The sequence below is a fragment of the Apteryx rowi genome, unplaced genomic scaffold, assembly GCF_003343035.1.
Source record: "Apteryx rowi isolate R43461 unplaced genomic scaffold, aptRow1 scaffold_9, whole genome shotgun sequence".
Taxonomy (NCBI): domain Eukaryota; kingdom Metazoa; phylum Chordata; class Aves; order Apterygiformes; family Apterygidae; genus Apteryx; species Apteryx rowi.
Window position 1 is genome coordinate 6,469,380 of NW_020451204.1, and position 288,358 is coordinate 6,757,737.

General features: G+C 45.1%; 2 protein-coding genes across 2 annotated transcripts; one reads left to right on the plus strand and one right to left on the minus strand.

The window, feature by feature from the left end:
- Positions 1-1,193: 1,193 nt before the first annotated feature.
- On the plus strand, positions 1,194-17,621 carry PRPF18 (pre-mRNA processing factor 18). The gene is made up of 9 exons (XM_026091167.1): positions 1,194-1,298; positions 4,206-4,310; positions 6,079-6,192; positions 7,996-8,142; positions 9,899-9,967; positions 11,116-11,256; positions 11,742-11,813; positions 14,303-14,458; positions 16,957-17,621. The coding sequence occupies exons 2-9, from the start codon at positions 4,290-4,292 to the stop codon at positions 17,035-17,037; spliced, it is 801 nt and encodes a 266-aa protein (XP_025946952.1). The 5' UTR covers positions 1,194-1,298; positions 4,206-4,289; the 3' UTR covers positions 17,038-17,621.
- An 8,773-nt stretch (positions 17,622-26,394) lies between these two features.
- On the minus strand, positions 26,395-242,014 carry FRMD4A (FERM domain containing 4A). Its single transcript, XM_026091166.1, has 23 exons — positions 241,917-242,014; positions 162,134-162,199; positions 128,897-128,991; positions 120,982-121,074; positions 106,992-107,076; positions 101,684-101,740; positions 98,533-98,555; positions 90,921-91,004; positions 83,381-83,446; positions 83,109-83,166; positions 81,255-81,341; positions 64,825-64,901; positions 60,636-60,774; positions 53,719-53,860; positions 44,922-45,055; positions 41,227-41,349; positions 37,811-38,039; positions 36,495-36,551; positions 35,766-36,003; positions 35,093-35,257; positions 32,398-33,257; positions 29,767-29,863; positions 26,395-28,124 (listed from the first exon to the last, which is right to left on the minus strand). The coding sequence occupies exons 1-23, from the start codon at positions 242,007-242,009 to the stop codon at positions 28,055-28,057; spliced, it is 3,138 nt and encodes a 1,045-aa protein (XP_025946951.1). The 5' UTR covers positions 242,010-242,014; the 3' UTR covers positions 26,395-28,054.
- Positions 242,015-288,358: the final 46,344 nt, after the last annotated feature.

The following is a 288,358-nucleotide window of genomic DNA, read 5'->3' on the forward strand; positions in this document are numbered from 1 at the left end:
GCCTGGAGTGGGTAGGAGAAGAGGTCAGGAATGGCCCGAGGTGGGATTTGGGGTTAGGAGGGGTTTGGGGAAGGGGAGAGGGACGGCCCGGGTTGGGGTCGAGGAAAGGAGTCGAGAGAGGCTTGGGGGTGGGGGGACACAGGACTGGGGGCGCGGAAGGGGCCTGGGAGGGGGCGGGTAGGCTTGGGGGGGGGGGGACACAGGACTGGGGGCGCGGAAGGGGCCTGGGAGGGGGCGGGTGTCGCAGGCACGGGAGCAGCCTGGCTTCAGGCACTGCCTGCTTTTGCCTTTTGGTGCTGGTGCGGTTACTCCAGGCACTGAGAAAGATAAAATCTCTGCCGACTTTCACGAACAACACGCAACCCCCTTTCCTCACCGCTGTTGCATTCAGCTCATAGTAATGCTGTCGGGGGGTGTGCGCATATCCAGTGTGTTAGCTTAACAACAACCATAGCAGAGCAGGGTGCTTTTGTGGGTGTCTGAGTTTCGATTTTGGTGTTAGTGGCTGAAGTAAGAAGCTTTGGTCAGAGGCTGTTGTTGGTCAAACAGGCAGAGCGTGAAGAAAGGAGTAATGTTTTGTGTTAGACCAAGGGATATCGTTCAGGGTGAGGTTTTGGGATTCAACCCATCCTTTGGGTCTGAAGCAGAAACAAGTTAATGAAATACAAACAGAGAGCACTTACRCTGACTTCAGGTGGGTGCAGCTCCRAGTGGGAAAGCTTGGATAATCACAGTTGCCAGCCGTTGTGTGTCTGGAAGGTCTTGTCAAACATGTATCTATGTAGGTGCACCAAACAAGCTTAGAAAATATTTTGTACCGGGAGGATTTCTCCCATCCCTTTGATTTAGTGTAAAATGACGTCTTTTATACCATTTCTTTTTTACTGTACTACAATCAGGGCCTTATCGTGCACATCTGAAGTGAAACTGGGTGTGCTTTGCACTAACTAGTACCATGGCCCTACATAATAAAGAGGGTTTTTTTCAAACCACTGGTGAACACATTATACTTCCAAGCCTCCCAGGTTATAAATAYTTGCTGAGAAGTCACTATATTGCTGACTGTCATTCAAAAAAAAACAAGTTGGAAGCACTTAGGAAAACTTAGCYGTCTCTGTGAAAGGACCTAGCTGAATTTGCCAAATCAAGTAAGGAAGTTTGAGCCATTACTGCAAAAGTACATGAAACTGTAAAATGTTAACAGTTATCCTCTCTTTTAGGAAAATAAAAAATATTTTAAACGCAGTGAGTTAGCCAAAAAAGAAGAGGAGGCCTACTTTCAGAGATGTGGCTACAAGGTATTGTAATTATTCTTYCAGGAATTTGTGTTTACTTTGAAGTCTACGTTTTATTATCAACGATATAAGTATGTTAATGATAACTGTYGTTCTTCAATCTGTTAATGTTATACATTAGCCTGTAAACGAGAAGCCACCTGGAGAGGTATGAGTTTCCAAAACCGTTTTCAATGCAGGAAAAGATATGCATGATGTACAGCTACTTAAGTTTGTGTTATGGTTTGGCTTTTCCTTTTATTTATTTATTTTTTTGTGGAAAGCATGAAGTGGCTTGAGATCAAAGCTTGTTTCCYGTTCTTTTTAAATTGTGCTTTTAGGCATGAACACTGGCTCTGATATAGCCGCCTCCCCTTATTTAAAAAAAATTGGACACACTATGCATTCAGATAATTTTCAAAGTCTTCTTGCCAAAATGTCCAAAAGAAATCAGTATAGAGTGGGTGCATATTAAAAAGACCTGTCAAATTTCGTACTGTATACGTTTGTAATTGTTCTTTTGGCTCCCGATCATCCAGCATCGAAAGAGTGCAGCACAGCATTCGTTTTCTTGCTGGCAAAATATGAGGAAAAAAAAATTGGTAACCTAGGGTGCATTTTGAAACAAATGAGTGATCTGGAAGCCTTTATCTGCCTTGTAATAATGCTAGGGAAATAGTTTTCTGGGAAAGAATGCTGTTTTATTTTACAAGTGTATGTGTGTGTATGCCTGCTGGCTTGATTATATATGTACGTGAGGGGGTTTGCAGTCCGTTTTGAAAGACAGAGGCTCATAATCTTGTTTACTGTTACTGGGCACAGATAGGAGGCTTTGTTTTCATCTGAACTTTACCCAGTTAGTGACTTATTCTGAAACCTTGATCTGTTTGTAGAATATCTGAACATCAATGCCAAAACAATTTTTGGAAAGGCATCAATATGCAGTATAAAGTGTTCTGTGAATCCAATCACTCTTCCAAGTGGAAAAGACTATATGATCATTTTTGAGCCTTAGCTCGAATTCTTCAAAATCGTACATGGCAGTCAAGATGGGATATCTGTGCTGCTGCGGGAAATGAAATTGAAATGTAACCCTGAAAATAATTTTAAAATAAGCTGTTTTGTTAAATTTAGTACCTTTTCAGAGCCTCCCAGATTTCTGCATTTGATCTTTCTTCTACTAATAAGATGTAGCATATAGACTGATTTCTTTCTAAATTCAGGTGCTTTTTTGCTTTGCTTAGATTTAATAAGCTGTAATTACTTGACTTGCTTGGAAAAGAAAGCACTGAAACCAAAATAACTGTGGTAAAGATACAGCTTGTAACTTAGAGTCCAGCTGACAGAATGGATCAAATCTTACCCCCAGTGCTGCTGTCTTTTTACAATTTCAAGAATGTTTGTAAGTTAAAATTTGTGTATATCCTTCTGCCGTGGGAGTGTATTTCATTATATATATTTACACAGTTCTTTCGTATTTTGTGTTGCCTGTCCATTCCCCTCTCCTGCACTGATGGATGTTTCATTTCTCCCCTCCTTTTGTGTGTTCAGTATTGACTTGATTGTCCATTCCTTGCTCGCCTCAAACTCCTGTGACCGTAGGATTAGTTTCTGTGTTTGCTAGTATGGCATTGAATATAGATTTGTGGCTGAATATTGTACCTGGAGCCACAGGGGTGAGTCCTTGTATCCACATGGAGTCATACTGATGCCCGAGTGCAAGACTGGGACATTGGCCTGAAAGAATATAAAAGCTACTTAAAAAAAAATCTGTCTAGCACATTCATCAAGCTGTTGAACCTGAATACAAATTGGAAATGACAATTTACTGTCCACGTGTGGAATGCAACAGCATACTGTAGAATTAAGTAGAGTGTTTCCCTTTTAGCAAGAAAGGAAAGGAAATAAATTCTAATAAGGTATCTAGGAAAAAACAAGATGTGAATAAGCACTGGAAATGGTTCATGTTATAGGAATATTAACAACACCAGTCTACTCATGCAATCAGAAATGTCAAACTTGAGCTTAAAAAGGAAACTGTAGTTACATGACTGCTGTCTCAAAGTTGCCTTGATCAAAGAGGCTTTTTGCATTATTAAAATATTGAGTAATGAAGAAGAAAGGCTCTGTTTGATTCAGGGACCTTCTTTTAGATTAAGAGAAATTGTTAATGAGATGCTATTCTTATGCGGAGAGATGGTTTTTATTTTTTTCTTTTACAAGAAAGTATGCTCATTTGGCAAGTTTGTTGGAAAAATGCATTACCTTAGATGAACGAACACCTCTCAAAACGCAGCTTAAATCATGGATCACTGCTAATTGTACTCAGCCCACTGAGGTTGTAGGTAACGAACATTTTAAGCTGATGTAGACACCAAAAGAAGCAGTCCCACCCTCTCCCTGCTCCTGGGTTTTCATTTCTGCCCTTGTGCCCATGCATGTATTTGTGCTACTGCCTGGTGAGCTGGATGAGGAGGCTAAGTGGGCTGAGAAGAGTACCCTTTCTTTTGCCAGATTATTTTCTGTTTGAATCATTTCCCCCATCTGGTTCGTCACATAGCGATACAAATGCTTTTGCATGGGTAAGGAAGATAGGGTAGGGGCAGGAAGGAGCAGGCAGAAGGTGGGTTTGTTATTTTTGGCACCAGTGCTGACATGCTTGCTAAAGCGATTGCCAAACCTTGGCCATTGTCTGTTCCAGTTGCCATAAAAATTGCTTCCTGCAACCTGCAGAAGCGTTAAGTAAACCCTGATACTTTTAAAAAACTTACACTCTTCTATAGTATTCAGTTATAGGCAACAAAATTTATAAAACTAAAATTTTAAATTAATACCATCATATTACAATCTGTATTCCAGAGTTCCTGTATTACTATCGACAGATAGGTTTACTTCTGTTGACACATTAGTAATTATATCTGTTATATGTAGGTAGAGCAGCAAGAAGAAGAGGAGAAACCATTGACTTCATCAAATCCAGTGCTGGAACTAGAATTAGCAGAAGAAAAGTTACCCATGACTCTTTCCAGACAAGAGGTAAAGTCCTTCATAAGCTAACTAGCTTGAGTTTGCAGTGGATGCGTCTGAAATTTCTTGTTAAGGCTGTGTTTTCTAATGAACTGTGCTTTATATGACAGTTTGTATTAAATAATGAGTTTTCATTTTTACAGTTGATTAAGGATCATCTTTGCTCATCAAGGATCTGCTGTCTGCATGAATGCACAGAGATATACAGGCGGATAGAGCCTTTTTTCTTATGGATCTTTGCAGATGTGTTATAACATTTTGCAACTCTTTCAGATGATCTCTTATAATAATACCCTGATTCTGAGATAATATTGAAAATGGCATGCCAAGTTTTTCCATTTTTTTTCCAGCTTCTGTGCTTTGTAGCTCATTGGTCAGAAACCAAATTTAGAAACTAAGTAGATTTTGGAAATTTATCTTGGTTTCTGGAAGAAAGAATCCTGAAGCTAGAGCTGCTGGTGTGCTCTTTGTCTTTTCTAAGGATAAAAAATATCTATGTGAATGCGAGTTCATAAAACAGATCTGTACCCTGAAGCAGAGGAGAAGCAGGAAGTTCAGGAGTAATATTAAGTAGAGAATAAATTCAAGACTTGGAATACTGAAATTCACAGCTGAGATCATCCAGGGATGTCATTTGTGCCCTTAATTTTGCAAGACACCTGCTGGTTTTTTTTTTTTTTTTAATACAGAAGAATATCACAGGATTTGTACTGTGGGCTATCGGTTTCATGTTTGGTTGTGAGGTTTGATCTGTATGTCCCGTGTAATGCACACTGTCTCATTGTTATTGATCTACTTAGATGCATGTTTTAATTGAGGTTTAAGTGTTCCTGTGCCAGCAGTCTATCCACCTCTGGTTTTGTGATCCATTTGCAAGTTAAATGCCTGCCAACACATGGCAAGACAGAAATCTATTTGGAGAATTAAGTGAACGAATGAACGTCTCAATTCCATTTAGTTGTTTGTCTTTTAGCCAGTCTGTTGGTATAATGAAGTGATGGCACGAGATAACATGTAAGCCTTTCTCTCAACCACCAAAAGTACTGCACGGCTATTCATATATTAATGAGCCTAGTGCTTGATACACAGAACAAATAAGGGTAAGTACAACGAGGTTTAGCAGGCAATGCATGAGATCAGGAATAGGGGAAATTAAGTTCAATTCTTGGCTCTGCCCATGACTTTGCAAGTCAGCTGAGCAAGGCTGTTACACCTCAGTTATATCTAGTTTTAAAATAACTATCACATTAGATTATGGGACTTAATGTTTGCCGAGTGCTTTAGGGTGAGAATCTTCAGCAAGTCAGTCTTGCAGACGTGTTGGGACAACCTGCAGCATAGTTACAGAATTTGCCTTTGTTAGTGAGAAGTATTTTTATTGCCCCAGACGAGTAGGTGAGTGAGATTATTGTCAAGTTCCTTTGTGATTTCAAAAATGGTATTTATGCTCTGCCAGAAGGATTTTTTTTTTTTTTGTGTGTGAGTGTATTTGTTGAAAACAAGTCAGAACAGGAAGAAGGCTATACCAAACAGCTTGAGATTTTACGCAAAATTTAGAGCAGTCATATTCGGAATGACCTTTCTCTGAAATACCGTGGGAATTTTATATTTAGATTGTCAAGTGTCTGGAACATTTTTCTACTACTTAAAATATTACCGTTTCCTCTTCAGGCAGGCTCAGCTTGTTATTCTAAGCAATGTAAATAAATCGAATGCTCTGGATTTTATTTTTCTTCCTTTGAAAGTTTACGTAAGGGAATGCTTTGATTCTTTTCAGGTTATTAGGAGGTTGAGAGAAAGAGGTGAACCAATCAGACTGTTTGGAGAAACAGATTACGATGCATTTCAACGTTTGAGGAAGATAGAAATTCTTGCACCTGAAGTTAACAAGGTAAGACTGGCTGGCTCCTGGTTACTTATTGATGGTGCAATGACCAAGCCTATATGCTATAAAAGTAAGTTACCGAAAGTGTTTCTCTGTAAATTTTCATGAGGGAGGAATAGTACAGAACAAAGAGAAGTACCTGCTTTTCTTCACTCGTGTGTTGTCTGAGGAAGTGTGTTAAATGTCGTAGAGTTTCTATGCACAATCACAATTCCTTAAGTTAGGCAGTTTAACCCTAGAAAACTTCTAGGCCTTTGAGTTGAAAAAGGGGCCTCCAGGTGGCAGTCATACACCAGTCTCTGCTGTTGGCCACTTTTTAACCAGCAGAGAAAACAGTTGTTCTTGGTTAAAGCTGGACTGGATTTGTGATTATATACGTCTCTGATAAGATACAGATAGGTAAGAGGAGGATTGCATCCTGTCTGCCTGGTATGTACATGAATTTTCAAATCTCTCGTTTCCAGAGCTATAACTTGTTATGAACACTTTCTTTTTATTTCCTTCTTCCATTTAAAGTAACAATCAACTGCAAAAATGACTAAAAGATGTCTTAGTTTCCTGATTTGTTCCTTTTGTCTTAAGAATTGATCAGTTAAGCATGGAGATGCGATTGTGGTTTGTTTAATGTTCAGTATTGACCAAAGCTGCATCCAAGCCAAGAGCAGAGAGCTGGATTTTATTCCCTGATTCATGACAAACTGAATTGCTTGAAAGCTCTTTGGAGGGCCTGCCCAGAAAAGGAAAACCTTTTCCTGTTCAAATCATTTAAAGCAGGATAAACAGATCTGAAGGTTTTTTTTTAATAAAAAGTGCTAACAAAACCTTTCTCCCGTTGATATCTGTGACAAAATTTTTGATGACATTGGTAGAAGTATGAGGAAGTAGTAAGGTCATAAATAGGATTGTGTGAGTTTTGTGTGTTTTTTTTTTTTTTTTTTTAATCATATGTTTCAGTCACTATTGTTGCTAAATATCACTTAAATGTGGATAATCACTATAAGCACATTGTGGTTCAGATATTTTTAAACTAATAAGTGGCTAATAGAAATGCTCCAGGCAGTCAAGAACAAGGATGGAAAAGGGGAAGTAATTGTGTGTGTGTATTTTGAGTGGAGTGAATAAATTTATCTTAGGATAAGAAATGTCATACTTGTTTATAGAGCTTTACACTTTTCGTATTAAGAAATGCAAGTCTTCTGACTGAGACTCAGTCATGTTTCTTGTTCTATTTTAAAGCAGCTCTTAACTTAGCATCAGTTTGAAACAACAACAACAACAACAAAAAATATATTTTTCATTATATATTCTGGAGTGGGGGATAAAAGCATTGGTAATAATGGGACGCTACATAGGTGTTTCGTGTGATAGTACCGAAGGATTGGTGCTTTCATTATTTACCTCTTTTTCAAGGCAAATGCGAAGGCTTGATAGAGCTGATGTTGGTTATGATGAGTTTTTTGTTTGTTTGTTTCGGGGTGGCTCAGTGCACTGCTTGGAGAAGTTGCCTTGAAGAATGTCTTGGAAGTTGATTCAATTTTCTGTGTTTTTTCGGGTGAAAACGTGAGGAAAAAGTCATGTTCGTAGGTGTGAGCATTGCTTAGGTTTATGTGCGTGCTTTATGCTAAGCACTGAAGCAATCCAGAACCTGTTCTTTGAATTCAGTCTGAATTCAGACAACAAAACGAAACCCTTATGCACATTTTTGAAGAATTTGGCTTTTCTTAAATACAAGTTGGATGTACACTGTGACAATTCTGAACTGCTTTTTTGTTTGTTTTTTGTAAACTGTTTATTTCTTCTCTCTTTAAGGGCTTGAGAAATGACCTGAAGGCTGCCTTGGATAAGATTGACCAGCAGTATCTGAATGAAATTGTTGGCGGCCAAGAAGCCGGCGAAGATGACTCACAGAACGACTTGAAAGTCCATGAGGAGAATACTACTATTGAAGAACTGGAGGTATATGATGGGTAGATCTTAATTCTGGGGTTTTAGATGGAATATACCATTATATTGTTGTGAGAAAGCTTCAGGATTTGTTCAAAGTTATCTTGTTTTCAACATCTAATTTAGGTATTCTGAATAGCACTTTATATATATTCTATTAGGAAAAATAGCTTTCTAAGCTTGAAGCTTCTAGTTTTAGCTACCTTCCTAATCTCTGAATTGCACCATAGGTGGCTACAATAGACATGTGAAAACTCATGTAGTCTTTGTTCACAACACCTCATCAAAAAGAGGCCAGGAGCTTCCTGCAAGGAAAGTGGCACAGTTAGGATTCCCTCTGTGGGTGATTTGAAGTAGAGAATTTAATACAAAAGTATTACCTCATCGCAAATACTAAGGCTCTTGCAATGAGTATTTGAGAGGGCAGATGAATTTTCTTTCAGCAGGAAAGATGTTCTCTGAAAAATAAGTACACAGAAAGAATGTTTTGACTGATATCAAAGCATCCAGGATAAAGAAGAAATGAAAGTTAGAAGTAGGCATTTCACAAAAAATATAAGTGCAGAGATGTGTCCCAGAAACTTCAGTGGAAATGACTACTATGCTTTGAAGGAATGTCAAGGTATTCATATAGGTGAGTGGGATTGAGTGCCACGAAATGCATTCAGCAGCTGGTATTTTCGAGTAATGTTTTTAAAAGTATATTAACTTACGAGCTAAAGACTTTTACCCTTAATCTTCAAACTCTTTGCAGAAGTTAATCTTCTTGACATGCCTCCAGAGGTGTGTTTAAAGAATAATCTGATTTAAAAAAATAATCTGATTTGTAACTAAAGCTTAAATGAATAGATTATTATTAGGAGATAGTCTTTGGCTCTTATGTTAGGGTACCAAGGGTTCTGGTATAAGATAACTGTACTGCAAGAGCTGATACCAGTTTTGATGGAGCTGCTTTTATAGATCTGTTAGTTCTCAAAATATTCCCATTTTAGGGTAGTAGCAGAAGCTTGGTTTGAAATATGAAAGTAATCTTTTTTGTAAAGTTTGAAAACACTTCAGTCTTAATTCTATGCTATTTTAACTGAATTCAGTTGAGCATAAAGGGTTGCACAGAATGTGTTCCAAATGTAGGAGACTTTTAAAACAAAACTCACTTTGGAAACCTGAGCACAATGGAAATAAATAGCAAAATCAAGTATACTTACTGGAAAATGTCTCTAAGAATTGCTGTTAGTATTAAAAGTTTTGTGGTTTTGGCAGGAAGCTGGAATACTGAAGCTTTTTTTCTTCAATTTCTTGGATACAACTAAATGAAACATTAAAAAGCACCAAAGCATCAGAGAAGAAAAGCCCATCAGCTTTAAAAAACAAACAAACAAAAAACGTTGATTGGTGGCCCTGGGGAATCTCAAAAATACAATGCACCCACAGTTCCCCTTCATACAGTACTGTTAGACAGCTGCTAATTATACCAATAATTTTGTAGTTAATGAAAGAAAAATTACTGTTGCATTAACCTTTTTCAGAAATATTCATCTTGCTTTTTTGACTGAATTTTTGTAATAGTTTAATAAGTCTCAGTAACATGTATAGGTGCTTCATTCTGCTTCCTAACTAATATTTTGGTTTACTGGCAGAATTTATTGCAGTTCACACTGCAGTGAATCACATAGTGAGTCAGGCCAACATTCCGCTTTGGAAGGGAGGAAACGGGGGGCAAATTAATAGGCACTGTAGAAATAATTTCCTTGTTTCTCCTCTTCTCTAGGCTTTGGGAGAATCTTTAGGACGAGGTGATGATCACTATGACATGGACATCATAACTAAGTTCCTGAAGGTAACAAACACTAGTTTGGTAGATTATTTATTCTGTGGCTGTGTCATACCTTTTCTAGCATGAAAATATGTTTGGTGAATAGAAGGGCCAATCATTTGGTAAACAGAAGGGCCAGTTCCATCTATGTGGGAAGAAAGACTCAACCATGTGCTTAAGATGTTACTTTTTTAAAATGCTCAGCGCTGCCAGGCCTTAATTAAGTCTGAGGTGACTAGATCGTTCAAGAGAAGTCACAACAGTGACTTCTGATAGTCCTGGGAAAGAGCCGTTGGGTGAGCAGAGTTCTTCAAAATCTGGTCCTACTTTTCTAGACAAAATAAGTATGGCTTTGATTTCCTTTTGATAATTGAGTCAGTTGTATGCAGTTGCTTCTATTTACTATTCTTCTGCATTAAAAATTCCCCTTAAATCCCCCCCCCCCAAGGAAAAACTGTGCAAACTGAGATGAAATGTCACTGGTATTGTTATGTGAAATAAGAGAATTTTAAAGGAAGTTCACTAGCTTTGCTAAGGAAACAGGTTCAAGTGGATAGTATAAAATTGTTTCCTTATTTCCTGGCAAGAAGCCTGTATTGCCTCTCATTTGAGTCAGTTGGTCCCTGTGTAACTAACTAGATTATTAGGAGTCACAGCAAGAGCTGAAGCTTTCATTTGTGTATATCAGATAAGTTGGCACTTTAGTATAGTTTGGACTGGGCTGCCAGGCAAGGAAAGCTCAAGAATGGTTATCCAGATGGAGGGAGGGTACATTTGACATGTTTGGCTTCTGGTGTGTTCAATTTCCAGTGTAATCTTTACCATTCTTTAGGCTCCTTCTCAAAATTGTGCCGAAATATCAGTGTCTTCTGCTTACATTTTTGCCCTTTTTATGGCCCTCTCCTCCCATCAGTACTGATACCTATGTTGTTATTTCCTTATTTTTTCTTACGCTCCTTTTTGTGCCCTGTCCACGCTGTCTCTATGACACCACTGTTGTTCCTGTCCCTCTGTGCAAGGCTTCTTGCCTCTTTCATGCAGGTTTCTCCTAAAAACTTCTTTTGCCATGGTGACTTAAACCACAGTTCCCAGTTACATCTGTTTTCCCATCTGTTTTGCCGAGGTAGTCGCTAGATGGCAATATGACACAAACTTGCTTGTTCTTTGTACAGTTTCTTCTTGGAGTTTGGGCCAAGGAGCTGAATGCCAGAGAAGACTATGTGAAGCGGGGAGTACAGGGGAAGCTGAGCAGTGCCACGCAGAAGCAGACGGAATCGTATTTGAGGCCACTCTTCAGAAAACTTCGGAAAAGGGTGAGTGAATTAAATGCCACTGTCCTCTAAGATGTATTTTGACTTCTCCTTTCAAAGTACCCAGTGGCTAGTGCCCTTTCCTAAGATAATGTTATCTTCACAGAAGAAGAGAGGATAAGTGAGTTGGTCAGGGTTACCCTGGTTCCCTGTGTCTAAAGCCTGTGGCCCCCACTTCCTGTCTTTTTATCTTGACCAGTGAATTCTTCTGTCTGCCCCACTACCTTTCCAGGTGTCTTACACATCACCCACCCTTTGGATTGCAAACATGGTAGTGAATTAGGATTGTATTTTGCACTTTGCCATTAGCTACTAGGTGTAATCACTTAACCTCTCCTGCTTCATATCCTTCATCTGAATAATGAAGATGTTTTCCTTCATTAAAGTCCTCGAGCTAGGGTAGGTGCAAAACTTTGTATAAATGCTGAGTAGGATGATTTCACTAAGCTGTATATTTTGAAGTAAAGCTGTTTTTTCTTCTCCTGCAGACGCTTCCTGCAGACATCAAAGAATCAATAACAGATATTATTAAATTCATGTTGCAAAGAGAGTATGTGAAGGTATGTTTGTTTGCACTTCTGCAGCATGTTCAGACTGTCTGGTTCTAATAGATTGAGTGTATATGTGAACATTCCCATTTTCCATCCTGAAGAAATATAGCTGGAAAAGCACATGACATATTCAAACAAAATGACAAATGATTTCTAAGGATTAGGCTCCAGATAGTGTTTGACACACAGTCTGTCTTGGTGGAACCGCATAGCTTGCAAGCATAAGTAGAATTTTTCTCAGAGATAGTTATATTAAGTCGCAGAGGAATCCTGAATGGGAAACCTGATATTGTAAGATTAAATGAAGGTATTGAATTAATGGAGATAACTGGGTGTTGATTAATTAATTAGGAATTAACTGAGGTTAATTGAGGTGTTGTATATGAGACATTGTCTCTTTCTTTGTATTCACACTAGCAGATCTGGTCAGGTTGAGGTAAGTTAATGAAAAGTTTTCTGGACAAAGTCTCATTACTGGAGGAGGCAGTACTTTGGTGTACGAGATCAAAGGCAGTGCTAGGTTTTGTTTGTAGCTGCCTTCACGAGGGGAACTCATACTGATAGCATTTGCTTAAGCAGCCTGTGTATGCAGAGGAAATTGAGCCTTGTTCTGCCTTCAGTTTTCTAGTATTTCTTAGACTTGTGAGGACTTGGGATAATTTGTCTAATAAGCAGGCAAACCTGCTTTTGTTATTGAAAAATCTTGAGATGGCCTAAGGCAACTTTAGTTCAAATCATTTTAAAGTAGGACTAGATGTGTGGGATGTGTTTGTTTTTGTTTTTTGGTTTTTTTTTTTGGTCGTTATGCTGAAATCCCCTTTCCAATGCCTTCATGAAGAAAGCAGTGAGTACGCTGGAATGTGGCATATCTTGTAGGTTAATCAGCTGTGCCATTCTGTCTTGCAGGTGCTTGGCTTTGTGTAAACTTCACAGACTGATTGAGGGGTTTTGAGTTTACATTTGGAAGAGGGTCTTTTTTTTGAAGCTAATGAGCCTTGTGCTTTTAAAGATATTCACATCCTTTTCCATTTTGCTTCCTAACAGTCTTGCCTCTTGCCATGTGCTGTTGGCTTGTGTGCTTTTTTTACCTTGTGCAGCCTGGAAAATATTGTCGGCTCCAAATCCTTATCACTTTGTTAAGTTATATGCTCTAAAGCTTTAAATTTTAAAATCGGCATCTGACAGCAGGAAACTGCCCTAATGAAAGCTGTCCGCTCAGCATTAATTAACCCTGTTGCGACAGTCTTGGCAAGGTCTTTAATTGCATGCTCACATACTATGTTTCACTGCAAAACCATCTTTCAGTCAGTGACTGGGTATTCTATGTTTTCTCTGAATATGTCTGTCCTGGCTTAATATCAATATGTGGCTTCAGCTGTATTTAGCTGGGGCAGTTTAGCTCTTGCCTCATGTAGGTGAGGACAGTCATGTCTATCCTTCAGATTCACTCTCGGCTCCTTGAGCCAGTGAGCCCGTTTTTCCTCCTGCAACCCCCTGCCTTGTTCATTATTCGCCTCCCGACTGGCTCAATGCAATACGTAAAGAAACCGCAGCCAGTGGTCGTAGTCACTGCTTCCTCTGGTCTAGCCGCTAAATGCGAGGTGGAGGCATAAATGAAGCCTTTATCAGCGAGTCTTACAGCTGCTTGCTGATAGTGGAGGAATGTCCTGCTCAAAGTGATCCTCGAAGCCGTGTTTTTGTAACTGTGTGTGCCTGTCTGTCCCCATCACTTCCTGCCTCCCAGCTGCCTTGCCTTTTTTTTCTTTTCTTTTTTCTTTTTTTAACTTCATACTTCTCCTTTCTCTACTTATCCTCCTTCCTTGTTTCAATCCCTTTCTTCCTCAGGGATGCTGTTTGCTACAACTTTATGTTAAGAAGTGGGGTCTGCTATCTTGATCGGATTCATTCAGTGGTGCTGCTGTTCTGTTCATGAACATTGTTATAAATGGGCTTATTTAACTCAGTTTTGTATTGAGCTGGTTCTTGGCCTCTGTGGAAGCTAGCTCCTCTCCCCAAGAGCTGTTGAGGTATGGCACCCTTCTGTGGGTGATCTCCCTTCCCTGCATGCTACGTGGGCCTGGACTGGACTGTGCTTAAAGCCAGCCTCCCTGGTCCGAACTGTCACCAAAATGGCAAGGGCTGTAAAGGTGATTACAGGCAGAAAACCTTATGGGCACTTGAAAGGGCTGAATTGAAACAAGTCACAGTAAACTTTACTTTTTGGGCAATATTAGATGGCCTTATCCAGCGTCTTCTTTTACCCTCTATAGATAAAGTCTGTAGCCTTTGCTTGCTTCAGAGTTCAGCATAAATATATATTGTGTTAGGAAGGTGTATTGTAAAATTGGCTAATATCATACATTAAAACCTGATTCAGAGAGACTGAAAGGCATTTGGTTATTGTTAGAAACTGTATCTGGTAATGCAATAAATGTGCAAGCTCTGCTTTCTAATGCCCTTCCTGCTTTGCTAAGTGCATATACACTGTATTTCTTCAGGCAAATGATGCCTACCTTCAGATGGCTATTGGAAACGCTCCCTGGCCAATTGGTGTCACCATGGTTGGTATCCACGCTCGAACAGGCCGTGAAAAGATTTTCTCCAAGCATGTAGCCCACGTTCTCAATGATGAGACTCAAAGGAAATATATTCAGGTAAGCACCAGGGAATGCTAGCTTTGGAAATCCAACAAATTTGCTTTTGAAGTTAGACCGTCTTTGAGAAATACTAGTTTTATAGGCACAAATGATGTAGTAAAAAGGTACTAGAAACAGGCAGTTGCCTTAGTTTGGGTCATGTGAAACAGCAGTTTAATAGCTAGTTCATCCTGGACCTTTGAATACTCTTCAGTGTAAAGCTGGGAACGAAGTCTAATGCATTTTTCCACAGCCTGACTGCTGTGATGCTCTATTAAGGCCAAGGTAACGGCAAACACGTGCTTTATTTGCCTGAGTTCCATCACGGCCTGACTCATGGTTCTAACATCATGTGTGGAGTTTGATACTCCTGTTGTGTTGACTTCAGTGGTGAAATACAGTGCTTCTCACCATTTCTGCAACTAGATGAACGCGGTCTTGTTTCAGACATGTCTCTGTAACAGTGTGGGTTCAGAATTGCAGCGGTAGTTCCTTCTGTGCAGATTTATACTCACATTGTGAACTTCTGTCGCTTGTAGAATTAATAGCAATGGTGTTTTTCTTCTCTGACCTTTCAGCATAGTGAGTGCATGGGTCTGAGAAAACAGATCTTTTCTCCTTTTATTGTCAAATGCATATACCCCTTGCCAGTTGCAGTCTCGTTGAGATAAAGTCCTTCTGGCTTTATTCTGAAGCCTCCAGAGCAGTGTTCTGGAGCTCGGAGCTTCTAGCCAGGGAAGGTTTGCACAAAAGTCTTCCTGCTGCAGCGGAAGGACTCCCATTGCTTTTCAACTTCTGCAGATGTCTGCAAGCAGATTGCTTGCAAAGTACGATTCCCCTTCTCTCTTGACTCTCTTTTGGGGCTATAAGTATAGCCTTTGGTCTCTCTTTGGCTGTGGTTTTTAATATCATTGTAACCTAAGGAAATACTGTTCTGAAGTCAGAGGGAGCAGATATTTACAGAGCCAACAAATTAAATTTGATCAATTCTTTTGTAAGGTGAAAATTGACATGTGGATTACATATCTTCAGACACAGGCTCCAGTTAAGACCCATTAGTTTAATAACTTGCTTGGATGTATTTAATGGATGAAATAGCTCGTGTTAAACTAAATAGTTTTGTTGTCAGTCTATGTTTAGAAAAAGGATATGAACTCTGAAGGAAAACTGTGGTGGACCTCAGTATGATGCTACTGCTTCCTTTCTTACTTTGGGGAATAATTGGCTGTCTTGGTCTATTTGCCGCTCCTCTAGCAGGAAGATAATCTGTACTCTGTAGTACTGTTTATGATCTCTCTTAACGTGCCCTCTGGAAGGCACAACATACTTGAATTCCCCAGTTTGCCCCGTCTCTGTGGGGACAGATCTGTTGTTCAAGGAAATTGTCATGTTCATCTTCCCACTGTGAATTTCATACCTGTGTTCCAGAAGTACAACATTTTTTGAAGAGCCAGTGCAGAGATGGCTTTAAACATGTATGTTCTTCTTGTTGGTTTTAAACACAACATGTTCTTTTGCTGGTATTGTTCAAACTAGGGCGTGAAATATTATCTGTACTCAGAGCAGTGAAACCAGAAGAGTGGTAGCTTGATTTTTAAACACCTGTAGTCATAACAACCAAATAAAGGGTCCTTATGGTGCTGAGACATCTTTTCCAGACTGTTGTCTACATTGAAAAGGCCAAAGCATCCTCTATTAAATCATTTTTCTCTTCATCGAGGAGCCATCTTCCATGATGAGGATCTTATGACAGGCACATGTCTTCTTGCCATCTTGGAGTACAATATCATTGCTAAATTACGCTACAGCAGTTTTCTTTCTTCTTCATTAGACTTTTATGTGTGACTTGAAAGAAACTAATCACAGGGTTTCTGTCAGGTTGTTCTTAGGAATCAATGCCTTAAAAGAACTGAAAACTCCACATTCTGCCTTTCTTTTTGATTTCTTTTTAGGCTTCTCCATTATGTAGGTCAGGTGCTGTAGCAGTATGGGGAGGAACGACATCTCTCCTCTCAAAAGAAATTGATTGGTGCTTCTCTTAGTCATGTAGCTTTATTTGTCGTCAAAAATAGTTTTTTTTGCTATTGAAAATTACTTTTATTTTAATAACCATGTTTCTTTTAAATCTTTTACTTTGATAATGCCATTTTCTCCCTTGGTGATGAAGAGTTATTAAAACATTACTGTGATTCTTCACTATGAATCTCTCATGAGGAGCTACATCTGTAATTTCTTAAGTTATGCCATAAACTCCTGCGTAACACTGCAGATATTTGGCACTTTGCAGGGAGAAAGGTTAATAAAACTTAAAAAAAAAAAAAAAAAAAAAAAAAAAAAAAAAAAAAAAAAAAAAAAAAAAAAAAAAAAAAGCCAAAACAAAACCACACACCACACACAACAAAATAGCAGCCATTTGTCTTTAATTCTTGTTAAGCTGAAAGGTAACTGGCTGACTGTTAAGTTTGTTTGCCAACTGCAGTTTATTACAGAAGTGTCCTTGTTTTGGTAATTCCTAGGGGTTGAAGAGGCTCATGACCATTTGCCAGAAGCACTTCCCGACAGACCCATCGAAATGTGTGGAGTACAACGCGTTATGAGGCTCTCTGATGTCCCAGGCCTGACTCATGTTTTGCTCTCCAAGACCTGGAGAGCAGCGAAGAGAAAGCAGTTCGTGCTTGAACACCGACAGAAACTTAGGGTGGGTTTTGCGCAAAAGCATAAAGCAGCAGATTTCTCTACAGCTTCCTTTTTACAAGCCCCATCTATTTATACATCTTTTAAAATCTGTGCTTTACACTGAATGGATCCAGTATACAATAGAGTGGTTTTTTGAGAGGGGGATGAAGTACTGTGGGACAGTGACCATGACCCTTGTTTTTATTTCAATTTGTTATTCAGGGAACTGTACAGACTGAACTGAGCCTCTCTCTGTTTCCCATATCTTAGAGATTTAGGTGAGACTCAGCACTGCAAGGAGCGTATGTGAAGTTTTTTGGCTGCTTTCCCATTGGAGACTGATGTGGGGAGATGATTAGAGGGGAGCAGTTGAATCTGAATCTTGGTTATTTCTGTAAATATGGAGAGTTTAATGGCTAATCTTTCATGTGGTATTTATCAGGAAAATAAAAAAAAGGTTTCTATATCTCTCAGCTGAAAAATACAGCCAGTCTGGGTGAAAAGAGTTTTTGATCTTGAATGCATCTGATTTTTTTTTTTTTTTTTTTTTTGTAACTACACTTTTAATATAAACCTTCTGGGCTTGGGGGAAGTAATCCTATGGCTCTTGAGGCTTTCAAATCCCATTTTTGTACATCTGGAGAAAATTTCATTCTGTTGGGCATTGCAGAGAAAATAATCAGGACCTCCCATGACCAGGTACAGTATTTCTGACAGCCACAAATTGTTACCATTGTGCATCTTGATGAGGAATGGAGAGGAAACTCACAGAAATAATGATGTCTAATCCTGTGTAAACAGTGAAATACTGAAAATTTTACTGGTGCAAATTTGAAGTCCTAGAGACTGAAATTATGTTTTTTTCTAATTATAAGAGCAGAAGTAACTGAGCAACAGTACTAACATGTGCCCTGTCTTAAAGTGAAGCTCCCACGCAAATCATTGATCACTGTAGTGTCTGCTAATAACTGCCGATAGCCAAACGTGCGAGAAGCTAGACCAAATGTCTCCCTCGCCCCAGATCCTGTCTCTGGTAGTGATTAATACTGGACATTCAGAAAAAGGACCAATACAGAGCACTCTCCATTGCATGGTATATCCTCCCAGCTTATAGCAGTCTGCATTCAGGGGACATGTTGCGTGGAGTTTGCATCTGGGCCATCGTGTTCAGTAGCTTGTGATGGAATTGCCCACTGTGACATTGCTGAATCCTTTCTCAGACCGTTCACACTTTTGCTGTAGCAGAAGGCAGTCGTTCTGTGAGAAACTTGAGAAGCCTTTTCAGTGCAGTCAGTGGAGTGGGGAGGGTTGGTCCTTGCTGACTGGGGTGGGATTCCAGCGGGTTTTTGAATCTTATATCCCATTATTGCTGGGATGAATGTGAGCAGAACTTGTTCCTGAAGAAATGAGCTTATTTTCAGCTTTATTGTTTTGTCTGAGTCTTCATCTCAACTGGAAGCATGGGTGCAGGAGCTGCTGCCTTCTTCTGAAGGAGTTATCCCATCTAATGTTCACCATGTCCTGGAGCACAATGAGGCATGATGCTGGGGGGTTTGTGTTTGCAGTGAATTTGGTGGAGTATAAGAGGAATTTCAAGGTCTTCTGGAGACTCTCAGGATCCTCAAGTGCATCTCTGGCCATAAGCATTCTTCAGTCTGGAGTATCTGACCCCAAAAGAAAATGTCAAGAGCTTAAAGAGTTTAGAAGTAATAAAAATGAGACTGAGAAGAGATCTAACTGGAGCTTGGGGAAGGGGCTGTGGGGAACAGGCTGGGATTTGTGGGGAGAAGTTGGGCAGATGTCCAGAGCGTGGAAGAATTTTATTAGCAGCAGCGTCTGGTGGATTTTTGCACTGTTCTGTATACAGGATTCCTTCAGAGGCATTACTACAACAGGAAGTGTTTATGACACGACAACTCTATCCCTCTCCCCACCCTGATGATTTCCTGAGCTGTTTCTAAATCTTTAACCTGACCTTAGTTTTGAATTCTTCAGATAATTGAAGGACATCATTGTCCCTCATTTAGAAGAACTATAATTTCCCTGGAAAGTGCAGCAAGTAAATAGCCAGTGAATGTTTTAAGGAGCATTGTTACATTTGCTTTAGTTGGTACTGGATTCCTTAGGGCATTAGTAACAGTAATAGATAGGTTTTTCCATTCCACTTTAGAGCTAAGTATTGACAAGAGTTTTTATACCACGAACCTGTTTGAATGGGGATGCTCCTCCTGTAGGGACATGAATTTTGGCTTGGAATGTTTTACTCTAATCAGATTTAAAAAATGTAATTTAAACAATGTGTCTCTTTGCTGACAGTCCCTGAAATACAGCCTTCTCGGTTGAATGAATCCCATGACGGAATAACTTTATCCCCTTGCAATTTATGGAATGGCACTGCACGGGGAACTGAGAAACTGAAAAGTACTTTCTCACGGCATATCTATGTAAGAGTTTCCAGCTGTCCTGCACGTGAACGCCAGCTTCAGTCCCTGGGGGACCATGAGGGGAACACTGTTATGGCAACTGCTTTTCATCATTGGTTTGGGGCTCTGTGCAGCTGGATGGCCCCAAATTAGAGCTACCAGACTGCTCAAATAGTTAATAACGCCTTTTAACAAAAAAGAAGCCTAGTGTATAGAGAAGTTTGAGCTTGAGTGGGTGTGGTGTAGCTGTCAAAGTGTTTGACAGTTTGTGGGGACAGTATGTTTCAGTTTAGAGATTTGGACTTTTCCCTCTGGACTTTTCCAGATGTTAATTTCTGATAATTCTTGCATTAGCAGGAAATAACTCTGCCGAATCCAAAGACTTGTAGCCTTAGGATGAAGTCATGCATTCATTATAGAAATGTCTGGAGCGTTTTTAAGATGTTACTGCCCATAGTTGTTTGCTACAGTCCCCTGACTCCCTTCTCTAGCCCGGTGGTGGAATGGGTTGTGTGAGTGCTCCTCAGCCACTTCCGCACAGTCGCGCAGCTCAGTCTGGACTGCTGCTGAAGGTAGTCTGCACTGACCCGAGTAAGCGCTGAAGTGGAGGAAAAGCACTCAGTCTGTTCTGCATGCTGAGCTTGGGAGGGTTACGAGCTTGCAGGGGAAGAACAGGGAGCTTGACATAGTCTCCCGTGCCTGCAGTGGCTGTTAAATGTTGACTATACTCAAGGCAGAAGGTCATTGGGGGAGCAGAGGTGTAAGTGTGGTTGGGTCGTAATCATCTGCTTGGAGAGTTACTGTAGATATATACCTTATATCAGTATGATTATGCTTGGTGATAGTTATATGCCTTAAATTCTTCCCTTGCTATTTGTCTATATTGCCAGAAGGGCTCTTTTGGATAGATGTATGTGGGATCAAATTATTTTGATCGAGAAACTCGGTTCCTGTTAGGCTAGATGCCATATAATCTCCATTACAGATCCAGGCTTGCCTGAAGAATGAACTTAGGAAATTTAAGTGGTTTCTCTTCTCATGTTATTGAAAATCACGACAAAGTTAGGCCTTGATTGCTAGACCAACTTTCTGTAGGTTTAGCTTTTAAAGTAAAGGGATGCGCTTTGGCTGCTTGTAAACACAAATCTATCTGAGGATGCTTCAGATAGTGGAAGGCAGATGCACAGTTAGGCAAACTCACTCATCCATCAACAGCAGTTGCTCTGTGCAAGAGTCTTCCAAAGCACCTTGCCACGACCTTAACTCCTAAAGAACATTTCTGGCTGGCCTGTTTCAACGCAAATGACTGGACTTCATGGTGTGAGGCAGGCTGGGGAAAGCCGCCTGTGGTGAGCTATTACTGTCTGCACGTTTATTTCCAAGCTAGCTGGGGAGAAAGCCAGCATACTTCACAAGGTGTAGGGGCATTGCTCCGCAGTGCGCGTGGGAGCTGATGCTGTGACCCGTCACCCAGAGCTGCTGCTCTGCCCTGGTGGGGCTGGGCCAAGTGAGAGGGGAGCTCCCAGGCTCAGTGAACGGACACCAAGCGTGGTGTCAGAGGGCTGACACAGCGGTGGCATCAGCGGGTATCAAAACTGGAGCAGGTTGTCTAGAAAGCTCTCCCCGATGTGCTGATGGGCTTGAACATGCCTGTAGTAGTACTGGAGCCACTGGCAACAAGTCTTAACCCAAGTCCCAGAGAGAAGAGGACGTCTGAAAAGTTTCCTTGTTGCTGTTCGGGTGTGTCCTCCCCCAGACCATTTGGGGACTTACTACAGGAGTCCCCCATGCAGAAATGCTGGATGATGCTTGGTGTGGCCTCCTGGCTCGCTCCCCCCGGGATTGTGCCGTTGGTGGCTCCCTGTGACACTGGGTGGGTGAGCGGATTGTGTGGCAGAGAGGGACGCTCAGGCTGAAAGGAGCTGCCTGGACAGCAGCCACAGGGTCACGGTACAGCAAGAACCGGCGGAAGGAAGGGGAAACAACTGCACGGCACCCCTGAACACTTGCGGGGTGGCCGGTGGAGAAGGCCGTGTGGTTGTTGGGCACTGCCTGGTGTTGTGGAGCGGTCGCTGGGCGGCTGCAGGGTCAGCGCTGCCCGGAGCGGGAAGCAGTGGTATTCGGCAGCATCCCCAGTGCTGTGCAGCGGCCTGGGGAGCCACCTCCTGAGGGAGAGCAGGAATCTCTCGGGATGGGTTCGCCATGCTGCCTTGGCAACGGAGATTACGCCAGGGCGAAAGCAGCAGGGGAGTTTCTTCGGTGGTTTAACCCAACGAGCAGTAAGTTGGCGTGAGGGGTAAGCGAGGCGGCGTTCAAGCCTAGCCCGCAGACCTTGGCTGCGGGATCCTGCAGACGGTCGGCCTCATGGCTCTGGAGCGTCTAAGCCTCTTTAGCTTGAATTTAACCTCGTGCTCCATGGTAGCTGCGCAGGCACTGTGGTGCCTTGCTGCCTGTCCCTGTTGCAGCATTAATTTTAATGATTTAAAGTACGAGTGTTAAAAGTATTATTTTCTGTAATTTTTTCTTAATGTCCCCACAAGTCAGTCATGTCATTTCATACTGCCCAAGACACCTCCTGACCTCCTGTGGGCAGCGCTTGAGAGAAGACAGGCTGGAACAAGCAGGAATCTGCTAAAAATGATCCTTGAATTTCAAGGGATCTCAGAAGGGCTTGCTTCTCCGGGGGTGAACACAGCACTTCTGGTACTTGGGCACCTTAACAGTAAATTAGTGGATCCCCCCTGGTATCCTGGCCAGCCGTGAGGCCTGTGCAGTGGATACGTCTGGACTGACTAAATATCTCTCATAGACGGCCGTGTTGTAGCCGTGGTGGTACGAAGATTAAGGATTCCTCAGGTTGTGTGTGTACTGGAAAAGACCACTGCAAGGTTTCATTTTGAAAATGCTTTAATAAGGAAGTGTTGACAACACCGTTTTGCAAAATGTAAAGGTAACTATACAAATTCTTAATACAAAAAGAATAAATTAAAAGCAGATCTTTTTTAATTCTGCAACTTTTTCTACAACATACATATTTTTTCCTTGATTACAGTTGAACAGAATCCAGTAAAATCATTTTACATGCTCTAAAGTCAGTTTCAGGAGAGACCTAATTTTTTTTCTTTTTTTTCCCCCTTTTTTTAAACTAGAGAGTCCATTTTACACAACTTGTAATAAAACTATTGACATTAATATATATGTAAAACTTTACATCTAGTTAACTAAGCAGTAACTGGTCATCTGATAGCACCTGAATGGGGATCGGCTATGCCTGAAACTAAAACTAATACAGAGTGAAAACAAATTTGACTGTTTCAACATTTTCAACACTCAACTGCATATAATATCATTTAAAAATAAACCCTGCCTCACAGCATAGCCTGGTGTATAGACTTTACACCAGACTTCTGGCTAAACAGAGGGAGCTTCAGACATGTAGACTAAGAATGCAATTGTGGCTTTATGTCCGATGGAGCCTTGAAAAATAAAAAAGTAAAGGAGGGGCTAAAGTTGGTAGTCAAGTGCTTGTATATAATAGCTATGTATATACCCCTCCATGTTATACTTAAATATGTTAATCTCATATGATTAACATTTTATGTACATTTGTGTTTAATTGAATTGAGCTAAACAGTAAAACCTGTTTTACTTAATCTGTCTTTACTACCAGACTGGCTGCTCACGTGTGCCTTGATTGCAAAACAGAAAAGCAGAACACAAAGCAAAACTCGATCCGTTTCTAGAAAGCTTTTTCTCTTATCAAGCCTGTTTGCATTTCAGGCTAACCTTTTTTTTTTTTTCCCCCTCTTCTAATTTCAGGGCTGCCACCTTTTAACCTTTGCTGCAAAACTGCTGATCTGGTCTTGGAGGAATTAATGTTTCTTCCCGTAGTGCCCAGAGGCCTCATTATGCCGCTGTTGTTGAATTCTTTTTAATTAAAAGAAGGTACACAGAAAAAAAAAAGTATTTACCAGGAAAATTAAAAAGAAAACAGACAGTTGCTCAGAGCCCCTAAAAAATCTGTGGGCTAAATTACTTGCTGCTGCTTAATTTGGTCCTTATTTAATCCTTCCAGTTTAGCTTCAGAATCATATCGGCAAATGTCAGTAATCTGTGATGTCTCCTATCCAGCTAAAAATCCAATTAGGAGCTTGCAATAATTCCCATGTTAAAGACCCCAAAGCACAGAGAGAGGTTTAAAACAGCATTTTGCGCTCTCAGATAAAGCGCACAATCATCTCACCGCTGTCGGTGCTTCCCGCGACTGGTGACGCAGATTCACTTACTTATTGCCGGAGGGGTCGTACTTCTCTCTTAGCGACTTCTTGGAGGTCCGCTAATGCCGGGCCTGCATGGCTGGCTTTAAAAACCTCTCGCCAGTGCAAAAATGTAAGCTGTTTTTTCAGAGGGATAACTGACGTATGCTTCAAGCGTGAGCGTTAGAGAGCTCCCTTCCTGCCGCAGCCCTCGCGCGTGACCGCGGGCAGGCAACTTGGCGTTTGTGCCCGCCGCCGTCCTCGCCTCGGCAAGGCCACTGCGGTGCCTTACGAGCCCTGCGAGGCTGCAGCGCAGCAGCTAAGCGCAGAGCGCTGAAGCAAACGTTTCTAATGGATGTCGGAGAAAGGCAGTAGCAGCTCGCGTTAATTTTTAGAAACCCCATCATCTTTCCAGGTCTAATTACGAAGAACCCATTCTCTTTTAAAGCTTGGCACGCAGTTTTCCAGCAATCTTAATACAAAAAGGTGTGGCAGCCCCCAACTGGTGGTGTTTAATTATTTTAAACGTTTTGCCCTACTTGGTCTGGTAGACGCTACTGTTATTCTTGGAACACACACACGCACACACACTCGCACTTCTTTAAACTTAAGCTAACTTCAGTTTCTGCTTTTCACAAAGTAACCCCCTCCAGCCGTTTCTTTAATGCCTTTCCCATAGGAAATCATCGTTTGCACGCACAAACGGGGGAAGGCCAGGTACCTCCCCCCATCTAGTGGCAATAAAAATAGCATAGCACCGCAATGAAGACTAGACATGCCAGCTTCAACATCCACCTAGATTGTGCACTTGTTCATTACAAAAGTGTCTTTGAGGCCTTTAAAGTTCCATGGCTTGACATGTATAAAGCATTGCTCAAAAGTATGTGTAAACTTGCAGCTTCTTCCATGACTCTCTGCTGTGATTCCTTTTGGTATCAGTAGACAACTCTAGTTTGTGTCGAACACCTAATTTAGTTGCTTCTCTTTCTTGTGGTCGCTTCTTTCGATGTGAAAATTTGCCTAGTCTGCTGGTTATTAAACCCCGCTGCTGATCCCGTCCGTTTCCCGACAGACCGGTTCTCCCACACAGCAGTACACTGGTGATGAGCCCTTTGCTACACTGGTGCTAACGAAGGTAAGATAATTCGAACAGATATGTTAATGCAGCTTTACCGTGTCAATTATTAGATTGTGATGTGCTTTCCCTTTGATTTCGTGTTAACACTTTGTGCAGAAATAGATTAGAATTTATTGGCTGTATTTATTTGTAGAAAGGTTTTTGGCAATTTTTATCTTCATCTGAGTATTAAAAAAAACCCAAACAACAACCCCAACCTCTCTGTGTATTGGTATGTAATCTGTGCCAGTCACAGAGATGTTATGAGTAGCAGTACTTGCCTCTGCTTTAGGTAATGCCTTTGTAAACCTTGTCTGTCCAGTTTATAGTAGCTTGTAGACACCGACACTATGATACCAGCCCAGACCTCCAGTGTGTCTTCAGAGCATTGGATTATTTCACTTATTTTAGATGGGCTCAAAGTGAAGAAGGAGATGCTGTTTTCTGATAAAGGAGATGGTCGTGTCTGTCACTGGGTTAAATTAGAGAGATGTTCTTGTTTCAATAATTTGCTGAACACTCGTTGATGTTTGTTTGGCGATCTTTGGCAGTGCAGATCTGATTGTGAGATTCTGATGCATCTTTGAAGTGACAGGATCTTTACTGTTTCATAAAAGAAGCACTTGCAGGACTATGATGATATCTATTTCCCAGCATCTGTCCCATTTCCCCCCCCACCCCCACCCCTTTAAACTAATGCTCTGTTGGCTTCAGATTGCAGGTCATGGAAATCTTATTACTGTTACATGCCACAGAACAATAAGATTTGATGTGAGCCTTGAAAGGCTTCCATTATTTAAAAAGAAAAACAATTTTTAAATTGCCGACTGACTGCTAAGATGGTTGTTTGTCTGCATCCGCTGCCCTGTGGGCTCCGGGAGGGATGTGTAGCAGTCTGTGGCAGTCGGATACGCTGCTGTCCATCGCTGTTGTGGTGAATGCCTCAGGGCCGGCGTTCTGCAATGTTGTCTTGAATTGCATCGTGAGAAAAGTGCTCGAGTTGAAGCTGGTGCTGGGTGACAGTGCATCTGGGTAAGGCAAATGAGAGGCAGTGAGGTGATCTCAGAATGGCATTGATGTGATTCGATTGAGGTCAGGGGTTCACACTAGAGTCCCAGGCTTGGCTTTTTCCTGTCCATACCACTGGACATCTGCTAATTCTGGATAGAGGGGAGAATCCAGGAAACAGCTATCGTTGTAGCTCCTGCGGGAGAAAGGAAACTTTGTTAGGACGACGAGGGCTCCTGGAAAGTTCAAGCATGCACATAAAACATCGTATTATGGGGAGGAATGTAGTATATCCACAAACGCCACTGGACTCTGCAGGTACCCCAGAGCTGATGTTTGGGGGTGGGCTCAGCATGCACAGCCCTCCCTTGACCGAGTTTGCTTTGGCCCCTGTAAGGGCACAAAGTGAAGGGCACCTCGCCCTGAAGGGAAGGTCACGTCGCAGCAGGGAGGCAGGGGAGGCGTGCTGTGCTGATGAGGTGCTGCCACCACGCCGTGCTGTAGCGCAGCGCGTCTGCGCACGCCTTACACGCGGGTCTGTCTGCGCCTGGGGAGGGAACGCTGCTGTCTGCGCGTGTGGCCGCAGCGCTGGCTGTGCGGGGACCTCGGGGCAGACCTGGCTGCCCCAGCGCATGCAGTCTTGAAGCACCTCGCTGACTGTCCGTAGCACTTTGCTGCGGGCAGAGGCTTGCGCGTCACTTGGCAATCCCACAGTGACGTGGCTTTTGCAAGGTGAGCTAGGAGGAACAGCAAAACCAAGTGACTAAAGACAGGGAGCCGGGCGCACTGCGGAAAGGACAGTATTTTGTCGTAGGTGGCCTAGTACTCCTCTTGGGGCACCTCTTTTTACAAGCTACAGTTTCTTTTGCTGCATGGCTTTCTGTTTGCTTGCACAGAGTGGAAGAGACTCTACAGTTTATGGGAATTTTCTCTGCTCTTCATCTTAGAGCTCAGATCAGGATCAGCTCCTGGCTTAGTCTGTGGACCTCCTTGCCAGGGGAAAACATTGATGTCAAAATCTTGTCAAGATTTTTAAAAATGGCTGTTATATTTGCACAATAATATTCAGAATTGATGTTTCTCTCTTGTGCTTTGATTTGAACCAACTCCTAAGTCAGAGACTGTACTGGGACCAAATGTTGGAGATCTCCCTGCTTAACTGTGGGGTTCTCGCTTCTTCCTCGGCTCCCTGCCCACCTTGCGGGACTGATCTCAGATCTGATGCAGTCGGGCGGTTCCTGCTTTCTCTGTTGTGTTTCCCACCTGGCTTGTCTGGGGCCCAGGCACAGAAGTGCTCGTCTGCGAGGGACCTGAGCGAGGAGGTTACTCGGCTGTGTTTTAAAGGGCCTTTTGTTTCCCGGCTCTGTGCTGCAGTATGGAGGTTTATGGGTTATCTCTCTAAAGCTAGGCTTGAAATACTTGACAGATTCCAGCTGTGAATGGTTGCAGATTCAAATGAGTGTCAGACAATGACTGCAGTTTAATTAAAACAGAAATACTCTGAGGGTTTTTTCATTCCCTCCACCCTGCCTCCTCTGTCTTCCCACAGGAACCAGGCCAGGGTTGTTCCTCGCTCCCTGAAACCTCATCGCTACTAACAGCCTTTGCCTTCACAGCTTTCCGCTGAGGCAGGAGAGCAGGAGCAAAGGAGGGCTCGGTGCCATGGCTGCAGCGCCGTGCTGGCAGCTCAATCCAGGTGCCCCCAGGCCTCGCCTCCCTGCCTCGCTGCTCCCAGAGCCTCCCCGCGGTGCTTTGCCACACGGCTTTGAAACGTCTCCAGCCATGAATCTGTCGCTATTGCCTGCTCTCTGTGCCTGCTCCACCTCTGTCTGAACACTTGCGCTGCCAGCCCGGCTGGCCTGCAGCCCTCTTTTGCTGAGGAAGAAGTCCTCTTTCTTTCACAGAGGAAAATGCAAGAGTCACAAGCTTGCTGAAAAGACACAGACGAGGCTTAGAGATGCTTTCAAGTTGTTTTTCCAAGAACTGAAGGAAGCCTTGTTGCCAAATAAACAGCCACACAATTAAAACGCCTGCTCCTCTGGGACAGTGGGATGCCAGTTATTTGCATTGTATTCGTGGCGCACAGACTACAGGGCAGAAGGATGAAAGAACAAAACATTCCCTTACTATACCTCTATTCATCAGTACTTTGGTGGGTTGGAGACTGAGACTCATCCATAGTGGGTGAGTTGTCTGTTGCTTCTCTGAACAAAGGAAAGCAAAAAAGGAGGAAAGAGGAAAGAGGAAATGTTAAAGAAAAGAACTGACACAGACATTGTTACGAGCTTATTAATCCAGTGGGGAAACAAGCTGATGAATCATCTTAAGAAAAAGAGTTAGTGACACAAAAACATGTCTGGGAGAACTGCAAATCTTTTGATTCATGCTGGGAGATAACAACCTGTTCTTGCAGTGGGGGAGTTTGTGTCGTGCATCTGATGGCAAACGGTACCTGCCCCTTATATGTTTATACATACGCATTGGGTATTCTGCTCAAGCGTGAAACAAGTACTGATCTGTCGCCGATTCTTTTTGCACTGGTTGTTGGTGCAGATCCTAAGGTATAAATCTAGGTAACTTTGCTTTCACCAGCTGAGAATTTGGCTTGAGTTTTTTTGCTATGAGGGACAGGGAGTAGCAGTTTTCTTGAATGGAAATAATAACAGTCAGAGTTTCCCAACAAAATTCTCAGCTGTCTGCTAACCAGTATTAATTCTGCTCATTGTGGAGGTATTCAAAGGAATTAGGACTGGAATGGAGACTAAGACCTGAGTCCAGATTCAAGCCCTTCATAGGGGAAATTTCTGTGTACACTTAAGATAGCTGTCATTTTGCCAGTCTTGCAATATCTTGACTTTTTGTGAAATAAGACCAGGAAAATTATCCTGTTCTAAAGCTGGAAGCAGATTCAAAGACCATATGAAGCTGGATGTCAAATGTATGAATTTAAAATTCAAACAAGGTAGAATGGATTTGTGGTTATGGATCTCCTCATGTCCATTTTAAAGTGCAGTTTACAGGTGACACTGGAATAAAACCAGAGGTCAAACTTGGTCATAGGTGACAGGAAGAAATTAAAGAACATGGGATTTTCCAGTGGCTGCACAGTAAAATATCTGCAGAGTTAACTCTCCTAGTCCCAATTCACAACTCAGAAAACTGTATCTGGTTTTCTACTGTAGGGCCTAGGGTATTTTGAGGTCAGTAGTATGAAACTTTCTAGCTGGTATCACCAAACTCAACTTAGATGCAAATATTTGGGATATGCTGAGTTAGATGGGATCTTGAAATGATATTTATTTCATGTGATAGGACAAAATTACAGGACATTCCTTGAGAATACCCACAGGACCTTGCAAAAGGCTTTCTGTTTACTCCTTAAACTCCCTGCCTCAATTTAACCTCACAAAGAGGTTAAAGAACCCAATTACTACATTTACATGAGTAATGGCTACCTGCATATAATGACTCACTTGTGCTTTGGTGAAGTGCATTAAGTGGCTGAAAAAAAGATGCACTTAATGGTTATTAAGTCCCATTGCTAGGGAAAACCTAGTAGTAAAATGTGGTTGCTGCACATACAAATATGGGAAGCATCTAACCTTGCCTTTGCAACAAAGATCTCCTTGGTCTGGAGAGCCAGCATGGTATTTGCTGGAAAAGATCAATTATTTCAGCATATGGAAAACTGAAGGAAAGAGGCTGTGTCCAAGCAGGGAGAACCTTCAAGACTTCTTTCACCCTTTTTTGTGGATTTCTCCTGTGGATTTCTCCTGATGACCACAACCTTTTAGATCCCTGCACTGAGCTAGGTGAATCCTCTAACCAGATCCCATAGAAACTCACCCAGTCTGCCATGCAAGAATGTGGTGGGGGCTGCCTGGTGGCGTGGCTGCTAGTTCACTTGACGGTGTTGAACTTCTCTGGCTGTGAGGTAAGGCAGCTGAAAGAAAAAACAAAGGGTGGAGAAAAATAACCGGTCAGATGAAGGCATAAAGGTCAGGGTGGTTCAGAAGCATCGGCTGATCAGACCAGCAGAAACATGTCCAGTTGTGTGTAAACACAACCTAGGAGGCACAACTCATTCAGTTCTTGAACGGCTCTGCCCAAATGTTGGCATGGGAGCAGCAAGCCTGGTACTGACGCTGCTGCATGTCATGGGCCATACCTGTCTTCAGAGCCACAGGAATGTTTTTTTTCAGCCCAGCCTTCAGCTGAATACAACAATCTGGACTCTCCCAAGCCCTGAATGAGAAACACCACACCTCTCCCAGCGTAAGGCTAATGAGTCTGTCTTGCTGCTGCCCCTGCCATCCAAACTGGCGGGGCCTGGCTGTGCATCTCCATGGGATCTCAACAGGAGCAGCCCAACCCAACAGGCTCAGAGATGGTGGGGGATCTCAGCGAGTGTCTGCACAAATACACTACTTCATGTGCAGAGGAACAAAACAGCTCTGAAGATTTCAAAAGCTAAAACTGCTTCTCACTGTGCATTTGAAATAAAGAAGTTTGGCTTTGGTGAACTTGCTACTATGGGACTAAAGAAGGCTGATCTTACTTTAATGAAGCTAGAAACAAGCAGGACTAAAAATGTAACATTGGCAGTGGTTCTCAGGGGAGTTTCCTCTGTGAGGGTCTAGCAAAGAAATCCACTTGGCTATTCTTTCCTTCTTGAATCCATACAGTGTTGAGTCTCCGAGTTTAATGCATGCCCCGGAGTACAGTACTCTTTGAAGGACAGCGTGAGGTCCAATAGACATATCAGCTAGGGGTTATCGGCTAAATGATAGATGTTTCTACCTAACATCCTCTTTGTGCCATTAAATTCTTTAGCTGCTGCCAAATGACACTTGGCGAGAAAAATAAATTTTCATTTGTTCCTTCTAGCTGACAGCCCCTGAGGTCAGTATCTTCCCATAGTCACAATTAGGAGCTGACTCTCCGAATGCAAAACTAACCCACACTGCCAGCTGGTCATGACAAGCTGTGACTATTGAGCATACTTACCACAGCACTGCCCAGAGATCACATTTAGATTTTAAGTCCCAGTTGGGTGGGGGGAACAAACTGACTGAGTGGTTTTAATTCACCCCCCACCCCAGTACTGTTTTCCTTTCTAGATTTCCTAACTAAACTGATACTGTTTTCAAAGCTAAGCAAGGCAAAGGATTTTGGGGGGGATTTTTTTTTTTTTAAATGTTCTTGTGTTTTCTGTTGCTGGCTGAAACAGAAATGTCCATTAATCAAAGAGGAGGAAGACAGTTTTTCATATTAAGAGACACAGGATGGTTCCAGCAGCCATTTGATTGTGTCCTGGTTCACATCTAGGCCTCCTGAATACCGTGGCACTACACATAAATCATCCTTTTATCAGGCAGTTGTTAATGGCATGGGAGGATTCTGGTGTCAAACTGCCTCTCTGACTCCACGCTAGGGTCAGTGGCAAGTACAAAAACTCAGCCAATGTCAGCGTGGCAGTCACTGGGAAACGAGCGTGATGCTCAGATGTCAGAAAGCCAAATACCAGCACATGTAAATGATGTGCTGCTGGCTGGCTCAAGAAGGCTGCTAGAGCCTGTGGCAATGGTGTCTCCTGTGTCAAGGCTGAGGCACATGGAAAGGAGGAGATGGGTACTGCACAAATTCTGATTAACCTTCTCTCCCAGCCACACTGGGCTGGATTCAAGTTTTTAGCAAATCCTTGATCTATACAAACTGGCTTGTCAATGGTGATTGATGGCCAGTAAATATTTAACCTTGGACTGTTTCATAATACTTAGCGGTCTTTTCAGTGTAATGAATTTGACTGTTTTCTCACTGTTTAATATTAACAAGTATTGCAAACTCTGAACGTGACAGGGGGCCTACTATTGCACAAACTTGAGCATTCTGAAATTCAGAATATGATCAGCATAGCTATTGGAGTTGCATGAGAAAGCCAAGTATCAGTAGTGCACAAAGATGTCATCATTCAAACATTTTTGCAGGGGGCGGAAGGGCTGGAATGTTCCTCCTTTAACCCTTAACCTTTCTTGTGCCTTTAGTGTTTTACTGAGGACGTACAGTTCTCCTAGTCTGTGCGTATCTGTAGCTTGCTTCATCACTCCCCTCACTCTGAATACTAACAGTGGCTCCCCCGCAGTTTCTCTGTGTTCAGTCCCTAGTGGCATCAGCCAAATGCATACTGCAGTCTGAGGAAAGATCTGATGACAACGGGGCTTTGGGTCTCTCCCTGTCTTTTGAACTAATCATTCCAAAGCAATGACTTGTATGGAAAAAAAAACTCCTTTGATGAGTATCTCAGATAAGGCTTATCCCCAGCATTAAGCCAACAGGTTGTGGTGAGCTGTATATGAAGGCTAGATAATATGTTATAGTCTGGCATCACTCTTAAGCCGCAGTGTAATGCCTGACGTGAAACCAGGCTGCGTGAAGCCCCCTGGCCCTCCCATCCCTTTGCCTGGAACCGGCTCTCACCTGACGTTGCTTTACACATCTGAGGCATTCTCGTGACCCTGCTGTGCGCCACAAAGGTGCTTTGCGAAGATGTGCTGTACTGGGAGCTGCTGTCCGAGGAAGTGGAGCTTGTGTGCGAGAGGCGGCTGTGTTCTTTGTGGGAGGCCGTGGACCGCTGGTACCACAGCCGGAGCTCGTCCGACACGGCAGTCCTACCCGAACCTTTCTCGTGGCCCTCTCTGCCCAGAGATGGAGTCCTTATGATTTGGGAGCGGGAGGGGGTCAGCCTGACGGAGTCCACTTCATCCCCGTGCCAATTCTCCTTAAACATTCCCCCTGCTGTGTAGGAGTTGGAGGTTTTAAATTGTGCTTTCACGCTGTAGTGTCCCTCCTGGTCGTTCTCCAGGCTCCGCACCACCACGGGCGTGGAGCTGCCCTCGATGTACAGGGGATACTCTTTGATCCTGTACTGGGAGGAAGGCTGGCTCTGGCTGTGCAGATAGACTCGGTGGTGCCCCGTCCCGTTCCTCGCAGCCAGGTTGGGCATGCTCCCTGAATTGGAAGAGACCAGGTTGCCTGCTGATTTGTGCCTTTGCCTCTGCCGCTCTCTGGCTTTCGAGGGGGAGTCCTCAGCCAGGGTGGAGTAGTTGGGGTTCATCTGAGCAGGGTAGTAGTGCTCAGAGCTGGAATGGCTGGTGCAGGAAGAGCAGTCGTCCATGGGGTCAGAGCCGTTACTGCTACGAGTCCTTGGGGTGTAGAAATCGGGGCTCCCTGTCTCATTTTCTGACCCGAGGAGCTTGCCTTGCGACTCCAAACTGGAGCTCCGGTGTCTAAAGTGCTGAGCTAAGCTGTGCAGTCTGGTCGGGCTGATGTCTACTGACCTGCAGGTACCAGGAAAACATTCAGGCTGATAAGCCAACAGGATGAAACACTTCCCCTTCCCTTCCGCGCATAAGGCCAGAGTCGGTGGCAAGGGAATATGAGGGCGCTGAAAACTTGGACCCCTCCAGCACTGTGTGGGGTCACAGGCTGTAAAGCAACCTGCTTCCCTGCCAGGAGGTTTGGGGTGATTAGGTCCAACTCCTGCTCCTCTCCAGTCTTCTTGGAGGTGGCATTCTGTCTGCAGCACTACAAGGGATATAAACTCTTCCCTGGTGCAAATACTCTGTTACTGGCCACCCCAGGAAAGACCCAGTCTCAAGGGCAAAACCTGGGCATCTTGAGCCCTTGGCTTTGCCGGTGCAGCCCTGTGGCAGAGCTATTTAGCTCAACACCATCCCTGTGCTGTTAGGTTCACCTTGCTCCAACTCTGTAAATCCCTCAGACCTTAGCTTCAAAGGTGGTGGGATTCCCTCGCATGTGGTCTGTGAATGGCCTGCACAGGTACAATTCACCTGGTGTCTTTCTTGCATTAGTGAGAGAGAGAGAGAGAGAGAGAGAGACCACCCTTAGCCCAAAATGCAGTGGTTTCTCCACCAGCCTTTGAAAATTCACCTTTGTGAAGTAGCTACATTTTACTGCAGACTGGCTGTGGGTAATGCGCTTAAGTCTGTCAGCGGGTGACAGTCCTTCAGGCAACTACCCTGATTTGCAAGTTTACAAGGCTTGATTCATAGCCAAGTCTGGGTGGTCTCTATTCATCCGGGCTGTTTGGAGAGTTTCAGCCATCCATTCAAGGAGCAGGAACACCGCCCGGCGATGACTCACACAGCCCAAATGACAGACGGCCAAGGCCAGGGCGAACAGCTCATGAATGAGCCACAGACTGAGCGATGGTTGTTTCAAGCACCCAAATGCCCCATAACCAGTCAAGGCCACTTCTCGTCTCTCATGCAGCTCAGCTCTAGTGTTAACAAACATTGCACTCTTGAAAGGCACCTTCATCCAAAAACTTGTAACAAACTTAACCCAGGGCCTTAATGCCTTGTAGTGTTTCTGCCCTAGTCTGATGTGTTGGCATTACTCTTGATTTATGCCAAGCTAAATGATGTTAGGGCAGTATTCTCAGGGCAGGATACCTAACAGCACACAGCTATAGCTCAGCTCTGTTTCCCTCAGAATCCCTGGGAATTTGCCATGAGAGCAAAATAACACCGATGCTGAACAGTTGTAGAAATCTTGCTGAAAATCTGAGTCAAATTTGGCCATGCACATCAAATCCCCTCCCTTCAACTAACACTTCAGCTTATTCCATCATCAACCCTTGGCCAACGGGATCCCTGGGTGGCTTGCTTTGAACAGACAGGCTCTCTCTCCACATAAGCGCACACATGTGCACACACTTTATCTGTCACCATGAGAGAGAATTAACACTACTCAACCTTTCACAACAGAAAGGAAATGATATTTTATCTCCAGCTGGATCTGTGGAGAAATTTACTGCAGAAATTAGTAGTAGTACCACAACCCTTTTAAAAGTGGTATGGGGTTGGTAATGCCTCAAAACAGTCGCCGGGATGAGAGGTCCCAGCAGAATAAAGCCTTGATTACTCTGAGGGGGTGATGAGGGGCAAGATCATGTTCATCAGAAGTGATTTCAGGATCTAAGTTCAGGGGAGATTGCTTCCTGGTGACAGTACTTGAGCCCCTGACATGAATTGGACTGGTACATGTGCTTCCCTGAACTGGGAATTAACATACTAGGAGAAGGACAAAACAAAGAATAGTTATGTTAGTGTAAGCAAGTTGAGGCTGTTGTGGAGCCAGGAGGACTTACCGTGTGGAGTGGACGTAGTGTGGACTGCGTACCCGTAGATCTGGCGTCGACGGCATGCTGGACTGGGAGTTCCAGTGGGGAAGGCTCCGGATGGGGCTGTTCTGCAGGGAGCTGCTCCCTCCCGCCTCAGCACAGCTCCCAGTGCTGGGGAACCGCTTGTGACTGCTGCAAAGCAAACACTGTGCTTCAGTTCCCAGGCAGGAATTTGAATGAGGGACTCCCCCGACTCACTCCAGGTCTCAGGAACACGCCTGTGGTCTTGCAGGGGTGAGTGGGAGCCATGTCAGCCACTACTCTGCACTGCTGCTGCAGGCTTTTGCTTCTGCAGTAGCTGAAGGTCAAGGCCAAGCCCGGTTAAAGCCCTAAGAGGATCCACTGTCCTTCCTTTCTAACCGTCTTTCAAAATAACAGTGAAGTACCAAGCAGCAGTTGTGTGATTGCAGGCTACTTTTTATGATACAATTTTTGGCCAAAATGCATAAGCGTCTCCTTTTGGTAAGGAACAGTTTTGCCATGAGTTTTGGAAAGAGCCTGACTCAGTTAGAGGCTGTTTCAGGCACATAACCCTGGTCATTACCAGCAACAACAGCACCTCCTAGAAGGGGGCTCACAGCCTTCCCTCCCAAAAGCAGAGGATGTTTATCTGGTGGGGCATTCAAAATGGCTAGCTCACCTGGAATGACTGTGTGAGGAGCGTTTCTTGACCTTCTCATAGGGTTCATCCAGGGATGACTCGCTCCACATCTTGGGTTTGATAGGCGACTTGTCGTAGTCGTTGCGGTGGTAATGCATTTGCCGGAGGCCATCTAGCGACTGTGGAGGAGGAGGCCTGTTGTGCAAGGGTGGCCGGGGAGGGAGTCCTTTGTGTGGGGACTGGAGAGGGGATATTGTGCTGGTAACCTGAGAATCCTCTGTGAAGAGAAAGAGGGAGAGAGGTGATGGTTTTGTGACACCTCCGATGCCAGCATTACCCAGGGGGGCAGCATCACACCTCGAGAGCCTGGTTCCTATCAGCACGCTTCCACTGGTTGCATTCAGGAGCCAACGGAAGGCCTAACTTTCAGAAGTGCACCAGCTGATATTCCCATTTTGGAGGGGAATGGCCAGCAAGAGTGAGTGACTTTGTATGAAATCTATTGAAATCTTAAGAGAAAAGAAAGGAAGATTCTGGGACTGTCTCTTACGGGAATTCAGAGCAGTAACTGTGGCAATAGTCCCAGCTCCAGGCTGACTACAAGTTGGAATCAGGAGGAACTCCTCTCAGGCCAGAGCCTTTTTGGCACTGGGAAGTTTGGGTGGATTATTATACAGAACGTTTCCTCCACTTTGGGTGTCAGTCAGTAATTCATGTATCCCTCTCTGTTTTGTTACTGCACTTTAGAATATGCAGCAGCCAACATACCGTCCTCGAGAACAAGGGCGTCCGAGAGGGAGCTGTCTTCACTGGCAATGTTTCCTTCTGAGGGGAAGAAAATAAAGATGGTCAGAGGGTCAGAAGCATCACAGTGACTGAATGCTGAACTGCATTCATTGCATATTCTTCCACTGAGTCTTAGCCTTAAGCAACCACCCACATCTTCTTCCTCACATAGCCAAGAGGCAAGAAGATACCTATAAATAACTGAATCAGCCCACTCTCAGTCTTGGAGGGCAGAGCTGGGGAAATCTGCAGGCCAGGTCTCTTGCTCACAGACTGCCTTTCAGGGAGCTGCTAACTCTTTTCAATTAATGGGGATTAAGACTGAGTCATAACCGAGAGCTGAGATCTCCAGAGGATGTAAAATGGCACAACGCCATAAATCAGATTTGTATCTGCTGTGGACCTCAGGCCTTAAGGACTTTGGGTTTGACCTTTGCCTTTCTAAAATGGTCATCCTGCTGCTAAAGGCTCACACTATGTTTCAGTTTTGTGTAATTCAGGGAAAACTTTCTGAGCATTCTCTGCAGCAACAGAAGAAAAAGCTCCCAAGTCCTTGCCGTGAATGCATCTGAGCTGCCTTCCCTATCCCATGTCCTTCAGGGCCACCTGCTAATCCTGGCTGCGGTCAACTTGGTACCCAAGTCACAAATACAGTAGCTGTAATCTCAGTTCCTGCTATAAAGGCACAGAGAAATGCTCTGCAAGTCAAAGGGAAATGATGAAATCAGTGAGGGAGAAAGAACCAAAGAAAGTTAATGGATTTCATGAAAAAACAATCAACAACCCACTAAACCATACAGTGCCCTGAGAACTACATTGTTAAAAAAAAAAAAAGAAGAAAAAAAAGAAAAAAAGCATTTTAACACAGCAATGACACTGTACCATTTTGATTTTACAGATGCCTTTCAGCAAGAGAGCTCACCCTAATCTGCTAACACTAATTACATTTGTACAGCACCACTCTGGAGGAGATGTTAACAGAGCGATTTTATAGGTGAACAAAGGAACCACAGTCTGGTTTCCTGACACACTTATAATCTACAGCATGACACTGCCTCTTGCTCTGTGAGCCAGCACATCCCTAATGCGCTGCACACAGCCCACTCCAGCTTCTACAGATACCGATCTGACAGCACGCTAGTATGGGAAATGGCAGCCCAACTGCCAGCACCCCTGGAGAGGGAAGAAAAGGAGGGGAAATCCATGCCCCAAACCATGAGTTCAAGGCAAGAATTTTGCTCTGCTCCCTGTACTCTACGGACCCTTCCGTGATGTTTTGGGCACTGAGCCCCACTTACCATCTATGATCAGGGATGCTCTCTGGGTTGGCTTCTTTCCAGATTTGATGCGATACTCATTGATGGCGTTTTCGATCTCCTGCAGTTTCTTCAGGGCGTTCAGGTAGGACGTCTTCCTCTGTTTCTTCAGCTTTTTGCTGACATTCGGGTCGCTCGCCAGGCGTCGGGCAGCCTCTGTGATCTGAGACTGAATGGCAAACTCCCTCTCCAGGCGCTCCAGCTCTGCCTCCTTGGAAAAGGGAAATAGATTGTGGTTGCCATCAAACTCCCCTTGCCTGGCCATGGGGAAGCTCCCCAAGAGCCTGACCGCTCAAAACTCTCCATCAGGAAAACATCTATCATCATGCTGCTCTCCTAATCTCAAGGCCTACCTGTGGGTACCCTTCCCACCTACAACTGCTCAGACGAATGGCTGGGAGCACGACTTGTGGGAGGGATGACACATACAAGAAGGATGTTTGTGCTCCAGCCCTAGCCCCCTGTGCTAGCTGGCTTTACACGCAGTTCAGCATGGCCCAGTTCAGTGATGCTCTACTGTTGACACATTCATACTTTTACACCTGCCTTTTGGGCAATGTCTGCCTTCCACCCTTTCCTTGTTCCTGTTTCTTACTCCCATATTTGAGCGCCAGTCAATATCAGCCCTCGTATGTATGCAAAGCTACAGCTTTAACTTTCTTGACAGGTTTGTTCAACGCTCGCCGATCTCTTTGGGGAAACAAGGGAGAAGATGGCTAATTCCTCCCTGGTGTATGGCCATCACAGCCCAGGGGCAAGTATGAGCTGGTGTAATTATGGGCTGCTGTATCGCATTGCACCAGAAAATCGTCTCCTCGAGTTATAAGCCATAAGGGTGATCTCAGAGCGAGCACAGTGTGTAACAGAAGGCTTTCTGTACACCGGACGGCTCCAGCGCTAGCCACTGTAGGGTCTCAGCAGAGTTTCTAAATGCAACCAGGTGTACTCTGGAAGCTACCTACTGATTTTTAGTTACGCTTTGAAGTCAAGGGATCTAGGCAGATTTATGCCAGCACAGAAGCTGATACAGTGCTTCCTGGCACACAGGGACCCCAGGCTGTGATCTTCAAGTTATTTGCTGTTTGTAATGTATTTGGCTACCTTTCCCAACTGAATGGAGTTTTTGGTGTTGGTCTGCTAGAAAAGGGAACACAATACATTGTAAATTAGGGAAAAAAGCCAAACTCTTTTACTTCTAATGAAATGTGTTCAAATCACAAGCGCTGATAGCCACATGTTCATGGAGATCCTCCTGTTATGCAAATTCAGATCCTTTCTCTTCACTTAGAAGCAGTGTATGCTGCGAGAGCTGATGCTGTGGGAATTTTAATCGGACTGAAACGGTCCTCTTAAGTTTTTATTCTGGGCTTCTGGCTTAAAAAAATCACTCTGTTGTCAATGAGTGAGCAGCATTGCCTTAAAACGATAATTATAAATTTTCTCACTTTACTGAATACTGGACCTTCCACGCCCACCTTTTTAAGAGGTCCCTTTTTGAAGAATTTATAAGCTCTGTCAATATCAAAGTTATTAAAAGTGGATTTGACACAATAGAGTTCTAAGGCTGGGAACCTGGTTTGCTGTGTTCTGGCAAAATCCTTCCTGGAGTCAGCAATGGGGATTACGGACCAGGTAGGGGCAATTACCAAGAAATACAATAGGACCCTACCCTGCAATTCATGCTCTGACAAAGCTCTTACTGAAGTTAACGAGAGTTTGGCGTGAGCTGTAATTTCAGGCCTTCACAGATTCAGTCCTAAATCACCCAAGATATCTTAGAAAAAACATCTTCATTTTCCTCCTGGCCATTATTGTCTATTTTCTTCCAGTGAGGCCCCAATAAATAAAACCTCAGAAGATGAGGGCTATCGTCTGCCTTCAGATGGAAGTGCCTTGCTTCAGGTCCCCATCACAGTTGGTCATTTCAGTCATGGAATTATGTGATTATGGGAGAATTTCACCTTTTGATTTAAATTTAGTTTCTAACATTCATACTAGCTGAAAAGTATATGAAAATCATCAGTGGCCTCTAAAAGCTCTAAAACAGGCAGCCAAATAAACACAGCCCAACATTATTCTTCAAAAAGAGAAATTTATGATTTTCAAGGCAGTCAAAGTTTGACAGATGAAAAAGGTGGGAGGAAGGAAAAACTGAGTCAGCATGTTTGAAATGCTGTTGCCAAAATGGAGAGTGCCTGCAACAGGGAGGAGCTGCTTTACCGTCATGGTCTCCTGCCTGCCTACCTAACCCTTCTGCTGGAATAAGGAGATTCCTCACCCAGTGGCCCCAAAAGCTGCCTCTTAGCAGTAGGATCTGGGGAAGCTGGAAATCAGGCTATAAAACAGAGCAGCCAACAGACTGCAGGGCTTTTAGGAGTAACCTAGCAAAGCAGTGCTTCCCTTTGAAAAGCTTAATTAAATGTGCTAGTTCATGAATATTTGACTTCAGTGGAATTCCTCTCCCAGGCTCCATTGAGAACAAAACCAAAGATCTCCGGCTGTTTATTTTTTCAGCAGAAGGAAAATGCCAACAAAACGACAAACAGTTAATTCCCTGGCTGAACTGAGCCTTAAACCACACAGTCACACCAGATCCAGTCTCTCCTCTTACAAAAATAAAAAGGAAACTCAAAACTGGAATATACACAAGTGTCTTGAGACAAATGCGTCTCTGCAGACAATGGCTTTTCTGTGAATCCGGTCCCGCCTTCCAGCTGCTGCAGGCCTGTTTTCACAGCCACGGTTCAGGGCACTGACCCAGCACATTGTGGGAGCCAGGGAAGAGAACAAACACTCCCTGGCAAACTTAGAAAAACATAATTCCAGATCCCTATAGGTAGGGACGAAAGCTCTTTTGTTTAAGGATTGGGGAGTAAAATGCTTTTGTTTTGCTTTTGCAGGGCTAAGATGGATATTTCTGGTGCTTTTCTCCCCTGTTAGGGGAAAAATACCTGGGTGCTTCTGGTTCCGATTCAGATTGCTGCTAAAGCAGAAAGCAAGTGGTTGTTTGTGCTAAAAATGTCAGGCAGCAGCAAGGCTGAGATGGCTCAAGAGACTCCTGGTACGCTCCTTACTCGTACAAATCTCTGCAGTTGGTCACTGGAGTGTCTGGATCATCACTGGTCCAGTTGTCATCCAGGCTATTTCTGTTACTTCTAGCAAAGCCAGGGTTTAACCGTGAGGGTTTAAGCTCGACTCCAAGTCTGAACTAAGACCACTAACCCTCTCTCTGCTTTCCTGTTCTGGTGCGAAAAGAAAAAAAAAAAAAAAAAAAAAGGCCCCATGACCAACTACAATCATTTAAAGGAAACACATTATGGCCCCTACATAATGCATGCTGGACGTCTTAGAGACCTGAGGTGGGGAAATGGGGCTGTAAGGGAAGGGCAAAGCCTCACCTCTCCCTTAGGCAGGATTTTCTGCTCATCCAGTTTAAAGGCAGTTCCTATTCTTCTCCTTACAATAGGCGGCTCCTCCCCAGGATCTAGAGGATATTCTCGTGGCAGCTTTCCTGTGAGTTCCTGCAAGAAGAAAATACTGTTAATTATCTGGGGAACGCTGCAGCGGAGTCCTTGCCTGTGCAAAGCACACCACCACGCTTGAACTGTGACTGTAAAATGGCAGGTGTTCACGGTCTTTCATTAACACCGAATGTAGTTCAGTCAGCTGATAATACGTACAGGAGAGCATCCCGCCCTGCAAACTCAGCCTGGGATCTGACACTTGGAGTGGAGAACTTTTCTAACCTGTGCACCAGTATGGATTTTGCTGATAGGGGGGAAAATGAACAAAACTGCTAGTGGCCTGCCCAGCACTGGTTTGTAGGTGGTGCCCATCCCTAGTGCCTTGGGGCCTGAGGCTGAACAGATTGCAGCATTATTTTCATCTGTGCTGTAGGGCTAGCAGGAAAGGACAGCTTCTACTGGTTTGCTTCTGAAAGGGGGATCAGCAGATCTGACTGTGTTGGTAACATTCATGCAGGATGCAGGCCTGCTGAGTCAGAAAGCCCCAATGGCAACAGCCATGCAGGTTATGACCTGCACATTAAAACATTCCCATGATGTGTTTGAGAGGAATGCAGTGAAAATAGTCACTAAAAGTGGTGCCTGGTACCTAATTACCTGTCTGATAACACTTCGTGTATCAGAACCCCTTCCAAACCCAGGGGATGTCGTGAGCAGCTTTGGAGTGATACTAGGTGATGCTTTGTCAGACCAATGGGGTCATTTGCAAAGTTTCGTTCAAAATCCGAAGCAAACTCCACAGAGCTGAGGAATATATGGAACACAGGAAGCAGCGAGTGCCAATATTGATGTGAATGCTGTGGGTTTTTTTCTTCTGGCATGCACAATACAGCCACACATATCTGAATTAAAGGCATTCAAATGCCTACAGAATAAGGCAGGAGCCTCACTACCAGAACAGCCCAACTTCTTGTACTCAAAAGTCTCCCTACGAAGGACAAAAGACTTTTGTGTTCTTTAGCATCAGCCTTGAGAGGATCCAGCTGGCAGAATAACCTAAATCATCTGAATCCCAAAGAACAGGGGCTGACCTTAATGCGAGTGCGCAGCTCAGGCCCCTCCTGCCTGCCCTGGCCTCTCCCCCGCTCCCTAATGGGGTTTTTCTTTCTACTCTTTTCAGGTCACTAGGAAACAAGGACCTGGCCTTTTCAAATCCTTCCTCTAAGCAGTTCCCAGCAAAACGGGTTTGTAGCACAGCTCTGTGCTGATGTGCACAACCCACTTTTGTGAGAGGCACTGTTGCAGCATCTCGTGGGTCCCATTCTGTGTTCTCCATTCCAGCCCCGCAGAGTTATTTCAGCTGCTCTTCTGTAACGTGTTTCTCCTAGTGTTATGTGGCTCTAACTATCGCATCAAGACACAGATTCTTGTATCCTTTCCTGAGGGAAACAAGGGCATTTTCTTTATAACCCCTAACTTAATATAAAGTAGGGCAGTAGGGAAAGAGTTAACATCTTCTGTAAAATGCCCAAGATTTGAGCAGAATAAAATTAATGTGGGCTACCATGCTGCCTTCATAAGCTGAAAAGTATTCACAGACACAGTCCTGAAATGTAATCTAAATTAATAAGTAACTGGAGTGGTGATGGCCTGAGGTAACTCAATGCCACTGTTATGAATGGCTCTGACCATGCCTATTTGATTATGTCCCCACTTTTAACCCTTTTTCATCTCCTAATTCACCTCCTTCTCTCCCTCTATTTTGGCCATTCCTATGCCAAAGCAGAAAGGACTCTGGGCAGTCTGAGAGGAAATGCTCCCAACAGCAGGGTATTGATGGATGAGCTGAACGGTTGCAAGACTGGGTCAGATCCCAAACGTCCATCAACTGCCTCTCTCAGATCATCTGCAGAAAGCAGTAACACTTTTTACCAGCTCTTAAGGTGTTGATAGATAGGCAGCCTTGCTGCAGCATGTTAAGAAGTTATTGCTCCTTATTGCTGGCCCCAAGCTCCAGTGGGGGGCTTGTGTCTGGGCCCTGGTTGCACAGTGCAGTGTCTGAGGCTGCACCACAGATGAAGATCATGTTAAAGTCAGAGCACTGGGCTGTGAGCTCCCGTGACTGAGGCACAGGCACTTCTTCCCTTCTGTGCACACTCCTGCAGGGCATTAACCTTCAGGTGGAGTTAGTTTAAGGTGGTAAATTCTTCCAGCTCTCAACTTTGTCCATCAGTCCCTGAAGAGTGTGTGATCACTTCCAGCAGCTGATCTTAGCTCTGCACTCGATGGACTTCTGGGACTGGATCTGCTCCTGCAACCTTTATCAGCCTAAGTTGTTTGCTGAAGTCAGCCAGGACTTCTCAGGTGAGAAAGGATCACTCGCGTTGAGTAAGAGGGGAATTGGGGCCTCAGAGATTTCTGCTGACTTTCTTCGTTGAGAGTTGTTTTCCATAGCTTATTCTTGTTGGCATTAAAGCCACAGACGATCGCAACAAAGAGCAATGAAAGCTGAATCAGTGGCCAGTGACCCAGTTCCCCTCTTTTTGTCAAAGGCGAAATACACATTAAATATTAAGCAACAACTGGAAGATCTCAGTGCCACTGTCTGCAGCCAGCTTCCTGTTTCGTTACACATCCTGACTTTTTGTTAAATTCAGATTTTTCCAGGCCTGGTAAACAAATGAGGATTTCCGAATGACCCAAGGGTAAGCTGCTGCTAATCTGTGTCTCCACGCACATTTGTAGTAGTGTTTTCATTTCCAAAAATATTAAATTTATCTTTAAACCAGTCAACAACTCCAAGAATGAACAGACAGGTGAGTGGGAAGGTTACAAGATGAGTTCCTCAGCTGTCCTGCCTGTTTTCCCCCAGCACTCTGGGATCACCAGTGGTTCATCTTCACGAGGTCTGCCATGACACTGCCATTCTTCTCCAGCAGTGCCAGGGCTTTTTGGATGAAGGGAGTCTACATGGAGGATTTCGCACAGCAAATGAGAGACCCCATGTGCTGTACATAAGCCACACAATTAGCTCTTCAGCTGTCTGAGATGGCTATGTCTCGAGGCAATACATGGAGCTGGAAGGCAGCAGATAAACTGGGGAGTAGCTGGGAGCAGGAAGAATGTGCAGGGAGAAGAAAAGCACCTAAGGTCAGACCTGCTCTAGGAAGAAAGTGTACCAGTCACTTTTTTTTTGCTAATAAAGTAAAAGCCATTTGAGGAGTGAGTTACCAGTACACAGGACATCCTCCCTATGCCATTTAGATACATGCATATTCCTGCCAAAGTCAATGACAAGCCTAGCGGGAGCCTGGCTGAATGTATCTCAGATGCTCAGATCTCAGAACTTCAAACAGGAGACATGGATACTCAACGCCCTCCTAACCCCAAGCCATCTGGATATCCAACTGACATTGGGTCCCTCTCCTCTGGAGGGGAAAATGCCCCATGACATTGCAATCTGGAGCTGAAATGACTGGACATTATTGAGGCCTTTGTACAACATGCTTTGCAAGAGGTGACTGCAGAAGGACTTGCTTCTGCTGTTTCCATACCTCTTCCAAACAACAAACATGCTGTAATAATGCAAGCAACCAAGTGTTACAACTTATAAAATGTCCATTGCCTACCGCTTCTCGGAGACACAGTTTCTTCAGCTCTTCCAAGCGCTGGCGCAGTGTCTCTTCCAAAGCTTCTTGCCTGGATTTCAATGCAGCCAGCATGTCTTTCTTGGCAGACTGAGAACTATCTGACTCTTGGGAACCTATCAATAAACAATGATTTCACTAGGCCAGCTGACAGCGGAACACACATCTGGAGTGCTTGTGAATTTTACCAAAGCCTATACTTTGGATGCAGTCTTTCCAAAAAGAAATCAGACTATGACATGAAGCAGGTGTTACCCAGTCATGTTTGTTTACAGCAAATCCTTAATGCTTAAGCTAACAGACAGAGGTTGGACAGTGGAGCATACAAAGACATCTGTAATCATTTTCCAGAAAAATAAAAGCAACACACTTATTCATGTAAAATCCTAGAAAAAAAGACATACCATTCCCATGAAGGTTCCCAATAGCAAATAATAGTACAGTTTACAAAGCACTGGAGATGGATTTTGAGGAAAGCAAGCCTAGGAAAAGCCATCTGAAATACAGTCTGCTTATTTAAAAACTGCAAAGACTCTAGTAGCAAATACTTAATTCAATCCACTTAAGTGTCTGCTTTATGAAAAAAATGTAATGCAACAAAATTACCTAGAAAGATTGCTGTAAAATAAGCTAAGCTGAAAAACAAAACCAGAACAACAATAAACCGCAGGAGGACTTCCCAGGATAATAGCTGTTTCTTGTTAAGAGGTAGGTCAAGATATTTAAGCTGGGTGCCCAAATGACTTGATTTTCCAAGTGGCAATTACCCAGCAACTTCCACTGAAATAAATTCATGCAATTCTCTTGGATTCTGGCAAATCCAGAATTAAGTCAGACTCTCACTCAGATGTCACATCAGCATTTGTGACTTCAGTTCTTATGGGGAACATACTGATGAGATTCCTGATTTTATTTTGGTTTGGGATGATGCATCGATAACTGTCCAAGGTCTAGATTCTCACAGAAGGGTCAACTTTGGATGCATCCCATTTTTGGGTGCCCAACTTGAGTTTTTACAGGTGGCTGATTTTTTTTAGGATGAGCTTAGCACTCATCCTCTTTAATGAATCTCTGGGCTCGGGCATGAATTTACAATGAATTCACTACTTCACCCTGATCCCCCTGAGTGCATCCTTTCATCACAGAATAAGGACATTAAGGCTATGGCCATACTGTGAGATGAAAAGCAAGCTCAAGAAGGGGCAAACACCATCCCCATACCCTTTCCACTCATATTACTGATTGTTGTTAACTACAGCTGTAGCTCCAACTGCCCATGCCGTGTTTACAGAAAGCTGAATTCTGGTATCTGTGGTGGATTCAGCAGTGGCATCCCTGCTCCATCCACAGAACATGACTGAGAGCTGCAGCTCTGTGCACCCTTGACCTCCACCTTATACACAGCTCTGGGACTCAGTTTAAGTCTGCATCTGAAATCATTTTTAAGTAAATCCCATATGGGACCTTAAGCTGGGCCGAGTAGACGGGGCTGCCATGTTCTCACAGGTTAAAGGGTTGCTTTTCCTTAAACAGAGGTGTCTAGTGCTATTTGCTGATCTAAGATATCTGAGACATCTCCCATGGGGTGGCAGATGTGACACAGGACCTTATGAGACTCATAGCCTTTCAGACTGGCAGTGGGATACTCTAACCCACCTAAAATGGCACCACACACCTATGTTTATATAGGCAGATTGTGCCTAGAGTGCCTCCACAGGGATTTCATGCAGGGCATCTAGTTCACTCTAGGTTCGTGCCTGCAGAGAAGAATTTGCCTCAGCAATGCTTTCAAAGCAGTTTCTCCTGGACTGGCTCAGTGGTTCTCAGCCCTCAGTGTCCCAGAGTGACTTTTGGGGGGCTCCACTGCCTATGTAGAGCAACAGCAGAGAGAGAGCAGACCCTTATTATCCACAGAAGCCAGATTTTACAGGATGTCACGTGCAGGTCTCTGTGTACCTGTGGATTGGAGGGGCTTCTAGATATATTTGCAGCTTGGCCTCCTGAGCGTACAGTGAACTCAGCCTGAGTTGGTTGAAAAGATTGCTGCCATTTCATAAAGCTCTGGAATGAACCTGGGAACAATTCTTTGGTTTGGCAGCAAAACACAGTGAAATTTGTGCTTTCAGTTTCATCTTTCATTGCTACTATTCCATCAGACCGTTAAAGTTAAACTGAAAAGGGATCTAGGCAATCCATGCTGGGAAACAGTTCTGCATTGGTCCAGAGGGAGCAGAGAATGTCACAGATCTTTTCCACCACTATTTTCTGCAGCTTTCATGCAGAAAGACAACTGGCACTTATTCTTCAAAACGCTACCCTCCCTTGTAACACCCTTTATTGGGCTGTCCTGGAGTGGGAGAGGTGGGAAAAGGTTCTCTAAAGGTCAACTAGGTTGAGCATCATCAGACGAATCAGGACAACCACATGGTAACGTGTCTGTTTACTTGCTGTAACTGCCCCCATTTCATTTGGGTTTGTTTGCCCTTCCAGAGCAACAAAATTCAACTCTGTGAATACATCTGCACTGCAAGAACCTCACAGGATCCTCCAGAGGAACCCTGTATTTGCATTGGCAGGGAAAGGCCTCTCTAGCATTTACTAACTCTTAATAGTAACCCTGGTGAGGAGTTACAAGCAAAAGCTGAACTGCTGAACCTCTCTGCTTAATTGCCAACAAACTGCTGACCCCCGATAATAAGCTGCTCATGATTCCTACAGATGTTTCAACCCTTTTTTTCCTTTTGGGATAACTTCAATGACCCATGTTTTCCTTCCAATTGCTCTTCCCCTTTCCTTCCTCTCTCTGCTCCCCACCTTCCCATCAGCCTTTGATTTATTTTAAAAAGCTATTAGTTTTTGTACTTCTTGTTGCCACAGCAGCTACATAGATGTTAAACATTTAAAAACACATGAATAGTCTGAGCTGTGCCCAGACGTCTGTGCTGATTTGAGGTGTGACGACAATAGGGAAATAAATGGCTCGTAACTGAGCTGGTACAGACCCAAATCAAGCACAGACAGTTCACGGCATTTGCTCCAGCTGTGCTAAACCTGCGCAAGAACCACACTGGTCTCAGTCCTGATGCAGTCAGGGGCTATGTCTACTGAGTGCACGTTCTGCCATCTTTGTCACTCCTCCTAGAAAGCAAAGGATTTGGGGAGAATCTGGGAGTACATTGTTACGTTCTGAATTAAGCAATGGGATTACTGCTAAAACCATGTTCTTTCTGGCATTAACAAAGCAGTTCAAATTAATGTATTTCCACAGTGTCTTTGTCTCACAGTCTTCCAGTGTAGTGAGGGTTTACAGGACTGGGGACAGGGCACTCACAGTTCAGGGCTTGAGATGCTAAACTTTTTTAGCTTAACTGTACCTGACTTGGATGATCCCTTGGGCATACTGCAAGAGAAGGATTGGATTGGGATTTCTGTCTAACTGCCTCTTCAGAAACTTCTGGCTGTCTTTTTTTTTTTTTTTTTTTAACTTAAAAGCTGAACTATTTTGGGGTTAGATTGTTTAGATTTTTAGAGGTTTTATTCTCTGTTTGCTCCCACAGGTGTAAAGCGAATGTAAACTTGATCAGTCAACTGAATCACACCAGTGTGAGATGATTGTACAGAACAGAAAACAGTGATTTGTGTTGCTGGTACGCCTACAGCATCCACTAGAAGCTCTTTACTTATAAAAAGGTATTAATTCAGCCTTGAGCAAATCTGTGGCCACAGAGTCACTTTTAAACCCAGTGTTAAGTGATCCAAAAATGTCAGAACAAATCAAGAGACCACAAAAACAAGGAAAGAAATAATCAAAGACCAGCTCAAACCAAACCAAGCAAGCAGACACTACCTTGAATCTGCCTTATTAAATATGATGCCCACTGAGGCAGGGCTACCTATGAAAATTATTATCCAGCCTCCTTCCTATTTGCAGTTCACAGATTTACCAAATTCTGCATTTTAACACATACTTCTGTGGAACCATTTGAGGGCCCTAAAAGAAAAAGGGTTGTGAAAACACTGGGTAGCAAGCATGGGGCCACCTCTGACAAGCACCAGGAACCTGCTGAATCAGAGCCTGTTTTTATAGCTGGTCCTGCTGGTTTAATTTCAAACTGAAGGAAATCCTACATGACATTTCCTCCTGAGCACACATGATGGGATGCAAGTCTTGGCTTAAAGCCCAATTAGTTTGTGACATGCTATGCTTCTGATACTCATTTAGCCTCTCTGCTGCTCATTCTCTGGGTGACTTCTCCATCCATGGACATTCAGGGGAAGAGGTGCTGTGAAACAGGGAGATTGTGGTCCTCCCTGGTCAACTAATTCCTCCAGCATAATTCATGACTAAGCTTCTTCACCAGTGCTAAAGGGCTGGTTTCTGATCCCTCCTACACCGATGAAGTTAAGAAAGTCTTGGTGACGTTGATGGGGCTATGAAGCAAACAAGTCACACCCCCAAAGGATCTGATCAACACGATGTGCTGAGTCTGCATGCAGGAGCTCCTGGTTACCAGGTGTCTGCTCCAAGACAAGCCTTGGTTTAAAGCTTGTCAAAGGGAAGGATATCAGCAATGTGAGCCACAGTTTTGGAGAGGAAAGCCCTAGCAGTGATCCACTGTTTGTCCCTATTTCTGCCACCTAATGTAGTAGAGTGGCGTCAGCTGGGAAAAGGTATAAATGAGAATGATGAAAATAAGCAGGGAAGAGAGATGGGATGCTGAAGAGAAGAAGAGGGAACTGAGCCTCAGTGCTAACATCTATAAGAGGAGATGCAGCAAGGTGGCTGAGCAGCAGCAAGGCAAGAGCATCGAGGCTTAAATAAGAAAACAAACTTCACAGAGGCCCTGCCATCACTCATATCCAGTTGCGCAATCCTGGGAATCTCTTCGATACCTCTCTTCTCTCTTTCTCATGCGAGTCTCCTGCTCCAGGAAAAATGCATCTAAATAAGGCAATTCCTTCATACTACAACCTTCTGCCAGCTCCAGCTTGCTGGCGTTTCAGCAAGGTCCCCGTGGAAAGCTGTCCCCTGAGCAGGGTGGGGAGGTCCCCCATGCTTGCTCCGTGCCAGAACCTGAGCTGAGTCACAGCACCAGGATGTCAGCACACAACAACCAGCAAACTCAGACAGTTGCTATCTCTCAGCTCTGCCAGACAAATAGGATATCCTCCACGGTGCGCAGGAGCCCAGCTGGAGCTGATCTGCACAGGATGCGCTCAGATATCCTGTGGCGACTCATCTCCGTGAGTCCCCGTGCTCACGGGCCTGGCCAGAGGCTGCTCGGGGTGCTGTTTATCCGCTCTGACACTCGCTAGGGTAGTGCAGCTGGGAGATGGCCCTGCTGGATGGGGAGGCGGGGGCCGGGGAATTGGTTGGCTGGGCCCTGTCTGCACGCTTGTGGCATTTTCAAATGTAAACAGGCTTCTGCACAGGAAACCTCCACTGCTGCTGAAGTAACAGGGCTTGGGGGGCCGAAGGCTCCTCCAGGACATCTGCAGAGCTAAAGCAGCAGTGCTCCTCTGGGGTCTCTCCTCTACCAGTGATGTGAAGGATGGGATATCTACAGGCAGCGGGAGTTTGGGGCTCAGTCTTACAATAATCCCATGATAATAGGATTCCTCCATAGCTAGGAGCCCTGCAAAGCTCTTATGGCACAGACTGCTGTGAAGAAAAAACCCAGCTTTGAACTCATTTGATGTCATTCTAATAACTATCTCCGCTGATTTTGATCGTGGTTCATGCCAGTCTGAAAGTAGAACCAGACCCCAACTCTTTATTCCTGGGCAAATCTAGCCCAAATATCCAGGGACAGCACAGAGATCCTGAACAGAAGCTGGTGCTGTGAGCTAAGTCTTGGCAGCCCACTGATTTGGGGTCCCCTTCCAAGCCAAAATGCTGACAAAAGGTTAAAGGGGGAGTTTCTAAGAAATACACCCAGGAGCATCAGGGATCAAACCTACAACTTTGCAGTGGACACAGACAGAGGTCGAGGGTCTGGGAAATGAGGAGGAGCCAGGAACTCGGGGTTCTCTCAGCTTAGGCACTGAACTGCTGTGACCACGGGGAAGTCACTGTCCCAATATAAGACTCCATTTCCCCTCTGCTGTGACTAGAGACTGTAAATATTGTGGGGAAGCAACTGCCTCTCACGGCACAGCTGGATCTTGGCCAAATGCTGTGACAACCATAAGCAATAACAAAAGCTTCCTTGCAGTCTTGCTGCAAGTCCAAGAGATACAAGACAGCTTCAGTGTGCCTCTTATGGTGGTGACGGCCCCTCCGCTGAGGAGGAGTGAGATGAAAAGAGGAAATGGCTACAAATAGTTTCCAGGAAAAAAGGACAGAGAATGGCAGGGAAGCAGGGGCAGGAGCAGTAAACAGAAAGATATTCAATTCTCCCCTTGTGATTTCTTGTCATTCGAGGTATTTATAGCCTGGAAATCTACCGTGGCCACTTAATCATTTGCACTCATTCTCTCCAGCACACAAGCTGTACTGCGATAACCCATCATTGTTGTGATTGTGCCCCGATAATCTTCAGTCTACAATGGGAGGAAAGGCACATACCGGGACTGAGCCAGTAAACGTGCCCCGCCGGGACGGGCAGCCAATGCCCCCTCCCGTTCAGCAGCATGGCAGGGGCTGGCTTGGCTCTGCCAGCCGGCTCGAGGGAAGGAGGCTCTCTGAGCACAGTGCTGACTGTGTGGAAGCAATCCAAGGCCTCTGATTCCCTGTTCTCTGTCCTCCCTCTGACAGAGGTCTTTTCTCTATACTTCCCTCCCACCAGAAGTGTGCTGGTAGCTACTGGAAGTCATGTGGCAGCAACAAACCCCACACCTCTCTTTAACACCTGGGGAGAGCCCTAGCCACACAGTTGGCAGGACCTACAAGGTAGGAATCTGGAAGGAGCCATGCTCTCCTGGCCCACTGGCAGCACCAGCAAAGCCTCCACTGAAACGGAGATTCACGCAGTCCTAGATAGGCATCCAGGTAGTCCCACCCATCTACCCCAGGCAGAAGAAATGACTCACCCAGTCAATGAACTCTGCATAGGGCAATTAGGCAGGGGGCATTAACTAGGGCTGTTCTGCTGAGTCTGCAAACCCCACTCTCAGCCAGAACGGATGTGAGCAGGGAGCAAAAAAAACCCAGAAATAAAAGCCTGGGCAGCTCTCAGTTTGGGATTTCCATCCACATAACCCAGATAAGGTGCTGGCCCTACAGAAGCTTTTTTCTGGGCCTGATTTTCTGCTGACTTCCACCTGGCTAACACTCTCCTAGTGTGAGAGCAGAAGCAGACCCCCATGTTTTTTTTCCAGAAAGGCTAAAAGCCAGTGTATTAACATGAAAACAGGATTACTACCAAGTAGCTTTCACAAACTTGGGAATGGTGCCCAGGAGGCTGAGATCTTGGAAAGATCTTAAGAACTTCCTTGGAGTACTTAATGTTATTTACTTTGCAGCAGGAGAGTTGGAAAAAATGCCAAACAAACAAAGAGCTCCAACAACCCGACACCAGGCTGGGAGCTGCCCAGCTACTACAATTCCCTGAGCGATGGGAGGCACAGAGGCGGTTTGTGTGCTTGTCAGGAGGACCTAAGGAACAGAAAGGCATCTCTGTTCACAGGCAAGGCAAGGAATTGCACAGCAGGCTGCTCCAGAGCTCAATAAGCATTTCACATTTTAACCCCTTGCTGGACATTTTCCAGGCAGGAGAGGGCATTTAAGAGACACAAAGAATACAGTGATGCAGAGCTGATCTACTGAGTCAGAGTGGGTTCAATTTTATAGCGTGTGCGTTCTTAGATGGGACTGTTCCCTTGGCAATCACAAAGAGGTTATTTTCTGGCGTAATATATCTCCTCAGAATGGATTTCGGTAACTTCAAACAACACTTAACACAGGACATTTAATTGATTGGTACTATTAATTATACAGATACCAGCAACTCTGTCCTCCTCAAAAGCTTCTCACCTGAGGAGCTTTGCAAACTATTGATCCTTGCTTTGCTCCTGGAGTGTTTTACAGATAGCTTGCCATGTTCAGACTGACAAAAGAGTCTGAAAGAAACGCAGAAAAGCTCCTGACTCTCGTTCCCTGTTCTTTCTCTTCTGTTTCTCTGTCCCTCTCCTTCAGCAACTTTTATTGGGTTTATTTTGCAGCTGTATTTCTTCCTTTTACAGGAAGGTGCTCAAAGCCACCAAAAGAAACCTCTGGGTCCCCGGCACTAGTTTCATGGAGAGTGCTAGGAAACAGTTCTTTTGGGCCTGAGAGACCAGGCAAATTCAGCATTGGAGAGGTAAGGTAGCTTCTGTGAAGAAGTTACCGTGCCTCTGTGCTGCTGAGGGACACCACCAAATCCCCAGCCTTGGTTTCCCTAGTGAGCTGCACTGGCACACCACTTCCCCACCACTGGTTGGGCAATGCTTCAGGAAAGCATCTGCTGAAGACAGCAAATGGCCTGGGGAGAGATAGATATTAGCAGGTGCTTAGGGGAGAGACTGTGAAGAGAGGCCTCAGCTGGAAAGAGAGAGTTGAAGATGACATCCTGGGGACAAAGAGGAAATGAGCAGAGGCAGTGAGAGAGGGGGAGGCCTGCAGCCTGTGCTGTTTGTGGGACAGTGCGCTGAGAGATGGGCCGACACATCTGGATAGACAGAAAAACTGAAAGGAAGTGTCTTTCATTTCCGCAGTGCAGCTTCTGGCAGCTCCTCCATTATATCACAGACATGGCCCTTCCCACCATACTTCTCTCCAGTTACAGGATAAAGAACCTACCTGATGACAGGAGACTCCCACTGCTGCCGCTGATAATTTTGCCTTTACTCCCCATGTTGGCCAGCTTTGAGGTCTTGAGCGTTCCAGTTTCGGTCAGGTCAATAGCAATTTCACTCAGGCTTCTTGCAGCATGAATCTTGGACTGGAAGTGGACATCGGAGTTAGTAATGATCTAGCACTTCTCTAAAGCTCACAGAAGCAAAAAGACAGTTCACTATGGCAGGAAACAGGCCTCGCAGGAAACAGGCCTCCACAGCAAACTCAGATTATTTTACAAAAACAGAGCAAATCTGGCACTGTATTCCCTGCTGCACTTTTTACATTCTTAAGTGGGTGATATTCTGGCATTGCTTTCTGCTGTTTGTTATTTTCTCTGCTTTGCCATGGACTTTTTCCCCTCTTAAACAAATTGACTATGTATGGAATTACTGTATTAACAAATACAGTAGGAAACCTCTAGTAATGCCAATGTAATGAACTGCAAACCCCAAAGACTAAAGACCAGCTCTAGCATCTAAAGGAAGCCAAGACAGGTCTTTCCATGTTTGCAATGAGGTTTGAACCAAGATACAGTGAGGACATGGCTTAAATGGGCTGTCATGAGAAGATGGAAGAAAATGGAGGCAGGAAAACATGTTCAGGTTATGGTCCAAACTAACAAACAGCATGCAATGCCCTTACTGTAAGGGACCTCTTCAGAATTCAGGACTTCTTAAGGTATTAACATTACTCCAGTAAGAAAACAACAGTCAGCCCCAGCAACTGGCCACAAGCAGCACAGAGAGTCATCCATCGTACCCCACCAAATGTCAATGACCAAGGCACCTCCTGGGGAAAGTAAACCTGCATACTGCATACACCTATCTCAGGAGGGAATGAGTTGACTTCCTAAGACATTGTCCTTTCTCCATTGGTTATGACCAATTGATTTGAAACAATAAGAAACCTAGAAATGAAGTGAAATGAACTCTGGAACTTTCCCTTAGCTGAGCTATGAGATCAGATGTGGTTATGCCGACAGAGCAAATAAAGGCAGAAAACAACATTCAGTGCAAGGGGCTTAGTAGCACCAAGCAATGAAATGAATAGAGTGCCTGGTTGTGGGCTTGGGCTCACTCAGTCTCAGTGGCTGCCTTGCCTCTTCAATACAAGCCCCAGTGTTAGCAGCTCTCTACCTCCAGTTTGGAACCCTGAGAGCATCTAAAAAGTGTTAACCTGAACAAAAGGATCAAGCATGTTCATCAGAGTTGCTGGGTATAGCCCTCCAGTTATAACCCAAGCACTGCTGTAAGGACGAAGCCTACATATGAACAATGTTTTGTGTGGCTGAGAAATTTTCAGTCTTCTTTCTAGCCCGTACAACTTTAGGATCACTTTAAAATAGCACATGCTGTATCAGAACAATTCCCAAGCCCATCTAGTCCCATATCTCATTTCTGACTGGGGTCACATCAGATGCTTCAGAGGAAAAGATAAGGAAACTTTTCAATAAGCAGTTGTGGAATAATCTGTCCACATGAAAAATTTCCTCCTGCCTCTTCTGAATTAAGGACAGGCTTATGCTCTGAACTCTATTTTATGCTTTGGTTGTTGAATTCGCTTCAATTAACAGGCCAGGTTAACAGAGCAGAAAGCTCTAAAAGCCTGTAAGAAGCCTGCTGTCTGTAACATGCTGTGCATGAAACACAAAGATGACTGCTATTTCACTTCTGATCTGGAAATCGGCTTCTTGTTTGCTGACCTTTATATGAATTCTCCAGTCATGGACGGAAAGAGAGTGGAGCTCAGTCCCCTACCCAACAGCCTGCTAGTCCGGTGCTGCTGAAACTCAACTGGTCTGGTCTCAAAGGACCACTGACCTGCAATTTCTGTTTCCTGGAACCCAGAAAGCTGTTGGCACATTGTGTTGGGGGTCTCAGGCTCTTCAGCGGCCCGAAAGCTTTCTTTCAATGGGATGCTGAAAGTCTAGTTCAGGAATACTTGAGCATTCATCTGTGCATCTCCTCAAGGTGAGAAGAGACTCCAGTCATACAGATTTTTGGGTGATGGGCAAACCATTGCAGTGTTAAGAAATCAGAATCTGATTGCCATCCATGTATCAGGGTATGATTTGTTCTCACCAGAACAAAGATGAGATGGGACTACAAGGAAAGCTTGTTCCAACAGCATTTCCAGCACTATTTCACACCCTCAGAAAGATGAAATAATTTTTAAAAGAACTAAGAGTGAATGGATGGCCCAATGCTCAACACGCTGAGCTGCATGCTTGGCTCTGTTAATGATTTGGTGTGGTGTTTTGGGTAAGACACATAAGGTTAAGTTCTTAGCTATCCTCTCTCTCTGTCTGCACATCATTGAAATAATAGTCTGCACATCAGTGAAATAATAAGAGAAGTAAAATGTCTCTGTATTGCATATGGTATTTCTAAGCCTAATTTAAAACTGCACATGAAGACAGCACGGGGAGATCCTCATACTGAAAACACCCACAGAAGTATTACTATAATTTACACATTCTTGTGTACTTAGAGGCTCCACCATTACCATTCAGAGGTAGCTGAATGCCTTACAGGCTTATCTCCACAGCAGCCCCATAAACAAGGAGCATGCACTCACCCCTGTTTGAGGGCAGAGGCAGAGCTACCTGCCAAGATCTCAGAGCAGAGCAAGTAACTGGCACCGATGCTGTTATGCTAATGCTACAATCAGTTAGAAACCTTTCATTTCCAGTAGCTCCTCCCCAGTCCCAGCCCAGGGAGAAAGATAGCAGTATTTTAACCTCTTGGATCTGTGGTTTCTGGTCAGAACCAAGATGTAACAAGATTTGTAAAAGATGTTCTCCAGATAGCGCTGGATGGTTGATTCTAGGTGGATACTACTTTTATCTAACAAGATTTCCTGCCACTGAAGTTTCGATAAGGAGCCTGAGCAGGAACTGCTATCTTGCTGCAATGCCCGAGCTTTAGAGGCAGCAAGTCTTAAGTCTGCTGATACCCTGGTGATTTATCCCCTGCAGATGTACGTATGCTGTACAACCCTACATATATGTAGGGTTATGTATACCCTGTACAACCCTAAGAATGGCCACATTGGTCCAACCCAGCATCTGTCTAACGCAGTATATTGAATCACTGCAGTTGATGTCTAGGAAAGGATATAAAACCCAAGTTTCTACAATATGTTCTCCTGCTCTGTGAGGCAGTGGTTTTCCTGTATTTATTTTTTGGATAGTTTCACTGAGAAGCCTTGTAGTTTATTTCCACTCACATTTAGGCTGCAAATTAGAGCACACACTGGCCCTACCTGTTTGACTAGGCACTAGTTAAAATGCTGAGCACAGGCAGCGCAGCTGGATGCTGTGGTCCTCACCAGCATGCCAAGCCAGCAGCTGCTGGAAGGGTGCCCTCCATTGGGAAAAACTGGTGAAGCCTGGCATCCCTTCAGCTTGGAGAGAAAAAAAAAGCAAACCAAGGGAGAGCAGACACAGGGTCCGCAGGGCAGAGTGAGCTTATTCCATGAAGGGTGCAATCCAAACCTGCTGAAGTAGCAGAGAAGGTTTTAAGATAGACTGTAATTCTGCTAATGGGGCCTTGCAAAACCACTGAGGTTGGAACATCTCCTGAAAGGAGCTGGCTTAATTTTCCCTGCTGCTCATTTCCTGCTTCCTCTGCTGCCTACAGCAATGCCAATCAGTGTCAGGTGGTCTTGTGCTTTGGACAGTCACTGATCAAGAGCAGGAATGAGACCAACAGTTCATTTCATACAGGCCACTGAACAGCAGCTAGCGCGAGGTCTGGGCTAGGTGTTGAACTGACAGCACATGAGTGGAAAGCTGGATTACATCCCATTAATGCTCCCTTGGGCCTTGCAGTCCCTCCAGGCTAAAACATTTTAAAGCATTCAATGCCGACCTGCCAAGTCTCATTTACATGGAGGGAGACTCGCTCATTCATGAGTCATTTCAAAGCATGGGGCCAAACTGATCCCTGGTGCTGTTCTGACAGGGTCAGAGGGAGAAGAAAAATCCACCAGTGAGAAGTGAGAGTAGACTGACACCAGGAATCAATTTGTCCCTCTTGCTTGCAGCATCAAGGTTTTGCTGCAGGTGTTTCAGTAGGACATTTTGAACCTCCTTGCCTAGTTTCTACCAGACTCATCTGCCACAGACTTGCGCTTGGAGAAATATGCTATTCGAAATTCCCACACAAAGAGAATTCTTAAGGCCTCTAGGCCAAACATTTGATTAACTTGGTGGAGTCAACAGAGCATAGACATGGCTTCAAGTCCTGATGCATCTGTCTCCTGAAAAAAAGGGAAGCTGACAGGAGTTCTGCATGCTGACGTGTTCACTTGGAAAGCTGGGAATCTTTTCAGTCTCCATGTTATGCTTCAATTGCAGGGAGAAAAGAGACAGAATCAGCAGGGAGCAAGATGCTGGGAACTCAGCAAGCTGGCAGGAGTTCAACACGGAGCAAGGCTGAAAAAGAAGGCTGGGATCTCCTTTCACTGCAGAAGGGTCAAAATCCATGCAGGTTGATTTTATTTCATTTTAAAATCAAGTGAATTTTTTTTTCCCATGGAGCTGTGCAGAAGGTCCAAATCCAACTGATGCCCAGTTATATAGGGAGCATGGAGTTCAAGCTTGCTTTCTCACCATGGCGTATTTTATGCCATCTAACCTACATCACTGGAGCCAGTTTGGGCCCAGCAGGTTTCTTTTCAGTTTGTTTTTAGTTGTCTTTCCTTTGTCAAAACCATGAAAAATGCCAAGTTTGGACATAAAAGCAGGGAGTATCTAAGTTTTGCTTTGAAGTTGGCGATTCATCTGAAGTGGAGACTGAGATTTAAGGGGATGCAAACCCATGTGACATAAAACTGAAAAAATGTTTCTCTAAGCCTTTGAGTGCTGAAACGAGAACATTTCACACTGCTCCACTTTGGAATATTCTTTACTGATTTTCAAAAGCAAAGCATACATGGGCACAGTGTCCTGAAGTGACCAGCAGGATGAATTGAACAAATCAATTAAAATTGATGGATCCATCAATCTTGACAGTGTCATATTAAAGACGAGGACAACAGACTAAAATACCAGCTCCCTTAAGAGAAAGGGAAAAAATATTTGCGCGTCTTAACTTCAAAGCCTCAGTGTGACCACTGGGATTATTGTAACAAAGCGCTCTGACATGGTCACAGACGTGACAGATTGACAAACGAGGGCTGGTGGGTGGTGCTGTCTGTAAGAGTGTGAGAGAGGGGAGATCAGATTGAAACACAATCTGCCAACAACAAAAGAAGTCACTGAAGGAAAGTCCTGGGCATTTAAGAGACTCAGCTTTTTACCAAAGAAATGGGAGGAGGAGGGGAATCTCCTTTTGTTTGTTGGTTGCTTGTGACCTAAATACCTTGCAACTAAATCAGGGAATCCATCTGGCTAAAAGTAAGAAAATAAACTTTTGTTTGTTCACTGAGTTGTTTTTATTGAGAGCAACAGCTGGGCAAAACAGAGAGGGCTGTGCATTGCCTTGGTGGTGCTGAGCAAAAGTGGAAATCCCTTACCTGGTTTTGGCTGAACATGCAATCGTGTCCATATTCACAGCTGGCACACAGGCAGGGGTGGGAAGTTAGCTATGCCTCCTAAATTCAACATAGTTCACAGCCACAAAGATGAACCCTAACAATTTTTTGCATAAGAAGGGACCATGCCAAAGTTACTGTTACCATGCGTTCTGCCCAAGGCATCTGAAAGTCTTACCTGCTCTACAATAAAGCAACAGAGCTCATGCTAGGGAAAACAAATGTCAAAAGGGTTTAGAGTGAGCTGGACTAATAGCACACTGATGGCCCTTTTTATAACCTCAGTGAGTCAATTCAATTCACTTAACTGGCATAAAAATAATGCAGCAAAGAAAAACAACAACCAAAAGGTTTTTCTGCCAGTTTAGCAGGCTGAACTGGCTCATGAAGAGGCCTCATAAGGCCAGTGCCCATGCAAGGGAAGGAGCAGCTCTTGCTTGAAAAGGAAGGCAGTGGACTGCCCTTTCAGCAATAGCAAGATGTTAGATCGTTTCAGCCATTTGATGGGATGTCACCCTGCACACGCCTGACGTTTCACCAGAGGTAGGGGGCAAACACAGGCAGCCCCTTTAGCAGGCACCCACTCAAGGCAGTCTTTATCTTATCTGTAAAAATTTACACCAGCGTGCTCATATGGAGAGTGGCATCTCCATGAAAAGTCTCTCTTAGGTCTCCAAGTGATCTCGAAGTGATCTCCTGCTGTTCTGGGCATGCCTAAAATGACTGTTGCTGAAAGGAATTAGGGGAAAAACACACACTCCTGTTTTCAAGATGGTTTCTTTTGTGCATTGATCAGCCCTTTGTGTAGCACCAGATCAGACAGCTCCTTCTAAAGCCAAGCCATTAGTACCCCCCTTTCTGGTGTGAGACACTGCAGGAAAAGAGAAACAATATCCTTACCCTTCACTGCTAGGAGAATATGACAGTAAAAGGCAAGGGACAGCAAGAAGGATTCAGAGACGGGTTTGAAGCTACTTTAAACTTGGTTATTGGAAGCTGCCCTGACTTTATGACAGAGTTCAAGAACCAGAAGACACGTGGAAACAATCCAGACAGGGACATGATCCTCTTTGCCTGCAAACCTTGGTTGCTCTGATTTAGCCACAAGTCAGTACAACTTTCCCCTCAATCCTCCCTCCTGTAGACATGAATTTGATACTAATGTCCTCATTCTGGCCAAAGCCAGCAGGCATTTTGAATCAGTTTGCCCTTGTTTCATCTCAAGCGGAAAGAGAAGGCAGTGAAAGAGTCACCATTCAGCTCTGACCTTGCTAGGAAGGTGGGGAGTGAGAAGTACTCACCCAAACTCAACGTGAACATCCCACCTCCAAAATGCTTACCTTGCTTTGCTTTCTGTCCAGATAGAACTGATGTTGACTAATGGCCATAGCCCAGATAGACTTTATCAGTGCTGGACAGGCGTACCAGGTATGCACAGCGATGCCACTATGCCCAAAAGTCCTCCTGGTCACAGACGCCCTGGAGAGGAGGAAAGAATGAACAGGGGTTACACAAGGTTTCCTCGGATGGGTTCTGCTGCAGAAAATAACCACAGACCTCATAGTAAAGGCTGCTCTCCTTAGTGAGCACACCCTTGTGCTAATGGGAAAAATGTTTGTAGAACAGTAATAAATAGCTATTCAAGCCAAGAGAGCCTTCGCTTACTGTACTAGTCCAGTTTGTCCAGTTTGAACTGAACTCCTGGGTTTGGTTCAGCTGACGTCGGCCTGTTACGTGTCCCAGAGGAGTCAGTAATGCCAAAGTGCCTGTGGATCCTGTGTGCCTCACATGCTGAGATGCCTGAGGCAAAGCCTTCATCCCCTCCACTACCTCCGGCTTTGGACAGTGGCTCCCAAATATCAGGACCTTCGTGAAAACTAAAGAACTACAGGATCAATGGCTGCTTTAAAGAACATGGGAGAAAAATTTCAGGTACCTTGATTTCCCCGCTTCTAAACGGCAGCAGGACTCGCCATATGGTATGGAGTTGTGCGGCTCAGAGAGGGCTGCCTAGTACTCTGGAGAGAAGACTGCTACTCAGCGATTAGCTGAGTGAATATAAAAACAGGAAAAATAAGAGCTAAATGTTTCCTCTTTGGGACTCCCAATGGTCCTCAAATATTAGCAACAAATACAGGTTAGGCTTCCCCATGCTTTCACAGCTGTACAAACCTGTCTGATTATTCCTCCTCATCCCTCAACTCTAACCTCAACAACAGAGCCCCTGACACCTACACGCTGCTGGGTAAGTACTACACAGGCTCACAGCATCCTGGTTTACAGAACTCCTCCCACCGCAGGGACATAAAATTGGCTGAATTAAACCAAGCCACTAATCTCCAGAGTCCAGAACACATGAGATCCTCCTCTGCAGTCTGTTAAAAGAGTCTATTATGGAATCTGATTATGAAAATGAATGCGAGCACAGGAATACAGGGTAGCCTAGAAATGCAATGCTTTGTTATGGCCTTTCACTTATGGACATGGATGGTGAAGAGAGGCCAGTGCAAGAGACGGCCAGAGGTTTAAGGCATGCTATGGAGGGGCTGCCGCGGTCCATAGCCCGCAGGCACCTTGTGCAATGCAGATAGAGGTGATATTGCAGGACAGCCCAGGAACTCTATTGTGCAATGCAAGGGACGGGCAACTCTTTCCCCAGCCCTCTGAAGTGCTCGTGTGTTAAAGCGCTGGTTCCCCTCTTACATCTGCACTGGCAACCTCCCCTCTGGTGTCCCTGTCCGAAACTGGAGGCAAAAGCGAGGGGGAGGGAAAGTACAAGGTGAGAGAAAGTTGCGATAGAGCCGAGAATGAAAGAAAAGTGAAATCCTGCAGCAAAACGGTAACTGCTGGCCAGATTTGGTTTGGGAGATGGGTGACAGCTCTTGTGTTGAGGCCTTTTCAGCACTGCAAAATGTGTTACTGACTCAAATCGTTAAGCCACAAATTGGAGTGAAATATCCTCTGAGAAAACAGCCACGGCCAATGTAAACAAGGCTTGTGACAACTGAAATCTCATGTTTCAGTGCTACCCTGGCTTGAGCCCTTTCCGTCCTGCCCTGTCCCGTCACAAGCATTGCCCTTTCCATGGATGCAGCAGCATGGAGGCAGACGGTCCTGATGAGGAAGGATGCTGGGCAGCCCCATCCCCATCACTGGACATGGAATGAGGGCTGTGCTGGGAGGTGCTCGTGGAGCTGAGGCTGAATGGGGGGATTCAACTCCGGGTGCTTTATACCGGTTTGAGGGACACAAATTACTGCAGCACATTGGCATATAAGGCTCTGAGTCATTAAAGCACTCAAACATGTTTGAGCCTAAATCTTGGTGTCATCCTATTCAATTCAAACATAGCTACTTGTTTTGAACTCTTGGAAACAAACTCCCCAAACCATTCATCTTCTCATCTTAAAAGCAGTGATTTCCTAATTTTTTTCTCTTTGGGATCTATATGCGTTTCCCGTCAAAACTGCAAAACCCATTAGAAAGTCTGCATACTTAGATGATCCCAGATATGGGCTTGCTTTTCACAGCTATCTTTTGAGGAGCTGTTAGAAATGGCCCATGGATGTTTTTTCCACGACTTTCCTCCATGCATGCCACACGCGATATGGAATTAACATTGTTGGATGTGCAACATTGTTGGATGTGCAACATTTTGCTCCTTTAAGGGACAAGGAGCTGAGAGGAAGAGAGGCGAAATGCCTTGCTCAGGAGGGGAGCTATGGGCAGAGGCAGGGCTAGAAAGGCCCAGCCCTCACCACAGCCGCCGAGCCGAGCCTGCTTTCCTGAGCCCTTGCGCCTGCGAGCGTGGCTTGGCTGACTCAGGCTCTGGTTTGGCTATACGGAGAGGAATGCTGAGAGAGCACCGTGCTGGCTACTCCTCCTCCTCCGCACGCCGAGTAACTCCTCATAGGAGTCCATCCCACTTGGCTGGGAGACTACATGCAGCTTGCGCTCCGTTCCCACCGTACCACTGCAATGTGCGTTACTGCTTTACGCTCGGAGTGCCCGTTTGGCACAGGAGATGGGAGTGAAGCACGTGCTGTCTGGCTATTAAAATCAGCCGAGTTCATTCCCACACAGTGAGAAAGTACCAAGGAGTATCCAGGACCATTCACATAGGAAAGGGCTTTGTCCTCACAGCACTGTTTCAGAAAAACAGAGTAGCGGAATAAAAAACCCAAAGTTGTTCTGTGTCAATAATTCCTACCACTTACATTCAAAGGACGCACAGTTGGAGACACAAGAGGTTCCTCTGCGTGGCCACATTTCGTGCACGACATTGAGTTGCAAACATCGCAATGATTTTAACGTCCCAGAGCTATTGCTTTCTTTTCCTTGCAATTGCCGCTTACAGGAAATGGCCAGTCTTGGCGCTTAGGGGATTCTTGCTGCTGTTTGTTTGCAGCGTGCATTTCTGACGCGTTGCCTGCTGACTAAGGTTTGGGGGGTGGAAGGAGTACACCACCCCCGGCTCCTGGTGCTGGAAGATCTCCCAGCGTGTTCTCAACTTTGGGAATTTGCTCTGCTGGATTTCATGGGACTATTTACATGCTTAATATTAAGCAGATGAGTAAATGCTCTGCTACCCTGGAGCTGCAGATTGCTAAGAGCTGTTCTATTCAGTTTTTGCTTTAACAAAATATATCTATGGATACAGGCACCTTCATATTGGTGTGACTATGTCCACAGCAGGACAAATAGATACAGAAGCTGAATGCAAAATTGCCTTAATCAAAGTACATGTATTGCTGTACAGATAGGCATGGGAAACAGGTGAAACAGGATCACAGTTGAGTGATCAGCAAAACACGCTACTGCCCAGTAGCACATCAAATCAGTCTGGAAAACAAAGATAGTTTCTATCAGCCTTATTCATGCTTTACGTTTCAAATGGGACATGGATTTTAATGGGAACAAGTTACAGAGCAGTATACACACCAGGGGATCTTTTTCCCCATCCACTGTACCCACCCACTAACGCAAATGAGTAAGGGGTGCCTCTAATCACTGCATTTTGCAATACAGTCATTTGAACTCACTCTCCCACGTTAGGTCTCGAAAGGAAGAAATAAGACTCCTTTGCCAAAAAGACTGATGGGCTTTGATCCAGACTGCCGGTAAACCTCTGGTACAGTGCCATTCCTTTCAGCTGAACCGCTGAATATTTACAAGGGAGCGCGTGAGCACAAAATCTGGCGCCCATCTCCGGGCTCCGGCACAGGGACAGGGACAGGGAGGAAGCGGACCCTCATTCAGCGCGCAGCGGCTGCCGGCGGCGCAGCCGGGGCACCAGCCCCGCGGTGCCAAAACGGGGGGGGGGACCAAAACCGCAGCCTCAAGCACACCCACCCGAGCACAAAACCCCTCTGCTAGGAACGAGCGGCCCCCAGGTCGGCACCCGCTGCCTTGCTCGCGGGCGGCCGGTTTGCAGGCGAGCTGCAAGCGGGAGCGGCCCCAAAGCGGCGGGGGGCGGCGGGGGGGACCCGGCCCCCGCGGCTCCCCGGCTCCGCGCCCCGCGGCTCTCACCTGCGCGGGTCGTGCACCTCCACCGAGAACTTCTTCTCGCGGAAATAGAGGTTCTCCAGCTGCCTCCATTGGAAGATCTGCGGGGACAAGAAGGGCGTGAGGTGCCGCTGCCGCCGCGCCGCTCCGCGCTGCTCCGCGCCGCTCCGCTCCGCCCCGCCCCGCCCGGCCCCGCTTCCTGCCCCCCGCCGCACCGCCCCCGCCCCCGCCGTGGGGCTCCCACGCGAGGCGCGGGGGTGGCGGCAGGGCGGTGGCGAGAGGAGTCGGGAAATTCCTGCGGTGCGAGCTGGCCGCAGCACGGTTGCGCTTAACGGGATTAAAGACGGATTTAGACGTATGCAACCCCCGGGGTCCGGTCGCTTTTATCCTGCCAGCGTGGGCAGCTGGTGTCGACTCGCCCCTCGCACAAGAGGCTGCGGCTGCTCTTCCCCCGCGCTGGCAAGCTTTGCAGGGCAGACCTCAGAGGAGCGAAGGCAGCCTCGCTTTGTGAATCGGATCTCCGCTAATGTGAACTGCACTGCTCCGTGGAAGGCGGCCGCTCCAAGAGCCACTCTTCTATCCCAACTTCCTTTCACAGGGAATCAACAAAAACTCGCACAAATCTTACTCAGTGGTGGCAGTTTATCCGTGGTGCTGACAGCGCCCAGGGTGGTGCCAGAACCCCAGTTTGCAAGGACAGTGTGAAACACGGCAGCAAGTAATGCTCGTGCCTCCTTTTTACAGGCTGCCCCACCTCGGAGCACCTTGCAGACAAAATCAGTGCTGTCACCAAACTGGGGAAACTGAGGCACAAAGTGGGTGAATGATTTGCCCATGGTCACTCAGTACTTCAGTGCAGTCAAGGAGTAAAATTTGACTCTCCCGGGTGCTAGCTCGGTGCCCCCACCTCCACGTAAACATGGGCACGTTTCCCAGGGGCTCTGCCTGCCCTGTGCGTGTCCATGCCCCTGGGCACAGGGACGCACAGAGGCTGCGTCTTGTTCATGCTTCCCCTGTTCCCGTGCCTTATTTAAGGGTTTCTGCTGCGAAGCAACTCTGGCCTCCCAGGCGGGAGGGAGGGAGGGAGGACAGAGCATACGAGCAGAACACAGCGCGGTGACTGCAAACATCATGCCAGCTCCTGGCCTCCTCGTCATCACAAGCCGGGGACCAAAAATCAAAGCGGCACCCTGACTTCCAGGCTGCTGATCGACGGAGAGGAGGCAGTCTTCCCCCTCTAGCTATTTCACTCTTTGCCTTGCTTGCACTCGCCCTGGCAAAACTGCAAAGCTCCGGGGTGGTTACCTTGCCGCTGCTGAGCGCAGCCAGCAGAGCTTTCCCTGGTTTGTACTCCCTCTCCTACTACGAGCAGCTTCTGCTGAGTTCCTGTCCTACCCCTAAGGAAGGAGCTGGCTCCTGCCACACGGAGATAAGCCGCTGGCCAGTGTCAGCCTTCTGGAGATAAGTAAACAGGAGGCATAATTTGATTTTCCCTGATTAAGCTGCTATGGACGTGAAATCTAGAAAATAAAGGGAGCCACGGTGGGGGGGGGGCAAATATTTTCCCCTCGCTAATACTTCAGGGGCACCAGAATTCAAAACATGCCTGCTGTTTGTGTTTGTAAAAGTTTCCAACCGAGCGGCTTTTTGTTTTGTTTTGTTTTGTTTCTTTTTTTTTAAATGGGTGTTTGGAAGGAAGCATGGGGTGGGGGCTATGACAGCTCCACCGTGCTCAGCTGTGGCTGCTGCAACAGCTTGTCTCACTTTCAGTGTAACAAGAGCACTGAGTTGCCCCGTGCTCTGGGGTCGTCTGCATGGTTTAGTGAGGCAGGAGGGCAGGGCAGGAAGGGGACAAGGAAGGATGGGGAGGTTGAGAGAGGTGACACAAGCTAGGTTACACTGTTTTTACAGGGCTAATTTATTTCTCCTATTGAAAAAAAATAACTGCATAAAAATCATAATCACAAAACGGAGCATAAAAATATGTGTTATTTTACCCCCCAGGAAAGGACAGACTTGGGGTGAAAGGGTTAAGCTGGGAATTGAGATCTGAATGTGAAGCCTGTCTCTGTCACAAGCTCTCTGTGCACTTTAGCTGAGCTTCAAAGGCACAAAAAGGAAGTTTGGGGCCTAAACTCCCACTGACAACAACAGGGGTCAAGCATGAGACTGCCATGTGGGCCTCTGAAAACATCCCGCTGCCTTTCCAGATGCCCGTCTGTAAAATGGGGAGGAGAAAACGGCTGTGCCTCGCAGCGTGTAGACAAGACGTGTTTGGGAGGCGCTCAGACATGTGGAACACATAACTGTCCAAAACCCAGCAGTTCACACCCTTCACAAAATATCCCTCTGTTCCCATGTCTCCCCATCGTCTCCCTATTTATGGCTAAACTACGGCGTGGTGCAAAAAGGATTTGAAAGCCTTTTCTGAGCTGTCGGTAGTTGCCGTTCTTGGAGGGTTTGTCGCAGAATCAGCACAGGTAGATGTGCAGAAGTCTTCGTAATCACTCTGTCCTCCTCCCTCCAACACTGCGAGACTGCTCCCCACGCTCTCAGCCTTTTGTATTTTGTCCTCTATGCTAATAAACCTCACAGGCAACAGTGCTCAGTTCATTAACTCCAGCGAAGTTTCTCTTCGATGATTAACTCCAACTGTCCAAACACATAAGGCTCCATGGGAGCTATTCAGGTGCTTAAATGTAGGCGTCTAGTGCCATATGACATGCCCCAGGGTACCCTGCCCGGCCTCCGGCTGCTGCCCTAGAAGGGAGTGGGTCTGCCATAGGTCTGGTGTCATATCTGCCAGCCCTGGATCCTGCCTTGGATCCCCAACAGCTTCAAAACTGTATTAAACACCAATGTTTTGGGCACTGGAGCAGCTCCCCAGATAGCTACACTTGTATATGTAGTTTCTCTATTTTTGTTGGCAAGGTATAGAAAGAGGCAAATGCTGACTTTTGGGAAGGAAAGTGACCCTACAACCTGAGTTTGCATCTTTTTCTTTTTTCTGTAATGCTACTCTCCAGAACATATGCATAGGTTTTACCATTGCTGTTACTATGCTCTCCCTTTGCTCCCCAAATATTTTTCTGCAGCCTCTCGCTCATTTTGCCCATGTTGATCTGAGGGGTCTCACCCTTCCTACACACAAGGAATCCAATCTGCAAAAATGTTAATACCCACAAGAAAGTATCCACTTTCCTGTTCATAGCCCCTCAGGAGAAACAAGGCCTAATTTCTCCCTTCAGCCAGACCTCCTAATGTAAGCAAGCTGTTCCCTTCCCAGTTGTCTGGCTTACGTATGGTTTCAAATTGATGTTGTTAATTCAGCGACAGATGCACAGGGTGCCATTAGTGGGTCTTTTTAAATGGAAGCATAATTTTTTACCCATCAAGAGCCTTTTACCATGTTGGTACTTAACCTTCACCAGGGAATAAGAGCCACAGCAAGGAGCTGGCCGTATTTTCAACACAATCTTGCGGAAATGCAGTGACAAACGGATGCATGCAGTTTTTGGTGTACCCGTTTTGGGGCTAGTTTAAGTCAAAGAATCCATGTTGAGGGCAGGTTTGCCTCCCCTTACACCCAGGCTGGGTCTGGTTCTGTGTCATTTGGCTTCTGTTTGTCTTTCGTTGATTTGCAGGCCTGAATCCAATGCCTGCCTGTGTGGTTGGGAAGATTTCTATTGACTTTAACTGGAGTTGTATTAGGGCTGTAGCAACTTTAATGTTGTGGAATGGACAACTGCAGTCCTATGCTTATTCGAGAAAGGGTACCTTGCAACAGGAACTGGGATAGCATCTCCCCAAACACCCTAGAAACAGGGCTTGGAGGAAATTACTTGGCAATACAAGCTGAGATCGTGGTTCCCCTGCTCCTTTAATAGCTGCCCTCACTTTGAGCCTGCAGACAAGGTGCCAGTTAGTGGTGCTTGTGGTGGGGTGAGTTTCTGTGATGTGGTGGTTCGCCCATTGGGATCTCTTCTGAGGTCAGCAGCCCATTTTGGATCATGCAGCATGGGGCAGCTTTCATATGGGAACAATTTTTGGTAGTGGTCATCATTACAGGCTGTGCATGAGATCATTTAATCTTCAATGGACACTTAAGGAGGTCTTCCTGAGACTGGCTTTTGTGCACAGCTGCACACTCATGTGTGCATGTGAAAGGGAAAGGGATCGCTAAAAGAGGATGAAAGAATTATACCCTCTTTGAGTCAAGGAGACTGTCCACACTGTGGGCTCTTATTCATTATGACAATAAAACCGGAACCAATATTATCACTTGAATTTGCAAAACTGCTTATCAACCTGCAAACATGCAAGGGGTACTTGGGGAGTAGCTGTTCCATATTGCACCATGTGTACCATTTCAACTGCTTTGGGGTGAGTGGGGAGGCTATGGTGGGGAAACAAGTGCCAAAAATGGCTTTTCTGCAAAGCTGGCAACTTAGAAAAAGAGCCAGGGGAGGGATCTGAGTGCTGTATGGTGCGTTTTGGAGAATTCAGGTGCAAGCTGCAGAAATTTTCTCATCAGAAACTCCTTCCAAGATGCAGGCAAGCTCACCAGGCACCAGATGTTACAAAGAGCTGCAGTCAAAGCCCTTCAGACGCAAGCTTCTTTTGTGAGCACGCTTGTGGTTTGCTGGCTGCCCCCTAATTAAGCTGAGCCTGGAAGAGAAGAGGCCCAGGGATCTACATCCCTGTCAGCCATCTGAGTCTGAAGGATGTTTTTACCATTTTTATTGACTCTGGAACCAATGCAGTGGAGTTTGCAGACAGCAGGATGTCAGAGGCTCCTGATAAAGAAGTGAAGGTGTTTTGCGAATGAAACATAGGGAGGAGTTGCTGGCTTGGCCACTGATGGCCTAGGTGACCTGAACAAAGGACAAATGTGCAGAACTTTGGGCCTCGCTGGAAAGACGTGGAGGGGATGAGCTTGCTGGCCGTATTCCAGTCATTTCTCCAGGTATGGTGAGGAAATACACCAGTGGCCAGGCAGAGTCCAACTTAGCTCCTTATCCTTCTAGCTACAGCTCATGCACAGTGAACAGCATATTTGGAAAAGGAGGATAACAAGGCCTCTATAAGGAGTTCACTGAGGTGAGGGGAGTTGAGTTAATGTGTGCTAGGCTCTGGGCTGTGCTCTCTCCCTTTGTGCTCAGGAAGCCTTGTCTGAGTACTCAACAGAGGAACCATGCCGTATATTCGGGAACCCCTGGCAGTAATGAGGCCATTGGTAGCTCTCATGGTTCACTGCAGCTCATGGCAGGGATGAGGCAGAGAGGGCTGCTTAAGGGCAGCACTGGTAGTTGGTGCACAGTACTCTCTGGATTATGGTTCCTAGAGAAATGCACCCAAATAGCACAGTAGAGCAATTCCTAGGCCTCTCTATCCTGAGCTCTGGAAGGGGCCAGCAGCGTAAAGGAACAGGCTCTCTGATGCTCTCTTTTGCCTGGTTTACCCAGAAGAGCTGCACCCAGCACAGAACTGGGCAGTGTACGCCATGGCTGGATGACCCTGAGTAAACAGTGTGAACCATTTTGCATTGTGTCTATTAACAAGATAAAAATGCCCAAGTACCTGGTGTCTTGTTTTTTCTTTTTTCTGTGTACAGGTCTACCCCAGAAGCATCTGAGGTGGGCCACAGGCAGAACGGGGTTACTCAGTGATAAGCAAGCTCGCAGTGATTTCAGATATCAAGCTTGGTGGCTGTTCAGAATCAAACCCAATACTAGAGACGTCAGGAAGGATCAGATCCCAAAACTGAACCGTCAGGCAACACTGAGGGTTGTTGTGCTCCTTTGCAGGAGAGGGTGCCATCTGCTCTTAGGATCATACTGGCATTTTTATTTCACAGATCTGTAGAGCTAGGATACCAATGATGCCTCAGTCTCACCTACACTCTCCCTGTGATTTTGGTAGCGTTTGGTGTTTTCATTAGGAGTCTTAAATTTTCTAGGAGGCATTAGGGCTTGTGGTGCCTCAAATGACAGTTCTGTGGCACTCCTGCACTCTTTCCCTCTCTTCGGCACTTATGAGACCACATCTGAAGTACCATGTTCAATTTTGATTTCCCCGATACAAGAAAGATACCGACAAACTGGAGTGACTCCAGTGGAGGCCACCAAGACCATTTGGGGGTTGGAACACATGATGTACAAGGACAGACTGGGTTTATTCAGCTTAGAGGAGTCTATGGGAGGATCTAACCTGCTATCTGTCTGCTGTCTCTGGTGACCTAAATGGGAGTTATAAAGAAGATGGAGCCAGTCTCTTCTCAGAAGGGCCCCGAAAAAGGACAAGAGGCAATGGACACAGGTTGCAGCAAGGGAAATTCTGATTAGATATATGAAAAAAAAAAAATAGTGAGGGTAGTCAAACACTTGGCCCTGAGCAACCTGCTCTAACTTTGAAGTTGGCCCAACTTTAAGTAGGCGGTTGGACTACAGACTTCCAGAGGTCTCTTCAACTTAAATTTTTCTGTGATTCTAAACATCTAATAAATGACCAATTGTGATTGTCATCGGACTTACTAACCTATATGGCTTCTCCCAGTCCTTCAAGTCTTGCAACTTCTTAGATGATTAATGCCTTATTAAATTATACTATGCAGAAGGAACAATCATCTCTCTGAATGCATGGACTACCACCTCAACCCCCAGACAAGATGTTCCGAGAGGCTTCTAGGAATGACAGGGAAAGAACACAATACATTTCTAGCAGCCCAAACGCAACCTCTTCACTCACCTACGCCCAATGCGAGAGCCAACCCTGGATGACATCCCAATACTAAAACAGGCACTAAACAAGGAAACTAAACAATGACAGTATTTTCACACAGCTTGCCTGAGTGCAGCAACAAAATCCCAAGTCTTTTGTTTTGCAATTTAAAGACACAACAAGCACAAAAAAATTTCCTGCTTGGAAATGTAATTCTTTCCACTGAACAAACCAGCAAGTGAAATTCTAGGGGCTGAGCTATGCAGGAGGTCAGGGTGGAGGTTATGAGTAGCCCTTTTCGGCCTTAAGATCTATGGAAATCACAGCTCCAGTGAAGTCAATGGCAGTTTTGTGCTATTGATTTCAGTGGGACCATGGTTTCCGGGCATGAATTTGTGTTCTGCCTTGAGCCAGCCCTGCTCCCATCAATCATACCTCTGTCAAACTAGTCAGAGTGAATGAGGAAGGATTTGGTTCAGGCAGAATAGCACCATCTCAGCTCAGACAAATGGGGTCTTGTTTCAGGGGCAGATTTACCAAGAGATTTCCGTGGGCTGTCACCTGTGAATTACCATGACCTATTGCTGAGGGTGCCCCCCTGGTCATGCGAGGGGGATGCTGCTGTACCATAACCAAGCCCTCCACCCTGCCACGCTTCCATTAACTCCTGTATTTCTATCAGTTTGGGGTAATTTTTTTCTCTGACTTCCTAAAGCAAAAAATAAAAGGTTTCCTGTCTGATTTGATTTAGGAAAACAACCCCACCAATGATCTTCCCAGAGGCCTGCCTTCCTCCCTTCCCCCATTAAATGAGAGAGTGGCTTGGCTAAGTGGGACTTTTGGTGGTCTGTCAACAATCCCAGCTCGATATCTAATTACTTCTTCCCCTCAGGCTTCAGGACTTTCTTTTTGCCAAACAGACAAACAGTTTCTGGTCCAACTTGAGATCCTTTTTGCTATATGCTGTTCTCATGGGACTGCACCATCCCAACAAACATTTCTGTCTTGACCAAACAGAAATTGTGTCTAGATCTATATAACCACCAGTCTATATTCATTTCCATTATGGAGAGACAATTCCCTATTAAATTTCAAAGGGATTTATTGGCTCAGAGACACAGCAAAGCAACAGTTCACAGGGGGAAGAGCAGTTATTTGGACAAAATGTTATTTGTCTACATAATGCAACTTGATATTTGTGGGAGATTTGACTTTGACTTTATGTATGAACAAATCCGCCTTTGATGTACATATATCTGGTAGATGCTCTTACATATTGCACTGCTGTCACCATGCTGGGTGCGTCTAAATCAATATGTCTACAGAGAACTTTTTTTAATGACTCTTGTAAGTCAAATTTTCTCCTTTTTATCCTTTACAAAAAAATTCAGAGTGAGTAGTTCTTCCTGCATGGAAGATTTCTCCTTTCTGACTTAATACTCTAATACATAGAGAAAGGATGGCCTATAGCCAAGGAGAACCTACAGAAGGAATCTATAGCCCATGAATCAGCTATGGCATACTAGAATGATTCCTGCAGTCCACAAACCATTCCTGCCACTTTCTTCCCTAAAGATCCTCTTGTCTTACCCAGGGGCATGACTAAAGCATGTCTATCTTGTAACCAAAATCCATGAACCCCCATCCTATGAAGCACATACGCCCAGTCACGCTATGAGAATGCACATGCATATGGGATTGCATGACTGAAAACATGCCCATGATGGAGGGTGCCTGCACTTGGGGTTCTGTGACAACAGCAATCCCATACACATGGTGACAGGCTACAACGCATAACCTTGTGAGCCTCCTTCCCTGGCCACTGACTTAAAGAGGCCTCATACTCATAGCCATTGAGTCCTGGCTCCCTGCCTGGCTTCACCTGGCGATGAAGATGCTCAGGACTTTAAAGCAGTGAGCTCTGACGAACAAAGAGAAAGCATTTGAGAAGGGTGGGACATGTGGTGAGCCTGCTGCCACTTCAGAGCCAAGCACAAGGGCTCGAGGAGGTTTGAATCTCACTCCAGATCTCTGCCCCAACTTCAGGGCACTGAGGTCCAATTTGTTTCACTTTGTGCTGTTGGAATGATTTGTTTTTGCATCTTGTTGAAGCTCCTGCTGTGTGCTGCAGAATCATTTAAGACTTGGCTGCTGCTTTTATAGAGAGTTAACCTTTAAGACCCGAATACGGCAAAGCACTTAAAGCAAGTGAGTTTTACTTTGATGGGACTACTATATTTAATGGTAGCCATAGGCTTGACTGGGCTGGATCAGGGGATGGGACCTCATGCTGCAGCCTTTGCATATGCATATTCTTGCAGAAAACCCTGGGAACTGTGGGCATGACAGGCTTCAGCACAGTTCATGTACACTGAACCGCTGGAAAAAATGCTAGCTTCCCTGTAGGACAGCACTGCTGTAGGCTATGTATTAGCACTTACATGTATTACAGTTGGTCAAGCTACACATTTACCTAGATGATGAAAACTGAGCAGATTTTTTTACAGTTAGTTGATTTGGGAAAAGAACCCCACCAAGGATCTTCCCAGAGGCCTGTCTTTCTCCCTTCCCCCATGAAATAAGACAATGATGTTTTTACAAGTTCCTCTATCTAGGCAGTCTGCTTAGCTGTCTGAGATCAACCCTGTTTGGGAGAGACACTGAAGCAAACTTTTATCAGCTTATATGACATAAAAACTGGCGATTTTGACCTATACCTAAGTGCTAATTCATCCTGGCTCAACCACGGCAAATTCCACAGAGCCAAACTGTTCCCACCTTGCCCTGAGCTATAGGGTCCTTTTCTCAGGCTCCATGGAGTTAGGGTGTAGATTACTGAACATTTCTTTCTCTGGCTGCCGTGATTTATGCAGCCTGCACCCGTCCAGCTCCTACAGCTGTGCTAGTGATACTGACTGTGGACCAGACAGTGAATGGGACTGGGAATGATCGAGGTTAAAAGTGCCCACTTTTTTGGGCTGGATTATGCAGAGCTCTGATCACTTCTTCAGACCAGTTTCCTTCCTGGCTATGCAACTATACCAGCATGACTGGGGAAGTGGCCCAGAGGAGGAAATGAGCCGTAGTGGCAGGGTTGTGAGGGGGAGAAGGGTGGTGAAGGCCATTTAAGCTCGTGCAGCTGTCAAAAGAAATGTTCACTGAACAACAGCCTAGTGGCACATCTGGCCAAACCCCATGGAAATCCTCAGTCTCAGGGACAAAATCCTGTTTCCCAGCCCCATGTGCTCTGATCTGATTTATTCATCTCCCAGTGCTCTTGACAATTTTTTGGCACAGTGAGGTGCAGTAGGAAGTCATGGGGGTTGCTTAGGGCAAGTGTAGGCAGGAAGGGAAAAGGGGAAGAGCTTGGTGTTGGATGGTAAACAATCCCGAAACAAGGGCAAGCAGCAGTAAAAAAGGTGCTAGTGACAACACTGTCTCCTGTGTAACAGGGATTGAATAAGACTTTTCAGCTGGGGAAGGTCTTAACACTCTGGCTGCTCTTCAACAGCAACAGCTCTGGGTTTTACATTTTGTTGCGGAATGAAACAGGGTGAGCAACCTTTCTCTGTGAGAAGGAACAGCACAGTGAGGAACCCTGCTTTATATATGTCTCCCTCCTCAAATGCTGTACGTTTGCAAACTCTAAACTAAGACTGAATTACTACACTATAAAACGAGTTGAACCCGCCATGACCTGAAGACTGGTTCAGTTTACAGCCAAGTCCATAATCCAAAAAGCATGAAGGATCAGCAATGGGAAGAGAAATAAAAGTGTTGAGCAGAAGGAGTCGGCAGGTAGTCCTTAACAGTCAGCTAATCACAATGAATAATTTATTACAGCAATGCCACTGAGAGTCCACTAGCTTTTAAAGCAGTATTTCCTGGAAATGTTTTTTGCTCCTCTTGCATCGTTCGTAAAGTTGAAATATTTTATCCCTGTCTGCAATGCAGAGGTGTTTGTGAAGGTCTTAGGAAAAGATGCTATTCCACAAAGAGCTCAATTAGCCACAAGGCCAATACACTGTCTCTGACCCCAGCTGATTCTGCATGCTCTAGGGAAAGACCTACCTTTTCTGAACATACCCCCCGGCTCAGTGGCATGCCAAGGAGAGGAATGCTCGCTCCATACCTCTGACAACAGAAACCAACCTGCTGCCAAAGAAAACACCTTCCTTGAACATGAAGGTTTATAATTCCTCCAAAAATCCTGTTTGAGTACAACCTATTCAGTTTTATAACTCTGGCTGGAAGTGTCACCCATGCACACTTTTAGTCCTTTTTTAACTCATCTAAGCTCTTGACACCTATTGTATCATGTGGCAAGGAGTTATGCAAGCTAACTGTGCTCCATTTAACCCATTTGAATTTCATGCTTCTTCTGCCTTTTTGACTGTCCTGATGTTCTTCTGTGATGGGTCAGGATAGAGACCAGTTTGTCAGCTTCCTCCTCTCCATCAGTCATTAGTTTCTGTACATTTCCCATCAACCTCTACTTTGTGCTTTTTTAAGTTACTGGTCTGTCATTCCTTCACCACAGGAAGCACAAGTTTAACCACTCCATCAATGCAATTATGGACCTGACAATGCTTCATTATGCCCTAAAGCAGAGAGGAGCTCTGTTTGTTCTGCAATAAAGCAGCTCTTAATTAGGCTATTGCTCCTCCTGTGTAAATATCTTGTTTTGCCTCTGGAATTGGGAAAGTTCACTCTATCTCTTGCTGTTTGGGAAAGGCCAAGTGACATGACACAGCAAGCTTTCACTTTCTGACAAAATTAATGTGTTGATTACTTTGCCCATGCTGTCAACAAGCAGCTGATTTCTCTCTAATCAGACACACAGAACTACTAATTTAACATGTGCTTTGTACTGCTTGGCACACTGGGTCCAACCCAGCTCTTGTTTTCTCATGTATAAATGGAGAATCAGTCTCTTGCCATTGTTTTGGATTTATAACACTACTACAAATTAAATTCTTCTGTAATGAGAAATTCACAGACCTTTGTGGTGACCTTATGACAAAGGATAGCGTATTTTTGCTAAATGTTTCATCTGACCTCAGAGAAAAGATAACATTTTGGGAACAAATGGCAGAAACTGATACCTGGCTGTCACAGGGAAAATCTTTGTCAAACTACTTTCACAGCTGAATTTTGGGATACCTCACATTTTATCTTGTTCATGAAAGTCTTTATCCTCTTGTGTCCTCTTCAGTCAACTGGACAATGAGAACACTGACAATGTTTACAAGGCTGAGAGCAAAATGCTCATCTTAAGTTTTGTTGCCACTAGACTTCTGTGGAAGAAATTGGAATAATACCAAATAATGGCACTTCTTGCAAAGCAAGCAAACACTACCAGATTCTCCTTTAAGGTCTTTTCATTTTCAGTGAGAAGTTAAACAATTCCTGTGTCTGTTTAACGGCCATATGGAAGCCCTTTGGCTGACTCTGTTAATCATTCATTCTTCAGTTTGGAGTTAATTGTTTACTAAAACTGTTAAGCTGTGTGCACTGAAAGATGCCTTTGGGCTCTTAAATCAGTGGGAATATCTCACTAGAACAACAGAGACATGCCTACTGCTACTATAGCTGCTGCTTGAGCATGCAGGACTCCTCGTCACAGAGCTCTAGGCTATGCCACTTCTTCTTCATGTAAGGATCTCCCGGGATGGAGTGGAGTAACATCCCAACCCGCTGGCTAAAATGAACAAATACTGCTCACAGACAATATAGTCATAGAGTGGTCCTGCAGTGCCTGTTTTTTTTTCTCCGATTGCTCTGCAACTTGAGGAAAAAAATAATGACCTTTCTCTGAAAATGATGGTTATGGTCACTACAGCCTCAGTACGTCATGAGAGAGTGGTGCTGATGCATCCTGTCTGAGAACTTGGCCCTGAAGAATTTGCTTTGATTTATCATGAATTTTGGATGGTGCTGAACCAAGACAGTGGATAAAGCCCAGCAGGACAGTGACTCTTTTTGGATGCACACCTAGCCCTGAAGGACGTTTTCTCTTCACAAGGAAGAGTTTGTAGAAGCTAAATCTTAACGAACACAGAGGGAGAAGGATTCTGCCCATCCTGAAGGCTGCAAGCTGCTGCTACAAAGATGGCACTGGTTCTGCAAGCCACTACTAAACTTCCAGCTGCCTCAGCATACAGTTAGCAGGACAGCATTATGGGGTATTGATGCAGCCACCTCTCCACACCTGATATTCCCTTCTTCTTGTTCAGCTGTAGTGATGGATTTCGTGAGGTATACTTCTTGCTGTTCAATAGAGACCAAAATTTTTGTGTTTATTCAATACCTAAGAATGAACTGCTATCAGATCATCACTGATACAAACCAGATCTGGATTCAAAAAGGCAGCATTCAAAAGGAGACCTTCAGACAGGCTTGCTGAGTCTCTGAGCTAGCCCCCAAACACACAGGGGAAAAATAGGAAAGAGAGCAAGAGAGTTCAAAATGATGGCTTCAGGGCTTCCAGAGAATCAAAGTGTAGGCAGGAGGGAACACAAAAATAGAAGCACAGAATCGCATTAGTCTCTGCTGGCCAGTACAAGCCACATTCCAGTTTAATAGCCCTGCATTCCTATCTGAACCACCTCAGACTATGTGCCAGATACCCATCTCAGCTGCATCCTCAGCAGTGCTGGAGGACTTACGCCTGAGTGAGAATGGAGCAACAAAGATCAGATTCTGGCCCAGCGTCAGCCCTGATTCTCCTCTCTGAACTCATCCAGTTTGCTGACAAACCTAGTTAGCTTTCTAGAGACACATGGCTGATTTACTCGAGCAATTTAATAAAAATGTGGTTTTGACTGACTGCTAATGGGATCATTTGAGATAGGCTCAGCTGCTCAGTGTGGGTTACAGTTTTACTTACAAACACAATAAGCATGGAAAACTATCTATGATGACATAATAGGAAAACATTACAATCTCTCTTATAAGACAAGCAAGGTTTTTATATGCATTTAATATAAATTTCATGGTTTCAGCTGGTTTCTTGCTACAATTTTCTGCTTGTGTTTTTTCCAGGGAGATTTATTTTTCCATTGTAATTTTTCAATTTGTTCCTGGTGTTGGCAATGTGCAGGAACAAAATAATAAAGATCAGAAAACACATAATCTCATCCCCTTCCCTGCCCCCCCACCCCATTAATTTTGCCTTGCAGAAAGTTCAGTAGCACTAACCTCTTCCCCTTTGCACAGGGAGGTCTTGGACCAACCCATACTCACACAGTGAAGTGAACCAGATTCCATGGTAGGCTCCCAGATACCATGGTTATCAAGTGCGATTTTTAATCTAGTTAGCACAGAATTAAACATTGCACCTCGCTGAGGCAATTGGGTTGTTCTCACCAGAGGGGTTTTACCACCTGTGTAGGGTACAAAGCCTTTTTGCTCTGCCTATGGAGGGTAAACACACACTATGGAGAAATAATGAAGCCTCAGTCTCTCTATCCATGTCCTCTCCCTGGTTTATACTCCCCATTTTGGGGTAGCCCTTCCAGTGGATGGGGTTTGTGAGCATCATGTAACAGAGTAATACTTATCCAGGCTCCTTTGCACTGCTGTGGTCTCTGGATTGTGGCAATGGACAAATTCTAGCCCGGAAATTCCTGCTCTCCCCTCCCACCCAACCTTCTCTCCCAGATTTATGACCACTTCTGCTAAGCCACAGAAGTTCTCAGTGGTTTATATGTAAGGCTGCATTATTGTTTTGGGTCTCCTGGATCTCATACATAATTTGCTGAGACAAAAAACAAGTTCCCAATAACAAGAAAACTGGCATCCTATTTTTAAGGTTGCTCATTATTGTTCTTGAGAGAAAGGGTAGGAGATGCCTGCAGTCTCTCTGGTGATGTGAGAGCTGGAGGCAGAGAGCCAGCCAAGCTGCTTTCAAGCTCTCAAACCAAGGATACAAACCAGATCATACTGAGCAGCTGAGAAGAGAAAGTAGAGAAGCTAAAAGAAAGGAGGCTTGACTCTTCCAGTGGAAACAGTTGTCTCCTCTCATGCAGCCAGAGTACCTGGCCTCATTTCTTCTTTCTCTCTTCTGATGCTCCTTCCCACCCCAGTCACCTCATCAGGATTGGTGGAAATTGCTATAGCTTCTAAATGGCTGAATCCTGTCATGGCAGGACACTGTTTTCCTCCAAAGAGATGTTTCTATCACTAAGACTGGCTTCTGAAGGCATGTTTTAAGGACATGTCTCCCCTGGGGTGTTGGCACTGATGGAGATGTGTGGGTGCAAACTCCTAGCCTAGGCACGTTTTAAACTATCACATGTGTGAGTATGGCTTGCCCTGCAGGTAATGATTGATCCCAAAGAGATGCATCTTTTAGAGCACAGATGCTCTGGGAAGATCCCCTTATTCCCCTCACCCTCTCCTTCAATGAATAAAAAGCCCAATGAGTAGTCTTCAAAGAATAAAAGGTTAATCAATGCATTTATTATCTCCTGCTGCCTCCTTAGCATTTCTGTTTTCTACCAAAACCTAGATTCTAGTTTATTTTATTAGAAGATGCTGTCTGTGAATACCAGGCCATGGCCAGATCAGAGGAGGTGAAAGAAAGGGAGGGGAGATGCCTTGGCAAGAAACAATGCAAAGAGAAATGCAGAGTGCGTTAACTCAGTGGAAGCGCTTTTGCATCCACAGAAGATCTGCCTAGTTGCTCTGAATCACCCAGGTCTGCATGGCTGCCTGCAAGCAAGCCTCAAACCTTGGCTTACCTCCTAATGTCTCAGTGGGTCTGCAGTACAACAAACACCGTTGCTAACAGACTGTGCCTGTCAGCCTGCAGAGCGTGCGCTCAGAGATGAGCTTTTTTATGTTAGACTGTGTCCTAGGTAGCAATATCAGAACACAGGAGTGCCTAGTAGGATGAGCTCAGGGGATCAAAACCTTCCTCCTCCCAAATGCACGGACATTTCTTAGCTAGATAGCTCAAAAGCAATTTGAAAGACCTGGGACAAATCACGATTTTCAGATGCATTGAAAGCCCCACTAAAAATTGTAATAAAGAAACCAGAATGGCTAGTCATCCCTGACAAAGCTCAAGTTTTGTGATCAAATCTGTGCCTGCTGTGCCTGGATTTGTGAACTGTTTTAAAGTAAAAGTAAATTTGTTCCTAAACAAATCAGATACTGAACAGAAACTTTTTAATGTCATTTCATTAGGCATGTGATGAAAGTCTTCTTCCACTGTTTACCTGACATTAACTCTTCAGTTAGTAAAATCTCTGCTTATCAAATGTAATGCTGTCCCTGGAAAAATGTGCAATTTTTTTTTTTTGTAATAAATGGAAGAAGCTTTCCCATCTGTTCTTCCCTCTCCCTCTCTCCAATCACTTATAGCTTGACAAAACACTACCAAAGGTTAGCTGAGCACCCCCATAGCTAGTGGGGATGGGAGGTCTCCAGTACTTGAGAGGATCAGTCCTTCAGTTCCCATTTATGCCTTATTAACCATGCAAAGAAGAATCATAAGTTGCAAGATTGAGTGATGCTTATTTTCCCCCCATACCACAATAGTTAATAAATTAGGAGTGTCTTTTGTCTGCAGAGGCTTTTGAATGCAGAGAATTGGACAAGTTTGGGAGAATCTTAACATCCTTCAAAATCGCAGGAATCAGTGCCAGCATTTGGCATGCATCACACCACCAAATCAAGCTATAACATGAATGGCAAGCCCAGCCCTTGATAGAAAAGTAAACACTTACCTTTCTTGGTTTCACTTTGTCGTGGTAGTCATATTGAAAAATCCCCTTGTAGCTAAGTCCTAACCACCAAGGAATTCCCTGCTTGTCCTGGAAGAAAAAATAGAGGGAGTTATATAGAATGGGCAGGGGAAATACTGGAGATTTCTTAGGTTGTTATTCAAAGTAAAGATTTGTTTTAAGCAAGATCCTTGAATGTCGTGGGTGCTCTTAAATCACCCCTGCTAAATTTTCTCAAGTCACTAAGCTCCTTGGTGTCTAGGGGAGATCTGTTGCACTTTCAGCCATGACATATAAAACCATTTAAAATGCATCACCTGCCATTAAGTTACTCAAAATGCTGTCAGGGGAGGTTTGACTTTGGTCCCTTGTGCCATGGTACATCCTCTTCCTCCTCCTTGTAAATTATTCAGTCTGAACACTCAGAGATTGGAGAGGAAGGAAGGAGAATTGCCCAGCTGACTTGAATTATGGGGAGGGATTTTAGCATTAATCTTGAAAATGCAGCATTAATGGGATCCAAGAGTTACCAAGTGATAAGGTCTGACAGGCCCGGACCCAACTGCTTTGCATCTGAGTATGCAATAAAACAGTCTTATGAAGTAATGGCTGATATCTGATACCAGCCTCTTTGCAATTTGCTGAACTGGAGTCCTCAATGAAATTATATCTGTTCTGTTAATGTGACAGAGAAAGGCAGGGTAAAACCCAGCAAAACCAAAACCCCCACATAAGGCAGAAGCAAAACCTATTATGTGCAATATCTGCTGCCTCGCCACTGCTCACTGATGCTTATTGATCACAGCGAGTTCACTGTAGCAGCTCTCAACTGTTTGCGGGCTTGGGCACCCAGCCCAATCCATCAGTTCTTTCCTGGTCTAGCACAGTGCAAGAGAGATGGGTGCAAAAGGGTATTGGAGGGACCCTGCCCTCTGGCAAAAGACAAGGCTAATGCTTTTCTACAAAATGCCATGCGCATTAGCAGGAACAGACTAGGAACACATCTCCCTGAGACAGATACTGTCAAGTATTTGTATTTTTGTGATACCTCATGTGTGCAAGATAATACAGACATACGAAAAAACATACGAGTTGTGCAGAGAGATAATGATGAAACACATCAAAACTTCAGGGATGATAAGTGGTGGGAAATACTCTGGGCAGTATGGATCTAGCTTTCTGTATATGTTTATTGATTTCTCTACTTAAAAAACAAAAGCAACCCTCCACTGCTGGTCAGGCAGGGAAGTGATAATAGAAGACTGGAAGATTTGGTGATAAATCACTAGACAAAAGAAATGAGAGATTTCATGAATACCCGCATGAAATCCACATAGTTAGAAGTAGAGATTGGCTTGGGCAGGGGGACGTGTTAGCTTCAGAGGATGGCCCAGTGCTTTGGCATTAAAAAGATGTACTATATCTATATCTAGTTATCTACATCTCGAGTAATGGAGCTGTAGTCTGCAGATCATGGCTGGCCCTAGTTAGTTGCTCATAAATCTGCAGGCTGGGAAAAATCTGACCTCCTGAAACTATGAAAAGGGGCTGGCTTGTCCCTTTGGTGCCGGTTCACTGGCATCACCAGAGCTTGCTGCTGCTTGCGGGCTGAACATCCTAGCACAATAGAAGGATTGCGAGAATTTTATCTCGAAGAACAGGATTTTCCTCTCTGGAGTTGTATTTACCAAACATTCACTACACAGTTGAAATAAGTTTACCCTACCACAGGAAATGAAACAAGACTTTAGTAATAGTGTATTGTATTCTGAAAGCAGGACGGTTATTTGTACCTCTCCCCTCCCCTCTCCAGCATCATTTTAATTCAAGAAATGACCCTTTTTTAGTAGAGCGTACCTTTACTGCGTAATAATGCACTCCATATGTTGGGAGGGATTCTACAATGCTCATATAACTGCAAAACAACACATAAGAGAATAACATGTCTGCAAAACAGAGAAGATTGTCTGAAAAAGAAATACTTAAATAAATAAATACTTAAGTAAATACATACTTAAAAATACCGTATTAGATGAGATGGAGACATAGTTACATATTGGATTTACAGCCCAGTATAAATACTTTCTGACAAAAAAAATGTCATCAGAAGGTGCTCTTATTTCACTTACTTCACAATTGCTTGACCTCTTGTCTGACCATTTAGTTTCTTGTAATGTTCAATGACTCGGTCCTCACTGGAAAGGAAGAAATGAGATGTTGTTTTATCTAACTGCAGTATCATGTCTAGGAAGCTTGCAAAATGTAAAGAGACACTTCTGTTAACACAGCTACCAGTCGAGGTAATCAAAACATGCCAAGTGAAAGTGTTAGATAATGGGATTTGATGCAGTCTGGGGAAAACAAGGGGGATGCAAAGACTGAAAACAAAAAATGAATTTCTAAGAGCTGGTTTTCTGGAAGAGGCTCATTTTATTCACAGACATCATGTCTATTTGTACAGATTTTTCCTCTCTGCCTGACTTCCCTTATCTAAAAATGGCACCTATGATGATTCACTGCATGGCAAAAAGATCTGTGTTGGAGCTGCTCAAGCTCTGATTTGCCCTACCTGATGCAAATTCTTTCCAAGCCCACCAGCCCTCTTAGCCAGCAGAGCTTTCTGAAATTGGTGGCCAGTCATATCCCTAAGCCTCACAGATTACCCTTTACTGCAGCTGCATAAAACCATGTGCAGGAGCACTAGTGGAAATACTCTGGAGGCATCTTTCTCAGCAAGGAGTTAAATTCTTAGTGTACACAGAGGCAGTGTCTGTAACAGCAGGTTAAACAGCGGCAGGGAATGTTTTCAGGCACTCAAACTCAGATGCCTACGCTATTAAAGTGTGGATGTGCCTTTGCATACTTTTGGCTTATACTAATTTGCATTGTCCCAGGCAGCTCCTGGCAGTGGATTGGGAGTTTGCCTGGGGCAGGGTCCATTCCCACTCTAGAGGCAGCCCTGTTGCTTTGGAGACTAAGAGAGTTTCATGGTATGGATGAAGGCTCTTCCATGCCAGTGGGCCTCAGTGTCAGAGAACAGTTCTGGGCATGTTTGATATATGCACGCTGATGCATGCTGAGACATACACTCATACACAGTGGCGATGCAGCATCCAAGAGCAGCTCAGCATTATCCAAATGACAAACTGAGAGACATTTGTAAGTTCAACTTTAAAGAGTTTCAATTCTACTTCTCCAGTGAATGGGTAGCAGGAGGGCACAGATCCAGAGCCAATACGATGAGTACAATGAGCTGTGACAGCAGAGTCACAGCATGGCAAAGTATAAGCCAAGGTTCTTCTTTCAAAGGTTCACAGTGTTCTCCTTTGACTTTAATAGCATTCCCCTCAATCTACAGTCATGCAATTCATCACAGCCTCAAAGCCTGGTGATACTTTCAGAGTGGTCTGACTTTGGTTCTTCTCTCACTTCCAACAACGTAATGCCCATGGAACCAGCTCTGTTACATTGACATGACAGAAGACTCAAGTCCTAACATTTAAACCCAGCCTCTTGCTCCTTCTGTGGTAATGCCAAGGATGAGGACTCTGCTGAGTCTCCTGGAGGTACAATGTAGACCTTGCCAGTTCAAGAGGAAGAAAACCTAAACTATTTTTAAGCCACATTTGTGCTCTCCCCACCTGGCACCGCACAAGCTTCCAGTAGTACCAAGCGTCTATCTAATGCCATTATCTTGCATGGGGTTTAGGCCAATGCGAACTAGTACTGCTCTCACAGAATCACAGAATCACAGAATGATTGAGGTTGGAAGGGACCTCTGGAGATCATCTAGTCCAACCCCCCTGATCAAGCAGGGTCACCTAGAGCACATTGCACAGGATCGCGTCCAGGCGGGTTTTGAATATCTCCAGAGAAGGAGACTCCACAACCTCTCTGGGCAACCTGTTCCAGTGCTCTGTCACCCTCACAGTGAAGAAGTTTTTCCTCATGTTCAGATGGAAGTGTCTGTGTTTCAGTTTGTGCCCGTTGCCTTGTGTCCTGTCGCTGGGCACCACCTCCCCACATTTCCCAAGGTTCAGTTTGCAGTGGGGTCTTTAAAGGCACAGTCATCCACAATGTAGTAATCCTTCCTCCAGGCAGAACTGGAGCTTGTCTCATCATTGCTCTCCCCATACTCTTCCTTGTGCCAGAGAGCCAGAACCTCCACGAGAAATAAGTTTCCCTGCCCCTGCTGGGCCCAGCCCTGCTGACAATGCCCATAAAGCCCCCTGTGACATCACAGGTAGAGGCCACACAGAGACTGCTGTGACATCACATACAGGATGCTCCGTTCTGTGATGTCACAAGGAGGACATTCTGCACTGTGACATGCCAAGCAGGCTGTTCAGTGCACGGATGGGGCACGGGGCCCTGGCACAGGGGAGCTGGGGACTGTGCACCCCTCCAAGCATCCCCAGTAATACAAAGAAGAAGGGAGAGGAACAGAAACAACTAAGTAGACAGCACAGGGTGACTCAAAGTAGATGGTCTGTCGGATTGTCAGCAGGGCCAGCTGTTCTCCCACAAGGCTGCCATTTGTCTGAGAATAACTGCTTTCCTTGCTCTCTTGCCAGGTGACTCCCCCCACTCGTCCTGACGAACTAAAAGGCTCTCACTGGGGCAGGGTGAAGAGATGTCCCCCACCAGCATGCCACTGAGGCTGCAGGGTGCTGATTGAGTTGGTGACAAATTACATGGGCAAAGGAATAGTCCAGCTCTCCCATCAAATCCCTCAGAATAATTTTAATGTTTAGAAAATGATCCTTAAGGAAATTCAACAGCCATGAAACTGAACTCAGCCCACTGATCCAAGCAAATAACTCCCACAGATGTTATGGGCATGCATCTGAAGACAGAGCCTGACTCTCCTGCTATGATCACTGTAAACAGGATTACTTTTGGAGAAATAACTGAATTACATGCGTGTTCAGTGCTGGAAGATCTCCAAACAACATCATTCTTAATGATAAAGATGGACAGAGAAGGCTTACAGCCCTTTGTAATTACCTCCTAAACCCTGATTACATGTGGATGCAATTCATCTCTGTCTCAGACAGGAGCAAATCAGAAGTGACTTCACAGAAACCATGGAGTTTCTCCAGCGGAAAACTCCTGTGAGAGTAGAACAAGGTGCTATGAATTGCTCTTTGCTTTGGTTTCTACTCTGTGCACATCAAGCCCTGATATTGAAGCCATTCAAAGAATGGATAGATTCACCTACCTGCTGATTATCTAATGTGATTCTGAATGTGGCCTGCTTTCTTAACGAGCAATTAATATAAAATAATGGATATGTTCTTAGACCATATCTCTTGTGCAGGGAAGCCAATCGATGGCCCATTTCCTTCAAAGGGATAGATAAGATGTCAGGGAGCTTTCCTGAACAGTGGGATGAATAAAATTATGTTCTCAACCTGTACTAAAAGATACGGGATAATGCAGGCTCTCTCAGTTCTGCAGAGCAAATGCAGGCAACACTCTCTATGCCTCTGCTGCCCCATTAAGATACTGACTGTCTATTGTAAAATGTTCTGAGGTCTACAGATGAACAGTGCCAGAAAAGTATCATCCTTGTTTCTACTTTCATTTGGACATAAAATAAAGCCTGAATTATTAATAGAGCCATGACTACTTACAGTGGGATTCCCTGCCTTTCACCTAAGGTATCTACAATGCTGGGCTAGTCACACTTCAGGGAGGGAAACAGATACTCCAGAGCACATTTCATCCAATCTATTTTAGATGTCTTCCTTGGGAGGAGGTGACTGCCACTTCTCTCCACTGACAATAAGGGAGCTGAGGGACCCTAGCTCAGATGGAGATGAAGATACATACATGGTCAGATGAATCCCACCCTGGCTGCCTGACAGTCATTCCTCTTTCTAACAGTTCTTTCTTTTCATTCCTGCAGCCCCGTGCAAGGAGGATCATCCATCACAGAGGTCACCTTCTGCCTCCAACTCTGAGATGAGGGGCAGGCCCAGCATGTGCCAGGGAAAACAAACAAAATCATTCATGGGTCAGGAGGAGCATTAGCAGAGCTTATAAACAGTCTCCCCTGTCATTTCAGCTGTTCACGTAGAGCGGCTGCGGCGCTGTTACTGACAGCTGGGAGAGTATGTGGGACACTGCCTGGACCACCAGCTGACGTCTCTTCTCCCCCAGCTTTGGCTTGTTGCTGTGTCAGTGACAAAAAAACTCATTCATAATGCAGGGATCACAGAGGGCATTTAACTAATGTGGAGACACGGGGGCTGCCAAGGCACTTACTGTCTGTTTGGCAGCTCATAAAACATTCCCCCCAAAGCTCCAAAACGAATACACGGATGATATCCTGCAGCAGACAACTCTGATAAAGATCTTAAGACCTACCAGGAAATCCCTCCTGTTTCAGCAGCTAACTGAACTGGATGGCAGACAATTTGCAAACAAATGCAGGGCCAGAGTTTCTCATCTTCAGAGCCAGATTTTCAAAGGTATTTGTTTCCCCCCTCTCCTTCCAACACAGTGTTTTAAATAGCTGTCCACTCATTACTGTGCTTTACTGTTATCCTGTTTCCACCCTTATTTGTCCATTTGAGGATATTCTCAAACTTACTAACAATGTCTGTGTTTGCAAAGATCATGCAGTCATATACCGTCCCACTGAAGCCTGCAGAGCACCTCTCGGGCCTAAGGGACCAACAGCAGGATCAGAGCCTAAGGTCTGTATTGTATTAGCACAACTAAATAGCGGTTTACAGTTGATATTTTCAGAGTGGGATTTTCTGGCAACCTTGATGCCTTAGGTTGCTAAAAACAAGCTTTCATTCAGAGTCTGTTGGAACATGGGAGGAATCTGCTTTCCCTCTGGTGCTTCTGAAAATCCCGTTCTAGCACCCACTTCTGTGCTATTGCCTCTGCTCCTTGCACTCTTGCTGACAACTAGTGCTGGGCTGGCTTGCTGGGGAGGATCTAAGTGGAGCTAAAATGTGATAACAATGGGTGGAGAGGAGCACTGTGGACTAACATACTTTCTAAAGGTTCTCTCCAGCCTAATTGTGATTCGTTTTGTATCTAAAATAACAAATACTGTCAATTGTTTGCATGCATAGGCAAGAGAAATCAAAACTCAGGGCCTCAGTTCCTGGATTGTGTGGGAAGACTAGAAGCTCAGCTTTCACTAAGAAAAGAAAAGAACAACCTCCAGCCCCCCACTTCTTGCTTCACCAGTTATCAGCGATGCTAAGAGACGCTTGAGAACAAGATGTTCAACTGATCCTTCTTAATATGTAGAGAGATGGAAACTGCAATGTGATGACATATGAATTACAACCTTCATCTTTACTGTGAAGTCTACAAATTTCCAAAAAGAGGTCACAGGGAAGGGAAAGGCCTGGAGCAAGGATGTGTAACCAGGAGAGTCCATGAAGGTGGAGCCAGAGGTCCCAGACCGTCTTGATTCAGCCCTGGCTGAATCTTATCTTGGTGAAGCTATCATAGTATCCACTTGAATATCTGTCTTATCACCTCTTAGTCCATTTTGGACTGTTTTTGATGAAATTTCAAATATACCATAGGATTTTTTTTGGTTTGTTTTAAACTAACTAGAACAATTACTCTTCCCATCCCTAATGTTTTAAAAGTTTCTCTCCAGAGCTGGAAATTCACTTGCTATTGCTTTGTGCTAATGCTGGAGAACTGACTGCATATAGAAAGTGACAGGGTGAAATTTGTATCAAGTATATAATTTGCATGAGATGCAAAAGTGAAGGGATGCAGCATGTCAGTACAAACAGTTGTAAAAATCTGCCCTTTTAGATCACTGAAGTTTGTTTTTCAGAGACATTTCGTCTGATTCATCATCAGCCTCTTCCTGAGAAGGTTCACCATTTCAGAGGGTGTTTATGGAAAATGCACTATTAAAAAATAATGAACTACTGGTGTCAATTGGTCTGTAAGACTTAGTCACTGAAGTGAAATCACAAGGGAGTTACAGGACTGCAGTCACTTGTTTTATTACCCTATTGGAAACAACCAGCTTCCCAGCCGGGACCTTTTCTTAGTCACATGAGAACTCCCACAAAATTAAGCACAACTGCAGCGAAGTGCTCTATCTTGTGTATAACTGTAAGTACTCGCATTTTGAGCAGGTTTTCACACAGCTCTTCTTGCTCCAGGTGACTCAGCATAGCCCAAACCCAAGGAGAGTGTCTGTAAGGAGAGAGGCAGTCCCAGACTGCATTCAGACTTCCCAGCAGACGTCCTTGACATGAGCATGGTGACTAACACTCATCAACAGTGGGGGAAGATAGGGCCTGATAGCCAGCCTGGGTTACTGCTTTCCTGCATACAGACATCATCACAGGCAACTGATGCAAAGGTTATGTGAGCACGTTAATTTGAAGTCCATGCTTCTTCTGAAGTGTCAGATTTGCCCTCTCCTCTGTCCCTGTCTATTTGTTCCCACCTCTCCTCTTGTGGTGGCACTTGAGCTTGAGTTGCCTGTCTGTCAGTCAGACCAGGCAACAGATCTGGCTGGAAATGCTTCATTTTTTAATTTGGTGGATTAGTTTGTGAAAAAAGGAAGGAGATGTTCCAAAGAGGAAGGCCATTCTGCCCCCAGTGAAACTGCAGCCTATGTTTATCAGATTTTCACAAAAGTTTGGTTTGATTTGATGGTTCTCAGGCAGAAACATCAGGCATCTGTGACCATCCACAGCTTTTGTAGAAATGCTCCTAACCTCAGCCTGGGACTGAGTATCTCCTGATGTGCTCAGAAAGTGGTTAGGCCCTCACAGACTAGCTTTTCTACAGCTTTGTACCAGGAACAGCTAATTCTGGTACTGTAGCCATGCTATGAAGAGTGGATGGATTTCCTGGCAAAGAGAAGAATTGAGATCATGAACCACAAACTGAAACTTTTTCCCTGCCATCCTTAAATTACCAGGATGCAGAAATTAAGAGCAGCAGATAAGAGAACTTCACTCCCACCCTCAGGCTTGTAGCCTAATGCTTTAAAGACAAACATGAAAGAGGAACAAACAAAAAATCAAATGAAAGCATCTCCCTATTAATGAACAGTCTTTTCCCAAATTCTCTCCTACTTGCATAGATAAAAGGGATAGGTGAGGTGGCACTGAAGCTATCTGCGAGTATACAAAATTTAACTGTGACCCTGTTTCTACCCTGGATTTTATTTTCAGTGCAATAAAACCAGAGTTTACAAGCCTCTCCCACTGAGCATCACCTAGTACATATAAGAAGATAAATAAGGCCCTTTTACTTTGGCTATGCCATGCAGAGAGAACTTGCGAGATGAAGCTCAACCACTCAGAAACAGTTCAGAGCAGCACAAAACTGACATTTCAAAACGGGAAGACTCTCTCTTGTCTTTTCACAGATGCAGAGTGCTGGAAAAGGAAATGCCACATTATACCTCTTGACTTCAGGGGACTTTCAAATTTACAGTGAATTTTCTGGGCAGACATTACTGCAGCCATTTGCCAGATGGGGAAACTGAGGCCTGGGGTGATAGCTCAACTTGCGTTGAATCATGCAATGAATCAATGGCAGACAAGAGCTAAAAGGCAGGAATCCCTGCATTCCCAGTCTCATCTCAGGTCACTAACTGCCGCAGCCTGGGCCGGATGAGACACTGCACAGTTTCTCAGCAGAATGATACATTACCAGTAAGCAAGCGAAGGGTGCTCCTTCAGCGCTGGTGTTGGAAGGGCTGGCAGCTTCTTTAATTCATTCCTTACAATTTCATTGCTGAAAGAGAGTTCAAAAGGAGGATCAGGCTACAAGAAAACAACCACAATATTTGATATGACCTGACCTAGCTGGCAGGCTGCAACAGCTCTGCATCTGTTCCTCCTTAACAAAAGGCACTGGGGTTTCCTTTCTCCTTTCTCTTTATTTGTTTTATGGCAGCCCAGTTAACTTTTCCCTTTATTATCAAAATTGGAGAGAAACTCTCCCAGATGGTTGTGTCAAAGCATTTCCTATCACTGACTCCGAACACACAAACCACCACATCACACTTCATTGAGCAGAGTCCTACGGACACATTCATACAGAGAAAAATCTCAAGGGTTGGAGAAAAGAAAAGAGATGCTTTCAACTGCAATAAGGACCCTTTGTTTAATGCCTTACAACCTGCTGCAAAAAGTAATGATTTGTTTTCTTAGCAACACAGGTTGTTCTTGGCCTATTGCCCCAGTGCCCTGGCCTTTGCACATCTTCACTGATCAGACTCCAGCTTGAATCTATATCCTGCTGCACAAAACCGTCTGCGGGGCCAGGCCTAACCACTTCCCTAACATTCCCCTCTCTGCAACCTCCAGTGACTGCTCTGGCCAGCTGGAGCAGCGTAACTGCACATGAGTGAGCAGGGAAAGCTCATGAAAGGGAAGACAGATTCTTGCAGACGAAATGAAATCATGGGATGTTCTCCTAGAGACCCAAAAGGCCTCTCCTCCCACTTTTAAACACACACAAAATTGTACACAAGCAAAATACCTCAAAGACTTGGAAAGGAAAGCAGTGTTGCTATTACTTTTAAATTCTTAGAGATACGCAGGCAAGAGCACCAGACAGGACACTGAGGAGCGCCAAATAATTAATGTTTATTGGTTTCCTTTTTAATAACAGTGTTTTCTGCCTTCTTGTACTCTTCCCTTTTTCCTGCCAAACAGTGTGGCTGACCTGGAGCTGCAGATGCAGATCCCTTTTCTAGAGATCCAGATTTCCCAGTCCACTGGCTTCTCCTGCATGGCAGCAGGGTCATAAGCCAGGCAGACACGTAGTCTTGGCATCCCCAGGTGTATAGCAGCCCACCTAGCAGGACTCTCTGACTCCTAAAGGCCCAAGAAGCCCTGGTCTCTGGGACAGGCTGTATGGTGGCTCCCGGAAGCATGGTACTGCCTCAGTTTTTAGCAAATATCTTCCCACAGCATTTCTCCATTTGCATGTCCCAGCAGCAGGCCCTGCCTGAGCCCTCGGTGGGTTTTTCTTAATTGGATCTTGCAGGTTAATTGCTAGGTTGAGCCATAGCATAAACCACTAACATAAATCCTGGAGCAGACATTTCGGGCACATCTACAGGCATTTATTATCATGGTGTTCCCTGACAATCAGTTAAGTAGTGTTAAAACAGGACCACAATTTCTAGTTGAGACAAATCTGTGAGAAAGATGCCCAAGTCTAAATTAGGTTCAGATTTTGCTGGTGGGTGAAGATGTGTTGAACAGCGCTTACAAGAAATGACTAAGGCAACCACTTCCATGCTAAGCACATAGAAAACCACTCAGCAGCATCTCATATGCCAAGTCAGACGACGCTTGGCAAACGGTAATGTTCGAACACCCACTGCTGCCTAAGTCCAATGGTCCTTTGCCAATCAGTTCTTCCTTCATAAGTGCAAATGTTCAAAATCTGTTCAAATGTTTCCATCCATGGCAGGTAAACATCTGCACAAGTCTGAACAAGAAGCTACTCTGTTCCACGTTATCTGCTGATCTGGCCACTCTGCTCTGAGTGACAGCCTAGAAAACAAGCTGTTGCTGTTTAGTGTTTACTGGGTCTGCCCAGTTCTCCATGGTGTGTGCATACTCAGCTCTTACTGATTTTTTTAGCACAGTGAAAATAACTGAAAAAAAACCAGCACAACTGGAGCACAAGCAGCAGTCACTACACTCAAGTGCAAGTTTTTTGAAGTTGGCTGCTCAGAATGGTTCCACAGAAGGAAGTGGTGAAATTTCCAAGACTCTTCTGGGAAGACAGGGAGTAATTTCCAAACAGGGACTTTCTGAGCCCAGACAGCTATCAAACAGGACAAGATTAGTGGTGACTAACTATCTTTGAGAATCCGGGAAAAACCCGGAACCAGTAATGGCTCCCATGAAAGAAAGGACTAACACTAGTCAGCTCCTTCTTTTCCACAAGTTGCCCTGGGATAAAAAGTCTATTAAGCATCAGAGGAAAAGACATTATTAGTAAGGTTGTTGGATAGGATTGGCATTTCTGCTCAGTACTTAGAAAATAAAGGTAATGTCTCCTAACTCCAAAAGGCCAAATGTATTTCATGTAATTATTCCCAGGAACAAAAAGGTGTTTTGTTCCATGATCCATGCATTCACTAACTCTTCTGGCAAGACTAGTCTCAAGACAAATGAATTTAGACTCCCCAAGGACGTTAAATGAAGAAGAAGGAGGAAAAAAATAATGACCCGGGTTGCATTTGAACTGGTGACCACGAGGTCAGTTTCCTCTTGGCTCCTTTTAAAACACCACAATCCTTAATTTTTTAAATGTTTTCAACAGGACCACAAGTGATTTCTTACTTACTGTCTTCCCTGCTCCTTCTATTGAAATATCTCAGTGTGTTTATTTTATTACTGTATTTAGTGAGTGTTTGTTTAATCCAGTCACTTGTGTTGCATTTATTTTATATTCTGAAGTGTCTAGTATACCTCCAGGGTTGATATATATGGAAGGGTGCTTTAGATAACAGATGTAATAATATACAGGGGAATGGCTCCACACACACAGTCTCTGTGTCCTCCAGACCACTTCATTCCTGCATTATTGTGGAAATTATATTATTTAAAAGACTGAATAATAACAAGAAAACAGAGCTGGAAAAGCCATCTGCAGGGGAGTCTGAAATCTGGTTAGATATCCAGAAATAGGGTTGCTTGGCTAAAGAATGGACCTAGAAAACAGGAACTCCTGAGTTCTGGTCTTAGTCCTGGTGCTGCCTGTTTAGAGTCTTGGCCAAATAAATCAGTCTCCAAATCTCAAGATCTCTGTCTACATATGCGGGTAAAAGGACTATATAGGCACTTCATAAGGATTTCGTGAAAAACTGTTTTTTTGCCAATTGCCTGCAATAACTTTGAGCAAGATTACATATGCAATTATGTCTCAGAAAATCCATACATATTCCAGCATATGTAGTAACAACAATCAGTTACAAAACCAAATTGCAGGTGAAAGTTCTCACCTCTTCTCAGCATGGTAATTAACTCTGTTGAATGCAAGAAGAAATACACAGTCAGAGATTTAGGATCTCCTCCATGAGGCTGCAAGATGGAAGGATGCAGGCTGTAATCCCTTAATGAATTCTAATTGTTTAAATGGCACTTGATTACATAGAAGGAAAGGTAAGCTTGAAATTGTGTTAGATGACCACCTGCCATTACCTTGATATTATTGTAAAATTCAACTTAAAGGCAAGCTGGCCCTTTGCTTTCCTCCCATGTTCAAATTTTGCAGGAAGTGCTGCACTTCATTCAAAATGTCTCATATTTCTTGACTGGAGGAAGTCTAGCAATGAGAGCCTGTCTCAGGAACTAGCTGCAACATTTCAGTTTTTTTTTTTAAATTTAGGCCTTTCTTTTCCCTCCCCAAAATGGGGATAAATGATCAGTGTATGTTATTTCTGGCTGCCTTGACATAGCTGCTGTTTAAGGTTGAAGAGCTGGATTCTGCACATTTAAAACTAAAGTCAGTGTGAGTTTCTCCAAAGATGTTGATCAATGTCAGACTCTGAATCCAGAACTAATTTAGAGGGAAAATCTCAACTCTTTTAACAATATACTCTGCTCCCCTTAAAATTAGCAAGGACACTCCAGTGCCACCTTGTATACAGGCCTAAAGAGGGTCACACCTATATGACCTGGGTTTATCAGAGGAATCTAAACTTGTCCTGCCCATGCTCTGCCAACCAAGAATGAATCAGCTCCTGACTAGAAACAATATTAGCTTGAGCTAATAAGCTTTACATCTGTCTGCAGGATACTATTTTAGGAGCTTTACACATGCGATTCTGTACCTTTGAAGTCAAAAAATTTTGTTACTGGTATCAAAAAGCACAGATCAAATCTTAAGTGTCCTGTTCATCCTGAGAATCAACTGAACATGGCTACCTGATTGTCCTATATTCAGTGGTATATCCCAGCCTAAATGAAAGCCTTTTTCAGTCCTGTCAGCTGAAGCATTTGGGGAGTCTCTTAAATAAAGTGAAAACCGTTGTCCTTTAATGAACAAAGGACTAGGAACTTCTTAAGGTGAATAACTTTTTATTTTAAAACCTAGCTGAGCAGTAATACCTGCCTCAAGTTTTGCTTAAATCTGTATCAAATCAGAAATGCGCCCTTTGTACAATTCTGCTTGCAAAACACTGAACTGGAGCAGGCCACTTGCAGCAAACCCTGAGAAATACTTTTCCTAGGGCGATTCAAGCTACTTGCTCTCCAGGCTTACCAGACACCGGGCAGTCATCGTGACGCTCGAGTTAGGCGCTGCTGCTAGGTAGCCAGAATCAGCACTGAAAGACTCATGCATGATGATACCCTACCGAAGGACGTAGGACATGTGTGCTTGAAATGGCACACAAGTCCTGTTTGAGGAAAGGAAAGCAGAGTACTATGAGCACAGCTATTATTCCCAGCTATGGGATGAGTTCCTCAAAAGCAGCAGTGACAGCTGCTGTCATTGTAGGTGCAGCAGTTCACAAGTTTGGAAAACTGCCTCCCGGATTTTGTAAAATCAGTTCTGTTTTTTGAGCTTCCATGAGACCTAAAAAGCAGACTTGCAACTGCATTCAGCAGGCCTGAACCAGTCCCCTGTGATCTACCTGGGTGCAATAGGGTTTGGGGTTAACGGGGTTAATTGTGCTAAGGCCACCATGCACAGGTGCCAACCCATAGCTGAAGCTGTGACAATTTGATGTCAGATATCATAGCACCTGAGGTGATCAGCAGCAACTCACAGGAAGGCTCCCATGGGAATAGCAATTCTGCCATCGTTAGGAATGAGTCAGTGCTTATGTCCTTTCTTGGATCAAGGCCAAAAAGAAATGTGCAGTCTTACAGGCTGTAAATTTGATGGTGGCAGTAGACAATACATGTGTGGAAATCTGCAGTTTGCATTCCGAGCATGCAACTCTTTAGAATTAACTTTTTTTCTTTAAAAACAAAGCAGGGATTGAAGAGTTCAGCCTTTGCACAATGTATGCTGCCATCCACAGCATATTTTCTTTAAATCTCAGCAGCAAGATATTTGGCAACTGCAGAGCTTTCCTGTTTCAAAGAATAGCCAATTCTAATACAAGCAACATTTCAACAACAACTAGCCTCAGACACTGAAGTCAACTTCAGCCCTAACAGAAGTCAGAACATTTGTCTCCATTTGCAGTTACTCTTGCTGGCCCCAGGCTTGATTTGCCTCTCAGATTTTACACTGCTGATATGAATAACCACACATCTCAGTGGGCAAAGTCTTGACCACAATGACCTCATGTTGACTTCAGTAGCACGTGGATCTCACCCAGCACGTAAACCCTTGTCAGTGCACATTAGATAGAAGCTGCTGGATAGGCAACCCTAAAGATGCTAAGTCTACTCCTAGAACATAGAGGGTCAGGGTAGGTTTCTTCTACCTTCCTCCAACAAAAAGCTTTAAACTCTGTTAATACGGCAGCTTGCTTTACCTCCAAAGCCCATTTATAACTTGAGATCCCTGGCAGTGTCAGTATGCCAACAAGTTGTTATTATAGCACCACTTCTCTGCCTATGACCTGGATGTAAGGTTACCACCTTCCACTTAAAACCTTTGAGATCCACAGGTGAAAAGTACTAAGAGCTAACTGTTTTAATGGTGATGGTGATAACTGTCACACCACCATGGAGAAAGCAGTTAACATCATGTGTTATGGTATCTTCTGTGGTCTTGATGCCTAGCCAAATGCACTGTGGTAAACTCAATCACTCCTTTTGTAAGGGACATCAAAGAGTTTTGAGCAGATGGATGCTTTCCATGGCTATTTCCAGGTATGGAAATGGATACCTGAAGACAAAATGCTCTCGGTCGTATTACCCCAAGCCATCTAACTGATTCCTTTCTGTCCTGGGTTTCATACAAAGCTAGGCTGAAATATGCTTTTTGAATGTGTTTTCCTCATGTCCAGGATATTCTAAGAAACTTTAAATAGTGTTCTTTACAGCAAAACCAATGGAAGATGTGGTTTATCAAAGGTTTGAATGGCAAAACTCTGCTGGGTCCAGCTGTTCTGGGCTAATCACTTGGCAGGGTATGGAAAACCAGACAGCAAGTAGAAGAGCCAAATGTTTTCCAGTGCCCCCTAAATAAACACTGCTGATAACGGAGTTATTCTGAAGTGGGTGGAGCTGAATAATGAAGCAAGACTGGGCTTGTGTTTCTGTGGTCAGATGCTTGTCAGGATTTTGCAAGCTGATTAAGGTTCTGAGAAATGATAAGGCAGAACTTGAACTTCCTTTTATCAAAGGTTACCTTGTGTCATCTCACATTCCAGGATAAACATGCAATACTTGTAATGCAATGTCTCTTTTCACTGATTTGTCCGTATTTAGCTGGCTAGAAGTCTTCGTCTAACAGAAGATGGGATATTATGTTTATCTGGTCTCTCTGTTATTCATTATCTTCTATGGGTCTACAGAATACATCTGCACTTTTCTCTCATTGTACCTCAGTGCTGACAAAACAGACACCTCTCCATGCTCTGCTGGCAATTCAACCTCATCCATTCACACCTTGTTTTCTTTTTTGAAATCAACTTCAGTGGATGTTGTGATCCTCCAGCTGAATTCAGGTTCAGGTCCGCAAATGTAATATATGGTATATGGAAAATTTTTAGCACAGACAGTTCTCCTGGGCTTCAGAGAAAGAACATTCATGTTTCTCACATGAGGCATGAAACAGCTATCACCTGATATTGACCTTTGGTCACTAATGTGTAACTCATGGATACTGTCAACTTACAGGAAAATGAGGCATTTCATTAGCAGTCTTCTGAAACACTAAGCACAGTCATCTCTTTGAATTTCTTACAGCACTTCTAAAGATTAGGCTCAAAGGATAGCAGAACTTCAAAAAAAACCAATCATCTACATTCTGATTTTGATAACTCTGTCCAAATTCAAGCTGAAATATCAATTAGCAATGGAATTTTAAGCCTCTGGCTGGATAATGTGATATAACAACAATTGTGGAGTCATTTCCTTAGTAATTTCCTTACAGAGACTACTCTATTTCCTGAACTTCATGGGCATACAAAGGCATTTGTCAACAATGTAGTCACAAACAATGCTGTTTGCAATGTGTGCTCTGGTCAAAGGCTGTGTTTTGTGAAGAAATGATTTCTAGCAATGCATTCCCGTTGCTACAGCTACAAACTGAGTCACATCATTTGCACAGTGATTTCATCAGCCTCATTCTCACAACACACAATGGAAAAAAATTGAAGTTTACCTACCTTGAAAAATCTCCTTTTGCCTCCTGTAAAATGAAGGATGGAAAGCAAAAATATATTATTAAAAGCAGAAAAAAAAGAACATGAAAACTACTGTTCAAGATTTGCACTTTGCAAAATTCATTTGGCAGCAATTTCCTTTTGTAACAGATTTCTCAAATATTTTCTGGAACCAGTCTCTAATGGACTAAGTCAAGTGCCCTGACACATATGACAGTAAGCTAGGCAGATCTAACACACTAAAGGTTTGCAAAATACACGGAGAGATGATTCCTCATTCTGGTTGCGGATACCCAAGAGGCTGCAGGAAACAATGCTAGTAAATAAGTAAGTATTGTTTTTGCTCAATATGGAAGTTACATTACTAGAAGATCTCCAAAGTCTCAGTGGACTCTGACAACCCCGACTCTTCTTACAAGTATTCTGGTTATTTTAGTAACCAGATTTTGAATAACCTAGCTCACTCTCAGCTGTTAAGGGAATGTGGTTTCTCTAATTCCTCACTGGGTGTTTGGGGGAGTATTTAGTACCCTTACGTAAATACCTAAATATCTGTATTTATTACCATCACAGCATGATGCTAAAGGGTTGGGTAATGTTTCACTCTAGCAGTCAGATTAATATCTGAGTCTCACTGGATATCTGGAGAACCCTCAAAATCTGCTGAGTCACCTCCTGAATAGATGTAATACACATTTTGCATTTTCCATGCACAAATTGCATTTTACACAGTGTATGTCAAGCTCTGCATTTGCTGCCAGCTACATACAAAGCACAGTGCAATAATGTAGTTTGTAACTGGTCAGTAATGTAACTTGTGTTTTCACGGCCAAGAGAACCTGGTTTTGCATTCAGGTGTTTGCCTCTGCAGCCGTTGATCCACCCACAAAACCACTCAGCCCAGATTCAATGAAGCTTTAATCCTGAGGCTGGGGTAAGTTTGTCCTGGTAACACATCACTTTGAAGTGAGAATGCAGACTAAATCACTTGAGTTCTGACAGCCCTCCAGTATCTTCCCATTTTCCCCTGAGCAAACTGAAGGGCAGACAAGCTCTCCTATGCTTCACAGGAAGGAATCATCACGCATATCATAATTATAGTTCAACACACAGCAAAAACCAAGGGATATGCCCCAGACTTGTGCAGGTGTGAGCATATTAAACTGAAAAAAATTTTGCGGGGTAGAGCCTCTGTGCTTCAGTTCTCAGACCTAAATGCTGTAGTTAAAACTGAGAAGTAAAAGAAGATAGCTGTACGATCCCTCCTGTTTTGTTTGGATCCTGTCACAAACATGGGTTGTAGTAATTTCTGGTTACAGACAGCAGAAGTGTGGCCTGTTTTGACTGCTTTCATTTACACATTAAACTACTACAGGAATACATGCAACATCCTGTGCTTGTCTGTGATGAAGAACACACAAACACAGCAATGAGGGTTACAGTGGCAGATCCGGATCTGGTTGTACAATTGCTAATTGTTCACGTTATTCGTTAGGTAGAGCAGACAATAGATGCATAACCCTACTGCTGATTCTCACAATGAGCCTGTTGTTTGATGTGTATTCCCCCAACATGCCAATATGCAATTTGTATAATGTGCTTTTAATTGAGTCCCTCATCCTGACGCTCTCGCTCCATTTTTGCTACATAAAATGATCTTAATGAAGATTCAAATCCCTACGCATTAATTGCTTCCTGAAGTAATTTTCACATGAAAAGTGCTACAGAAGTGCAATGCTTTGTTATTTATTAGGGCAGTCTGATGAGAAAGCTTTTCTGCTCACATGGATCCTCATAGCTTCATGGCTGACAAGAAAGAGATTAAAAACTACACTGAAAAAAGGGGAACAAGAATCATCTGACAATTATCTCTGATCTGCTCCCACAGCCATGAATGCTCATAAAAAGGGATCTTTCACAAAACCCACTTCCATTATCCTGAAGAGATTCCTCTTTGGGAACCACAGATTTACTAAGCTCTGCTGGTAATCTGCTCTCTGGCCCTTCCCTCTTCCGGCAGAGCAGGACACAATTTTTGTTTCTGAAGGAGGTTTTTGGTAAGTCTTTGAGCCTTTCTGTCCACATTGGGGAATACAGACAGGTGCACATACAGAAGCTTTCTAATGGAGATCTTCACAGGGCCAAGCTCTAAAGGGAAAACAAATGCAACAGAAATCACTGGAGGGGAACACATCATATAAGGATTTCACCTAGGAAATCTCATTCAAGACTTAAATTTTCTGTTTTTAAATCATATCCTAGGGCCTTTAATATCTACGTTGGTGCAAGCATAACATACACTTATGTATGCAAAATGTTGGGCAGTGGTGTCTGCTTCCTGGATGGAAAGTTCTGGTTTGGGAGCCTTCTGTATCTGTTTTGCATTGTTATAAATGATGAAAAGTGCATAAGGACAATTTTCATAGCTTGTCTGCTGACAAGTGAGAGGTCATCTTCATGGCAAACCTGGCAGGACTTGAAGGCTGCATACATTCAAATCTCAGCCACACAGAGAGGGACTCTTTCCTTCAGTTCACAGGGACTCTGAGACTAAGTTGCCTGGGTCAAGAGGGAGTGTAACCCCTCTGAAGCATGGAGTTAGTGCTGTTCCAGTGCTAGTCTTCCACCTCCTTCCTGCCGTTCTCCCACAGGTTTGAAAAGGACAGATAACTATTCCCATACGTCACTGGGAAAGAATCACAGTGCTGCACTTGTGTCCTGCAGATCCATGGGCACGGGATGTGGGGCATTCCCTTGAGATTCCATGAATGAGGACAGCACATGGCCCTTTCCCACCCTGTCCATGTGTCAAGGCAGAGCTACAGGCCCTGTGTCCCACTGTGGCAGTGAGCATGCTACCAGAGACAAGAAAGGAAAAAGCAGCTAGCACAGATCACTTCCACAGAAGCAGGAGACAGGCCTTGAGAGTCACAGTCATTCCCATCCTGCTCTGGGGACTGTTCAGTCACATTTTAACCCCTCCTCAGCCCTACTATGGTTATAAATGAGCATTACAGGTCCCAATTTCTTTTTTTCTCCTGCAATTTTGAGAATCCTGCCACTTCTTTTCAGCCCTTTTGGTGTGATTCTGCAGGTCACCAAGACGTCTGATGCAACACAAAAAATCATAAAGCAAGAGAAGGCTGCTGCTTACCTGCAAGATGTAGGCGGCCAGTTCAAACACCACTTCACTATCAACCTCAATGAGTTCCTTGAAAGATGAAAAAAACAAAAAAGAGAAAGACAGAAAGTTCGGTCAGTTTGAGCCCCTGCAAGAAGAACATGCATCTCCTCCTGGCTACTGCACAGTGAAGCATGCAGTGCCAGTTTTCTCCCCTGGCTAGGCTTCAAAGCATTCCCTATGATCCTGGAGACCAAAGTAAGGCTGAACCTGCTCACTGTGATGTGGAGAAAGCCAAATATTCAGTGTAATGGCTTGCTAAATGAAGCATAACTGGATGTGGCATGAAGGGATTCCTGGGCAGGAGGGAGGAGAAGGCAGGTGGTGGTGGGGTGTCAGGGTCATTTTTATTTTCTTGTGTGATTTAGTGAAAGGTAATCTGGGAAAAAAACATGTTTTCTCCATAAAATACCACCCATGTTTCAGGGGAACACAGCTTTGTCCTTGGCTCACAGAAGCAAGGAAATGAGAGAATTTGTCTTCACTGAAGTTGTGTCAAAGCCTATGCAGAACTTTTCTGGCCCTTGTCCAGGCTAAATTCACAGGAAGAAGAGCCATATTCTGTCCTACAGGATGGGAGTTCTGGTTTTGGCCCCTTCATCCCTGTAAGCATTGGGGCTGGGATTGTTTTGGGAACGACCTGTGAAAGCAAATCTCTTGCCAGATCTAAACTGCTCCATTCTATAGGAATGGAGCCACTGATAAAACCAATTGTGGAAGGTCGGGTAAAATTGTGGGGGTTATGCTTGGACACTGTGGTCACACGAAGGACTCTGATGGCCTCATCCAGTCCTCTCAAGATCCTTCTTCTATTGTGCCTGAGATGGTGTTGTGCTGGATAGTGGAACAGCAGAGGACTGTGGTGCCGGAGTGTAGCAGGGAGGTCCAGAGGACCTCTGATTGTGGGACTTAGGTCAGAAACCTCCAGCCATAGTCAGGCATTGCAGCATCTCCCCAGGCACCTATGAGCCATGTGCTGGTGGCTGGTGTCACGCACCCGGCTGTCTGACTCTGGGGAACACAGGGCCACAGGACAGAGGGCCTGGGCACTGCTCCGTCTGAATGTGTGGGATGCAGATCCATCAAAGATGTTTGGGATAGGAGGCAGGACTGTTAATCTCATGGCCAAGTGCACTTTTCCCAAGTCTCTGGCTCCTGACAAATGTCAGCTTTTGGGAACATAATGGGCTGCTTCTCCAGAGATACAGTTTTGGTCTCAATCTTGCAACTAGATTTCCTACGCAGTCTCCTATGTGGCCATAGCAGTACATGTACATGGGTCACTGTTCAGCTCACACCTGTGCTGGCTTTTCTGCTGTATTTATTTAAACTGCTGTTTTTAATATTTTACTTCATCTGGAAAGAACTGAGTGATCTAAATATAGATCACTGTTGTGATCCATGCTCCAGCCAAGCAATGGCCACACCTCATTTACAAGCCACAATTGCTGTGTTGGCTCGTCCCTGGCAAAGTAAAAAACAAAGGGAACAAAACAGAGGATAAAATCCAGGTGTCCTTGGCTTTCACCAGTGCCAGCTTTTTAAAATAAGCACTTGCCTCACCTCCTTCATAATGATTCCCTGAGGAACGAAGACCAGCTCTGCCACAGGCAATGAACACACCTTCCCCCGTTCAGCTAAACTGTCTGATTCACACAGGCACCTGCACTAATGGTGTGCGTGTGCCAAGGGAAGGTGGCTGGTGTGATAAATTGAATCAACTATAAACAGGGCCAGACTGGGGCTTTCAGGCATATCTGATAGCAAGGGATCATGTAGAATAGGCCCAGGAGGAATCAGAGCGCCTGGTCTTCCTCTGTCTTTGATGCACCAGGTAGAATATGGACAAATCAGCTTCTGCAACCACATGCCAGTGTTATGGCTAGTCCATACTGGTAGGTGAAGTGGGCCAGGGCCCATTCACTGGCCCTAAGGGTACATGGCACAGTACAGCTCATGACTAAACACCGTTCCTTTCTCCCCATTCCAAACAGGGGTGTTACATCTCATCTATATCGCATCTTGGGAACAGGTGTTCTTCCCTGAACACTGCCCAAGCAATATCTGGGAGAGGGCTAGTTGGCACAGGCCAAAACGCGTGCCAGAGCATGCTAATAATTCAACAGCATGACTGACAGTGGGACAGTGCTTGATGTCAAGGCCCTGTCTTGTTTGGTAGTACAGATGTTACTTGGCCCTTTTGGCCAATGTCAGCTGTGCTAGTCCTGTGACAAGGGTTTGGGTGTGTGGGTCAGTGGCTGTATAGCTGAATTTCTCAGTACACAACAGGATGGGTCAAAAGGAGCCCTATGCACAGGCAGAGTAGGACAGGGCCCAACACAGATCCAGCTAGCAACTCCAGCAGACCTGCAGCCCCAACCTAATCCGGCCTCTCACTTTTCTTTCTCCCAACATGAGAAGCCCTGTGCATGGGGACATGTGAGGGTATGTGTCTGGAGAACTGAGAAATGTGGGAAGGTCTGAGCTACTAGCATAGAGCTAGGAACTACAGCTGTAATATATGGAGTATGGCCTTTCCTGGCTGCAGGGTGAGCCTGGGGTGAGTCCAGCAAGGAACCTTTTCATCTAACAAGGAAACTTTCAAGGTCTGGGAGTTTGCAACACTTGCTAGTTGCAGGGAGGACAAGCACTGGTTGTGCCTAGATACTGAATCCCCTTTTCTATACCTAGAGGATTCCTTCAGGCATGCTGGCTGGGTGCTCGCCCTGTGTCTGAGCAGAGATCTTGCACCCACCTTTCAAATTCAGCACCCTTTTTAATAACAGAGCAATGCTTGACTGTGGCAGGAAGTCAGACAGGGAAAGACTTGTGAGGGAGACTGGGAAGCCAACAAGGCTATTTTTGGATGGAGATGACAGTCAGCTTGAATGTGCAGAGTAATGGTTTCGGGAGAGGTCAGACTAAAATAGAACAACCTAGATCTGTAGGCACTTTTTCTTCTTCTTCTTCTTCTTCTTCTTAAGCTTTCTCCAAAAAAAGAACAGCAGTGTAAGCTTTTCCTGGCAATACTCCAAAAAGGAACTTTTCCCCAGGAACCAAAATGTGATGCTCACTGAGCTTGTTGCTGGAGAGGGCTGAGTAAGCACATCTAATTGCAGCCTTGCCAGAGAGCAAAGCTCTGCAAAGCTCATCTCAGCAACCCTGCCTCATCCCACTGCACTGGAAAAATGGCATTTTCTGGCTCCCCCTATTTTACCCTGCATTTTAGGACATGCAAAGTTAGTCCCTGCATTTTAGGACATGCAGATGACAGGAAACTAAACCCCAGATTTCATGTAAACTGGTTTGCTCAGCAGTTCACAAGCCTGCTTAGGGTGGTGGGACAAAGGCACAATGACCGGCCGACTACAGATGTCCTTTCCTGCCACTTCCTCACCAGCAGATGGGAGGTCAATCACTGGGAATGGCTTCTGCCAGTGCAGCGTGAGGTAGGAGGGAATATAGCTCTATTTCAGGGAATATAGCTGTCGAGAGGCCTCTCCCAGTCCCACAGTTCAAGTCACCCCTCCAGCCCACCTGGCAAAGTCCTTAACCAGCCAGCCTTTACCGGGACTCAGCAGGTTCAAGCCATGCAGTACAGGAAACAGAAGGCCAGAAAGTTTCAGTGACTACGGGGAGGGGAAAAGTCTGATCGTGTAAGGGCTGACCTGATAGTTCTCAGGCAGGACCCAGCAGGGCTGGAAACCTGCTCTCGGGCTCTGAGGTTAATTTTCCGGACTCTGCCCCTTCCACTTGTGCGCTCGGCTTGTCGCATCGCAGAAATCAACTCTGCAGCTCTGCCACCGGCGCTCCAGCTGGGGTAATGGCAGCAGCCCGAGCCAGAAAGCCCTTATCTCTGGCACACAGAGTGCCTTACAACAGGTAGCTCTGGTTTACGGCCCTGATGATAACAGGCTCGTGTTTTCAATAGCCTACAAGGCTGGGCTATTTTTGGCACAAAAAACATTTCTCTGTGTATGGCCTGATGCTGTACAACATGGCCTTCAATACACACACACACACACACACACACACATCCCCCTTCCACTCACTCTGTGTACTCATGGACACAGACACTCCCCCCAAAACACACCCACAGAAACACACACATTCATACTGCGCACCCACATACTATTCACACACACGCTCACCCCCCGACACACAACTCTCTCACACACTCTCACAGTAATATATACTCTTACACACATTTTCCCTCACACTCTCACAAACATACTCACACAAACCCTCCCTCATACTCTCTCGCACTTCCCTTGCACACTCACTCTCCCAGACACACACACTTGCATACAGTCACACTGTCACACACCCTGTCACACTCTCACAACCCCCCAGGCTTACTCACACACCCCCACTCTCAGACATCCCCACTCTTGCACACACTCATGCACACACACACTTCTGTCACACACCCTCACACATACTCTCTCACACTTTCCTCACACACGTGTGCACCCATGCACACACACATGCACGCACACACTCTCCTGTCACACACCCTCACACATACTCTCTCACACTTTCCTCACACACACACATGCACACCCTCACATACCCTCTCACACTTTACACACACACACACAATCACACATTCACACACACACGCTCGCTCCTTACACCACAAGATGGCGCCCGCGCCGTAGCCCGCGCGGCCACTGCCGCCCTCCTCGGGCGGGAACCGCTAACGGCATCCACTGAGCGCGGGCCGCAGCAGCTCCCGAAAAAGCGGGGTTTTAACATAAAATCGGAAATTTCCTTTTAAATACAAGCCAGCTTATCATCTGAACAGCTACGCATGCCCTCCTGTCCGCCTCACAAGTTATTCCCGGAGGCTTTAGCTCAGAGCGTCTCTCGGAAAGGGAAGCTGCGCCCAAGCGCCGAGGTGGTTAGAGAAGATGGAGGGGTGGGAGGCGGAGGAGGGGGAGGCCAGGGATTAAGGGGGACTGCGGCGCCCTCAGGAGGGAGAGGTGTTGCCGTCTCCTTGCGGGCTGGGTGTGGGTGTAACGGCTCCCTGTCAGCCGGGACCCCCAGGCAGCGGGGGCTTGTTGCTGACATGGCCCCATCGGGGTCTCCCTACCACTCCCTCGCAATGCGCAGCTCCTCACCTTCTCCTTCATTTCCACGGGTGCGCCGTGGGTATTTCCCTCTTCAAACAGTATGAACTGGGGCAGGGGATGCGGGCGGGCAAGCCCGCAGACGCAGGTGGGGTGCCTCGGCTCTTTGGAGCCACCACACTGCCCTCGAGAGCTCCCACAGTCCTTACCTTATAGATGCAGGACTTGGCATTCAAGAAAAACAGCTCGATGGTGGCATTATCCTTTAGATAGGAGATGCTTTCAATGTAGAACCTGGAAGGGACAGCAACAGAGGTGAGATACGTGGGAAAACTGTAGGGCAAAACGTGAAAATGGACTCATGACATGCAGAATGTAGTCAACAGCGTCATGACGAGTCTCCCGAAAACAAATTTTTCCGCTTACGACAGGGAGACTGGGAGGAAGAAAGAGGCTTGAGTGTGCCGTAGGATGCGATCACTCAGCACAGCCCCAGCCATACCAAAGGAGTTGGATCATTACATAGATTATTTTGTTTCTCATCTTTCGTTTTGTTTGTTTGCAGACTTCCCTCCATTCTCCATCATATGGTGGCATTTCTTTTTCACTCCTTTACCTAACCTGTCCATTTCTGTGCTGCGTTTTGCAACATGTTCGCTACTAGAAATCCACTTCTGGATTTCTTCCCTGGGCACTTTAGCTCTGCATCAGGTAATTTTTATAAAGGCTTCTTCATGTATTTCAGCAGCTGGCATGTAGCAGCTATGCTTGCAAGTAAGCGGCCAGGAATAGCTAAGGACCTTGCACAATTTGCCAGTACAATGAGTAGCGATACTGGGGGTGACTAGGAAGGACAATAATGTAATCTTTTGAGCAGAGGGTGAAATGATTTCTCAGAACTCAGTAAAAACCTGCCCAGCCCAAACCCTCAGTTTTAGAAAAACCACTCACTTGCATTGGCTGAATACCCCAAATATTTGCAATTATGTTGAAAAATTCACCATATGTATGAATCAATTCATTATTCCATGTTCTGCTTGCTTTAAAGCTTTGGTTCTTCGGCAATATGAACTCTATGAGAGCTTTGCCACCAGCTTGAATAGACTCTAGCCCTTAATTCTGCTCTGTGACCTTTCAGGGAAAGAAGTTAAGATAAAATAAGTGCAAGATACCACTGAAGTTGATAATTGGTCATTGCATATACATATCTTGTGTGTTTTTAAGGTTCCTATGGTAACAGAGAAAGCCTGGGTGGATTCAGAGAATGATTAAGATGAATTTTGCATTTATCTTATATTTTGATTAAGGAGAAAAATACATAAACCTGCCTACTCTGATTTAGAGTGATCTTTAAGTTGCAATACAGTGGCAGCAATGCTCCTTACCTAAATTCCACTACTATCATGCCTTGTCAGGGGCAATTAGAATAGGGAAGGTGCCAGAGAAATGCTGTCTGCGTCAGGAACTTAAAAAAACAATGAGGTCCCTTAGAAATCTGGGTTGAGATGCAGGGCCCAGTTACATGGAAATCTTACTCTCTGACCCTGCTGTCTGGGAGCAGAGCTGCCGAGACCTGCTGAAACTCCTGGGGCTGCACTCAAGCGTTAAAGAGATTGTCCACAGCGAGCTATTTGCAGAATCCAGGGCCTTAAATGTAACCTTTTTAGGGGTAAAGGCCAAAGCTTTGTAGTGCTCCCAAGTGTCTTCTGAAGACCCTTCAAAACGGTTTCTTTCCTGACAGGTCCAGTGAACTATTTACTTATTAGAGTGAGAGAAACATTTTGAGGATTTTTTTGTTCATCTGCTGAACTTCTCTGACTCTTATCCCTTCTCCTCCCCCTCCAGAATAGTTCAAATGTTAAATTAAAAAAAAAAGAAGGAATACATTCAAATGTTCTATAAGGGATCAAGAATAAAAACTCAACTTTTTCCTAATTTTTTCTAGTTTCCACAGTGTTTCACGTACTGTCCTTGAAACTGCCTCTTTTTTGGCAAGTAAAAAGATATTTGGCTTTAGAAATGCAAAAAAGACACCGCATTAAAAGGCACCTTCTTGCTAGATCTGCCTTCTGAGTGCAGCTGGCTTTCCATCTGCTGAATTCATGGAGAAAAATGATAATTTTACACCTACTGCTATTCTTGAAGAACCTCCTTTGCTTATTACCCCTACCAATGCTCTCCAATGTGTGACAGTACAATCTTTAATTCCAGGGTTGGATGAAAGAAGAAAAATCTGTCCCATTTTTTAAATGATGGTGAAGATTAGCAAAAATGCTTTTTGTTTCATCAGCAGATCAAACAAGACCATCCTGCTGATCACTAGAGGGCAATATTGCATTTCGTAAGGCTGCAAAGATCTTTCCCAAGGCTTTCCACATAGACACATACACGGATCATTTTCTGTGTAAAAATGAGTCTCTTCAGAGCCCAGAGCCTGCACATGATAGTTCATCTTCACAAAGAAAAGCCAGTTCTCAAGTGATCTGCAGAGTGGAAAGCGTGCTGGTGAGCTACTGGCTCTCACACATGCACCCAGACAAATACAAAGCATGTGCACCGGGAAATTGGTGCTACTGAAAGAAGACAGATTTGCAGAGAGAACTCTTGCGAGATTTGCTGTGTGGCAAGCTCTGAAAACCCAAACTGGAGCAGGCTCCCTTGAATTCACAGCCAGTGCTGGAAGGGGAGGGAAAGACATTTTTTTTGCCCGATTATGAATCTCTGTCAGACCTCCTCCTATTATCACCTTTTCCAAATACAGGGAAGGAAAACACACTTTAAAATGACTAGTATGTCAGTGACTAAGGAGGCAGGAAGAAGGATCCAGCTGCTAAGGCAATGAACCAAGCAAGAGATCTGGGTTAAATTCCTGACTCTGACACAGGTTTCCTTCATGACCTTGAGCAAATTATTTAGCTGCTTGGGGCTGTTGTTCTATGTTTGTAAATACTCTTCCCTCCTGTGACACCTCTGTCTGTTTTGCCTGTTAGCATAATAATCCCTTTTCTTTCTGCATATTTCAAGACCATCAGTTTTGGGGGGAAACTATAAGACTTTTGTCAAGGACTCCCCAGAGAGCAGCATTCCTACATGTGAAATGCAGGCACTGTGAAGCTAATATATCCAGGAAACAACGGAAGGGCTGGACAGAGATGCAGGCAGTACAATGTGTCCCACACCTCAGCTGGGCTACCTACGCCTCTTACAATACAATCAGCAAACAGCTTTCCCTCAAGCAGCTCCTACAAGAGTTTCCCTGATAGCCAGCAACTGTTGCCATGAGAAATTAGGTGCCTGCTCTGATGACAAGAAGGAATAAAATCCCACAGGACTTTGTGAGTGTTTTTTAAAAAGTTTAAAAGGTAAAGAAGGGAGATCCAGCCAGTGATAATCCTATTTCTGCGTTTCTCCTCATGCTGCCCCCCAGTCACTTGTAATTCATCAAGTACATTTTCTAAGCATTAATTAAATGGACCAGTGAATATTATGCCGAGTAATGAACACAAAGTGCCTATCTTGACTGCTCGCTCTCAGCGGCAGGAAGATAATAATGAGTACTGCAGTAGGTATCTTGGAAGACTTCAGTAACTGCTGCGTCTGAAACATTTAAGTCTTTTAACTGTGAGGACATGTCTTGTACTTATCAGATCACTCTGTATTAAGCATTGGTTAACTGGCAACTTGCTCTGAGACAGCTTAAGACCCCTCATGATGTGATGAATGGCAATTCGTATCGCAGCCAGCCAAGCACAGACTTTTATGCAGTGGTGCCTGTAACAAGCAACTGTGGAAACTCCTGATCCTTGGGTGATGAGAAATTGGCACTGTTCTGTTTTCTCCCTTGCGTTACACATATTCCCACCTCCAACTTGCAGCACAGAAAGGTGCTTGACTGGGCCCTGGACTCACCGGTGAGGTTACTGGTTCTTCAGGATTTAGAGTCCCTGGTCATTGTTGTCAGCCTCATATAAAAGCTCAGTTGTGTGTGCATACATGCACATTTAGCTCTACTGGGAAGGCGCTTGTCATTGAAACTGGAGCCCTGACAAGGACAAAGGTCCTCTGCCTTCCAGAGAGTCCTGACCAGGAGAGGACATGACAAAGCCCTCTCTTGTTACCACCCTCTCATGCCTGACTCTTCAGAAGTCCTGATGCTCTCAGGAGAAGGCAGTGGGGTGGCCACGGGGGCACAGGAGGTGGCTGGGCGAGGGGGATGGCTGAGCATGTGGCCCCAGCATGCTGGTACAGCGCTGTGCAATAGGGCTGGCCAAAACAGAGGGGAGCAGCACCTGGCAGCAATGGGGAGGCTGAGGCTGCGGGGACCGGGGTTGGCACTGAGTGCGTTTGTTGCTGATCCAGGTGACTGTGACCGATAACAGCATGGGACTCATTTGTGGGTGAATGCCCGTTTCTTCCAAAGGACAGGAGTTAGGGGCAAAGTATTGGCAAGGGGTGTTGCTTCCCTCCAGGCCTGTGATACCACTTCCATTCAGGGCGACAAAATGCCCCTCTTGGGTCCATTACAAATGGGAAAGGGGGAAAAAAATCCCAGAAAAACAAAATCAAGTGGTTCTCCTCTGCCCTGGTGAAAACATTATTTTTGTTGGGAAAAAGGCAAAAAAAGATAAAACTGCATTTTGTGGAAAATGTCAAAATGAAGCAAAAAGATTTTGGTTTTGATGTGTAGTGATCTTTCTCGGTGCTTCCTCCTGCCCTACGTAGGAAATACACTTAGGCCCCAGGAGAGAGTACTCTGAAATGGGCAGAGGAGGCTCCCACGCTGTTCCCATAAGGCTGCCTCCATTCTGGTTAGGATGCAGAACAGAGCTGTCAGCAGAGTTCAGCAGCTCTGTCAATGGATGGTCCCTTAGTTCATTATTACAAAGCAATGGATAAAGGAGAAGACCCCTTTTTGCCTCATCCATCCTGGGGTCTGCCTTATTATCCCCTACCATGTCATTTAAAACCTCAGTGGATAATTTGAAAAATATGAGGCCATTTGCTAACCAGGAAAAGAAAAATCACATACATCAGTATAATGGACTTAAATGCAGATGTCATTATGTCCAGTGTTTCGTGCTAAATGAGTATTCTGAACAGCTCCGGTTGCACAGCTGCTTTTATGTTCCATCCCTGTTTGCTAATAGTTATGTGTGTGCACTTTATGCGCTGACACTTAAAGCAGACAATGGTCATGCTAAATAGTTGGCCTATTAAGTAATCAGCCAGGAATGAAAATCAGAGATGCTAAAAAGCTCCATTTACCTCCATTCTGTGTTCACTTTAATTTCGATCCCATACCCTGTATCCTGTGCTTGTCCCATGCTCAAGCCCCCCTCACTCAGCATGAGGTATCAGAGCTGATGCTGGAGATGTCCGTGTTGGTATGCAGAGGATGGGATGCAGCAAGAGAGACCTGTGTCTACTGTTACCTCATGGCAGGGAAGCTGCAGACGCTGGAGAGGAATGTGATTCCAGGAGGATGAGGAATTGCAGCTGACAAAGCTGTGGCTATTATTTAACCTGGGCCTCCTCCCTCTCTCCTACTGTCTGCACTGTGCTGTGAAGCTGCTTGCACATTTTCCAGCTGCCCATTCATTTTTCTTAAAACCATGTGGTTTGAGGATATTTATTCATTCCTGTGCTTCACCTTCTCCACCTGCAAAATATTAAGTGATCTACTTTGGACTGTATAGGACCCAACACTCTCCCAAGCTACATATCCTGGGAATTTTTGCAAATCACTAAGTGCTCCAGTACCAACACAGAGAAGGAAAGGAATCAGGGTGGTAATACAGGCATGTTCCTCCCTGATGTTGGGGTACAACGTCAAGCATCACATGGAAAGGCACTGACTCCAGTACAGTGAGTCCTCTTCACTCACATCAGGTGGAGACCAGGCCTGACGTAGCCATCAGAGCAGCAGTCAACTCAATATATTATGCAAATCATTCCACCCCTGCAATGCTCCGTGGAGTCTAGTTTGCAAAGGAAGTGCAGCTTTGTGAAAAAAGCTGTTGCAGCTCCCCTTGGTTTGGAGTGGGTGGTTACTTGTCCCAAGTGTGAGGAAAGACCAGTGACCAGATCACACTAACATATTGCCTTCTTCCCCTCCTCTCCCTCAGCCAGCTTACAACACAACTGAAGGGGAATTTCCTCACACAGTCTTGAGCTCCATCCCAGCTCTTTGGGTATTCTTTGATCCTTACCAACAGTGACATCTCAGCTATTAGAGATTGACTGCTGGGTGCTCTGTCTTGCCTAACACCATCACAAAGTATCTGTGGTATGTCTTTCATCTGAGGATCTTGAACCATTTTAAGAATAGAAATCAGCCTCCAAACATACTTTCAATGCCATTAAAGCAACCGCTTCTCAAGTAGGCAGTAGGACCATAGGCATTTTGCATTAAAACTTGGCCAGTCAAAGCTATTCAGAGCACAGGCATTTGTTTAAAAAGGTCCATTTTTCACTCTTTGACCAGCCAGTATCATGCCACCTCTCATCCCCGTGACTTCATGTAGCTGTGCAGAGCGGCTGTAAATCCATCTCTGGAAGAAGACAAACATGCTGCAAGGTAGTGGAGAGTGTGATCCAGAGCACCCAAAATACAACCCAGGTGCTCTGGTTCCCATGCCATGCTTCAGCCATTCACCGTGTGGTAGGCAGCACATAGAGGTATAATTCAGCTTTGAAAGCTGGTCTGGGTTTACCAACTTACTGGATCTACCCCTTCAGCACTTCTTTCAATCCTGTTTTCATGGGGCACCCCCATAACAGACCTTTCTGCTTGCTTCACTGGTGACAGCAAATCACTCCCACTGGTGTAAGATATAAATGCAGAAGTTGCAATGAAAATGGAAATAATGTCTGTATGGTTTTGACCCAGTCAGAGAATCTGTGTGTAGGCATTAACTTAGGTGTTGCTGCTTGATCCAAATTAGGTACAAATCTTACACTGACAGCATCCATCATTTCTGCATAGTGTCTATCATGCTGTTTAAATGCTTCCTAAAATTAGACAAGACAGTGCTGCCAGCCTCAAGGCATTTAAAATGTGGCCCAAAATAACAAATTTTTAGAGTGCTGCTTTTTCTTCCCCCTCAGGTAGCTGAATGCAAAGGAAAAATAACTTATCTCCTTCTCTAAACACAGCTCACTTATACAAATATATTCCCAGTTAAGCAGAAAACAGAAATGATGTTATGGGACTCAAGAGCCAGACTGCTATTAAGATGTGTGTGTAATGGATGGCTCAGCTCAGAGCTGTGTGCTAAGTAGCAGAGCCCCATTAGTTCCCTTCCTCAAGCAAAGGTCAGTTTTCACACAAGTAAATCTTCCGTCTGGACAGAAGTTTCTCATATCTCTAAAGAGACTCGAAGGAGCAAAGCCTCCCCGCAGGCAATTTATTACACCTTCCCCCTGGTGAACAGAGCAGGGGGCCACCCTGAGAAGGCTGCAATAAATTGTCTGCAGGGAGCCTTTTCTTCCAGCACAAACAAGGTCTGAGCGACTGTATTTATACACTCTGGCTGGGTGGGAGGAGGGGATTCGCAGGGCTGCTGGCTTTTGAAATCTTCCCCCTTAGACTACATACTGATGCTGATGCACACCCACCAGCAAAACAAATGCTGTACAAAGAGACTGGGCTTATGGCACAGCCTTGCTGGACTTCGGCGACGGAGCAGCTCAGAGGAACCGCTGAAAGCAGCCTTGTTGGGCTGGGTTGACTATGCAGATCTAATGTTCTGATTTTTAGTGTTGTTTCTACAGCATCCCTGCAGTGTATGGAGTTGTAGAGATACAATGTGAGTGGGAGAGGCCTCTTTGTCCCCTCTCAACTGAGAGTAAGCTGCCTGGGTGCTGGATGCAGGTAGTTACTGGCTCACTGCTAGGGTGGCAGTGAGAGCAGGTGGGGGCGACAGCATAGCTGGAAGAAGCTCACAGAGCAGAGGGAGAGCAGCAGGCCACAAGGTTGAGGAGCACCCTGGGGTGCTGCAATGTCTCAGGGCCATTCCCTGAATTCTTCTGGGGTGATCAAGCCCCTGCAGTAAAGCAGGGTCCCGCACTGTCTTCCTCAGCTCCCTATGCAGAGGGGCCTGCTATGGTGTTAGGGAGTGAGAGAAGGGTGGGCTCCTGGCTCCTTATACGGGAAGGAGAGAGCACATCTTGTCCAGGTCTGGCCAGTGGACTTGCCTGAGCTCAGTGGTGCTGGTCAGGCCTTCGTCCCTTAAGCATGTGCAGGACCTAGCTGCACCTGAGACCTCTCCTCATTGTCAGCAAAAGAGAACATATAAAACAGCCATCATGGGTCAAACCATCTAGTCCAGCATCCTGTCTCTGACAGTGGCCAAGAGCACTGGGGAAGAGTAAAGGATTAGAGCTACCTATGATGTTTTCCTAGCATCTTCTCCTGGGTGGGAGATGGGATGAACAACTGGGATGAAGTATATCCATGGCTGGGAGAAAACCTTGTCACTTCTCTCTCTCTCCCCTGACTACAGAATTGACATATTTGATAATCCACTCATGCCTCTCTCCCCAGTTCCTGGAAACTCGTGTTTCACACCATGGGTGGAGAGAGTGCTACTTCCTCTCCCTCAAGAGAGAGTAAACTGGTGATCTGAGGGAAGGATGCTTCTACTACCAGCTCTCTTCCCTCACCTTGACATCATCTTTCTGACAGCTTTCCCTTGTCCCAAGCAGCTTTCCTCAGGAATGTATTCAAAGACCACTGCAGCTAATCCATCCCCCTCATTCCCTGCCTGGAACAAAATGGTGGAGCACCACATACCTGTCTCTAGTGTGGAAAACCAGGGATAGAGAAACACAGCCCTTTACATGTGAGACAAATAAATTGCTCTGGTTAATTTAGTGTGGTTCTATTCAGCTCTTCCTGCCACAGCAGGCTGCTGTCAACACCACCCCCTAATCTAATTTCTCTGAGACAAGCAAAGCTGAGTAGAAGTGAATGGCACACACACTGTGTTCTGGCATTGCTGCAAGAGTGACTTGGGCAAGTTGGGAGCAGCATCCCATGAAACTATGCCCTGTTTTTTCTTCTGGCCAGCATGGGAGGCGGTGATGTGTTTCAGCAACAAGTTGCAAGGTCCATCCAGCCCTAAGAACAATGCCATATTAGTAACCACTCTCTTGCTTTTAGGGACAGCTGCTCCCAAATAGACTAGTGTTCCTTTTATTTTTTAAGATTAGTCCTTTTCTAAAGGAATATATTGGTTTAAAGACTGGATATAAAGGAGGGCTTAAAGTAGTCTAAGGCCTCATTAGCAACTGAAATGTGGTTCAATTTCAGTCAGGTAGTCAGGCAAAGTCCGGTAGATGGGGAATGCTTCCTTAACCCTGGCTGAGCTGGCCCTGTTTGAAATAATAATCTTATTGTGTAGGCTGCCCTTGATGCATGTGGAGGGGATTCATCAGGTGAAAGGTAGGTAGCTACAATGTACCTGCATCTGAGCCAGAGTCTAAGGTCAGGGAAGAGAGATAGGCTATTTTAGACTGCAGCTCATTGAATCTGAAAGCAGTGATCTATAACAGGTCATGTGAATTATGCCTGAAAAGTGCCTGTTTGTCTCCAAGGATTGTACAAGGAGGCTGTGCTAACTAGCTCTGACATGGAGCAGTCTACCAGGTAAACATCTCAAGCTTAGTGTGATGAGTCCTGTCTCAGACATCTGTCCCTGCCTCAGACCAGGGCTGCTGCCAGTGCTCACAGAGCTACGTTTTTTCAGGTTAAGGCAAGTAATGACATACGTGAGCTTTGCAGTCTGTGTTTCAGTGATGTTCTCTTATTTAAGGCCATTTTGTTCTGTAGTAACTGGTAACCTGGTAAAGGGTCTGGCCTCAGTATTGAGTCTAGAGCCTGTATGGCTCCCATGCTGTCTTCAACAAATCCAGTGTGTACAAACACATGCCAGACATTGTTGGACACGTACATTCCTCTGTGGGAATACCACTGAGCCGTAGATACGAACTCTGCCCCACAGTGTATTTGAATGTTGAGGATTTTTTTTTTAATGCCTTTTTGGAGGAAAAGCCCTTCCACATGAAAGATGTTTTGATTCAGTGTGATGACTTCTGTAGTGAGTTATCAATGATTAGCTGGTGGAACCGCCCTGAGAACAGGTATATTCATTTCTGGGAAAAGATGTACTGGTGAAGTGAATGCTATTCACTGAGCTTGTTCATATAAATTAACAGCACGATAAACATCTGGAAGGTAAAAAGATCAGTCCCATGCTGGCTGTTCTCTAGCCAGGAATTGCTAATCCTTCAAGGTCATTGCTTGAGGATGAGACCAACTGCAAAGCCAGGCCTACTTTGCTTTCTATGAACAGCTTGCCTGTGCTCTGGTCCTCTCACACCTCAAAGATTTCCGCCAAGGGAGTAGCTTTGCCTTCTTTCCCCTGCCCATCGGAGTTGGACCAAAATGCTGCTGCACTTTCCCTTCTCTGTTGAAAGCATGACAACTTTTATTGGAAGCCCCGGCTTGCTCTGTGTTTTCCTCCGACCTCCTTGCTCTCTGGATTTCCGCACCTCACTTGGGTTCCTGCCTTTTGCCATGCAGCTTATTTCATAATGTACAATTTCACTGTCCTCTTCTGGTCTCAAAACACCCCTGTAAGGTCAACTAACCAAGCAACCCTCCTTCTTTCACCTCTATCCTTTCCTTCTCCTGGGCTTTAGTTGTGACACTCATCTGACTTGTTGTATCTGTGCTGTAGACCCTCTGAGGCAGGGAATGAGTTTCACCTACAGTGAAGTGGCCAGGGCTTTAGAAAGCCATACGGGAAACTATTTCTAAGATGAGAACTAATATCACTCCCATCCTGTTGCCAGATGTCCCACCTCTCCTGGAAGACACATGACAGTCCCTCTTGCTTTCATGTATAGCTTTAATGCTATATACATGGATATTAGCAAAGAGTCTCATAAAATAATATTGCACAAGAATAGCCATAGGGCAGTTCACATCTGCCCAAGCAATTCTGATTGCTTCCTAGATTTCTATGCTGTTCTCAGTGGAAAGCTTCCAAAGAAGCACTATAAGATCCTAAAGACGGAGGTTTCAGTGGTAGCTGTGTAAGTGTACAAGGGCAAAAATGATTCCTTCTGAACCAATACTAAGAACATCCTTATAAATTCCTCCTTCTTTCATAGAGCTCTGTGAAGTCTTTGGTCTTTTATTACAGAAGACACTGGACATCAATGCTAGACAATGTCCAGCCCCAAGGAAATGTGTGATGAAACACTACGAAATAGCTTCAGCAGTGCTACAGAGGGCTAAATAAGGGAGGAAAAATTCACTTTGCAAAGTCTGTGAAACATCCTATTTGCAAACAGTCCCTCCAACAAACCTTTGCTTAAAAGGCATGCTGCCCTTTAAATGTACATTTAGAGCAATCTAAATAGCATGGCGAATTTGGTGGGCTGGTTGCCCATCAACACTGCTGCAGGCATTTGAAGGGTAAAAACAGTTTGATGGTCGCATAAAAGATAAAATAGTTCTTCCATAGCTTCCTCTCCACAAGAACTACCATTTGCTGTTCTTGCCTGAAGCTTCATATCTTCAGTAGTTACCCAGTGTGGTTCAATTGTACATTTACTTAGACTAGAGGAAAAACCCACATGATTCCTAAATCCTGATTCAGTAAACAGATTTCTCTGTAATGAACATCTGGCACATACAGTTACTTGTATTACTATCCCCCCAGTTAGGACCCCCAGCGCCAATCTAAGCTTTTTCTGCTGAAATTCTTGAAAGAGGTAGTGCAAGAAATGTATCTGCAAACACAAGCAGCCCTTTACCAATGATACAATAGATGTAAGGGCACCACATCCCTTAAAAATTAGCACATATGTAGATATCTACGGAAAAGAACTAGTTATCTCTGCTTCCCACCTCATGGCAGCAGGGGGAAGGGAGCCTTCTGCTGCTGGTATGGATGGCTCCCTAAACCGTTGTGCACTCTCAGACCATCAAAATACAACCCCAGCTATGGGTCTCTTCACATCCCTTTCTTCAGCCCTTGCTTTAGTTCCCAAACCAGAACTCAAACTGCTGGGTAATACATATGTGTGGCCTTTCCAACTTCAGCCAGCTGGCTGGAGATGGTTTCTTCTTCAAAGGCCTTCTGCTCAGATCGGATTTGGGGACGGACATGGGAGCTTGTTACATGCTGGAAAACTGTTGCAGCTTCTTGCTGGCATCTGGCACCCACAGCGGAAGAAAACCAGTAGAAAAGGCCAAGGTGAGTTAATGCCCGTTCTTTACTCTTGAGGCATCTGGCCTTCCAATCCATTTCAGACTGTAATGCAGTGTGACAATCCACTCATTACCACCACAAAAGAGAGTATAATCCCCTAGTCAGTCTTTTTTTCACGCTTCCTCTTTTCAGCCACTGAATGCTGACTTTTCCCCTATGGATTTCCCCTATGGATTATGATTCCAGAATGGGAGAGGTCACTCATTTACTCATTTACTAAACTGTTGTATGGATCAATAGTCCTAAGATATTCCTTGTCTAAGATATTGCTAGAATGACTTTTTGTCTCCACTCTGTTGCCAGCTCTCATAAAACAATACAAAGGGCAATATTTAAGCTCATTGAGTCATCCCTGAAATGAACATGAGAGTAGCTCAGTAGCACTGGGTCTTACACATCGCAGTTCCACTGCTAAAATCTCTACTTAGCTCTTGTTTTTCAGAGCTCTCCCTGCTTTCTGTGGGATCCCTGCTCTAGCAATTTGGCCCTTAGGCAAGATGCTTGATAACAGAGCTGCTGTGTTCTTAATGAGGTATTTTTTCTAATGCCTTTATTTGCTTAAAAGTTAAACTCTTTTGGAGAAAAGCACCAACAATTTTGTCTGGTTCTAAACTCAGGTGGATCTGGATCATATACACTGGAAATGTTCAGCTCTGTATCTATCTTTATAGTTCAAAGCACCTGAAACGTCACAGGTAGAATAACCTACTTTCTTGGGAGACACCACACCAGATCTTGAGTCATGGGGGCTCCATGCAACCTTGATTTGTCCTAAGATAAATCTACTGCTAAATATAGGGACCTAACAGAACAAAGACTCTCTTCTCTTGAAAAGCTTCCCTTGTAATGGAAGTTACATGAATGACAATCACTGTGCAGGGAAAAAAAGCCGCACTTAGGGAAGAAACTCAAAAGTAAGTCTTCGTTTTTTGTGGATACTATGGAATGAATGAGAGTGATGTCAGATGTAACATAACACTGGAGTGGAAAGGCTAACAGAAAAAGGCACAGTATCACTTCACTGGCCAGTTCTAGACATGAGCTATCCATTAAAAGTAAGTCAAAACCCCCAGCTTAATTTTGTACATATGCCATCCCAACCCCCAGGCTCCTTCCGGGTCTTTTAAAGCTGCAAGAACAAATTTGTGTTCTCAAAAAATATCTCCCTTGAAGGCAGCGATGCTGTGTACACAAGAGCACTGACAGCATTCCAGCAGCTCCCAGATGCTGACAGTTCCTTGCAAAATTCCCAAATGCAGAAAAATTCTCCAAAACTGGACAATCTTCAATAAAAGCTTTCTAGTCTGGTCCAGTCCAGTCTACAAATGTGTCCTATGCACATACATAAGCCAACTGGTTGCCAGAAAATGCCATCATTTGCTATTGCAGATAATTCATTATGCCATTGTGTGGTTGAATCCAGAATGCAAGCGTGACAGATTTATACTGGGATTAATTTGGTCACTGACATAACACACACCCTGGGCAAAATCCAGGGGAAATGGATGGCTCACCAAAGAGGAAGTGAGTATTTTTCCTCCAGGTGGCTGGTTCAAATTGGTTATGCTGGCAGAAAGAGGCTTTTGTTCTGCAGCCCTGCCAAGCTTGGACCTTCTAAGAGTGTTCAAAACCCACAAATAAAAATTTAAATCCGTGAAAGACATAACGTCTGATCTTTCCTCATGCACAGTTTCCCTCTGTGCAGCTACGGGTGTTCCTGTGGCTACGACTAATTTACACATGTGTGGGAGGAGTTTTCAAAGCTGAAGAGCTCAAAAGGAACAGCCATAAAAGTATTATTTTGTCTACAGGCATTTCTATAACATGAGAACTGGACAACCTCGTTTCTTGACCTCTAGGGAACAGGTCATTTGTAGGTGTGTCCCATAGGAATGGCTTGCTATCACGCACTTACCTGACACAAAAGTACAAAACAACCGGTCCTGACTTTTTGGGGAAGTCATGTTCCAGCACTCTGCGGTCCAGCTGAAGCCAGTTCAAGTGTCCCCTGATAAGAGAGGAGACAGTTATGAGCCCAGCAGTAAAGAGGTTTCTTGCTACTCACTGCAATGAGGTCTGAGGTGTTAAAAAAGATGAACTGAAATGCATGCTATTTGCCCTTGGTTATTGCATGATATTTGAAAAACACCCAGTAAATGTTTGAGGAACAGAAGCGATATCATCCTGGCAACCTTTCAGTATGAGAATCGAAGAGCTAAAGTTCAATCTGTCAGAGTGAAAGCTGGCAACACAGAGCAGACAGGACAGAACAAAATGTTAAGAGCTTCACCTTTTATTACCGCCCCCTGGAGCAGATGCATCATTAAAAGTCTGTCAAGATTTTCATTAAAAATCCTTATTGTTAATAGTTACCACAATGCCTGCAATACTTCACTCAAGGCTAAACCCAGCTGTATACAGCCTCAGACAGTTTATTTACCACCCTCATGCCTGGAATAGCCTCTCTAGGTTTGCCAAGCCTTGCTTTTCCTCCTTCAGAGAGCTCCTGAAAAACAGCTGCTCCATGAAGCGTTCCAGCACCAATTACCACATGCTGCTCTTCTTTTGCCTGGATGGTACCTGTCGCTATTATTTTCTCCTACGATTTATCCATTTATGCCTTGCTGCTGTAAGCTTTCCTGGACAGGAGCTCTGTTCTTTGTCACGTTCCACACACTGTAAACCACCCTGTGTGTGTGTGGTATTTTATAAATACCATTATTTGTGTTGCAGTGGCATCTCACTCCCCAGCTGAGATAAAGGCTCCATTAAATTATACATTGTGGAAATACATAGGGTGAAATTCAGGCCCCACTGAAGTCAGCAGGAATTTTGCCACTGCCTTGAGTGGTGCTAGAATTGCATCCTGTGGACATTTTGCTATTGATTTCAGTCAGACCAGATTTCATCCAAAGGGAGAAGCAGCCTTGCCTTCAGCGCTTTGCTGTCTAGGCAAGCAAAGGGAGAGAGAGTTAAAGTGATTTGGGGGGGAATCATGCAGCAAATAAAGCAGGAAATGGAATTCAGATGTTCTGAGCTCTATTCCAATGTCTATTCACTGGTTCATGCTAATCCTCAAGATTAATCATTTCACCAAAAATGAAAAAAAAGCTGTGTTTAAAAACAGTGTTAAATTAAGTTCTAGGGTTGCCACAAGCCTTAGAAATGCACCCTGTCAGCAAACACACTCAGCTTTCACAAAGATCTGCCCATTACTCCTTAGCATCGCATGTGCTTTGGGTAACTGAGAAACTGCCTTGGAAACTAAGCAACAACAGCTATTTAGCAATTTAACCATGTTTGCAGTTTCCCCACCCCTTCTTTTCTAGAAAAATAAATAAAGGGGAAAGTAGCAGTTTCAGGAGGCTTTGAATCACCTGGGTTCAATTTGATTTTCTGTACAGCTGCCCTGGCTTATACAATGCTGAAATGGGTTGGTAGCTCAGGGATCTGCAAACTCAGACAGCTCCGGGCTATCCAGGGCACCAAAGGGGACATCGTGCTTGCCAGCCTTTGGTGTAGCATGCCAGTTTTTGCACTGTCTAAGGGATTTAAAATGACTTGTGAGCTTCACTTATCACTCCAGTGAGTTCAGGATCCGGCATTTATAAAGAAACCATCTCATATCCATTTTTGCCATGTAAAAGTCAGATGCTCAGTCTAAACAGCCTTTGCATCAATTTTCTGTGGCCCATCATTCCTTCCACATCTCAACTAGGTACAAGTGAGATTTGTGGAGCTGGAGACTTTTCAAACTTTTCTTAGACTTCTTTTTGGTGTAGACAAAAAAACCCTATTTTTTTAACTTTTTAGTAACTTTTTTCTCTACGTAAAGTATTTTTAACCATTTTTTTTCTTTATTTTTTTCCTCTAGGTAGAGGGCAGCCTGAACTGTGTGTTAGAGGCACACAAACCTACTGCATTGTGCCCTGTTGCTCAGCACAAGTGCGTGCTTTAACAAGGCCTGGTTTTTAGAAGACAGATGCTCTGAGTTGTCAGAAAATGAACCCCCTTAGAAGAATCCTAGCCTGGGCACACAAAAATTGGAGGCGTCTACACTTCTGGCTGCATTTCCCTTCTTGAGGTCTGGCCTTTTTCCTATTGACCACTTTTTTTGTCCCAAGGTCCCATTACATTTCTCTTAAAGGGGATTCAGAAAGGCAGAAATTAACTTTGAAGGCCACAATGTGCATGGGGATTGAAACTAGACATGCTCACCCGTTCCTAGCCAAAGTACAAAATGAGCCTTTATCCATTTAGACCAAGGTATGAAACACTGTCAGAGCAAGGAAAAGCCACACTAAGCCTGACATCCTATCTGAAACCTGTCCAGCTGCATTTGTGTCACCGAAGTAGCAGCCACTAGCAGCTGATGGCATTACAAACCGTTTCCCACTGAGACCGATTTGTTGACAATGGACTTACAGTTTACATCTATGTTTATTCAACAGAAATGTCTGGTTTTGCCTTACATGTGCAATGAAGGGTTTAGAAGCCACAGTGCAGAAAACAGTAATTCATTTCATTTTATTTCTTATTTTGAAAAGATTTGTTCTTTTCATGCTCGCTGCATCTTAACTTTGGAAACTTGTATCTCATTCTGATATAATCAGTACAGAAAGAATATATGTATCTGTACATATGTATACCAGGTTACATGTGCATGTCATTGCACACATACATGGGTGTGCATACTGAACACCACAGTTAACTTTCCACTGAGTTTTTGGGCTGAAGATTTTTGTTACTTCTATCTGCAATGAGCTTAAATCCAGAGCTCCTTCAGAGGAGGAAGGTCACTTAAATCACTGCCAGGAGCTAACTGCTCACTGTACTCAATTACCACTTACAATCTTTCATCACTGAGGGCTTTTGCACTGCAGATTGTCACCTAACTCCCTTGTTTTCAAGCATGTATGTATGGCATTTAGAGAACAGCAGCAGTGAACAGTCACTGGTATCTGCCAGTGAATGTTGTCTATCGGGAGCCAAACTCCAATGCCGTTATGCCACAAAACACTTTGCTCTGGAAGCTGTCTTGCTGTCTTCAGCAGGACTATTCACAGAGTGCAATCCCATATAAGAGAGTAAAATGTTTGCGCATATAGTCCTAGGCATGTAGTAATCTTGGCAGTTTTCATGGACCCATTTAGGCAGTGTCATTATCTCCATTGATTTGTTCATCTGGTATTTACATCAGTGTATTAACAAATAATGGTGCAAACAGTTTTGAGTGACCTACGGGGAGGCTGAATATTGAAAGCCAGATAATTTTTCACTGTTCGTTGTGCCCATGTTGGCAGTTAAACTGGTGTGTCAATAACAAATACATAATTGCTTTTAGCAAACAGAAACTGGGTCCATTTAGGTTATAGACTGAGTATGGATTTTGGTGCCCCGGGTTGGTATTGTTGATTGCATGCAGTAGTTTCTGTTTTCTTTTATCAGGGCTTTCTGTGCAGAGTGGTATGTCAGTGAGTACTTTGCCTCCAGGTGGATCTGTTTATACAGATTTACTGGTTAATGTCCAGATTTCTGAAAAGTAGATTCACATTTATTTGTGTTTTATACAGATACTTGGACCAATAAACCAACTCACATTGAACTGAATGTTGAGAAAGACCAATTCACATAATGGAAACCATATATGCTATTTTACATTTCCATCAACCACTACAGAAACAAACAAAACTTTAAAAATAAGCATGTGGATTTGCTTATTTAAGGTCTAAATCCATCAATGGAAATATTTTTGGAAGGGACCACAAGGTTCTGGAAACTATATGAGATTAACGAAACAGATTTTTCAAAATGAAGGACTTGGTGACAAAGGAACTAGTTTAATACCAGCGCAGGACATTATTCTAGAGAACTGCACCGTCCATTGGACAGGCTGTTCAACGAGGACACGGGACACTTGGTACCTAGTTCTGGCTCTGCCACATTGCTGCAGGGCAGGAATAAGTCACCCATCCAATTCCTGGAGGCCGGGAGAGTATTCCAGGGAAGAGTGGTACTCTGCTCTCCCTCTTCTTGTACACTTCTGTGCCTTCCCCTTATCCACAGGATCTGGGGCTGAATACAAACATTCTCTGTCTTTACCTTATCATGTTAGTACAGACTCTAGCACAAGTGTAACACAAATAATAATGGCATCATTCACAGCCTAAGCTCTGACATGGGCCAGTACCAGATGGCTGAAAAGGACTGTTGTAGTGCAGGGAGACAACAGGTTGGGGGTCTGCACTGGTGTTTCAGAGCTTCAGTTCCTTGCAGTTTTTATCCTATGTATTAGCTAGCTGCTCTGCAGTTTCTGCTCTGGTGATGGACGAGAAGCATCATTGAAAGGCTTTGGATGAGCATTTCTGCTTTTGGTTGGGCCCATGGAAAGGGGGAGCAGTGGGATGCAAAAGTTGGGAGTTCTCCATGGAGCAGGTGACTCATGTCTAAGGACAAGCAAAGGACATGAAAACCTGTCTGTGGCTCAAATGGTTCCTTCTGTAGTGAACAGAAAGGGAATTCTGGCCACTTGCTCTCAATGAATGCTGGAAGTGCTGACGCCAAGGGGAAAGATGCTTAACAGAGATTCATACTAAGCTGAACTGGAAAAAGGCGCTTTCCTGATTCCTTTTAATTCATCATCAAGCAATATATAGGTTTTCTGGCTTTACATCTGTGTTGGAGCTTGGCCCCACATGCTATACAGAGACACCCTTTTGACCTGTGCTCTCCCTCAGTTAATGGCTAATGCCGTAAAGCGTTCCTATGATCATTAAAATAGGAGGCGTTATTCTTTCCCCCATAATAGTCTGACAATCTAATTTTAGTCACACTGAATGCAGTAATGACCCTATATTATCACAAGAAACTATTAAGTCGCCAACGCAAAGGTTGTTCCTATTGATTTTCTTCTTGGGTTGTCATGATAGAGCACAACTAATGAATGGAAATCCCCAGTCCAAATCATTTCTAAATAAATTACTCTCATAGAGCTTTTACTCTTAAATAGAAGAATTGATTTAATACTTTAGTGGCTTTTCTTCTTTCTAAACTTGCAATTTAGCCAACCTCAGACTACATTTATGAACCAAGCCTATTCTGTGTTAGCTGGTCCCCTCACGGAAGGCACACTGGGACTCCGAGAAATGTTATTTGCGAAGAGGAGGAAATTTCTGAGGGTCTGCATCACAAAATTCAAGGATTTCTCATTGTATGCCTGGTCTGTTCATTCTGTTCAGAGCATAAACTATAGGGCTATGTTGAGTGCTATACAAACATATGATAAGAGACTGTTTTTCCTACTTTTTGAGGAAAGGATTTTTTTTTTCCACTTCAGATTAACACTGCAGGTTAAGATCTGTGGTACAGACAGCCCAGTTGACTTTCTCAAGGTGACATGGGACATCTGTTTCCAAGACCCAGTTCAATGCCCCACATATCTTTTTTGGCTGTGTTCAGTCAAATAAAACAGTTGTTGTTTGTGTCATCTCTGGAAAAGAGCTTGTTACAGTTGAGAAGGAAATATGCATAAATCATCTTTGTAAGTGTTATTTTCACAGCAGTCAAGAAGCCTCCATGTAAGGGTCAGGAATCACTATGGGGCAGCACATGGGCTATAGACCAAGCTTCATATTGGCTAGGACCTACTGGTATGTTGTTGGATTGTGTTCACTAGATTTAATGAGGGTATCCCCAGATCTTTCATCTGGGCCAGCTGAGCTCCTGCTAAATACTCCTTGCTCCATCTTGACCAGATTTTTAGAAGATGAACTAGGTGAGTGGATGCCATCTCACCTCACCCTTTGAAATCCCATCTAGACAGTGCGCATCCATCCACATCCCTGATTCTATTATTTACACCTGGCTTCCCCCAGCGCTTTGTGCGCTAGCTCGACAACCTCTGTCAGTCTCTTGCACTTCCTGCTAACTGAGATATTTTCTCACACTGCTTTGTGTTAAACCTGGTGTGGCCCCCAGGGAGGCTGAGCTCTCGGTCTCTCTCTAATTGCTGACACCTCCTCATGAGCATCCCTTGCACTCCCAGGGGAATCCTGTGCCCATTCAGCTCAGCTGGCAGCCAGGACTTGCTCTGTCACTATATGGTTGCAGATCCCTCTCTGCCCATGAAGCTGTCATGCATTTCCTCTTTTTAACCTGTGCTGTTAGGGGTGTCACAAGAACATTTTCATTCCTTTGTCCTCTTTGGCTTCACTGCTTGACTTCCCTGCACCCTTCATGCAGCATCCACTGAGTAACTCACCATGTCTGATAAGAAATAACACCCTGGTGAACAGTCATTTTCTCCTGCTGCTTCAGTAACTTGCTGATGCCTCTCGCTCTTCCTCATTTGAGGGCCAGTCTTATTAATTTGTGTTGGGTGGGAGATCTCCTCCCAGTGCTGAACTGCTTGTGTCAGTAAGATTGCACAGATTCTGAGCTCTCCCTTGATTTAGGTCTGAGTTCTGCACGTGCCTGACTTTAAGCGTCCCTCCACACCAGGAGCCGTGTCCTGAGATGCCTTCAGGCTGCCCAAGGCAGACACTTGCCAGGAAAACTGGCTCTGGAGGGACGATCGCTGCTGAGTTCAATGTGGGTATGTTAGTGCACATTAGGCAGCTGCCTCTGATTACCTGATCCCAAATCATTATGCCAGCAGACAATTTACATTGCTCTGCCACTTCAGCAGGAGAGCAGAGCTGGCTCATGACAGTGGTACTGCTGACTCAGTTATATTGGGAACACAACAGTGGCTTGAAAATCTTGTTTTTTTAAAACAAAATAAATGTGGGTTCTTATCCCAGTTATTATTACAGAAAAATCACAAACTGGAGTGGAATATGGTAGGTGCCCAAAAGAGACACACACCATATGCTAAGGACAGTCTAACTACAGAGAGGAAACACGTAGCCAGAAAAAAAGTAACAGGGACTATACAGTAATGCTGAGAGGTCGCAATCCAGGAGTAGTCATAGTAGCCAGACCCTTGATCCAGTGTAAATTTTCTACTTGACTTCTGGCTTTTAAACAAGAGAAGTTCAACTTTTCATGCTTTCCTTTACAAACACTAGTCCTAGAAATGTCCTGTCTAGGTATGAAAGCTTAAATTTTGTGGTAATCATAGGACCTGGGGTTCAAGGTGAACAATCAACATTGTCTGAGGTGACTGTGCTGTAATAGTCCCATTCTTTGATTTAGCTCAGCCACAAGACTGTTGTTGGACTTCTAGTGAAGGTCAAATCCTTTCTTAATGGAAATTTTATATTTAAAAATCATTTAGTTCACATTAAATTTGGTAATCCCTTCCTTTACCACACTTTCTTCTTTCCTTTTTTTAAGAAACCCTAATCTCAGTTCTAAAACATCAGAAATAGCGGAACAATTTTGTGAGTTTTTTTTTCCTTTCCTTGAAATGATTTAGCATTAGTTTTAAACCTGCTTGAGTGAATAAACTCATTAAAACTTTAATTGCATAGTTCTGCCAATTTGGTAATAATTTTGAACTAGCAATTGGATATTAAGTCCAAGAGAGCTTAAGATAACCTTTTGCCAATGCCAAATGACAAGAAATCTTTGAACATGTGATTAGGAAGGGATTGTTACTGTCTGTGTACACCCCCAATAGTGCTTAATTCACTGCAAGAGACCTCCAGCACTCTGCAGAAGAGAAAATACAAGAAAGACTGATGTGAGGCCCTGTCTCCCTGGACTTTGTTTTAGGACCTTAGAGTACTCAGGTCTTCTGTGCTGGTCCTTTTGCTTAGGAAGAAATTCCGCACAGTTTTCCTATGATCTTGCAGTTGCCTCTCAGATCTTTCATTCATGGCACTTACGTTTCATCTGTGAATGCAATTCCAAAGTACTCTTTTTCCTTCAGGTTGAAATGAGATGCCACCAGGTCAAGCAACTCCTTCGCCAAAAGCTTTGGCTGGAAAACAAGAAAGAAAGAAAGTGATCAAAAAGGAGAACTTTGATATAACTGCACCATGTTTCTGGAAGGAAATGCTGTCTTTGGAGGTACTCCATTGCCTTTTTTTAATGTTTCCCCTGATGTTCAAGCTAAATTTTCAAGCAACATTAGCTCCTTGAAGTGAGCTGTAGTTTCCCTCCTAGGTAAATAATAAAAAACAGGTGACTCCAGCCTCTTCAGTACTTAATTTCTCTACAGAGAGATGACCTACCATCTGCCAGTGTTCAGATTTGCCATGACCAGCTCACTCATGCCTCTCTGATAATCTAAGTTGTTAAAACTTTTTATCAGCAACCTTTACAAACACATTTCAGACACCCACTCTCACACACACAGCACAGATATATACTCATAACACTAATAAAAACATAGTGCCAAAAGATAGGATGTGACAGGACCAAATGAGAAGTAAATTACAAAACAGAATAGTTTCCCATTCAGTACTGCTTGTCATTTATGGATGAGGATGTGCCATAAAATTTAGGTACTTGGAAGCAAAGAGAGAAAAGTAACATGCACTTTCAAAATGCCCTTTGTAAGAACATAAAAGCTAAGCTCAAAGAAGCTCTTCATGACATACAGAGCACTGTGGGTTACTACAATGGGCCAATTTTGCATTCTGTGCAAAACCTTTGACTCTATGTCTAATGCTACCTTCTCCCTCTGTGTATTTCTACCAGCTCTGTCAAGCTTCTGTGTTTACTACTGTGCTGCTCAAACCTTGGCCATACTAGAGCTCTTGTCCTTACTATCCCTGGTAGGAAACTGGGGTAGAAGGGATCTGAGTAGATGTGACCTGTGATCCCACAGGCTTGTAATAGTCCCAGATCCTAGAACTAGGAATAGTCACAGCAGCTTTGACACAGCTGGGGCCAGAGATCCTAACAGCATTTTCAGATGACTGTTCATAAGGACTTGGTCTACAAATCTCTGTGCTGCAGACCTCAGTGAAAATAAAGCCCTCAGCCACCTTTGCTGCCCCAACAAGTCAGTCAAGCAGCTGAGTCAGTTACCCCTGCAATGAAACTGTTGTTGGGTAGAGATGAAGTGACTCAATGATACTGTACAGAAAATGGGTGGCAGGATCCAGGGAACCCTGCTGTCCTAATTGCCTGTCCCATCTGTAGATACAAATACAGCTTCCATGAAAAAAAACTTGATATGTATTTGACTCCCAAACAGATATATAAGACTCTCAATCTCTCTTTAAGAATGTCCCTAAACTCAACACTGTCCTAGTACTTGACACTCCTGAGACAAATGGCAGCCTGAAATACTTCTCTGGTGTTCATGTTTTTTGCTGGCCTCCACCCCACTCTGTCTCCCTGTTATGTCCTGGTGGAGTACCGCAGTTAAAAATAATGTCTATACTTTTTGTTTTCTATGCACCCAGCACAACGGTGGTTTCTAGGTCATGCCAGGGAAGAAAGAAGCCATAGCCATGCTTAAATGCAGTACTAGCATAAACCAGTCCCTGAGCAGAATGTAAGTTGCTGTGTAGGAAGAAGAGTTGGCAGAAAACAAATTAGGTGGAACTTAACAAGCCTCGCTTTAATTCTCAAGTCAGACTTCTCAGGCACTGTGAGACTGTGGTGGAGTTTCTTTGACATGCCTACATTACCTGTTGCATTGCCTTTCAGAGACTCCTGAAATAGCTCCTGAATGGCAGTCGGAGCTGAGCAGACCAGGCACAGGGCCATGGCAATGCAACTGAATGGTTTCAGGGACTCAAGCAAACAGCACACCAGCTACACCAGTCTGTTTGGGGATTCCTCAGATACTTCTGTCCTGGCATTACCCTGAGTGTGATGGATGTTCCCAGCCTCTCTGTTACCTGTTAAGATGAAACTTCCTTCACTGGGACATTTTAAGGACAAGCTGTAGCCTTGCTTATAAGGTACTCAAATACTGTGACAAAAAGGATGTTAGGACTGTCAGATGCATTGAGCTACAGTAGGCTCTGCTCATATACTTACTGGGGGTGTTAGATGAGTTTTCAGCTTAACAACAGACAAACTAAGACAAATTTGTGAAGGAGAGGGAGGAAGGGGGGTTTGTGCCTGTGCCAATGTGCAGGTTCAGAGCCTAAGCCTGTATTGCTGTAGATGGTCTTGCTTTTCCCATACCCCTGCCCATGTCTCTCTGTTACCTTATTTCCTGATCAGGGAACTGATCAGACTGAACTCTTTCTGCACCAGAGAGGGATTTCTTTCCAGCCTAGTGCTAGCACAAGAGGAGGGGTGGGGATGCATGACCAGGAGTGGGTGTAGGGGATGGAAGGACTGACCCCCAAGCAGCAGTGTGGACTTTGACTGGCTAAGTGCCCACTTGCCCCAAATAGTGCTGTTTTCAAATCCTAGTGCTCCAGACCCCAGTTGTCCTCCGGGGCAGTGATGGGAGGCCAGGGTGGATTAAAGAGCTGCTATTCCTGTATCAGCATGGTGCAGGCACTCTGCTGCACATGATGGGACCATGATCATTCCCTCCCCTGTACCTTGGGGTTACTCAGAGCTTTATCATGTTGGCCTCCAATGATGAAACATGTTCATCATTTAGAGCCATAGGAACAGATCTAATTCAGCTCCTTTACTGCTGCGCTTGAGGTCCCCACCACTCCTGCTCCCCAGTCAGAGTCCAAAAGCCCAAGTCCTTTTCCACTCCTGTCTCAGCACACAGAGCCTTGAGTGGTGCTCAGTGTTGCATTCAGATGACCATCACAGAGACAGAAAGAGGTGGGGAGGAGTAAGGGGGAGAAAAAGGCTTTTCTGCTCTGACATGATTCTGTAAACTGCAGGCACAATGACACCATTGCCTCTGCAGCCAAGGCCACTGGTGGAGGCAATTGGTGGAGCTGAGTCTGGGCAGCCCCACAACAGCATATATTTCAGGCACTGTGCTTTGTGGCTGGCACTGCCTGTCACCCACTGCTCTGTGGTGACTCAGATATTCGATAAATGAGCAGTTGTGCTGCTGAGCAGGGAAGCCAGACATCAGCCAGCCTCACCATGTGTCCCAGCTGAGAGGGCAAGGATGGGGAAGAAACGTGCTTAAAACACAGGAGGATTTTCCCAGGCCTAGAAGCAGCACTTGGAGGGGATAGGTTGGGATTTCATATACCACAAGAGAGCAGAAAAGAGCAATAAATGGATGATGTGAAACAGGCTGCCCATGGACATGGGGAAGTGATGGGTCCCTCAGCTTCAGCAAGTCAACAGTGTCATAAGGAGTGCTAGAAAAGGGGTAAAATCCCCTTCTCCTGATGTCCAGCCATGTCATGGAGCAGTGACTATGGGGCTTGCCCCACACACTGCTGCATCTGGCTCCAGGGCGTCAAGTGAGGAGGAGGACCTGAAAGCACCAGCCTTCAGCCACCCTTGCAGACAAGATGGGTAAATGCAAAGTGCTGTGTGTAAGCTCTCTTTTAAGTGCTGCAAGTAAATGCTACTCCTTATCTCTGCTGAGTGAGACCTCACAGCTGAAAAAGCCCTGGATGTTGGTCAGCATGGCGTGACAGTTTTCCCTGTGGCTGCTTCTCTCCCAACACAACTCCCCTTCCCCAGTTCTTGGCAGGGATGGAGACAGGGGCACAATCTCCACAGCCCTTGCTGTGGGGCCTCATCCAAAGCCTGCCGCATCAGATAAGGGAGGATAACTCTTGCCTTGCAAGATAAGGGAAAAGAACAATAGATGCAGACCCAGCACTGGAGCGGTGCCAGGTTAGTTACTGGCCCAGTGTCCCTGAAGAGCATTATAGCAGTGAACTTAAGCCCTACTAGTCCCTTCCAAGATTACTTTCCACTCTCCTCTTAAGCTCTGCAAGGTTACTGTCCCTTTTCAGTGCTGTGGAATGAGTCCTGTTTCCTCTCTACACAGATGGGCAATCTGAGTCTTTGGTGGGGGAAGGAGGAAAGTGCCTTCTGTAGGTAACAAAGACTTCTCAAGACAAACCTGCGCAGCAGGGATAAGGGCTGTAAAACCCTGGAAGGCACAAGCCGAGTTGCAGCCTGTCTCACTGTCTCAGGAGAGATCCATGCGCTGAAAGTTAACAGTTAATCTGCTTGCAGTTCGGGATGGGAAAGGCTGAGCAATGACCTCCTTTCATGTGAGCCGCACAGACAAAGAGCTCATTAGCAATGCCTGTGGCAAGTTGTTTTAATTCATTATTAATTTCTGGACTTCATTTTCCAGAGGGATATTCATTTTGCATTAATAAAACTTCCATCACAGACACACCGAGGAAGACGAGACTGGTCTCTGAGAGTAAGGAAATACATAGAACGTGGGCCCAGGACCTTCTGCATCCCATATATCAGGAAAGTCCACAGTCTAGCCTGTGAATCCCACAAATGTAAATCGGGGTAATGGTGGCATTCAAAACAGAAACTGAACCATGTCTCCAGTGCTGCAGAACTGCAGAGCTGGACTTCAGTGACTGGTGACCTGCCCGGACAGCTGCTGACACCCCTCTGCATCTGCTGGTCTTTGTCTCCTTCCCACCAAGGCTGCTCCACAATCTGTGCACTGCACTGCCTTCAGACAGGTATTGATGGAGAAGCACTGGAGACAGGAGTGGTTCCCGGCATCCTCTGTGTGTGCAACCTGCTTCAGAAAAAGCAGTCTCTGGAAACTTATCAGAGTTCTAGCTGGCTGGCCTGAACTTGGGACAGGGTACGCGAGCAGAAATTCAGCGGCTGGCGCAGTGAGGGCTGAGTATGCTTTGCTGGTGGGGGATAGGTTATCAGAGCAACATAATCCTGCCAGGGTTTCACCTCCTTCTGTCTCACACTGTAAGGCCCTCTTTGCAAAAATACACATGAAAAACAATGCACTATAACTAAATTGTTTTTTTTACTAGAGAAATCATCACAGCTCTGATCGTGGTCCCAGCACACGGGACCTGTGGCTGCTGGCAGAGAACAGTCTGCTTCTGGCGAGGGCTCTCCACTGTGAGGAAGAAGGGCTGAGGGACCCATGTCCAGCATCATGGAGTCTCTAGCAGATACACTGGCCATTTCTTAGCCACAAGTCCTGTCCCCAAGGCTTTTCTGCATGGTAGTGAGTCAAATGCTTTTACAGATCTGGATTCCTACCTGCATTCCCCAGTTCCTGCTCCAGCCTTGAAGGCAGGGCAAAACTTTGCAGCCTGGGCTCCCTGGGCTTGCAAATATGAGGACAGCTTCCTCTCCGCACAGTCCAGGAAGCAAAATTTCATACCTTAGTTCTGTGACAATGGTTGCATTAGCCATGGATCTACCTGACAGGCATAATAGCATCATCCAGGGGAATCCCTGTCATCTACAGAGTGGGCAACTTTTCTGGAAAGTCAAACCTGACTTGGGAGTAGTGAACCCTCTGAATTTTCACCCTTCCCCATTGGGAAGGCAGGAGAGCAGAGATGGATTCACTAGGGGCTGCCTCCTTATTAGAAGAACAACCCAGACACCCTTCAACTGTGCTCTGGACAATGTCAGAGAGGTTCATCTCAGCAGCTCTATGACTTGCACCTACGCCAAGAAAACCTCTGCTCTGAAAAGGCACCAAAGATGGTTCAAGAGGGTACACATGGGATCACAGCCTTGCTACCTTACTGTGTTTCCCTGTCACTTAAAAGAGGGCCTCCTATACCCTCAGGCTGCAGGCAAACCATGTGCTAGAGAGAACTGCACCAAGAGAACTTCAGCTCATGCAATGCTCAAGCTCTGTTTTTATCTCCGTGGCTCTATTTTAAGGGGCATTCAGCAATGACAAGCCCAAGCTTTCCTGTGAGTGCGACTGGAAACTCCTCTTGCTGAGCTACTGGCTCCTCAGGCTGGCTCAGAGCCTGGGGTATAAACATCTGCCCATCTTAATGGACAAAACCGGAGAAGGGTAAGGGAAAAGATTTCTCCATAGCTTCAGCAGATCACTCTGTCAGTCATGTAAAAATACAGCAGAAAGCAGGCATTCCAGTATTAAATATTCAATATAATTAAAAGACAATGTTACTGGGATTTGAGCAGCCTGAGGAACTCCAGAGTCATGTGTTTCCCCAGTGGAAAGAAGGGCTGCCCACTTTTGGCAGAGAAGCATGTTTCTCAATGACAGCTTCCCATTACATTTAGAAATGAGTGAGTTATAGAGAGAGATTATCTATCCACAGTCCAGCAGTGCCATGAATAAAAAACAGATGACATGGTATTAGCAGCTGCTGGTACGCCCCTAGAAATGCAGGCACACACAAAGTATATTTTATTGTTTTATTAACTGTCAGACAAGCCTATCTATTCCCCCTCCCCATTTCATAGCTTTTGCCTAATTCTCTGTGGCAGAAGGTTTCTGTGAAATGCATAGTTTCAACATATGGACAGACGTCCGCTGCCCAAATCCATCCAGCACAGAGACACACTGAACTGTGGGAACCAGGTAACTAGATCACGCTTGGTAATGCTTCGTTTCATTAGATTAAAAGGCCCATTACCATCTACTGTCTTCTTCCTGGAAGAACTTGCAGCTAGATACATAAAGGGACTAAGATGCTGCTATGCCAAATGATGCAATACTAAATCCTGTTTACAATACCTAAAAATCAGGCATTCAGCCCTGGAAGGAGGGAGCAATGCTGAGATAAATGTCTAAACTCCTCATGGCATATGCCAAAGAGTTTGTCTAAGTTCCTGGACTTGGTGGCTGGCAGCCTCGAGACAGTTGTCTGTGCGAGCCCGAGATTCACAGTCATTTTTGCTTGGGCTGGGGAGCAACGTCTGTGCTAATATACCAATCACGGCCAGGCACAGGCTCCAGGGCTGTCTCAAATCATCTGTGTTTAACTATGAGCACATGCTGATGTTGGCATCAGCACCCTTCCAGCCAAAGCCTAGGGGATAGTATGGGCCAGAGACTAGTCCCAAAAGCAGCATAGACTAGGTCACCCAGTTTGGGGAAGAAAGAGAGTTTACCCCTGGTAAACACAAGCTGGGCTGTGCCATGTGGCTGCAAGTCCAGACAGCAAGCCCTGGCCTATTTTATTTATGAGCACAGACGTAGCAGATGCTGTCCGTCGAGATCCCAAGCAGGTTGGGCCTGTGCAGTACAGACTGCAAAATGTGGCTAGTCCAAACCATCCTCTCGAGTCTTGTTGACCCAGTCCAGTTTTGCTAACATTCAAGGGCTGTTTTGCTATTTGCAAAACATCTCTTCAGTTACTTGGTTTGAAACATAAGAACCGTAGGCTCTGGAATGTGCTGTGCAGCCATCATCTGGAGAGGTGAAGTGGAAAAAGGAACAATTTGCGTGAATACAGAATAATTCCTCCCTCAGCTATACCCAGACCTGTACCGAGAAGCTCACATGTGGCAGGGTGCAACGCTCCCTAGTCAGCTTGCAGCGTCTCTCAGCCATCTCAAGCCTTGGGCAGTGCAATCAGAAGGAAATAATAGTGCAAAACGGTGATTTGCACGCAATTCTCCCCCCTCCACCAACTACCATAATTTGCTAATGAAGTGGAGCTGCTCAGCTTTGCTGCAAACTCCAGGTGCCCTCACTGAATTCAGTCATCTGCGAAAACTGGCCACAAAACTATGCTCCAATAACATGGTGATAAGTAGAGATGCCCTTATAGACAGTGCTGGAAACAGTGCACAGACCCTTTGTGTTCCCACTCTGTTTCTAAAAGAGGTTAGTTATTCAGTGGCCAGCAGCGTTATCTACTAAAGGCCAGCAGCACACGTATACCCATATGCATTAGGCAGTACATTACCCCATGATAGTTACGGACCGTAACTCCCTCCCGCCCCTGCTTCCTTGTGCATGAAATACTGAAATCTCTCATCCAGGGGCCATTTAACTGTCACTCACTCACAATTCTTTTCTTGTCAAATTGGCTCTGCCAACAGCTCAGTCACCCAGTTGTTTAACCCATTTTATGCACTTCAAAGAAAAGAAAAAATCCAAAGTCGCTCAATAGTAATATTATGTAAATACTAAATAACGTTTCTTTCAGCTAGGGTCTCATCCGAATACAGTGTAATAACATTGTACAAATCCACTCAGGCTGAAGACTTGGGGCCTTAGGGGTTTGAGCTTTGAAATTCCCCTTATGGGATAGATTTACCATTCTTTAATTCCACATTAGTGTGTCAATATACGGAGTGCGCATAATCAAAACAGGCTGAGATATATTTATGTGAAAAATTATTCATCGAAATGCAAGATGCCTGTAGAGGGAACGCCTTATATTTTATCAGGAAACAGCTGAACTCTGGCAGTGTTAGGGACAGATGATGGTAGCATTGCTCACACTGGCACGAGCAGCACCTCTCTCACAGAGTCAGTGGTTGGCTCTAAAATGTATTATCTTCCTCATTTACATAGAAAAATGAGACAACTTGCCTCCAGCAACCTCCTCGGGAATGTGGAGGGTGGTGGTGGAGTGTCACTGGTGTTTTTCTTGAAAAGTCAACACCCGCAAGATGTGGGCATTAAGATTTATTAGGGTCAGAGAGACAAAGACAAAAAAAAATCCCCAAGTTTTTTAAAAAGGTATGTTTGGGAAAACGATTAGAAATACCCTACTGACAAGACTCCTTAAAAATATTCACAGATAGCTGTATTTCTGGGTTTATCTAATACCTGGCACTCAATATCTTAAGTCAAAATCCATTACTGATACTCACTAATTCCCCTACATATTAGCATTATAAATCTGCTTAAATATTTTTGTAGTCAGAGAAAGCAAAGCAGAGAGCATGAGTTGGCCAAGTCTGTGGGGCAAGTTCATGTCAAAGTCAAAATGTGATTCCGGATGTGGATTTACCAGCCTGTGGGGAAGGGAAAGCAGTGGGTGGGAGGAAAAGGACACTTTTGGGTCTGTAGCATCCCTCCACCCCTCGTTGCCTGACGCAGCGGCAGCTGCATGCACCCCCATTCAGACTGGGTCTGCATCAATGCCCAGTGACCCCATTCCTGATCGTTGTCCACTGGATCTTACTGTGACTCCAACAGTGTTTCCAAGTAACTGCATCCAAAGAGACTGGCTAGCCAGCTGTCACTGTTGCTGAGACAGAATAACTGCCCATCTTCACCACTCCAATGCTCAGACCCTTCTCTCATGCATGACAAAACCCTCAGTGCTTCCCTCTTTCCTCCCTTAGACCTCTGCCTGCTCCATCTACTCCCTGTCTCTCCAGAAACTTGCAGCTTCGCATCCAAATCCACACGAAGCAGCTAATGTCTCCCAGTACAGCTGAAAGAGCAGGCTGATGGCCTGAGGACAGAAAAAGGGTGAGCTGCGTTTTGTAGCTGGCGCCTGCTTTGTGTGTGTGCTTTTTATCCGTACAGCTGAAGCACAACAGGAACAGCACGCCTTAAGGGTCACCCTATTTCTGTCTGGGATCCCCAGAAATAAATATCTCTACACTGTGCAGTCTGGATGTGCTGGCTACGTGCACATCACTTTCCCAGAGCATCTGTGCCAGGGCTGCTGTATCCCAGTGCACTCACATATGCCAGAGCACTGATCAGTGCATGCACAAGCAGCCCTCTGCATGGGGTTTTCAGAGGCCTGAGAATCGAATGCAAGCGGCCAAAATCTTAACAAATGCCCCGAGTTAGTATTTTGGGGCAATAAAGGAGGTTGTGCAAGGTAGCCTCATATGGAGGGTAACCTCCATCACATGTATGCCTCATAACTCATACTCTGTCTACAGGTTTGTACTGTACATAGGGACAAATTCCCTTTCACCTGAATATCAGAGAGAATATATTTTGTGTCGTGGCATTGCTGTTCACACCTTCTCATTTCAACCTCCGACCCTGAGTTCATCTCACCCACGGAGATCTAATCGTGTCAGAGAAGCCCACTTGTTATGCCTTCCTCCTCTCATCATCATTACTCATTTTTTCCTGCTTCATGGCCCTTTCTCCTTTAGCTGCACCTTCAAGGAGCTGAAGGGCTCAGTAACAGTGCATCACCCCTGAGTCCTTTGAATAGGGTCCAGAAGCATGAACTGAGAGAGATCTGAGCAACCACAGATGTAAGGCCAGTTTGCAAGGGCAAACAATCACTATTTTATAAGGGATTCAATAAGGAAAATGTAGAATTCCATATGCTGACTGATGTAAAAATTGCTTTTGTAGCACTGCCAAGGTCACTTCCAGCTCAGCTAATCAACCATGAAAACGTCACTGAAGCAAGTAAAAAAGTTGCCCTGAGTCAATTTGCACGTGCAACTTTTATTATTCTTTATTTCAACTTTCTAGGTTTGTCTTTGGATGATTGGAGGAAGTGGATCCTTCCTGTATTAATTGTCTTTGGGATTCTCCCAAAACCTAAATGACATCAAATTTGTGTTGTCCTTCACGAGACAATTCTGAAAACAAGCCTGGCTTACTGCTTGGTTTGCTATGTATTTATGCTAACAAACGCTATCTTCTCAGGGAGACTATTCTGTGGTTCATGGAACATTTTATAGTAATGTGAGGAGCTGCATTCTATGGATTAGTATCATTTTGATGAAGATTCAATCCAAATTTGACAGTTTTTGGCTGAGACTTTCTTGGAGCTTTCAGGGAATTCAGAGCAAATTTATGAGGTGCAAGCTTACAAATAAAGGTATACACTTATATGAACTAAAACAGTCAACTTTCAACTTCAGTTCCCACAGAGCAGAAAAAAACACACCAGGCTGTGAAGGCTAGATTCACTAGCCCTTCAAAACTCCATTCTCAATGTCTTGAGCACATTAATGACCTATTCAATAGCTTCCCATCTCCCTCTGCACAGGACATTTATGGGACTTTCAGCTGTAGATGAGAAAAGTATGGACAAGAGACCAGCAGAGCAGGTTTCCACAGGCAGAAGGACTTTGCTCTGGCTGAAGACTACCTGTTTCACATAAGCAGAAGACAGAAGCTTCTCTGCTTCAAGACAAAGGACTGTATTCAAAGACACAGCAGCTTAAGCATCTCCCCATTCACGTACTCTTCAAATGATCTGGAGTGGGCATGTTTGGCACTTGGATCCCCATGATTTAGCAGCAGGGATGTCAGTCCCTGGACGTGACCTATCCAAACGCATGAGAAGCCAGTCTGTTTTCTCCTTCCTCTAGCTAGTCTTCTTGCTGTTAGAGAGAGGTGGTATCATCTAGTTTGGGGGAAGGAATACTGCTCTAGACTTTGTCTGCTGTGAAGCAGGGATGTGATGACCTTCTGGGTTGCACTGGCATAGCACTACTGACTTGGTTACCTAGGTCTGATTTCAACTTTTCTGCCTTGCATAACTCTCTTTCTAGTATGCTCTTACACACAAATATCTTTGAGTGGACCAGAAGAAACCCAGCTAGCCAGCCAATTCTTCTTTCCATCATCCCTTTAAAAAGTCACAAAGGGTAACCTCCAACACATGTATGCCTCATAACTCATACTCTGTTTACAGGTTTGGATTGTACATAGACAAATTCCCTTTCACCTGAATGTCAGAGAGAATATACTTTGTGTGGTGGCTTTGCTGCTCACACCTCATTTTAACCTCCAACCCTGAGTTCATCCTGAGTTTTAATGCAAAGGCATCCAACTGGTGAAAGACATCACTACAGCAGAAATATTAACATAGACACTGTGACTAAATTTTGGATTTTATTGCCATTAACATTATTTAATCAATTTAAGCAAGCAAAGATATTGGTGAGAATAACCAGATCTCATGCTTTTAGCACAAAACTGGAATCTGTAGAGGATTTTTCACCTTCCTTTGCTCATGACATACAGCAGTGATGGATATAGAGACCAGATTAGATGGAGCTCTCCAACTGGAGATCAGTGCTAAATTAACACAAATTGAAGCAGCTCAAGATGCAAATTGCACATGCTGCAGAGTTAAGAGGGTTTGTGTACAGGGCTTCAAGCCCTTGTCTAAATAAAAAGAAAAAGGTACAGAAATGGCATTCTTTGCAGCACGAGGAGTTGAAAGTTACACAGCCTAGTTCCAGCATGACAAATTTATGCAGATGATTTGTATCATAAATGATTGGCTTAAAGTATTTTTGGGCTTCACGTTTACTTGCCTTTCAATTTCTGGAGATCTGTATAATTTTGCAAAAGGGTAGTCAATTGCTGCAAGAAAATCAATTGTGTTTTAAACCATCCAACTGTATCACATGTGGCAAATCAAACTTTGAACACGAAGTGAGCTTCAGAGCCAACTTTAAGTGGCAGGAATCCATTTCACACTCAGCCACCAACAGGGTTTGATAAGAGCTCAGTTAGTGTGAATAACCAGCTGTCTTCTATATATATTTTGCTTTGGTAGCATCTGTTGAAGTTTTATATCACTGAGGTGTTGTTGGTATTTTTTTAAGCATTAAAGCTACCTTGACAAGGTCAAAAACAATTTTCACAGAGGTTGGCATTTTTTTGAAATTTTTGATCATAATTCTATCAACATTAAAGAAAGTTTGGTTAGGGCAAATAATGAAATTGGACAGCTCACACAATCCATTTATCTTTCAACTGTAAACCTCTGAAGCGCTCTAGTTCATCCAGTTTCAAATCAACTGTAGAAATGTCGATCTCCCTTCTCATCCAGCCTAAAGAAATTGGTGCTTGGAAATGCTCTTGATCTCTTATTGCTGATGTGGAAAAGGAAAAATCATTTCCAAGACAGACTAGCTTATCTACATTCTTATGTTCTATTTACTTTTTAGAAATCTCTCCTGAATAAGGATGTTTATTTCTATCCTGAGTCAAAATCACTTTTTCATTGCTCAATGTACTTAAGAAGGCAAGTGAATGCTCATTTTTGTAGTGCATTTCCTAAACACATTAAAATCATTTATAAAAAAAACTGCAGCAAAACCTACAAGTCTGGCTTATGAATGGTGATAGGCTTGTTCAGATGTTAGTAAATCTAATGGCAATAAAAATAAATAAAATCAATAATAGCACTAGGTTTAATGTGCAGAATTAGATCTTCCTGTTATATCCTATACACCATTTGCGAGTGCAGAGAGACTAATTAAACTTAACGAGAGCTACGTCCTGATGTGCTGAGACTGGGGAAAAGGGAATCCTTCTGAAGTATAATGGATGCCTAGGTTTTTGTGCATTCATCTTCTTTAGCCTTTCTTATACCTATGAATGTAATCATAACAGCAAGCTGGACTGTTACATTCTGTATGCATATGGCAGTATTACACAATCCCTCTCTTAAGGAACTTGCAGTTGAAGCATATTGGTCTTTCTGGATGCTCCCATCAGGTTAATTACCCTTTATATACCACAACGTTCTGGGCCTTCTGGCTTAACACGCTCAAATATAAAACACACTACGAAAATACTACACATCATATAGACAGTTCTTCCCCTGGGAATATCAAGAGAGAGAGGCTGAACCTCACTTGCCAGATGTTGGTTGCACTGCTTAATGCCTAGTGGCAAAGCTCAGATACTATGGGGAGCCGTGTGGTCAGACACCGCAAAAAATGCAATAGGTAAGCAAACTGCTTTAACCTTGAAGCAGAATAAAGGCCCAGCTCCCAAGGGATAGTAAATCAGTGCTATTCCACTAACATTTCCACCTACAGTCTGGCCTCAAATTTCCTTTGCATAAGCGTGGCTCTGAGTTCACCAAAGTGATGGTTAGGTCCTGCCAGTGACTCTCATGGGCTATGTGGGAGGGTCTAACCCACCTATACTGCAAGGCAGAGGGTCCCCTCAATTCCTGGTGATTTTCCAAGGGAGTCTTTGCCTCTTGAGCCAGCATAAGATGCTGAATATGAGCAAGTATCAGGCTGGTGAAAAAACCATGCGTGTTTCACAAGGAATGGAGGAAGGCACCAACTTGTCATTTAAAAAAGGATAGAAAACTCCCCTCCTTTCAGGTACTAATGTTAAACACTACCTGCAGTTTTCCCTAATGAGTCCACATGCTGAGAGCCTATATATAGAATCAACCAACTGACTGTGTGTCCATGAGAAACAGAGGTTACCATGTCCAGCCATGCTTCAGGACACAGTGAGGAAGCTGCCTGGGTCACTGGGGCCAGTCACCTCCATCAGTCATGTTGGACGGCCCATCCAGCAGTCATGTGAGTTGACAGAAAAGGGACAGGGATGGGACATTTCATGGAATGGATAGAAGTTGCAATGGAGGAACCCTGGGCACAGGCAAGTCCTGCATCTACCTCCAGATGCTCTGAATTTTCTGTGGATTTATAAAACTAAAATGGTCCCCTAACACTTGCGGAAAGATGCAATTAGTGCTGTTTTTAGGCAGCTTTAAATGTATAGCAAATGATGTGTGGGTTTGTGTTGAAATTGTTATTAACCTATGGTGGGATCTGACTGAACTCATGAATTTCACTTCTGAGAAATTTGGTACAGGAGAGCGTTTACTTTCATGTATCTAGACCAGACAGGAGAATGCATGGCATCTGTAGGAAATGAGAAAACATTTGAGGATTTTTCTCCTTTTATTTTGCACAAATATCACCACATCCATTGTAGGTGAATGTGGGCCCAGACATTACCACTCATCTCAAAGCTTCTCTGTCAAAAATCTATGTGCATCCATTCTGTGTCTTGTGCACAGGAATATTTCCTTGAGGAGAATCTGTAGATTGGTACATTGATGTTATTCAGTCCTTCCTTAACAGTTCTCCCTCCTGTGATACCTGCTAAACTAGTTTAGGGAATGCTAAAACTCAGTGTGGCTGAAACACATGAATCTCCTTCATGCACTGCTCAGGACTGCCAACTGCCCAAATGGGTCCAACCACTTCCCCTTCCAGACGGCTCTATTACTAAAGCCCTTGAAGGCACAATCTGCTGGTGGATAAGAAGGGGACAAGTTTCTTCTCTGACATTGGGATTCATTTCCTGACTGTAAGCTCATCATCATCGCACAGTGACCCCCATAAATAAAGGAGGAGACAAAGGAGCATACTGATAATTGGCCACAGCTCGTAAGGAAAAAAAGCAAAATAATACTTGCTCACCATAGGAATTAATGGGGGATAAGAAAGGCTTATTTCCCCTGATATTTGTAAAAAGAAGTGCTGGTGATAAAATAGGTCCATTAAAAAGGAGGAGGGTGAAATGAATGACGCTTCTAGACCAGATGAGATAGTGAATTTCTTTTATTATTAAAAAAAATCTATTTTCTGCACAGAAAAAATAAAGATAGACCGATTAGGAGAGAACTCAGGCAGGGTAAAAACTGTTAGTGATAAACAGCTACTGAGGAAATAATTGGAAAATGTAAACGCATACGAATGTGGATGATGACCCGTGTACTTGGGCGATAGTGGAATTAGCCAATAAGTGTAATGAACTGTGGAAGGAGAAGCTTGGAGACTTCATGGAGGTTTGGGGAAGATTTTTCCAAGGAGGAGGGGGGGAAAGCAAACAAAAGCAGGCTGATTTGTGAATAGGAACGATTGTAGGCCCATGGGTGGCATAATGTCGGCATGGTAAACGACGTGGGAAGAAGGAAGGGGATGATGAGCATACAGCGTCAGCTATGGAAAATGGTCTAGGGAGGGATCTCATGCCAGCTCCCCCGCTCCCCACGCTTGAGGGCAGGAGTGCCTGCAAGCCTGGAGGAAGGAGCAAAGGCCAGAAGTTGTTATACCACTTTATGCCCCATGAGCATTTCTTTTAGGTAGAGGGAATCCTTGGCCTCACTTTCTGTCCTTTTCACAGAATGAAGTTCAAGGATAGGGTTTGTAACTGGTCTTAATGGTCCTACTCCCATTTTGGGACTGAGACTGACTTCCAAAGGTGGTCAGGTTGGTCAGGTTTCTGAAGTGTCATGGGTATCTGCCCAGGCTTTGTGTCCTAGTGATGTAATTTTGGGCATCTTCTGTTCATGAATGCTGCAGAGGAGCCACAAGAAGATCAAGCGGGCCACGCGATGGCATGGCACAGGGGCCTGCAAGCCATGAGCTGAGGCAGCTGGAGTTATGGGGTCTGACAGATGCTGCCATCATGAGCGGTCAGCTTGAATCCAAAGAAGGTTCAGCTCAATCAGCTCATTTATTTCTCTGCTTGGGAAATAGGTCTGGAGAACTTTGAGTAACAGTGTGGGGGCGTGTGGGCAGGGAAAGGGATTTAGATGTTTGAATCATTGGTTTGCTGATGCTCACATAGTGTTTTACTTTGTGGTGTTTTCAAGGGAATCCAGACAATGGGGATGGGTAGACCTTATAGTACAGTCCCAAGTTGGAATTCTTCAAGATCAATACATGGATGAAGGTTAAATCAGTGTTCATGAATACAGGCCCTCAAAATTTGCCCCCCAAAATATCTAAAATCTTCCTCAGCACCGTGAAATATATAACTAGCAGGAATGGGAAGACGGCTTGGTGAACACTGACCCAAACCTTACAAAGAGGGAGACTTCAGCCAACGCTATCTCCTTGCGAAAGGACTCACCCTACAGTGCCTCTTGCCCTGAGCACACCTCTGTAAGCAGGCTCAGCAACTGAGGTCCTCTGCCACAGCTGGTGTTTAGACCACTCTTCCCTCATGGGTGAGATAGTGGCTCCCTGCCCTCAAGGGAAGCTGGAGTCCTTCCTCTTCCCTGGGGAAGAGTCAAACCTTCCTGTCAACATCCAGAAGGCCTCTTTCTGCAGCTCATCCAGACACATCCTTGCTGTGTGGTGAAAGAAAGTGAGAGCTGAGTGAGATCCAAGACTAAGTAACTATATCCCTGTTCTTGCTGTCATTAAACCCAATGGGAAAAAATGGCAAGAGCGGATCCTAAAAAAGCAGTGAAGGGAAATGAGAGAGAGGCTCTTCCCTGCTGTTTCTTTGAGTGACATGGCCAAATTCTGATAAGCTGGGCCAGCCTGGAGATCAGAGCCTTGTCATGCTGCTAACAGATGATGCTGTTGGAAGCACAAAACTTCCAGAAAATGATGCTGAGGAACTTGATGGCCCTCTGAGAACTGAAGGCATCTCTCCTCACCAGCCAGCAGTCACCCTGCCTGAATGACAGGTCTCCCACTCTCTTGTGAAGTCCTACCACCTGGCTGCAGCCCCAATGCAAAACTTGCTTCTGAAAGTACCTACTGCAAGGACTGCAGTTTTAGAAAGAGCTGCACATTGTATGTGAGGATGAACAGAACAAGCATATTTAATATGATCTCTGAAAAATCTGAGGCAGGTGAATTTGGGCAGAGAGAAGATTTTGTCCTTCTCTGTGATAAAACAGCAGAGATGTCTGACTTGCAGAGGGCAACCTGTTTTGACTACTGAAGGGTCCAAGGTCCCTCAGTGATGCAAATCCTCTCTTGCTTCATTGTCCCTTCCACAATTGTACTGTGATTGTGATACTTTGCATTTCAAACATGACATGGACTGAGGTGGATGTCTGCTGCTGATAAACATTCAGAGCTTCATTATTTAAATGGTGAGAACTACATTTCTATTGATTTTCCTTTCCAAATAACTTAAGCAGTTGTAGATTAAGTGAAAGCTTTAGAAACCAAGTAGCTGTCATCTCAGTCTATGCCCACAGTCTCTTCTGACATCAGTATTAACTGGGATCAGCTCAACCATTTTACAACTCTGATTTGCATCAGGAGAAGAAAAAATGGTTAACCCCTGTCCCCCTCCCCAAAGTGCCTAGGTAGCACATCAGAAGCAAAAGGTGAACTGAATGCAGCTTTGGAGAGCTTTGCTTGCAGCACAGAAAAGAGCCATATGGACTGCTGAGTCTGGTGACTTCAGCTGCAGAGTGGGAATACCCTATGCCATTAAATCATGCCATAATATGCACTGTTTTTTCATCTAGAGCCTAGGCTGAGAGGTTTGCAACTGATTTCAATGGGAAAAAATCTTTATTTCTACATATCCCTCCACAAAGCAACATCCCTATGTGTAAACAGAACTTCCAGGTGACCTCCTTGGTCATGCTGAATGTCTCAACGGCTAGACTCAAACTAGATTACTAAGGGCTAAAGGAAAGGCCATATATCTTTGGAAGGACATTTTCGATTGCACTTGCCATACGGATCTGGAAAACATTTTCCTGCCTGTCTACAGTGATGCTCTCTCATGAAGCTCTGAAGATGTAGCTGCAGTTTGTCCCAGAAAGAAGATGCCAGTAGCACTTCAAAGAGAAACAAAACTAGCTAGCAAAGATGTTTTGCCCTGCAATGTCTGAAACCACAAAGGAACCCTCAATGGTAGAAAAAAGTTTTTTTTAAAAAAAGGAGAAATGACAAGCAACAATACTAGCCAGGCAAAAGTCTCAAATGCAGAGCTGGTCTTGGGTAGAAAATGGTTATATGAGAGCAAAGAGATGTTATATCCTTATAGTGCAAACCACTGCTACTCAGTAGAGATTCATCCATCAATACCAGAAGAAAAGTTGGCCTATGGCTCTTTGCTGATTTGCCAGAATTTTATTAAATGCACAAGAATGCCAAGTCTGTAATGTCTAAAAGTGAATTTATTTAACAATGAATTCTTTGAACAGGGAGTCCCAGATGTGTAATTAATAATGAATCAGTGATTTGAAATCTGATCCAAAGACTACTGAAGCTGATAGACAGACTCTCTGACTTCAAGGAGTTCTGGATAAGGCTCTCATTAGGCAAAAGAAAAAAAATTAAAAAATGAGCCAGCTAGTTTGTTAAAAAAATATTATAGTTGGGATTCTGCACTTAACAGAGACCTGGTATAATCTGCACTGCACATAAATCCCCTTCCTGCTGACAGGGGACTCACACATTTCTGTGTCTGAAGCTGAACTTGAAATCTAGGAGATAAAAAAAAAAAATCCCTAAGACAGTCCCAAAAGGAAAACCTCCAGTGGTTTGAAACACAGCTCATCTCCTCTTGGCATGAATTGGGAGATAACTGTCAAATATGTGTCATTTGGTGGCAGCAGATGCTGCTCCTGTCTGCACACTGGACCCCTGCTTGCACCCCCATCCTGCTCCAGCTGACACCCAGCCCTGCCTGCATGTACCTACACCACTTTCCCTCAGCTGCCTCTAAATCAGCTACATGCAACGTACGGTCATGGAGATAATCAGCCCGAAATTCCTGCCAAGCTCAGTGTAGCGTGGTGTTTGGGGTGTATGGGGGGGAGTGCAGGTTGTCTTCCATCAATGCAACTTAATTCAATTTGTCAGGGATGCAGACAGTTTGACTGAGCCCAATCCGGCAGCACTTGGTCACCGCCTTCCTGACATCAGGCGAATTTGGCATAAGGTAGGGTTGTTGCAGTCCCGAGTCCCCTGTTTTTCATTTGCCTTTCAGTACGAGCATAATGGGGAGGTGGAGGAAATGTTTGCTGATGAACGATTTCATTGTTTCGTGGCTTTTTCAAGAGACATAAGCACGCATATTAAATCATCCCCTTGAGTCAAATATTTTTAAGTACAGTAACACAGCTCATTTTTAGATAATCAAATAATAATTAAAAATAATCAGCTCCTATTTCTGCTGAAGAACCAGTGTGTCTACATTGAATTTGCTTTTTTTAATAGCAAAATGTAACTCAATCTAAATGTAAATTCCTGGAGAATCTGCTATCTAATTCTCATTATTTCCACTTGCTTAATGCAATTAGAAACATCTGTCACTGATCAACTGTCCACACAGCGAAAATAAAAAATAATTCATGCTATCTGCCTCTATATTGTTGTTCAGGGAAAAGACTGAAAAGTGCGTTAAAACCATTCTTTAGAGCTCTAGATCTAGAACTGTGCAAATGTTTGTGACAAGCTCTGAATCACACAGAAGTTGCCTGATTTTGAGTTTCTCTGAATCTCAGAGAAATATGTTGAATAATTTGAGAAAATCCTGGAAATATAAAAAAGTGACCACCCCAGTTTCTGGAAACATTTAGCTCTGGATTCCCCATCTTCATGGATATATTTTGTCCTGCTGGAATCCCCAAGATGTCTGTGCTTTCAACACTAACGAAGCAGGCGAACCGCACGCGTTTTGGCTGAACTTTGAAATGGTGCTTTCTAATCTTTAAAACATATTAATACATTTAACTTCTCTGTATAAACTCTCTGGGTGCTCAAAAGCCAGGAATAATCAGAGAACTATAGAAGATAGGCTTGGACCGGATGTCAAGAAATGAGCTTGTTCGCTCCCTGTCCACTAATAATAGGGATGAAGATAGAGTAAAAAGCAGAGTTTAAGTGGAAAGGTATTCTCATTAGGTATCTACTGCTGAAATGTCACCAAAAGAAGGAACTAAATTAATCCAAAAAGCAGTCTTCCTAGTAACCAAGAGAAGCCTATTGTCACAGTCAAAACACTTAATGTTTTTGTCTCTAAGCTGTTCACCAGCCCTGCTTTCTGGAGTCTCTTCCCGTGCAATGTCTTGGCTGTTACACATGACTGATGAGCGAATGCAGAGGATGCAGTGACAGTCTCCTTCAATAAATATCAAGCAGGCAGGGGAACCATGTGCAACAGCATTTCCCAAATTGCCGTGGGGGTCAGAGTGAGTCTATGCATGAAACGCTCACCCCAGCTTCAAAGCTAGGAGGAGAAATGAAGTGTAAATGGCTTAGCTGGTTCATTTTATTTTTAAGAATGGCAAAGGCAAATATTTTCAATTCTTTTTTTTTTTTTTAAAGAAGATAAGTGGTTCTTAGAGACATTATAGGATCTACTCTGACAGGCCAACATCTCTAACACTGTCCGGGCCGCCAAACCGGAAGGGCAGAGATGAACAGAAAGTTGCTGGCCCGTTCATGATCTCGTCAGGCCACATCTAGTCAATGCTGCATCTCCTGGTGCAAAACCCCATGCTCTTCTGCACCTTCTGCCATAACCACCTGAGAGTCTGAGGCACCAGTGCAGCTCAGTAACCTTTCGAGCTGAGTAGCCCAAAATGCCAAATGACCCAAAGAGCTCAGATGAGTCTAGTCCCCTTTATTTACACTACAGGAACTCCCCTGACTTAAACCCGCTCTATGAATGGGAGACCTTTGGGAAGTGCTGCAATGCAGAAAACTTATCAGCTGCCATGCTCAAAGTATTTTCTGGGGAGGCAGAGATGTCATGGTTGACCCCATGTCACCCTGCAGGCAGATGACCAGTGCAGGAACAGCAGCCAAGTCTCCTGGGTTCTCCTCTGGTATTTCTTCTGCAATTTACTGCTGGCCTACAGTCTGCTTTCAAAGGAAGAATTATTCTTGTATAGCTAGCAGGAACGTCAGAGATGGGAACTGTAGCAGAGAGGAGAGTCCTGCCCGAAAACAGGATGAATCGCTAAAGCAAAATCTTTACTATTAATCAATTTTCCCAAAGCTAAGCTGCTTCCACAGTTGGTGGCTTTGTTGGTTCTATTTCCAAGTGTCTGGTTTGACCTGTTATCCAGATAGCATCATCCTCAAAGTTGGGGCAGACAGTGAAGCTTTCTCCCAAGGCAGGCTTAAATTTGTGCTTCTTTCTGCCCAAATATGGGCACTTTCATGGCAAAGTTAATAACAAATGAGATATCATTGAAGCATAATTGTGATGAACGGGCTATGAGTACAGACAGATGGGAAAATAAATGCTGTCCTAGCTCTACTAACAGCCTCTCATCTGAAAGGATCGCTTCTCTGGGAGAGGTCAGGAGAGGAATGTAAGGGGAGAATGAGCACATGTCTTGTTTCTCACGATGATGTCATGCCTTTTTTTTTTTTTCTTTAAAAACATGACCCAATTATAAGCCAAGAGCCATCTCCTCTGTCCTGAAAATTAGAAAAGCTGATGTTTTTTCTAATGACATCCCATATCGTGGCTGACACAGACGCAGACACACGGACATGCACACAAATGCCACAGGCAGCTTTTCTGTGCTTGCAGCAGGACGCTGTGCCTGCCTTGCTTGTTCTCCAGGCAGAGAAATCACAGGAGTGCTGCAGTCAGCAAGCTAACACATCCCTGGGGGAAGAGGAGGGAATTCAGGAAAATAAACCACAAAAGATAGAGACAAATCTGTTTCGACATCAGATCTCCCAAAGTCCCCCTTCTAGTCAAGTGTCATGAGTAGGTACTTCCCTGAAATAAAGACGGAAGGACTGACAGGCTGCATGCTGGAAATATTGCAAAGACTGGGGCAATGGAGATTTGTTCCATCAGTGAGGACAGCATTTTGCACCATTTCCAAAGAGACCGGGCCTAAAAAAAGAGACAACTTTGATACACCTTTGGGTCAACTCCACTAGAATGGGTAAGGACTGCACAGGGAGAGGGTGGGGTGGGCAGGACTGGGCGGCCCCAAAGTGCGTCTGGCCAAATGGAGGCACCTTTCCGGCTTCCTAAGGAAGGGCGGCCCTTGCCGTGCGCTGCCCGGCTCTCCTCGGGCTGACGCGCCACCCCACCGGAGCAGCCACGGATTGTCGCCTCTTGCAGTTATCTGCCCCAAGGCAAAGGAAACCTTTTCCCGATGAAACAGTAATAGTTCAAGACCCATTTTGCTCGTTATGTGCAATACCCCAGAAGCCAGAACCTCACTCATGGACAAGGCTTTCACTGTGCTTTGCAGAAGGAAAAGCCTTTCAGCTGTAAGTTTAGATCTTTTGTCTAAATGGCATTCAGTGGTATTTAAAAAGGAAAGGGAAAAGGAAAGGAAAACAATTTTCTATAAACCAAGTGATGTAGCTTAAACAATCAAGTCTGGCATCTCTCATTCACTGTCAACCTAGTATTTGTACTGTGCAATCCGATGGCAGCAGTAATGGGAAACTCTCCATCCTGAAACACTAGCTCAAATTGGAAATGCACATTTTTTTACTTTAGTTTGAAAACTGATCTGCTATGCTACTTTGTTAGTCTTTTTTTTCAGAGTTACTTTGTTCCAGAGTGTTCAATATCTCCTGAAATCATGCAGTACGTGTATTATTATTTTTCAAAATTACTCGCTCAGAATGTGCAATAAAAACAATTTTCTGTTTCCATTTTCATTGCCTCCCAAGAGGCAGCTTTTGTCCTGAGCCACATCGAACATTTTCTTACCTGAATTTTCTCTTTGAGTTTCCTAGCCCATGCAGGAGGATGTGAGAGTGGGAGCTGGGGAGCCGAAGAGGGATTGATCTGACCATGCACAAACAGCTACAGCGCGAACATCCATCCGGGAGCTAATTGCGGAGACTCCTTTTGTAGTCAAGGAGAGAAATGGGCACCTTTAGAGCATTGATTCATTTCAGATGATCTGCTTTAGGATGTGCTCAGCTGTGCCCTGGAAGTGCCCTGTTCTCTCCGCTGCCTACAAAAGAGCAGCTCAGACAGAGACGCCCGCGCTGTACGTGTCTCGGGGTGAATGAGATGAACCTTGCCGCTGGCTCCTCTGTCCCTGCCCGACACAGGCTGAATCACCAAGGAGCTCAGGCCAGCCAGGGCCGGGGCCAAGGGGACAGGGCGCAGGGCTGCCCGTAGCTGGAGCGGCGTTCGGCAGCGACAGCAGCGTATTTCCCAGCCACTGTCATCTGCTCGCAGGTTGGCTCTGACACGAATAGTAGTGCCACTGAAGTCATGGAGCAGCTGAGCCAGGCAGAAACAATAGCGAGTTTTTTGAACTTGTTGCGTGATTTTCTCCAAGCAATTGTGACTGAGACGTTTTCTCTATAACAGATCCGTCAGACACTGGATATGCAATTTCTGCATTGGTGCATGTGGTGGGAAGTCACCAGGACAAGCTAAATAGCTTGTTCTACAAGACTTTAGGAGCTAACTCACCAGAAAGGGAAGAGCTTTCTCAACAGCACTATAAGTTTCAGATAGAGGAAACACCAGCCATATATTTTACTGGGAGAATCACTGGCCCTCCAGTAAGTTTGCAAAGCTCTATCTTTGCTCAACACTAAGGCTATTTGACAAATTTTAACGGAACAACTGAAAAAAAATCACAGAATATTTTCACCCATATTTGGCCAGCTGTAAAGAATATCCAACTCTCAGCATATGCGGTATGAATAAACATATGTCTTCAGCTTATCTGCCTCCCGACAGCTCATGGATAGCTCCCCAGCTTGTGTTAGTTTAAATGCAATTTATTCTGGAAGGCTGATAATAGGGATATTGATTATGCAGGACCTTGGAAATCACCCTCTCATTTCACTCCATGGAAGAGCATGATTGTCATTCCCTGTTTATTCTTAGGAGGCCCCGAGCAGTTACCTCGGGGGTTTATTCTCTCAGGTTCTTAACGCGACATCTGACAGACATGCAGCGCTCACTTGCAGGGGTCTTATAGCATGAAAGGACAAGGACAAAACCTGATCTCCACTCTGTTCAAAAAGCAGCGTGCAGTTTGGAAAGCGGGGGATGCACGGCGTTGCCATGACAGGAAAGTGTGATCCCCCCTGGTTAACCTCCCAAAGATACAGAAGTCCCTCTCTGCCATACCCTTCCCTCTGCCGCAAGGTCAGTTATAAACCATCTGACTCCTTCTCCAAGGTCACGTTGCTCCTAACGGCTATTGCCCCCTGCCTCCACTTGTCCCATCTTCTGCTAATTCTCCTCCCAAACCTATGCCTACCTGCAGGCGGCTGAGCAACAAATCTGGAGGAATTGAGCTATCCCTGCTGGGTTTCATTAATTTCTAGTCTTGCCTTGACCTATACGCAGGCTAGGTTTCTTTCGAGCTGCTCGACCAGAATGACCTCAGCCACACGCACGGATCCTCTCTGTGGCTCTCTTTGGAGGGTCTCCATGTGCCCTGTCCATTTGGGATCACTGTTGATCAGTGCCTTGGTGCTTTGCACCCCACTTTGCAGCCCCTCTTCAAATCCTGCTCATGGTGAACCTCAAAAACTAGCGTGACTGCCCACTTGCTCCCCATTGCCTCCCCGTCTGTCTCTGTCCTTAGGGCTCCTCCAGCAGGGCAGTCCTTTCTGTGCTGCCTGTAGCACAGGGGCCATTTCCATCCCCAGGGAAGGTGGTGACCATCCTGAGAGCTTGTGGGAGCCTGGAGCCCCACCACAGTGCTGGAGCCCCACCACGGTGCTGAAGCACTTCTGGGGGCTGGTCTCGGACCAGCCACTGTGAGCTATCACCATTTCACCTGCCTTGCTGGTGCTAAGCTGTTCTGCACCGCAAAGATCTGTCCACCCACAGTTTCTGGGCCCTGCTCAGGATTTCCCTTTGAGGTGCTCATCTCACCTCCCAGCCTGACCATGAAGCCTTTCACTTTTGCCCTCATAATCAATCCTTTCCCCTTGAATTGGTCTGTCTAGCCACCTCTTGGTGCACACACATCACCCTGCTTGCAATTCCTCTTAGGTCTTAAACTAAACCGTTTGCTCCCCAACCCTGCACGCAGAATTTCTTTCTTTTCTGTCCTTGTGCTCTTCCTTTTGCTTTTCCCAGCAAGCACTCTCCCCTCCAGGCTTAACTTCTGTTGGCTTTTTGGTTCGTGTGAGCCTAAGCCCAAAGCTGAACTCTGAAGCTGCAAACCTATGTGGATTAATATCCAAGGAAATTTTTTTATCTGCCTTCAGTTTGCTGGTGGTCTGCAGCTCTTGTTCCACACATTTAGATTCTCCTGTATGTTTCTATCAGCCATCAAGCATCTCCTTGAGCCTCCCAGGCATTGCCGCTGCGCCCTCCGGACATTCAGTAAGCTGTGGATGGCAGTGGTGGATGCCTTCTGAGGATGTTTATCAAGGGTCAGTGGAGCAGCTTGATACAGTCACAGCTTACAGGCTAAAGGACAGGGTCTGGGAACAGACCTGGCTCTCCTAGTCCATTTTTCATTTATCCATTCATCTGGTCTAAGGCAACATCTAGGTATCGTACAGAGACTGTGTCTATGGGAGGCGTGCTGATCAGGAAAGCCAACAATGTTCCCAGCACCACGTATCCCTCAGAGCACTGCTAAACATATTTTCCTAACACACTATTTTCAGGTAAACAGCCAGCTTTTCAGCAGAAAAGCTCTTAACTCGTAGCTCACTGGCCGCTCAGCGAGAGCGCTGAACTGCAGTGCCGGCCAGGCTCCCATATCCAAGCAATATCCATCACTTCCCACCGTGCAGCAACCACACCCAGCAGTACATTTACCCCATTTACAGTCATGCTCACTACACTAGAGACAATCAAAACTCTCAAATGGAGACAAGCGAATTAGTAAAAGGTCAGGAAGGAGTCTTTTCCCCAGAAGAGAGAGAGCTGAGCACAGTTAATCTATCAGGAGTGACAGGCTGCTGAGGGGGAATCGTACGGTTCGTTCCGGTGATGTAAATCCTACTTGAGACACTGCTTGGCAGGATCCTTCTAAGATTCCCAGCTCAATCCAAAGCTGTTGATCTCAGTAATTTTTAATGCCAAAGGCGCTCAGAAATCTACTTTGCAATCTTCCAAATACTTCCTGAGCTGGACTACAGTCTTACTCTCACTATAGTAAATCAGGATTTGTTTCTGAAGTCAGGAGACTTAGTGTTGTAGTTAGGGAAAATAAAGCCTCTTTTCCAGCATTTAGATCCAAACACTCTTTCAGCTCTGTTCTATTTTGAATTATGACCTAAATCCAAATTTTGCACATTTTCTCAGTGCAAGGGGTTTCCTAGCAGAAAACTCCACTTTAGGTCAGTCTGGTCTCCAAATATTTGTCTATTCTAGGGGAAGGACACTTTTCTTTGGGGAGGGGTGACAGACCAACACATAAACAGAAAGCCACTTGGAGGATACCTATGAAGCCAACGGTGAGTCCTTGTGTTAAGAAGAGGGATCGCTTCCTTGGCTTCCTAAGGCTGCTCCTTTGGGGGTGCACAGAGGCTGGGTGGGAAGAGGGGATGCAGACAGGATCTCAGCTCCTCATGCTCTCCAAGGCAAGCCCTATGAGCAGCCCCAGCAATATATCCACTGCACCGTTCCTGTGACGGGTGTACGGAGTTTTATCAGCAACCCCCAGGGCAGGCTCTTCCTGTGGGGAGAGCAATCTCAGACATCTGGGCACTCGAGACATATTCCTTACGTGTTACCCCAGTGTTAACCCATCAGCGTGTCCCCGGCAGAGCCGCTTCTGATTCACAGAGAAGAACCAGGGAGCAAGCACAGAGCTGCTGGTTCTTCTCCATGAATCAGAAGCAGCTCTGTGCTTGCTCCCTGCAGCACCAGAGCAAGCCCCATCCCAGTTGTCCCAGCCCCACAGCAGGACTTTGCTGGCCGTGGAGCCGGCAGGGCAGCACTCACCTTCTCGCCCCCGCCTGCCTCCTCACTTCCAGCCCAGCTCCTGGGCGCTGCTTCCCTCCGCAGCGATGGTTAAAAGCACTTTTGGAGCTAAGCCTGCAAATGCTGCAGGGAACCGTGATGATCTTTCACATCGCCGGGATGGCTGCTGACACCCAAACGTCTCCATTTACGGTCAGGGCAGCACGGCTGTGTTTCTGCATCGGTCTGGGAGCTGGTCCTTTTAAAGAGCCACCAGGTCCCACAGCCCCATCCTGACCGTGACGTGGCACTCCGCACCCGCTTTCAGCAGGGGAGGAGGCAGGGTGCAGGGCTGGCACCCACTTTTCTGCGATCCCCGCCACTTCCCAGAAGTGATTCAGTCCAGCTTGGGGCTTGTTTTATCATGCTTTGAGGCTGGGGTGTATTGCTGTGGTTCTCACACAAAACCTCTGTCCAAAATCAGATTCTCCCCAAGGGCAGGCAGGTGCCGTCCTCAGTACCAAGAAAAGGCTAAAGGGAAACTTGCAATATTTTCATTGTGCCAGCCCTGGTAACTGCCCTGAGTATTCGAACACAAAAGAAGTAGGACAGCAAAACACAGGTGAATCCCAGCTGATTGAGATTTCCTGTCCATGAGCAATACTGAAAAGGTTACAAAAACTGTAACAGCATCTTTTGAAGAGGGGGGAACATTTAATTTTCCCCTCTTACCATTACTAGTGGTAATAATTGAGCAAATTATTGCTCCCAAAAGATATCGTATCTCCTGGCCCAGGGCAGTAACCACTGTGCCTCAGCCTGGCCCCAGAGAGGCCGAGCCTGGTGGTGCAAGGGACAACCGTGTGCTCTGAGCGCATCTCCACTGGGACGGCTGAGCTGGTGACAGCCGTCCCCGCAGTGAGTCACCAGCCCATGAGGCGCCTCAGCATACACCCGGCGTTGGCTCCCAGCTCCCAGCATCTCCCAGTCTGGCTGGGAGCCATTCCCGCTGACAAGAGGACAAGGCATGCTAGGCACGGCAGAGACACGTCCTGGCCCCCAAAAGACTCCTAAACAGCTTGGGCAGAGTCACTGTGCAAGGCGAAAAGGTTGGACAAGGATGTTTTGCACATCTCATTAATTTTGGCAGTGCTCGTACACATACCAGTGTTAACATGTTTTTGGATGTGCCTCCATTGCAGCTGGGAGATAGAAATGCTGTGAGCATATTCATTTACTCTGAGCTATTTGGGCAGCAAGAGTTAGTTAAAAAGTGGTAGGATGGACATCCACATGGACTAACCGCCCAAACACCGAAGGATGACTGCAGCGCTGACCCCACGCCGTTGAGCACCAGCTGCTCTTGGTCACTCATCCAGCTGCCCCGAGGCAGCCTGACCCTGCCTATCTCCTCCAAACACAGGCCCAGCACACTTTAGGGGGAAGGTTAGAAACAAAAAGCCCACTATTTCCTACAGGCAAAATTTCAGAGCCCTCCAGACCCCACACAGAGCTCTGCTATGGGCCTCAGACGAGCTCTTTTTCTGTAATAACTCTTCCAGAGAGAAAAAATGAGGAGGCTTAACACTTTCAGATGACAGTTTTTGGAGCTGCCGTCAGATAACAGGCGCAGGCAGCCCGCACAGAAGCAAGGACGGGAGCGAGCCAGGCCACGTGATTCAACCAGCACATAAAAAGTGATGTTTATAAAACCCAACATGAAAAGGAACGAATTGCCAATTACGTAAAACTCTCAAATAAGGCAACGCAAACCTTTCATGTGCAACGGACAAATGATACACAGCCACACGGAAATAATATAACAGATAGCAAGTCTGAGACGGGGGAATGTGAACAAATCCATTTTCCAGAAGCAGGAAAAGGGGACTTGCTCACTGAAAAGGATTAACTGGATAAAGCCAAACACTTTCCTAAAAAACTTGCACTAGAAACTAAACACACATCAAACAGAAACAGAAATGGGAAAAAAAACAGGGTGTAAGAAGATCCAAGGAGCCGGGCTCTGCTGCTTCTCAGAAAGAAAATGCTGTCAAAAAAAAACCCCTATGTAAACTTGCCACACACAACAGACCATCAACAGGCATTTATCAAACGAAACACATCCCAAATGCAACTCCTCTTCATAATCCCAAGTCAAATAGGCTTTGAGTTTCACACCCTCAGGAAGAGATTTCCATATGATCATACTCTGTCTAGTTTATGATCAGACTTTCTAAATTTCAGTATTTATCCGACAAAACACATTGGGGTGAGCTTTCTTTTATCCACAAAGCCTGTGTTTTTGCTTTTTTTTTTTGCTGCTGCTGTACCACTCTGCAGCTGCTCAACTTGGGAAAAGAAGACTTTAGTCGAGATCATTCGACTGACTGAAAACAGGAGCACTCACACCATGGTGGTAACTCCAAGCCCTCGTGTTATGTGCCAAGACTGAAGCAAGCCAGCGTTCACAGAAAGGGTTATAAATGCTGTCTTTGAGCCAGAATCGCACTTTTGGGGATCAGTAATGAAAACAAAACATATGTGCATGAGGGGTCCCACTGGAGATATCTGTGTGGCCAGCCTGAGAAGTCTTTGTAGTTTCAAGAGAAAATCTGTGGTGCCGAAACATTTCAATATTTTTTGGACGAGCTGTCGCACAGAGCCAAGACTGACTCCTCCAAGCAACCACAGGAGCACACTTACCACTTGCCATCCCCCTGCAGACTGCGGTATGGTCCTCATTAACCATAAATTGATACGTTTCAAACATATTCATAAGCCCCCGAGTCTGATCACAGCTAATTCACGCACAGAAAGGGAGTACATTTTGTTTAATACGCTGCTCTTTGCAAATACCCTGATTGTTCTCAGATGCATCTGTTTCTGCCCAGCAGCACTTGAGGCAGCAGGAGAGAAATACATCTTCTCTCCCCTGAGTCACTGACCTAAGCAGTTTCAAGATGCTCCAAGATCCCTCCTGCACCCATGCCAAGGAAGTTGCATACATCTCCCTAGTCCCAGCTGACCCAGCTTCTTCTCCTTTTTCTCCACAGCAACATACAGACACCTCCCATTCAAGCAGCAGGATCCCTAACCCTTCTCCAGCCCAGGCACTTGGTACACGCACACACGCAAGTGCTGCAAGGCTGCGTAAAACCAGATCCGGGTTATAATATTATTTTGGCCTCATTCAGGGGAGAGTAATCAGTTCTACTGCTAATAAGTAGTAGTAGAACTTTAATAATTACTATTACTAAAAATAAGAACTACTTAGTAGTAAGTAAGTAAGTAGTTCTACTACTAATCAGTACTGCTCTGTGAGTCACTTTTAAACTTGCCATAGGAGTGTGAACTTTGCTATGGAGAAGCTTCCAGGAAAGGTCGAGGCTGGTGGGAAGGGACAAATTTCACATGAGAATTTGGGAGCCTTGCTCACGAGCAATTCAAGCCAACGCAGATCTATTTGCTAAGGACCAACACAGCTATGGAAGACTCTCTTTCAAGGCATATAACGTTAAGCAAATCAGCCCTCAGTTTCAGCTCATGGCAAGATATCCACAGATAAACACAGCTTTGAAGTCACAGCCAGAAGCTCCGGATTGGATGAACATTTTATTTACAGCTTCTGATTCAGTTCAGCTGTGAGATAAGGTAATAATAAAAATAATGCTACTTAGAACTTACAAAGCAACTTTTATCTCGAATCTCAGCACAAGCCCAAACAATAAGGGCTAGCTGGTGGGCTTTGCCCTGGCCAAGTGCACGTTGCTGCTCCTGGAGGGATTCTAGTTGCTCAGGGGCCTCCCTGGGGCAAGCACCGCTCACGCGAGGAGCGGCAGCACTCTTCTGCCCTCTGAGAGGCAGCCGTAAGGCCACCATGAAGCTGGTGGCTTTGTCTGTGCTTTATAGGCACACCAGCCGAGACCTAGTGACCCGAAGTGTTTCACCCACATTCGCAAAGATCAGTAGCGCAGGCACAATTTGAATCCAAACATCCTCTTCCTCTGTCATTTGCTCCACCCAAAAGCGATCTATTTACTATCTCTGTGAATACAATCTGCTGAATAACCTTGAAGAGCCTCATTTAACCAGAAAAGCAGCTGAGATCCCTCAGTGGACAATCCTGTGTATATGCAGACACAGTGCTGTTCAAAGAGCTGGGTCAACCTGTATGTAGCAAAGGTTACTGCTTTTTATGGGCATGAATTTTTCACAATCACCTTCTGGCTTTCCCCCATTCACATGTTATTTGAAAACAGTGAAACGATTTATTGTATAAATAAAATTCAGCTATGGGTCACTTGCAAACTAGTTAGTGTGATTTACAGAGCAATTTGCTTCCTATATTGATCACTGGAAATTCCCATTGAAGGTGTGATCAAACACTTAAAAAAATCGCATGATGTTGTTTCTGCTCACTCATGTAATAGCTTCAGAAATGGGTACAGAGCTTTCAAAACCAGTCTTCTCAACTGTGAGATTCACTGTGCTTTCTTTTATGAGCTTGCTTGTAACAAAAATGTTATCAGTAAAAACCCAAAATAAGCAGACTGGTCAGATTGTCAGCTCAAATAGATTTCCAGCAGTATATTTTAAACTGTGATTATTATAAACAATATCTTATTAGAGCTATTTTCCAACGACCAACTCATTTTCATTGAACTAGTAAAAATTTCAACAGCATTTATGTGAAATAGGAATCCAAGTCTTGCACCCTTCTGATTAAGACGGTTGGTGTTTAAGGACATGCCCACAGATGCAACACGCAACTGGTCCTGACCTTCCCCAAGTGATCTGCTAAACCTTGCAGTGCCAGGCACCGGCCTGTGCAGGGATCCCAGCCTTGCAGAGATACCACGGCGTTGGTGCGGTGCTTCGCTTAAACGAATTAGTCATACGGATTTTGCTATTCTCCTTCTAGCCCTGGCCTAGCTTCTTCACAGCTATTCAGGCAATCCCTGGCTGTACAGAGCAAGCGTATGCTGAATGTTTCTGAAAGCTGAGGGACTTAGCCCGCTCGGTGACTAAGTACTTGAAAAAATGTTATCCGTTAACATTTTGCTAATGGCGTTTTTTAAGCAACTTTCCAGAAAGCAGTGCTGAAATGCATTTCCTGTGATTCAAGTTGCCTTCAGAAATCCCCATTCAGGTTTCGGTGTTTGCTGGAGTAAGATCCTGCCTGCCCCAAGTTTATCGGCCAGCGGCTGGTAATTCAAGTGCGATGGGAAGTTTCATTTCCTGTTTCTTGTGCTGCCTGCGGCCAGGCCCAGCAGCATTTGTAAAAGAAAAGACATTCTTCTAATTCTTGCTATTAACCCCTTGGTGATCTCTGAGAGAAGAGCCAAAATTGTCAGAAAGGCTCAGCAGAGGACAGCTTCCATGAGCCCCATCATTACACTGCCAGCATCAATTCAAACTTTTCCCAATTTCCCCCCTTTTTTTTTAATGAATAAAAAGGAAGCTGGAGCAAAAACTTATTTTAATGTATGTTTGTGTTTGCCTGCCCTTTCCACCACCATCTGCAGGCCTTTCCTGGTGAGGATGCACCGTGGTGGGGGGCCCTGCTGCCTCCAGCGACAACCAGGGCAGCTGCCCCACGTCACGCGCCAGCAATTTCAAGTGGCAAGTAAAAAGCAGTGTATGAGCAGATGAAATCATGGGTTAGAGGCATTTTGGGGAGACACGGTTCTCTGTGCTGGCAATTAACGTCTCAGAAAATAGCCAAGTAATAAGGTAGCGTTGTCACTAGTGACCCAAGCTGCCTTTGCATCTCCCTTGTGCCTGGGACTGTGTTAGCACAGTGTAAGGCCAAACCATGGCACAAATTAGCCCCCAGTCCTCCCTGCAGATCCGTCCTTGCAGATCCTCCCCCCTCTGCACTCCTGCTTCCCCTGAGCTCTGCATGCAACCATAGCGCAACGTTGCTGCCCAAACTTGCTGAAAACCCTTTTCTCCCCCCAGCATCCGCAGTTGTAGCAAGCCATCTCATTGCCGAACGCGCGTTTCCTACCTGAACGAGAAGCTCCAGCTTCCTGTCATCGAGGAGGTGCACTTGGCATCTGCGGCCCTCCGTCATCTGCAAGAGAGAAGAGACATGTGCTTCAGGACAGTCACTTCACCCGCTTCATGAGCAGGGTGAGCACGCAGCGAGCGCACGGCACGGCTCCCCAGTGCAAGCTGAAAGCTTTCGGTCACTCTGTTGTTTTCAGCTTGTTTTTTTCCCCCTCTTCCTTGGCATCAGGAAAAGAAAAGGCTGGAAGGAGAAAAAGAAAAACCACCCCCAGTAGCTGTCACAGAGCAGCGTGTGGTGTCTGCTTGGACTCAGCTGCGGGAAGGAGGTCGTTGCAGTGTGAAAAATGGGGCCAGGGAGACGGTTCACAGTGCAGAGGCCCTGACATTTCATACCACAGCCTCCGACTTCACAGCTGCCTGGGCCAGCAGAGGAAACATCCAGACAAGTTTCCAGAAAACTCAACACTCGATAGCAATGATTCAGACATCTCTGAGATAACTCAAAGGCTGCAAACAAGGTTCCTCCCTGGCACAATGCTAGCAGTGCTCTCCTTGGAGTTATACTCATTTGGGCCTTACTCACTGTGGCTTGTCCACACCAGAGAGCCGTCCTACTTGAGGTGCACCACAGGAGTTACTCATGATATTATTATCTTGGTCCAAAGGTGTGCTTCCATACTGGTATAGTTTATTTCAAGTGTTAACAGGTACAGTACTACCAATAAAACTTTTCTGTATAGAAGACTATTTCTTCCAAGGTCCTGTAGATTGGGATGGAAAGAAATACCATGAGCTGTGGCCTGAAGAAACTCCTCTACAGTCAGTCAAGACCTTTGCTGACTCTTTTCTTGCACAGAGCACCATAAGTTAGTTGTAACTCCAGCTCAGCAAAGCCCCTCAGCACGCACACACACAATCCTAAGAAAGACAGCAATCCCACTGTCTGCTAATGGGATATGTACCTCTTAAACCTCTTTTGCTCTTGGAAATCTCTTCCTCAGCATGAGACAGCCTTAGGCAGCATGAAGGCAACCCACCAGCTGCCTGTCCTTCCCGTGCCATCATGCACGCCAAGCCCCCAGTGGTGCTGGCGGCTCTGACCTGACGGGCAGCTCCAGGGAACGTTCCACCCTCTGGCCAAGGTACGTTCCAGAGTGTTACACTGATCTTCTGCTCAATGCAATGACATTTCTTGCCAAGAGAAGTCCTAAAGTACTGCCAAAACAAAACAGAGGCTCCTCGTGAGCCTGCCAGGGTGGATATAGTCTATAGTCGCAGTGCATGGGGCCTTTCTGCCTGCACCGATCACTGCTCTCCACTGGTGACATCTGAGCTGGCTCTCAGATCCAAAGCTGCCTTACTGGGAGCTGGGATACTTGGGCTCAGACGGTTAACTGAGGATAGCTCTGCTTCCAGACTCGAGTCCTGAGGGTTAAAAATCACATGCTCCTGCAGTTTGACAGTGACCAACACGTTCCAGTCCAGGAGCAGTTATGGGCACAGGCGAAGGAGACCATTGTTGAGGACGAGTGATTGTCCTCCCACCTCCCACCACTTGGCCTGTGCGAGACCTCTGGAAGTCCCAGCTGGTGCTTGGCCATTGCTGCTGTGGGACACAGCCGGGTCAGGTCCCCAGCAGCATCATCCTCGCCCCAGCCATCACCAGCTCTGTCCCACATCCCTCTTTCTGGGACAGACCTAGCCTTGCTCTGGCCCCTGCTTCTTCCCCCTAGTAAAATTCAGTTGTGCCAGCAACACTAAGGAGCCTCCAGCTGGTCTTGCGAGACAGAGAGTTTATTATGAGGCAACTTCAGTGAAAACCAGCTTTTCCTTTCAAGCAGCAACCTGCCTCAAATTTACAGTCCTGGCCACATACAAGCCCATGCGGTCCAAGCAGCCTGTACCCACATGGTTACTTACACCGGAATGTCTCTGGAATATCATGTATACTAAAAAATATCAGTTTCCTTTTCATTTTCTGTAAGCACAACTGGAACGCTGGCATTCAAGCCAAAGGAAAGCCTTGTAAAACAAGACTTCTCATGAATGTCATCCAGTTACTGCCATGGCAATAAATTGTCTTCTTACAAGAGGTTCTCTGGTAAGTTATATTATACAAAATATTGCTTCTCATAAGGTGTATTACTTGGTGAGTGAGATTTTCTCTATGAACTCTGTTTGTATGAAATGGCTTTCAGCTCGGTTGTAAAGATATGCAAGAGACTTGCCATCTGAGGCCTTGACAGAAAGGAATTGCAATATTTTGCCCTTCTCAGAATAAGAGAAAACCATTAAATTTTCTATGCAGGGCTGTCCTTGAACGCCACACTGAACAGTGCCATGGCTAAAATGGGAGGTGAAAACTCAGTTGATAGGCTCTGTTTCTGCATCTCTGTAGGCCTCTTACTGTCAGATATCTGCAGCATCCCAAAGATGGTAAATGCACATTGATATTCTGATTTTATTATGAGTATATCCAAGGCAGGAAATAAAGCAGTGACTTGATCACAGAAGTAACGTGATGGCAGAGACAGCAACACAGTCCAGCTTTCCTGCTTCATCATGTTATACTTGATCGGTTACAACAAAGTGGAAATGAGAAAACAAAAAGCAAAAAGGGGGAGAGGAAAACTTTATGAAATGTTTGGCTTTCTGCTTTAATGTTGCAGGAAAGGGCTTGCTTTCCATGTGGAACTTCTCTAGCTCTCCATAGTTCTCCAACCCATAGTTTCATATCCTCTTAGTGCCTTGGCTTCCTAAAGAAATCCCAAATGTAAATAGCTGGTAACATGAAGCATCAGAATAAAGTGAAGCGTTATTGAGAGAGAGGAGAGGCTGTGTCACCACTGTACAGCCCGATGCTCCTGGCAGGGGGATCGAGACCCCCGAGACCAACCAATCCCAGCCCCAGGGACCAACACAGACCAAAGGTGAGCCTGTGGCTGTGGAATAGGACACTCCAAGTTTTGTCTGTGCTGTCACCTTGAAGCTGAGAGGAGCCATAATATACGTCGTTGGAAATCTGCTATAGCATTTCCTTTTAGAGACAGGACGTCCAGCCATGGTGCTTTTCACTTCCCTTTGAAATAAAAGATGCTTTCCAGAAAAAGAAAAGAAAAGAAAAGAAAAGAAAAGAAAAGAAAAGGAAAGAAAAGAAAAAAGAAAAGAAAAAAGAAGAAAATAAGAAACAGACTTTCTACTTGATGTAAGCTAAAACATGATGGTTCTTCCCTCCCTCCCTTCTGGTTTATTATTCCACCAGGTGTCTGGAGCCCACACTATGTGCTTTTTTCTGTCATCAGAGTAATACAAACTCAGCTAGTTTGTCAGAGCAAGAAACAGGAACGTTTCAAGGCACAGCGAGAAGGAACTGATTTAGCACAGTCTGTCTCCGTGAAAGATGCTGCTTCCGGCACTTTGCAAATCCGATATTCTGCACTGTCATCTGCTGCACTGTGAGGAGGCTGTGGCAGGCTCTTGGTGGACAAGTCAAGGAACCCCTGTGTTATCGGAAAAGTGAAATCAATACCAAAGCCCTACAGATGTGACTGTGGGAGCAGGAGGTCATTAAACAAAAACTCAGAAGAACCGGATTTTAGATGGAGGAAGTCTACAAAGAATAAAATGAGGTTCTTCAGCTCCTGAGGTTCTTGCACACAGAAGGACATGAGGGAACTGAAAGCTAAGAGTCACAAAGTCACGGCCTTCCTTTCGCCATGGAAAATCATCGTCCAAGCAAAGAGATAAGAAGCGATGTGCAGAGCTGTTAACAGAAGACAAGGACACTTGATATGGAAGGGCAGTGTAGGAGTTTGCTACTGATCACTTGAGTTCCTGGGCTTCACTGTGAGCTCAGTGAGTGACAGTGGCTTCTTGTATCAACACAGGACACCCAGATTCTCTCTGGAGGGCAAGATTCAGCTACCCTAACTCCAGAAAGTAAAAAGTCAGATGTCTAATTTAACCTAACCATCTAGACCCCCTTGATGATCAAAGTAGAGAGATGCACCCTGGACAGACAATTCATCCCGGGCATCCTAAATGGAGTTTCTCTCCCAGCAGACATGCCTATTTCTTTCCATTGACTGCCACGGGAATCTAACTTTGCACCACTTAACTTTTAGACATTTAAAGTTAGGGGATAAAATTCCTAAATGAGCTCCACAGTCATATCTGCTGCTTGCTCATCTCATGCTGCTTGATTGTCTCATGTCTGAAGCCGGGCTTTAGTGCTCGGACCAGGAGCACCCTCCATACAGGAGCCAGGATGCTGCATCCACAACAACTCTGTTTATCCCCAAATTATTGATGCTTCTCATGAACTGTGAAGAGGTGGGACGGTGTTACAAATTTGTTAGTGCTAGCAGTTCATCCATATGGTAGAGCACTGCTATTTCATGTGTGAATATGGGCCACATGCACTTCATGGGCCAGACTTATCACAAACTCAGATGGAAATTATGCACCAAAATACATAACAGATTTTTTCAAAACAGTTCAGTCACATTCTTCTGAAAATCTGCCACTTATTTTAGTGCCTACACATGCAACATGACCCCAGAGTGCTTGAAAAACTGAACGTGACTGCTTTTAAAAAGTCATGTCATTTATGTGCATGGGTATGTAAAGACTAGGGATAATATATCTCCAATACACAAACACAGATGGTATTTATAAGGCATGTGTAGAGCTGAAGCAATGTGTTTTTGTGGATGAGGTACGGGATTAGTGTTCAGGAGGCCTGGACTGGAGGGTGATCGTACACAAAGCACGCTCTCTTTCTCTGCACCTTGGTTTCTGCACCTAGAAGATAGGCAAAAATGATGCTGACCTCCTTTGCAAAATGCTTTGAGATCCATCAGTGGCATCACAGGCCGTGCTACACACTTGTTCATTCTGAATATAGGACTGCTACAGAAAGGAAGTATCTCTTGTGGGTACTCGCTGCCTCTTCTGGATCTTAGCTGTTTTGTACAAAGAAAGCATGTTCTAGTTACCTGTGTCATAAGCATCAGATTTAAATCTCAATTGGAGGCTCCTATGCAGATATTTACATAAAGGGTTTCCTAGGAAAGACAGACTGACAGTTGTTTTGCAGTCTTACATGAACCGTTCTGGCAATGCCCTTCCTCTCTATTTATCTTTGTCATAACTCCAAACACTGGCTAGGAGCATCCTACAAACTGTCTGTGACACAGCCCAAAAATCCACACCCCGCTCAGCTAATCCCTGGATGCAAGTCATTTTGCCACTGAATTATCACTAACTGTCCACAGGGCTGTTACATCCAACGCAAACAGCAAAGATGACAGGAAGAAACGGCTCCAAAGGGAACCTTTCCCTTTCAAAAATGAAAAAAATCCTCCTGGTGAAAGCACCGTCATACTAAATAACTCAAAGGCACCAAACGCAAATGCTATTTACAATGGCAGTTCTATAAATATCCATGGCATGTTTCATTAGCCAGTGACTGCAGAAATGAAGAGGATACAGTGTACTCTTCCATGACTCAGATCAGAAATTATAATTGGAGGGAGAATATTTCCTAAATACTTGCTGCATATATAGGAGGCAATTACTGTACTGAATACACAAAAATCTGTGCCATTTTGCCTGCTCTTTGGACAGACCCACTGAAAGGACGCAGAGAAAGATGACAGTCCTCTGATTAAAATAAACTATTAGATTAAACATGCTGCTCCCACTTGACCGCTTTTACCGACTTCTTGTCCTGGCAACTCTTAAACTTGTAAGGAGACAGAGGAAAAAAGTGGTGTGCCTCTGTTTATTTTGTGCATGAAACAGCACTTGGCTTTGCTGAATTGAGGCCAGCCTTGCAAATGGCTGTCTGTCACAGTGACCGGTCCTGTATCTTTGCTTGCTCGTATCCACCTGGCACCTCTTGTCTTACACTCACACACTAAGATCTCGGAGGACAGGACAATTTTTCTTTTTCATTCTGTGTATTCATAGAGCATCTTCCCCGGTAGCTGGTTTTGATCAGCACCTAATAAAATTGACAGTGGCTGTGGTGAGGAAGAGGATGACTCTGCAGACAGTGCCCAAAGAGTTGACTCAAGTGGCTGAGCCCTGCATGGTATCTGGGGCCAGCAGCACGCAGAGGGGACATCGCCAGAGCTAGCACTGCTCTTAGTGGGAAGAAGGAGCGTATCCTTCACCCAGATGGCCAGGAAGCTGGCCAGGCTCTGCCCAGTGGACACTGTCCCCAGTGGCTTAATTATTTTTGAAATCCTTTGTTCGTGACTCAGTGGAAACAAGCCCTGAAGAAAGAGAATGAGATGACGGTTGGTGCAAATATGATTCATCCTTCCCAGATATGGGGCCTGTGCACCATGCTGCAATCCCTATTCTGGCATGTGCTTCGGCATAGTTTAAAGCACTGCTCATGCTTGCTTGCTTTCCAGGCTCAAAGCCCCGGGCTCAGACATTTCCACTGCTTTCCCTCTTTGCCAGAAAGGACCAAATTGAACAGGCTAACTTCCACCTGAGCCTCTGAGGATGGGGAAACAGTCATGAGGGACATGAGGCTGAGGGATTGCAGCATGATCTATGTTGTTTGAATGTGGTCCTCATTTTTGCCTTTTACGTGAATGAGTCTTTTCTGAAACAATACTGGAAAGTTTGGTTTGTAATTCTTTTCAAGAGGGAGGAAAATTATTTTAATTTGGTATAAGGCTCAGGGCAATACAGGAAGCACAGGTCTATACTGCCTGTCTTATTTGCAAAGGTTAGGGGCACAGCACACAACATGGTCTGAACTTTCTGAAATAAGATAGTACAAAAGTGCAAATATTTGTCACTGCAACGCATAGGAACACAATGCACAACACTTCTACCATTTATATTTGTGTATGAAATGATTTTGCATTGGAAAGGCTATTTGGTGCTGTGGAGTGGGAGAGGTTAGTTGTAAGCCAGCTGGCTTTTCCCTAGGAAGGAGCTCCTGGCCATATACTCAGGCATCTGCCATCTTCCAGCAGGACTTCTGGAGGAGAAATGATGTGTTACATTTCCAAAGAAATAGGAGCATCCTTCTTGAGAAGGGAGCTTGGTGGCAACTTGTACTTTGGAGACAAAAGCATGGGCTCAGCATAGATCTTGCAAATGTGGCTAGGGGAGATGCGAAGAGAAGTAGCAGGGCAATAGCTGATAGCTGGATACCAAGTTCTAATGCAGCATGGCTTTCCATGTTAGAGGAGTGCTCTGAAGCTCTGAAATACATGCACTGTAAATAATGGGAGGAAGGGCCAGAAAAAATATGCTGAAGATTATGTAGCATCTCCCACAGGCTTTGCAGGGCTGGTCAAACATGTCACATGCAAGGCCTTTGGCTTCCCCTGTGAGCCTCCTTATCCCAGCCCTTGAAAAATCAATGTCCTTACCCCACAGAGTAGGGAAAGGAGATGAAACTGCTGAAACCACAGTTACATACACAGCTCTGCTGTCCTGCAGGAAGGGAGTGCTGCTGTCCCTTTTGAGGAGCTTGATGGTGCTCGATGGGACCTGGCGCACGGGGAATCTGCACAAAAGGACGCGTTGCAAAGGGGCAGCAGAAGGCGTTGCAGTTGTTTCTGCAAGCAATTGCTGCCGGAAAGAGAGGAGAAAACAGCTTAAATACTTAGAAAGCAAGAGTCCTCCTCGAGAAATGAAGCGGATGCAGTGGGGCAGACTTCGCAAGAGGAAAAGATCTGTGTCGTGTGCGCGTATCGCCTGACTTCATGTCAGCCAAGGCGGAAGCACTCTGTGAAAGACGCGGCCTCACCATTGTGTGAATGCAGACAGAGGAATGATTTGATAAAAGTTAAGGAGAGCTAAATGCTGGGTGACCTGGCAATTTCCCTGTTTTGTCTTGAGAGTTGACAAAAGAATTCCTGGCCTGCTGAAGGCATCTTCGCTTCCTGAAGGCTAAAAGCAACATTTTCCAGCCTTACTCAGGCTCCCAAATCACCCAGAAACATCTGCACAGGTTATTTCTCATGCTTTCTGTAAACAGCAATCAGCAAAAATGCTCTGATTCAGCAAAGCACATAACCATGTACATAAATCCCTTTTATTTCAGTGTGACATAAGCAAGCATTTAAAGTGGCTTACTGTATCAGAGCTGAAATGAAAAACCGTCTCCTACGATCTGTAAGTCCATTTACAACATCAAGCAATAACTCTCAGGTGAACTTTAAAGCTGAGAACACCACATCTTAACCTCAAAACACTTGGTACTTGAGCCATGTAGCTAGAATTAAATCTAATTCCAACGCCGCATTTTAAACCAACCATGGCATTACCCAAAAGACTTCTAAATCATTGCTTCAAGAACGGCTGGCCTCAGAGGCCTAATTTCAGTAATATCCTGAGATAAGAAAGTTCTTTCCTGGACAGGCTGGTTTCCTCACTAGAAGCAAGGTTGTGTTGTTTTATGTCACGTATTGTTTTCTTTCTTAAAAATAATACAGATCTAAATCTTTTCAAATACAAAGGAAACCAGAACATCTTGGACCCTTTCTTCCTTTTGATGTTGATACAGAAGAAGAGGGCATTCCCAACGCATACTTTTGATTCTTGATATGTTTGACTTTTTCTCCCACATAGCTCTTTCCATTCCCTTTCTTGGCTAGAAAAAAAACAGTTTAAAAACATATCTGCTTCCAAGCAGTATCACCCACTATTTGTAAAGCAGGAGTGGAGAGAGTCTAGCAGCTTTAAGACATTTGGTCATAGCATCCTCTGCACTCTTGAGCTGAGACTGACCCCAAGGAGGTGACACAGTTTTCAATATGACGTGTTTTTTTACTCTAGAAGATTCACTGGCCACAGATCTAAGTCTTGCAGATCTGCACTTGGGAAAACTGTGCCACTCCTGTCTTGATAAAACTTGACTCAGCAGGTCAGTTAGGCAGGTGGTTAAACGCCAGCTTCAGTCCAGCCTTTCAGGTTAAGAATGTGCCGGAGCTCTCAAAACCTTGCTTCAAAGCGGGATCCTACAGCTCCCGGCTCCGGTTTGGCTTGGGAAGTGCGTGTTGCTCCTACAGCCCGTCTGCACTTGCCGTGTGCTGCCTGTGCCTAGCGATGGGTAAGTGCCATGCGTGGAATAACTAATAAATAAATAATGGCTTGATCGGGGCGGCCCAGCTGCTCAGGGCTGTTCCCGGCAGCACGTTTGGCCAGCGCTTTTACACAGACGAGTTTCAAATGAGCCAAGTGACAGGCTTTCCGTCCTCTCCCGTGGGACTCGCCTGTGCCGCCTAATAGAGCTAATAGATCAGCTCCTGCCGGGAGCTGACTGCACGTGCCAGTAACAGGGAGAGCTGCTGCCCCTCTCCCGCCTGCTGCTCAGCCGCTTGCGACTCCTTACGGCGAGGATGCCGAGCTGTTTGCATCAAGCCTTGAGGAGCATCTTGAGGCGCCGTGTGCTGAATCTCCTTTGCTGCAAGCTTCCAGGTTATATCCCAAGATAACTTGCCTTGCATGTGAACTCCTGAGCTAACTCAGGCCAGCTAATCTTTGTGAAGAACAACTTTCTTTTGTGACTTTTTTTTTTCCCCAGGGAAAACTTATCCTCTAGCTCGTAAGCCCTTTAAGGCAAGGACTGTTGTTTCATTCCATGTTTGCACAGTATATATGAGGACTGTGATCCGTTGTTTGGCTTACAAGTCCCTAATATGGTCCAGAGGAATAAATATCCACAGCAGTAATAAAATGGGATACTGAGAGGGAAGGGGATGAAGAATCTCTTGTATATTTGCACAAGGAAAAGTAATACGGTCCTGGGACAGGTGCTTCATCAACTTTTGAGCATAATGGCGTTTTCAACAAAACTGCAGTTTGGGAGAGGTCTCACATCCCTTGGAAAGAGTTCCATATTCACTCTGCTTTCTATGTGCAAAAGACGTAGTGTGGTCTAAGGCAAAAGGATCTAAACTATCTGCCAAGGGTCTCCTTTAATCATAATGGACTGTGCAACCTTGGATAAGTTGCTTCAGCCTCTCTGTGGGGACTCCTGGTCACCTTCTGGTTCAATCCCTACTATGTACTGCAGCTAGCACCGTGAGTCATCATCATGATAAGGACCATGTGGCACTAAAGTACATAGTATTTATTTATCTTTTCCAAAGATGTTAGAATGTCTGTTACTCTCTCCTACATCTGACTTTTAATTTCTTGTAAGTATACATAAAAATGTATTTTTTGTACACTTTCACACTTCAAACATGGCATATTTTCAACGAACTGTTCCAGATATCATTCCTTTGTGCATGCAGACAGGGTGGTAATTACATGAGAAGATCCAAGCCTTCTGGGAAAACATTTGCAGGAGGTTTGGTTTAGTTATAGGAGAGAACAGGATGATTTATTTGCTACTGAAACTAGTATGGTTTGCTGGAGAAAAAAAAAATCAATGTAGGTTCATAGGAAAATGACCAAAGTGACCCAAGGCAGTGGAAGCAGTAGTATATGTGAATTATTTTTAAAGGACAAATTAAGATTTAAGTCTCAAAGTATCCTTTTAGTGCTCATTGAGTCTATTGTATCTACTGTATCACTAAGAAGCAGAGATGTGAGCTGTGATCGCCTTGATCAATTGAGCCGAGTCATTGGGCTGTGCATCACTCACATATTCTTAACTGAATGGGTCAATAGATTGCATTGAACAGTGTTATATATGATACACAACAGAAAACACACTTGGAAAAGTCACTCTGAACATGAAAAAAAATTAGAATGTTTCTTAGATTCTGTCTTCTTCTACGTTTTTCCCAGAATCTGTATATGCAAATACCCCCCCCCCTTTTTTTTTCTTTTCATATAACACTGTAAGAACTGATTTTCTTCCAGGGGAAAAATATTTCACTGGGCTGTTTCCAGCTGTTGCTAGTCAGTGACTTTGACATACATCTCATGTTCAGAGCCAGGTCTTCGGCTAGTGCCCAGGTTGCAGCTGGGCAACTGCTGGTGGCTGTGCATGAATGACAGCAACTGATGGAGTTGGTGTTGGGTGGCCGCCGTCCCCATGATGGGGTTTCACGGGACGGACAAGATGATATGGAGACTACATTCAGATCAGAAGCAGCTGATTCATCCTCAGAAATGCAGGTATTTTTAGATGCAAGCCCTGGCTGCGAAAGTCTGGCTTGACCATTTCTCCTCGTTTTGTTCAGGGATGAATCCCATGCTGAGCTGAGGTACCGCAGGGCAGAGCCAAGCTGGGATGGAGCAGAGCCACGGCTCAAAGACAGGGACATCTCCCACGGGCTTGGGATCTGCGTGCATGCAACACCCCCGGATGGTGTCATACCTGCCTTTCCCATGTCCTGATATCTACCAATGCTGAGCACCTGTGTGTCTGGTGAGGCACAGGGACCAGAGCCAAGACTAGCCCTGCTATGGGATCAAGCAGGGGAAACTACCTCTTGGGCTCACAGTCTGCATTTTTATACTTCCATTCATCTTCTGAGTAGCGCCATGATTTTTGCATTGCCCATACTGGAAGTACTTTGCCTTTTACAGCAGAAAGACTCCAGGGACACAGGGCAAAAGTTAAAACTCCTCTCTGCATCAAAGTACTTCAGAAAATAACAAACATGGACAGCCTGTAACCTCAGCAAACAGGGAATTGGGATAAACTGTTCTACCTGAGCTCAGGGAAGGATGCTCACTCCTGGAGGAAAACACAGCAGCTCTTCAATGCTGTGCTGAATCAATGCAGTAGAAGTAAGGATGGGAAGTGAAAAGGAACAACCTGACCCAATGCCTGTAACCTCAGCGGCTGGGTTTGGTAACCTGGCGTTCCTGGAGCCCTTCATTCCCAAGGACTCAAAACCTATTTTGGAACAGCCTTCTACCACATCAGCGACAGACTGTGTCCATGAGAGGGGACAGAGAAAGAGAGGCCAGAGCCCAGTAACTACATTTTAAAATTCCCCACAGAATCTCTATAGGCACTTAAAGACCATTTCAGGAAGCATTTGGGTTGTGCATCAGAGAGGTAACGCGGGCTCGGTGCCTCCCACATGCACACCGACTGCCGCCAGCTCTCCCTACTCTCAGTGGGGTACACATCTCCTTCCCCACCACCCATTGCTACTCATACCCTTCGATGGCTGTGTCACCAGCCCCTCCAGGCTGCAAAGCTTCCCAAGGAGCACAAACCACTTCAGACAGCGCTTTTTAACGCCTTTCTGGTCTTCAAACAAGTTCAGCACTTCAAGAGGCTGTGGAAGAAGCCTTGCCAGTTTGTTTATTTTCCAGCGGACTTCAATGCGGTGGCTTGTGCCTGTGCACAAAACAGGCTCTGTATCTGATTACAAGTCCCCTAAACCATCCATGTCTTCTTGAGTGCACATTTCACTGGGAAATGACGGCTTCCAGTCTCTCTGGCGGTACACAAGCACATGCATGGCAGCCACATGTTGTGATGACGATCACCTTTGCAAAACGGTAATGGGAGACATCTAGGAGATGTACAGAGCAAGGACAAAATAGAATTTTAAACACGCAAAGAGCTCAAGCCACATTCCCCTCTCTAGGACAGGAGCAAAGTTTCAGCTTCAGATTTGTACTGACTTTAGGGCTGCTCGCTTGATTCAGCAGTTTTCCATAGCTGGCTTGTCCTACATAAACGCGCTCTGAAAGCAGGGGGGTCAGGTCTATTGCTGCTCCGCTATCTGCTAAGCAGTTCCTGGCGGGAGCTGGTGCGAAATATTTCAGCTCGGAGGGACGGGATGCCAGCAGCGTGGCAGTGTGTGTGGTATGGCTGCAGCCATGGTAGAAGCCAAGCGGTCAGGAAACCCAAACAAGATTGGATTTATTTTGATTGGGAGAACTGGGGACTTCTAAGAAGAAAAAATCTAAACACAGAATCTAAGCCTTGCAGATTGGCAAGCACCACAGCCATTGTCAAAATGTTACATATTACATGTGGAACTGTACTTACAAAGGACTTCTGTAGGCCAAGATGGTTCAGAACAGTGCATGTCAACCTCCTTTTGGTTTGCAGCTTTCTAGAAGTTTTTCAGTAGACTGTTTCACAGTGAATTTAAGTAAAAAGGAACAACTGATCTCCCTTTTTGTGGCTTCAAGGACTTTTCTGAGGATTGCTAAACTAAGTCACACCACATCTCACCAATGCAGAGAGAAGATGAAAAGGACATTTTGCTATCCACTACTGATGTTTTCTTTAGGATGGGATATAGCAACTGTTTAATACCATGTGGAAACATCACACAACAGCTCAGGACAAGAGGAGAAGGAAGCAGTATCTGATAGAAAAGAAAGCCAGAGGAAACTGTAAGCAAGAAAAGCATTGTTGTCTGCACTGGAATTTGGACTGTCCTACTCCTAGGGTCTCCTTTGTGCTTTGAGACTGAGCTCCCACCCCATGGAGAAGCACCCAGGGTAAGAGTACCTAGCACAGTGCACAGGGCTGCAGAGGGATATAACACAGCTGCAGAGCTGGGACGCACTGGGAAGGGGAAGGTACAACATGCTCTTCTTGTACTTATTTTGACAGGCAGCCTATTGGAGCCAGATGTAGGCAAAGAATAAACCTTCAGGCTCCTTTTGACCCATGAATAGGTGGAATGCAAAGGTGACTTGGAAAAGAGGGAGGCAGGATCAGAACCCAAGTGTTTGCGATTCATCAACATAAAAGTGCTCCCAGAAGCTCAGAGCTGATCAAACTCCCTGCTGAAGCCTCTTCTCAATATCAGATCAGAGAGAAAAACCACTAAAAGTCATTTTTGGTCCTTAATGGGATTCATGTCCAGAGCAGAAGACAGGGACTCAAACTCTTTGTGCAGTCACAGGAGATCATTTGTGGCTTTCTATGAAATGGGAGAGACTGAAAGGTTGAGGATTAAGTTGTTAAAAGTCTGGGATAACGAGAAATATCAAGGGATGTTATCAGCTGCAGTGGTCCCGAAAGCCATGTTAAGCAACCCACTGCTGATTTAAGGAACCATATTGCCTAACAGAGGCTGGGGCAAACTGGGGTTTGGAGCTCTCACCTGCTCCTATGACTCACCCCGGAGCACTACCTCCCACCAGCTCCCCAAGAGGTGGGGCATTTGGGTGATGGCTTCCAGCTAGATGGAGATTTTGGGTGCAGCTTGGAGAAACAGGAAAGTTGCCCAGCTCAAGCCTCTGTTGTTTCATGTGGAAGCCTGATGATACTGATAGTCCCTGAGAAATAAGTCTGAGCGGGGCTGTACGTCTGCCTTTGCTTATCCCAGTGATCCAGCCTATGCTTTGCTTGTGAGAAGTGGGTCACGCAGTGCCTTACCACATCTTCAGGGAACACTGCCAAGCCCTAGCCCCAAATCTTGTTCATATTGGATCGATTTTATATCTTCCCTGTGTGTTTCACATCTCCCATAATCCACGACCCTTCCTCCTCCTTCGCAGTCCTGCCAGATTTGGCCCCTAGGGCTTCAGTGACTCCCCGGCCCCTTTCAGATCCTGCCTGATAAAGCTTTTATTTTTTCTCTAACTCATACCATGCAGTTTTACCTTGCCTTTTCTGTCCGTTAAGCCATGTTCAGACTTTCTGCTGTTACTGAAACAGTAAGCAACAAGAGCAACAAAGGGGATTTGTATGATTGCAACCGCCTGTGGTAGCACGAGACCAGACTCCATGACTTGGGAAGCCTTTCCCAGGCTTATGGCCCTTCTCACAACATCCAGCCCATCAACTGAAGCTCTTTGCTGAACAGTCGCAGGTGGTTTCTGGGGAAAACCTTCTCTGCAGCAAGTGAAGCTGCATTGCCATATTGCCCTGAATGACTCGGCACTGTGACCATGGGTGACTTGCACCTTTCATGCAATAATCAATTCAGATACACAGAGAAAGAACCGCCAGAAACCATCTACTAGGAGAAATGGGGGTATGTTGGCCCCAGTGGGCTATGAGTGGCTCACTAGTTTATCTATGCCCAAATAATGGCAGGAAGCACATACTTTATAGCACAGGTGCCTAAAGAAAGCCCCCAAGCCATAAACTTGCCTAAAAACCAAAGGTATATTTTACACTTGCAGAAGTCTATCATCTCCTGTGCCCCACTGAAGCACTTATCTCCGCTGCGGGAAGTGACAAGGGCTCCTTGCAGAGCAAGGGATGACCAGCACTGATTCCTGCCCCCCCAAATGAAAAAAGCAATGTCTGCTTAGGTACCCATGACTCCCGCTGCGGCACCCTCCACGTGGGTCGCCCTTACACAACCCCCATGTGCCGGCAGTGGCAGAAACGGCACCACGAGCAGCTCTTCCTCCAGCGGCACGTGCCGAGTCCCCGCCTGGCACCCATCACTTGCAGCCCTGGAAAAACGGCGCCGAGCACGGGAGCCGCCGCCGCTGCATCCCGTTTGCAGAGGACACAGCGCTGTAGCCCACTGAAGGGTGACGTGCAAAACCCAACTTCAAAGACTTCCTTGGCCCAGCAGCCTTTGCAATTTTAAAATTAGTGCAGATGCATACAGAAACAGAGCTGGCATGATTTGGAAAGGACAACCCCCACAAATGACTCCAATGTCGCTTGTGGGCCCTCTGCCATCGCCGCAAGGAGCAAGGGCATCAATCTGCGAGTTTTAGCACCGTCAGGATCTCTTTGGCAGTTCCAGGCAGGGAAAATGGCAGGGATGACCAACCTGGTGATGACCATGCATGGACAGGGTGAGAGGCTCGTTGGATCCCACAGGGATCCGTCTGGTGGGAGCAAGAGTCTGGGGCACCCAGCACCCAGTTGCTGCGGGGCTGAGCAGCGTTGGAGACCCGAGGCCGGGAAAGCCCAGCTCGGCGGTGCGGGCGAAGTGCAACACGCGGACAGAGGCACCACACCCCCTTCCCCACGGAAAAGGCTGAGCCGCCCCGGTGTTTTGTTCAGGACGGCAGTTTAAAATCCCAAGCCCAACCAAAAAGCTGGCAGTTCAGCTTTCTCCACGATCTGGCTCGTCTGGGAGAGGAGATTTGCTAGATCGCTCGCGAGTCTGCGTGTGCATTGCTAAGCCGCTGCCAGCGCTATTATTAGAAACAATTGTCTCTCCTGGAAATTTTACCTCGAAGCTTGAAACAACTTTTCGCATGCCCTCCCCAGCAGCGAGCAAGCTAACAATGCAGCCGGGAAACGCTCCTTGCGCCAGCCTGCCTGCAAGGCGTGCGGGCACCCCCATGCAGGCACAGCAACGGAGCTATTCATTTGTCTTTCCTAGACCCGGATCCGGAGCAACTTTTCTGCCCTGATTTAGGAAAAGGTGCATAAAGGCAAGGGAAAATAGCCCGGGGGGCTTTACGCCTCCCGAAGCCCCCCCAGCTCTGCATTAAACTTGCTGCAGCCATTTGGAAAGGCAAGGAACAGTCCATCTTACAGCCGGTGGGGACGAGCATCCCGATCTGGGGGGGAAATCGCCCCGGCAGCCCTGCTCCCCAGCACCCTCTCCACCCCCCTGGGGCCAAAAATCAGCCGGCGAGCTCCTCTCTTTCACTCGCCCACCGAATTCAGATTTTTTCGAAAGGGCGAGAAAATCAAGGCGGGAGGAAGCGGCTGCCCGCATTTCTCTCCGCGTGAGATAAATGGAGGGAGGGGGCGTGGAGCAACTTGCACACTGCGGCTGGCTCCTCGCCGGCGGGCTCGGGCAGCCCCCGGCCCGCACGGCCCGTCCGGCTGCCCCGCCGCGCACAAAGACCCCCGTTACCTTCTCCCGTCCCTCGGCGGCCCCTCAGCTCCGCGCGCCGCCCAAGAGCATCCCGCTGCCTCCGGCTGGCGCAGGCCTCGCCTCTACCGCACCGCATCCATGGCCCGCGCCGCCTCGGCGGGGCTTCGCTGGGCAGCGGCCCCTTCCGCGGCCTCCCTCGGCATGTGCCTCCCGCCCGGGGCTCGCCGGCCTCGGCGGGGGGTCGCGGGGGGCGCCGGGGACCGCCGCTCGCCCCGCGCGCCGGCGGGCGGCCGAGCCGGGGTGCCGCAGCCCTCCTTCCCCTTCCTGCCTTCCCCGGCTCCCGGCTCCCGTGCAGCCAGGACCGCGCCGCCGAGCTGAGAGGCTGGAGCCGGGAGGGAGGAGGAGGAGGAGGAGGAGGAGGAGGAGGAGGAAGGAGGGAGGAGGGAGGAGGGCAGCGAGCGGCAGCCGGCGCTGGGTCATGTGAAACGCATGAACCTGGCTCGGCCTGCCGACATCTGGGCTCCCCCTCGCCGCCTCTGGGAGGAGGATGGAGGGATGGAAGGACGGAGGGATGGAGGGGGGGCATCCCTCCCTCCAGCCCCATGCACGCACACCTTGAAATAACAACGCTGGCCAGCGGGAGAGGGGCGAAACTGCAGGGATGTGCCCAGCTCTCACCGCCTTCCCGGCTGGCTGTGCCCTGGCGTGGCTCCCGAAGAGGGAGCCGAGCATCCCTGGGTGTGGAGGAAGAGGAGGGCAGCAAAGACCCTGTGGGAGGCAGCACCAGCCCTGCCAGGCTGCAGCCCGGGAGCATGGGGGGGAGCATCTGCCCTTTCCAGGCATTTCCCCCCCCCCCCCCCCCGTGCCCCCGGTTTGCAGGACTTCATCTGGGCAGGGAGAGGGGTGCAGCAGCCACCCCCCAAGGGGGAAGATGCTTGTGCTGGTACAAAGGTGCCCGGACCAGTGGGAGATGCCACGCAGGAATGAAGACACTTTATAGACTGCACTAGTGGTAGCACTGCTACAAGGATATTGGCATTAAATCATTAGCTCAGTCAAAAAGGACAATGTGTATGAGCCTCCAGGTAAGCAAAACATGCTGGTTCATTGGTCTAAACAAGTACAGCGTGAAGCACCCATGCCACGATGCTGCGAGCTCTGACTTGCTGTGGGGCTGCTTTGCCTCCTGGTCATCATTCTTTTTCAGAGCTGGTATTACCCCCCTTGGGTAAAACTGCTGAGCAGTTGCTGTTGTGCCACGTTCTGGCACAGGCTGGCCAGGAGGAGGTCTGCTTGGGGATGTATGGATACGTGAGCCCTTGTCTTCACTTGTTTTTAGCTGGCAATTATTTTGTGCCACTGAGTCTGCTCACAGCTAGGATGGAGCTGGGGGGTCTACATGGGAAATAGGAATTTCTTTTTTGCCCTGTAGGAAGATGACCAGGTTGTATGGAGGCTGGGAATGGGCTGGAGGTTTGGTTTCACCTGGGGTGTTTCTGGGTTTGGTCAGCTTTTAGACCGATCACCAAGCCAGTGGCTCTGCCTGGTCAGCGCTGGGCAATGCTGCAAGCCAGTGCTCCCTGTCTGCAATGTGCTTTCGGGTAAGGGGATCGAAACCCAACCTCAGAGAGTACCTGAATGGGTCTCTCTCCTGTCTTTAAGGGCATAGACATTATAAAATGGTGCTGCATACCTAGCCACAGACAGGCTTGCCCGTCCAGCTCTCCCCACCCAAGGCCACTGCTGGCTTTAATTAAGGAGCTAAATATAGAGGCAGCTCCGGCCTCTGGTTGCTGAGGGCCAGCGTGGAGAGCAGCTAAGAGCAAGTGACTGAGATGGCCAAGCTCTGCTGTGGAGGCGATCCCAAGGTCAGGACATGGTGACAAGAGGCAGTGAAGAGAGAGGTGGCTTTGGCATCCCACTAAGTGGGTACCCACCTCCGCCCCAGTGAAAGCAGAGGGGCCGCGGCCACATCGCCAGGTGAGGGCAAAGCTACAGCCTAGTGGTGTTTTCCGGGCACATCTAATCCAGGTCAAGATCAGGCCACTGAATGACCCAGGAGGGGCAAAACAGTCCCCAATGGAGTGGTACCCTATGTGTATGACCAGGAGCCAGTGGCGACCTCGCACAAGTGGGGACCTCACCAAGACTTGCATGGGGAAGGTGTGAGCAAACTGCAACTTGATATATAGCAGACATATAGCAGTTTCACAAGTGAGCACAAACACTGCCGCTATGCGCTGTCAGCACCTGAACTTCTGGAGGGACAAGACACTTTTGCTCCAGGACGGGTGGACTCGGGTGTTAATATGGCTGCATGTGCTGCCAGCCCTTGTGATCTGCTTGCACAGCAGTAGGAGCCTCCACTGGGACGGTCCCCTTTCTGACTGGAGCTGGCGTTTTCAATTAGTATTTTAAACAACAGAGCATAAACTTCAGAGCATCCTGGAATTTTAAACCCATAATTTCAGGGAAGGGTAAAACTTAAAGTTGCATCCTAAATTCTGTCTTGCTGTTCGCCTTCAGCTGTGGTCAGCACAAATCCTGAGCAGGTTTTGCCACTTTCAGTGGTGGTGGTAAAATGTAAGCCCAGAAAATAGTCTGGGTAAATTTTCAGTCTGAATCCCAGCGGTGGTTCAGCTTGGGTCCTCAACCCTGGCCAGGATCAGTGAGTAAAAATCACATTCCCAGGCTGTCTTTCATTAAAATAGAAGGCAAAGTTGCTTCAGCAGTACATTCACCATGCAGGTGTCTGCCTCTGCTTGTTGCAATACAGAAATATGCCAAGGCAATGGGCTTTGCCCTTGGGCTAGGAATATCCTTCAATTAGCAAAGCCCCAAGGCAATTTGCCCCACCCATCTCTATATGGCACACATGGTCCTTTGAGGTAATTTGTCCTTTCCTGCCAGGATCTGCCTCAAAATCCAGAGCAGAGCCAGGGTGTGGTGCAGCATTGCTCAGCTGGCGATACAAGAGCCTGCCTGTTGTGTTAAAGAAATAGCAACAGAGATTGGAAGGTTCTAATTGGAAAGTAATTTGTTTCGTGCATAGTTGAAAAACTGGAAAGCAAAGTTCAGCCTGCCCAGAATTGCAATTTTCAGCTTTCAGTGCAGGTGTGGGGAGCTTCATTAGACTTGGCTCTAAACTCAAGCTCCCAGCCTCTCAACAGTCCAGCCTCTCCCTTCTGCATAAAGCTTGGACAAATAGGCACAGGTTTTGGACAAGTCTGGGGACAACAAGAAGGCATCCTTTCTCATGCCCTCCCAGTGTTATGACGGGGTTGTCTACCGGAGGTGCCCAAAGAAGATCCCATCACTGTATGATCCTAGTGTCATCCTCCAGCTTCTTTGGGAGGTAGGTTGGCACTATTGGCTTATTTTACAAGGAATGACCTGAGTTACAGACTGATTAACTGCTGTGTGTCATGTCAGGGAAGCAGTTCAAGGTAGAAATGGGTGAGGAGCCCCTCGGTTCCCTAGGTGCAATGGCTCAGGACCTCTGCAGCCTTTAAGCCACCTCAAGCATTTCAGATCTCTGGTAATGCCGCAATAGCCTTTCCTACCCATCTAGGGCAGGGTTCAGGAAAGTCCCCCAAAAGAAAGAGTAATATGGGCTACAAAGTAGCTACAAAGTACAAAGGCTTAAAACTTCCTGCGAGGGTGGGAGATATTTCTGCCACATTTCCTGAAACCTTGCTTTCATGATGCAGCACTTCTGATAAAAAAAAATTCCTGGTCTGTATGGAGATGACATCCTCTGGGTACATGATGGAGTTAATGGAGGACTGAGAAATGGGGGCTGTTTCTTATAACATGGGAAGATAGCTGAGCGTTGTCCCTGCTTGGGTTGATCATGAAAGTTCAACCACAGAGAGTTGTTTTCCTCCAAAATTGGACAAGGAACTTGCTCCTGATCTTCTCTTTGGTTCACGGCAGATCTCCTTCCTAGAATCACCCTGGCCAACTCTGGACCGATTCCCTGGCAGCAGGGCAGTACCCAGAGCTGCAAGGGCTGCAGAACGGAAGAAAGATCTGTGGAGATATAGATCAGCATTTGCAGACCTTTTACTTGGGACCTTACAAGTAGAGAGGAACAGAGGCTCTCAGAGCAGATGCAGACCTCAAGAAGAAAACCTTGTCACTAGCAAAGCCTCCATGGGGAAAAGTATGCTTTTGGGATCAGTTTCCCTTTTCCAGCCTTCAAGCACCTTCTCTCATGTAAATCAATGAGCCAGGGACAGTAAAGGAAGTTAAATGGACAGCCGGATGAAGACTAACAACAGTTTCTGCTTGCGTGGCAACCCTTGCAAAGCTCTGCCGTCTCAGTTACCAGAACCCTGCAGCACTCTCCAGAGTTTGGGGAGCGCTGTCAGCCTTGTTTCACAGGCGGGCAAACATGTGCAAGCGGTAAATGGCACTCAGTGCCATTCAGTGAGGAGGAAATAAAGCTAGTAAAGCCAGGGGCACAACCCTGTGGGGTACATTTACCTTGCTATGACTGCAGTGGTGTGACCAGACCTGGAACAGCTTGAGATGACTGCTTGGATGCCAGTAGCCATGAGGCCAACATGGCTGGGACCACTAGCCCAAGAAGGATGCCAAAGCCCTAAGGTGCTTTGCAATGCTCACAGGGCTCACCGCTGGCTCACCTAAAGCACTGCCAATGCTCCTGCCAGCTAGTTTAAGCGTGCAGGAGGACGGCTGCATTGCAGAGCAGAGACAGCGCTTTGCGCCATCCTGAGCTTGCTATCCCCTTCTTCCTCTCCCCGACACACATACTGCAGTTCAGATTTCCTCAACAGCGTCCTTTTAGGAAAAAAAACATTCACCTCATGCACATTCCTCTCTAAATGTCCTAATTATAATTCAGCAGTGGTAGCAAGAGTACTTTTATTCAAGGAGCTTCTGTAATTTCACAAGGTCTCCGGAGTTGTCAATACCCAAACAATATGCCTGAGTAACAAACATTTAGTCTGGGCGCAGCAGAGCTGCTGTCATTGCAATGATTAGAAGCAGGTGATAGCTGCTTCTCTTCCAAGCTGGTTTGCATCATGGCAAGACTCAAAAAGAGAAATGTAACCCAAATATTTAATTTAAACATACACAGAGGGAAGCCTCTAGCAACCAGATTCCTAAGCTCCAAAATAACAACACTGATTCCTTTTTATTAGCTCCTGATAACAAAGCAAGGAAGAAACACAATGGCCTTGTGCTGGAGGAATACTGTTGACAATTCGCTTCCATTCTCGTTAGCAAGGATTAAAGTATCAAAATACTTTATAGCGAATATGGTGATGGGATTGGAGGTGCCATCAAAATGTGTGAGCTCTTACATGAACACTCCTAGTGTTTTCAGAAAAGCTTAATGAATATTGTCTACCCCAGAAATGCATTAATTAGCACTAACGGTTTGGAGGAGATGTCATGTCATGCAATAATATTCACACTTACATAACGATTTGCATCCTTAAGCGGTGCAGCGTTTTACAGAATTCAATGTCATTCCCCCGTATGGTGCATCTGAGACCCATGGAAGGTGAGGGAAATGCTTTCAAAGAATACTTACAATATGCTAAAGATATCTAACTACCTAACTCCCTGTGGGAGGTTTTCGAGGGCCTAACTCTCACTGATTGCACAACTCCTAACTCACAATTTTTGAGGGGCAGCAGAAGATTAAAAAACACCCCAAAATTAAAAAGCAACATGGACCTAGGTGACTTAGGAACTGAATCTCATTTTGAGAGAGAGTATAATCTGTTAGGCACATGAAACTCACTGTAAATCAATACAGCTGACTTACTTTCACTATGACAAGTATCAGCCAGTCCTAGAAAAAGAAGTGTCAAGTTAGCCTTTGGGTTAATGCATGCAGTTCCTCTGAAATTAATGGTATAGCAAGGTCTTGTCTGATAATGATCTCTGATGTAGGTTACTTGGATAAGCAGCACAATATGTGCAATGACAGTGCAAGTGTCCTCACCTCTGTTCTGCTGAAACAACCTGTATTCTGCATGCATCGAATGTGCCCCCATGCTGGGAAGCAGGAGATGGACTGATGCAACCCGCTCAGCTCACCCCAGCTGCCAAACTATGCTCACCCTCTTCCACTTACTCTTAGCATCTCACAGACCAGTGCCAGCAAGAGAAGATGAAGTATACCGCTACCAAACCAGTCCCCATCATCTCATTTTTGTTCTGTAATAGATCAGAATGAATTGTCTTCTTGGGATTATTAAATGCTGAGAGCTTTGGAAGCAAGGTGGAAACCACAGGGATCTCATTCAGAAATGTAAAATGAGATCAAGCGTGAGCAGGACCTGACTCGTGTAATTGGATCTGAACAGGGTGACCTGTAAACAATTTAAGAGATAGAGCACATGAAATACCAAGTGTCATGATGCAGTATATTCCAAACTGGGAATATCTCCAAGTTTGCTGTGTGAACCACAAGATGTTTCTGGTTAAGTCTTCCACAGAAATGTTTTACTTTTGAGACAAGTCGCGGGTGTTATTTCCCATGCCATACTTTCATTAGTTTCCAGGACAATCCCTTAAGTAATCGGGGTACAAAAGGAGGAGGGAGGAATGAAGGAGGAATTTAGCTTTGGACAAAATAGGCCTCCAGGGCCTCTGATTAATTTTCACGCAGACTCTACTTTAAGGATCTCAGAGAGCTGAAGAGGGATGTTCCCAAAGAGCTGGTACAATAAATCCTTCATTCATTAGAAAGAAAGTGCATGCTGGCAGGATGCTGAACTGTTACACAGGCAAATGAAGCTGAGCTGAGCTGTCCATAACTCATGGTCTTTGGGAGGCAGTTAAGATGGACAGTGAGGACCAGCCAATTCCAGCTGCTCGGTGCTACTACCCGTGGGCTGGCAAATCCTGTCTGCTGCCTCCGGCTCCAGCCTGGGGCTGGCGGGGAGAGGGACACGTGCCATGTTTAAGTCACCCATGTCCCAGTTAGCTCCGGGTAATCCTGGCATCCAGGAGGCCAAACAATGCAAACAGCTGAAGTGTGCATAAGGGAATAAAGAGGCTCTGGGTTTGCAACCAGGCCATGGCTCAGGCCATTCTTGCTATTCCCCGAATACTGCCAGTTTTAGCCAGAACTGGCCTAAAATGGCCATTGCAGGAAAGGCTGGGCATCATGTTGGCCTCTTCCATCCCCCAAAACTGGGATGAGGCCTTACCCCATGGAGAGCAGAAGAACATGAGCTTTTGGAGGAGACCTGCGGTGGAGGCATGGAGAAAGACCTCCCCATTCAGAAAAAAGCCATTTCCTTGGCCAAGGGCTCTGTTAGGTTGGAGAAGACCTGGAGAGATGCTCTCAGACCACTTATGCAGCAACGGAAACAGCGGGCTACAACACAAAAAGAATTAAAATGCAACTAATTAAAGGAAATACGATTCCTTACCAACCAACGTCACCTATGCTAAAGAAATGCATGAAGGCAAGAACCTGAGAATAAGGCTGAAGAAAATTGATATTATTTCCCCTCTCATCCCTGTGAAGAAGTTTTCCTTTCCTCTGATTAACCTGTAAGCCCAGGAGCCTTCTCAGATGATAAAAAGCAGGACAAATAATTGTGAAGGAAATAAAATGAGTCAGCTCAGAGCTCTGAGCCCAGAAAGGTTCCTCCTATAAAGCACAGTCTACATGGCAGGCCAGGAGGGATCTACCTAGTGAGGTACTTTCTCCTGTATAGAAGAAGAAGAAAGCAAACTCTTATTTTATTCTTATTTTACTCTTCTCTGTATTAATATTTTGCATGCATGCTGTCAAATATGAAGAATATTTTTGTAGTTGTACACTGCCTTCTCCTGAGGATCTCCAAATTTACACTGGCTGGAAAATATTTATGTTTCAAAAGGTGTATTCACACAAACAAAATCTATCTTTTGGGCCACATTTTGCAGAAAATCCTGAGAATGTTCCAAAATGGTATTGAAATTATTATTGACAGCTTTCAGTAAATAGATTAAAAAAAAATCAACAGCCAGTTTGACAATGCTTTCAATACATCACTGCAACAAAAAAAGGGCTTACGAGAACTTCAAACACTGTGAAACAAAAGAATTTCAGCAGTTCTCCTTTCCTATGTGAAATTATTTTTCCAGCAGCCATACTCAAAAAAGGGACCAATATTAAAGTGACAGAGTCAAAGTACAATCTTACCCACTGGAAAAAAAAAAAAGTTGTATGCTTGCTTGCCAATTTCTGTTACTTTTCACTCATCCTTTTCTATTTCTTAAAATGTTTTTCTCTCCTCCATTGCTTGCCCACAGACCAAATCAGGGAAATCTCCTCACTATAGTAGGAAACAGTTGTTCTAGCCAAAGTTCTTGTTGGTGTTAGTAGCAGGTAGCCTAATTTCATACCCAGGTGCTGTTTTTAAGTTCACATAGTCTTCTTATTGATAGTTTTCACTATCTCTGTGAAGCAAGATCATTGCCTAAGTTGAACAGATGGGAAAGTGGAGTCATAGAGAGATCAATTTACCTGAGTAAGATCCTACACCAAATTGGAGAGACAGATCAGGGAATAAATCTCAAGGCTTGTGACACCGAAGCCTTTGTGCTAATTCAAGACCACTCTTCTTCCCCCAGTTAATGAATCAGTGATTAACAAAGGCTGCTCCATTTCTGACAGCTTAATCTGCAATTTCTACTTTACACTTTGGTTCACTTTGTTTTTTTAAGCTTTATGAGGCAATCCTTGCAAGTAGAGGAAGCAAACAGTAAATAAATCTCAGAGCAAGTAAACCCTCCTGTCATAAAAGTCCAATGAACAGATCTTATTTGCCAGAAAATATTTATCTGACCAATAATGTTTGCATTTGGGCCCAGTCAATTGCTATAATAACAAACACCCAAATTACTTCTAATATGAAAACATTTAAAATGGGCTCAGCATCTTCTAAATAAACATAGGAGTAGTCATAATGGTGCTCTGCTAGAGCCAAAGGCTCAGTGTTACTTGATTTATTGTTTAACTTGAGTCTAATTGCTGCGTATCTAACGTCTCTGGGAGTGAGGGCTTCTATTGCTTGTCTGAATATAATTTTCTTTTCATTACTGAAGCACACCAGGAATAAAAACCTGCTCTCCTGATACCCAGTCCAGGGTGGTCACCACAAGACTATTAACCCTCTCCAGTAGGTCAGTATACACCAACCTGGTTTCTGAGCACCCCATGGTTTGCACGGGTTTCTCCGTGCAGTATCGCTGTGAAGTCTGGCTGCACTTGCACAGGGGCCCAGAGACGCAGGGATCAGCCTCCAAAGGGGAATGAGACCCCCTAAGTGGCTCATTGATGGGACTTAGCAGCTTTTTCTAGCTTTTGGTTGTTATTTGGGATGGGAGAGTCTTGGGTTTCAAGTGCCTACTTTGAGGACTCGTTATGTCTTTCACCTAATAGCTGTAAAAGGCCTTGCCATGGGGCTGCAACCCATGGTGTCGCTGAAGCTGTGGGCCTTAATGCTGCCCCAGAGAGCGCTCCTGGACCTCGGGTGGGAGAACTGCATCCACACCTTCTGCCTTCCCCCGTCTCCCTCCCCAAGGAGTCTGAAATCTTTTAATGCAATGTGGAGTAGCTTCAGCTGGTGGGATTGAAAGCCAGTTGCCCTTCCTTGACCCGAGAAAGCCTTAGCGGGAGGTAAGACACATGCTAGGTGGTAGGATAAATGGCAATGATGCTTCCCATGCAGAAAAGAGGCAAGAAACTCGACTTCATACCTCCTGCATGAGGTCTCAAACCACTGAGCTCTGGTATCAGAAGTCAAGCAGTGGGGAGCAGGACGTGCTTTGGCTCTGAAGACTGATCAGCCCCTCGTGTCCTTGTGTGAAAACACCACCTGGTAGATGTTATAATGGTAATTTCTGCAATTCTGTGCTGTCGTTGCAGTCTTTGGGCTGTGGCAAACAAGGTGTCTGTTTTTGGACAGGGACAGGAGGGTTTGTGTGGGGATGGAAGAGCTCTGAGGTCAGATCTCTCCCACCCATTCCTCCATGCCTTTTTGCCTTGCACCATCCCACTGGCCTCATCCATAACATTAGTCTGGTCATAACACACTTCCCTGTCTCCTGGGAGGACTGTGAAGTGTAACTCATTAAACCCTGAGAGGTGAATATATACTTTGTTCATAACTCATAAGTCAACGCTTGCCACGCTGATAATTTTACAATGATTCCTTTTGCTTTTTTTAAATTATTATTTGATTTTACAAAAAGGGGAAATTATATTCAGATTAGCTATGGCAGCATATTCCACTAGACAAATAAGATACACAGCAATTAAACTCAAGCTATACAACAAATCAAGTATGATCAGCTTTTGACTTTGCAGAACTTTTTGGCTTTGCATATGTCATTACAATGACTGCAATGTTTGTTTATAAGATTTTGAGTACATTTAAAATGTTTTCAGATTAACTGTGTAGGAGGGTTTGTTATTAAAGCAATTGAAGAGGCTAAAATGCAAACATTCTTGGTCAAATGGATGTTTTCAGGCAAAACAAGTCTTTCCATGGCAGTTCTCATGGCAGGTTGCACAGGAGAAAGCAAGGAAATAAAACCCAAGTGCACTGTGGCCCCTGATGTTTGGAATATCACTATATAGCTGCAGGATACAACTATACTGCACTTTCAAAATAGGTGCAAACATCTGCCAGGAATCAACTGCATAAACACATTAGCCCTTGTACATTCAAGGTGCAACCAGGAAACTAGTGATAAAAGACTTCTCCATGCCTTATCTACAAATTGCTCAGAGCCACTGCTGTTGATGCGGAGCACATCGCCACTGATGTCCTGCCGGGCCTGAGCTGACTCCAGCCCCGCAGCCTTGTGGCAGGGTTGGGCAGCGTGGGGTACACCGGTCTGCCTGGCATGTGGCAGAACGGGCTGCGGTGGCTTGTGGGGTCACGCAACCCGAGGGGTTTGGTCAGCCCTGCTGTGCCGTCTCAGAGGAGCAGTGATGTTATCTCACCGCTGCGGCTCAGGCTTCTGATTTGGAGAAATGCTAATATTTCACTCCCCTGGTTCCGAGACAAGTGCTTCTCTCCCTCCACCTCATTCCTGAGATGGCTTTCTTTCCGCAGCAACAGTGACCTTATGATCTGAAAACGCGGGGTTGCCAAATCTCATGATAGATGACGTTTTTCTGAAAACCTGCTCCTCTGGACTGTTTCCAGAAGGTGAAAGAAAAGAAAGCCCAAATCTATTCTTTTTATAAAATCTCATTGTTTTAAGGTAGTTCTATTATTTTTGAGCCTTAGTACTCTTAAAAATGGAGCGTGCTTTGCTTGTTGGAATCAAGGGAGTAGTTTGACACATTGCTTTAAATATTTTACTGTTTAGTGAAGAATAGCTGCATATGGAAGACCCTGTTCTACAGCATGTTTTTTTTTTGTAAAACCCTGTTTTATAATCCTGGCAATCAGTTTTCTTATAGTTTCACTGGTCCTTGTTTCATGAGGGACCAGTGTGCTTGGCGAGTTCAAAAAGTTCAGCTGCCAGCTTCAAGTGAAGTGAGGACCAAAATCAATGGGAAATAAATGAGAGGGAGATGGACAAAGCCAAAAGTTAAAAGGTGACAGGAGCAACTCCTCTGCAGGAGGAAAAAAAATGTTAATTAATGCTTTTTCTCCAAAATTTGCCTTGGAAACACAGACAGAAAAGCTGACCTGGGTGATCCCATCTCAAAGGGCTTAGACAAAAGAGATTTGCTTTGTGCAGAGGGGCCTGGAGAAAAAAGGCAGAAGTTTTCCCTGTCACAGGTGGCAGAATGAAGTAAAAGTGTGGAAACAAGTGCTGGAGGACAAAGATGGGTAGAAAACGTGAAAAATGTTTCCTATAGCCTTGATCCTACAAAAACAACAGTACTGACATCAGTTGAAAGGGCAAGTGGCTAACGAGGGCCACCAGCGAGTTTGGTGTCGCTTGTAACATGACACGCTGGCTGAGCTCAGTACCAAGACTGTTGTGTCTTTATTGAGTTTACAGTGTAAGTGCCTTTTTTACAGCGCTGGAATGGCCGCAACAACTTATTACGGCTGTAAAGCGCCATGCACGCTCTACAGCCCAAAGCGGTCCAGCAACTCATATAATTGCAACTCTGATAAATTAATGGGATCAGCCCGAGGACAGGACAGAGTGCTGGGAGGGGTTGCTGTTCATGTTGAGGCTCCAGCAGACCAGCAGGACGCAGGCACAAAGGAGGTGTTGTGTCCTACCAGCGTCACCGCTATCAGCCTGAGGAACAAGTCACATTTAATCAGAAACGTAGCCCAAGCGTAGGCAAAAAACCCAAGTTTAGGCAATGCTCAGCTAGTGCAGAGCTAGGGAGCCGTGGAGGCAGGGGCTACAGCTGCTGCTGGGAACCCAGAGGGAGGACCCAGACCTGGGAGCAAAGCGTCTGGACAAGTCTGACATGAACTGAATTGGGAAAACGTCTTCCTCATTAATAAAATGTTATTGCTATTGTCATTTTGAAATAATTGAGAATGGTAAAGCTCCCAGTGCATCCCAATAGCCTATTGGTATGCAGGTCTTACTCTGAGTTATAATCACTGTTTTCTTCCTTTTCCCTTTTTATGGATATTATTATTGTTATTGAAATTATTGCTATACAAACACAGCCTCTTTCTATGTTAAATGAAAGTTACAGTTTCACTCCTAGATGGCAGTATAAATTATTACACAGGCTACCCTATAATCTTTGGTCATGTTGTAAGGCAAGGTAATTGATTCCCAAGTCACTAAAGCTAACTAACATGACTGTAAATCTAATGCTTGAGCAGTGTTTGCTATTAAAAAGTCAACATCTACAATGGTTACTACTTTGCAATTACTAGGAAAATGATGATTTGCTCTAGACTTAAAGCAGGGAATAACTGTAGACTCTCTTGGGACCTTGAGTGTGATAATTGGTGGTGAACGGTGATTTTTTTCTAGTGGTGATCACGTACGTTGCCTCTCTCTATGCGTATTCCCCAAACCCTGCAGGATCATGATTCCTGACACACACAAACATCCACAGAGCTGGGCTCAGCGCTTCCACCTGCATTGACCAAAATAAATAAACCATCTCAGACAGTGAGCAGTTTCAGGTTTTGAGCTGATGCAGGTCTTTGTGGCTTCGTTAAAGTACAAGGATCGTGCTGATATACCCCGCTGAAAACTGCCCCTTTCTGTTTGCATTTCAGAAGTGGAGTCAAGCCCTGCTGCTGCTGGTTGCAGAGCTACAGAACTCATAAAACATGAAATAACCTGGCTGGCAACCCCGGTTTAGCATGTGGAAAATCTTTAAAGCGTTAAAGGGTAGTGAGGTATGGAGGAATAAGGGAGGCACCACATCCCAGCAGTGACCCCATTTGCACATCTGGGTTAGGCCAGTGAAGCCACTGATGCCTAAATGGGTTTCTTTTATGACCAACAGAGAGAGATCAGTGCCATTGAAAACTCCCGTAGAGAAATCCGATGGCCTCTGAATTTCTGCCTCCTCCTTAGACAGGCTGGATCCTACCTAGAAATACAATTTCTCATGTCACTAGCGTTTCAATTTCCAAGGATATTTGTGAAGACTGTTGCATGGTTTGATGCTTCTTAGCTTTCAAGCAATGTGGAACGTGCGCCCTGACCCTGACTTGCTTCTGAGCCCTGCGAGAGACCTTTCGGCATCAGGACCTGGCTGGTCTCCGGCCCGTTGGCTCTTCATGGTGCCGCATCCAGTGAAGAGACATGTGGAAACGCAAGCAGGACGGCAAGCAGCATTTCTGGGCTCTAGCAAATCTCAAGGCTGCAGACAGTTATTTCAGATAAAATTCAGATAGTATCCAGAACTGAAGAGAACGGGAGAGACCTGATACCAGGTCAATCTGCTCATATCAACACAACTCTTTAGAGGAGCTGATTTCAATAGCAGGTTTCTGAAAATCTTATTTAGGGTTGTACAGAACATCCGGAGGGAAATCAGGAAGTCGTTCCTTTCATGAAAGAAGAAACTCCTTTCACTACAATTTCTTTTTCCTGCTGATTTCCCCTCACAAAGAAACTAGCAGGCCCAAGCAAATAAACAAGGCAATCCATAGGAAATACCCATTTCCCTCTCATCCTTTTATTCCCACTAAGCAAAATCCTTAAAGTGGTGCAGGGCTGAAGATAGCTTGTTGCTTGAAACAAGCAGAAATGAGAATCTGCCACCCACTTTGATGCAAAATCGAATCTTTTGCTAAACTAGCAGAGATGACTGATTTCTGCATTATCAAGTGACCAGGAACAAAATTGCATAAATTGTGGTGAAGGATTGTAAATGTCATTTTTATACACTCACTGGCAGAAACAGTGAATAATAATAATAATAATAATAATAATAAAACGGTTAGAAAAAATGATTCATTTAATCCTACAGTTGAATACTAATGAGTGTGCAAGTGAAACCCCAGCGTCATCTTTACTGCTAGCACATGTCCGCACAGCTCATCGTGCATGCTGCTTTGGCAGGGACACGGACTCGTGCAGTGGCTGCTCTTTGCTCTTAAAGGAGTGGTGACTGAGGGTGGACATTGCAAAACGGTCCTAATGAGCAGAACTAGAAAAATGGTCTGGAGGAAAGGGAGAGGGAAAAAAAAAAAGCAAAAAAAAGGCCAGATGTAAGGGAATACCTTTTAAATGAGTCCATTCAGTAGTGAGTGTGGTTATATCGCAGCTGAGCGCTGTTTTGCTTGTGTGGCTGTTCATACATCATCGTGCTAACGAGGTAACGAATAACTATGTGCATGTATATTATAAGATGCTTTCTTCCCACTGAACACAACTTAAATATATTGAAAAGAGGGTTCTAAAAATGAAAATAAACAGTGGAGGTGCTTTGGGAATAGCGGGACGAGAACAAAACTGTGTGCTGGGAGCAGCACCGTCCCTCCAAGTCCCTTGACGGGCGAGCAGGGTATTGCAAGGGTCCTTTCCCGGACGCCGGCAGTGCCCACAGACTGACAAGCGAGCTCACGCGGGAAACAAAAGAAGAAAGCAAGCTCTGCATTTACCAGCATTTATCCTGCAATTGCCTGGGCATGCTGGGCACGGCAGTCTGTCCCCTGACCAGCCTGCGCTGCACAGCCGCACAGACCAAAGACCCCCCCCACCGTGAAACCAAGCAATTTACAGCCGAATTGATGCCCAGCTGGCGCATGCAGTGTGAACGAGGGGCTGGGTGCTTACAGCAGGACCGAAATGTTAAATACCTCCAGCATACTCATTTATTTATGACTTCTTCAGCCTACAGTAACTACAAGCAATAATTGGATTGTGCTCGGCATAGCAGGATTGATTTGCTACTTAATAATAAAACCAGGTCCTCTGTTGATAATGGCATCCCTAGAAACGAGGGGGTCTGATGAAAAATGCATTCAAGGCACAATGCTAACTCTGAAAGCTCACGTGGCTCCCCGTGCAGAACAGGACCTCTGCCAGATGCAAATTTCCTACTGGCAACGGTTAAAACACACTCTTTGTGGTCTTCTGGGCCTTCGACAGAATATTTACCAACTTTGGCAGGGCTGTTATTTAGCATTTTGACAAAGCGCAGTGAACACAGCTTATTTTTCTGCAGCTCATGTTTTTCTGAAGGTCGTGGCTAACCCCCAGTACAATCTGCAGTGGCCTCCAGTTGCCTCCGAGTGAAAAGTGGCATTTAGACTTAATTACAGAGCAGCACCATGGAGCCGGACTGCCCAAACCCCCTTCTTCATCTGAAGCCAGGAGCGCCCAAAGCGACATAAATATCACAAATACGGACGCCTGCTGCGCAGCCCCCTGCAGTAGGCGCTCACGCGCACGGGCCTGTTTCGCCGGTGCTGCTCCTGGCATCTCACTGCCAGCTGGGGCTGTCGCATGAGACTGGCTGGTTTTTGTGCCCTGCTGCTCCCTCCTCGAACCAAACACCCTGGCTCTACCGGCAGCGCTTCGTGAGCCACGTGCAAGGGTGCCAGCCCACGCCGGAGGCATATACGTAACCAGCCCTTCCCTGGGCTCTGCCTTTTCGGAGCGGATGCGGCGCTCTTGCCCTGTGCCCCTTCTGCCCTGCCCGACTCCCGACACCGGGCACAACCAACCCCGGCCACTTGCAAGCCGTCAGCCCAGCCCTGCTAGGCTGGGCTTTGGAAGAGCAAGGAGGAGCCATCGATTACTTAACCACAGAGGTCATTAACATAATCTGCTTCAAGAGGCCACCATCTGTTGAAGGATCTCCTGACTTTAATACACAAATAAGAAAAAAAGCCGAGGGCTTGAGGCTTGTGTGCTAAAAAAGACAGGTGTATGACGGGAGTGAGAAAATTGCCCACCTCATTGCCTGCCTGTCAGGAGCTTTTACAGAAGCAGCAGCCACCGTGCCTGCCGCCGGGGGCAAGAGCAAAGCAGCGTAAGCTTGCCGGCCTCGGAAACGCACAGCGTTCCCCTCCGCCCTCCTGCTCCGGCAAAACACTCGGAGCAGACTCAACTCCTCAGTCACGTAGGATGGGACACATGTCTGGTGCCTTTACACTTGGCTGGACCCCCATTTTAAGGTGTGTAACATAACGAAATAAAAATACAGCCGCTGCGTAGGTAATAACCCATGCTAAAGTTGCTACTGTGCTCGGTATCACTGCTGCAGGATATAGAAGCCAAGAGGCAGAAGAGAGGCTGTCGTAATCACTTTGCAAAAGCATAAGTTTAGAGAGCATTTACACTTCTCTTTCTATTATGCGTTTTTGAAAAGATTGTCATTGGCTTACAATTATAATTATGTGATTATGATTTATTATTATCCACAGACAGCTAAGGGGAAAAAGGGGGTGAAATCAAGAATCCTGCTGAACTTGGTAGGTTTTGGTTCAGAACCCAATTACAGGAGGCCCAGATATCCCAGTGTCTAAGTATGCTGCCACATCTCATGCACAGCGTTTGGTGCCTAATGTTACCCTGCTGTCTTGACCAGCAAGTTTGCAGCAGAACGCCACATGCCATTAGACGCACAGAGCGCAGGTCTCAGTTGAGCCCAAGTCAAGACTCATGGTCACAGTGACCTTGAGGCAACTAATTATGGGGTGATGTGCCTGTAAATTATAAAGCCCAGCCACTTTTTTCAAGTATTTGAATTGGCATCTTTTCCACTTGGACATGGAACTCAACTCTTGGCACAATAAGAAATGTCCTGACTCAGAAACCACCTTCCCCTCCTTAAAATTGCATAGAGAATAAAATCAAAATTTGCTGCAAGGAACCTGGTATTTAATTTCTTATTTTATATCACTTTCTGATGTGTACACACACACACACACACACACACACACATTCACATAAACAAACAAACAAATAAATAAATAAATGTGTTTAGGTATCTATTTTAATTTATAGTTGTTCCTCTAGTGATGCACATATTTGAGTGAGGCCCAGAGCCAGTGGACAGCTGGGCTGAAGCTATTCTGCAATACTTCTGCTAAGGCAGTCCTGAAGCTGCTACATGTTCTATACCATTACAGTTTAATCAGCCCTTGCACATCCAAGATGCCCGGAATTGCCCAGCTGTAACAGATCGTGTTTGGGGTGTTTGAAGCTGTGTGACTGTTCCTTCCCTGCCCTCTACATGATCGAATAGAAGTGAGTAATGAAAAGCAGGCAGCAGTGTGGGAGAAGTCCTTCCTTTGAGTACCACGTGAAGCCAGTAGTGCGGGCCATTTGGCCACAAATGAGATGAAGCAGCCACTCTGCCGAAGTTAGTTCAGGAGACAACTGAGCAGGAGACAGGGATTGGGCTCCTCCAGCCCTGAAACTTTCTTTGCTCTCCCTTTGCCGTGACTGGGAGACCCCTAATCTCCTCCCAGGACTTTGGGACCATGTGCTGGGCCTTTTTCTGCATTTGGTTCCCCCGGCACTGCAGGGCCATCACTGAGGTCCCGCAGGATGATGGTGGCATCAGAAGCAGGGCGTCTGGCCCGTGCTCCCCCTCAGTTACCCCCAAGGGAGTACAGCAGCAGCAACCACTGAGAGGAATGCTCCAGATTATTCACCGAATGACAGCTTGTTGCCAAATAAATAAATAAAGCAGGAAAACCAGGTACTGCCTGTCATCCCTAATGCGAATCTCCCTCTGATGCTGACAGCCCTCATGTTTCACAATTTGCTCAGTCAGTTTGCTTTCCATATGGAATAATTAGCAGCCAGGCTGGACAACTTCCTACCGGGCTCTTGTTTGCTGGCTCTCTCCCCCAGGGTTACCCCAGCTCCAATTAGAGGCATCCTGCCTCTGCCTGAGGAGGACCATTGCATGAGGATGGGTTCCCAGATGATGCAGTAGTCTTCTGCAGCAGGTCACTGAGCTGGTCACCCATGTTCCCTTTACAGTCATCAGCACCTCCGAAAAGCAGTTCCCTCCTCTGGCCTGAAGATGAGCTGAAAGGAGAAGATCTGAAGGTCTCCACTGCTTTCCATTGGGTGCACAGAAAGCTCCAGGTGACCGTCCAGACCTGTGTGCTGAAGGCCATAGTGCGATGCACATTTAAGCCAGCCCTACCACTAAAAAGGCAACTCCAGCTCCTGCTGCCTTTTGGGGGGATTAAAGCAATGCCCAACTCATGACATGGGTAAACATCTCAGTTGGGCAAAGTCTCCTGACCCTTCCTGTAAGCTCAGCGGGTCCCTCCTGTGTGGCTATCTTCACCTCACAGCTTGGAAAATACATCATGCTTGCTCTGGAAATGAGATTCTCCTGGCCTGTAAAAAGGAGGTTTTTCCATGGGGAACACGCTGATCTGCATAAATCTCATCTCATCTTGCTGCACGTGCTCCTAATGAGCCCGTTGCTGAGGGCACAGGCTTAGCCCCTTCCCCATCAATAGCTGCATTTAATGCTGTCTGCACGGTCAGCCACTGAACAAAGGCAGTGTTTTGGTAAGCTGGAAAAATGTTGATTAAAAGGTAGTTTTTCATCAGAGAAAGCAGTCACGCCCTGCAAACTCATGTGTGTTTTGCTAAAAGTCATACTTGGTGGTGAAAAAGTGGGAGAATTCCTGACAATCTCCTATTTTGACTTTTCTTAAAAGAAAAAAATCTTCTACCTGCAATTTTTTTAAAGTTTAAGACAAGCATATAATATGAATACTGTCAAAGTAAAGGCAGAGTATTTCAATTGCTCCAAATATTTGGTGGTGAATTTTAAAATTTGAAATGTGTAATACCTGGCCTGGCCCAGGATAAAAACAAGGCAAGACACCCTCTGAGAATGAGCATTTCTGTTGTTTCCATCTCTTTTTTTTCCGTGGCCTAACCTTGGGAGGGTCAGCGGTATTTCAGGATGATAATGCTGCCGTAGCTGTGTCATTCCATTCTTGATCACAAAACGTCTCTGTCTCAAGGTGATGCACAGCTTCCCGACACATTGCAGCCACCGACCGCTTAGCATGGAGGAGTTGGGCAATAGAAACTCCCTTAGTCTGAGCCAAGAGCAGTTTTGTTCTGCAGAGCTGAATACTTAGAAATATTTTACCTTTTCTACATACCTCCCTAGTCTGTGCACATTATATATTCCTCTGCGACTGCTGCATATAGGAGCCAAGCTTCTTAAACCCACAGCTACAGGGCTTGATTTGTTGGCTCAGATAGCAAATATAGTTATATTGCTGAGGAGCACTGTAGCAGTCCTTCGCATTGGCCGCGCTGATGGCCATCACAACAGGAATGCCAGCTGCATCGTTACGATACCCTCTGGCAGTGGATCAGCAACTGCAAGAATGTGCAGAATTAGTAATAAATCGACTGCATCCTGTGAACATTGTTGCAGGATGTGATTAATTTTCACATATGCCAATAATACAGTGAGCCAGATCCTCTGTTAGTGTAAAGCTGTCTAATTCTTGACTTTAGGATTTGGCTTGGTGTAATGCTCACTTAAGACTCCTAGCCAGTTTGCCCATACAGTGTGTTGGCTTCTGTGTTCAAGGTCAGATCCTTAGCTGGTGAAATTAGCAGTTTACAAGAGGGAAAAGTTTGCCTTGCAGCAATGGATGGGGGTTAATATGAGATGGTTTGCATGCTAACCATTGTATTTCAGAAAAACATGCAAGATTAGTAGACCCAGAGAAAAAATTTCCTAGGATCTTTTCTTTTCCTCAGGTTTTGTGGGTTTTTTTGTTTTTTTGTTTTTTTTTGGAGATAGAAACCTTCAAAAAGAGCTTGATTTAGATATGGTTCCACTAAAACCCAGCCTCCCACAGTCTCCATGACCGCTGTGCATACTATGTTTCGGTGTACATGGGGAATTGCACAATTTAGGGATTTCATTCGGAACTAGAACAGAAACCAAAATGTCAAAATATCAGAAACTTCCTCAAAATGGGATGGCCTGTGGTGCCCAACTCTTAAGCACTGTTGCTGTCATGATCCACATTTACCCCAGCAGAACCAGGGACAGAATTCAGTCTAACTTTTCCCCGTTTATCAGCCTTCCATCCTTTCCCCGGACTGACTTCAGCCCTGCAAAGAGAATCAGGTGGGTGCAGCCTGCTTTGCCTGAAAAATCACTGGTGGGAGGGAAGTTCCTAACATCTCTCTGCAGAAGCTTGTCTTCCTCGAAGTGATTAAGCAGCATGTATTGTGGGGTTCAAACAACATCCTACTCCTTCCTGCTTCACAGCAGAAAGAAAGACAGAGGAGCAGCTTCTGAGCTCTGCCAGGAGACCTGTGGGGTGGGAGACCTATTCTTTGAGGAGCTGCTTTGCTAGGCAGCACTCAGGCCGTGTTTTCTGGTGCTTGGGAGGGGCACGGCCAGGAATGACATGATTATGTCCCTGCTGAATTGTTGGCCTTTGCAGTGTTTGGATTTCCCCGTGACTCCATTGTGAAGAGCCCTATTCACTCAGGGTGTGTTTACCCAGCTGCCTGGTCCCCTGCCTTTACCCTGGACCGCCGGGTTCTGGAATTGGACGTAGCACCGGGGATTGTGGGAAAGAAGAATGGAATAAGCTCAAGGAGAATATGCCTAAGAAGAAATCATGCTGGACATGCCATATTTACCAGTGTGATGGCCATGTGCATGTAACGGCCTCACCCCCTGGTTGGGAGAGAGCAGGGACCTACCATCCATTTTGGGATCCGTGTGCTCAGTGGCCATGCCTTGCCTTTTCAGGACAAAATCTTGGGAAAGAACCATGCTGCCGGCACTAGCAAATATGGTATGTTTTTGTGCTCTGGTGATTTAGTAAATTTTAGCGACTGAAAGGAATGCAATAACAGTATTCGGGGTGGGATTCCCAGCCGGTGTTTAGAGGAAGACCTCCACTGAAGTCAGGGAAGAATATTGACTTAAACCGTCTGAGAGCCATTTCAGGTTGCCTGGGGTATAAGTATCGAATACGTGCTTGCAATAGTAAGCGACTGCCTATCAGCTAGTGCAGCTTCTAGCCAAGGTCTAGGAGAAGATCTGAATATCCTTCCCTTGGGGAGCCAGAGATCCAGCCCCTGTGCATACGTCCCCTCCTGTCTGTTCATGCAACGCACAGAGCCCGGTGGAGCCCCAACCCTTCCAGCCTAACAGTAATTCACGCACGTATATAAAGGTGTGCGCAGAAACCTGCTTTCCTCCGAGGGATGCCAGTGCAGGGCTTCACGGAGAGGCGCAGGGCTCTCCTGCTGCTCCCCACAAGTGGCTGGACGGTACCCAAACGTGTAGTCGCCTCTGCTCGCTCGCCCACGTACGGAGACTGAGCGGAGCCTTTTAGCTCCTACTCAAGACTTAACGTAAAGGGACCTTAACAACAAGAAGAAATCAAATCTATTTAAGCCCAGCTGCTCGGATTGCATGTAAATCTGTGGGCTGGAGTATGGGGGAAAATTCCACAGATTTGGATTTCTTCTAATTTGCTCTGCTTTATGTAGTTCCACCTTTGCCAAAAGGTGACAAAATTCCCAGCTCAGTGCTGGGTTTTTCTCAGCCAGCCAGAGAGAGAGAAATACCAACAACACACAGTAACTGCTTTCTCTTAAACGAGAGAGAGAGTGAGAGGAGCAGTAATAATAATAAAAAAGGACAAAGACACACTTAGCTTCTAAGGCTTATAAAATCCCGCTAAGCTTCCCAAAAGCAATTCTTTGAAAAGAAATTAATGGAAAAGGTTACAAGCCTTCTCTTGAGCAGAGCCCATCAGACTGCTCTTTCACATCATTACTACAAATGGAACATGTCTGTGGCATTTCTTTTCATTTCAGATGCCCTGAAAGGCTGCGTTACTCACTGGACCTTGCATTTCTCCTTTCAGCGTCTGCACAATGCCCTGGGAAATTCCAAGCGGATGATTCAGTGGGCGATTCGTGCAGAGCGCAACCTGCACGCCCCATGCAGCCAGCAAAACGCAGCCGCCTGCCGGTCTGCCCCCTCTCTCTCGCCGGACACAATAAGCCCAGTCTATCGCAACTTCCACAAACGAAACCACAAGCGGAGGAAAAAAAAAAAAGAAAAAAAAATCAGTGTTTCTCAAACGACGCTATGCCTTCGCCTGTGGAAGATGGTAGCGTACTCAGCCCAGTGCGGAAATACAATTAAAGACCAGATGGGCAAACGGACACCACATTTTGCAAATGCTTTCTGAAAGTGGAGTTGCCCTTTTTATGTAGCTGTGCTCCGTCACTAGGTGGTACTGTGCATCACGTCTTTATGCCTTATTGCCTTATTTTAATTCCTGACTTCTGTGTTTGTTGATGCTCTGGGTTAGATGTTTTTTCCGGTAAATATTTGGCTTTGAGAGAGGGAATCCATTGTCCAAATCCTCTCATGTACTCCTGACTTTAAACACAGAAAGGCTCAAGGCAGTAAAACACTTCCAACTCAGCTATGTTCAACACTGGTGTCTGATTTGAGTTTCTGCTGTCAAACAGCACATATTTAACGCTGCCTAGCTGAAGCACTTGGTGATGGGTTATGACACCTTTCATCTCCAGATGCTCAGGCTTGTGGAAAAAAAGGAAAACCCACACAAACCAGGGACAGTTCAATAAAAATTGGGAAAACAACACAGATCTTTGATTATTTTTATAATGAAACGTTAGGTCTTTGAAAGATCTGTATCAGTTCTGCCGCTGCTCGAAAAAGAGCAATAAAAAGTTTTGCTGGAATTCCATTGCACTTCTGCTTTTTGGCAAAAACCCAAGTTTGGGAGATTCACAAGAACCTGGAAGTGGGAGAATTTTCTTGCTCCTGCCAGAAGACTAGAGTGGCCCAGTGGGGTTGCCCTGCCTCGGCATCGCTGCCACATCACACATGCACCCCTGCTTCCACACCAGGTCCCCAGGGCAGGTCACAGTGCCCAGCCCTGAAAACCAGCAAGTCAGCATCGCTTTCCCTCCTCATTTCCAGGGCTTTGAGGAGAAACCTCTACCCTCCACAAGCCAGTGCCACTAAAACAATTTGCAACCCCAATCCTTGCCTAGCGTGGTGGCAGGAGTGTGAGTGGGGGTGAAGACCAAAGTGGACACAAGGAAAGGGTTGTCATGCTGCGGCTGTACATGTTTTGTACAGAGAAAAACAGCAGTTTCCAAGGCTGCTAATGCGGCTCTGTCTCAGGATGTACAGTCTCAACCCTGTACAGCAAATTGTATTTCTGTCAGCCCATGATATGGAAGCCTTTGCTCACATCTGTAAGACAAGAGCCCATGACACAGGCTGTGCTACCCATATGAACCCTGCGCTGAACAACTGCACCCTGTTCCATTAAGATATCACTTATTATGCATATTACAGCAGTGTAGAAAAGCTTCGTTGAGCCCTCTTGTGATATGCGCTGCTACAAACTCAGAGTAAGTGACGATCCCCACCTCCCCCAAACAGGTTTCAGCCTGAGCGACTGCAGGGGGGAACAGAGAAGCAAGCATGGGAGGCAAAGATCATGCAGGATCCCAAGACCTTCCAGTCCCAGCAGCAGAGGTAAATTCTGCAGATTTCCCAAACTTCCAAATGGCCAAGAAAAATCCTTCTAGAATATTTTTCTGAGTGTGTTTCTTTTTGCATGGTGACCTTGTGGGTAGCTTGATATAAAAAGAAAGAGCATATTGATGAGTGATCAAAATTCAGCAGTGATGACTAAGATAGGAGTCTTCTTCAAATAACGAGTCCACAGCTGCTGAAGTACAATACTCAATCACTCAGCTGCCACTCACTCCCAGGGCGCACTATGGACATGTTAAGCAGTGCTTGGCATCCTAAGCAGCATTTGGGTTTTGCCTCAGAGGAGCTAGAAGCAGTGTCATCTGCAAGCACTTTCATTTGCTTATGAACAGAACATGGGGTGGAAATGGGAGTGCAACTCCTTGCAAGAACAGTCAGAGCAAAAAGTAGTCAGGGAAGAAAAGCAAGGGGACAAAGAGCAGGTGGGAGGGAAACAGGTTTCTATGCAACTGCAAGAGGGCAGATACACAGTATTTCAAGGGCAATGTGGCTCTTCAAGGCCACAATCTAGTCATCATTTGTCACCACCACCCTGCCCAGGTCTCATTACAAGGTGCTGAGACAGAAGCCCAGTTGCACTGGGTGCTCTCTTTATGCGATCAAAGCAGATAGGCACCTCCAGAGGTGGTGCCAAATTAAATGCTCTGTGTGCTGTTAAGCTGGGCTGGTAAGCCTGGCCTCCTGTGCAGAAGTGGTTAATTATTTGTCTGTCTTCTCTGGATGTGGTGGGATCCTTCATTCTTATCTTTCAATGATTTTAGCTGGCACTCAATTCTCCAAGCCTGTAAACATTTTTAGGGAGGCAGTGTTGGATAAGAAGCAAGCCGAGACTGACTGTCTGGAGTGACTAAGAACGAAATAGGGACAGCATGTTTTGGGGAAAGATGCATGCTAACAGAAAGCTTTTGAGAAGACCTCTCCTTTGAAAAAACCTTTGGAGAAAATCCCAAGAAGCCATACAGACACATTAGTCCCTAGAACACAGTCAACTTTCGAGACACAGGGGCAAAAGACCCACTGAGAAATCTTATGGCTGGCATATATTAACAGCAATTAATCCCTGGAGACCTGCAAGGTGTTTGGAGTCCTATTATATTCCAATATAATGAGTTCCACTGAGATTTGGGTTTACGAAATGAAAAGCGGTGAGGTAAACCAACAGTTATCAGCTCTGATAAAAATTAGCTTTCCCCACCCCCGAGCATTTGGAAGCCAGTTCAACAGTGTGTGCTCAGTATTCCCTGCTGCATTTTCCTGGTCAGGTTTCATTTACTTCCAACCCTCCTAAGCCTGATGAAAGAGGGAGAGAAAGAGCTAATGATTATCACTCCTTTCCCATCCACGACTAATGGATAAGATATTACCCACTTGCATTAATAAATGGTAGATAAAGGCCCAGGCCAAAGGCAATGTGGGTGGGAGCTGGCCCTGCGTAACTCCAGATCTTTGCAGGGCAGATGGGTCCATCTCCACTGATCACCCCCTGCTATAGTCAGTATTCGCACTTGTCAGGAGGGTCTTCTGATCTGCTTTGCATATTGACTATAAGATGAGATGAAGCATAGGAACGAGTTTGTGCTTCTCAAAGCATCTCTAGATAAATACATGTTTAGTTTCACTATTACAAAATTGTGTTGCTGGGAATCGCAGTGTTCCTTTCAGAGCACCTGGGAGTGGATTACTTCTCCTTGGAATGAACAGTTATCTCCACCACACCTTGGGTCAAGTCTCAATCACTTCTGACTTGTTTGACACTCATGAGGCGTTTTGTCCTAATGGTTTATCACTGTGATATGACTCCTTAGCAAAGTCAGTGGCCGGGCTTGAACCTGGGGATTTCCACATCAGACTGCAGAACTAAATACAAGTGTGTGCAAGTCAGTGGAAGAGCTATTAGACAGTCTCTTCAGTTTTGGGTGAGTATGAAAGTCCTTCATCTAGAAACAGGGACAGGCATCCTTCATGCAGCGAGACATCGCATTCACTGTGCACACTTTTGCCCCTTCCCACCTCACTCGCAGAAAGTTTGTCTCCAGCTTGGCCTTAGCTGACAAAAACTACAGCACTAAAACACAATTACTGTAAATACACCATTTCCCTCTGGTGGCAGGGAAGATGATCTCTGAGCTCACCGGTGCTGGTTGTGTTGTTAATGAGGCTCAGCATATTGCAGTGAGGAGCTGGCTAGGACCCCAAATAAAGCAGGCAAGAACCTCACATCTGTATCACTGTTTTGGACCCTTAATACTAAGATTCAGCTGATCAGTGACTATTTCAAGGCGGGCAGCAGTGCATCCAGGAAGCAGTGCTGAGCACCACTGCCCTGGAGGGGACAGAGCCAGAAACTACTGGCATAGCCCCACCGCTGCTCCAAAGACAGAGTTTCTCCTGCAAACACCTTCAAACCATTCATCACTCCTCCTTGCATCTCCTCTTGTGCTTTGTGGCTCAGAATTCATCGGGGGCAAGCCGTGAGACCTTTGGTGACGTGACAGGACACCTGAGAACAACCAAGCCCTCAGCTGGGAAGGACTTTGGCCAGGAGGGTCGCGGCACAAAGGGCTCCTCAGCTGCGCTGGGACATCCAGGCGCTGTGCTCACAATAACGTACGGGGAAGGCCCCAGGCTGCAACCCGTCCTTCAGTCCCACAGACGATGGCTGTTTACGCTGGCTCCTTTGCAGGAATTCCAGATTTCAGTTCTGCACTATATTTAGGCCAGTAAACTACTGATATTTTTTAGGTCGTTGGCCTTTGACACACAAGTGTATTTTCTGCGAGGAAAAATTTCATCTCTCAACTAAATGGTGGGAAAATGCCACCCCCAGAAAAGCTAAAGTTTCTAAAATTGGAGCCAGGCGTTAGGAACCGACAAGGGGAGTTTACATTATAAATAAAGTCTGTCAGCTACGCCAAATGTTTAAGGCAGCAGCATGTCAGGGACCCTCGTCTGAGTTAGCTGGACTCAGCTGTTTTCTGACAGTTAGGGCTTCCTGCCTATTTACTTTTCAGCTTTTACCATAAGAGGAAGAACAGTTGTTAAGAGCTGATCATCTTGGAACAAACAGGAAAACGTGACACACTTTTTTAATAAAGCATATTGCCTGTAAAGCAACATCTGGAGTTAAAAAAATAAAGAAAATATCCCACTTTCAGATTCCTAGTTCTGAGTCTGTTAGAGGACTAGGATCCGAGGGGAAAAGATTTCTGCGAAAATGGCTTGAATGAAAGAATCCCTTTGTAGGAGGTTACGACTGAGAAATTACAGGAATGTTTATGATATGATATAATAGTGGCAATTAAGAGACATTTGAGCTGATGAATGCCTGAGAATACGCAACGTAGTGAACTTCCCAGAACTTCTCTTTTGCAATATGAACAGTGACTCTCTTCTCACTTTGATTAGAAATTATCCAGCCTCTGTGTTGTGTATTCCCTGTCCTTCTTTCCTACCTCCTCATCCTCATGGCTGTTCTGATATAATTTATCTGGGCCAAACCATCCCTAGTTTGCAGTCTGGTTTTGCAAAATCCCTGATTGATTGCCTGAGGTTTTGCAAAACTGAACTCAGCCACTAACCCTGCCGACACTTGAAGTGGTTGCCTCAGCTTCAACTCAGTGGACGAGGATCCATCTGACTCCCTAGGCTCCTGTGGCTGAGGGGCTCTAAGACTACTAAAAAAAAAGAAAAAGTTGAAAAACAGGAGGTCGACCCAAGTACAGCAAATCACTGTAACATAAGAATTCCCAGCCCGCAAACAGCTCTCTCCTCCACCATGACAGCTACCATCTTACTAGCGTGGAAGGGGCCGTACAAATACGTTAAGCCTCTAGGCATGCAGGGTCTGAAGTCAGGCCCCGTGGAAGTGGAGCAAAGCTGGCTTGCAATTGCTATAACCTCCACATTCCTGCACTCCTGGAGCTTGGCGAGAGCCGCCAGTGCCGGTGCCCCTGTGTCCCCGTGGCCACTGGCTCCAGTGGTGCAGTGACCAGCGGAGGTAGCGATTAACTGCACGCAAGAGCATTTGTAAGTTATGCAACACAGCAGACATCTCATAACTTTTGCCAGGTGCCGGATGGACGCTAATCCCCCACTGGGGTGCCAGATGGAAGTTCACAACGTGCAGGAATTTGACCTTGGATAACTTTTTGTATTTGAAACTTAGCACTGCTGAGCTGGCTGTCATGGGGAGCTCTTCTTGAGAAGTGGTGGAAAAGACCAGCACGAAACTATGCACTGTCAGCTGGTTTTGAGTCCTTAGTGGACTCACATGGTTAAAAAAATACCTCCCAAACTGAAAGGAAGGGAAGGAAAAAAGGCAGGGTTTGAAATCCCTTGACATCTTCCCTCCAGCTTGGCCTCATAAGCTTCCAATTTAGGAAAACGACAACCCTTCTCCACCGTGAGCTCATGTGAACATGCGCAGTGCATAGCAGATTTAAAATAAAGAAGTGAAAGATGAGTCAAAATAACAATGGACACTAGAAATGTCTCTTAACATTTAAACTACAGAAGTAATAAGTGTGCAAACACTGTTAAAAGACTTGCTGTAGCCACTTGGATGTGTCAAAGGCACAAAGGTTTAATATCCCCCTCAACTCAGCCAGGCAGGCAGAGGAAAAGGGAGGCAGGACCTTCTGTTGCTGCTACCATGATGGCATTAAGAGCTTTTGTTACATTCTTTTTTCCTCTCTATCACGAGAATCATCTTTCAAGTGCATAATTTGGGCTTTTTTTTCCCCAAAGCTCCCATGCCCAAGAGCAACTATTTTTCTCTTAACATTTGGATGCTCTTTGGAGGCAAACAGAGTTTCTGCAAGAGTGCAGATGATTCACTGCAGCATCTCAGATGCGGCCACAAACACAATTAGAGAAGGATCTCGTTAAGGGCACTAGCTCCACCTTTGTTCCTGGAGAACATCCAAATGGCATCCATTGCGCAGAGCCTCTGGTGGAACAACAAAGGAATTTTGCAAAGAGGGAAAAAAAGACTTTTTTTTCCCAATGGGCATTTTATTTTAAGCGACAGGAGAAAAACACGAAAGCCTGATGGGAATGGACCTGTTCTGGGGCTACCCTTAACCCACAGGGTATATTAGCATATACATCAGCATAGATTTTTCTCTTCTGGGGACAAAAACAGTGAAGGGCTCAAATCAGACAAGAATTATTCAGGCAAAACTCTCCACTGGTTTCAGCTGTTTCCAGAGGATTGAACTCCTCACAGATGTGTCTCTGGGGAAGGCAAAGCTCTTTACCAAAAATAGGCTCCTGCTGGCCTGGCCTGTTACAGAGCAAGTTATATCAATTTTAACAGCTAAAGGTGAGTGTCTCCTGCTGCAGGCTCTGGTTGCTGGGCACCTGATCTTGATGGCTGTCTACCTTCCTGAGGGCTTCCAGTATTTTCCACTTTAGGACCCAGGCCTTGGATGACTTTATTTAATCAGAACAGCATGACCAGGATCTACCTCAAAGTATTATAGGTGTTTAGTACTTTAACATCTAGTTTGGTTTAGTGGTCTCAGCTCTTTCTAATTTCATCCCAAAGGGGTAAGCATCTCCAGAGGGTCACTCATGCTGTTTATGCAAGACACCCATCTTGGAAGGAACCAGCATGAATAACTTGGATGAAATGCCTAATTTTTGAAAGCTGAAGTTAGATGAGGTGCATCCCATCTCACATTTCAAGATACTGAGCAGAATCTAGCTAAACCCAGGAAAGTGCAGTTCAGACCCAGCTTCTGCAAACCCTTGGGATCAAATAGTACTTCCCTTGCTGGGATGCACGTATCTATTATAAGCAGGGTGAGCTGCTGTGGATTGTCTCAGTTAGAAACAGTTTATAGTCCTTGTTGAGAGCAGAGTTTTGATCCCTTTCAGCCAGAAGCAAAGACAGGGGCTGGAACGCTCAAGTCATTGCTGACGGACTTTGAGAGAGCTCAGCTTTGTGACAGACTCAGAACTATCCCTGGCCAGAAACAATTCAGCATCGCTTTTGTCAGCTCCTTGGCCAGTGGCCTACATAAGCTGTGTTGGCAATCTTAACCCATTTATTAGTGGACTAGAAATAACACCATGAAAAGCTCTTCCCCTGTTCATAACCTGGGCAGCCAGACTCCTCTCTGAAGAACAGACTAGTCCTGGAGATTGAATGTTTCCTACAGAGAGGCAGGTTGGAAAAATCTACACAGAAACAAAACAATGCCAAAGACTTGTCCCCTCTTAAGAGACTTGAGAGAAAAAGACCTCAGTCACGAGACTTGGCCACGTGATTTCCTCCCCCTGTTCCTAAAAGTTCAGTTAAAGAGGGGTAGGTGGGACAATGTGGGCTCAAGGTACTGAATAGGTATAGGTACCTACATATAGGTATGTGTACCGACACATTTCACCTTGAATCAAATGCCCACAGGCTGTCCGAAGTAGCCCTCTGGCTTTGCCCGGACCGGGCTGCTATTCCCCTGTCACCCGACCCGGCATGGGATGGCGATCACCCCTGGGCCGGCTGACTTGGCATGCCCCGGGTGGCGATTAGCATCCGTTTCTAGCTGGCTGCTTTGCGGCAGTAACATTTTGACCTCTTCTCCACTGATAACAATGCGCCGTTGAGTTATGGAAGAAGCAGACGGTGGGGCTGGTGGTGGCGGCAAGGACCCTGCCAAATAGTCGCAGCCCTTGCCAGCTCCAGAAAGCCGGGGGAGAACAGTATCAAATGCTGAGGGAAATTTTACAGTGTGTTGTAAAAATGCCTGAGGACAGGAACTTATTGAACACCTCTTGTGCTTTCACCAAAGTTGTTGTGCGTAGAAAAGGCTTGGGGTTCCTTCACAAACTGCTTAAAAAATTTTTTTTTGCCCACTTGCATGCGTTTTCTGGCAAAGATGATTTTTTAACGTTTGCACTTTCTCTCCCCTCCCCTGCCTGTCTAGCCCTTTTTGCTTCTGCCTGTAATGAAGATGGGGTGAGAAACTTTGAGAGCCAAAAGCTCCTGAACAGCTTTCGGAAACATGTGAGGCTTATTAGCCCTTTCTGGAACTCCAGGGCTTTTGGGTGGAGGTTTTTTTCCCCTCTTTTTTTGTGATTAGTCTCGGTTGTTGTTGTTGTTTTCTTTTAAGGGAAGCAGTTCAAGTCTCATAAATGCTTAAATATGTGGCAATAAAGTTTGAGAAGCCTCAAGGGCAGCTCTGCAGCCTGCGGAGTAGCTCAGCAAAGAGTGCCAGGGAAAAATCACAATTTCCTCCATCTAAAACTGAGAATTAGGCAGGCTGCAGGCTTGGAGGGGCCTGACCCAGTTACGACACCACACGGGATGGTTTCAGGAGGCCTGATCCCTCCTGAACTTCATCTGCTCCAAAGCATTTTGGCGCCCTGAGGACAGAGCAGCCTCAGGCAAAGAGCTCTGAGAGCACAGAGCTACGAATGGCACCAATACCCGCTGCCACCGCACTCAGACAAATGTAAATAATGACACTGAAGCAAAAAAACCCTTCGTCTGTCTTGTCTGTTTTATCCTTTCTCTTGGGAGGGAACTCATTTTCCTTCCAAGATGACAGTATCGCACACCAGTAATCAAAAAATGCGGAAAATGTGTGTCCTACCCGTGAGACTCCATTGCACTGTGAATTTCTATCTCACAATGACACTTTATTTTTCATTTTGAGTGCTTTTGGCCTCCTTCCTACCTGTTCCCCTCCCAGCAGTACTTTTAAAAAAATCAGCTGCTGGTTGTGCTCATGAGACAGAATCAACAACCTCACTAAAATGCCCTCAGCCTGGAACCAGAGGAGGAAGGACCTGGGCTTGCTGACTTCAAAGGAGTCACTCCTGGTAGCCTCAAGTACAATCCAAGACCTGAATAAGGTCCCATGCTCTCTATTTTAGCTAGTTAGCTGTGAATTTTGCTGGCTCTTTTTGCTTGCCCACCCAACACTCCCACACACCTAATCCCCTGTTTCTTCAGACTTCATCATTCTGTAGCTGACTAGATTAATGTGAAATGCTAATACATCAGGCCTGAAAGGAAAGCAAAGAGCTGCTTGTGTTTGAATTCCACATTAATCTACTTGATGATGAAGCTATAAATCAAAAGCTGCAAGTTTTACCAATCTGAAATGATATGTTTAACATTTCAGCCCTTTCCTTCCTCTCTTGTGACCGACATTGATTCGTACAGCTTTTTACAGCAGCAAAATGCTTGCAAAATGCTGCTTTTGATCCTGAATTCCTAATTGTGCTTAGACATAACAGTGTCTTCAAGAAAACCAGGATGAGAAATGATGCTGAAACAAGTATGGATTTCTCCAAATCGCTCCCTCATGAGAGGGAAAATCATGTTCCTGGTAGGGCACAAGGGGGGTGGGATGCTAGTTTCTGGAGAAAGGGCAGAAACATTGAAACACAAGGGCTGAAACACAATATATTCCCAGTGCTGGCTTAAAAAAAGTTAAAAAGTTAGCATCTTTCTGCTGTGACTTGAGAAAGATGCTGAAGCAAATGGATTTATACATGGCTCTCTTCAGGTCTTTCACGTCTTTCAGTGAATGGAGGGACTTTGTCCTACCTCTCCATTTTGTCCTTTCCAAACCAGGACCTCAGTGGTCCTCATTCAAGCTTTCAGCATCTACCCTGAGCCCCAAGGGATGCCTTAGAGCCCCTTGCGAGGTAGTTAACAGCCTGTGCCTTTTTGGATGTGATACCCAGCAGCATGCCAGAAATCCCCGGAGTGAGCAGCTTGAACAAGGAAAAGCCCCAAAGCTCTTCAGACCAACTCCATAACGCTAATGGTGAAAACCAACCAGTAACCAGTTGCCAGCAGCAGGCACTGCGTGGGAAATACACCCGAGGTGTGTTCTCCCCAAGGGATGTGCAATTTCAGGGTGGATTTGGCAAATAAGGGGAACAAGGTAGCTGACCACAGGGCCTAAGGATGAGTTTTGGAGGTTTACAAGGCCTCCCAGCTGAGTTTGTCTGTGTGCATGTGGCAGTGAGGAGGAAGGTGGCAGAAGTGCGGCAAAAGCAGTCTCGCTCTCTTCTGTTCTTCATCTTAGGTTAACGCCCAGCCCCAGAATGCTATAGCCCAGTTTTTTTCCTTGATCCAATCACATATAACAGGATACATGGGGAACAATGAGGTATTGTAGACAATTTTGTGCTTATGTCTATAGCCTCAAGCAAGTAATTTCGACTCTCTCTGCCTCAGTTTCTACAGCAGTAAAATAGAAATGATATTACTTAACCTCCTTTGCAAAGCACTTTGTGGATAAAAAGCACTGTGTAAAAAGTACACACCACTACTGTGTACAGTATGCGAGCAAATAAATATGTGTGAGGTTTGGTATTACAGCTCCTCCAGAGACTGCTCTGCGTCCAACAGTCTGCCTCAGACTTGGTAAGAGCAGTTGGTGGGGTTTTAAACAGGCAGTCACATAAACACATTTTTACTGAAGATGTAGGTCCTGGTTTGCCTAATGTTCTTTGACACTGTACAGACATAGCCAGGAAACTAAAATATTTGTTGATAGACTTGGAGATTAAATAAATAGTGAAATATCTTCAGCATGTTAAAAATACAGAACTTACTGCCTGTCCAAGAATAAACCAGCCCTCCCCCAGCAATTCCTGAAATGTGAGTATTTCCGCAAATGCATGCACTGTGTTAATTCACAAGGCCATTTTTTAGTTGGTCATAGCAGTCAGACATCTTCTGGGCCCTGGTAAAAATACACTCGACAGCTCTGACACCTCTCACAACAGTCTATTTTTCTGAAAGCTCCAACTGGAACTTTATTATTTGCTAATCTCCTTTTTCAAATGTATTTCAGTCATACAGTCAGAAAGCCACATAATGGACCATGAAACACGGTTAAAATATAGCAAGCCTTCATTGCAATTAAAATATAGCAACTAGCGGATATTAGCACAATCAAAACAGAGTAGACTTGCGAGATGCAAGTTGTTCTGTTCAAGCTATGGAGACAAATGCATCCCTTCTGTGGACTTGCAGGAGGATTTGCTTCCCAGGAGGAGAAATGCAGTCAGAGAGTGCTGATAGAACCTTGCTTCAGGGTACCAAGAGCCTCTAGTTCTCAGATATCCTGAGTACTATAGCAGCACTTAACGGCAATGAGAAATGGAGCTACTCAGCATCTCTGAAAGTCAAATCCAATCACAAATCACATCCACCAAAAATGAAAGAAGAATTTTTGACTGTTTCAACCTATAGCAACTGTATAGGTCAGAGCACAGCCCAAGTAACTCCACACTTCTGACTATATCAGTTCTGCTTTGAAGGCTGAAATCTCGGATGGACACCATGAGATCATGATAGCAACATCCCATATTACCCCAAAGTTGCTATTCCATCTACCTCTGCTAATGCATTGCTGCTGTTATAACATGGAGCTGATTTTCCAGGAGCCAAGAAACTAAAGCCTCCCTTGCCAGAAATAATGGCAGTTGCACTGATTATGTTGATGCCTGGAGCTCTTCTTCTTTTCAAGAAGCCATTGCCCATTGCATTGGCAATAAATCTGGATCACGCCCTCCGTACAGTCTTAGCTTTGTTTTTATAAAATTAGTAGATGGGACTGCAGAAGGGAAACAGCAAACTCACAGATGTTTTTCAGGGTTTGTGTGGTGGAAACAAGAGTCTAGGGAAGGAATACCAGAAACTTTCCCAACTCAGTGGCTTAAAATGAGAACAGGCAGCACTGTTTGCATTAGTATGCAGGCATGGATGAACATTGTGTGGAGATCAACATATCTTTGTCATTGCAACCAGGCCCTCTTTAATTCACCTTTTTCCATAGGAATTAGAAAGTGACCCAGTGCATGCTGGAATTACGTTGGGGAGTTAATGGTGGAAGTTTTTATTCCCTCTTATCAATTCATGGAGGTATTCAGTCTAGAGTGCTATCAGCCCAAGACTAAGTGGATCTCAAATGGTTTTGCCTTGTAAATCACTGCCAAAATTCCTTGAAAGCCACCACGTACCTCATCATCAACATTTCACCTGGAAACATCACCGAGGCTTGTGGCCCAACAGTTACTGTCCTAACCAATCAGGAAATAAAATCATGGTTTTGTCTTCACCTACTGGGCTCTAGCGCTGACCCAGATCACTGGGTAGGACAGTCCACACAACAACCCCAAGAGCTCCAGTCCTGTCTGGCGGTGCAAAGGAGGACCTTAGTCCTCTTCAGTGATGTGCATACATCCATCTGGGTCCTGCACACCATTTCCCTCTGCGGAGAAATTGTACCAGTGCTGCCATAAAACCCTCCACAAACTTCAAACATTTGGAAAGTGATAAAAGAAAAAAGAGAGCTTTTTTATGTTTCCCAGGTGCGCTGTGAAGTTGAGGCATTTCTCTCCCTTTCCTATATGTTAGCATAACCCTGTCCAATAAAGTTTCCATCTGCTGTTGGGGGTCTTCGCAGACCATGGAGAAGCAGGAGATGTGTTGTCCCCAGGCAGCACGAAGGGGCTCTGATCCATCCTGCTGGTTCTCAAAGGGGTCACTGGTGGGTGCTGGTGCTCTGAATGTGCCACTGGTGTCCTCACAGAGAGCCAGCGCTTTGGGAGATTATCCAGCTCTGGCACGGTGCGTGCCACGCTGCGGGGACAGAGCAAGCACCCGGGGAAGGAGGCCGCATACGTCCTGTGTTTGCTGATGCTGGCTCCACAAAGAAAGCTGTAAAAATGCCAGTCCAACACATTTAACTCAGCCATATTATATGATGGAGGGAATTTTTCAAATCCCTCTTGTGATGTCTATAAAAACTATTCTGCAATGATTCACAGCTGGCTTGTGCTTACACTGCTCAGATATGTCTTGCTGCTCCTTTGGGTCTGCAGCTGGTGCCTTCTGCCTCTGCATCTTGATGGGAAGCCTGAGGGCTCATGGCCCACAAGGCTGGGGAGGGGATGCACAAAAACACCCCAGCAACAAACCGTATTCTACCGAAATGACCCCTGGCAGCCCACAGCTTGCTGTTGGATCAGCAGAGGAACCACTGCATGCAGGCAGTGCCTGGGAGGGGTAGAAAGGGGCCTGCTTGGAGCTGATAGAGTTTTGGTGTCTTGAAGTCCTTTCTAGGCCCATTCTAACTTCATAGTTTTCTAGCTTCTTAGGGATATCCCCTCAAAGGGATCCTTCATTTCATCTGAGACCAGTATGGATTTTAGTGGGACAAGCTTCTGGATTCTTGTTCCCAACTGTTTGCAAGTAACTGTGCATGCTCCCCTCTGCCCCAACTATGTTTGATGCCTGTGCAAGCTCTCTACAACAGTCTGGATGGATCACACCAAGGCAAGAGAAGGTTAATGCTGGTGGGGCACCAGCACACAGGCTGTACATTGCTCTTTCTAAGCACAGAACGGGCCGTGATTACCACACCTCTGGGTTTTCTCCTCTCTTTTGGACATGGTGGAAATTTTGTCAGGGTGAAGTTCAAGGACATTTGAGCACTTATCTGAGTTCTGTGATGTTCATTCAGGAGGGAAATGCTCTGATGGGCACCTGTGTAGATTCATTCAAGAGGGCCCAGGAAGTACATCTAAGATGTCCCAAATGTGTAGGAGTTACAGGCTACACACAGACAGCCTGTGAGGCACATGCCTACAAATTTCCATCAGGACAAAAATATGGTGAGGAGGCTGTTGGGAGCCATGCCAATGCTCTGCAGCGCAGTTGGACTGTGGTGCTACCAGGTCCACCTTGCAGAGGTGTGACAAGCAGAGCTGAGAACTGCCAGGGAACCTACTCAACCCATCTTGACACTACAAACTGGTGGCTTGTCTCGACAGTCAAACCAACATAAAGTCGTACAAACACTTCCCTGTCATCTACTCCCACCTGCTCTCTAAAACATAACAGAAATGATGAGAAAAATATTTTTCACTGCTGTGACACCCCAAAGTCAGACCCAGGAGGGATGAGCCAGCAAATGGTTCCCAGAAGCACAGATGCACTTGGAAGTGATTAGCTTGAAGAAAAAAAAGCATAAAAGAAAGGGATATGTATTTCTCTGGAATATGAGGCAAAATGCTTTCTTTAATTTTACAGAGCTGACTAATGTTTCTTTTTAAGGCTGTTTTAGTTTGGGTACCAGGCAGAGGTCCTGCAGCTGATCTACACTCTACTCTCAAGATGAAGTAGCAGCAGGGATTAATATATTGCAGGCAACAAAACTAACATGGTCAAGAGATTATTTGCTCATCTAAACAATAAGCAACTGAAGAAGTCACTGTATCAGGGTAGGAAGATTAAATCATCAGACCCTCTGTCCAGGCACTAACCCACTAAAATACCCCATCAGCATTTAAAGTGGGGGATGTTGGCTACTGGAGGAAATATTGTTAGGATTAATACATGTAAGTGTAGAGTTAGCTATCAGCTCATGTTGGCCACTAATAATACAATTTATCACACAGCTGGTGAAGGAAAGCAACTGATATGAAATCCTCTGTTCTGTGCCTGAGATCCACATGGTGCCATCGGTAGCGCAGCCACGGAGCAGCATGCGTCTTTAGCTCTCCCAGGAAGGGCTGCTCTCTTCTGGGAAGTGAAAAGCATGATGATTCAGGAATGGGGAGGCATCTTTGCCCATCCCATTTCCCTGCTGACTCCAGGGAAGGGGGATAACATGCCAGTAATGGGATGTAATGCCATGGGATGGGGCTGAATATGTGTGCATGGTGTATGGTACACTGGACCATGAGCTCCGTGCTCACATCAGTGTAGATCTGGGACAAGATCATCAATCTTAGGAGAGATATCACGCTTCTATGGGCAGTAGCATCCCCCCACAATTGGTGTTTAGTTGGAGATAGGTTATTCGCAGTCTGAAAGTGGATGTGTCTATTGGTTTCTCCGTAGTTTTGGTGGAAAAAACATGGTTACATAGGCAAATACTGGAGGGTAAAAGGGGATTCAGCATTGACCAGTGGAGTGTGAGATCTCTTTCTCCCCTTTCCACTGTCCCAGGCCCATGTGAGCTAATTGGCCTCAGATTCAGGGTCCTAAAATAAGCTCCCAAGAGCAGATGGGGTGAGGAAGTAGAGCTGCTTTGGCCCGACTCAGTGCCGCTGGCACAACCTCCCACCGAATGGCAGGCGGGTGGGCACAGGGCCATGCACTCCTCCTTCTGCACCATTGCTGCAATCGCTCCCACACGGCTTTCAAAGCTATGTCTGAGGCCACCAGGAGAGTTAATGGGACTAGAGGTCCTTCTGGGTAACAGATTTCAATTATTTGCTGCAGGCATCTTCTAGGACAAACAAGTATTTAAAATAAACATGCTGCCCATGCCTGCTGAACTCCAAGGAAAGCCATAAAATCTATTTCTGAAGGCTGCAAAAACCAGAGCTTGGTTTGAAGCTGGTTCAAAGTTTACTGAAATCATGAAGATACTTCCCCGGTCTCCCTCAAACCAACACACACAATTTCTACAAGCTTTTAATCTGGCCTGTTCTGTAAAACTTGGCTTCACACATAGAGACTACCAAAACACAGGAAAAGCAAAATACCAAGCAAATGGGAGTAGCAGAAAATGCCTTTTCCAAATGCAAATGCTGATCAGTCAATCCAACGTCCAGCAGTAGCCAAACCTGTGAAGCTGATAAATATCATAGCCATGGGTTTGTCTCTGCAGCAGAGCAAATGTTTAGCCTCAGTAGTCTAAAGCTGATTAAAAAAGCAGATGAGTTGGCTACTAGTTAGTTTACAGAATTATTTCAACCTGGACTCACCTACGGACTGGAATAAGAGTTGCTATCAAAACTGGTATCCAGTTCTAGTACCTTCACTGTTATGTTAGCTCACATTATTTAACCCAGTTTATCAAGTCTCAGAAACAAACATAGTTTATTAGGGCTGTTCAGTTATACCTCAAGCTGCAAACAGTTACCATAACTCTACAGAGAAGCCAGTAGACTAAGCACTAAGTCTCCTTGTCTGCCCTGTTCACAAGTGGCAGGGGGGGAAGAGGGAGAAGGCAGTTTATATACCGCGTAGAATATGTACCAAATAAAATAAAATAAATGTTTCAGGTAATCAGGTACCTCAGACATTACAAAGCTGAACAGTCAGAAAGCATTGCATAAATGTATTAGGGATTCTTAGTGTTACTGCAATTTAAAACTGCACGCATTTGCCCATTTTCCACAAGCAGGTTATGTTTCTTTAGGCGTCCTTTCCTCCGGGTAAGCTCTAACTTACTTAACTTGTGCAAGCGCGGGACTACGTGAGGACATAGCACAGCTAAGGCTGGCTGTTCCTATGAGAACAAAGCTTCACAAAGATGAGGTGTTTAGCAGAGTGATCCTTAATTTGCGTTCACTTATTCCCCCCTGCTCTGCGGGAAGGAGAATTTGGACCCGCGTCCAGCCTCGGGAAACCCCATGTCCAGCCTCACATTCTGGGTATCTCCTCCCAGACACCTCCCGTGCGTGGGGCATCCTCAGCTCCCACCATCTCTGGTAGGAACGGGATCAGACCCTGTGTGATCCCAAGGAGGTTTCCCCTCTGCAGGACCTGAGTCAGGCTTGGCGGCTCTGGCCTGGTGTTTGGAAACCCTACCTGATAAACGGCTCTGGAAATGCACCATGGCTTCAGCATGAGCTGCAGGACCCTCAGATTTCCAAAGCGGCAGGTCCTCAGGGCCCGGGACGTCAGGTTCCACACCAGGCTGTCCCAGCTGTAGAGCAGATCCTCAAAGCCAAAGAGCACTGCGGCCATGCCAGCTCCCTGTGTGAAACACCCGGACTCCCTGCTCAGAGGCGATCCGCTAATCCCCAGGCGCCTTATGAACTGCAAGGTTAAAAAGCCACCGCAATTTCCATCAAAGGAGGAGAAAGGAAAAAAAAAAACAACCCCCCCCAAAACCCAACAACAAAAAGCAGCAGCCAAAACAAACTGTTTGGGGATGTGTCTTTCTCCCTTCACACACACCCTTCAGGATGTGGTTTCTCCCCACATGTATCTTCTCAACGTGAATTCTGCTGCACCCAGGGATGAGCAGGGAAAAGGTAAAAATATCTATCCTGACTTAGGAAGGCAGTTGCACATCCCTCACGAAGGGCTTCTTGGTTACACTGCATCCCTTCCCAGCTTTCCGCTGCAGAACCAAGAAACAAACTCGGATCCAAAGTCATCACTTTGAAAGCTAAGTCCTGGGACTCCATCCAGAGGGAGGAAAAAAGCCGCTCGCTCTCCCTCTCTCCCTCTGCCAACATTCCCAAGACATTCCAGTATTGGGCTTAACTCTTTCAAACACTCCCAAATAACAGCTGAGAAGACAGCTTTGCCACATGCAACGTTTCATCCTTTTGTTTTGCACGTTGACTAGCCGTTGCACAGTTACTCTCTGGTCTTTTTTTCCACCCAGCTGCCTGTTTTGGAGCCTTTATATATTTTGGACACAGGATGATGCTTCATCTTTATATGAGACTTATGTAACAGTCTGCAAAGCAACGTTATTTACTGAAGGACTGGTATCTTGGAGAGTTTCACAGATTAAATTATGCCCACTTAAAATCAGTCTGGTTCAGCTGGTGGGGACATATTTAACCCTTGCTTAGCCTGCATTAATAAGGATGGGATTCATTTCAGTAAACATGGGAGAATGCAATATAGTTCTTTCCATCAGTGCCAGATGCCAAAGTACCCTTTCTACTCTATGGAAGCAAATAGCTACTTCTGCTGCGAGGTATCCCTTCCTAAAGTAGGTGCTGGGAAGAGGTCAGTTCCCTGCCTGTTTCCCTGCAGGAGTCCAGAGTAGCTTGTCTAGGTGGAGACTTCAAAGCTGTCAACATTTGAGATTAGATGAGATGAGGTAACCAGTCCAGTGAGGGTGAAAATAGCTTTGCACACAGGGGTTTTGCAGTTCAGTCAAATCGTCATAAAATACATACAGTTAAATTGCAACAGCTTTTCTAGCACACCCATTAATGCTCCCTCTACCTATGGGCTAAGGTTTAATAATCAGGTGGGGAAACTGAGGCACAGAGCAGAAGTTTTTTTTCCAAAGCCACAGCACAAGCTAGCAACCTTGGATACAGCTGCCTGTCAGTGCTATTTTCCACTCATTTCACTCTCCCTTCAGGGGAATGTGCATAAAAAAGGCAGTGGGACTGGCAGGGAGCAGATGGGAGTCAGCTGGTGAGTGCCTACATAGAGGCACTTCTGAGGAGGGAATTTTTAGAGGTGAAGATGAGACAAGCCCACTTCCAGCTGAACTCATTAAGGACTTGTGAGCACTGAGCCCCTAAGACCTCAGATGCTGGTTTCTCATTTAACAGAACTGAGCATCAAGTCAAAGGAAACTCACAGAATGACTGATTAGCTGGAGTTGGAACAGATCTCTGGAGATCATCTGATCCAGCTCCCCAGCTCCCCACTCCCACTCTAAAGCAGGTTGCCCAGGACCATGTCCAGTTGGTTTTGAATGTCTCCAAGGCTGGAGACTCCACAAGCTCTTTGGGCAACTCGTTCAAGTGTTTGGCCACCCTCACCATAAAAAAGTGTTTTCTTATGTTCGGATGGAACTTCCTGTGTTTCAGTTTGTGTCCATTGCCTCTCATCCTGTCACTGGGCATCACTGAGAAGAGTCTGGCTCCATCCTCTTTATACCCTCCCATCAGCTATTTATACACATTGATAAGATCCCCCGAGCCTTCTCTTCTCCAGGCTAAACAGTCCCAGCTCTCTCAGCCTCTCCTCATATGAGAGATGCTCCAGTCCCTTAATCATCTTCATGGCCCTTCACTGGACTTACTCCAGTAGGTCCAAGTCTCTTGTACTGGGGAGCCTAGCACTGGACACAGCACTCCAGATGTGGCCTCACCAGTGCTGGGTAGAGAGGAAAGATCACCTTGTTTGGCCTGCTGGCTACTCTCTGCCTAATGCAGCCCAGGGTGCTGTTGGCCGCCTTTGCTGCCAGGGCATATTACTGGCTGATGGTCAGCTATTTTTCCACCAGTCCCCTCAGGTCCTTCTCTGACAAGCTGCTCTCCAGCTGGCTGGTTCCCAGCCTGTACTGGTGCATGGGGTCATTCCTTCCCAAGTGCAGGACTTTGTCTTTCCCCTTTTTGAACTTCATGAGGTCCCTCTGCACCCATTTCCCCAGCCTGTCAAGGTCTCTCTGAATGGCAGCACAGCCCTTTGGCGTGTCAACCACTCCTCCCAGTTTTGTGCCATCTTCAGACTTGCTGAGGGTGCATTTGGCCCCATCATCCCGGTCACGAATGACTCCAAATCTCAGAATCCAGAAATTCAGAATCCAGAATGGCCTTATGAGAAACCACCATTTCCTGAAAGCCTTGATGGCTTCTCTGATTTTGCTCTCTGCACTGGGGAAGGAGCAGGGAGATTCACTGCTGGTTGATCTTCTGCAATTCACTCCACATCCTGACACAGTCTATAGATAGTTTGATCTTGGAGGACTGGAGGGCACAAAGCGAGTGGCACATAATCAGCACGATAGTGCTGATCAGCTCATTGAATGGGCAGGTGGAGAACCAGGAAAATACAGCTGCAAATTTCACGTTCTCAGCATAATTGCTTCTTCAGGACATCATTTTTAGAGTGACAACATAAAAATAATATTTCCTTAGAACTTATTAGAGGCTATTAATTCTGCAAAACATAGTTTTCTTCCTCCCTTTCTCTGTGGTACTGTCTATCTGTTTGCTTGGTGTTTAGCTTTTTCTGTTAGTCTCTCTACATTCATCTGTCTCCTGGTGGTTTTTTTGCCTGCCTGTAAATTAGGTAAAATGTTGCCTCTATTATCAGCGATGCAGACAAGGGACTAGGAACATCTCCATTATAAGGCCTCATTTGGAAAAAAGGTTTCTTTTTATATGTAACTTGACTAGATAACATTTGCCCCAGGCTACAGCCTAATATATAAGATCTCTGCCTGGGAGCAGAAGAGAGGAAAAGAAAGAAATGTGTTTGATAAAAGAAAATAGCGGGAGGAAAGAAACCATAGCAAGTGACTGCTCTGGGATGTGATCTAACCACTCTGGCATTCTGAAAGGGGGAGAGAGGGGAAATGGAGGATATGCTGCAGTTTTAAAATTAGCTACTCCACATGTGCATCTAGTCTTTCTGTATGTTTGAAAGGAGACTTTTGGCTCCCCTGTCCCAACTCAGTAATTACTCAACAGATGAGGACAGTTCTGAAGGAGCTGTTTCACTCTGCTGATTACATAATCAGACTTTCTGAAAACAGTTTCCCTATGTATTTATTTAACTGATAGACTGGAACAGCCTCCTCAGGAGTCACTTGAGTCTATAGGAGGCCCACTGAGCATTTGAGCATGCAGATTTACCTTCACGATTAGACCAGATTGTTCAGTTTCCTGCAGAGTTTTTCCTGCTGATTAGACACATACTATTTTTGAGGGGGCAAAAATTGCCTGAATAGAGATTATCAGGCCCACCTTCCATTTTCCAGGGGAATTGCAACCATGCATGTTTCTCAGGCAAAGACAGACCATTTCCTCCACATCCAAGCAGCTCTGGACCTGCCTGTTCCTGAGAGGGAAATTAGTCCTGGGAAACCCAGCTGGAAGGGTGACAGACTATTTTAATGTTAATTCAGCAAAGCCAGGTGGATATTGGTTATGCTGAAGCTTGCAACAGAAAGACTTCTGCAGCCCAGGAAGAAATTCCTGGCCAAAAGCAGGGCAGAATTGCCTTGCGTCAGTGTGAAACACATAGCCTGGGAGAGAAGGGCCAACTCCCAGGAGAAATGAGGCACAGTAGCTCTTATCCCTGGCCTCCTCCATTCCAGGTTAGTGCCCTGCCTAGCATGTTCTTGGCTATATTTTGAAATACTGTTTTACTTTCAAGCGTCCCCACTTGTGAAGAAATTCTTTTTTTCCAGTGATACATCATAGAATGTGCTCTTACATGTCTGAAAGGCCAGAAGAGGGCATTTCCACAGGGAATGGGAGAAGAGAGAGGAGAAAAAATTACCCAGACTCACCAGGTTAGCTATTCTGCTAGCATACACTTCAAGTAATTTTTGTAAAACCATCTTACATTTCAATAAAACGCTTTTGGTTTCACCTTCACTAAGGTCAATTAGGAAAAAAAGTTCCTTTGCACTCTACATAGATCTATAGATATTTGCAGGTCTTTTCAGCACAGCTTCTCTAATTATGCGCTGATTATTTCCTGCTGTCTCTGAGAAAATGTCAGGCAAAACATTTACTATAAAACCTCCCACGTTTTACTGACAGTCCAAAGGCTGTTACAAGGATATAAAAATAGCTCATTACTTTCCATGAAAAAGGGGGGGAAAAAAATCCGTTGGTCTGCTGTATCACTTCATCTATCAACAAGACCTGAAGGCTGAGGGTGGACTTTCCAACCTGACCTCAGCAGCCAACTCCTCCTCAGCGCAGTTTTCCAAAAGCTGAGCTGGCGAAGCATTGCCATGCACCGATGTAGGCAGATGCTGTCTACACACGGGAGTTCAGAGTGACAGGTCTGTGTTTTCCCTTTAGGCAGCTTGTATATTCTGGCCTTGGAAGAAGGAATTCAGCATCACGCTCTAGTGTGCTCTCGAGTAATTCTCTGCCCACAACTTTCCAAAGGGTGTGGATGTGCTTGGGTGTGTTGAAAGACAGACGTGCTGGTGGAGAGTAGTTTCCTTTGAGCTTGCAGTAGATCTACCAGAAACATCCTGTTTCTGCTCAGCATATGGCCCCAACGGCCTCTGCAGCTCCAGCCCAGTGTGTTCTTTTAAGACGTATTTCAAATCCATTACTCTTTTTGATCTTTCTTCCTCTATAATATTAAGAGGATTAATGTTGTTAGATCTTCATGTCTAAAGTTCCCTTTCATGTTGCAGCTTCAGGTTTTATTGTGTTGGAAATGGTTTTTCGAGATGTTTAACTAGTCATATTTTCCTCCTTGTGCCTTAACGGCACATCATTTCTTGGCTGACATGACAGGAACAGGTAGGGATGACCCACTGCCAAGTGACAAAACACACTGAGAAGGAGACACCATCCTTCCTGCTCTCTTTTAGGTGCACATGGGCCCACTGAGAGCCAGAGCCCTCAGCAGGGACTTACAGAAGTGTGCTCCCTCCGATAACTGCACCAGAACACAAATGCTGCAGAGATTTCCAAATGGACATTGGGCTCCAAATCCTTTCGAGAACCTGAGCCGCTGGGCTTTCTTCCTATTCCCACCCTACACGAGGTGGTCTCGTCCCTCCTGTCGGTCCCTTTGGGCTTCTCTCTTTCCCTGCCCTGGGCCTCAAGGGGGCCTGGGCAGGCAACTGGCTTCGCTGCCGTCCAAGGAAGGGCTGGGGAGGCCCAGGGGGGTTCTGTGTGCAGGTCAACGCATGCCAGTGGGAGCTTCCCAGGCGGCAAGGACTGAACACAGCTGGCATTATTTTTCAAACCTTTGCAGGGTTTTGCGGTTTGTGATTTGAGGGAAGGGATTTAAAAGGGGCTAGGCATGGCATTTGAGTTGAAGAAGCAGGTCCCCAGACTTTGAGGGCTATAACATACATTATAAACAGTACAGGCAAACTCACCCAAATTTAAAGAGAGTGAGAATTGAGTATGGATGTCCATACTGGATCTGCTAAGAGCTTTGATCAAAAAAGTGCTAAAGACCACAGCCCAATTCCTGTTACAGCAATGAAAAGCAAGAATAACTCTACTGACCATACAATATTTTTGGACTGATATGAGATTATGACCTCACTCTGGCTGGGACACAAGATCTGGCTCTTAACCATGCTTGAATCTTTACGACCATGTGGAGGAGACACAAACACCGGAGCTAGGCCTGCTCACCTCTCTGGAGCTGCAGGTAGAGAAGCCGCTCTTGGAAGCGTACCTCCAAAGGTCTTCTGCACCATGCAGATATGAGAGTCTGCATAGCATCAGTTACCTTCTAACCCTCACCCATCACACACTACCAAAAACACAGATGTAAAAAACCTCCACTCTCCCACCCCTTGATCTCCCATCCTTGACAGCCCTACAACTCTCCTGCAGAGAAAATACAAGAAACTGAAGACTTTGCTGGATACAGTTTAAGATGAACATCACAAGTCAGAAATCCTGAATAATTTCCTCAAGATGTCACGAGTCCTTATGGCCTAAAATGTTCCATAATTAAATGAACTGCTGCTTTTTACAGTAATAGCTGAATGAAAATTTGCTATTCTAGTCATCTACTTAGATCATAACATTTCTAAAGCTCTTTGAAAATGGAAAGTGCTCTGGTAGTGCTGAGTATTATCGTTATGTGAACAACATCTCCTTGTGTGTAAAACCGCACGTGTCCTCACTCTACAGGGATATTTAATGACTGACATAGGAGATTATGTCATATCCTAAAATCATACACATTTAATTTCATAAAGTAATCTATGTTAGTGATTTAACGAGGTTTAAAAGTAGATGAATACTATAAAACTACGCTTGTACTTGTCTATAACGTTCAAACAGCTAAAGTGAATTCACTTCTACTATGCAGAAATGTGAAAGAGATGGTACAGAGATTTGCTATTAAATTCTCTTTCTCTGTGAACATTGCAGCAAATGAGTCTACGGGAGTAGATGTAGGTCAGAACAACATATTAAATAAATATTGCAGAACGGTCACAGAAAGTGAATGGCAAGGTCTTAAATATGATTATTCACTTTGGAAACCTGAGCTTATGATTTACTTCTATCCCTCTGAGGAATGTAATATCCTATGACCAGTGTGCCCAATCAAAACACCACACATTTTCATATGCTGATTGCCACGAGGTTTATGATCATGCTGCACTTTGGTACTATTTGCAGAAATGCTTGGGAGAATTATTTTTGGCCAAAAGAAAACAGAGAAAATCATAGCCTGCTTAGGAGTTACATATGAACAGGGGGCAACGTAAAGCTTGTCCATCAGCTGAGTTGTACTCCTTCCATATTATTCACCTGTCCCTAAAATAGCCTTGGGCAAGGTTCAGGGATGAAGCAATATGAACCTCAGACAAACTTGAGTTTGTGCCCATCAGGCAGGCACTGAATATCAGACTGGGGATCTAGCACACTTGGCTGTTTACAAGAACAGCTCATACGCATTGTTCAGTTATGCTTTTCTTGTTTCCATCTTTTGTTTATTCCTTTGTCAACTGGAGCAAGCCCTGCAATAGTTGCATTTATGAAGGGTTCCCCAGTATCCGTGTATTCATATCATTTTGAACTATGCATTCAGCATGCCCTTCCCACCCCGTAACAGAGGATGATGGCCAGGCTGTCAAAGTCAATGGGCTTGGCTGTAAGCTGTAGGTTAGAGGACTGATTGCTTTATATTGCAGGTATCTCCAGACTGGCACTATTCATTTGGGAGAGAGGACAAACCTGGTGACTCACAGAAAGCCAGTCTGCAGTTTTGCCATATGGTAAGATGGGTAATTTAATGATATGCAGCCTTGCTGTCTATGTAACACAAGCCTATATACAGCACAAATGGCCTGTTCCAGAAGAACATTTTCTTACAGCTTATCCTGCAGATATATTTAAGTAGTCTGTCTGATTCAGACCTAGTGGTAACACTAACGGCATTCAATGACTAATACAAAGTCCTTTCTGTTCACAGACAAGAGTTGGGCAGTTTATTAAAAATGAGGAGGGCAAAGAGAACATATTTTAGAAAATCAATGGACCAGATTTCTCATGTTTGATCCTGCTGCTTATAGGTTGGAAAGCCTATTCCTGTCTAAGCTAAAGTGTATATATTTAATTTCTTCTAAAGCGCCTTATAAACGATCATTACAAACAAATACTTGTCATGTTGGTTAGGATGTTATTGTCCTAGACAGAGAGGAAAGGTATAATATAAGCAGGTCAAATTTGACCTTCAGAATAGAAATGAGGAGGGATCTGGTCCTATTCCAGAAGAGCCATCAGTTTCCTGAGTAACATTAGACAAGTCATGTAACATTTTCATTTCCCCAGTGGATTAATTCACTGACATTTGCCAGGTGTTATGAAATCCCAGGGGAGCTGTTTTACACTAAAAAAATAAATATGTCTTCAGCCTGTTAGAAAAGCCAACCAGTTGTATTCTGCAAGACTTATACAGCAAAAAGCAGCAATGCTTGAGATATTTGGCAATACCTCAGATTGATAATGTACCTACCCTCTGTGCTGAAACATCCTACACTGATTTGCAAAATGGTCATAACTGTAGATGAACAAATGTTCCCTGAGGTGAAGACTGGTTAGTTACTTATATATTTCCCCTGGGAGTAGTGCTGTAGACATCCAGGAACTAAATGCACATAGAGGGCACAGTGGAGAAAGGTGATGGCTCTGTTGACTCTGAGGTACAGAGGTCCCAGAGCTAACCATGATCTGAGCTGTTAACACCACAAAACACAGTGCAACCACGCGCTTGCACACCCACTGGTGGCTTCTATGCTGGAGCTGATTCATGTGGGGCCAGGTTTGGTTGTCTCAGCACAATGCAGTCAGGAAACTCAAGAGTCAATGTAGGGCGATTACACTATTGCAACAGATCGTCACAGTGAGAACATCTCCCCAGCTGGGACCAGTTAGACCTTCTCAGTGGAGCATAACAGTTGACCTCAACCCTGTTTGCTCCTGAACACAGACCCCTGTGGCTCATACTAATGGAAAATCTCCATTTGCCATGTAGGACAGCTCTGGATCCATGCCATCCAAAGTGATAATGCATGCACAGTTGACAGAAGATGATAACTTGCACTTCTGTTGCTGCTCAGCTTAAAAACCTGTACAAACATCAGTTTCTATTGCCTCACGATGCTTTGGGAGATTTGCATTTTTGTCCTGCTACCAGAGCTGTGGATAAACTGGGACATGAGGACTGAGTGCTTGTGCGGGACAGCCAGTCACAGAAGTCAGCAGTCCTGACTTTCCCTTTTTCTAGCTATTTTCTACAGCCACTATTACACCTACATATCCACCAGCATATCCAGACAAGGTGCTGAGTTTCAAGAGGTATAAATAGTAGCTCAGACTTCATCTGCAGAGGTGGAGTGCAGTTAATGAAACTCCCCCATGCTCTGCCTTACAACCTGATGATCTCTGCAATTTCTGGCTTGTTTGTTAATTCATTTCGAAAAGAGGAGAAAAAGGATCGAAAGCTGCCGAATTGAGGCAGCAATTCAGTCACTTCATTGTCTCTACAGACAGCAGACTGAAGCTGTTCAAAAGTTAAAACAAAGAGGATTTACGCTCTTGATTTAGAAATTTATGACTCATTCCCATTTTGGCCGTTGTTTGAAATGGCTGTCATTTCCCCTGCCCCCAATACATCCATACCATAAAGAATAAAACCCATAAACTCTCTGCTGTGCTTATCTTGATACACAAAGAATTCAAATGTTCACTGCTGCTATCTGGAACTTGACTTCCTGTTATTAAGAAGGACATCCTAGTATTTAACAGCACTAGATTTTTTTTTTTTCCTTCTTCAAACCATGCAGAATGTCTAATGATTCTGGGATTTGTTTCCTGCTTGTAATTAAGTAGGTCACAGCTGCAAAGCAAGAGAACAAGAAAATATTCAGATCACACAAAGCCAAGAACGATTAAATCATTTGCAGCTGAAGGATACGGCAGATTTTTTTTATGAAGTCTCAAGTCTAAGGAAAACAAATATAGGAACTTTTAAGAGAATGATGAACTTGGATGTTCTGCCCAAGCACCACAGTAGCTTGGAAAAAAGAAGAGTGATCAAAAACTAGCTAATGTTGTTCACAAGTTGAATAGATTCATGTGGTTGAAATAAATGCACTCCTTCATTGCTTGGGGCCGTATATTCTATCCATGCAATTTTCTTTGAACAACATGCAAGATTGCCCTCATTTCTTCTGGGCAATTCCCAGAGGCCATGTGCGACACAGACCTCCATGTAAGCCTGAAACACCATGTTAGTGCCCTCTCCTGTAGGTCTGAGATGGCTGTGGTCCCTGGGCAAACACCCTGAGCGACTCCAGATGCAATTCAGTCACAGCATGATCTCTACCCAGGCAAGAAGCTCCCACAGGGCTGGAGGGCTTATGATCTGCAGTCATGGCTCTCAGTGCTATGTTGCTCTGATTCAGCTCCCAGTTCATCCTGGTTTAGGATGGCAGGTCGTTTCCCTGTCACTACACGACTACCTTCACTCCCCAGATAGATGTTCCCAAGTGAATATTGGCAGTGCACGGACCATTGCCCTTAACTAGTCATGCACATGTGGGCTGAAGAACAAGCTCTGAAGGGCCCTGGCAGAGAAGTTAGGCATCAGGGTTTCGCTTTGTCATGCACAGATGTCAACTAATGAAGTCATGCCAAAACCTCACAAAACAGGGAGAAACTTTCTTCGTAGAGCTGAGATGTTGGTCTGCATGAACCAGGCAATTAAAAACAAAGTTGGTCCTGACTGACCTAGTTTGGTCTCTTGTAGGATTCAGGAGAAGTATAAATGACTGGGTATTTTTGTCATGGTGCTTTTTGAAGGTGTCTGTGAGTTTGCCTAAGCATTGGTATAAATCAGAGCAGCACCAGCACTCCTCCAAGCCATTGCCTCAGACAAAAACAAGGAACAGAGAGCAGCAAACCTGCCACCCTGACCTTCCCTAAGTACAGACCTGATATAGCTCTACACCGTCTTGAAAGGGACATGAAATAGAGTACTCAGCTATGAGAACAGTACTATTAAGGTAGCTGTTCTAGTCTAAAGGGAAGTTGAGATCTGTCCCGAATGCATTATAGCTGTAACAATAGGGCTCTTTTTCTGTGCAGTGAGAGAAAAGGTCTCTGGGAAGATTTATGTCTGAAGTCCACTGAACCCAACACTGTATAGGGCAGTGGTCCAGTCAGACAAGAAGCATTGCCTTGGGAGGGAACATCTCTTGTGAATCTGTTTGATTTCAAAACAGGGCTGGTGTATGGTTTTGTTGGAAGAGTGGTTAAGATATGCATAGAATGACAATAATGAAAACATGCTGCTTCTATACAAATGTGATCAGGAGAGACATAAATTTTAGCAATTATAAATTGATGATGACCTCATGTTTACTCAAGGTCTAGCTGGGAAAGTGTCATGGGAAAAAAAAGCCCACGTAGATTGTATTCTGGGCTCTGTCCCTGTCTGACCGGACATGATCAGTTCATTCCAGGATAAGAGAATGTGCATCTTTTTATGCTAGTATTTCTTGGCTTTGCAAGCTAGGAATTGGGGTGAAAGACATGCTCACTGCCTCCCTGATGTACAGTCATTACGAAACACAAACAAAGAAGGATTTCTCAGAGCCGAGTGCCTGGGCAATTTGAGGCCAGTCCTTCAGTCTCTCCTTGCAAAACACTGACCTCAGAGGAGAGGGTCTGCTTGCATGAGTATGGTGACACATAGCCAGGGCTGCAGAATATGCCTGATCCATCTTCAAGTGATTCAGGGTATTTGGATTTTTAGGTTCTCACCTGGAGTTTCTCTAAAATAAGCTTATTTTCAGAGACATTTTGTTCCTTTCCCTCCAAAATGGTGTCCTTTCAACTTGAACCCCTCACATGCAGACAGTTATGTTCAGGCTCTGCTGACAGACTCCTGGGGAAGGGAAGTTAGCCGACTTAAGAGAAAACATCAGTGCTGGGCTGTGTAAGGGGAGTTCAGAGACCTCACAGCAACTCTCTTTTCATCTTTGGAGAAAAACATTCATGCTGCCTACACCCCTGTTCTGAATCTTTCAGCAATTTCCCTTCCAAACTAGGGCAGATAATAGGCCCCTCAGATTAGTATAAAAAAGGCTCAGAAATTAAAAGTTTTCAAAGTGCTGCTGCAACCCTGAGCCTGGCCAGCACAGCACAATCTGCCATGACTAATTTTAAGGAGAAGGGACTAGATCATTAGTTGGCATCAGCCTATTTATCTTTCCTCTGACACCGGTCTACAGAAGCTGGAGAATAGCCTCAAGGCCATTTTAACCACTCTCCGGTGACTGATTAGATGGGTTGGAATGAACTAACACAACTACATCAACTGTACTTTTAAAAATCAACGTCTTCTGTTTTTATGACTCTTCTTGGCCAGGATCCCACTTGCTGTAACTGCAGCGAATCCTTTTCCATCTGCAGGAAACTGTCACTATTGGTTCATTTGAAAGTTTACAGGAGGATACATGTTGGCTACATTACAGCAAAGCCAAGGATGGGAAGAGGAAGCTTTCCAGCATTTCAGGGTGGAAATGCTGAAACTTAGAAAGCCTCCTCCCAGGCCCTTGCTTGGTTTGCAGCATGGGTTGGGTGGAGAGATGCTGGAGAGGAGTAAGAGCATGTGAGTGTACATTCCCAGCTATCAGGAGCCCTGAAGTTTGATCCTGCTTCAAACATACCCTGATTTGCATGGTGTTGGCAATTCGCTTTAGCTCTTCCCCTCAAACATCCTGGCTGCCAGATAGGAAGGACAGCACTGTCTGGGTCTTGCAGAGGTGTGGTGAGCACTAGTGTCTGCAGAGCCATGGGAACATGTAAAACCCTACGTATTTTAAGGAATATTTTAAAAGTATGACCTAGGGTTGCCAAGCTTCCCTCTTGCAATAGCTTATCAATCGTATTAGCCTTGACAGGTTTTCTTGGATGGCATTTTCAAAAATTGGAAACTTCAGGCTTTGCCCTCGGGCAAAGGTAACAGCTTTGAGCTCAGCTCTGAGTAAGGAGGCCCTGTGAAATATTTGCAACTCACTTTTCTTGGTTTTGTCTGAAAATCTGAACCTTTTAATGAGGACAAACTACCTGTGGGGTTTTAATCTTGCTCCTTCTCCCTGCTGTCTGATGATACATTAAGATTGATTAACGGAAGGCAGAAAGTCACTTGTTTGTTGCTCTCATTCAGCTTCCCAAGATTCTCCAGCACAGTATGGATAATATTGCAACCCATGCAGGACAATCTTTGTGGTTAGAGACATATCATGGCCACTGAATGTACAGCAAAAGAATTAACCAAAACAAGATGCTGGGGAGTTTATTCAGAGTGCTGTAGAGGAGGAGAAGGACACTGGCTTTCTGCTCTTTGAAGAGTGGTTGTTTCTCATGGATCACACTAATCGGGGGGGTGCGCTGATCCTGTGCTTTTCCCTTGAGCATCTCAAAGCACTGATGCCCAACCAAATCTCGGCATCTCTTGTAGTTGCAGTAAGTGTAGGCATCCACACCAATATAAGATACATATTGCTTTGAATGTCAGATTATGTCTGTCCTGCACTGAAAGAGAGGCATTCGGAGGAGCCGTAACTACAGAATCCAGTCCCTTTCCTATCTCTGCAGCTGCCTTGTACACAGGTGAAGTATCTGGTATTTTACTGAGCCATTGGTCAAGGTGCTACACTGTGCATTTTCAGCGATCTACTTCTGGTACCCTTACCTCCAACCTGCAAGCATGTAAATGTGAGAGACTAATCTTGAACACGGCCCCAGGACTGTTCTTCAGAGCACATGTAGACGTTTCCCCAAAGTTCTCTAAGCTCCCAAGTCCCCAAAAGAAACAGTGAGCACCATGTGTTCCCCAAACCAGGCTATCAAATGCAGAAGCTCCTAAAATTAGCAACTGCTTCTGCAAACACTGTCCCAGGGACACAGAAAAGGGGCTGGAGCCCAGGATCCTGCTTCCTGTGCCTGCCCTACAGCTGGTGGAGTCATCGACATGGTGGACATATATTGGACATGGACATCGACATGTATTGCTGCCCTTGTGATACAGGTGCTGGCTTTTGCTGGGACTTAGGTGATGATCCAGAAATCCACAGTGGTAAGGAATCAGGACGTTGTGCCTGGCCCTCACTCCAAAGTCAGCATGCGCACCATATTATGCTACAGTTTTCCTACCTGATATGGAAGAGCAGGAAGGTGTACGGGACCACCAGCAGGGCTATGAGGGCAGTATGACCAGAAGGATGACACCATTGACTCATTTCACTTAGCCAATGGTAACGACCTAGTTGCTGAAAAATCAATAAACTGTATTGCAAGAGACACGCTTTTTGTTAGCATACAGACTTGCACTGTACTTGCAAGCCTTGACTAAGGGAACAACTATACAAAGCTAGTTCATCTGATCTTCCGCACAGGGAAACCTGTCAGAAGTATGTAGAAGTAGCTCAAGCATGAATTAACTTGCTTGCTTTCCTGGCTATGAAACTGATTTAGACAACAAGATCTTCTCTAAACTGAGGTACAGCCCATCTGTTTTGCAGTGTGCAAGCCTCCCCAAAACTCCTCTCAAAGGATGGACAAGTTCTCCACGACTGACACAACTATCAGAGGTAGAACTGCAGGGCTTCCCAGGACAGACCATGGGCTGCTAGTCCAAACATTTGCAGGACCATGGGTAGAGCCAGTGAACAGATGGTAACAGGGGTCAGACTCTGTTATGGAGATGCTCACACATGAGCTGGGCCAGCCTGGATGTCCAGATCTGGATCTGGTTTCCAGGACTAGGCATGCAGTGCAGACATGGTAGTCTATATTCATCTCCTCTAACTGCAGAGGCTTCTGCTCCCTCTGTGGTTAATGGAAGAGGGATGCCATCCCAGAGGGCTGAAGTTACAAGTGGAAAGCAGTTGACATGGGGAACACAACCAGCAACGAAACAACTCCACCTTAAGTCCCTCTTAGATGAGTTTCTTGAAACATACCTCATCCTATAACACATCTGTTGGCAGTTGGCATGGTTGAAACTCCTTGGCAGAAACTTTTGAGTTAAGGTCAATTGGATTCACTCTTGCAGTGATTTTTGGTTCTAAACTAGAATGTAAAATGGTACTTGTTCTGCATGCAGATCTCCAAAGGGCAAATGCTTAGTGCAACCACTTTAATTGCAGGTTATCAGTCCTTAGCTGTTGTTTCACATGGAGTTTACCTAATCTATGATGATGTAAAACCTGGAGAGAAAATAGGCATGTTGGGTCCCACCCCATCAAGACTCGCTGGCTTTTATAGAAGGAGTACTGGAAACTAAGATGAATTTCAACTTCAGTTAAGAAACTTGCTCACTTATTTCAAAGCTTGCACAACCGTAATTACACCTTCTAAATATATTCCAAAAGTACAGCTGGATTGTAGAGTATGTGCCGGTGACTAAATCGCATGATTTGCAGCCCATTATCTTTTCAAAAGCTTTTCATGCAGCATCGCTGGAATGTGGAGACTAATTGCGCTCCTTGCCTGTGCAATTTGGAGAGTTTGATACTTTGGTCCCAATAAGAAAAATTAAAGCGTAAGAATCACTCATATCCATCTGCTGGTAGAATGAAAAGCCACCATTTCTTTGATGCCATTAGAAAGGATTGAGACAATGAGGGAAATGTATACTTCACCAGCAAATGAGCAAAGCTCAGACAGAAAGTTTGGCTAGAAGTTTGAAAGTGTGCTTGAAATCTGAACTTTCCTAATTTCTTGAATCAGCAAACTAGAAATTCTGTGAAAGTTGACAGAACAGACTTTTGGTCAGAACAGCCTCTTTCATGATTTTTATCAAGTTGGTTAGAGGAGCCTGGATGCTTGTGAGCTTCACTGAAGTCATTGTTGCTATTTAACCAGCTCTATGCCTGGTCTTGACCAGAGATGTGTAAAGAGAGAAAATAGAAAAGCTCTCTGAAGGTTAAATGTGGGTTTCATTCACTGTTTTTTCATAAAAGACCATGTACTGTATCCTGTTCTAAATGGTGGAAAAGTTTCACCAAGAAGTTAAGAACGAGATAAAGGAGAGATCAGGCATGTCTCATACTCTGTATTTGATGCTTGAAAATGTTGTTAGTTTGGGAGACTATTCAAGCAACATTTAAGTAATCCATTGTTAAGATCACAAATTGACATAGTCTAGAGACTTGCTATGTCTGGACTTTAAAACCCAGCTGAAGGCATGCCTAAGACACTGCAGGGAGGAGTCCTGGCTAGGTCTTGAATTAGGACTGGATATTCAGCGTGAAGCAGACTGGAAGCTCATGAGTGAGCAAGATATTTTAAATAAACAAGCTACCACTTTGCATTATCTATCACCTTTTGACCCTGCATGAAATTCAGGCTTTGTGTGTAAGGGCCCTTCCAGGGGTCTTCTTGTAGGGGTGGTAAATTCCTGCCTCTGGGCTCTAGGTCACCACCTTGTGGTAGCCTGTTTTGCTACTAAACGGTCATATCTCCTGAGCTTTGGGCTGCTGGGGTTTATGAACCAGCAGAACCACGGTACCAGCTACCAGAAAAAGCCCTTTGAGCAGGCTGGGTCACCAAAGGGTACATGAACCACAGCAGCCTTTCCACAGCCTTTTCCCTCCAAGCCCGTTCCCATGATCTTCCCCCTCCCATCACCTGAATCCAAAACATTTGGCTCATTTCTGGCTCTGACCTTTGTCCCCTGACCTGCCCTTGTTATGTCCCCTGGCCTGCCCTTGCTGTCCCAGAATTTGGCCAACGCGAAGACAAATACCAAATTGTAATGAAAAGGACTTTTCATTTTCTGATCAAAATAAGAATCTGAAGCATTGGAAATTTTACAGAAGAGCCTATTTTTTTGAGGTCTCCAGGCCTTAAGAGCTTCAGATAATTCAATTAAGCTTCAACCATTTGAAAGTCAATTTGAGCAGTACCCCAGTTCTGGACTCTGCAAAGTTCACCCGTCACTATCTATTAGCCTCTGCTGCGCTCTCACCTCTTAAACGATTAACCTAGGTACATTTTGGGGGGGTAAAGTCTGGCACACCTCCCAGTCTGTTTCACAGAAAAGTCTGTTTTGATTTGTTACACCTTTTAGAAGTGTCACAAAATATTACAACTTGCAGATACCCAAGAGGGTGCGCCAAAGATTTTTCTGTCTAGGTAGAGTTCAAATTAAACCAATTCCTCCAAAATACTTGTGAACAGGTCAGAAAAGATAAACCTCAGATGAAGCAGGTAAAATTGATGCTTTGGCAGTCACAAGTGATTATATCAGAGCATTATGCAGGTGACAGTTTTACTATTTAAGCTTATCTCCTTATTCAGTTTTCTTTTACACACAATGATTTGTCTGTAGGACTGGTGAATAATTCATTGCAAATAAAGTGTGTTGCAAAATGTTGCTTTTTTTTCCACCTCTCTAGGTTTGTATATTAGATTCATCACCTTGAGACTTGAGAACATTGCAGAAAAAAGCTAAGACAAGAGGAGTTCATTGCTTCAGTCTCTCTCTTTTCTCTCTGGCAACTTCTACAACCAATCATCTACTGTTCTTTTGTTACCCACAGCACTTAACTAACTCTATTGTCACCTAGGCAGTCTATCAGATTGGTAGTGATGCTGTCAAGGTAAGAGACACATCCAAAAATTTCGCTGAAAGCACTAAGCAAAAGTCTTCAGAACCTGCATGCCAACATAAGAGTTTGCAAGTAAATAGCGGGAACTGGAAAGACCAACTTCCCTTGAAGCACTTGCTTAGTTGTGGTGTCAGACCAAATGCTTGCAGCGTCACTCACAGAGACCTGCATGAACAGGTTTTACAAACGAGTATCACTCCACCATGAATGCCACAAGATCTGTCTTGTTCCACCCTGTTAGGACCCTCACTACAGCCCTTGGTGTGAAAGGTTTCCTACTGCTTTGCTCTTGAGTCCATGCTGGAAAATGATTAATAACAAGCCAAATGCTGAATTATACTTTGTCTAGTTGAAAGAGAAAATCAATAACCCAGGGCAGCAAAAATGCTAGTAGATTTGTACAATAGCAGTATATACCCAAACTCTCTGTCCCACTTTGTGTGAAGGCAACTGGGTACTACACTATTCTCTTGCCAAAAGCAAAGGTCACCATAAGCTGCAGAATAGCGTGGGAAAACCTGCCTCAGACTTGGCCTGCAAGCCAGAAAGACTGATTTTTTTTCAGCCCTGGGTTCTCTCTTCTCAAGAGAAATTTATTTATAGGCGGAATGACGTTTCCTGCTGCATTCTTAACGTGCTTGCTGCTTGGGATAAGAACATGGGAGCTTTGTCTTTTGCCATCTGTTTTCTATGGCAATAGACATCCATTTACAGATTTATCTCTGCCTGGTATGGTTTAAAGCCATGTTATGAATGAGTGTTCGAGGATATTCATTCAGAACGGAAGTGTCACAGGTAAAGTACAAATTCCACCTCCAAGCCGGGATAGACTTACACTTGTGTAATGGACAGTGGCGTTGTGGCTTGTGGCTCTGGCTGCATTTTTAATCTTAGCTTATCTTCTTCAGAGATACAAGAAATAAAAATGCAATCTAGACTAAAATCCTGCTGAGCTGCAAGCATCCACTGATGCAACTGGGCACAGGGCCTTTAATTTACCATAGCTGAGAACCGGGACCTGGAAGCTGGGTGCAGACTGTGAGATCTAAGATAATAGGTCTCTCCTAGCTTGATTTGTTTCTCACAGCACTACATTTAGTCTGGAAATGGCCTTCCATTTTACACAGCGTCTGTAATACCATCCTTTGAACCTTGAAAACATAAGAGAGGGCAGACTGTTTTTTTGTTTAATACGAGAAAGCTGCATATTTTCTCTAGGCTTTCTAACTCAAGAAACAATGCCTTGTGTTTATGACAAGAAACATTCCTGTGGCTGGAAAATAGCCAATGAGGTCTTGAGAGAAGGAGTCGATATGTGCTCTTTACCAGTGCCTTGCAACAACAGAAAGAGGTCTGTAAATAGTAATAGGCATTTGTTAGACGTTAGCAGTACTCTATTCATCTTCCTCTCACACACATCCGCAGCACATGGATGTAATAAAGATAGCTCCCAGGCATGAACCGTCTCACATTAATAATGTAAAGGGAGAAAAGACTACATATTTAAACGTGTATATTTACTGATGGGGGAAAGGAGACCCAGAGAAGGATGATCTTCTTGTGAGAGTTGAGAAATAGCATGTCCGGGGTGGGATTCATTTCCCCTGGTTTAGGGGCCTGTGGTATTGTGGTCTTCTCCCAGCCAAGGTGTCCCTGTATCTGTTGACTAATGGAGAGCTGGCTGATACAGTCACAGGAGTTTAGGGAATTATTAATTTGGCCAAACATGGGTGGTCAGACCACCTCTGGCCTGAGCTGAACGTCACTGCAGCCTCCTCGGAGTAGACTGGCTACCTCTGCAGTGACCATAAAGGCAGCCTGATGTGCTGGCTTGGACGTAGATGTCTTGTAGACATCAGCATTAACTTGGATGAACCCAACTCACCTCTCAGTCTTGACACTGGCCTCTGGTGTGCCCCAAGGCACATTGCTTAATTCTTTGTGTTTCAGCCTATACGCTCTAAGGTCTCTCTATGGCCGACCCTATAATATTTAGCACTGTCTTTTTTATTATTATTTGGCCTTGTAAAAGCCTTTGCAAAGCCATCTCTTCTGCTGGGTGTGTGCCACACTAATTGCACAAACCTCTCAGATCTCAGGCTTTACATATGAAACTCGCTCACCTAGGCCTGGACTTCAGGCTCTCTCACAACCACAGTTGGATTTCATGAACTCTGAGCCTTGACATACAGCTTCTGCATGGGCTCAGGACCCATCTCAAATGCAGGGCCCAAACCCAGGAGGGTGCAGGGCACCTCGTACCTTGACCACAACCTCCCCTTGCCCGCTACAGACCTGGGGTGACAGCACCCAGCATGACAAGCGCTGGACAAAACCCATCCAGAGAGAGTGAGCCCGTGAGGCCGTTTGCCGGACAAGGCAGGTCTGTTTGAGGCAGAGACAATAACAGCAGGAAGAGAGGTTTAGGACGAAAGAAGAGCTGGTTGCAAACACCATCCTACTGAATCTCCTAGCAATGTGCAAAGGAAGGCTCCAGCTTTTGTCTGACAAGAAGCCTAAACCACCCCAACCTTAGGTCAGTGAGTGGGAAGGAGAGAAATAAACTCTGGATGAGTGAAAATAAAACAACACAAGACCCTCTGACTGAGGACCAAAGTTAGGACTGTGAACTGAGCTGGCGGACGCCGCGGCTGTGTGCCTCTGCTCTGCCCACCCACGGCGCTCCAGCCGCCCGCGCGGATGCGGTTGCAGCGAGTTCCTCAAACCACTGGGCACCATGACAGACAGCAGCAGTGTCAGCAGCACGCTGGCTGCTCCCATTAGTGCGGCCACAGAGAGGAGCGAGCAGCAAGCTGTGCAGAGAGCTGATATAGGTCAGTGCCAGATGGTCTGTCCATGAGTTATGACTTTTGGCCCCACTTCTGTGTGCTTACGGTTAATATCTCTCACTTCCTATACATACATGCATACATATATATATATATATTTTTTTTTCTCTCGCCACATATGTACACTGTGTGCTTGGGTGTGATAAGCTACATTTCCATGCCTGCACACAATCATCTGCTGTCCAGAGTTAGCAGTGTATGGGATTCCAGCTGGGACTGCATGCAGAGCTATGAAGCAATGAGTACACACTTTCAAGTCTCTTGGAGCTCAGGTCCTCCCTGCTTGTCTGTTCTTGCCTTCTATATAAACACTGACCTTCTCCAGCACTTTTTCTGCAGGAATTTCCACGCTCTCCTTTACTATCCTGCACTGAGTTATCTCCTGAAAACATCCTGTAAGAATACTGCGCTCTTTCAGATCCCTCCATCAGACAAACTAATGCATATGACAAAGCCAAGGAGGAGTTGGGCAGGTACTGCTCGGATCACTGTGCACAGTATATCTCTAAAGGGGATGTTCGCGTGGGGAGTGGTCTGTCTGTCTTGCTCGCTCTCCATATCTACCATATCTCCCATATAACAGGGTGTTTTCCAGACTGTTATGTGACTTGTCTTAAGCCTCATCGGTCACAGATATGGCCTCTGTGAAAGCATGCTCGGCTTCTCGCGCCGCCTTGCGAGAGCAGCTGCAAAGTCATGAGACGCTGACCCATCTCCTGCAATTTGGGCCAGCAAAAACAGTGCCTCGCCAGAGCAGCAAAGCCTGGCTGCCAATCTCAGACGTGTCCACCCTGACTGTTCACTCTGGAGCTATTCTTGGGGCTGGTCAGCTTTTGGGGATGTTGAGGATTTCAGCATTGCCGTGGAGACTAAGGGACTCCACAAAGTCATCACGTTGCAGGATTAAAGCCTTGCAGACTGCTTGTAGGTTTGTGCGTGCTAAGGACACCTTATTTCTGTGGCTATATAGGATAAAATGCACAGAGGGTGTTCATTCCTGTCCTTTGCATCATTAATTGTAATGTGGCCCCTCCAAACGGGCCCCAGTTACAGTTAGGCTAGATACTGTACAGGGCCCGAAAATAAAGTCCCTGTTCCCAGGCAGGTTAAGGCATAAGTCCGCAGCTTTTGCTCATGCAGGCAGGGCTGCCTGCCCTGGGGCCCTCTCAGCATCAGCATCTTGAACTGCAAAGCCCAGATTTAACAGGAGTGACATTTCTGAATGTGCTCCAAAGCAACAAACAACAATCAAACAATAGCAAACCGAAGCTGTGTGAATAATTGATTATTTTTTGTTTGCTTGACAGACTGGAAAGGCAGAGAAAAAAATGTTTCAGGCTGACACAAAGTTATTCTGTTTTCCCTTCAGCCAAATGGACATGAAAGAAAAAATGAATGGCTTTGGATTTAACTGAAACAGTTTTTTTGACCTGCATTTAGTTTTTGAGATTTTTTTCACATTCCTTTAAAAAACAAAGATATTCATCCAAACAAAACCACATGCCTGAAGGAAAAACTGAAATAGTTTGTTTTGAAATGTCCAAAACCAGATTTTTTTTTTTTTGGAATGAGACACACAACAGAGCAACTAAGCTTGCAGGTGGCTCCAGCTGCCACGAAACTCCCTTTCAGCAAAATAAATGTTTCAAGCAGAGATTTCCCTCAGGTCTGCACTGACCGACTATGAGACCTTTCGACGTTGCAGAACTTGCACATATGCCCTAAGTCATAAATCAGAGGGCGAACTGCACCACGCCTGCCTGCATTTCTCAATACCCAAACTGCAAGGAGCCATGAACGCACAAAATGTCATTTGTTGCACCGAGCATCATCTCAGATGATGGCCGGAGGAGGACCCGTGTGCCGCAGCCGGTTGGCAAGGCGTCCCGTCTCCCTGAGCCTTTGCTCTCAGCAGGTGCGACGCGCTCACGTTGCCGAGATTCAAGTTCGCTCCATTTGCACTGTTTCGTCGGCCCGTCAATCCTTCAAAGCAGTGAGACCCCACCGGCTCCTCCCGGTGCCACGGCGAAGGCGATGCCCGTTTGGGAAATTAATGACATAATGATGACCCTCAGTCCAGTTTATGAAAAAATAAATTGGCCGCGTCTCTGCAGCCACCGTGACAAGCCGACAAAACCCTCTAAAGCACCTTAACTTTTGGAGCTTGTCGTGCTGTCAAGCAGTTTCGTGGTGGAAAGCCAGCCCCCCCGGGGGCCCCCGCAGCAGGCGTTTCCCGCGATGGGTGCCCACCCATCTGCCCGGCTCTTCGCCAAGCCCTGCTGCCTCACACCTCGCCTCCCCGCGCTGGCAGCAAGGAAGCAACAGCATCTCCTTGATGAACTCCAGGATTAGCACACAGGCAGTATCACGTTGGCCTCACTGGTACTGATCTGAGCTGTGCATCACCGTATAGTATGCGTTAATACTGCTTGCTACCGTGCACCGTGTAGCCCGCATTACGCTATGCCACCACTGATGCTAATTAACTCTATACATCACTGCCATCACAGATACTCATGGGCAGCTGCATCTATGTTTACTTATACAGAGCCCTTCTCCATCACCCTGAGGTTTCCACTAGTATTTATTATTTGACATTGCCGTTTACTCCCCACTGCTACTGGTTATTACTGCCATATGCTGTCACAGCCTCAACAAGTATTGATTATTAGAAATTACCCCTTTAACGCTGATCACCTCCAAGTATTATCAAAGAGCTTTTGACTGGTTTTAATTACTACATGCTATTATCACTCCTGCTGATACTGACAAGTACCCGAAGTTATCACACAGCCTCTGACTAGTACTAATTACCACACACCATCACACAGGTCCTACCAGTACTAATTTCTACATACCATGACATAATCCCTATTAGCTCTGATTACTAACGGGGCAGAGCGTTGCTACCCTCCTCATCCTCTGGGCATGCATTCAGTACAAAGAAATCATGGCTTACCCTTTCCACACTGCGTCTCCTCAGTGATCCATATGGTATCTTGAACAAAAGTCTTCGGGTCCTACCCGGAGTCACAGCTGTCTGTACTACCATAGTGCGGCGCTAACTCCTGTGCGTGCGTGTGTGCGTGTGTGTGTGCGTGTGTGTGTGAACGAGAGAGAGAGAGAGAGAGAGCTCACAGCAGACAGGGGCTGCCTTGGAAATAACTTTCAGCCTCATCTAGATTTTCCAACTATCAAATAGCTGAGTGGGTTTTCACATCAGACCATATGAGTCAAGATGTGGCTTGTTTGAAAGAAGGAGGGGGGAAAAAAAAGGAAAACCCCAGCCTTGTAACCTTAACAACATGTTTCAAGCAGCATATCTTTAGCTTCCTTCTGTTTCTCAGTGTAGTTTGCTCAGCAGGATTGCTGAGCCACAGAGGTGGGAGAATTAAGCTTCTGGGGAGAATGTTCCAAAAACATCAAGCTTGCTTCTTGCTGCTACAGATGGTAACCAGGTCAGTTGTCTAATCAAAGCTCTATCATCAGACTTATTATACATTTTGTCATGTGACTGCAGACCCCTCTGGTTTGCTGTACAGTAGATCACATGTTCACCTTAAAAAGAATATCTGGTGTATCACCATCTGGTGCAGAGATTAATGTTAAATCCTACATTCAGATATTCCTCTCTCCTGGTCGTTGGAGAGCACATACACAGAGCAGCTGGGCTTTAAAAGATTCTCTAGGCTGCTCAGTTAAACACGAGCACTCGCTAGTTAAGGCTGTATGTTGTATATAGCATAGTATAGTACACACGTAGGTACAAAACCACACATTTATCATTCACTGCATTTACATCTCCCCCTATGTATTCATATGTAACTTCTGTGTAACTTATAAAAATTATTACATTAGAGTTGTCTGTAACTGTAAAGTATTGTCTGCACTTCACAAAGTCGGTCTTACCATCTACTTATTTTTTGTCCTATAAAACCACAGTAGAGAACACTAGACAGTGACATTTCAAAGAAGTTTGAAACAGTTTTTACTCTTTAAATAGTACACAAGCTATTTGAAAGTGGACAAATTTCTTTCCCTTCCCACAGAATTTCTGCAACAGCAGGAATTGTTCCAAAGCAGGCAGATGTGATTTTGAGTTTTTGCAGAAAGTGTGATTTGGATGCTGTTCTCATGTTCATATTCAGTTACAGGTACCGGTTGAGATGCAGTTTTGAGTTAACATGTGCAAAGCAGGAGTTTCTCAACCCACCAACTCCATGCTGGTATTCTGAATTTGCTTAGTAAAACAGAAAAGATCTTGGCCCTCTCTCTTTTCCTTAGAGCAGTCTAGTTGGGGGACCAAATTCTGCTGAGCTATGGACCCAATCCCTTCCTCCATGTATTGTTCTCATTTTAATGCAAAACTAAAAATATTTTATTTTGATCAAAGTCCAAAAGCCAGGATGAAGGTTTTAGGGACATGACATTAAAGCAATTGTTTAAAATAAAGAAGAGAAGCACTGTATCTGCCCAGCATATGCACATGCATTAAAGCCAGTCAAACAGAAAACCCAGCAGCTTGATGTGGGAAATTCTAAATATTAAAACAATCGGCCTTTGTTCATAATTAGTTCCATATGGCTCTTGCCAAATAGAGTGAGAGAGACAGGAAAAGATGGAAATATCTTAACCATGACTGACTTGTATAGATTCTTTATATAGACTAGGTGCAGAGTTGCAGTCTTTGCCTCTTACTTTTTTTTTAAAAATAATCATTAAAACCCCCCTCGTCTCTCAAGTGATTCCTACACATTTCTGTAAGAACCAGGTACCTGCCATTTACCAACTGTTCCCAGGTAATCTGCACTTGCATCAGCAGAGCTGCTGGGGATCTCCCAGCAGAGAAAGTGGGCACAGGTGACTGCGATCTGCCTCACTGTGTCTGAATGAAAACTGAGCCGTGTCTGAGCCAGGACCTAGCCAAGTTAAGGACCTCCCTGTTAAGCTCATCTGCAGCCCTGTGATGTGGAGCTCCTCTTCCCATCAGCCCCCTTCCACGGTGGTGCTCACATTTCTCCAGGCAGGATGTAACATTTCCTGTGGTCCAACCTATGCCTGTGAGATGGCTGGAGGACGCTAACCTTCCTTGTGGAGTGAGGAAGCTGCTCAGTCTTGTAGAAAAACCAGCCTTGTAGCTAGATCTTTATCCACTAGAGGGGACAAAGAGCCATAACACACATCTCCACCCGTACCTATAAGTAGATGAACTCAGGGACCAGCTGCAGTCAGACTAGTGGTACCAGCCTGAAGCACCATATGGACTAATTTGCTCTGCTGAGCTCCATCCTGCCTTGGCTAGGTTGTGACTGGGGACTCACTAGCTCAGCATCTCTTCACCGTGTGCTGTTTTTTCTGTAGACATAGCTTGGCTGCCAGGGACCGCCTGAGTACCTTCCCTGAATGTTAGTTCAGTCATTTGCACAAACCACAAGTTCTTTGCTTAGGTTTTTGGGTCCTGCAATTGAAATGGAAATTTTTATGTAGTTCAAGGCAGCTGAAAAATAAGAGAAATATTCTTCTTTGCAGGAAACCTCTAGTGTATGTGAGAAGTAGAAGAAATCCATTCATTTGCATGGTATTGGAACTGGCTCCAACAAGATCCTGCATATCCTGGTAGGCCTGACCATTCCCTCACTTACAATGCTGCACACTGGGCACAACTCTACTGGTACCCACGGAACCATATAAAACTGGAGACCTGGACCCACCGTGACACTTTCTTCAACTTTCTTCCTCACTTCCCAATGAATATAAGCCTGGAGACAAGAAACCAAATGAGAATCATCAGGACTGTGGAAACCACCCAGAAGCATGGGAGTCTGAGTTATTTTTAGAGCTGTTCAAGGTTCAAGGTGTACAGGATAGTTTGGTAAGGTAATATGGGCTCTCAAGATTGTCTTTCATGGGAATGCAGCACTTGTAGAAGATAATCCTACTTGGAGTTTGAGTCCTGATCGTGCTTTTTCTCTACGCTAGCTCTCTATACTAGCCATTTTCTCTACACTGTGTAGAACATCAGGATTCTTCTGGTTTGCTATTCCCAGGAGACTGAAGCTCAGATTCTCATACTTGGGGTTCAATGAAGTTAGGCCCTGGTAATGTGAATTCAGCTGTGCAATGGCTACAACACCACAAGCAGATGAATCCCCCAGGAGGTGGCACACACACCTATCAGTGCTGGTCCTTCCAAAGCAGACTGGCTCTGGATTCACATAACATAATGGCTCTCCCTGGGCTCCATGTGGGCCCTGTTGCTGTAAGATGCAATTATACTTTTCTGTGTGTGTTCTTCAGGTCTAAGTGCTGAGGTGACCTGAGGCAGGTGCAGGGTCACTCCAGAGTAGTATTTTTATAGCATGCACCTGAAGAGAAGTGCTACTCACCCTGGCACGCAGGATGAGGACATGGGGAAAAGGGAGGACCTGGAGCTGGGACAGTGTTGGAGGACTAGCTGGGCAGAGGGAGTCAAACCTGTGCATTGCACTGGGTCTGAGAGTGATCTCTTCTGAGCCACACTTGGCTTTCGTTTCAGAAAGAAATAGTTCATTCTACAGGATAAGCTGGAAGTGAACCAGCACATGCCGTGTGGATGATCAAAGGGCCAGGAGCTGCAAGAGAGAGAAGTAAGGTGCTAAGTTTTTTCTACACTGGCTGTTCCCCAAGAAGGAGTCAAAGTGCTTGTGGCAGATGTAGGCATGTCCAAGGACACTTCAGCCCATCCTGCTCTGAATTTCCCTCTGGAGAGCCCCCTCTCTCCTACAATTGACTGTAGAGCTAGACTAAAGTGACCAGACTCATAACTAAGGCTTTATCCACCTGTATTGTCTGGGGAGACAATCTTTGACTGAACAGCTCAGTAAGAAATAAGAGTCAAACTGTTGTAAAAGAACATCCCAGGCTTGCCACCACAGACCCTCAACAGAGACATGCTGTATTTACTAGCTGCTGAAAGACAAAATGCTTTAAAGCAGCGGATGCTTCTCAGTACTAATTGCAGGCTGCCAGGAACAGTGGTTTGTGGTAACAATGCAACAGACAAAAGTACATTCCAACAGATTGCTATTTAGACTAGAAATTTTTTGTCTTTAATGAAAAGGAGAAAGAAATAATGTACTGATGCAAAACGTGTGTTATATTTGGAACGGAGGAGTCAAGTTTCAAGCCAGTGTATGCCCAGTGGAGATCAGTAAATGGAAATTAGTGACAGCAGTGGCATAGACTGAAATTCAATATGCTGTATTAAAGATCTATCAATGAGTTTTGTAAAACTGAAAAGTCGCCCAGTTCAGAAACGCCCACTTTAGTGCTGTACTCCATGAAAACACAAGTGCAGCAACAGAATAACAGGAGAATAACGATAACTGCAGTTCTTGCCAGTGTTTACCATCCTGGCAGATATCTATCATCCTTATCAATAGCAAAGCCAAATTCTTCCCTGGGGTCCTGAAAGGGAACCCACTTATATTTGAGCTCTTTAGCAGCTCCTGCTAATTTTGATGGAATTCCTTACCTTCCATTGTAAGAAAGCCCTCCCTAGCTTGTTTGATAGGGTGGCACGGGTGAGAGGAACGTGGCCATGGGAAGCCCAGGGACTGCCCTGTGTGCGCGAGGCTGCGTCACGGTGGGCGGTCACGCAGCCCTTCACGCTGCCTGTCTGCTCTGGGCCCACAGGGCAGCTGCTGGGGCAGCTCCTGCTTCTGCATGTCATGCTGGGGCTACCTCAGCTTTGCCTGGCTGCCGAGTGAGCAAGTGCCCTGGAGCTAGCCTTTTATTTGGATGCTAAGATGAAAGGAGTGGAAGGGGTCTCTCTGCTGAGCAGGAAAAGCAGACTTACAGTGATAAGCAGTAAAAAAAACCCTGCTAGACAAAGGAAATTCGGCCCTTGCTGTTCTTTTGTGTCAAACACTCCTTTCCCCCTCTTAACCTCTGCTGTCCTTGTCCCAAACCATGCAGTGCATTAGGTTACATACATGCATCCTCTGTGAGTGCCTTTGCTGGTTGGCAGCAATCCAGGCTGAATATGAAGGCCAGTCCCACACTTGAACACAGATTCTTACATTGTTTTACTCTATTTTGGCACTGTGTTGGACTGCTTGTGCAGCATGTTCATCACTTGACTAGGAATTGAGGCTCCTATGGTAGCTTTGCATTGCTCTACAGTAAGGTTATTTAACCACCTGCAGTTTATAGACATGTTAATAGGTCTGACTGGTGTGAACCTAAATAAAAAAAAACAGAACCAAGAACTTCTGGACTCACAGAAGTTCATTTTCTGATGTGAATTGCCATAGGTTAACCCAGAACATAATGTTAGATGTTTCTAAATTTCTTCATTCATTGGTATTCCAGCAGAACTGTCCACATAGCCACCCATCTGTTGCCTTTTGTACAAAAGTCTTGGGTGAGATGGGGATGGCTGGCAGCTATGCGTGAAACCCAGGATGTCTCCTGCTGAGCCTGCCCCTAGCCAAGTGCTCAGACCCATCAGCTGGTGTGTCCACCAAGCCAGGAAATAGTTGGCAAAATCTTCAGGACATAGAAGATAAGGTCACACTGCTCTAAAGCTCTGAGAAGAGGCCCAGTCTAGTGCTGGAAGGAGCATTTCCCGCTAATTCACAGCTGAGAAGCAAAGCTACAATATGTAACATATCTCCAGTGTAAGAGCTGTGTGTGGTGTGACCAAGGCACCCCGGCAGAGTCACTTCTGTGAACGTGTTGATTTAAGTCCTTGAGAGAATGGGTTAGGCTGACAGGTCAGAGGCTGCTCTGAAGCACGGAAGTGCCAGGAAGCAAAAAAGCATCATTTCCAGACAGAGCACTAACTTCCAACCTCCTTCTGATTGTGAAAGAGGTCATCATGGTCTCCAGTGGGAGTCAAAGGTGTGCAGAATGGCACAGACTTGGATACTCCAGAAAATGTCTTCAGAAAAGGGACACTCTTCCTCTTCCTGCTACCACCACGTAGCAGAGAACTGGTGCATGAGGTGGAGGAGCAGCCCCATCTCACCTCCAGTTCCCCTGCCCACCTATTGTCCCGTGTGCGGTACTTGCTTGGAAAAGTGGTCCTGGCCTCTGTGCACCCTGATGGATGGGCTGCTGGCACAGCTCTGCTGGAACAACAGAAGCAGACAGAAATGGGGTCCTCCACTGGATGGAAGGAAATTTCCCTTGTACTTTGGTGTGCCTGAAGGTCGACTCTTTTCCCACATAACTCAGAGAGACAGTAATTAATTAGGGAGGGAACTTGACTGACCCCATGGCCCTTGAGACACGCCCCTGTAAAGATCATGAGGGGACCAGAGAGACTGCCTCTGACTTCCAAAGCTTATATAAACAAAAGAGGAAATATCTGGCAACACCACCACTTTCCCACACCATGGATTTGTAGCAGAAGCTAGATGTGGTGTGTGCAATAGCAGCATGCACTGATCTGGGATAGGTCCATGCAGTATTTCTGTCAGGGATCTGATCTAAAGCCCTTGCAAAACTGAGTGATGGCAGGGGGATGCGCAGATGCTTGGTGCACCTCAGTATCAAGCCCTAAAATGCTAGCGGATTATTCCTGTGTTATGCTCAGCACTGCCAATTTGATTTGGTTTCGGAAGAAGTTAGGGTTTGCTCAGCACGGCATGGGTACTCAGCCTTACGCTACGTTTAAGCCTTTAAGAGGTTATATGATATATGGACTGTGTCAAACACTGTGAAGATATGTTTTTCATTGTGCTGTGTCATTTTCTTTTTAAAATTCATCCTTCTTACTTGTGCTTCGATTGGCCTTAATATATCACAGGAAAATGTATGTGTATATGAGGGAAGAAGAGAGTTTTGTTGTCCAAAGAGAAAGCCACACAGAGAGCAGAGAGGACATCATGTCCATAAAGAAAGAAGAGAAGCAGAAGACTACTGAGAGATTTTAGGAGATTTTTAAGCCTTGCCAGGCCTGGTGAGTAGCATCTCAGGCAAATGTTGTTTTGAAGTTGAGATCTTGCAGGCATGTAATAATGATGTCTTTTCTCTAAGTAAGGAGAAAACTGTGTTTGCCCAAATCAAAAAGAGGAACTGCTAACATTGGCAAAATACAAAAAGAATTTGGTTATGATCTGAGCTTTGTAGATTTATGTGGACAGACAGAAATGCGATGAGCTTGTCTGGCTTTCTAGACCATAAGCCCTGGAGTTTCTCCCTGTAATTCCTATCAAGTTATAATTTTTGCTTGAGCTCTACTATGTCTACCTAGCTGTAACAACATCTCACCTCAGTTGCAGAGGACATCTGGCATGGCATTTACCTCTCCCACTTTGTTTACCTTCATCTGGACTCCTTTCATCACCAGTAAAGACAAATGGGCCTTTGCAAGGTTTGAGTCATGTTACTTTTGAGTCTACTTTAGTTGCCTACTTTTGTGACAGCTAAACACTGTCTAACCCTAGTTACTATGGTGCCAGGGCTGGATTCAAAAAATAACTGAACAAATTTGTGAAGGAACGTCTACTGTGGACTGCTAAATTCAAAGTCACCACTTCTGGGTCAGGAAATCCCTGAATGCAGATTAGTGGTGGTAGAAAGATAGCTATGGAGAATGTGGCTATGTATTTGCCCTGTTCTTACAGTCGTCTGTAGGCACCTGTTGTTGGTCGCTGCCTGAGACAGGATGCTGGACTAGATAATTCATTGGAACGACCTGGTATGGTCATTTTTATGCTCTCATTTTTAGAAGGGTCTCTCTAAACAAAATCTCATTAAGACCTACCTAATGGCATCTCTTTAATGTCACAATCTTGGCAGGTGCTGAACAACTTCAGATTTTAGCGCAGGTCAAGGGGCCTGATTCTGTTCCTACCCACTACACTGGCAAAACTCAGACTCACTTTGGTGGTGGAAGATGAGGCTTTGAATCTGCAAACCAGATGCTGAGGATAAACTAGAGGATGCTGCCGTTGCCAGAGAGAATCTCATTAGAAGCTGCTTCAAAGAACTGATTCCTCTGATAAATAAACAAGTAATAATAAAAAATAAACAGCAGGAAATGCCCTCTGTTTTGCAGAGGGTGAGGTTAGCACTCACACTTTTGCATTATACATGATTTGTGATGGCTCCAAGTACAAACTTGCCACTTGCTCTTCGATTAGCAAGTCCTGGCAGCCTGGAAAGCCACACAATTTATTGCTACTATAGAGGTTAATGGATCACTTTACATGTTGATAATGTCTTATTATTGCACTGGTTATTAAGAATAATGTAACACAGACATCAAGAGTCGATAGTAACTGTAAGAATGTTTGTTTGATTGCAGCAGGGATGAAGACTGCTGTGGGCAGGGTTCACTGTGCAATTTGTGGTCTAAGTAATTTCATCATAATCATCTTCCTACACCCCTCTTTTCCACAGATTGTCCTCAATAGCATGTATTAGAGTGGCCATTGATTGACAATGTTCATGACCTGGGAAAAGAGCAAGGTAAATGGTGCAATTGCCCCAAGAGTGGACAAAAAATAACACCTAGCTATCCTAATGGGTGCTAAGACTAGATGCAAAGGCACACTTGATCCTTGGCACCAGAGATTTGTGTCCCAGATGTGCCTCATTTGGATTATTCTGCAGTTGTGGTGGAGTGTTATAGTCTGGAGGGAATATACCACCAAACTGGGATTGTGGAAGTCACATTTCTCCTCCTTTTAATGGTGGGAGAGAGAGGAGGGTGGTGCTCAAATTGCTTCACGTCCCTCTGTCTCAGTTTCCCTATCTGTAAAATGTTGATTATAACACTGGCTGCCTCTGTAGAGCACTTTGAGACTTGTTGAGGAAACATGTAGCTCTTATCACAGCTGCTTTTGTTGCCACTTCTATACTACTATTAATTAAGAGCCAGGTCACTTCACTAAGGTAGCATAAATGCTCTTCTCTTGGCAGCTCAGTTTTAGGGGCTGGAATACATGGGCATTGGTAGCAACCATTCCAGATCCTTACTGCAACTTGGTGGCCTTCTCTGCCTCATGGTGCTGTCCCCATTGCTGAGGTCTGCCAGGGAGCCCTGCCTTCTCTTGGCACCCTCTGTCCAAGGGAGCTCACCCACATTTTGGACTCTTCGAAGGGTTAGGGTCTGAGGCCTGCTCCCATGAATATCCAGCTTTAGATCTGGATGGATAAAGGAGTTTGACTCAGACCTTAAATTCTGTTTGTCACTAGCTGGCAGAAGAATGGTAGTCCCACCCTTCCTCTGGCTAAGTTGTGGTATTAGAAGCACATATTAAATTTCTTCTCCTTGTTATTTTGGTGTTAACTCTGCCAGGACTTGGCAGTGTGGGGAGAGGGAAGAACAGCTGTTTCTCAGGATGCTGGAGGATGCTGGAGTGTAGCAAAACAGTCATTTTTTCTTCCTGCACTAGTTGCTACATCCACCTAGGTCAAAGCAACACTGCCCCTCTCCATGCTGGGAAACCTTCACAACTGTCATTTCCATCAGATAGTCTGGTGGTTGGCTGATACAGAAGGCTATCAGGCTCTCCTCCAGGTCCCATTTCCTCGGTACACTTGGTATGTATATGTATACACACGCACATACACACATACATACCCCTACTTATACGTGTATGTGTGTGTGTATATATATATACAGGTATATCTGTGTGGTGTGGTGGGAGGGAGGCTGTGCAGCTAGCTGTGGGAATACACGGCTGTGGGAATATGAATGAAGCCATGGAGTGTACTGTGGATTTGGCAGGCTTGGTCGTGTTTGGATGGTGTCTAAGACCCCATGAAACACTGGCTATTAATCGCCTGTTGTTTCCCAGATTGTATTTAGAGTGAGCCAGGGATATAGTGTTTGTGCTTTAAAGACTTCAGCTAAGGCTCTCTTTTTCTCCTAGGACATCCACTACAGTCCTGTTATGTCCGCCTTCAGAAATCAGTCTCCTTTTTCAGGCTGGCTGATGTTTGACTACTTCAGACCCACTTTTCCACCAGGATTATTATCTCTTTGCCTGTTTACTTTAAGTCTGTTTTTCCAGTTCTGCAGCTACATCCATAATGCAAGGAAAAACCAGCTGTCAGCGTGGCAGGCTCCACAGCCCGCCTCACTCCTGAACTCTCCCGGACATCCCATGCAAAGTGCTCCAGGCATGCTGGGCCCAGGGTATCACGGAGGCTCACCCTAGCTGTGCCTGAGACAAGGCTTGGAAGGAGGCAAGGTTGGTCCTGAGGTATATCTTGAAGGTTTCCATTTACTGCCTGCACAAGAATAATCAGCAAGTCCAGGGGTGAGGAGGGTTTGCTCAGAGGAACTCTTTTCAGCCTTTGAAATAAGGATTCACAGGCTGTATTTCTTACCCAGATTCCCTTTTCCCCTTAGCACACCAGAGGGACCAGCTGAGCTTATCCCTGCAGTGCCTCACTACTTTGGCCCCTGCTCCTCTCTGTGCCTCCTTGGATGGGCTTGTAGAGGCAGCCAAGTCCCTGCTCAACAAGCAGTTCATAGGAAGCCTGCTGGTGATGACAGCTAATTATGAAATGTCATGTCTGAGGCTTCCCTTTTATCTCATCTTGTAGAATCCAGCAAAGCTCTCCAATGCCCTCTGGTAATACGGGAAAGGAAGTGTCAATACAGCAACAGCTGCTTTTCTGATAGTGGGCTGACAACGCAGCAAGTACATGATGTCCTGGAAGGAAGTGGCAGCTCATGCCGTGTGGATGCAAATCTTAAGTCTCCGCAAAAAAACCCTCTCTTCCCCCCTCCCCCCCCTTGTTCCCATGTAATATTAGCTTTCGAGGGGAAGTATTAAATACATTTGCTGCCAAGACCTGCTGTGGCTTCCCATCTTCCCTGTGAAATTCTGCTGAACTTACTCCAGGTAAGATACTACAGGATTAGTAAAACTTCATCCAGAAAAAAAAATAAAGCCCGATCCTACAATCTTTCTTCAGTCTCGCTTCCTGCAGAAGCCAAGGTGGGTTAGTCTGAGCTGAACTAGGGCTCAGTTTTCTTTAGAAACCAGTGATTACTTCACATTTGTTGTCTGCCATAGCCTTTCTCTCTATGCTGTGATAAAACGGCCTTGCTAATTCGGTACAAATTGTCAAAGTGGGCTTTGTCAGGGTCCACTGGTCTGGGAGTTGGTTATTGCTCTTGTAGTCCAATGAGCTTGAAACTAGGTTTCTTCAGAGGAAAAAAAAACAAGTCAAGGCGCCACAGACTACAGTTCCCTGGTTTCATAAGTAATCACCTGGTTTGGAGCAATGGAGGGCACAGGAGAATTGGAACCATGGCAATACGGTGATAGATCACTTCCCTCTTTGAGCAATAAAGCTGACATGGATGAAGATGCATGCTGTGGAGCGCTCTGAGCTCATTCTTGGGAGCGTCCTGCTACTTGATAGTCTTTCTGCCTGCAGCCCCTTCAACTCCTCCGGTCTGGCCCAGTGCTTCCAGCACAAGTATTAGTCTGGCAAAATGCTTGATAACAGATTAATGACCTCAGATGAACCTGGCTACCCGAATGATCTATGACAACAGAGCTTTAGGTTTTGCCTTTCCTTCATATTGAGTTTCATATTTACCTTTCTGTATACAGTTTAGAGATTATTTTTAGCACTGCTCAATGGACAGGTGGCTTAAGATCAAACACAGTTACAGGGCAAAGCAGTATACGACTAAAGCTAAAAAATTGTTCCTGATTGTGTCAGACAAACTTATTCTGCATTTGGAATATTTGGTCTAGACTATTCAAAATTCTTCCTGCCTGGTTTCCTAGTTTTTAGAAGAACCCAGTTAGTTCAAAGCATGATTGCTCATCAGGAAAAACTTACTTCCTTGATTTGTGTAGAAGCTAGATTAGATTCACAGTCCTGATAATCAAAGTAAATCATGAAGCCTGGATGTACTACCCCTGAGTCTTGAAGCATCAGCCTCTGCAGAGGGACAAGCAGGGCTAAGCAGCCAGGCTGGAGCACGGAGTCAACTCTGCTGGACTGTTTACAGCACCCAGCGCCCCTACACAATGCTGCACAGATACACCAGCCCTTCCAAAGCGTGCTGATGTCTCTGACATGGCACAGCGTGGCACCACACAGACACGCCCCCTCAAGTCACAGTTTCAGCTGTGACTGAAATAACCCAGCTGGGGACATTTCATTGGGTTTCTGAAATTATACATATCGGGAGCTAGTTCAAACACAACAGGAGAAGAGATCCATGGATTTCATGGACTGAGGCAACCTGCACCTCTGGAGAATTTGGCCCATGTTTTATATGGTCTATTGCTGTTCTCATTACAAAAAAATACCATGAGGAAAGACACTTTCATGCAGGAAAGAGGGTAGACATAAGAACGAACAAAGGCTAAGCACAGCTCTGTAGCAGTACTCACGATGAGGCCTGAAGCATCAGAGAAGGAATGATTACCCATGACTTCTCCCATGGGATCAGGGTGGTTCCCACCCAGGGCAGGTGCTGCCCCGCAAACACGGCCAGGCACATGTAGGATTGTAGCCTTGGTTTTCTCGTCATCAACCAACTCAGTCAGCCCTGGCTTTCTAAATACTGGTAGTTTTTCAGATACTGCTTGGGACCACCAAGCAACAAAACGCCTTTAAATGCCCCCTGTTTAATGACACCTGGCACACAGAGGACAAGGCACTCAGTCTCTCAGGAGTCAACTTGATGAAGCGATGCTGAGGTACCAGTAGACCAAGAGGTATTGTGGTGCCAAGTAGGCTTATTCTACAGCAACTGCAATAGTACAAAGAAAGCGCTGGCCCCTTCCCATGCAGAGTAACTTTTACGATGTGCTATAGTCATGAGATGTTGCGGACATCATTGCATCTTTTCCTGCCATGGGGTTTTAACCCATGGGAATTTTCTCTGCATGAACACCTGCAATGCATGGTACTCACAACTGGGGAAAGGAACTGAACCCAGAGGGGCAAACAGGCTTTAGATTAATACATATATTACAGCCCAAAGAATATTTGAATATTTCATACCTTGCAGAGAGGCTTTGACAGGACAGCTTCCAAATGTTTTCCTCAACCCCCATCTCAGCAACCAGTGGGAAAGGTGATGGGGCAATCCCCAAAGGGCTGAGTGGAAATGCCAGCACAGTGGGGGCTCAAACCAATATCTCCCACAGGAGACATGGAAGCCTTAACCACTGGCCCATGGGCTAGAAAGTCAGCAGGCCCTCTTTTTCTTTGCTTTTGTGGTTGATGCCTAAGATTCTTCAACACGAGACCCTAAAATCTGAAGCATTTCATTTAAAAGATGCCAAAATTAACTCTTCTGAAAGTTCAGAATGTCACTTGCAATCTTATTTCTTACAGCCTGAATCCACAAACAGTACAAATCACCTTGGCATGACTTTTTTTTTAAAGAAGATAAATGATTTAGCAATCCCTTATCATTGCTTCCCTCCTACCCCCTGAAAAAACCTTCCAAAACATGGCCATCTTAGACCTTTAGGCAAAAACCATGGAGCTGGGTATGAAAAGGGAGGAATCTATTTTGAAAGGTTTTGATATTTATAATAAACTTTTAAAAAGAGATTATAGCAACAGATTCTAATCTCAGATGTGCAGAAGCAAACCACATATTGCTTCACTGAGCTGTGATGATTTCAAGGAAGCAATTCCAGATTAACACTGGTTTAAAGTGTTTGACATATCCAGGAGGAATAAACCTGATTTTCTCAAAAGCCCAAGTGCTTTTGCTTGTTCCTTCATCTCTTTCAAAACTAGCCCAAAAGTCAAACAAGTAAAAGTCTGTAATCTAACAACTATCAAAATGCTAAAGACAAGGATGCTTGATGCTAAGCCATACACGGTTTAAATGTTCTACCAATGTAGCTCCTTTCACAAAGACATTCCTGGAACTATTCTGACAAAATCTCTCCTCCTTTTCATGTGCTTCATTAAAATTGTAGATAATATACAAAACCAATGTAAAATATATTCTGCCCTGGAGTCACACTCTTCCAGTTTTACATGTTATTGCTTGCAGTAGATGCTTTAGCTATATCATAACACATTGGTAGTATTGGACATATTGTTTGTCAGGAAATGTAAAGGAATTAAGTCCATGCAACACTCGAATATGCCATTAAATTTGTATGCTGTTTTCCGGATTGTTAGCACCTTGCTTTAAATAGGAAATTGTAGCTTACTTACGAACACATCCATCAGTAGGTGTTCCAGCGTCACTTCAATATCCTCTAATTTAGCTGCTAAAGTCATTCTGAAGTCAAATGTTAGCTCCGACCAGAGAAGAGCCCTCAGGAGTCCCAATCCAAACCGCCTGTGGTCAAAACTAATTCTCAAACTGCAGCAACTGAATTTCTTACAGATAAAGAAAATCAGAGAAATCAAAACATAACATCTGAGTCTAGATAGTTTTTGGTCTCAGTGCTGGCTGTCACAGCCCTGCTTGCAGGACTGAGGATTATTCCATGTGTGCAAAATGGAAGCAGAGGCTGCAATATTCGTGCTGCTTTCCTTTCAGAGCTTCACAGTCAGAAACATGGAGTTATATCTGGGAAACCACAACAGAGGGAGGGAGAGACACGCACAGAGAGAGGGAAGGAATGGAATAAACTGTCGTTGACTATGGCTGATATTTATAGGACTACTTGTTTTTGACTCTAGTCCATTTCTCTGTTCATTTCTGACCTTTCACAAATGGCTCAACACACTGGAGCGTATTGTAAAACAGGGGCAGCAGGTCCCACAGAAGTTGGCTGTGACCGGTGCTGGGCCAATTCACACAAGCGCACCATCAATAGCTCTTTGTCAGAGCATATCAGGCTCTGCACTGTAGCTAGTGACAGAGGAGAGCACAGACGTGTAAAAAACAAGGAAATGAAAGTAGTTTGGATACTAATTTTTTCCTAAGAGTATTAATAGATTCCCTTACCCACTCACCAAGGCATCAAACTAAAGTACAAGCCGTGATGATGGCTGGGGTTATTACAGAGGGGAACAACCTCAAATGATCCTGCAGCGTTTGATTCTGCAAACGTCCTGGCCCCCACTCCAAAATGTCCTCGCCTTGCTCAACACCCTCGGCTCTGCAGCATCCCAGTGCAGGGTGCGAAGCACTTCCCAGGACCAGGCCCTTCCTTTTACTGCATTTGGGGAAAGGTTAAAAGCATAATCCTAAGTGCTTGCTGTTCCTCTGCATGTCTGCTCCTATTTATACCAATGGAGAAAAGGTGATGTTGCTGCTTACTTTTAGCGCTTTTTGACTTTAGGGCTCAGAGCACCTCATGCAGCAGTAAGGTCCTGAAGGATCTAATCCAACCAAAGCTAAACGCAGTGGGGACCCTTCGTGGATTGTGGTTAGTACTGGCTGGGAACCATTGCCCTTATTTTATAGATAAGGAAACTGAGGCATAGAAAGGAGAAATACTGAAAGTCATGGTCAAGAATGGTGCCAAAGTCTTCTGAATCCTAGACAGTGCCAAGTTCACCAAACTGCCTGGGCTTCCATGCTGACCACAGATGTGGGAACAACTTATATATTAGTCTATGAAACTCTTATTTATTTATTCAATAAGCATCCACAGAGTTTGAAATCTCACAGTGAAATCTTGCATGTGATATGTTCCAGATGCTGGTAAAAACCCAGAATGCTGCCCTAAAGGATTCAGAAACTGAAGAGCAGCATTATTTGTAAAGGTGTGAGATGGATCAAATCGATGGAGCTTAGAGGGACCTCAAGTCATAAATTCCAACTAAATGTCCTCAGAGTTATAGCTGAAATCACATTTTCAGACATCTAGCATCAGTGTCTGAACAGGAGCTGCCTCTGATGGCAGAGTTTTACTAGACAACAACATGATAGACCATTTGGGGCACGATATGATGGATAGTTTCAATAGCAAAGAAGGGCATGTAATTCATTTTCCAAGTGGACCAACTCTCAACCACACAAGACCCTGCATCAGATAATATTGCAGTCACTCCAGAAATAAACCTAGCAATGGAAGCTTGCCTACTGCAGAGAGAGCCTCTTAATCATGCACATGCTGCCCTTTCGTTAAAGCTTTGACAAAGCATATCCTCACCAGTCTGAGTGGAGGGGTGTTTTAATGAGCATGGATAAAAAGACAAAGAAATATATTTGGAGGGTAATACATTTGAGGCTGTCCAAACTCAGAGAACCATAATGCTGTATGCTGATGAGCAAGCTAGTATGCATTTCTCTCCTCTGCAAGAAGTCATATGGTTTTCAATGGAGACAAGATTTCATGTGCACTGCTCTCTAGAAAGTAATTGCAGAAGACCTGGTTGCTGCTAATCCTTCAGCTCCTCAGGCATTCATGGAAATTTAGAGCCCCCAGAAAGCTGCAGTTTCTACCTACAACAGCAGGCTGAAAAAGCGAATGACTGTCCTTTCGCAGGTCCCCATCTCTACTTCCCAGCAACCAGTGCACAAGCTGTGTCAGTAGGAGGTAACAAAGGTTCACCAGGAATGAATCATGCATTTGTTCACCTCTAACTAATATTACTGTTCAACCAGTCTGACCAAAACAAAAACTTTACTGGAATTAAACATGTGATCTCTTCCCCTCCCCACCCCCATTTATTGCACAATGGCTATCTGTTAAATGCAGAGATATGAAATTAAAGAACCTTTTCTGTAACCCCCCTCAATGCAATAGCACAGGGCAACCATGCCACTTGTGTCCCTTGATTGTCCCTGTAACTGCATTGTATCAGCTGCAGAGATAAGCAAGAGACATCTTCCAGGGTCAGAATGCTGTTTCCACGTGACAGACACTTTGACACCAACACAGGCTCATTTGTTCTCTTCACAGAGATGAATTTCAAGATTATTTCGAAACTGATAGAGAAAATAGTGTCAGGCACAAGAAAATGGCTTAAGGGAACACATAATGGCTTCCCTGACTCCCAGTCAGGAGACATCTGCCACTAAAAATGCCATGTGCTCCACTGGTGACAGCAAGGAGGATGGATGGGTTTGCAGGTTTCAAAGCAAGCTAAACTTTAAAATTGTCTATGTTTCCCACTGTCACAGTAATATGTATCAGAGATACGAGACGGTCGTCTGTGAGATATACCAGCTCTTAGACTCTTGCAGTCACATTATACATCATAGTGTTTCTCTGACTGATCAATACTCGTTGTATTTAGAGATGGTCAGAAATTTGGGGAAAATTTGGTTGACTGAAAAACTTGCTTTGTTGAAACAAGTTCTGTGGAATTTGCCTAATTCTCTAGGCCGCTGGGTATTTTGCACCCAGTGGGTATATCTCTTTTTGTTTTACCTTCCAGTTACACGAGAAGTTTCAGGTTCATAGCAAAGCACAATGGGAAAACATTCTAAAATCTAGAAAATATGCAGAAGATGAGAAAAAAAAGTTCTTTTCCTTGCTCTAGTGATAACTGAAGCAGTTAACTTCTCTAGTGATAGCTGAAGCAGTTGGCTTAGTTGTGATAAAAAAAAATACTTAATATTTAAAAATGCCTAAAATACTTAAATACTTTCAAAAAAGAGTCACCAGAGTGCAGAAAGTTGTTTCACTCAACCTCTTGCAAAAAATTATTAGCAGAACTCAGGATGACAAAATCACAAAATCTGAACAGAACTTATTTCAAACTTATCAAAGCTTACGGAGCTCTAAATCTCTCTTGTTGGCTCTCTTCTAAGTCTCAATTTAACATTACTTACCCCAAATGACCTCTTTTATGGAAATAGCTAGTTGAATACAATAAACAAGAAACCAAGAGAATATAACTGGGTTCCCCAGGGATTATTCCCAAACCCTCCTTTTAAGTGTGCATATGTATTAATTAAAGGTGCACATGAAAATGAGATTGCAAATGATAAGGAGAAGCTCTAATTTGAGTGATTCTTTACTAAGTCCAAACACTTCCCTTGTTAAATCATTATTTCCATCTTTTTGAATTCCTGAGAATTTATTATTTTGGCCTTTGCAAGCATGAGACCTCTTCTATTTAAAGCAGAGCATCCATCTGACAACACACCAGGGTATTTGTGCAGAACAGGATGTTCTTCTACACCCACATTTTCCCCTCACTTCCTTCCTAACTTTTTTCTACCATTTGGGAATAAGATATCAGAAGTGAGCTGAAGAGTGGAGACAGTTGGAACATTTTTGCCAAAATGAGATTTCAGCAAAACGCACTGTTTTTCAAAGCCGAAATGTTACATAGAGACACACCGGGTCCCAGAAGCATTTTCTCAGGAGAGTTTTAGGGATGGGGGTGGTTGATAATAGCAGGAAAAAGTCATTCTGTGACTGCTTGCTCAAGGGCCAGTTTGCAAAGATGGGGTGCTAATACAGAGTGCAAAGTGCACAAAGCCTAAAGCTGACCAGAAAGGGTTAAAGAGTGGATATGAGGCTAATTAGCTCCAGGATGCTATGTTTGCACTGTCCCAGCTTTCAAAAATAGAAGCTGAAGAGTTTGGGAAGGAGAACAGGCAAATTATTCTTGTATGAGGCAAGAAGTGTGGCTGGGTTGTGGACCAGAGAAGGGAACCTGGATTGCCTGCACTGATTTAGCAAGGGGGGCAAGCCCTACGTAAATGTGGATATGAACATGAATGAATATGGGTGAAAGTCCGTTTAGGGCAGTGTCTTTGCACTGACAGTCCGCAAGCATGAGATGGGGTGGCAACTCGGCTGCAGCAAGCCAGGATGGGATTCTGCCCAACCAGACACCAACTTTTATGAACATCTCTATTTAAAATAATTAGAGCGAAGATCTGAACCTGAGTCGCCAAGCTGCTCTTACACACATTTTTTTCATGACAAACCTCCCCTTCTGAGCAAATAGTAGGTTTGCTGCAACAAAATATGAAGCTGCTCCCTTCAGAGAAGGTGAAGATGAACGGTCCCACCCTTTAGAACATGCAGTGAAATTAGAAAGAGCTACAGATCCCTACAGGTCCATTTGTCCTCTTGGTAAGCTTGGATGACAGGGAAAGATCAGCTTCCAAAACCCTCCCTCCACCTCCACCTTTCCTCTCACAAAAAACCTGGATGTAGCAACTCATCAACCTGACACCTCCAGACTGGACTGCAGTAATTCACCGAAGCTAGAACTAACTATGAAGACTGCCAGACTCCAGCTGGCCCAGGGCACAGCCATCTGCCTTCACCATGGTTCAGGGCACTGTAAGTCAACCTCATCCTACAGTAGCTTTCAATGTCAGCTGACGGCTTTGGTGATAATTTTCCAATGAGTGAATCACCTAATGCTACATCAAAAGCTGCAGATCAGCCTGTGGCCCAGCCTCAGAGCCATGCTCTGGCATGAAATGCAACAGCTTCATCTGATGAAGGAATATGCTTATGGAAAAATGTCTCCAGAAGAGGAGTCCTGTGAACCTAGAGTCTGTGCAATCAAGGCAACGATGAGATCACTCCTGGGGTTCTTCAGGGATCTGGACTGGGACATGTACAGTCCAACATACTCATAGTTGACCTGAGAAAGGGGGTAACTAGTGAGGGAGCACGGTTTGCAGGTGACACCATGGTGTTCAAGGTAGTGAGGACAAGGGCTTGCAGAAAGATCTGATGAGACTGAGTGAATGAGCAATAAAACAGCAAATTAAATTAAATGTAGCCAAAAGTGAAGTAATGTGCATGGCGGAAAAAATGTTCTGAATTTCACGTATAACATTATGGGCTCTGAGCTTACTCAAGAGTGAGATATTGGGATTATAATAGTTCTGTGAAATGTCAGGTCACTGCTTAGCAGTGGTGGGAATAGCAAATTAAATATTAACAATTACTAAGCAGCATGCAAAACAGAGAATATTATTATGCCACTGAGTAAATCCAAGGTTCACCCACAACTTCAGTACTGCCTTTTGATCCCTTCATCTCCAGAAAATGAGAATTAGATGGAAAGGATGAAAAGGATTCAAGGAAGGCCAATAAGGATGATCAAATGTAAAAAAGATGTAAAAATGGCTTCTATGAAGGAATGACTAAGGAAGCTAGCTGGACTCTTCAGTCTGGAAAAAAAGATGCCTGAAAGGGAAATGATGGAGACCTATAGAATGATGAGTGACATGGAGAGGGTGAGTAGGGATTGATTGTTCACTGTTTTGTCCAATACAAGAGCAAGGGTGTTTCAAATGAAGCTGGTGGGAGCTATGTTCAGAGCAAATAAAAGGAAGTTATTCCAGCACAACTGATAGCTGATCCGTGGCACTCCTTGCCAAAAGATGTTATGGATGCAAAATTTTACATAGGTTCAAAAAAAGACTGGGCAAATTAAAGGAAGATAAATTCGTAGAGGGATACAGGATATCTTGAAGCCACATCAGACTCAAGGAGTCCCTGAGTTGCAAACATCTGGAAGGTGGGAGGCTATCCTGGTGAAATATCATGTGTATCTTGCACTCTTCCCTGTGTATCACTCACAACCACTGCTGGAGACACATGGACCTTTGCTCTGACTCAGTAAAACTGCTCTTATGTTTCACAGAGTCACAGAGCGGTTGAGACTGGAAGGGACCTCTGGAGATCATCTAGTCCAACCCCCCTGATCAAGCAGGGTCACCTAGAGCATGTTGCCCAGGATCGTGTCCAGGAGGGTTTTGAATATCTCCAAAGAAAGAGACTCCACAACCTCTCTGGGGAACCTGTTCCAGTGCTCTGTCACCCTCACAGGGAAGAAGTTTTTCCTCATGCTCAGATGGAATTTCCTGTGTTTCAGTTTGTGCCTGTTGCCTCGCGTCCTGTCGCTGGGCACCACTGAAAAGAGTCTGGTCCCATCCTCTCGACACCCTCCCTTAAGATACTTGTACACGTTAATAAGATCTCCTCTCAGCCTTCTCTTCTCCAGGCTAAACAGGCCCAGCTCTCTCAGCCTTTCCTCATAAGAGAGATGCTCCAGTCCCCTAATCATCTTTGTAGCCCTTCGCTGGACTTGCTCCAGTAGTGCCACATCCCTCTTGTACTGGGGAGCCCAGAACTGGACGCAGTACTCCAGATGGGGCCTCACCAGGGCTGAGGAGAGGGGGAGAATCACCTCCCTCGACCTGCTGGCAACACTCTTCCTGATGCACCCCAGGATACCATTGGCCTTCTTGGCCACAAGGGCACATTGCTGCCTCATGCTTAACTTGGTGTCCACCAGCACTCCCAGGTCCTTCTCCGCAGAGCTGCTTTCCAGCAGGTCAACCCCCAACCTGTACTGGTGCCTGGGGTTATTCCTCCCCAGGTGCAGGACCCTGCACTTGCCTTTGTTGAACTTCATGAGGTTCCTCTCTGCCCACCTCTCCAGCCTGTCCAGGTCTCTCTGAATGGCAGCACAACCCTCTGGCGTATCGGCCACTCCTCCCAGTTTTGTATCGTCAGCAAACTTGCTGAGGGTGCACCCTGTCCCTTCATCCAGGTCACTGATGAAGAAGTTGAACAAGACTGGACCCAGTACTGACCCCTGGGGGACACCGCTAGCTACAGGCCTCCAACTAGACTCTGTGCCACTGATCACAACTCTCTGAGCTCTGCCATTCAGCCAGGTCTCAATCCACCTCACTGTCCACTCATCTAACCCACACTTCCTGAGCTTGTCTATGAGGATGCTATGGGAGACAGTGTCAAAAGCCTTGCTGAAGTCTAGGTAGACAACATCCACTGCTCTCCCCTCAACTACCCAGCCAGACATTCCATCAAGAAGGCTATCAGATTGGTTAAGCATGATTTCCCCTTGATGAATCCATACTGACTACTGCTGATCACCTTCTTGTCCTCCACATGCTTGGAGATGGCCTCCAGGATGAGCTGCTCCATCACCTTTCCAGGGATGCAGGTGAGGCTGACTGGCCTGTAGTTCCCTGGGTCCTCCTTCTTGCCCTTTTTGAAGACTGGGGTGACATTGGCTTTCTTCCAGTCCTCAGGCACCTCTCCTGTTCTCCATGACCTTTCAAAGATGATGGAGAGTGGCCTAGCAATAACATCTGCCAGCTCCCTCAGCACTCGTGGGTGCATCCCATCAGGGCCCATGGATTTGTGGGTGTCAGGTTTGCCTAAATGATCTCTAACCCGATCCTCCTCCACCAAGGGAAAGTCTTCCTTTCTCCAGACTTTCTCTCTTGCCTCCAGGGTCTGGGGTTCCTGAGGGCTGGCCTTAGGGATATGGTTTCAGATCTGTGTGAGACAATACCACAAATTTATTACGAATTTTCCTAAATGACTAAGTCAATTCCAGACTCTGTAAAACAAAGTTCTCCATGTAGACCATTGATCCCCAAAAGACAGAAATGTCAGAGACTCCATGAAGTTACCAGACCTTTAGATATTACTGTCAAGTTGGCATGGAAAGTATGTGCACACTCAGGTCATGGCAGCGGTACAGAACTGATTGCTCATCAAGGGCCTAAGCAACCCACAGCTGCCACCCACTGAACAGGAGCTACCCGTCTCTCCCACACCAGGTAGGGCTTTTCTTTTTAAGAGGGATATAATGTGTGTTTATTTCCCTTTATTTACAAATCTCTCTCTTGCTTTCTCCCACACTGCCCAATAACACCTCATGGAGGGGAAACTACTTTGACTCGTAGCTTGTATTGTTTCTGGCAAAGCTGACACCTGAGACCACCAGTGGAGAAAGGGACAGAGCACGGGGGATGATAAACTCGGTTATGATCATGCCTTTCCTTAGAGAGCGTCCAGCTCCCTTCCCTAAACAGTGTGGACAGGGACTGCAAGCACACAGTGTTGTGCTGGGCAAGGCTCCACCGTGTTTGAGGACAGGTCAAAGGGCCAGTTGAGATCCCACATATCTGTCCATCTCCTCGCTGGCAATGGGATGCAGGACTCATTTCTTGTAGCTGACGGGTTTGCCAGGCCTGGCCTGGCCAGGGCCGTCCATTGAAGAATGAGCGTGGGAGTCCCATTCCTGACCTCTCACCCGCAGTGGGATTGACATAACTCCATAATGGAGAAAAATGCTGCTTCCACACGACAACAAGATAAACGTTTTTATAAGAAAGTCTCCAGATGGAAAGCGCCAGCAGCCCCGAGGTATTGCAAAGAAAGAAATGATGACTGGAGTCAAGTTACCCTGGCAGGTTCAGCATCAAGGTTCACTCCAGCCTTTAACACAGATATTTATCTTTGTTTATGAAGTGAGCTTAGCATTAGTACAATAGAGTCCCAGCTCATCCTGCCATTGAAGAGTCCCAGATGCTGTGAAGTGCCAGGATTTCCAGTTTAAAAATTTCAGCTATAATTTCTGTTTTATTGTTAATATATTCCACCAGCATCTCATCTCCTTCCTGGGCATAGTTGCCACTTTCTGTCTTTTCTCATTGCTCTCACTGCATTGCTGTCTCCTCACTGGGTGGTCCTTCTTTCCCTGATGGCCCCACACTGCTATCTGTTACTATGACATTGTTTTGTTTTCATGATTTAACTTAGTGTCCTGAAAGACATCCCTTGGCTAGAAGGCATCTGTCTTCTGTCCTTTCCACATGCACTCTCATTTAAAAGACGCTGCAGGAAAGGGAAGGGAAACCTCAACTTTTCTCTCTGCTGGAGTGCCTCCAGGGCCAAACAAGTCCTCCAAGGATGGAGGTTGGTGCAGCCCTTTTGTGTTCAGCACAGATGAGCAGGGTGGGTGATGCTCTGATGGTCCTTAGATGTTTTTACCCCTGAGAGAGGTCCTGGAGCCAGTCCTCAACTCCACAGTCCCTAATCCTGCTCACAGTCTAATGCATACCCAAATCTGCCTCCCATGGAGGGAAGCTCCACAATACAATTCACCTATCCAAATCACAGCAATAGAAAGCAATGTATTAAGACATTAATGATCTTTTTTTAAATATCAAGAAAAAAATGCCCTTTTCTAATCCTATTTGCCACAACTTCACAATTCAATGTCCTTCTGGATTCCTCCCTCACTTTCCTAAAACTTCATCCATTTGTCTTCGGTCTCTCTCATGTTGCCTTCTACCCTCAAGGTGACCTGCTGGGTAAGGTTTCACCATTAAAGAAGACTTTGCACCTTGCTGCATTGATAATGTTTCCTTGAGAGATCACTGTGCCAGGCACATGCTTGAAGATGTCCAGATGCTACTGAGTCACATGAGTCTATTATTTAGCTTGCTGGGATCCCTCTTCATCTTCCCTCCTTGATGTAGCAAATCAGCTGCATTATTAAAATGATTAAAAATAGACTGAGTCGCCTGAGACTGCATCTATAATGGATCAATTGCTTTTTATATATTTCTGGCTCCCTACAGTGCTGCTTTGTCATGTCACTTTCACTCATTTGGACCAGATCTTGAAATAATAGGCACATTGAGGAGATATAAATGTAGTTGTTTATTGCCTTAAAATGGGTCTACAGACAAATCACAGTCCCAGCTTCAGGTATTTGGATGTTAAATCTTCTCCTTCTGTCCTTTCCCTTATTGGACCTGGATCAAACGCTGGATTTTGCAGTTTGAGGTCTGCTTTATCATAAGCTATGAGAACTAGTTCTGCTGCTCAAAATTCATTCCTTCATAGGCCATTGATTTAAGCAGCTCTTGGCTCAAGCCTGAATTTGATTCCAGTATGAAATAATGTCGAGTTAACATTGAAAAGCTGCAGTACAGTGAAGTAAAAATAAATGCTCTGCATTGTGTAGCTTAACAGGGTGTTAATTTCTTGGGAGCGCATAAATAGGAGGCACAGAGCACATCTGTTTGCTGGCGTTCAGCAGGGAAAGAGCAGGGGAAATTTGGAGTTCTGCGACAAGGACAGGCTGAACTTTGTTCCCATGTCTTGCAGCACCACACAAAGTCTCCTCTGTAGAATAGCCAGTTAATTAAAAATGATATTTATGGTCCCCTTGTGATACATGCCTGTAATCCTGCTATTAGCATTACTACAGAAACTGGCACCGCATGAGGGTGGGGGCTCCAGCGATACAAACAACAGTCTCTCGTCTTCGGTCCTCCCCAGAGAGCTGGAGTCAACATGAGAGGGGACACAGGGACAGCTGCGCCCTGCTCACATGCGCTGCGTTAGCTGATGGGTTTTATGGCCTTGCTGCTGCCCTGCATGCCGTGGGGTCTCCCACGACCGCACTAACGCGGGCACGCCGGCCCCTTACCTCCGGGTTCAAGGCTAAATGAAGGCTGAGCAGAAGCCCCTCAGCTTGAGGCATCCTCAAAGGACATCGTGTGGGGTTTTCTGCTTGGCCCACACACAGGGTACTGGGACACTTCCCTGTGTCCCGCTCTCAACTTCCCAGGTATTTTGCAAGCAGAATTGAATGAACCCGCCTGGTGCTCCGGGTAACATGCAGTCAGGTTGCGTTATCGCTTGCTCACAGTGACACACATGGAACTCAACGCACCAAAAAGCTCCAAAACGCCATCCTGCACTCTAACCACAAGACTTCCCTTCCGCTTGCCCTCTGCCTCCTGTGACTCACCTCGGACATGGGCCACAGCAGCTATCCTCCGGCAATCGCGGGATATTCCCCTGATACTGCTTGTGTGGTCGAGCATTTGGAAACATTTGCATGGTTTCTTTCTATGTGACACAACGTTTTGTGGTTCACAAAGCCTGAAACTCGAGAAGTGATGGCCCGAACTTTTAAAATACGTGCACGATAAAACGTTGTGGAATTATTGAGGGAAGGAGAGGAGCAGGGAGAATGTCCTTGACTTTAGACCCCCTGTTTAGGCAGCTGCTCTGTAAATAGCGGGACGGAGAGGTTTCCCTCTGCGTCTCTCCTAACCATGGTGGGGTCTTGCAGAGGGTGTTTTGCCAATGGGTCCCCAAGCTCTTTTAGCCTGAATTTAAAGAGTTAACGAAGTGAAGCAATTTGCGATTTAACCTGACCGGGGATGTCCCCAAGCCTGGAAGGACATCACACTCCTATTTTTACATCCCAGCCCCAAACTGGTCCCTCAGTTGGCCTCTCGAGGCCCTCAGCTGCCCCAGACAAGGACTGTTTGCTTCCAGGAGATGGTTTCCAGCCGTGGGGCCGAGGAAACAGCCAAAGGCAGCTTAAAACCACAAGTCCGATCACTGCTTGGTTCACATTCATTAAACCAGGTTTTCCAGCACTGCTGGATAACCTCTAGGCAGCTGCAGTTAAAAAAAAAAAAAAAAACTTGAAAAACACTGTTTAACGTTACCGGGGAGCTGGATCAGCATAGAGCTCCTTTTTACTGATTGCATCCAGTTGCTGACAGCATGTATTTATACCCATTAATTTGTCCTAATAGCCGGACACTGTAAGTACACTGCAGTGAGTTTTTAAAAGCTTGGTAAGAACAAGTTTCAGCTGTTGAATGTTTAACTTTAAATGATATTAGATACATATGAGCTCCATCCTGACACCACTGAAAATAATAATAAAAATCTCTTTTCCTTTAGCGTTTTGTTGCCAAATCCTCCCCTCTATTCATTTTTACAGACTGTTAGTCAGTTAAAAAGCACAGAGTCTACTAACAAAGAAAAAAAAAGATGATGAAAGCTAGAGAAACTCCTTGACACACTTTTATTGGCTTTATACTTTCCACTTTGAATTAGATGCCAAACCAGGAGAATGACACTGCAGAGTTCTGCGGCATTAAAAAAAACCATGAAACACACCTCATTATGATTTTTTTTTCCAAAAGAAAAAAGAAGCCCCAAACCAGAATCTTAAAAGAAATACTTTTTGGGTTCTTTCTCTTTGCCATCTAGTTTCTGAGCTTCTGTGTTATACTTTCTTGACAGTAAGGAAGGATAAAAAAATCCTCTCTTTTCTCGCAGAGTCTGTCATTGCCACATAAACGCTTGGTTGGAGGAGTCAGGGCTTTAGGCAAGGCTTGGAGAGCGTGAGAGTCTCTGGGAAACACCTTTTCCCTGGACATGTGTTGGGCCGTTGTTTGTCGATCCTCTCCCCGTGGCTCTTGCAGCCAGAGGGATGGGAAATGTGTCATTCTCTCCTTCCCCCACAAAAGCAGATTGAAATTTCCAGGGGGTCATTCCTCAGAGCTGGGCGCAGCTCCGGTTCCCCCAGGCCACAGCAGGGCTGTGCCACCTCTCACTGCAGGACCATCCAGCAGCCTTACAGGACAGGAATATCCCCAAAGTAAGGGAGTTTATGTTGCTTACTGATGGTTGGATTCATTTCACCACGGTTGAGCTCTGTACAGCAGTTGTTGTGGCTTTAACACGCCTTGGGGAGAGAGAGGGAGAGGCCGAGGCATCACCAGTGCTTCTACACAAGCAAAAAGATGTTTTAGCTGAATTTCCCAGATTGTTCCAGACCAGAAGCCATACTAGGTAAAAAGAAGATAAAAAGAACAACCTATGATCTGGGAAAATGACTTTCTGATCCCCAGTCTAGAGTCTGGCTTGCCCCACCAGGTGTGATCAGATCACACAAGTCCAGCACCGGGGAGACTGCAATATTGAGCGGTCCCAGCGCAGCCTGGCCCTACATCATCGCAGTCCCCAAAGCAGACAGACACTGAGGGCCAAAGGACTGGCCAAAGAAAATCACGTTTCTCCCTGCCTGCTCCAGAAACTGAAGCACAGCTTAATGCAGTGCAAAAATAGCTTGGAGAAGCAGCAGTCTCCTCTACCGCGATGCTTCGCCGAAGCACTCAGCTATGATTCCTCTCCATGCTGCAGTGCTACAGATTGCAATATAGATGACAAGTCTGTCACTGATTACGCTCCATTACACCCTTGCAAGATTTCCTGTGCTGCCTGCGGAGTGGATGTCTTTGCTTTGCTTTTAAAAGGATTTTGGGTAAAACAGACAGCCGACATCCCCTGGCAGCATCAGCCTGATGCTCGAGGGTTTGCTCCTTTCCAAGTGCTGCCCTGTGGAGGTATGAAGGCTTGGAAGACCCATGATAACAGGGAAATACCAATTAGAAATACGTGGGTTTTGGCTCCTACACTCCTCAGCAAGAATCCTGCAGCAAAAGCAGGCTAAAGTATGTACAACAGTGGGACCCAAATCCTGCTGAGGAGGCAGGTGAGCGATGTGGGATGAGTACAGCGCTTTGCAGGGCTGGATCCAGAACTGCCCATACAGTCTTAGCAAATCATGGGGGTGCCGATGGATATGTGTACGTATGGAATTGTATAGGGCACACAAGGCAATTCACACCTCAGAGAGCACTTGGGAGGCAGGATTGTCTTAAGATGCCTCACAGCCAGTGCTTGAAAGCAGTACGGTTGCACTGAGTCCATTGCTTTGGCTGCGGGACAACACAATCCTTAATAACCTCGTTCCTATAAATGGAAACCACAACAAGGCCCCAGCTGTCATTTCATCCTTCTGGCTTCCTATTTCAAATGGACATGCAGAGTTTGGTGGCTTTGCCTTCATTCTCCCCAAGAGTCAAAGAGTCGCCTGAGAAGAGTCGGCGCTTTCCTTGGTGAATTCGACATGGGATAAATGCAAAATGTCTGCAGAGATTCTGGAAATAAAGCTAATGCTCACTTCAGGGGGTGACAGGTTTTGCTCTCGTGAGTAGCTCTGACAGATCCATCAAGAGGCACTTAGTTATAAAACCCCCAGACCTCTGGAAGTGAACCCAACCCCCGTCTTCCTTCTGTGTTTATGCTGCTCTGAACTGTCTAGTTAATGTAAGAGAAAAAAAGAAAAGAAAAGAAAGAAAGGCACGGTAATGGGTCTCTTTAGAGGGGTTTTAGGCACTCAGTAGAAAGCAGGAAGCAGAGGCCTTTATAATTAAGTTGCTAATCTCTCGCCAGATCTGGCAGACTATGTACTCTAGTCCAAAGACAGGTTTAAGTCCCATAGCAATTTTTGTTTTAACATTAGGTACAAGCCAGGATCCTTAATTCCTTTGGCCCTGAGACACCACTAACGGTGATGTGCCCTTCATTAGAGACCTGCACTGTAGCAAAGCCTGGACACCAGACAGAGTCAAGATAACCCTTTCCTTCGTTAACAAAGAGATTACTAATAAGGTGAAGTGCTTATACCCTCTGCTGAGGCAGAGCCTCTCCTGAGGTTCCTCTTTCAGCAATGTTCAGCTCACATCATCTTCTTTCTCTTCCTTTTTTTCATATCTAACAAGCAAGCGCAGCAGGGACTTGTGAGGCGTTGAGCAGATAGATACGGAAAAATTTTCTTTCTGTCTCTGTATGTATGTATGGTTTCTATACTGTAAAATAAGTACCAAACCCCAAATGTCCTAATCCAAAGCAAGGGAGAAGGTCTGTGGAGCGTGGGGCCAATTCTGGAGCTGAGGTAAACTCATACAGCTTCCTTTCTTGCTGATACTTCCTCCTCCTACAGCAATCAGATTTAAACATGCAGACAGACAACACTTGCAGACTACTGTCATTTTGCCGAGTAAAACCAGCAGGCATAGAGGTATGAGATGGGACATTTCAGCTTATTCATCACTTTAAGGAAAGAGACAAAAACAAATGAAATGAAAAAAATCCCCATTCCTTTCAACATCCTCTCCACATACCTTAGGGTTTATGTTTCTCTGCAAGCTGCTAATATCACTTTGTCACCTGCCTGGAGGTCACGCAGTTGGAGAGGATGTCCCAAGGAGCACTGATTCGCATTACTCGCAGCCGCTCATTGGCTCAGCTCTGAGCCCTGGAGAGCAGCTTGGCTTTGACGCATGCTCCATGCCACAGACCAAAGCAAGGAGCAGCAGCGCGAGGGAAAGGGGGAAGGAATGGAGGGAGGGAGAGAAAGGAGGGAAAAGCGGCTTGAAAATCAAGCTGTTCATCACTGTAAATGAGGCAGTCATGGAGCATGCATTCCCCGACGATTGTATACAACCCTGTCTGCACCATACCAGCAGGTGCGTAGAGTGGATGGCAAAGTGCCCCAATCAAAGGGCAGACGGGAAGGCTGGCCACTGAGGGGGTGGTTAGAGGCCTCTAAAGATTAAAAAGAATAAAGCACAGAGATGTTGTATGCGCTAAAAAACAAGAGGAAAACACTCAGAGAATCAGTCTAATGGTTAGGGGATCCTCAGAGATTCCTGATGCTTTGGGATTGTGTTGCAAAAGCCTTCAATTCCACCTGAACAATCAGCTGAAGCATGCAAAAATCTCAGCATCTGCGACAGAGAGTTGCAACTACAATAAAAGAACTCGGCCTTTCTGAACACCACATGAGACCCTCCAAGACAGGCTCTGGGCTGGGTTTGTCATTTGCATCTCTACTGGATTGGCCCCAGACATGGATAATGGGGAGTACAAGGAGCATCCAACCCTCTATAAAGAAAATCACCCATTTGTTCTTCCAAACATCTGCCCATTTCTGATGCCTGTAGACATTCAAATATTTGGTCTGATTAATTTCAGAAGGATGTTTTGATGTGCTCTGAGTGAAGCACCAAGGACACGCAAATCTTATTTATGTCACTGCAGCAGTCACCTGTCACTAGCTAAAACAGCATTAAACTTTACAGCTTTTTTCTACAGAAGGGTGATGTATAGATGATCGCAAGAGCTGAAGTTGCTGTTGTTTAACAAATTACTGGTTATCAGCTTGAAGTGAAGATGTTTGCATGCTTCCAGAAAATTGCAACTGAGTCATAATGCATAATAACTTTACTTAATTTCCTAATCTGTGATAACTCAGTCAGTTGCAAGCACCTAAGCTACTCCTTGGTTTATGTGCCCAGTCTCACTGGGTCAGAAAGAATAAGGGGACATTCACACACATGAAGCATTTTCCTTTGTAGGTCATCTAGACAGAAATCTTTATGAGATTCTAAAATACATATATTCACAAGAGAGAAGATTCATACTGTTTGGAAGAACAGTCCAATTTTAACAGACTTTTGGTGGGAAGGTTTCTGTGACCAATGCAGGACTTTTTGCCAAAATGAGGGAGAGATCTGCGCCTCAGTAGCCAAGTGGGCAGAGTGCTGTGTGGACAGAGAAGGATAGCAGAGGAAATCGTGAGCGCAGTTCTCTCACATCTCTCAGACATGCTTTGCCACTTACTTCTTTGCTGTTAGAACCTTCTTTTATTTGTTCCATCTCCCCTTTTCAACAGTCATTTCCCCAAGCCGGAAAAGTCTTATTTTTTTCCTTCTAGTGGGAAAGGCAACTTTGAAAAATGAAACAGGATGGAAAAAAGGCAGCACACAGGATTGCTCAAGAAAGTCTCAGGTGGTTTTAGAAATCCAGCTTCTGAGAGCAGCTTCTGAACACAGGGAAATGAATGTGAAACACACCCAAACTGTGAATGTAGTTTCCAAACTCTGCTATGTATATTTGGACTGATTATAACAAATGCTGAGAGTCTACATTTCCCAAGGGCCGCTTTGGAGGCCGTGACTACTAAGCACATTGTAGACTGAGATCTGAGCTCATTCAAGTAGCTCTACATGGCTTCTAAGGAATATCAAGATCTGCAGTTCCCCCTACATGGTTTGCAGGGCTTTAGTGCTCTGTGAATACCAGATAGACAGCTGTGCCATGTCCAGAAATTGCACCAGGCATCCATTCCCATCTCTGGAGCACGGAGATACGGCTTCCTTCCAGCTGTATAATTTCTGCACCATAAGAATTTGTCAGCACACAGCAGATCCTGCCCTGTGTCCACTGCTGCCTGGTGGTATGTGGGAACCTTTAACTGATGTCAAGCTCCAGATTCACACACCCAGTTTGGAGTATCTACAGTAGAGGCATTTACATGTGACCTGGCTGTCTAAACTCCCATTATACTCAATGGAGTTTAGGGAGCTATTTTGCTCACCCTAAAGGATACATTTAGGAGGACAGTTCAGGCACTAAAACTTAGGCTCTCGCATCATCTGAGATGCCATGGGGTACCTAAGAAATCTGCATGGGGCTGGCAGACATGGCACTGGAGCTATAGGAGACTTGCAGCCTTCTGTAGCAGCAGCTGAGGGCAAGGCAGGATGCACTGATGCTTCTCAAATGGCAGTATGTATTTGGGTTTAAGCAACTGAATCAAGTCCCTACACTTGGTCAGCTAAATTGCTCTCTACACACCTTAGACACCAGATCAAATACAGACAACTGTAGCTGTAGACACCCCAAATTAGGTGGCTAGAACGAAATTCCATTCTATGCTCCCAAATTCATTTTTTGAGTGCTGTCGAAGCGATGATGGTGAACCAGCAATAACAGCCACACTGCCACACTGGCTTTGTGCAAGGCCATGTCTGTATGTGTGAGGAGGCATTTGGCTATTCTGGCAAATGTTTGTGTGTCACTGTAAAGTGTTTTGTGTGTCTTTAGTGGCAGCTGTACCACAGTTTGGATGCTCCTGCCTGAGAAGCCAACTGCAGCAAATGGTCCTGGATGTTCAGTGGATGACATTGATTTTGAGTGAACCTTTCAGCCAACAGGTGCCAAGGGGATGCCACAAGTGCTGCCTTCACAGCTGAGGTGTTAAAATCACAGTATAACCTATTTATGGCCATTAAAAACCTCTCAACCATTTGTGTTAAAGATGGGAAGTCAATTCCAGTATATTTGAATTGGCCAATTATTTTCTTGCCTCATACATTTCCTCTACAGAACCGACTGAATACAGCACTTTCTATTTCTTTGCCTCAGTTCTGGCTGGCATTGGGCATGGTTCAATGTCTGCTGTGTGCCATCTCAGAGGTGCCTGTACTTCAATACTGAGCAAGAGGAACGTATCCTCACTGACTGATGTAAGAACTTGCATTTAGCTTTAACCAGAGGTTCCCTGTATGGGTAGGAAACAATTTCTTATGCAGAGGGACTAGATAGATAAGGAGCGCTCAGGCTGAGAAAGGTGACTGAGGGAAGATATGATCAAAGTGTATAAAATCATGAAGGACACAGAGATGGTGACTAAAGAATGATTTTTTTTTTTTTTTAATGTAACACCAGGACTAAGGACTGTGCAATGACATTGAGGCAGCAGATGTAGAATGAGAGGAAGCCTTTTTTTGCACGGTGCATGACTGAAGTACGGAACATATCACCACAGGATGTACAGGAGGCCAATAGCATAAACAAGTTGGAAAAATAATTAAGCAAATTAATGTAGGAAAAGTCCATAAGGGGCTGTTAAACATGCCAAAGTCAGGAAGCTGCGGAACTGCTGATTGTTGGGAAGTGGGAGAATGTACTGGGGAAGAGTCTCTCTAGACTTGCCTTATTTTTCCCTTCGCTTAAGTGTTCGTGGCTGGCCTCTGTCAGAGGCTGGTACCTGGGTGGATAAACAGCAGTTTGACATAGAATAGCTGTTATGTTATGTTATGTGTCATGTTATCACAGGCAGAGAGAGTCCTCCACAGCGTGATTAAGAGCAGGAGGTAGTTCAGCTTTGGCTTCTCTCTGTTGACTACAGAGCAATGTTGAGATGTCGTAGTCTGCCTAAGCATGTTAGACACCTGAAGTTTCTTAGTTCAAATGTCCCCTCTTCTGGCTATGATTTGCAGAAAGCAATAGCAAGCTAAGTGTCTAAACCCCACTGGTTTTAAGAGGATTTATGTCCCCTTTATCTACTCAGTTTTTTTTTTTTTATAATCTCTCCAGGCACCTCCATGTATTTTAGGTACCAAAACCTCTATGAAAATCAGGCCTAGGGTGATCTCTTCCTTTTTATCTGGTGAAGCTCAAGCTTCATTTGCAAAATGGTTGTGACCCATAGATTAAGCTACAGTTTCTACACACTTTGCAACCATTATTATTAATGGGGCTTTTAAGCATTATATTGTCTGGAAAAGGCATATTTTGTCTGTTTGCAGAAATAATTTCAGCAAGTTTTCTTTCCACAGGTCACGGACGGTGAATGTATTCAGTTCAGCGAGACACTTTTGTGCCACCTCCATCAATCTCTTGCTTTTAAAACTGATTATTACGTTTCTTACCTTCCACTCCTCATGCAAGCAAGTCAAGAAGAGAGGTGCTTTCAGACTTGGCTGAGTAGCTTAGATGTAACCATGTCAGGCTCCAAACAGAACTGCATACACCAGAAACATAAATCAGGTCTGTAACATGAGTCTGTTGGAGGAGAACTCTATTTTATGCACTTGACCTGTATCCAGGGTTCATTTCAACATGACCCTGGTGTAACTCGCTTTATCAGCTGTAAAGACAAGCTCACCAGCTGTACATTATGTTCACACTCCAAAGCCACTGGAGAAAGCAAGCAAACAGAGCCCCAGAGCAGATCTATGAGAACAGACTAAGAAAGTCCCTTCTAAATCTTTTGCTTGCACTGCTATAAAGCTGAAAGAATTAATCTGGGGTGTACTTAAAATGAAATGTTTTGTTTAATTTGGAGATATGCTTTTGAAGTTAAAGAAATAAAATCAAACTAAATTTTAAGTTGAGGGGTCCTCTTGAAGTGAATGATTCAAGTGTTTCTTGTTGAAAATGTTAAAACGGAGCTTTTATGTTTTTTCAGGAAGAAAGGGTCCCCCTTTCTGTGGCAGAAAGCATTAGATGAATTCAGGCTGAGCCTGTGGATAGTTTCAGTCAGCCAGAAACTGTGTTTATTAGCAAATAAACTATCCATCTGAAAAATGTTATTTAGTTCTACCCCAAAGGTTCTTCCCATTGCTTAAAAATATCCTATTTATAGAGGAAGCTATAGTTGAGCATAGATTTAAGCTGTTGTGGTTCATTGTCTGGCGCAGTATCTCCTTGGGAAAGCAAACCAATTAAGCTCTTCTATTTTGAATCATTGGTGCCTGTTTATTATGTCATTTGAGGGAATACAGTCTTATAGCCTCTGACAGATATGACTGCACTTCTTATAAGCAAATACCCTGTTTTCAGTAGCTTTGAGATAGAAATGGTCACAACACAGCTTAGGAATGCAGAAACTGCCAGCTGAGACCAACGGAGCATCCTGCATCCGGGTCTATGCCAATTGCTTTTACCAAAAGCTCTCCAAAGAATCTGGCAGGCAGTTAAATAAAAGCATTGTTCCTAATGTGTTAATAAGAGATGGCTGCTGGCTTGAAACATGGGGAACTATCAAACTGCTCATTACCTAAGTTAAGAAAAAAAAAGAAAAGAAGAAAAAAAGATCAAAAAGCAGAAAGAAATCAGAAATAAGAAAAAAAAAAGAAAACAAAGTGCTAAAAGCAATTCCATTTAACCCTGATGTTTTACATTGTTTTGAGGATCTTCTAAAAGCCTGATTGATTGCTTTGGCATTTGAAGTTCTCTGTTTCTTTACAAAATAAGTCCAGCACAGATAAAATTAACCACACCTGTCTTGCCAAGGTGTCTCAGCCTTCTGTTGCAGGGGAAGGTGAGATATCGGGGCAGCGTTTCCTTCAAGATGAGTAGTGAGATAGCTGGGCTGGTGGTTGCAGGGCTGGAGGTGCCCTTGGATAGGTGACACGGAGTGGGTCTCTGTTCATCCACCATCCATGATGCTCAAGGAATTGCTTTTGCAGGCTGCCTGGCTGAGCTGGTGAGAGGATGCTAATACCTAGTTTACTAGCCTGGAGAAAAGAAGGCTCAGGGAGGATCTTATCAGTGTGTATAAATGCCTGATGGGGATGAGTAAAGAAGATGGACCAGAGTCCAGTGACAGGCTAAGAGGCAATGAGCACAAACTGAAACACAGGAAATTCCCTCTAAACATAAAAAAAACCTTTTTTACTGTAAGGATGGTCAAACATGGGAACAGGTTGCCCAGAGAGGTTGTGGAGTTTCCGTCCTTGGAGATATTCAAAACCAAACTGGACATGGTCCTAGGCAACCTGCTCTAGCTGACCCTGCTTGAGCAGGGTGGTTAGATGAGATGATCTCCAGAGGTTCCTTCCAACCTCAAACATTCTGGGAGTTTGTGATATGAGCACATATCCTGATAGACCTTTTCCGAGCTGTGTGCTTTGTGACCATGCACCGCCAGGTCAGTTACTGGACAGTGGGTGTGCAGGTCCCTTAACATGCGCATGTTTTTAGGCTTGTGCTTACCCTCACAGGGCTGACAGCTTTGGTTTTGCAGGCAGCAGACTAAGTCCATCCACTTATTTTATGTTTATTTTACCAAGCAGACAGAAATGCATTGACCAGTTTTATTGATTCACTGATTTTGCTTTGTCCATCTAGGCAGATGGACCAGGTTCACAGCTACCTCGTGTCCCTAGGATAACCAAAACCAGCTTCTTGTCTGCTTGTGTTTGGCTGCTAGAGACTCAGGACTTAGCCTTGGGACCTAAATAGCAGAAGCCTCTCATTTTTTTTAGCAGTCTCCTCAAATCTCAGTGCTGTTTTCCAGCCATGAACTCAGGACTGGGGTTAAAAAGGCAGGCACAAGAGCACAGACACATAAATATTAGGGTTACATATAAATTATTTGATCACTTGTGATGGTGGAAGGTCTGCTGGTTAATCTGACTCCCTGGCTGTGGGATGAAATGAGCCAGCAGGTAAGCTGGCCCAGCCCAGCATGCAATGGATCTTGGTGAGCTACCACTAATTACCACCTGCAAATTATTTACAGTGCTCTTTTCTTAGCTCCTGAGATCCACAATATATGTCCAGTAGCTCTGAATCACATGACATTTTCAGCATGTGGTTAAGGAAGGCTTGCTGTTTGGTTTGGCCTGAGAACATGAGACATCATGTCTACAACATGCTTGCTGTTAAGAAGAGTTCTCAGCATGTGATTTCTGTAACCAGAAATCTCATTGAAAATGTTTTCTCATGGAAAATATCCAAACCGTACTGGAGAAAGAAGTGCTCAGAAAATCCATGACTAGACAAAAACCAGTCCAGGTGGCCTTTGTTTAGATGAGAGATTGGACAAGATGCTCAGGATGGTCCCAGTTGGTATGAAGCTGGATTGACTGGACTAGACTGGAGTGAAAGGGTAACGCACACAGACGCGGGGCGGCTATAGTCAGGCTTAAGAGCATCAGACGGTACTGTCTGTTGCTTGCAAAATTACTTCCCTCCAAACTGGCAGTTTAACAACACCATGGCCTTGTGTTCATCAGGTGCAGAAGCAATACACAGAATGGTCTTTGAAGAGCCACAGCAGCTGCAACAGCTTCCTGCTAAATTAAAGGAAAATACTTAAAGCTCCTGTGTGCCGCTGAAGTGTGAGCACAGCTATGAATTTTACAGAGCTCAAAATCCTCACACTGATTTCATGTATTCATTTAAAAGACTTAGGGGCACAAGCCATGGTTTAACAGCGGCAACACAAAGAACCTCTTCTTTGAAAGCAGAGAGTTTTCTTTACTGTGTGAGGGAAACAATGCCAATACACCACTCATTTGAGCTCTTCCCCTACTGAGACACAGGATTACTTTGCAGCAGTCTGCTAAATGCTCAGCCTTAAGGTAAAGTGAAGTAGTCAACGCACTTGAGGTAGTAAAATAGACTCAGATAAAATAGGCTCCTTCACACACCCAGATGGCATTCATTTTTGCCTAGCATCAACACACAGCTGAGTTTGTATCCTCAGAGAATTCCTACTTTATTTTTTCCCTCTTGATGGGAATAGCAGGGAGGCTAATTAAACCCCCTGAACTATTGCTGTTATTCAGCATTCCTTCCCTATAATATAAGCAATATTATCTCACATTCGAGTGCAGGAGCTCTTGTTCCCTATCAAGACCTGCCTTGCACCTTTGCCTCCGTGCTCAAAGCATTTCATGCAGCAAATGCAATTAATTTCCTTACAGAAACACCCAAACAGCTTGATCAAAGTTCTCTGCTAAACCACAGCAGAAAACAACCCTCAGTCTCTAAGCAAAACGTGCAAGCCAGACCTAGTAGCACTGTGTAAGAATTTGGAGAAACAGCACGACCTAGTGTTCCCTCTGCTTCTCACTGCCTCTTGAAGATGTACAGTTCCTGGGCATGTCACTCCAAATGCTACCTCCTCCAAGCTCCCATGAAAACAGAATTTCTTTCTGTTACTCCAGCTTCTTCTCTTCTCCCTGCTGAAAGCCTTCCATTACAGGTTTATGGTGGAATCTACCTCTCTGCCTTTGGCACATCTTGCTTCTTTGTCCAAACAAGGAGGATCTTACATAATCCTATACAGCATGAATAGTTTCAAAAGCAGCATGGACTCGGGAAGGAGTCTTCTTCACAGTCATACTGCAAGCGGTTTTGATAAATATTCCTTTCCCTCTGTGAACTTAGTAGGAGTTGTCTGTGAATAGCACTGATCACAGAAGGCCCAAGGAAATGGGAAGGTACCGGCACTCTCTGCCCTCTGTGCACCCAGTTTATGACCACCATGCATTTTGATACTGCCAGTCCTGATCCTAAATGTAGTATCAAGCATATCACTACCCATCATATAAAATGTGTCCATAAAATGACTTCTCAAGCAAGCCAGTTTAGCTTCACATCCACGTCCCCTGTGGCAGGATTTCTCACTGTTCCTGCTCTCAACATGACCCACAGAGAAAAGCTCTACCACAAGCTCCTACTGTGACCAAGGAAGACAGAGTAACTTCTGGGACTCTCTGCTCTCCTCTTCCATCAACAGCAGCAGGCAATATGTCCATAAGAAACCTGTCCAGAGGGTTGCTTGAAGGTTAGCTGCTGACTGCTGCCTTCCAGCAGAGCTTATGACATGTGTTCACATTTGATAAGCCCTGTTATTCATCCATTCTCAGAGGAGATCTGTCCTTCTCAAGGCATGTCTCCATACTGGAAAAGCTCACCAGTCCATCTACTAGAAGCTAGAGAGCTAGTGTCCTTTAAGAGAAAGGACTAGCTGGAATAGCATTTCTTCCAGGGCTGATCAGCTTATTCCCTGGAACTTGAAGTTTGCCTCTGAGATTTTTGTCTGTGTAATTACATATATTACTGCTATCCTAGTGACTGTAACAACAGAGGATGCTCATTCCACATGCTCCTCAAACATCTGATCTGATGCACCATCAGACCGAAGCCAGACCACTCTCCTGCAAAAAATCAGATACATAGGGAACCATAAAAGACCATTCATTATTGACTTTCTCTGTGGGCAAATTGCCAATAGTATGTGGGCACTGGAAGACCTGGAAAGGAAAGGGAAGACTGTGCTGCAGATCATCACGGTTATGGAGGGCTGACTGTCATGTCTGTTGTTTGAAGAAGGAGCAAAGAATGACTGAGATATTCTTTGGGTAAGACTCCCCAAAGCATCCTGCAAGGCCACAGGTTTGGAAAAGGTCATCCCTGTATTACACAGCACGGTATGAGAGTCGTGTGTGACAAGGCTGAGTTATCCACCCTTGAACTCCCAGCTGCTAGTCCTCTAGAAGAGTTGTTAACCCATCTTTACACTGACAAGAGCTTATCTCTTCCCTGTTGTATAAACACAAAACCAAATAACCAGACCTCAAAGCAAGACTCATCTTGCCTAACCTTTAATCCAGGCTGAAAACAACAGCACCCTGACAGCTCCACCAGTGCAGAGCCCCACATGTCAAGGAGAGATCTGAGTCAGCCACAAAACTGGATGAAGGGATGGCCTGGCAACAGATAAAAAGCTGACTCCTTATCTATCACCCTCACCATCTGGGAATCTCTCTCCTTGCCTTCCCAGCTCTAATTACTTCTACTGCTTGATCTCAAGAGGTGTTCATGGCATGACCCATATCCAGGCAAGCCTGCTGTTTCTTGCTCTCTCACTGGCAGTTGGCTTTTCAGCCGCTTTATTACCATCTTCACCTGTGAATCAGCTAATTGGTCGTGTGATCCCAGGGTATTAGTCCTGTTTTTTGTCATCACAAGCCTTTGGACATTCCAATTTTCAGGGGATTATATGCAAAGCAGAAAAGACATCAGCTATGCCTTTAATGCTTTCCTCTGGTCTCTCATTTCCCTGGGGACAATTGTCAGGGTGTCCTTACAGAGAAATCAGCAATTCAATTCCACTTTTTTGAGGGACTTTAATTTCAGATACTTATTCCTGTTTGATCATGTCTGGCTGGAACTCACAGGTAAATAATGAAATTCTTCCAGTTTCGGATGTCAATGGCTTCCTAAAGCAAAAACAGACAGCACTGTTTTGCCTACCCTACCATTATTTTATACACTCTTTCTTTTTTAACCTGTCAGTCTTGAGGTCTGTTTCTGTGAAATACAGACAACGCTGTTTTAGCTGTAAGTTCATCAGATCTGACCTGGCTTGGCTTTAAGCTCATACTGAAATCCTACTGATGAACTGCAACATAAGAAAAAGGTAAGTCTAGGAGGCAACTCGAACCTGGTTCCAAACCCTTCCTGCAGAAGAGACTTCCAGGAGCAAATCTTTCCTCACACAGATGATGCAGGCATGAGACTGGGGGGTCAAGGTCATGTTGCAGAGCAGATTAGATGGTCATAAGGATCCCTTCTGAGCACGCTATCTATAGTAAATCAGCATGGTATATTAAATACCTGTAAACCAGCTGCAATTCCCTCCAGTCCAGACTTTTCACAAGCATGTAGTTTAGCCATCTTGTATAAACACATCCTTCAGGGACTGTGACCTGCAAATTTTGTCACTGTGTACCTCAATCACTCTTGCAGTGCCGTCACCCAGCCACTGCTGAGCCAAGCAGGTGGCCTTCGAGTCCTGCATGGGTCGTGATGTGTGCAGGAAGGACCAAGGGTGTGGGGTGATTGAGCTAGAGGGGTATTGGCCAGTGTGAAGCCCTTGGAGCCTGCAGCGCAGAGGCAGAGGGGACACCCTGTCAAGCATGTTCTCTGGCCTGTGCTCTGCCACGCAAGGGAAACTCCGCTCAGGAATTCAGGAACAAGCCCCACCTAAAAGCTGTGCTGAATCAGGGCCTTGATACTAGAGAGCAAAACAAGTTCATTAATTACTACTCTTGCCAGTAAATCTGTAGCTGAATTGAAAATTATGAGGTGGCTAATTTATTTTATGTGCAGATTGTATCTATTTTAATGAGATCCAAAAATAGCGATTTAACGTGGTGGCATTAAGCAATGACATTGCACAGGCTCTTTTTCCATGTGAAGTTTTCCATGGTGTTTAATAAGGTTATTTATTCCTAGAGATAGAGGATCTCTTTCTGTGTCACAGGCACTGAAAGGACCTGTGGGCTGAATCTCGCCTGACTGGCCAGTCAAGGACTTGCGTTGCTCTTCATGGCTGTTCTGATTCAGGCCCTAATCCTGTGTGGCTAGGGAAAGGGATGGTCTCCAGGTGGAGAGGTACATTTACAGTGTGAGGCAATTCCAGCTCTATCACGAGTTTTCATGCTCCTTAACATGTCACATCCCTGCCTCAATTCCCCATCCAATATACGAGGTTACAAAACTCACAACTTTGCCAGTTGGAGCTCTCCTCTACGGCAGTGATATGCCACTTCATGTGCACGCAATGCTCTGCAAGTCTGCATAAGTTTGGCCCAGTGCTTACTGACGTAGGGGTCTCCCATTAACATTGCTGCCCTGCACTTTATACAAGGGGTCACACAGATATGTTTAGCCTCAGGAACAAAACCACTGCAGCCGTGACCTGTTAAAGACCAAGGCAGAGGAGGGTGAGTGGGGACCTCTGAGGCTGAGCAGTTGGGAGGTTGCTTCTGCATCTCTTGGTGGAGGCTCCCAGCTGCTTCTGCTTCCAGGAGGTTGAAGCAACCCTTCTGTAATCAAAAGCGTGGCTGTTGGCAAAGGGACTGCTGGAGATCTCCTTGGGCCGGGGGAAAGGATGCTGTGAGTGCACAGACCGTCTGACATTGCTCTATCAGGAGCTGTCTGGGGATTCCTGGATGGGCAGTCCCCATGCAGCTTCGTTAATATAATCAAGGCCAGTACTTGTTTAGTGCTCATCCAGTCGTTGCAAAGGGACTGATTACAGGCTGCTCTCTTGGGGCACTATTTCAGTCTGGGACTTGACTGGTGAGTATAAATAGTGTGACAGCTGCACCGAGGAGGTATTCCTATGTGACGGAGAAGTTAAAGCCCATGTCGAGCCCTCGCTAATTGCTCAAATTATTGCTACTGCTAACAGGGCAGCAAATTATGTCAGGGAGCCTTTTAGAAGTTATACAACTTCTAGCTGCAAATGATATACACTCCTGGATTAATGCTGACAAACAATTGTAAAAGGGGGCTGCATTAATAAAATCTGAATGCTGGGAATAAACGTCAAATTAAAAGCAAACAACACCTGAAATATTGACTTTGGCAAAACAAAGTGATACTAAGAGAAAGAAGGAAATGTTATGGAGAGAAGATCGAGAGCACAGTCATGCTCAGGGTAGGTTTTACCCAGCACTTTGGAATCAGAGCTCAGCCCTGGCCATTCGCAGTTGACTTCTGGTCTGCACCGAGGGTAAACGAGGAGGTCAGAGAAAGTGAAAGAAGTTGGGTCTGTCAAACCCTAGTTCTCCTTTTTCCATTGGACATTCACCAGCTTCTCTGAGTTAAAACAATGATGAATTAGCCCACTGTGCCCACTGTAGATACAGAAGGCCTGGCTGACCTCTCATTTACAGTAGTAAATAGCAGGACTAGCTTAGTAAAATAACTGACTTACACTGGTTTTATACTGAGACAATTAGGTCTGACACAGATGGAGACCCAGCTCCACTTTCGCAGCTTCCCATCTCTTAAAGCTGGAAGGACTGAGTCTTCAGGTCTCATCCCAGGATGATCCGAGACATGAACCCTCTGCTTCAATTTCCCATCATTATAGGTGCCATCAGCCATACAATTCTCCTTTGGCTGTTATTTTACTTATCCTCTGCCCCTTCTTCTTGCTTATTCTATCAGAGGCATTTAGTATAAAAGATATCAACATTATCTTCCTTTCCACACATATAAATGATCTTTTACTTATAGATGTCATAGTAAAGATGTCAGAGAGTTTGAGGAAACAGCTAAAATGCTTTGGGTTCACAGTACTGTACAAATCACAGTCTTACACTGGACCACATCTGGCCTGGTTATCTATACATGTGTAGTAAATACAACTAAACCAACATGGACCATGAAGATGCCCCCTTTGCAAACATTGGAAGCTTCATGGCCAGGACAAACAGACCTGCCTCTTCAGTGAAGGCTTGGAGAGGAGGTTAAAACTGACTGAACTTTCTGCAGATTGGGCACAGAAAAGGTCACTTCCCAATCCAGGTTGCTGAGAGCTTGAGAGGTGCTCCCACACATTCCCTCAGGATCACAGTAGGGATAAACAACAGTCTGAACCATTGCACTGCAGTGAATCCCATTGCAATATCAAGGCCAAAATGTTTCTTTTCCTAAGCAGTGCCTTTGTTGGCATTAATTAGCTGAGAATGCTATTATTTTTTGTTCTGTGCCAACAGGCTTGGGTCTGGACTACCAAATACACAGGAACATCCTGCACTAAAGAGGTTATGGCCTAAAGTATATGTGGCACATGGGATGCACAAGAGCACCCAGATTCCAGTGGGCCTCTGCTATTTCTGTCATTAATGTGCTTCTTTGAGGGCTTTTTAAGAGGGCTTTTTTGCTTTTTAAGAGAGATCTGAGAGTGGATGCTTCTGGTTTTGATTACCCAAAATGTAGGCTCACACGACATAAAATCCAGGTTAGTGCCACGGGCCATACGCTCCCCTCCTCTGCTGAATGATGTCATTACTAGTGGCGATTAATATATTCTCCAGAGAATTTATGAATATGAAGTCAGCAGTTCACCACGGTGGGATGTGGGAGTTCGCAGGTATTCCTCAGTGTGTGGAGTAGGGTGTTGCTGCCAGGGGATAGACACCAATATGGCACTTCTGGGTAAGACCTGACCTTTAATCATCCTCCCTCTATATTCTAAGTCTTCTACAGAAAGGGGATTTCTGGTCTCTCTGGAGGAGGGCATTAGAGCCCATAATCTCATTAGCAAGTAGGAGGATGTGTTTTCATCTTCCTACGTGGCAACTCAAAAGCTTTTAGAAAACCACTGTTTGTAAGGACTGCACCTATGAATGGAAAGAAAATGCTGATTCTGCCCATTTCTGGGTGGTATTCTCAGTTCTCTGCTAATTTCTATAGCTTAGTATTTGACATGGATATTAAAACGTACTAAATATCTCCTTGCTTCCTGAACCAGTGCAATCAAGGGCTGAAACATTCCTCACAGCAGAGATGAGTGGCTTTGCAATAATTAGCAGTAGAGAGTCTTACAGAAGATGCAATAGTCCACTGCTTGCAGTAACCTCACTTTAACTTGTTTAATCTTCTTAGTGAGGTGTAGATTACATCACCTCAAACCGACCTTGAAAGCTCCTGATCAGCCACATCAATTACATGAGTGTTGCAGGCAACTCAGTGCTTTGGTCCTTCTAAGCTCTGTAGTAGCAAATTAACACGGCACAGCTGGTGCTTTCAAAAGGTTTGCATTCAAAGTAACTGATACAGATCTGGAGTCCCAGCTGGGCTATGAGCAGAAGATGGCTGCTCATGCCCAGGATGGAATAGTCGGATATTATCAACATTGGTGTTATTGCTGAAAGTTCATTTTTGCCTCTTACATTAAAAAAATCCAAGCATTGGTGCTGCACAGCTTGTTTGCAGCCATTTTAAGAGGCTTAATAGCAATGAGACTGAAAGATAGCTTGAGGACTTTTTAGACAACATCTCATGCTTTCTAAACAAGCATGTGTAAGGAATTTCTGGGATTCATATATTTATTTCATTATAGCAACTTCATTTTAAGTGGATATAAGGAATAAAAAGGAGTAATTTTGATTGCCAGTGCTTACCCTGGGAAAGTCAGTGGGAATACCTTCCTTGATGTCAGTGTATGAATCAGTCATTGCACAATCAGTCCCCCAGATAGCCAGAATGCATTTGGGGGCTGTTACCTGCCGTTAAACTAAGCTTGATTTTCCTTGACTGAAAATGGCATTGTTCATCCATACGACACTTAAACGTCCCACAGGAAAGGAAGGATATGAAGGGTGAGAAAATCTGTGCATAGTGTTACCTAACTTGTAAATCTCTCCAAGCAGCAGATATTTCATTCAAAATCATACTTTAGAAAGGACATTCCATTCAAAATAACATCCGAGGGCTACAAGGAAGCCAGGGACAACATGGCCTTGCAAGGCTATCCCATCTGTAAGAGAAATTGATAATGAGACGTATACCTTGGGGCTCGGATCCATTCTGTCTCACTCACTCACTTACATCACCTAAATGTGAAGTGCTTAGCTCTGAGCAGGTGATCTGATCCTCCTAAAACAGTAGTCTAAGTTCCCCAGAGAGTCAATGGAGAGATGCAGCCCTCTCCAGAGACCTTCACAGGTAGCACCCTTCATCTAATTTAACCCATCTCCTGATTTCAACTGCCTGACACCTTTTATGATTATGGGCTGTGAAGTCAGGAGATTGGAATCCCAGGCTTTCCTTCCCTGGCGGAGGTTGCATCTGGTGTCTGTGAAGAATGCTCCAACCACCAGGCTCCAGGGCTTTCTGGGTGTAGGCACCCTCTCCACTCCCATGGAAGATGGATATTCACTTGGCCGTGAAGAAAGAGTCACAGATCCAGGAGGATGGATCATATTGGAGCAGGTGCATTTCAGATATGTGGTTTTTTTGGTGCATGCATTCTCATTTAGCCAGATTATATCCTGCCCTTGATGTTTATTCCAGAGAAAGCCTGTAGACATGAAGGCTTCTTTTCTTGTCTATGAATGACAGCAAATGTTTCTCTGCAGCTCAGAAGTCCTCCTTGTCCACTGCTCCAGTGAGCACTATGTTGACAGTCTTAGTGCATCACAACCTTTCCCCTGATGTTTTTACCTCAAGCTAAAATATGAAATGGTTTTCAAGCCTTGTGCTTGTACCTGGGATACCCTCTTGTGTTCCCTGTGTCTGGCACACAGTTGGGTGCTTTGTGCAAGTACTCTGTATTTGAGGCCGGGAGGTGTTTTTATTGCACGGAGGGAATGATTTGCTCTTTCGTGGGGTCTGGCAGGGTTTGGGATGAAGGCTGGCCAGAAAACAAAAATTCCCTCCCAACTAAAAAGATAAGGTTTAAAATTTGGGTTTTTTTTTTGTTCCATTTCTTCAGGAAACGAAACTTGAGAGACGTCATGCCCTTCCTAGGTGGGGCTGGAGAGGAGGTGTCTCTGAGTCAGCACTGCAGTGCTTGCCTGGGCCTGGGGGCTTGGAGCTGGTTTCTCATGTAAAGTCTAACCACCCTGCCATACTTTGTCCCACTGGTCCAGGAAGCTTTCTGTGGACAGTTTTGTTAAAATATATATATATTTTGACAAATTCTGAGGGAAAAGTCACCTTGCAGCAATTAGCACCTTCTAATCCAATATAACAAGCAGTTGGATTAATTTTAGATATACCTGCACTTCATCTAACAAAGTATTCATGCATCCTGAGAGGGCACACACGGTAGGTTGGCTTGACTCCCACTGCACAGAGCAGGACACTACTGCTAGCAGGGAAGGGGAACAGTAACCAGGCTCCCAGTTTCAAATTAAAGGGTTGCAGCCACTGTTGAGTTAAAGACTTCTTGCCCGAACCAAAT

Excerpts from the sequence above, each read along its gene's own strand:
- PRPF18 (XM_026091167.1), top strand. The coding sequence starts at position 4,290 with ATGACTCTTTCCAGACAAGAG. Across the intron at positions 9,968-11,115 it reads TCATAACTAAGTTCCTGAAG|TTTCTTCTTGGAGTTTGGGC; the intron begins GTAACAAACACT and ends TTCTTTGTACAG. Across the intron at positions 11,814-14,302 it reads TGCAAAGAGAGTATGTGAAG|GCAAATGATGCCTACCTTCA; the intron begins GTATGTTTGTTT and ends GTATTTCTTCAG.
- FRMD4A (XM_026091166.1), bottom strand. The coding sequence starts at position 242,009 with ATGGTAGTACAGACAGCTGTGACTCCGGGTAGGACCCGAAGACTTTTG. Across the intron at positions 81,342-83,108 it reads TGCATTATTACGCAGTAAAG|GACAAGCAGGGAATTCCTTG; the intron begins GTACGCTCTACT and ends TTTTTCTTCCAG. Across the intron at positions 64,902-81,254 it reads ACAAAGTGAAACCAAGAAAG|ATCTTCCAATGGAGGCAGCT; the intron begins GTAAGTGTTTAC and ends TTGTCCCCGCAG.